Source organism: Notolepis coatsorum (genome assembly GCF_963971535.1).
Source record: "Notolepis coatsorum genome assembly, chromosome: 9".
Classification (NCBI taxonomy): domain Eukaryota; kingdom Metazoa; phylum Chordata; class Actinopteri; order Aulopiformes; family Paralepididae; genus Notolepis; species Notolepis coatsorum.
The window spans coordinates 55,848,754-56,137,111 of NC_140173.1; the positions used below are offsets into that span (position 1 = coordinate 55,848,754).

At 43.6% G+C, this 288,358-nt stretch overlaps 1 protein-coding gene across 1 annotated transcript; it reads right to left on the bottom strand.

Annotated features, from left to right (window-relative positions):
- Positions 1-5,781: 5,781 nt before the first annotated feature.
- On the bottom strand, positions 5,782-160,384 carry sptlc3 (serine palmitoyltransferase, long chain base subunit 3). Its single transcript, XM_084321704.1, has 12 exons — positions 160,214-160,384; positions 130,427-130,618; positions 111,418-111,572; positions 104,442-104,590; positions 85,848-85,972; positions 81,292-81,385; positions 59,543-59,648; positions 46,550-46,769; positions 30,072-30,198; positions 17,249-17,384; positions 10,209-10,338; positions 5,782-7,783 (listed from the first exon to the last, which is right to left on the bottom strand). The coding sequence occupies exons 1-12, from the start codon at positions 160,343-160,345 to the stop codon at positions 7,637-7,639; spliced, it is 1,713 nt and encodes a 570-aa protein (XP_084177830.1). The 5' UTR covers positions 160,346-160,384; the 3' UTR covers positions 5,782-7,636.
- Positions 160,385-288,358: the final 127,974 nt, after the last annotated feature.

Here is a 288,358-nt window from a genome sequence, read left to right on the forward strand (position 1 = left end):
GTCATTTAGCTGACGCTTTTATCCAAAGCGACTTACAAGTTCTGTACGACAAACCATCAGGAAGGGCACAACTTTATCAGCTGAGCAACAATGTTCATCAAAGTGTTGAGTGCTACAGTGTAGGTTAGTTTATTAGGACAAGTGCATGACAGTACGGTTAGTTAGGGTTAGATTTTTTTTTAATAATCTTTTATTTTTTTTTAATTCAGATAATGGTTGAAGAAGTGCGTCTTTAGTCGACGGCGAACGATTGGATGTGATTCGGCTGTCCTAACTGGGGTGGGTAGTTCATTCCACCATTGTGGGGCAAGGACTGAGAATAGGCGACTTCTCTTTGATGACCCTCTCGGAGCTTGGATAGGAGTAGGTCTGAGGCGGCCAGAAGATGCAGAGCGTAGGGGTCTTGAGCAATGTTCCCTCTAATAATTTTTTGGTCTGAGCAAACACTCAAACCTCCTGAGCAGACATCAGCAGCTACTGAGCAACATACGTCACCTGCCGATTAACCGGTTAGTTGATAAGCGGCGGTTTGTAAAAAATCTGAGAATCTTAATTTCCCTTAATGTCTAACATAAAAATATATACCTTTTGCTGATACACAGAGAAATAATACAAAAAGGCATATTATATTCCTTAATCAAATATTTATTTGACCATTGATTGACGATACAGAGCATAGTCCTTACTTTGGCTGGGTTGGCGGCGGCGGTGTGAGTCGTGTCACTAACTTTTGTCTTTTTAGGAGGCTGACTCGTCATTATTTTATTAAGTGAATTATAATGCGACTTCAAGGCTGACCATATTGTGATTTTTTTTAAAGAGGACACTTTGCCTTCAGCCTCAAGATACTTAATCAAAGTTTACTCAAAGATGCCTTATCATTATAATATATTTAAAGTATACCTCCTCTGTATGGATATAAAATTATTGTTTATATTATTTTATATAACAAAATAATATCTCTCTATAACCAAAGTTACTCAACATGCTGTATTATGCCTAAAGTAATCTATCTGGCAAATCTCAAGAAAATAACTAAATCAACCTATGATAAAATAATATATATTTTCAAGTCTTACTGGACAAAATAAATAACAATAAAAATATGATGTAATGTTCTAAATAATACCTCTTCTGTATTAGAAAATCCAGCTTTAAAAGATATATCTTTATCTTTTCAATGTAATGTAAATTATAAAACAGTAACCTCACAAAGATACTAATTTAAAAGTGCACTATGCAGTTTCAGATTTGTTGCAATTAGTGTACTAAACTAATTTATTACACACATAATCCTTAGAATGATTGTATCATAAGCATCTTATCAAACCAAAACATAATTTTGAGGCATCAAAATAGTTTTCAATTATTTTCTTTCTCTCTCTGTATAGCTGCATTCTTCAATCAATTCGGTCAACTTTGCCATCAAACTCTCGCCTCGCACTGCTTTGTTTGTAATGTTTTGCTGTGTCCATGTGAGCTTTGAGATCGCCAGCACCTTTATTAGACACATAAACATATGGTCAAGCTTTGCACGCGTTGCACTCCGCTTCCAATTAGTCTCAACCGGGATGATAAATTGGAAATTTTCTCTGCAGTTCATCTGTAATGTACATTTTCGCGTTTGCATTGTGAGGAGCCAGCAATGCTGGTCGGATCTGTCCACTTGCTCATCTGTTGTGTGTGTCTGTGTGAGCGTGCAGTAGCGCTGCCCACAAAGCACTGAAAGCGGGGCTTCTCTTGGTAACGTCACACGCAACAGGTTACCGTTAGGGATGTCCCGATCAAATTTTTTTGCTCCCGATCCGATCCCGATCATGTGATTTTGAGTATCTACCGATACCGATCTTTCCCGATCCGATCAAAAAAAATATTTTTATATATATATATATATATATATATATATATACATATATATATATATACAGTATATATATATATATATATTTTTTTTTTATCCCAATTTCTCACACTCCATTCACCCTGAATGTTGACGTTATCCAGGTGAAAAGTTAACTTCATTCAAGCGAGGCATTGCAATCCTTGACATAAATCATTTGATGTATAATTAAATCAAAGGAAATGCGTTTGGGTCTGAGAGTGTGGCTGGTCTGCCGTTCTGCAGCTGGATACTATTGGTTTGTTTTGGCAAAATTCTTCTGCTCTGTGTGACAATAAATAAATGAATGATGATATGGAATTTAAAACCAAAACTAAGGCCTCAGTATGAGTTTAAGACGTGAACATGGTCATGTTTGTTGAATACAATTATTTTTTTGTGCGACCGATTTCAGATGTGCGCGGGAGAGTTTTGCCATGTGCGCGCGCGCGCACGGGCGCACCTTAGGGGGAACATTGGTCTTGAGGGTGTGTAGTTAGAGACCATTGACCGGAGGTAGGCGGGAGCGGTTCCCTTTGCCGCACGGTATGCTAGGTTGAGGGCCTTGAAGCGGATTCGTGCAGCAATGGGGAGCCAGTGCAGGTCCCTAAGAAGTGGGGTGACATGGGCCGACTTCGGTAGGTTTGAGATCAGGCGGGCCGCTGCGTTCTGAATGAGTTGAAGAGGCTTAGTGGCAGTGGCCGGGAGGCCAGCGAGCAGTGCATTGCAGTAGTCGAGGCGGGAGATGACTGTTGATTGGACGAGGAGTTGGGTGGCTTCTTTTGTCAGGAAGGGGCGGATCCTTCTGACGTTGCTCAGGAGGAATCGGCAGGTTCTGGTCGTCGCTGCGATGTGAGCAGAGAAGTTCAACTGGTCGTCGAGGACAACACCAAGGTTCTTGGCGGTCGGGGACGCAGTCACAGCTGCATTCTCGACTGTGATTGAAAGGTCGGTTAGGGGGGAGGATTTGGCCGGCAGGTGGAGCAATTCTGTTTTGCTTAGGTTCAGTTTGAGGTGGTTGGTCGTCATCCAGGCGGAGATGTCGGACAGACAGGCCGAGATCCGCTCAGAGACGTGGATATCTGAGGGAGGGAAGGAGAGGAAGAGTTGAGTATCGTCGGCATAACAATGGTAGGAGAAGCCATGAGACGTGATAATGTTACCCAGTGATTTAGTGTAGAGGGAGAAGAGAAGGGGTCCTAAAACCGAGCCCTGGGGGACACCCGTCCGCAGGGGGCGGGTGGCCGACAGGGTCCCTCTCCATGACACTTGGTAGGAGCGGTCATTGAGGTATGATGACAGCCATGTCAGCGCAGAGCCAGCCACTCCCATTCCTGCGAGGGCCGCAAGGAGGATCTGGTGGTTGACTGTGTCGAAGGCTGCAGATAGATCTAGGAGAATCAGGACAGAGGAGAGGCCTTTCGCTTTTGCTAAGTGAAGTGCCTCTGTGACCGCAATGAGGGCTGTCTCTGTGGAGTGACCAGTCCTGAAGCCTGACTGATTAGGGTCTAGGAGGTCATTCTGTAAGAGATAAGCAGTAAGTTGGTTGGATACAGCACGTTCAAGTGTTTTAGAAAGGAAGGAGAGAAGAGACAGGACGGTAGTTGCCTATGACGGTAGGGTTCAGGGTTGGTTTTTTATGAGCGGCGTGACTCTGGCTTGTTTTAGGGAGGTGGGGACCACCCCCGAGTTGAGTGAGGAGTTGATGGTTGCAGTTAGGAATGGGAGGATGGCTGGTGCTATGGTCTGGAGGAGTGGGGAGGGTAGCTGGTCCAGCTGGCAAGTAGTCGGACGGTTCGACGTTACCAGTGTCAGGGTCTCTGCTTCTGTAATGGGAGAGAAAGATGACAGAGTGAAGGATGAGGTTCTCGATTCAGCATTTGGAATGGGTGGGGGTTGGGAGAAGGAGCTGCGGATGTTCTCCACTTTTTCCTCAAAGAAGATCGCAAAGTCTTCGGCAGAGAAAGATGAGGGAGGGGGGGGGGGGAGTGAGGAGGGAGGACATGGTAGCATGCAGTTTGCGAAGATTCTTGGCAGAGGCCTCGATCCTACTACTACCAGCACTACTACTACCACTGCTACTATACTACTACTTCCAGCACTACTACTACTGGTACTACTACCACTGCTACTATACTTCTACTTCCAGCACTACCACTGCTATTATACTACTTCCAGCACTACTACTACTACCACCACTGCTACTATACTACTACTTCCAGCACTACCACTGCTACTATACTACTTCCAGCACTACCACTGCTACTATACTACTTCCAGCACTACTACCACCACTGCTACTATACTACTTACAGCACTACCACTGCTACTATACTACTACTTCCAGCACTACCACTGCTACTATACTACTTCCAGCACTACTACCACCACTGCTACTATACTACTTCCAGCACTACTACCACCACTGCTACTATACTACTTCCAGCACTACCACTGCAACTATACTACCACTGCTACTATAATACTACTTCCAGCACTACCACCACTGCTACTATACTACTACTTCCAGCACTACCACTGCTACTATACTACTTCCAGCACTACCACTGCTACTATACTACTTCCAGCACTACTACCACCACTGCTACTATACTACTTCCAGCACTACTACTACCACTGATAGTATACTACTACTTCCAGCACTACCACTGCTACTATACTACTACTTCCAGCACTACCACTACTGCTACTATACTACTTCCAGCACTACCACTGCTACTATACTACTTCCAGCACTACTACCACCACTGCTACTATACTACTTCCAGCACTACTACTACCACTGATAGTATACTTCTACTTCCAGCACTACCACTTCTACTATACTACCGCTACTTCCAGCACTACCACTACTACTATACTATTCGTACTACCACTACTGCTACTAGACTACTACTATAGCTACTTTATTGGGCCCATAGCTACAACATTTCAACAAACCTGACATAAATTGTTCTCATTCCGTTTGTAAAATGTTATCCGTGTTGTTTATGTGATGGGAAGAAAACACAAAAATGTTATCGTCCCTGGAGCAAACAAGTGTAGACTAGACCCGGTCTGACACATTGTGAAACACATTATCCAGACACATTCCTTCCTGTGTTGATCAAATGATTACTGCATACTAAGAGAATTTAAGGTTCTGCGCTAATTGCTAGGTTAGGTTTCTGTTGGCTAAGGTGATGCATACCCTACATGTTTACCATCTTGAAAATCCAGACGGTGTGTATGTGAGGTAGAGTAACCCTTTAAAACAGCAACAATTAAGCTGTTGAGACCAACCTGCCACAAAACATGCCAAAACAGCTTTTTTTCTTGGTGTGAGGGCTGTTGAGATTTAATTGCATGTCAAAGAGGTAATTGCTACATGATCTATTTTTTTATGAAAAGGTTATGATTTTCTGCGCACACCCTACGCAGAGCTGTACGTCAGAGCCTGCTAAACAACATGTCCGACAGTAAGTGGAAAGTCGTCCAACTCTCTGCGTAGGAGTGTGGATTTTCTGTAGAGATGAGTGGCGTCACACTAAGGTCCTCAAGTGTAAAAAAACGGTATAAAAAAACAAAACAAAAAAACAACCGTTGCATGAAGTACAATGCAACATCCTCAGGCATTTATGCGTAATCCTTCAAATAACCCCGTGTTCACGGGTCTGGTGGACCCACATTATTGGGATTATAAAACACAGCCACAACAATGTAAATCTCCTAACCATCTCAATTACAAGGAATATGTGTTTAATATTTGCCATTTACCGCAGCTAGATCACCCTTATCAAGAAAAGTACTATTTCTTTGTGATAAATAAAAATAAAGACATGAGTGGAATAAATCATGTTAATATAAATAAAACAAGGTGGAGGCAGAGAGTGAAGGTACACAGTGAACCTTTATGTTTAATATTTTACCATGTTCACTTTTCTTCACCTACTGTACAATTGCCACACGTTCTGAACATCACTATGCAATAGAAATGTGTAGAGTGTGTGCAGTCAAGGAAAGAGCGTTTTTATGTTCTTCACAGATTGAGTCTCAGGTTGAAAGAATAAATATGTATAACATGTATCATTTATCTTTTAGTCAACATTTGACACAGGCCCCACAGACCTGAACACCACACAAGGATTAATGGTGGATTTTACCAGCAGAGTATCCATTATACTGTAGCGTAATGTGACATTAACTGTTGAGCATAGACACCAACATTAAAACCAAAAAGGATCAAAGTGTATCTTACATCTTAGCCGACATGGAGAGAAATCCAGAGAACCCTAGCGTTTCAGTTCAATCAGTTTCTCACAACCATCGGAGCACAAAGATTATCCTTGTTTATTGGTTTATAAGGAGTCCATCATATGAAATGATCTCAAAGGCATGTTGAATAATAGTATATATGTATATATATATATAACTTTTGTTCAGCAGACACTTGACAAGAAAAATATCAGTTTCAAAAATATCAGTTTCATTTAACGCTAAGCCTTGGAAACCTGACCCAGAGCGGTTGCATCTACCTGTACACGCTGTAATTAATCAATCAACAGACACATCAGAATAATGCATACATACTGTACATCCTCTATGTTCTCATGCAAGTCTTTTACAAAAAGGATACCAAAATAATTTGGCCTTCAAGAGACCTACAGTAGATATAAGTTTTCTTAATTTACATTCTTCTTATAAACATATACTTCAAAAGCAGCTGCCACACATATTTGGCCCTCACTGTATGTAAAACAGGTATATTAGGCTGGGATCACAAAGGATGCTTCTTCGAATGAGTCTGCATTTCTTTTCCAGTTTTGTTTTCAACAGTTCGGTTGCGGGAGGCGCATGTCTCCTCAAAGCGACGCGCCCTGCATTTTTGAGGTGGCGCGTTCTGGGGCCACTCCAAATTGAACATGTCTCGACTTTAGCCACGTCGCATGTCTGTGTCATCATCTTGTCAAACTTCGTACTGCTTGCTTAGCAACAAGAATAATGTATCGCTCCTCACGCTCTTGTTCTCCCGTCTACTAGAGACACTGGGTTATGGAAAAATAAGTGGCCTGTGTGATCACGGCCGCACTGTACGTCCTCAGTCGATAGCTCCGCCCTGGCGAGGTGATGTCGTAAACAGTCTTTTGACACATTAGAGATTACTGTATATAGGGGGTGCATAGTGACTATATGGGGCAACGGTGGCTTGAAGGTTGGAGAAGCGGGCGTATGATCGGGAGCGTGTCGGTTGGGAGTCCCTGGACCAGCTGGGAAACACTGGGTGGGGCAAATTAATGACTAATGCATAGTTTCATACTTTCTGCAGCATTTGTGGTCTGCATGATCTCTGCAAGTCAGGTCATTTCATAGTTCCTGCGGTCAGAGCGCCTTAACGGACATACGGCACGTTCTCTCACCATAGCAACGGCATTGTTACAAAACCTTGGAGGTGCGTGACTCAGTGCTCAGACCCTGCGCTACACAACATGGCCTTGATGTCATCTAGAGTTTCTGGACCACAAGAAGTATGAAACATGTTTCACGCTCTACCCTCCCTCAACAACTACCACAGAGGGTCTCCTTAGCAAGGTACTATCCCCCAACTGCTCAATGGCAAACCAGTTGAAGACTGAGGTTGTGCTGGGTCAGTCCCAAGTGTGAATTATGTCAAAACTGTATGAGAGTGTGCTCAGGTCAACCTTTTCCTGGGTAAATATAAGTAAAAAAATAATAATAATGCAGGTATCAAAGGTTGTATCAGCTGTCCAACTCAAAGTCTGTTTCCTCGTACGGTTCGGGCCAGGGGGAGTGTGTTTCCTCGTACTGGTCGGGCTGGGGGGAGTATTTCCGTCGGGAGAACTTCAGGCCGAGGTCGTCTCCAACCTCATTCAGATGGTGCAGCACCTAAAGAAAATCAAAGACAGTTATCAAGACTTGTATGAGCTTCTGTTGTGTGGGTGTGCAGTCTTCTGTTGTTTCTCTTACATATTACACACACTTCGACTTATTCACACCATGTCATTCTGTGCCTGTGTGTTTGTGTGCGTACATGCGAGTGTGTACGTATGTGTCCATACAGTGTGTGTGAATATATGACTTGACTGTTGTTAATGTAGCATGTTAACCCATTCAGTGCCACCCACGAGATTAGTCGGGTTAACTCGCCATGCGTTGAGTGCCAAGACCCGAGAAAACTCTGGTTTTAATCGTTATTTCTTTTATTAGCAATATCCATACATTTTTCATCCATCCAGCCTGACGTTATTATTGGGAATGGGTCTGAGCTCGAAAAGGGCAAATACCGCCGCCTAACGTCTCCCGGATGGTATTGCACATCATTGGATTGGATTGGGTGGGACTGTGCATCAGAAAAAAACTCCAGTCCCGGGGTTTCTCTTCTCGGGCAAGCAGTAGCTGTTACGACATTCACTGGGGGGGCTGGGAGCAGCTTTCGATAATGTGTTTTGGACTATAACGTTGGATCAATAAACGCGATCAATATTTGGAATGGCAATCAGGAATTGGATTAATCTTTTTGCAGAACATCTGATGTGAGGTAAGGACTCTATGTTACCAGTCTTGGGTTAAGCAGATGTTTTTTTCTCGGCCATCGCAGCGCGTGTGTGTGTAACGTTAGCGCTGACCACGGCATGGATAATCGATTTTTCAGCCTGCTTCTCTAGCGTGCATAAGTACACATATACGATCGATAATCTAGCGTTTATTTGAAAACGATTAATAAATCAGCCGGAAAATGACAACGTGTTTTGTGTATTCCACTAAAGAGCTATTATCGCGGAATTTCTCTGGAATTACTAGACATCTCCAAAACTATACTCGTATTCAAAACGGTATAAAATGGAAACGTACCAATGAATAAACAATCCGTTTCGTACATGTTGACTGCAAGCAAGTCATTGATAAGCGACAGGTGTATTAGACACATAATTTAAGATATAGTTCAAGCGTTCGCAAATTTCCCCGTCCTCCCATTGACTTCAGTGTTGGCACGCTAGCCCTAATATGGTCACAAGGGCGTGGCTCTGAATGTGTTAATGTAACAGCTTAATGTAACATGCTAATGTAGCAGGTTAATGTAACACGTTAATGTAACATGTTAATGTAGCACGTTCAGTCTGATCAATATATCAACTAGGGATGTCCCGATCACGTTTTTTTGCTCCCGAACCGATCCCGATCATGTGATTCTGAGTATCTACCGATACCGATCTTTCCCGATCCGATCAAATTATTATTATTATTTTTTTAATATATTTTTTTTATTTTATTTTCCCCCCCAATTTCTCACATTACATTCACCCTGAATGTTGACGTTATGCAGGTGAAAAGTTAACTTCATTCAAGTGAGGCATTGCAATCCTTGACATAAATCATTTGATGTATAATTAAATCAAAGGAAATGCGTTTGGGTCAGAGTGTGGCTGGTCTGCCGTTCTGCAGCTGGATGCTATTGGTTTGTTTTGGCAAAATTCTTCTGCTCTGTGTGACAATAAATAAATGAATGATGATATGCAATTTAAAACCAAAACTAAGGCCTCAGTATGAGTTTAAGATGTGAACATGGTCATGTTTGTTGAATAAAAACAAACTATCACGTGATTGGATCAGGACATCCCTAATATCAACCCATACTAAATAAAGCCGTTACTGACGATCAAGGAATTATAAACAACCCCCCCCCCCCTTTCCTTCACGCATGATGAAGCATAATGTATACCGATCATATACATTTGAATTTTTTAATATAGCGTGTATAGGAAAGAAACGCCAATCGATAATCTATCATATGCGTCAGGGCCTATAACTAGCGTTTTTGGAATTACAGCAGAAAAGATTAAAAACATACTTATATTCTCAAAGGTATTAACACAACAATGTATGAATGAAAAATTATAACGTTCCCACATCCGGAACGATAGATAATCGATGTTGAATGGGCCATAGTAATGTCAATATAGCAATACAATTTTTAAAGTTATAGCCCTGCAAAGAAGATGAACATCTCCATAGGGTTAGAGTGCTGGCAGACTGGGTACAATGATGGGCACAATGCCCGGCGCCCAATGTGTTAATGTAGCAGGTTAATGTAACATGTTAATTTAGCAGGTTAATGTAACATGTTAATGTAGCATGTTAATGTAGCAAGTTAATGCAGCATGTTAATGTGGCAGGTTAATGTAACATGTTAATGTAACATGTTAATGTAGCAGGTTAATGTAACATGTTAATGTAACATGTTAATGTTCACTTTAATGTAACACGTTAATTAGAGTGTGTGTGTGAACATGCATATATATGTGTTGAGTACCTGGTCCAGCATGCTCCTGGTATGCGCTGCAGATAAACAGAAGCGAGCGCGGGCCTCAGTGATGGGCGTGGCTGGAAAGCCCACAACCACCACACCAATCTTGCGCTCCAGCATGGCCCTGGAGAAGGCTCTGGGGGGCGGGGGCAAAAAAAACACGCACACCCAAAATCAGAACCAGACACTTGATTCACCAAATACGATAAATATCCATTAATAAAAGTTGTCTTGATGACATTGGTACAGAGACATAACCGTTTTACATACAGTACATTATCACGTTCTATACACACATTCAATCAACATCAAAAGCACATTAATATTATGTGAACATTCATACAACTAAGTTAGAGATGCAGATTCACTAACACTAGCATCAGTGGGCTAGAGTGGGACCCAGTGATCATCATTATTAACACTTTGAGTGCCAGCAGGTGAGGAGGCGCTGCGTTCTGCACCAGTTGTAGGCGGCGAAGCAGGGATTTGTCGATGCCTGTGTAGAGGGCATTGCAGTAGTCGAGGCGAGTGGTGACAAAGGCATGTATCACCGTCTCTAGGTTACTTTGGGAGAGGTATGCCTTTGTCTTCGCCAGGAGTCTGAGGTGGTAAAAACTGTTTTTGACTACGACGCTGACCTGTTCATCGAATTTAAAATTGCTGTCAGAGAGAGAGAGAGGAGAGGTCATCAATCGGCACACATGCAATTCGTATCTGCGATTAACCCATCCCGTCGTCCTTCCCCCCCCAAGGGCAGCCGGGAGCAGACAGGCGTCAACGTGAGCCGCGCCAGGGGACCAATCCAAGTGCTCCTGTCCGTCTTCGTCAAGGACGCCACAGCGTTAGCGATCTATTGTTGTGCATGTTTTTCCATTGGGTTTATCTTATCGGGGGGGGAAACCCTTGCGAGCACGGGGAGAACATGCAAACTCAACACAAAAAGGCCTGGGAGATACCCCACCTGGGTAACTGGCATCATGGAAACCTGGTCCCCAAGCGGGAATCGAACCCTGGACCTTCTTGCTGTGAGGTGACAGTGTTAACCACTACACCACCGTGCCGCTCCCCGAGGTTCCTGACAGAGGTGGAGATGTTGGACCCAGTGTGTCAATGAGGGGGGCCGGGGGGGCACTATTAAAAACAATTACCTCGGTTTTCCCTTCATTTAATGTCAGGGAGTTTTTAGACATCCAGCACTTGATTTCTGCCAGGCAGTCAAGTAGTGGTTTTATTGATGTTTTCCCCTTAGGTGGCTTTTAAGGGGAGGTAGACCTGCACGTCATCGGCGAAGCAATGGAATGAGATGTTATGTTTTTCCAAGATCTGGCCTAGGGGGAGTATATATAAGAGGAAGAGGGTGGGACCCAATATCGAGCCTTGGGGCACCCCGCAGGTGAGGGGGGGCACAGAGGAAGTGAAGTCACCAAGTTGGACAGAGAAGGTCCTATTGCTTAGGTAGGACACAAGGCGAGCTAAAAGGATGTGGTGATCTACCGTATCAAAGGCGGCTGTGAGGTTAAGGAGTAGTAGTAGGGATGGGTTGCCTGCATCAGCAGCTGAAATCAGGTCATTTAAGACACGTGCTGTGTCGTGGTTTAAAGCCAGATTGTAATTTATCATGGATGTTGTTGTGTTCAAGGAATGATTGTAGCTGTATGTAGAGTAGACTATGCGCTCCAGGATTTTTGATAAAAATGGTAATTGTGAGATGGGTCTAAAATTGGCAAAGACAGAGGGATCGAGGTTGCCTATTGAAATACTGTACACCTCCAGTACAGAAACATTGTTTATGAGTTTGCGTGTCAGGTACTGTAGACCATTGATTGACAGTCGATTCTGCCAATTACGTCACACCACCTGCACCCACCTCTGCTGTTGATAACGCTAGCCAAGTTAGCAGGGTTTCCGTTGTCCGGTAATTACAGTTTTTTTTACCAGGGAAATCTGTTGAAGTCCAACATATTTAAATATCTCCGGTCATAATGTCCTGTGAAAATAATTCCCTCTAAGCACAATTTTAATTGTATTAAAATAGTTACATTTGTTTCATTGTTGCTTCACCAAGCAGGTCTAATAATGACAACGATGTGTGTTCCTATATCATATCGCGCGGCGCACAGCAAGTTTCAATTTCAGTTCCTGGCATTTTTAACCAGTGGAGAAAGGTAAGAGATTTCCCTATCGTTTTTCTTATATGAATTATTCAACCTACGTTAATAAAACATACCTGGTGATCAACTACAGTTTGCTGTGAACATTATGATATGTGTGTAGTGTTCTGATAACGACTATTGGTGAAGCGATGTCAAAATTAATTTGGGTTAGGCAGCGGGAGCTTGATGCTGGATTAGCGAGAAGCATGCAACTGCAGAGCCGCAGAGCTCACAGTTGTGCCCGCACAGTGCAATACTCCAATTCAGCCATTGGCAATTCAGCCATTGGGTGGGTGGCTCTGCTGAGCGGTCCCCAGACCGGACCCGATAGCGCCGCTGGCTCTGCGGCTCTGCAGTTGCATACTATTGGGATTGGTTTATCGCTGCGTTGGGAGGCGGAGATAGTCATCACACAACGTTTAGATTCCAGTGAACCCCACGATAATGTTGTCGTCTCTCTCTGCCAAATTTCTCAGTTCTTCGCTTGATATAATTAATACAAATGTCCAATATAACGGAATTCGTTAGCTCATAAAAATGTGATTATAACAGACTGCTGTTTAATGTCGGGCCGACTGCCCACAGACACCTATTTGATTTCAAGTCAGCAGCAGCACGGAGTCTCGAGGGACTTATTTTATTTGGAATATAATTACTGTATACGCAAAAGTAGCCTAGTTTTAAGTTAAAATATTATAAATCGGGGCGCCCCAGTGGAGAACCACATAACGCGCTGAGTCGCGGCACGGCCGACCCGGGTTCGATTCCCGGACCCGTCGTTATTTGCCGAATGTCTTCCCCCCACTCCGTCTCCCGTTCCTCCTCTCTCTCTCTCTCTCTACTGGACTGCCCAGTAGTAAAAAGCGATAAACACTAAAAAATAAATCTTACAAATAAAATATATATTATAAATCTACATGCCTTGAGGATGTCATTCTTTATATAGCCTGCCTATCAATTGTTTTTAAGCTCAATAAACTGACCAGAATTTCTCCCATTTGTCCAGGAGATTAAAATCTTGCAGGACACGGAGACCGGCACCAATATTTTCTAACGGAAACCCTACACACACGCACAGTGGGCCAGTGACTTTGGTGTAGGGGTGTAACAATGCATCGCAATGCATCGATCCTAAGGGGAAAATTCAACTGCATCAATTTGAAAATGTTAAGAATCGATTATCGCAATTTTAATGTGTACACAGTGTTATGTTATTCTCATGTACAGTCAACACAACGACATACACTACTGCATCAATGTTATGATTAACAAAGCAAGGCATTAGTTTTGTTGTATTAACGTTATATTACTATTGCTATCAATAAATCTAGGTGTTCTAAAATCTATTGCTATTGGTAAGACTAGAATAAGTTACATAAAACGTAATGTTACTGTTGTGAAGGATCAGATTAAACCGAATATATATATTTATTTATGGATATATATTTAATAGTATTTGTATATCGTTTGATATCCCTTGTATATTCCTTGTACATATACACTGAATATCCCTTTATTCTACTACAGCCCATAATAGTTCATTCTCTTATTGGACAAAAGGACCAGGCGCCAGGGACAAGCCCCTGGCGTTCAAGTTCAAAGGTACCGACGAGACATGCCTTTACTAGCCTCAGCTCCGCGCAGGAATACGGCTACCGAAAGCAGAGCGGCACTACTTGTCCACTGTGCATATAAATATGGCGCAAGAAATGTAGAATTCCTCTTAGTCCTTTACCCTTCTACCCAACTAAGTAACAAGACGTGAAGCCTCACCCCACGATACCGCGTGCGGTGTAGTACGGCCTGTTTGGCCTTAGAATAGCAGTGAGACCTCGTGCGAATTAATAGCTGAATTGCCAGAGTTTGGCACCGTATTTCTATTAAGTAATAATAGTCTATTATGTATGGTGCATCGTTCGGTTAGAGTTCTAAAGTGAGCAGCACCCCCATCGTTTCCTCGCGTTATCTAGAGTCTTAACCAGGCTGGGCAGACCACGCGTGGTGCTTTCATCCGAGGAGTTCTGGGCGAGGACGAGTGGACCTGCACATTGGATTACCTACCCCGACGACTGCTGAGCCCTATACGGCATGGAATATCTATTTGCTTTGGTGCTTTGATTTGTGGAGCGGATAATCGCCAACACCGGTGAGTGTTGGATTTACCCCGAGAGGAGCCAAGGTGAGACGGCGCTCAGACCAGACTGAGGTCGCCTCGCTTCTTCTTCGTTGTGGACCGACAGCGACAGCTACAGCTATCGTCTACAAGAGAGCCCAAGTGTATTCATCTGTGGATCAAGGTTCCACGGGCACTGTTTTCTGTACCTGAATTCTCCCTGGAAATCGTTGACCAGACGGGATACAGCCGACGGCTCTCCTACCCCCCCTACTGGCTTACAACCGGCGGGACCCCTTCAGTATATTATCCAGCTATAATCATTAAGTGACCATCGCTATAATCCCCTAAGAGCCAGGTTGTATACTTGCTTCCTGTGTAACCAGAGATTGGACATTCAGTGTTGATTTGCATACGAGTACTCATTTGCCTTACAAGAGCATTCAATTCAAATCATAAATGTAATAAGTAATTATTATATGTACCCTTTGCTATATTTTAAATATTTGACTATTACCTTTGTGTGGACCTGATTTCATGTGTGGGAAAGTGTTCATCATACTTAGATATCGTGTACTGTATGGCCAGTAATTAAAGTACATAAAGCGGTAGTGGTTTAATGATACCATACTTATCAATACAGTCAGGGAATTGTACCCCTCAGTTACAGTTACTGTCTCGGGAACGTCTCGCATAGCGCAATGGCGGACTTTCCGGAAGTAAAAAAGCAAATGAAAGCTTCCGATTGGTCATTTGCTTTCTTTCCCTTGAAACCAGTCACGTCACTCTACTGTGATTGGCTTGAGTGCAATGTGGGACTTGTAATTTTTGAACGATTAGCAGCGGAGAGAAAAAAGCATGACACAGGCTGTAATCTTCACTCGCACACTGTGCGAGTAATTGATTTTTCCGGTTCGCACACACATATTATTAGGGGCAAATGAGAGTAAAATGGTTGCACTGTAGAGCCCTGCAGCAGGAGGAACAGGCAGCAAGAGGAACAGGCAGCAAGAGGAACAGGCAGCAAGAGGAACAGGCAGCAAGAGGAACAGGCAGGAGGAGGAACAGGCAGCAGGAGGAACAGGCAGCAAGAGGAACAGGCAGCAAGAGGAACAGGCAGCAAGAGGAACAGACAGCAAGAGGAACAGGCAGGAGGAGGAACAGGCAGCAAGATGAACAGGCAGGAGGAGGAACAGGCAGCAAGAGGAACAGGCAGCAAGAGGAACAGGCAGCAAGAGGAACAGGCAGGAGGAGGAACAGGCAGCAAGATGAACAGGCAGCAAGAGGAACAGGCAGCAAGATGAACAGGCAGCAAGATGAACAGGCAGCAAGAGGAACAGGCAGGAGGAGGAGGAACAGGCAGCAAGAGGAACAGGCAGCAAGAGGAACAGGCAGGAGGAGGAACAGGCAGCAAGATGAACAGGCAGCAAGAGGAACAGGCAGCAAGAGGAACAGGCAGCAAGAGGAACAGGCAGCAAGAGGAACAGGCAGCAAGAGGAACAGGCAGCAAGAGGAACAGGCAGCAAGAGGAACAGGCAGGAGGAGGAACAGGCAGCAAGAGGAACAGGCAGCAAGAGGAACAGGCAGCAAGAGGAACAGGCAGCAAGAGGAACAGGCAGGAGGAGGAACAGGCAGCAAGAGGAACAGGCAGCAAGAGGAACAGGCAGCAAGATGAACAGGCAGCAAGAGGAACAGGCAGCAAGAGGAACAGGCAGCAAGAGGAACAGGCAGCAAGAGGAACAGGCAGGAGGAGGAACAGGCAGCAAGATGAACAGGCAGCAAGAGGAACAGGCAGCAAGAGGAACAGGCAGCAAGAGGAACAGGCAGCAAGAGGAACAGGCAGCAAGAGGAACAGGCAGCAGGCGGAACAGGCAGCAAGAGGAACAGGCAGCAAGAGGAACAGGCAGCAGGAGGAACAGGCAGCAAGAGGAACAGGCAGCAAGAGGAACAGGCAGCAAGAGGAACAGGCAGCAAGAGGAACAGGCAGCAAGAGGAACAGGCAGCAAGAGGAACAGGCAGGAGAAATGGGCGTAAGAGGAAGCTCTTAGTTAAAAGGCCTCACAGCTGCCCTCTCCTTTCTTGCCAGAAGGTTGTTATCTTTGGAAGAGGGGGCCGAGGCTCTCGTGAGGATGAGCCGTGCGCTGCGTGGCACTTTTGTTTTACACCATAGAACGGATAGAAAGGCCCATTTCTAGTATATCATGGTCATGTGACCTCTCTGCAACCCTACCCATTTTTCTTGATCCTCCAAATCACGACTGTTTCTTCCCACGGACAAAAGCAAACAGGTGTGATGGGAGGATCAAGAAAAGGTCGGCAGTACACCCAAGATTCCGTATAATTCGGACAATGTTTATCGCGGAAATTAACCCTTTCACTGCCGCACTACCAAACTGTTAACCCTTTCACTGCGACAATACGCAGAAGGTTAACCCTTTCACTGCCACGCAACAGCCGGTTAACCCCTTCACTGCCACACGACAGAAGGTTAACCCTTTACTATCACACAACCGACGGCGACCGGCAAAGTAAAGGGTTAACCTTCTGTCGTGTGGCAGTGAAAGGGTGAACTTCGTCGGGTGTGTGGAATAAATTAAATAGCCCTGTGATTTAGACTGTTAAACTAATGTAATTTTTTTTAACACACATTCTTTAGTGCCATCATATAATTTTGTATGTATGTACTGTAACGTATGTTACTGAATGTTCCATCTACTACCTGATAAATTGGCTCCTCCCAGGAATGGGAAAGACCTACTAAAACTGAAGTGAATACTTACACCACTTTGCCCGGCAGGTAGAGAAGGATTGGGACAACGGGGGAGTCATCGCTGCCGTAGATGATGAAGCCCATCTCCCGAAGCTTGGCCCTGAAGTACCTGGTGTTCTCCGCCAGCTGGCGAACACGGGTGATGCCTACAGTACAAGGGGGACAAAATCACTATATATTTAATTTTATTCGTATTTTTATATACTTCTATTAATTCCCTTGGAGGAAATGTGTCCTCCTTCCTTTTGCCAGTACTTTGGTCAAGGGCAAAGGCAGGATATAGCTAGCATGTATGCATTTTTATATCCCTCTCCGAGATACATACACAGATGCCTACATGTGTATTTCTTCATATGGTTCAGAGCGCCTGCAGTGTAGCACCCCTGAAGCAGTTTGGGGGTTCAGTGCCTTGCTCAAAGACACTTTAGCAATGGTAAGGGGCAAGGTAGGTGTAATACCAGTCACCCCCCAGCTGTCGGCTCACAGTCAAATATCCTCTTGTTGATGACGGGGATTGAACGAGCAACCTTTCGGTTGCCAGTTGTGGCCTCCCTCTCTACCTCTAGGTTAACATTATATATATATATAATATATATATATAATATATATATATATATATATATATATATATATTTATACAACGGCATGCACATTTCTGGCTGAAACAGTCAACTTACACGTGGGTATTTGTACTAACCTCACGCTTTTGGTCCCAGGACTAGGGTTGCCACCTTTCACTAATAGAAATAAGGGACACCTTTCATCGAGCGTGCGCAAAGCGGTTTTTGGGCGAAAATGGGCGGATTTTGTAACTATTTTCTTTTTAACTTTATTTCGGTTTTAGGGTTAGGGTTATGTTATTTAATTATTTTGGGGAGCCAGCCCCCCAAACTCCTGAAATGCATAGAAAACAAACAGTCAGCACTGTTGTAGCTGAGGTTGTGTTTAACCATGTGATATACCTGTGTCACATCAGCTGCAGTAACCTAGAGGGGAGGAGTGGGATGATAAAATTGAAATGAAATTAAATGAAATTGAACAGTATGACTTTTATATTGTTGTCTGAACACTATTTATTTATGTTTAAGTATTTATTTAAGTATTTTTGCATTTATGTATTTATGAATTATATTATTTATGTATTTATTAACTGTTAATCCATTATGAAGAATTCCGTTTTCCAGATGAGCATAACATAAGAGTTTAAATGGGCACACTATTTAATTATATTGATTAAAATAAATACATGTTTATTTATTAAAAAACTCAACATTAACACTTTTGCCTAAGGCTAAATTCATGATATACCATCCCTTGCCAGCTCTATTTGTCTATGGAGAAGTTCCCCTTCTTTGCAGGGCTATAACTTTTTTAATTCTATTGCTAGATTGCCATTATTAGGGCCCATTCAAGGTCCTATATGTATTGTTCATGGTGTAGCAACGTTAAACTTTTTCATTCACATATTCATACTAAAATATGGTCTAAGGTATAAGTATGTTTTCATCTCTTTCTGCAGCTTTCTCCAGAACGTGATATGAAATACAGTTTGATAGCAATCGGCGCGATATAAAAAATTCCAACTGGACGTACTTCTGGAAGTTACTACACGTCATCTGATGTTGACCGGATGGGCGAGGGGGCGTTTATAATTCCGTGGGCAGCGTTATACCATTCATCTAATGTGGGTCATATGTTCATCAGATCAGTTAGTATCGAACACGGTAATATTACACGCTAAAACTCACCCCAGTCTCCTCGGGCCGTTGGGCGATCAGCGTGGGGTAGACGGTTTTCCATTATGGGATGTCGAAATACCCGGTCCATTTCCAGGTTGTATAATAGTATATACGTCCAAATCATGTTGTTTATCGAGTTATTGGCAACGGATCGCTATGTATTGTGTCGAGCTTGAGTCCCGGGACCTATAGCGAGTGCCCGGAAGTAATATGGGTGATCACCACTTCATCCACATGACTTCCTGTTTGGCGCTTCTGCCGATCGGCCACCAGATGGCGCTCTTGAACCGCTAGAGGATTGAGAGGAGCTCAGAACTGTGTGTGAAGGCTGCAGAGGGGAAATATTCCGATCACAGATTTTTGAAATATTGATATTAAAGACGAGTTAGGGCGTCCTCGGCAACTTTAGCATGGCTAGGAAAGACGCCTAAACACGTTTTCGGCACTTAAAGTGTTAATGAGACATCGCCACAAGTCAAAATGCTCGCTATCTGCAAACAGCTCCACTGTCTGTGTGTACTCGAATAGCCTCCAGCTACGGCCAGGATTCTCCGGCGCTGCAGCTGGACCCTAGTATTGGTATAAATCACATTCAGCAAGCACTCGAATACGCATCGAATCAATGTTATAAGACATTGATATCAGGAGCTATCTGTAGCTACTGCTAGCCGGCTAGATAACGTTAAGACAACGCCTCAGTGAACTATTTAGTTTAGAGCTAACGTGAGCTAACGTGAGCTACGGAGTCAACGGAGGTAACTTATCATGCACTCGACTATTGCTGGAGCATTTGTTATCAGCAGCTATCAGTAGCTAGCCAGCTAGATAACGTTAGACAATGCCTCATGTAGTCACTGGGTCATTTAGTTTAAACAGTAACGTTAGGTAGGTAGCCAACGTTAGCTCACGTCGCATGCCATGCACCAGACTATAGCAGACTGCGAGGCTCTTGTTTACATGAGTGCAGGAGGGGCTGGGGAGGAGGCGCTGTATGCTGCAAGCAGCTCTGTGTCTGAGAGAGAAGTCAGCAGTGACTGTGAGATCTCCGCTAAGAATTGGATCATGTTTTTCGATCGGTTTTGACGATCGGCGAAAATAAAGCATTATCACCGATCACCGATCGCATATTTATACTGATTATCGGCCGATAACGATCGGCGGCCGATCAATCGGGGCATCCCTAAATGTAATATCCCATACCGAATCAATCCCAGGAGATGTTTCAGTCATGAAGAACTGTGAAACCTGTGCTTGGGTCCTTTCTTTGCGTTCTTATATTTCGGGAATGTTGTTCTCCTGAGGCATGCTGTCTGATGTCAGTCAGTCCACCATGGCCACAGAAAACACACACCTACATACTTTGCAGTTTGCTTTATAAACATCTCCACTGACGCTATCAAGCCAGGGATTTGCCAGTTCCCACTCAGGTCTCTGTACTTCTGGAGCAACGTGAAAGCACTAATTCTCATTGGTCGTGAGCTGCTGAGCGCACGCCCATCATACCAGAGTTGCCAAGTCTGTTTATTTTCCGCAACTTTTGGACACAATTGCTTGTTTTTGGCTTGTTTTTGTAGGTTGGTTGGCTGATTTCTCTCACAATACTGGCAACACTGACTGACTTGCGGACAGCGGAGCTCTCACATTCCCGACCTTAAAATACGGGACACGGTGCGTCCCGTATCAGTTCAATACGGAACGCGTCTTTTAGTTTCCAATTACGGGACGATTCCGTATTTTATGGGACGGGTGGCAACCCTACCCAGGACCCGCCCACAACCGCATTACTATCACTCTGCCATGCGAGTTTTTAGAAGTGAAGCAAGATGGCGGACAAACCGGACAGTAAACATTACGAAAGGATATGGATCAATAGGGTCATAAAGACTAAATGAAAAACGATTCTGTCACAGCAAATGTGTTAGTTGCTTAAACAATGTTGGATGATGTAATTGATGGGCCATGAGTCATTGTGGAACAAAATAAAAATCGCGCGAATTTATTGATTTTTTTTTATTTTTTTTATCTACCGTCTATAGAAGCAGCTGGGAGGTGCACTGTTTTAAGTGACCGTGGACTATTGAATTGATTGATTGATTGCTAATTTTATTACTGTCCGCCTTGTTTCCAACTGGTTAAGTTTAGGCCCTCTTTCGAAGTTGGTTATGGTTAGAGTTCGTCTTTAGAGCAGGGCGATAGACCACCAGCCCTGATTCCAAACTCCAACCTTAACCAACTTCGAAAGAGGGCCTAAACTTAACCAGTTGGAAACAGCTAATTTTATTACTGTCCGCCTTGTTTCCAACTGGTTAAGTTTAGGCCCTCTTTCGAAGTTGGTTAAGGTTAGAGTTTGTCTTTAGAGCAGGGCGATAGACCACCAGCCTCGATTCCAAACTCTAACCTTAACACATTCTCTGCCACCACTTTGATCATCCTAAACCATTCTCTGCCAGTACTGTAAGTCTATGGAGATGTTCACCTTCTTTGCAGGGCTATAACTTTTTAAATTGTATTGCTAAATTGACATTACTATGGCCCATTCAACATCGATTAGCTATCGTTCAGGACGTAGGAACATTTTCATTCACACATTCATACGAAAATACCGTCTAGAGCAGTGGTTCTCAACTGGTCTAGCCTCGGGACCCAACATTTTCCTTAGTCATTAAGTCGCGACCCAACATTTTTAACCACTATGATTTATGTAAAAGAAAAGGTAAAAGTAAAAGTAATACGCAATCTTTCAAAACATGAAATAAACACAAAAAAGTGCAACAAAAGTGCAACTATTGCTAAAAACCCAATGAAATAAAAGAATAATAAATAATATATGGTTCTTAGCAGATTTCTTAGCTTAACATAACAGACCTAATTTGGGGGAACTAATGGGATAACTGAGTTTGCAACAAAAGTGCAACTAGGGCTAAAACCCAATGAAATAAAATAATAATAAATAATATGCTTCTTAGCAGATTTCTTAGCTTAACATAACAGACCTAAGTTTGGGGGAACTAATGGGATAACTGGGGTTGCAACAAAAGTGCAACTAGGGCTAAAAACCCAATGAAATTAAATAATAATAATAAATAATTATGCTTCTTAGCAGATTTCTTAGCTTAACATAACAGACCTACGTTTGGGGGAACTAATGGGATAACTGGGGTTGCAACAAAAGTGCAACTAAGGGCTAAAAACACAATGAAATAAAATAATAATAATAATAAATAATATATCCTTCTTAGCAGACTTCTTAGCTTAACATGCAGGGAACTAATGGGATAACTGGGGATGATGTTTGCTCCTGACAAGAGTCTCAAAGTCTGGGGTGATGGTAGACAAAGCAACTCTGAGGTCATGCTCAATGTCCAATCTGTTCCTCCGCTTTGTCTTCAGCTGGACCAGAGCTGAGAAGCCACTTTCACAAAGATAGGTAGTGGAAAAAAAAAAAGTAAAAAAATAAAATAAAAATCTTTACTTTTTTTTTTTTTTTTTTTTTTTTTTTACACACATCCGCGACCCACTCAAAATGGCCCCGCGACCCACTTTTGGGTCGCGACCCACCAGTTGAGAAACACTGGTCTAGAGTATAAATATGTTTTTATCGTTTTCTGCAGTATTTCCTAGAACGTGAGATATAGACATAAATGCATATATTAGATTATCAAATGCCGTTTGATACGATCAACGTTATATTAAATTTCAACTGTACATGGTCCTAAGCGTTATGACTGATAATTCCGTGACCGACGTTAAATGATTTATGTAGTATGGGTGATATATAGATCAGAGCAGTTTGTATCGAAAATGATAAAGAAAAACGCTGAAACTCACGGCAGCTTCCTCGTAGTGTTGAGCGATGAGAGTGGAGCAAACAGATCCCAGTTATGTGATTTGTATAATACTAATATACGCCCAAATCATGTGGATTATTGAGTTATGGCAAAGATTCATATCCACGGTGTGTGTCTTGAGTCCAGGGACGATAAACGAGTGGCCGGATGGAATAGGGAGACGCACTGGTATCACAAGAGATCCACAGGTAGTATCAGAATATAAGTATTTAGGATTATACATAGACCCAAACCTTAGCTTCAAAAATCACATAAAAAAAAGTCTGCAATAAGGTAAAGTTCAGCCTATCAAACTTCAGATACATAAGAAACTTTTCATTCAATGGTTCTTTCCCACATCACATACTGTTTGATAACCTGGTCCAATTCACATTCCACCATTCTGAAACCACTTCAATCACTTTACAAACAAGCAATAAAAATTCTAGACAAGAAACCATTCAGGTACCATCATTGTCACATTCTAAAAAAATATAATCTACTCAGTTGGGAAAACCTGACCCTATATCAAAACGTCTGTCTAGTTTTTAAAATAAAGTGTGGATTGGCTCCTCCTCCTTTGTCCGGTTTCATCAACCTCAAGTCTGCCTCAACCAGGAACACTAGAGGTGCGGCAAGGGGGGACTGTACAATCCCTTTAAAAAAAAGTGTATTTGGCCAGGCTGTCTTTTCATACAGAGCATCCCACCAATGGAACTCAATTCCTCAAACAATTAGAGTGTCCACATCATACCATTCATTTAAGTGCAGGGTTAGGGAATGGCTCATTGATAACCAGAACTGTCAACACTGAGGTGTCTGTATGTGTATATGTGTGTGTGGATATGGATATGGTGCGTCTGTCTATGTCTGGGTCTCTTAATATGTCATGATGTGCTCTGTCCTTGTGTCCATGACTGTATTGTGACCTGTATCCCTACTATGTCTATGTGCTTTTGTTGTGTTTTTATTCTAATGTATTTATCTTGATTTTATTCTGTTTTTATTGCTAACCCTTTTTTTTACACAGGATTTTAGCCTGTACCTTCTGGCAGGGGGACTACCAATGGAAATTAGCCTTTTGGCTAAAATTGGGTGCATTTACATTGTAACATGTTTTATTGATGTACACTGTCCCCCTTGAACAAATAAAGTAAACCTAACCTAACCTAACCTAACTTCCGGTTGCAACTCGCCGATCAGCCACCAGGTGGCAGTATTGAAGCGTTGCAGAGTTGTGATGGCTCCCACAGCATATGACAAGGCTCTGTGAGTGAAATATGAATACCATGACGAAAATATGAAATATGAACTTGAAACACGTCGTACGCCGTTATTGGCAGAATTCGCATGAACTTGAAACCCGTCGTATGACGTGATTGGCGGGAAAAGTGTTAACCAACTTTGAAAGCGGGCCTAAACTTAACCAGTTGGAAACAAGGCGGACAGTAATAAAATTAGCAATCAATCAATTAGGGGTGGGACGGTTCACAAAACCCACAGTTCGGTACGTACCTCGGTTTTGTGGTCACGGTTTTGTGGTCACGGTTTTCGGTTCGGTTCGATATATTGTTTTTTTTTATAAAAAAAAAAAAATAATGTAACTCCAAAAATACCAGATTCAGCATAAAATATATATAGCCTAAAAATAATCCAACTTTTCAGTTATTCTCAAGGACGTAGTCATGCAAAAACTGAAAGAATGAGGCAGTTTGACATCAGGTACATCATTTTACCATGAGGAGGAAGTGTTTACAGCCTTAAATAATGTTTGGCACACAAAGACCAAACTGACTGTACTGTTTAAAACACTGCTCTGTTCATTCTATTTTTAAAATACGTACATTATCTGTCTACATTTATTTAGACTAACATTATTTAAATATTGAGTGCAACTGTCTGTGGTGGATTACGTAATTCGGTTAGTTGGAACTATCTATGGGTTGGCGCGGGTCCCCACGGACATTTTAGCGTGTGGGACCATCAGTTTAGGAGGAGTTCATAACATCAACAAGCAGCACGAAAGCAGCAATAGTCCCGGTTGGAGTTAGTAAAACAGTTGTACGTTATCCTTCTTGGATGTTGAATAAACGCCTATCATTGTCTTTAAACACCCCGCCTCTCAGACTCTCATTTCTTCCTCTGCTAGCTAGTAGCTACGGTAACATTTCGTTGACTATTAGCTGGGGCTAGTGCTACCATAGTTAAAACGTGCGTCGTGTTGTACAAACTGCTAACGCTATGGCAAGATGTGTGTAGGCCTATGTAATGTTAATGGCTATGTTTTTAAAGTCGTAATGAAGATTGATTTATATTGTGCTTGCCATTTTTACACAAACTGACTAGCACCTGACTGCAGTGCTGCTGCTGCTGCTGCCAGCGCTCACCTCTCCCGGCTTCGTGCCAAATTTTTATTTAATTTTTTTGCGCATCCCCGGAACCGTACAATACACAGACGCCCCGAACCGTGGAGGTCGTGCCGAACGATACACGGTTCGGTTTCATACCGTCCCACCCCTACAATAAATCAATCAATTCAATAATCCACGCTCACTTAAAACAGTGCACCTCCCCGCTGCTTCTATAGAAAGTTGGTTTAAAAAATTAAAAAAAAAACTCCCCCCCCCACTATATAGGGCAAAGAAAACTTTTCCCCCCCCTATAGGGCAAAGAAAACTTTTTTGTTGTTTTACCTACTTTCTATAGAAGTATCTAAGAATGAAGTTCTATAGAAAGTAGGTAAGAAAAGAAAAGTTGGATGTCTTAGTTTGTTGGATGTCTAGTTGAAAGACAGTTGGATGTCTTAGTTTGTTGGATGCCTAGTTGAAAGACAGTTGGATGTCTTAGTTTGTTGGATGTCTTAGTTGAGACAGTTGGATGCGTTAGTTTGTTGGATGCACTTCCGAGCTGCTTCCACATGGAGGCAACTTCTTATTTTTTTTGGGAACTACTTTTTCTGGCGGATGTTTTTGTTTTCAATACATCTTCAATTAATGTGTGTTTATTGTATAGCAATAAGGTTATCTATCTCTCTCTCTCTCTCTCTCTCTCTCTCTCTCTGAGTCAGAAACAAACATAGTATCAATAATACACAATTTACTAGTGAAGTTTTTATTAAAACATTAATCTTGCGATAAAAAAAAATAGTGCCGTTAAAATCATTTTGCGTTAACACATTGAGTGCCACGCCCCTTTGACCATATATGGGCTAGAGTGCCAGCACTGAAGTCAATGGGAGGTCTGGGAAATTTGCGAAGGCTTAAACTATATCTTAAATTATGGCTATGGGTCTAAAACACCCCTCGCTTATCAATGACTTGCTTGCAGTCAACATGTACGAAACGGATAGTTTTTTCATTTGAATAAGAGTATAGTTTTGGAGAGTTCTAGTAATTCCAGAGAAATTCCGCGATAATAAATCTTTAGTGGAATACACAAAACACGTTGTCATTTTTCGGCTGATTTATGAATAGTTTTCAAATAAACGCTAGATTATCGATAGTATATGTGTACTTATGCACGCTAGAGAAGCGGGCTGAAAAATCTATTATCCATGACCTGGTCAGCGCTAACGTCATACACACACACATCTGATTAATCCAATACTGGTAAAATAGAGTCCTTACCTCACATCAGATGTTCTGCAAAAAGATTAATCCAATTCCTGATCGCCATTCCAAATATTGATCGCGTTCATTGATCCAACGTTATAGCACCAAAACACATAATCGACGCTGCTCCGAGCCCCGCCAGTGAATGTGATAACACGATAATGCTTGCCAGAGATGGGAAAACCCCGGACCGGACTTTTTTTCTGATGCACATGCCCACCCAATCCAATCCAATGATGTGCATTACCATCCGGGAGACGATAGGCGGCGGTATTTGCCCTTTTCGAGCTCAGACCCATTCACAATGATAACGTTAGGCTGGATGGATGAAAAATTAATGGATATCGCTAATAAAATAAATAACGATTAAACGCCGAGAAAACTCGTCATTGGCACTCAACGCATGGCAAGTTAGCACGACTAATCTCATCGTTGGCACTTAATGTGTTAATACCGCGCTAACTTTGACCGCCTTAATATATATATATATGCCATTGAATTCAACTATTTTGTTCAAAGCACTGAACAAGTATCATAAGTGCATATATTAGTATTAGTGGCTCCAGTGGGAAAGGAAACCCTAACCATTGCTGCCAGTGCTGAGCTCTACCCACCGACCTCTACCCACAGAGCTCTACCCACAGACCTCTACCCACAGACCTCTACCCACAGACCTCTACCCACAGACCTCTACCCACAGACCTCTACCCACAGACCTCTACCCACAGACCTCTGCCCACAGACCTCTGCCCACAGACCTCTACCCACCGAGCTCTACCCACAGAGCTCTACCCACAGAGCTCTACCCACAGAGCTCTACCCACAGAGCTCTACCCACCGAGCTCTACCCACAGAGCTCTACCCACAGAGCTCTACCCACAGAGCTCTACCCACTGAACTCAGTAGTCAAGAACACAGAACACCCACTCACGAATCAGCCCTTCCCAGGAAAACACTGTAGACGGGTGGGATCCCAGTGTACCCAACTCCCCTCAGCAGTACACCCTCTACCTCAACTCCCATTACACCACTCTACTTATTTCTTCCGAGCCCTGCAACACCATCTGGCTCGTTCAGACCTCCACCGCGGACCGGCTTACTCCCGATTATAACAACAGGGCCGAAGCAGCAGCTGGTTCAGTTTTGTCCGCCTGACGCCGTTGGTGTACACGCTCGCACGTTGCCAAGACTGGGGCTGGCAAAATTAGGATACGATGTATTTTCGCACAAAATACCTGACCCCGGGGACCACCGCTGGAGCGTGCCCACGGGGGCGAAACCGAACACAAATAGTGCCTAAGTATCACGTCTATACGAGAGAAATATATTGGGGAGACAAACTAAAGGAAAACGTGGGGGACGGGCGCACTAATGATGCAGAGGCTGGCAGCTCTGTGGCTACAGCAGAGCTTTGGCACGGCGCTGCACGGTTTTTGGAACGCGGGGCCGCTTCACTGCGATTACCTGGGAACAGATTGGCAGCCGTTTCAACGGGGTGTAAGAGAGCCCCTTTTAAAAGCTGCTTATCTCAGCAGAAAGCAACAACACAAAACACTATGACCGCATCTTCCAGGAAAGCAACAGGCCCCGTTTTTGCAAACCGGTCGGAAGACACAAGAGGTCAAATGCCTGTTGGCAAGATGCCGAGCTCACAGGTTTGTGAGTTAGTGAGAGTTTTACAAAAAGCTTTAAAAAAAAAAACAGGGCTTTTGAGGTGATGAAATCACTGCGCCCAGGCAGCAGTGGTTCGGCCAAAAGAATTCCGGAGTATATATCTGCTTATAAAACGAAAATGTCTTAATTTTTTTTCTTTTCTTGGTAAATACACAGGTCACAACATTTTTACAGTAAAGTTTTGGAGTTGTATTTGGAGTGACTGTTGGGAACTAGGCTACACTGGCACACCTACTTCCAGTGAATGACGCTAAGCTAGGGTAACGGTGCGGCTGTTCCCTAATGCATGCACAGAGAAGAAAAGGGTATGCATCTGCTTGTCTAACTCCAGGGTAGATGGCAAATAAGAAAATTTTCCAAAAAGTTGGCGTGTTCCTTTAAGATATATAGACCAGTGCGTATAGAGAGGGTATGTTCTCATGAAGGTTGCTTGCTTAAGCCAAGAGTTTAGCCACAAACTAAAATGTGTGCGGAAGCCGGTGCACCCTGGCTCATGGGAGTGAAAGGTGAAACATCTTTACAGCGGTAGCCATCTCATCTTGGACCCAAACTCCCCGGTCGCCCTGCAGAGCCGGTGCATCTGGTGGCGCGGCCCCGGTGTCTGGACCCATTAAAGCAGAGACTTTTCAGTGGCGCAGGTTTCCTCAGAGCTCACATGTGAAACTGATTTCCCCCCGTAGCGGAGGTCACAGAGGTCACGTGTGCATAGGGGCTGCACGTCCTCCCCGGTTCCCTCGCTGCAGACCCCTGTAATCGTTTGCACATTTCCAGACGGGCCTGCCATTCGTCTCTGCCCGCGAGGCTGGACTTAACCCAACCAATGCTAACATTGGTGTTGCCCTCCGGACTTACTATGCTATTGTTTCGAGAGGAATCACAATCAAGGTGTATGCATTTATTGAGCGAACAAATGAACGTTTTGGGGATTAGCGTACAGTAAATTGCTGCAGTGTGGAGGAAGGAGATGGAGGTAGAGATTAAGAGGAGAGGGACCAGTTGTTAACCAGATATTATGCCACTGTTTCCATAAACATGATGTCAAGGTGTGCATTTATAGCACAAACAAATGCCGTTTGTTATAACTGTGAGTGAGATGAGTGAGATGAGTTCTGCACCCTACACGGGTAGATTCACACATTATAACTGAGTGAGATGAGTTCTGCACCCTACAAGGGTAGATTCACACATTATAACTGAGTGAGATGAGTTCTGCACCCTACACGGGTAGATTCACACATTATAACTGAGTGAGATGAGTTCTGCACCCTACACGGGTAGATTCACACATTATAACTGAGTGAGATGAGTTCTGCATCCTACACGGGTAGATTCACACAGCTGTTTGTTATAACTGAGTGAGATGAGTTCTGCTCCCTACACGGGTAGTTCTCCACCCTACACGGGTAGATTCACACAGAAATCCTGCCCAGGGAGCAGCTTTTGACATTGGGAACATAAATCTTGAATTTAATCATTTGAATGGTGTAGGGCTGACCTCGACTAGATAAAAAAAAAAAGCAAAAGCAAAGAGGCCTAGAAGCGTTAAGGTATTCATAGTTGCATATGACTTAATCCAAAATTCCACAACTGTCTGTACTGTAGGTGGACAGATGGCAGAGAGCAGAATAGCCACTCATAAATACATTATCTCACTGTACTAACTTCTAGTGAAGATGATATTAGTGAAATTAAACTGTTCCCGATTTAGCGGGGGAGCCCCTGGAACCCCCCTCAGGGACCGCACCTTGAGAACCAATGAGCTGCTAGAGAACAGAGTTTAAAGGTCACTGTGGCTCAGAATGGGTGCCTAGACCAAAAAGGATAACAGGAAACCGAACAAAATACTTAAAGACAATGTGGTCCAAACTCAGAAATTAGGATGCATGTTTGTTTTCTAAAGTAAAGTATTTTCTTCAGGTCAGAGGAGTTAGCGAGGAGACTTCAGGAGACTTGGTCAGAGTGTGTGATAAAGAGCTGCTCACCCACGGTGCTTCCATCCAGTCCCATGACACACTTCATGGCGCGTAAGACCTGCTCGGTAACGGGAGGGGACATGGCCGAGGCGTACACAGCGCTGTGGGAGTGGCCACGTAGGTAATCAACCAGCTCCTGCAATGCAGAAAAACACTCCACTGTCACACTTTTTTGAGATTTGAACCCATGACTTGGTACAGTATAGCTCTGCTGACGCAGCCCAGCAGAGGGACATCTAAATGGAACTGGGAAACAGAAAATTGTGTGGCGTGTGCAAAAGTCTGCTTCTGAATATACTGTACCTGAATATACTGTAGAGCTACCTTGAAGGGGGATTTATTTTGCACATAATCTCACACAAATCCCCAAACTCTGAACAGTTTTGCACAGATTAATTTAGTTTGATAGTTGTTGAGTAAATTAGTTTGAATATAGCCACCAGTGATGTCATCGGGGACATTGAATCCTTGTCGTGTTAATTACAACTCAATGAAATTATAAGGTATAAGACGTGTTGTTAACAAGGTGTTGTGTTAATTACAGCTCAATAAAATGATAAGGTAGCAGTCCCTATAGACAAGGTGTTTTGTTAATTACAACTCAATGAAATGATAAGGTAGCAGTCCCTATAGACAAGGTGTTGTGTTAATTACAACTCAATGAAATGATAAGGTAGCAGTCCCTATAGACAAGGTGTTGTGTTAATTACAACTCAACTCAATGATAAGGTAGCAGTCCCTATAAGACAATGTGTTGTGTTAATTACAACTCAATGAAATGATAAGGTAGCAGTCCCTATAGACAAGGTGTTGTGTTAATTACAGCTCAATGAAATGATAAGGTAGCAGTCCCTATAAGACAAGGTGTTGTGCTAATTACAACTCAATGAAATGATAAGGTAGCAGTCCCTATAAGACAAGGTGTTGTGTTAATTACAACTCAATGAAATGATAAGGTAGCAGTCCCTATAAGACAAGGTGTTGTGTTAATTACAACTCAATGAAATGATAAGGTAGCAGTCCCTATAAGACAAGGTATCATCAAGGTGGAACAGGCTTGAACAAGGACATGCGGAGGGAAGGGGGGTGGGCTTCATATATCCTTGCATTCTCAATGAAGGCAAAGGTGTAGGGATGCTGCCATCATTCAGTAGTTGATTGATATACAAACAAATTCTTACTCAATATACAACATTTTAAGTGTTAAAAACATGTGTGGAGGGCATCTTTAAAGACAAAGACAGTCCAGAAGAAGTCTAAATCATTTCAGGTTCCCACTATATATATATATATATATACACACAAATAATTAATACATATTATATATAAGTAACTGCATATTCAACCACATGGACTTCCTCCCCTGAAGATTTCTTAAGATCTGTAGTGAATCAGGGTGATTCTGTCATGAATCAGGGTGATTCTGTCGTGAATCAGGGTGATTCTGTCGTGAATCAGGGTGATTCTCTAGTGAATCAGGGTGATTCTCTAGTGAATCAGGGTGAAAGACATGAAGGACAAGTGGCTCAAAAAGTGAATGTCAAGCCCGTTCATAACAGTATATTCATAACATTAATAGTGAAGCCATCAGGGACATTAGCACAGATTTTACCATCAAGACCGGATACCAGTGTTGCCCAGAGCTATTTTGTGGTGGCAGATTGAGTTTGGGAAGGAAGACATTTTTAACATGTTATTGTGTCAGTTTTGGAAATCTATTGGCGGTGTCTGACATTGACATATGCCTTTGCGAGTAAATCTATATGTATAGGAAACACTGCATCACCCTCTTCAGAGATCCAGTATGAGCTTAGTTAGTAGTGTGGAGCTGCACTTGTCACAGAGGGCCACTAGAGAGCGCTCACGCACAGTCAACACCTGGCATTCAATTAAAATACCACAAGCCACCTCTCTCTGTCATCTCCCAATCGATTGTGTGAAGGGCTGTGGCTGGAGAGACTGTGTGTGAATGCAGGGCGGCCTTCTCTCCCACAGAGCTGTTCATCGTGAGGGAACCAGAGCACTAATTTGAGAAAGACCATAGCTAATGGTGAAGTGAGCCAGGATGAGGGGGGGGGGGGACTGTCACGCTCATTATTCCTGTCAGCAGCAGATTAATTCTGCTATTTGGTTGTCAGGCAGCGAGCGTGGATCCAGGAAACCGGCCTGATTTCGGTCATGGTCCCTGAAGCACATGTGTGTATGTGTGTGTGTGTGTGTGTGTGTGTGTCAGCGGTCTGGGGGCTTGATGGGGGGGGGGGGTTGCCCTGGAGCTGTGGCTGGCTGCCGCTCGGTGGCTGCGTGGTGGCCAGCAGGGAGGGGGTTGGGTGATGACACGGAGCCGGAGATACCGTCTGGCCACCACTTCCATCCCACACGCCATCTGTCTCCACTGGGCCTTGGTCGCTCGGCGGAAGCCTCCTTGTGAAGGAAGGGGGGGGGGGGGGGGAGAATGCTCCAAACCTCGGGGAAATATCCCTCTGGAACAACCGGACATCTGTTTCCATTCAAGGAAGGGGGGGGGGGGGGGGATTTTCACCCGCTTTAGGGCCTCGCAGGTTTCATTTTGGTGTGACTGAGATAAACCGGTTAAGAGAACACGTCCGAAATCCTTCCCCACATCTGGGGAAGTAGTAGGTCGCGGGGGCCGACGGCTCGGGAGCGTTTCCTCCTCCTCTTCCTCGCCGAAGCTCCGCCGCGGAGCTAGAGTGACACCGTATGGTGCTGCGGAATGGCGGAGCGACGCGACGCAAGGCCTGCTGCTGCCGTACGGGACGCTCACTTCCATACCATCTCTGCATATGGAATGGAGGGGGGGGGTTTAACACTAGCACAGCCATGGAGAAAATGACACTAATACCCGCCGGGAACGGGTCAGATGACCCGACAGCCTTTAGAATGGAGATGGGAGGGAGAGAAGGGAGGGAGGGTCAATGAGGGAGGGAGGGAGGGAGGGAGGGAGAGAGGGAGAGAAAGAGGGAGGTATAGAGAGGGAAAGAGAGAGAGAGAGAGGGAGGGAGAAGGAGAGAGGGAGGGAGAAGGAGAGAGGGAGGGAGAGAAAGGGAGGGGGAGAGAAAGGGAGAGAGAAAGGGAGGGAGAGAGTGAAAGGGAGGTAGGGTCAAGGAGGGAGGGAGGTGGCCGCTCAGCAGAAATAAGAGAGAGAGAGAAGGAGAGAGGGAGGGAGAGAAAGGGAGGGGGGAGAGAAAGGGAGAGAAAGGGGGGGAGAGAGTGAAAGGGAGGTAGGGTCAAGGAGGGAGGGACGTGGCCGCTCAGCAGAAATAATGTTCTAATTCCATTTTCCTGAAGTCATTTTGAAATTTCAGAAACCGTGCCAGATAAAACAGGTACTTTTAGGAAAAGTCATTGAGTGACAGACCTGGAGCTCGACCGAGTGACGAGGATACATTTATTGAAATGCCTAGGGGTCATGTGACCCCTTGTCGGCTGTGCTTGTGTTAAAGAACAAAGCCTTCTTGGTGTGAGGTTGATGTGAATTATAAAAAAATTGTTGGGGAGTTTATTCATTAGGGGGAGACTTATTTTTGGCAGGCGTATATAAAAATGCCCGTAATATGGACTGCTTTCCAGAACACATCTGCCCGAGCCTTTTGTCGACTCAACCTGAATCCACTTAATGCAGGATTTGGGGGACTTCACCACAACAACAAATAAGTCAAATCTAAAAAGGGCTTTCTCTCTCTCTCCCTCCCTCTTCCTCCTTGCTCTATACAGGCGTTTTACTATAGCCAGCTGTCAAACGAGGTAGCGTGTTCATACTTCAAAACATCATCGTGCTTGTTAAAAGGCCAACCTGGTAAATCTGGAGCGCAGTTCCGACTCCCGCCACAAGAAGGGCTGGCCCTGGCCAGCTTTTACCTTCTTATTATGGCAGAGCAGGGCTGAGATCAACATGAGCCACGGGCAGGAAGGGTCCTCTTGCGATCCCTAATTCAAACAACGTGGCCTCAAACTTGGTTGCTTTCTAATCAACTGCCACCTGCTGAGTGTGTTATGTGCTCAAGTGCACTTTTTAATGGAGTCAGAAGGAATTACAAAGAGATACAGCCCAGGGGAACATTTGTGGGACACATGAGGGATCAGAGAGAGAGAGGGGGGGGGAGGGAAGAGAGAGAGAGGGAGAGGAGGGGAAGAGAGAGAGAGGAGGGACACATGAGGGCTCAGAGAGAGAGAGAGAGGGGGGGAGGAGAAGAGAGGGACCATGAGGGCTCAGAGAGAGAGAGAGGGGGGGGAGGGGGGACACAGGAGGGGCAGAGAGGAGAGAGAGAGAGAGGAGAGAGAAGAGAGAGGAGAGAGGAGGGAAGAGAGAGAGAGAGGAGAGAGAGAGAGAGACGAGAGAGGGAGAGAGAGAGAGGACACATGAGGGCTCAGAGAGAGAGAGAGAACATGAGGGGTCAGAGAGAGAGAGAGAGGGGGAGAGAGAGAGGGAGGACACATGAGGCCTCAGAGAGAGAGAGAGGAGAGGAGAGGAGAGAGGACAAAGAGGTCAGAGAGAGAGAGAGGGGGGGAGAGAGAGAGAGGGGAAGAGAGGGAGAGGGGAGGAGAGAGGGGACACATGAGGGCTCAGAGAGAGAGAGAGGGGAGAGAGAGAGGGACACAGAGGAGAGAGAGAGAGAGGGAGGGGGAGAGAGAGATGGAGAGAGGACATGAGGGCAAGAGGAGAGAGGGGGGGGGAAGAGAGAGAGGACACATGAGGGATCAGAGAGAGAGGAGGGAGATGAGGCAGAGAGAGAGAGAGGGGAGAGAGAGAGGGGGAACATGAGGGATCAGAGAGAGAGAGGAGGGGGGAGAAGAGGAGGAGATGGAACTGAGGGAGAGGAGAGAGAGGAGGGAAGAAGAGGAGAAGGGACAATGAGGGGAGAGAGAGGGAAGAGAGAGAAAGGGACACATGAGGGATCAGAGAGAGAGAGGGGGAAGAGAGAGAAAGGGACACATGAGGGATCAGAGAGAGAGAGAGAAAGAGAGAGAGAAAGGGACACATGAGGGATCAGAGAGAGAGAAAGAGAGAGAAAGGGACACATGAGGGATCAGAGAGAGAGAGAGGGGGAAAGAGAGAAAAAGGGACACATGAGGGATCAGAGAGAGAGAGAGAGAGGGAAGAGAGAGAAAGGGACACATGAGGGATCAGAGAGAGAGAGAGAGAAAGAGAGAGAGAAAGGGACACATGAGGGATCAGAGAGAGAGAAAGAGAGAGAAAGGGACACATGAGGGATCAGAGAGAGAGAGAGGGGGAAGAGAGAAAAAGGGACACATGAGGGATCAGAGAGAGAGAGAGAGAGGGAAGAGAGAGAAAGGGACACATGAGGGATCAGAGAGAGAGAGAGAGAAAGAGAGAGAGAAAGGGACACATGAGGGATCAGAGAGAGAGAAAGAGAGAGAAAGGGACACATGAGGGATCAGAGAGAGAGAAAGAGAGAGAAAGGGACACATGAGGGATCAGAGAGAGAGAGAGGGGGAAAGAGAGAGAAAGGGACACATGAGGGACCAGAGGGAGAGACATGAGGGATCAGAGAGAGAGAGACACATGAGGGATCAGAGAGAGAGAGAGAGAGAGAGAGAGAGAGAGAGAGAGAGAGAGAGAGGGAAAGAAAGAGAGAGACACATGAGGGATCAGAGAGAGAGAGAGGGACACATGAGGGATCAGAGAGAGAGAGAGGGAAAGAGAGAGAGAGGGATCAGAGAGAGAGGGAAAGAGAGAGAGAGAGGGACACATGAGGGATCAGAGAGAGAGAGAGGGAAAGAGAGAGGGACACATGAGGGATCAGAGAGAGAGAGAAAGAGAGAGGGAAAGAGAGAGACGAGGGATCAGAGAGAGAGAGAGACACATGAGGGATCAGAGAGAGAGAGAGAGAGAGAGGGAAAAAGAGAGAGAGAGATGGGAAAGAGAGAGAGGGACACATGAGGGATCAGAGAGAGAGAGAAAGAGAGAGAGCGACACATGAGGGATCAGAGAGAGAGAGAGAGGGAAAGAGAGAGAGAGAGGGATCAGAGAGAGAGGGAAAGCGAGAGAGAGAGGGAAAGAGAGAGAGAGAGGGACACATGAGGGATCAGAGAGAGAGAGGGAAAGAGAGAGGGACACATGAGGGATCAGAGAGAGAGAGAGAAAGAGAGGGACACATGAGGGATCAGAGAGAGAGAGAAAGAGAGAGGGAAAGAGAGAGAGGGAAAGAGAGAGAGAGAGGGACACATGAGGGATCAGAGAGAGAGAGAGAAAGAGAGGGACACATGAGAGAGAGAGAAAGAGAGAGAGGGAAAGAGAGAGAGAGAGAGGGAATGAATGAATGAATGAAAACTTTATTTAACAGATTGCAGAATGGGTACAATACAGTACGGCTCAATACACACAATTGTTAAGGGGATGCAGACCTGAGAAAGACGTTTGTCTTGTTTCCATCAGGGTCCCCCATTTTCAATTCATATAGACATTTATGACATACACAACATACATGACATTTATGGCATAGGGACATATAGTTATTTAGTACCGATACATTTGTGACATAAACGGTATTCAAATATACAGTACTGTTACCCCTAGATCCTGACAGAGTATATACATATGATGGGGAGGGGACTGTACATTAGGAGGGGGTGGGTGGGTGGGAGAGAGATATAAATACGGCGGGGAGGGAATATATACATGCAGTGGGGAGGAGACTGTCTATTAGGAGGTGGTGGGGGTTTTGGGCATTTACGGTGGCCAGTTTTGAATTGCAGTCTCCCGTAGGTGTTCTTTGAGAGTGTTTTTGAAGGTGGGTAGTGATTCACATTCCTTTACAGCTTTGGGTAGGGCGTTCCACATTGTTGTGGCATAATTGCGAAATGTGTTTAATCCCTTGTTTGAGCCGAATCTGGGTTTTACATGATTTGTGGAGTTCCCTCTGGTGTTGTGATCGTGGTATTCACTGACCTTAGGGAAGTATTTTGACATGTACATGGGTACCTTGGTCGTGTAGTGTATCTTGTAGACCAGGCCCATTGCAAGTTGCTGTACTCTGTCGTCTACTCTAAGCCATCCTAGGTTGGCAAAGTGTGCAGGGGTGAGGTGGGTTCTAGGAGTCAGGTCAAGCAGTAGTCTGACTAGTTTGTTTTGAGATGTTTGTAATTTGGTTTTTTGCCTTTGAGGTGCTTTGGTACCATGAGGTGCAAGCATAGTCGTAGTACCCTTGAATGAGTGCTCCTGCCAGAGTCTTCAGGGTATTCTTGTTTACCAGAGAGGAGATCCGGTACAAGAATCGAGTTCGTTGATTGACTTTTTTTATTACATTGGATGCCATTTTGTCACAGGAAAGATTAGCCTCTAGGATGGAACCCAGGTAGGTAATTTCATCTTTCCTTGTGACAATATTGTCACCCACTGTAACTGAGAAGCCGTCGGTCTTGCTGAGTTTGTTATTTGAACCGAAGAGAATGGACTCTGTTTTGCCCATGTGTAATGATAGTTTGTTGTCGGCGAGCCATATGCAGATTTTGCCTAGTTCCGAGCTGAGGGTTTTTTCAACCTGTAACTTGTTCTTGTCAGAGACCAGCAGGGCTGAGTCGTCCGCAAACAGGAACAAGTTGCAGTCACAAGCTGTCGACATGTCATTTGCATAAATTAGGAACAGTAGTGGTCCTAGTATGCTTCCTTGTGGAACACCACAGTTCACTGTGAGGGGGGGGGGGATAGGGTACCGTTTACCTCCACCATCTGTTCTCTCCCCTCTAGGTAGGATTGTATCCAGCTCACTGATAAAACCAATTGCTTTTAGCTCGTCAATCAGAATGGTGTGATTGACAGTGTCGAAGGCCTTTTGTAGGTCTAGCATGACCATGCCGCAGTATTTGCAGGGCTATACGCTAAGCTTTTTCACTAGGGGCACACTTGCCCCTAAATGAGAAATTTAGGGGCAAAGAATATTTTTTAGGGGCAAATTTTTTAATAACTATTTTACCATTATAGTAGGGCTGAGCGATATGGCCTCTAAATGATATCGCGATATTTTGACATTTCCCCTAAAGCACTTAAAAATGCTTGATTTAACCCTTTGATGCATACAGTCACGCCAATATGATGATTATAATAAGTCCCTGCAACATATGTTTGCATTATTAAACCATGAAGATGCTTTAAAAAATAATTGAATGAAAATGTACTAAGAGTAGTCTACTGACACACTAATAAAAACATTTATTTACATCTAAGACAATTTATATAAAAACTCTTGGGTGCCTTTTACACAGTACTGTGTTTTCTATCCACTTTAGCCAAACACACATATATATATATATATATATATACACACACACTACTGTGAGAAAATAATAATCACACAGATTTAATGATTTTAGAATATTTTAGATAATGAAATAAAATGTTTATATCATCAACTATCCAGTTAGTATTTATACTGTGTGTAACATTTGGCTACTTTAAATCATTGAATGTAGAGAGAGAGCGAGAGAGAGAGAGAGAGAGCGAGAGCGAGAGCGAGAGCGAGAGCGAGAGCGAGAGCGAGAGCGAGAGCGAGAGAGAGAGAGAGAGAGAGAGAGAGAGAGAGAGAGAGAGAGAGAGAGAGGGGGCGAGAACGAACAAGAGAGCCAGCCCCCCCCTTCGGGTTTTGTTCTAGGTTCGCGCTTTGATCGTCTAAGCTGCCGTAGGTGATAACGTCACACTCGAATGTAAACAGGAAGAGATGGAGATGGAGACACACGGAGATGGAAATTCAATGATATACAGAAATGAATAACCAATAAATATGAAGTTATGTTTAAACTTCTGTTGTCAAGCGTCGTCAATATAACCCACCCCCTTTCCTCATGAATGGAACTAGTCTTGTGGAGTCCGCTTTGACCGTTTTCCAGGGTTAGCAGAGATCGCTAGTTAGCTTAGCATAATCCTAATGGATACCTTGGTTAGCAGCTACCGTTAGCTCATTGCTCGTGTCAATTAAATTGCATGTTATTAAAGGTCCGCGCTGGTCTGTCTAATGAAATTACAACCGCAACATTATATTGCACTGTACAGCCCTGGTTGTAGGCTAATGTTTTACTACAATTTGTATGGATTAATTTAGGAGTGAAATGCGAATGAAGGGTTGAAATCACCACTCGCAAGCTTGCCCCCAGATATTATTTTAAACTCGCACGGACCAAATTAGGGGGCAATTTGCGATCATATCATCGCAGTGTACAGGCCTGATTTGCCCGCGTCCACCTCTTGCTTGATGTGGTCGTTCAAATAGAGAAGGCATGCGTCAGTGGAGTGGGATGTTCTGAAGCCAGATTGGAATTCGTAGGTTAGATTTTTATCCGCAAGGTACTTTTCGACCTGTTTGTACATTGTGGAATTCTTATTCAGTGCGCGTGCACAGGCGAGGTACAGTGCAGAGAGTGACGCCGAGCGTCACCATTACTCACAGAACTTGGTTATAGTTATAACCTATCGTTTTAGGTCATAAGCATAATATTAAATGACCAGGTAGTGAAATGAGGACATATCCTGCAGCTGACAGGGGAAGCCTGAAGAGGCTGAAAACGGATCAAACATAACCATTTACAACAGCATCAACACTCAATGGTGGCCAGTGTTGGAAAGTAATTGCTCAACTTAACATGACTTAACACTAACTAAACATACTATTCAAACAATGTAAGCGTTCTGCCAACAGATTTTATACAGGCCACATACAATCGCCGTCAATGAGAACAGTGTTTTCCCCCAAAAAAACCCAAAAACCCAGATGTGCCAGCCTGATTATATACTACAGCACCTGCTAAAAGGACTTTACTGGGCCATACGTATGTTTCTTCTCTTTTCCATCAGTAATAATTAGGGATGTCCGATATTGGCATTAAAATGTAATATCGGAAATCATCGGTTTTCAAATATCTTTTTTTTTAAACATTTATTTAACCTTTATTTACCCAGGCAAGCAAGTTAGAACAAATTCTTATTTAATTTATTGTCAAAAGTATGCATAATGTTGTGTTAATTCCACGACAAGAGATATGTAATGTTAATTACCTGAAATGATTCCTTTTTGGGGGGGGAAACCCTGCATATATCGGTATCGGTTGATATCGGTTTCGGAAATTAAGAGTTGGACAATATCGGTATATCGGATATCGGTAAAAAAGCCAATATCGAACATCCCTAGTAAAAATACCAAAGTCTCTCTCAAGCAGTGTTGTAGTACTCGAGTCCAGGACTCTGACTCAAGTCTGAGTCCTGGACTGATTTTCAGGACTCGTGACTCGACTTGGACTTTAGCACGGACTTGGACTCGAGCATTGACTGCATTCGGACTCGGAAGGTGCAGACAAGGACTCAGACTTGTTAATTGAAGGGTTTGTACACCTTTTCCAAGGCAAAATGCAAGCACTTTTCAAGCATTTTCAAGGTGCATTTTCAAGATTTTCCAGCATCTTATGCGGCTGTGGTAAATAAAATATTTACTCAAAATGATTATTTTACTTCTTCCATCACATTAAATCAGATGTTATTGTGCTATAAAGTTTATAAACAACCAACATTATGTAGACTTGGCATCATATATAAACTGTCTGAGCCGATGTGTTATGCAGTAACGTACTGTATATCGTGTATGTCATAAATGTTATGATGAATTGAAAATGGGGGACCCTGATGTAAACAAGACGAAAGTATTTCTCTGGTCTGCATCTCCTTAACAATTGTGTGTATTGAGCCGTACTGTATTGTACCCATTCTGCAATCTGTTAATAAAGTTTTAAATCAATCAATCAAACATGACGAGCCAGGCCAATTTTAGCATGTTAATTTATGGAATATGCAATCTAACAGCTAACGTGAACTTTACAGTAAATTACATGGATAATAATGTTAAGGTAGTTAGTTCATTCCTGTAGGTAAACAATCACTCAAATAATCACCAGATAAAACTTCAATTTCAATCAAATATTTACTGAAAATTTGCTAAATAAGAGAACAGACTTTGAGGTAGGCAGTCAATCAGCTCCTTGAGCCTTATGTATGTATACAACATTTATATTTCATTTTCATTTATAGGCTACCGCCTATGAATTTGAGAGCCTAATGATGGCCTACCTAGTATACCTACAGGAATGAACTAACTACCATAACATTATTATCCAGGTAATTTACTGTAAAGTTCACGTTCGCTGTAAGATTGCATATTCCATAAATTAACATGCTAAATTTGGCCTGGCTTGTCACGTTTGATTGATTGAAAACTTTATTAACAGATTGTAGAATGGGTACAATACAGTACAGCTCAATACAAACAATTGTTAACACTTTCTTCGCCAGGCTTATGTACATCATTATACCCCTCTCTGCCAGCTCTATTTGTCTATGGAGAAGTTCCCCTTCTTTGCAGGGCTATAACTTTTTAAATTGTATTGCTAAATTGACATTACTATGGCCCATTCAACGTCAATTATCTATCGTTCAGGACGTAGGAACGGTATACTTTTTCATTCACATATTCATACTAAAATACGGTCTAAAGTATAAGTATGTTTTTATCGTTTTCTGCAGCTTTCTCCAGAACGTGATTTATAGCCCTAAATGCATTATATTGATGATCAAATACAGTTTGATAGCGATCTGCGCGAGATAAAAAATTTCAAATGGACGTGCTTCTAGAAGTTACTACTTATCATCTGATGTTGACCGGATGGGGGGGGGGGGGGGGGGGGGTCGTTTATAATTCCGTGGCCAACGTTAGATGATTCATCTAGTGTGGGTGATATGATCATTAGAGCAGTTAGTATCGAACACGTTAAAAAAACCCGCTGAAACTTACCGTAGCTTCCTCGTAGCGTTGGGCGATGAGCGTGGAGCAGAAATATTCCTATTATGGGATGTTGAAATATGCGATCCATCTCCAGGTTGTATAATAGTATATACGTCCAACTCATGTTGTTTATCGAGTTATTGGTAACGGATTGCTATCCATTGTGTCTAGCTCGAGTCCCGGGACTATTAGCGAGTGATCGGACCGAATTGGAATGAGCACCAGCTTCCGTTTCCGGTTTGGGCGATCCGCCGATCGGCCACCAGATGGCGCTCTTGAACCGTTGGAGAGTTGAGAGGGGATCAACAGTAGATCTCAAGTCTCCGGGGGAGAAATATGATTGCGATCACAGATTTTTGAAATATTGATCTCAATGACGCGTTACGGCGTCATTGGCAGAATGAGCATGGCGGGGAATGACGAGTTTAGGCGTCCTTGGCAGAGAAAGTGTTATGGGGATGCAGACCAGAGAAATACTTTCGTCTTGTTTACATCAGGGTCCCCCATCTTAAATTCATCATAACATTTATGACATACACGACATACACATATACAGTACCTTACTGCGTTCCAGACTACAACTGCTCCACACCAGTCTCCGTAAATGTTCAGTTATAAAAATAAAATACCATTTCAATACACAACAAGTTTTCGTGTTTTGAAATACATGAAAGGAAATTAGCTAACGTTGATTCGCCTAACGTTAAGCTAGGCTACATGCTGCCTATTTCAAAACACTGCGGTGAAAAACAGAGTCCGGTAAACACGAGTTTGTAATTCCAATAGTGTATTCTGCCTGTTACTTGACTATTTCGATTATTGAAGTGGTATTTTTATAACAAACATTTACGGAGACAGGTGTGGAGTACTTGTAGTCTCGAACTTAGTAGTACCTGGCGAGCCAGGCCGAGACACGTTAATAACATCCATGCTCATTGGCTCACCGATTATGTGGCTCGAACGTGCAGACTCCTGAGATCTGCAAGTCCTTTCTGCATATTTTGCACACGGCTACTCGAGGATGTTCTCCTCTTTTTATCCATGACTTATATTTGATATCTCCGAGCCAGAGCTCATTAAAACGGCAGCCTCCCGGCATGTTGGCCACACACACACACGCTGTTCTCAGATGGCACAGGGGAAAAAAACACTACGGGTAGAGCCCAGCCACATTTCATTTTGCGTGAAAGGCGAACGCAAAATAGGCTCGCTCAAGTCGCTCCGACTTATTTTATTTCTTTGTCTAAAAACCAAACTATTCAGTCAGATAGCGATTTATTATGAAAGTATAAAGTGCAATTACAATTTCAATAACTTTCCAGCACTTTATACACAATTCAAGCACATTTAAAACCTTGAAAACAGCACATTGAAATACAAGCATTTTCAAGGATTTCCAGCACCCGTACGAACCCTGTGTAATAGGCCCTAATCATTTGGCATAATATATTGATGGCTAGTGCATTTATTTGGCTATTGGGTCACAAAGTAAATAGAATCCTATTGAAATGGTGACCGCTGTGTCATTTATGTTTAATGTAGACCTTTTTTTATTTGTATGTCAGCTCTTTGACTGCCAGAGTGGAGTGGACTCAACCTTGATGACTTGGACTCTGACTCGGGTAATGGGGACTCGACTCAGACTCGGACACTGGGGACTCGATTCGCGATTTAGTGACTCAACTACAGTGTGTCTCTGATGATACAGGCTCTGTGGCCAGTGGATCATCCTGTACATTGGGCCGCCCCTCTCCATTCTCGACATGGAGCTCTATCTTAAGCATCATAGTCAACGTCAAGATTCAGATGTTTGATTCCAGGGCTGGTGCAGTGGTGCCTCCGTCTGGCCCTGTCCTGACGCCACACATCACCCATGCGGTTTTGCATGTCAGTCACGGTTGTGATGTGGATGTGTGATATGAGGGGAAAATGAACAGCAGTGATGGATAATGGATATTATTCAAAATTGGCAGAGACAGTAGCACGGGTTGAAAGGAACTACCTGTCAAACCAATCGCATACGGAAAAAAAACGCACGCCGACTCTCGACACATCAACAATCCTGGTAGAGAGGGAGGAGTTGTGAATTAGTGAATGAATAAGTGAATTAGTGCATGAAACCAAATCATATACAAGTGATGTATGAGAAATGATAATAGGGACCCTTGACTGCCTGTGGGATCCATGCATGAAAATAGTGTTACTGGAAAAAGTTCTAATCAAACTAAAATTCCCATTTTTTAAGAACAGTGTCATAGATGCGAAGCTCTTGTGCATAGATTGAATTGGTCTGTGAGCCGCCACTCATAAATTAATGAATGAATGAGTGAGTGAGTGAGTGAGTGAGTGAGTGAGTGAGTGAGTGAGTGAGGTTGTCGGTCATCTTCACATGTAAAAAACACTCAACTGCAGCTTTTGGCATAGAGACCACAGAGAAAGCCATGTTGTCTGCCTAGACACAGTTGTCAATAATCAACATCTTGGATTTCTGTCGTACATGGGATCAAGAAATGTACCAAACTCGATATGAAATAAAAAATAAAAATAAAAGAAACAGACTTTTTTGCTATAACATAAAACACAAATCTAAAATTGTATTCCCTGTTGTAGTGCAGATGGAGAAGGCTGGTCCCATTCAACTCAATGTCGGCCGAACTGACCGGTTTCCACACTTGGCACCAATGTGCGTTCACGCGCTACACTGTGACGTGATGACCCTTCCTTCTTTTATATGTAGCAGTCTGGAAAATATGGTATATTATTCAGAACTGCTGACTGTGTTTATATCCCTTTTTGTACACAAAGACATTCTAACTAGTGTCATTGATTCACACGAGCAATGACACAAACGTCCCCTTCCGAAGAGCATTGGAATACGGATTATAAATGACAGTACTGATTCATATTCTACAATGCGTCTCCCCTTGTGACTGGCAGGCGGGACCTGCAGGGGGCAGTAGCAGGCAGAGAGTGGCGGAGAGAGCTGGGAGATGATAAAGGGAGGAGTCCAGCGGAAGTCGCTCTCTTCGGCAGTGAACTTGACAACGAGTAGTCGCAGCTAACGGGGCTCTGGATAGCCCTGTTGCTGACGTTATGCCAGGGGGCCCCGTAAGAGGACAACGGGTGATAACGAGTACTGGCTAGTGGACACGATATCCTAGCAGTACCAGCGGTATTATATGAACAATGAGTGCAGAGCCAGGCACTAGCAATCGAGTTATAGCAGTTACAGTGTGCGGTATAGGTAACGTGCGGTTAAACAATTATCCAAGTCTTTAAGTACCGAGTTATAGTAGCTACAGTGTGCGGTATAGAGCGCGCGCCCCAGGACGAACGTGGGCCAACAACCAGTCTGCTCCGGCTGACTTCGACCAGACCTGCGACCGGCTGCCTGCGTTCAGCCTGCCCCGGAGGACTTCACTCAGATCTGCACCAGGCTGCCTGCGGCCGACGGGAGTTCCGCCCATCCAACAGGGGTCGCCATCACTCAGTACATGCTCTCAGCCGGCGCTGCCTCTCTGCCTAGCTCCGCCTGCTGACATCCTCGCGAGAGCGTTCGACGCCATCTTGCCTCCCGGACAACAGTGGAGTGGCGAGGCGGCCATTTCGGATGAGTACAAATGAGCATTGATGCTCCCGATTCCACATACAGTACACAGTGTGGTGCAGCCCGCGGGCGAAAGTAACGTTGCTACTACCAGTTCATAGGGGTACCCCGAACAATGTATGCCGGCATTAAGATAGGACTTTATAGGTATTTTGTGGGCTCACTCTTTTATTTCATTCCTTTTCTTTGAGCGTGATAAGGCGTGCATTTCATAAATAATTCCCGTTCAGTGAATCCCTTTATTCTCTTCCCTATGCTCACCCTTCCTTCCCCATATTCTCAACCGGGGACAGTATGAGTGTAATTCCTTAGAGAAGGTAAATACTGTGTTCCGCCCAGACGTGGGCAGCGTTTAGTCTGGGTACCTGAGAGCACTTGGTGCCTGGGTGTAATACGATAATTGATTCATGCCATTGATTCATGCCATTGATTCATGCCAGTGTAATTATTGTATGGATACCCATGGTGCAGTAATCACCAGACGTAGCATTGTTGTAACTAGGCTGAGTTACAATACATTCATCCAGAACGGGAGCACTGTGTTTTATTATTCCTAACCCTAACTTTAACCCTTTGATGCGGGTAATATATTTAACCTTAACCCCTTCCTATTCTACCTTCCATTTCTATTGTAAGGTTTCTGGTGTCACTAAGGGAGGGTACTGCTTGCGGGGGGAACCAAGTTATTTCTCTACCATCCGGTCATTAGGTGTGGGAGGGCAAAAGAGACAATCGTGGAGGGTGAGGGTGTGTTGGGGAGTACTGCTGACTGCTCCAGAGAGAGGGAGGAAGACCAGAGTACCGGACCAGGTTTGTAAATCCTGGGCCTCATACATCCCCACTGCCAGCCTCCAGTTGACGCTCCGCCCCGGACCCCAAAGACGGAGGTGCAGCTGGCCAGAGTGCTACTGTGTCTCGCTACCTATTGACCGCACACCACAGTTCCCACGAAGCAGGGATAACCCACCCTGCTACATATAGTTTCCCTGTTGCAGTGTCTGCTAATATCAATAGCCGACGTAGTTGGGCCCAAGCCGTTTCCCTATAGCAACAGAGTTCTTCTGAAAATGTCTACACTGTACCTTCTTGCCGGCGATGTAGCCTCCAGCGGCTCCGAAGCTCTTGGTGAAGGTGCCCATCATAACGTCCACGTCCGACGGGTCCAGGTCAAACAGCTCGGTCACGCCCCTCCCCGTCCGGCCTACTGCTCCAATACTGTGGGCCTCGTCCAGGTACAGGTAGGCCTTGTACTTCTTCTTCAGGGCTACAATCTCACGTAGACGCACCACCGAGCCCTCCATGCTACAGGTGAGAAAGAGACGACACGAGGACATTATACCCTCGTCATTATATCAGACAATACATGACTATGGCCACTTTCCTATAAATGTTTTATATTACATATACTTGTGCATTCCAAAATGTTTTCCCATTTATGGCCTTACAATACCCATTTCATATAATGCTCCTGACATGATAATCTTTACAAAAATTCACCATTTATAGCCAAGCATATGCTATTGCTGGAGCTCTGGACCTCATCACTCTCTCTGGTGATTGGTTTACACTTAAGGTTCCTAGAGTTTGCACTGAATTGGGAAAATCTGCTTTCAACTTCTGTGCCCCAGAAACATTGAATGTTTTGCCATGCACTTTAAAAACTCAATTCAGTTGAAATCGTTAATAGCAAACCACTTCACCAGTTGTTTTTAATTATTTTAAATGTTTAATTGATCGACTTTGTTTCTATATAATTTTCTTTTTTTGTAGGTATTATGGTATGTGTTGTATTTCTCAACGTCATTGCAAATGAGAGCTTGCTCTCAATAATCTTTTGAGATTAAATACAGATTGAATGAATGAATGTATAATAAATACATCATTATAAAACATACAAACCTGCAGAATTTTCTCATGAAAGCTTTCTGTGTGGGACATACTTGGGATTACAAATCAGTAGCCTATGAGGATTCATGGATATCCTTTGGCCCGAGAGAATGGTTACAGCAGGCAGGAGGGTTACACTCACAACCACAGTCTCCTACTGTTGGCCACTTAAGCATCAAGGGCCCAACACTTTCCCTGCCCAAACGTTCCATCGTGACACATAGCACGGCACACTGCGTGGACAGTCTGCATTTTGACACATCGCAGACAGTGCGGTCTGTATGTACATACCTATCCTCTAACCTCACATGCCCCATCCTCCAAGAATCTTTCAAGTCTGCCACCCTCCTCTCATGTATCCCTGGCCTCTCCCCCCCCCCCCTCTCGGAGGCAGGCCTTTTAAGGCACCGCTGGGGGAGCGTTCCCAGGCCTGCTCTCCCAGCTATGATGCAGTGCCTCCGTGCTTCATGTAAACCAAATGACAGCAGACAGGGTTTCTCCAGGACTTATGTGGACATCAAAGGAGGGGCCCGGATATCAGCTGAAGCATGCTCCGCTCCTTATTCCAAAACCTTTTGATGTTTCCCAAGAAGGCAGCATGGGGCGCTAGTCCTTTCAAGGCTATACAGTACATACCCCCCCCCCCTCCCCCCTCCCAACATGCAAGATATCTTCTGAAAGACTTTGACGACAGGCAGTAAAACACTCATTGAGATTAATGGGTTGAACATGTAGAACTAATCAATACATTGATGGTCACGTCAAAGTCAGAGGTTTTCTTTTTCAAATGAATTTGATAAGTGGGCTGACACAACATAATACACTTCACATCAGACGTAATGGCCATGGTTATCGGCAACGTTTTGAGTCAATGCCAGCGATTAACACATATTGCTTCATGATAATTTAACACATTGTCTGCCATCATTGGGTCCAGTCTGCCACCGCTGTAAGCCTATGGAGATGCTTACCTTCTTTGCAGGACTATAACTTTTTAAATATTATAGCTATATTGACATTACTATGGCCCATTCAACATCGATCATCTATCGTTCCGGATGTGGGAACGTTATATTTTTTCATTCATACATTGTCGTGTTAACACTTTCAGAGCCCTTGCTTAACCTTGATTTACCGGTTGAATGCTCACCATCCACTTCAATGTTAGCGTTAAAAACGCCTAATCTATGTTTTAAATTATGGCTATGTGTCTAATCTGCCCGTCGCTTATCAATGACTTGTTTTCCAGTCAACATTGTCGAAGCGGATTGTTTTTTTATCGGTTCATTTTCGTTTTATAGCATTTTGAAAAGCCCTCGTTTTCAAGGAAAATATAATATTACTGGAATATTATAGAATACACAAAAACTGTCATTTTTCGGCCTATTTATGAATAGTTTTCAAATAAACGCTAGATTATCGATAGTATATGTGTACGTATGCACGCTAGAGACGCAATCTGAAAAATCGATTCTCTTAGTTCCTCATCAGCGATCGCGCACACAGAGACACATCACACATAGGGCAAACGCTGAGATCTCAGCGAATACAACTCTGATTATCCCAAGACTGGTAAAATAGATTCCTTACCTCAGATCAGATGTTCTCCAAAAAGATCATTCCAATTCCTGATCGCTATTCCAAATATCGATCACGCTTATTGATTGAGTATTGGCTACTGTGAATATATATTCCAGGCTGATTCCCGTCCCGCGATGACTTCCATGTTGAGCAGACAGCTTGCCAGCTGGCTCCGCCTCTACATATCGACTGATCCCAGGTCAGTCTAAGCGACTGACCTGCAGTTACACAGGGATAGACGATAGGGGGCGCTTTTTTCCATTCTGAGCTGCTGGAGGAGCTGCTGTACCAACGGGAGACTCTGTTGATGAAATATGAAATCAGATCGCTAATAAACAAATAAAACGATATTTGTCGTCGTGGGCACTCAGTGGGGGGCCTAATAAAACGAGATATGTAGTCCGTGGCACTGAAAGTGTTAATACCGTCTTGAATATAAGTATGTTTATAAGGTTTTCTGCAGTAATTCCTAAAACGCAGATTATCGATTGGAGTTTCTTTCCTATACACGCTATATTAAAAAGTTCAAATGTATATGATCGGTATACATTATGCTTCATCATGCGTGAAGGAAATGGGGGGGGGGGGTCGTTTATAATTCCTTGATCGTCAGTACCGGCTTTATTTAGTATGGGTTGATATGTTGATCAGATGGATTGCGTGAAATGAATAAACAATCGGGCTGAAAATAACGTTATATTCCTCTTACCGTTCGCCGATGGAGGAAGGAGGAAAAATATTCCAATTATTTGACGTTGATCTGCTAGATCCATTTCCGGTTTGTATGACGCAATAAACGCCGAAATCATATTGATTATTGCGTTTCGAAAGTGATCCAAATGCACTTGTGTGTATATTGATCCACGCTACAATATATCTCTGGCGGAGGAATTTCCTCGATGCACCGATCGCCACTTCTTGGAGTGGAACTCACCCACCATCCACCAGGATGCGGTATTGAGGCGGTGCAATATCAGAACAGGGTACAGCTGCGTTCCGGAGGGAGGCTGGATGAATTATGAATGCCATGGCGAAACAATTAAATATTGATCCCAAAAACGTGTTTATTCGTTGTTGGCGTTCAACGCATGACGGGCAATAACTAATTATCACGTTGTTGGTGTCCAATGTGTTAATGCCAACTACATTGATTGACTTGTGTTCTTTTGCCAATGCCCATCTAAGCAGGAGGTAATATTACTTGACGTCTTTCACACACCGGCTGCTAGGGGTGTAACGGTACACAAAAACCACGGTACGGCACGTACCTCGGTTTTGAAGTCAAGGTTCGGTACAGGTTTTCGGTACAGTGGGGGAAAGTTTTGGCTTTCCATGTTCCACTCAGGGGTGATGTAGTGTGCAGTAACTAATTGTACTTGTAGGGCTGTCAACGAATATTCTATATTGAAATTAATAAATTGACTTTTTAAATAAATAAGAATGATATTAGATTGTGAAAAAAAACAGCCCCCGGTGGGCGGTCGTTAGTGGTTAACATACCGTTGTATTCGTTCGGTACACTACACAGCCGTTCGGTACGGTACACACTGAAATGGTTCGGTTCGGTATGGATACCTTTACACCCCTACCGGCTGCTAAAGCTGCCATGTGTCACTGCCTCTAGATTCTAACGCACAAGCATGACAAACACAAGGACGTATGAGAGGAGGTAGAAAAGACAGAGGCTAGAGAGATAAAGAAAGGCAGCTAATTGAAAAAAAGAGGATGAAAAAGAGGGAAGGAGAGAGAGAGAGGGATAAAGTAATAGTGTGAAGAAAGAGGTGTTTGTAAATAAACAGTTGTAATAAAAAGGAGTGTTTTTGGACTACCACAACAAGGAGTGAAACAAGATTAGTAAGAAAAGGAAGGGGAACAAAAGAGAGGCCTCTACACTCTTACGGCTTTGAAATGTTTAGAGAACCTTTGGTTGGTTCCTTAAAAGCGTCAAATCCTCACTTCCAGGGGATGCAAAATTGCTTTACTTTTAACCAAAAATGAGTCTGCCTATAGGGAGGAGGTCCAGCACCTGCCGGTGTGGTGTGCCGACAACAACCTGGCCCTCAACACCAAGGAGCTCATTGTGGACTTCAGGAAGACCAGAGCCCATATACCTGTATAACCCCTCTATATACTGTACTTGTATACCTGCACACAGGCCCGGACTGGCCATCGGGAGCACCGGGAGTTTTCCCGGTGGCCTGGCCTGCACAAAAAAAAAAATAATTATTTTATTAAAAAAAAAAAAAAAAAAAATGCCAGGCCATTGTTTCTAGTTGCGGTGGCGTGATAGTTAGATAACCTAGGTGGGTGGGGAACAACCAGGATTTCACTTTCTGCGACAGAGTTGGAGAACTATATCTCTGACTCTCTCCCTCTCGCGGCTTACACACACACACACACAAATGGAGCCGCACTGCTGCATGCGATTGGTGGAGGCGGGACCAGGCGATACAACTGATTGACAGCGGAGACGGCGAATGGAATGGCAGATGGCACTCTGCAGAATAACAGCCAGTGAGTAACCTCGTTCCCAGTTTTATCTCCTCCGTAAGATAAAGACTGGTAAAGCACTATGATCGAAAGTGTGAATTTCCGGTGTATGTACTTCCCCTGGAAGCTGCCTCCGAACGGACCAAACTTTTCCCGAATCCTGTCGGCAAACAAGCTAGAACGTCCCGGTCATGTAGTAAATTCTTCAGGCAAAGCCGTTGCAGTGGCTTAAACGAGGAAATATTGTGCACTTCACACGTTTCTATAATTGTTTTGTCGAAACCGGAAAGCCTGTAGCCGGTACTTCCTGTACTTCCGTTTTCACACTTTAGGAGGCATAGCTTTACCAGCCTAGCCAGTGAGCCAGGTAGTGAGGGACTCGGGAGAGATAGAGCGAAGGTCAATTAACGTTGATGTCAAGATGGACAGTGGAAGAAAGAGAAAGGGTGGAGCAGAGAGGGAGAAAACAAAAAAAGAAAGGCCCTTACAGGAGATGCTGCTAAATCCGGCAACATTTATCAAATGTTTTCTTGCACCAAAGTCAAGGAACCAACAGGTTAGTCAGTGATAAAAATAAACATGTGGATGTTAGCTAGCTAACGTTATCATGCAATGCATCATCATCTCCCCTGTCAAAAGCCCAATGTTAAATCTGTCCAAGAAACAAATAAATAATTTAACCCTAATTTCCCACTTTCTTTTCCATAAATATTTTATTCAACTTCAGCCCTGATCATAACCATTTTCCGTTTTTTTTGTAATGTCAGATTAAAAATGAAATACTCCCACTTTTCTGAAAAGAGTTGTTAAATATGATATTACAAAAAACAATATGTGGTGGTTATGATCGGGGCTGAAGTTGAATAAACAATTTATGAAAGAGAAAGTCAAAAGAATTCCAAGATAATTCAAAGATTACACACCTTTGCCACATATATTGGCTACAAACATAATCACTGCAAAGTTATCAAAAAAATAAGAAACTGATCAGACACAAGCGTTAAGTTGTTGTTCCCTTTCTAATTTCCTCAATAACCTCTAGTCTAGTTAATGTGATCAATATTATTTGACAATTGATGCTTTTTGTTGGAAATTTCAGTCAGTGAGCTCATACTTTGAGCTCATAAACGTATAGTTAAAATGATTGAGACAATGCAATCTTGTCTTCGTTGTGCATGCATGCGTGTGCTCACCACACGTAATACATGTGTCACACTATTCTTACTATTCACTATTTTTATTTAAAAAAATAAAAAAATGTGCAACATGCAACACTACTATCACCGACATCTAAGAAGGCAGATCCCCCCTTGAATGGCCCTTCTAAGGTTTCTCTCCTCCACACTGCCTGTGGTGCATTTTTTCCTATTTTAGGTTTTAGTGAGTTTTTCCTTACCTTCGCGTGGGGTATGTCTGGGAGGGTTGCATGTTTTTATGTATTTTTTATTTATTTCTTTATTTTGCATTTATTATAACTTTTTGGACCTTATGGTATTCTTGTTTTTTCTTGACTTGTGTTATTTCTTCTTGACTTGTTTAAAGAAGACGTGTCTCTGTTAAGCACTTTGAGCTGCATTCTGTGTATGAAAGGTGCTATATAAATGATTATTATTATTATTCCGGCAGTGGCTACTGTAATTATAGTATTGTTAATGAAAGGTCTGTTATTTAATGTTTGTGTAAAGGGCTATTTTAATTTTTGATGGGTAGTGGTGCATCAGTAAACTGAATAGGGTATTGTGCTCTTGCTCCGTTTGAATAGGTGGAGAGAGTGGTTAACTATTATAATAGTAAATAGAAAGATATGTTGTGCTCTTGCTTTTTTCTTTTTGAGGGTGGAGAGAGTAGCATTGCTAGTGCCACAACAGTTTTATTTGAGGTTCATAACAGTACATTGTACTAAGCAATTGTTGGCTCATTAGTTTGTGATTCACATGCACTAAAATTCACCAGAATGCAGGAAATTAAGTCTTTGTAACAACATTTTTCCTGATGGGCAACTCCCAGACCCCCCGCTTGCACATAACCCATAGCTCTGTATAATAGCATGTAGAAATACTGCTGTATATACCATATATATATATATTTATTCTCACTGCATATATACTCACCTTATCCTCACCTGTCTGTACTTGCACATAGTCCTTTACTATATCTATACATATCCTACACTTACTAGGTAGTTACGGTAGTCTTTATTTATTATACTACAACTCTGTACATACATCTGATTAGCACTAGACTCTGTTGTACTACTGTAATTCCTCTAATAGTAACCGGTATTCAATTAAAAACCGGGTCTCTATTAATGACCGGGTGCGCTGTTGAGCTAAGCAATTATAAGCCGGCCTCCTAATACAAGCCGGGTTTCATGTATATTAGAGGAATTACGGTATTTCCCTCAACGGATTTACCATAGGCAATATATTTTATTATTGTTGTTATATGCTGGCCTGGCTGTGCAGTAAATACCATATAATGTTGGTTAATGTTTACCAAGAGAGTAAGCCTACCTCAGAATTGTATAAAACGAAGTTATTATTATTATACCAGTATTGTGATTGCACTATTTTACTTTATTTAACTTTTTTTGACCACCTGTAATTGCACTGTTTACTACCGTATTTCATACAGTACTTGGTTTCAATAAATGAACCCAGTACATTTTACTGGGTTCAAACTGACACAAAATGTTGATTTATTCATTATGATCTGTTTGAAAATTAGAAATATAGGCCTCTCTCTTATACATGCCTCCTACTAATACAAGCCTGGTATCCGCTACAGTTGAAACAAATACAAGCCGGGGTTACTATTAGAGGAATTACGGTAATTTGTATATTTTGTACCCAGTCTAAAATTGTATATTTCTGTTGCACTTTACCACTACATTTGCATTCTGGTTGGATGCCAAACTTCTTTTAGTTGTACTGTACTTGTGCTGTATGATGACAATACATTTTAATATAATCTAACCACAGAGGACCCGGTTTTGGAAACGTTTCAAGGGTCCATTGAAAAAAGAAATTTGAGCTGCAAGTTTATATACATGATGGAACAGTTTCTGAACAACATGTTATCCTCTCTCATCGCATCAACCCGAGGAGAGTCTGTGAGGGAAGATTAACCCCATCACTGCTGCACTACCAAACGGTTAACCCTTTCACTGCGACAATAGTCGGTTGTGTGATAGTAAAGGGTTAACCTTCTGCCGTGTGGCAGTGAAAGGGTTAATATCAATAGTAACTCTCCATTCATGCCTGCTGACAATGTTGCCGCGGCTACATTCTCAACGCAATCCCTCACAGCTATTACTTCATGTTGTACAAACAAAAAGCCTTGTTGAAAAGCTTGAATTGCCAGCTAGCAACAAATGGGAGGAGGTGTGGCTTAGTGGTGAGCGTGTCATGATGCGCTGCATGAAGTGTAATCTGCTGACTGGGAGGGAAGCATAGAGAGTTTAGCGAACGTATTGACTCATCATATGGAAAAATCACAAGTTTTGATGGACAATTAAAAATGTTATCACCCAATTTTGAATCTTGATGATGATTAAACACCACTTTGTCATCCTTGTTATCAATATTAAGATGATGAGCGCTCTATGGTTCATACCTGGTTAATCAGAGCCACTAGGATTAGGGAGTTTTCCGTTATTATTCTAACCCAAAATACCAGATTTTGTGGTGGCTTTTATAATGCGTTTTGCCTGTTTTATTGAGGAAGATATTGTGCATCCTTGAAAAAATAAAAAAAGGGGCCTGCCTGTAACGCCCTCTGTCTCAGTCCCTCTCACATTCACCACCTTTCCGTGACCAATTTAAGTCTAGCACCGTTTCCTGCCACCAACGTGAAGTCAGCTCCCTCTTCATGGAGATGTATTCTGTTGTAGTCTAGTTACTCCAGTCCTTCTTGACACATGTCTCCCGGTTGAATAGTGACTGTCAAATGAAGTCACGTGTTGGAAGGTAACACGTTAACAAATTGCGAGCAGCGTGACCGTTTTATGCTGAAATATTGCAGCGATTGGTCAAATGTGCAAGCTGTTGCAAAGATTGCGTAGTTTGGTTGAATTTGTGTAAATTCTCACGATCATGAAATCCACAGATCAATTGGTTTAAACCTAATTAAACTTTAGTTCCTTAGTTAACTTAAGCATTTAGAAAGGAGAGAAAGGAAGTAAGAGTGATAAACAACTGGCTTGGAGGGAGGGAGAGTGGGAGGGAGAGAGAGAGAGAGAGAGAGAGAGAGAGAGAGAGAGAGAGAGAGAGAGAGAGAGAGAGAGAGAGAGAGAGAGAGAGAGAGAGAGAGAGAGAGAGAGAGAGAGAATCAGAGGAAGTAGTAGTGACAGTTGGCTTGGAGGTGTAGTAGAGTTGAGGTACACAGTCAGACAGACAGACAAAGTAGTAGTGATAAACAGTTGGTTTGGAGCTGTGGTGGAGGCTAATGAACAGATGGAGGTCAGAGAGGCTACACACTGCTCACTGCCAGTAGACACACCGTCATCTAACGCAGGGGTTCCCAAAGTCGGGGTCGCGACCCACAGGAGGGTCGTGAGCCGCTGCGGAGGGGTCGCCAGATGATAAAAAAATAAAAATAAAAATCCAAATTTTTATTTTTTTTGCAGTCAGGCCACTGAACTTAGAAGCAGGCCAGGACAGTGTTTCTAGTTGCAGCAGCGCAATAGTTAGATAACCTAGGTGGGGAACAACCAGGAGATCACTGCAACTCACACAAGTTGGAGAACTATCTCTCTCTCTCTCTCTTGCTCTCACACACACAAACACACACAAAAGGAGCCGCATGTGATTGGTGGAGGCGGGAACCTTACAAAAAACTGTTGTTGCTAATCATTGACACATGCTAGCCTGTAATAATCCCCCCCAGAAAAATCTACTTTGCATTTGATATATTGCAAATATATGCCATCACACACACTGGCATTTAAAGGGTTAGAATTATAAAATTAATATGTGGTGTTATGATCAGGGCTGAAGTTCTGAAAATCTGAAAATCCATCAAAATCAGTGTTGTTGCTAATCATACATATGCTAGCCTGTTTTTTAACAATAATTTGTGATGCCATCACAAACACTGGCATTTAAAGGGTACAAATAAAAAAAAATGCCTGCACCAGAATGCAGGAAATGAAGTCTTTGTAACAAGAAATGTCCTGGTGGGGGACCCCCAGACCCCCTGCTTAAAAAGTGGCCTGACTGGGGCTATATTTTGCACTATATTTCCTGGCCTGAATGATTTCCCCAGTCCGGCCCTGGTTAAAAGCCTCCAATGCTTATTAGTGTGTGTGCGTTTGAACGTGTGCATGTTTCAACCATACATTTCCATTTATAAAAAAATAAATAAAAAAATCGAATTAATTTTTTTTTACCTCCTATAATAGTGGGGGTCGCGGCTCTCTGACCCCGTTATTTTTGGGTCGCGGCCTGAAAAGTTTGGGACCCCCTGATCTAACACACACGTACACGCACACACACAGAATCCATTCAAATGGACACCATTATAGGGCATGGTAGTGAGTGAGTGAGTGAGTGAGTGAGTGAGTGAGTGAGTGAGTGAGTGAGTGAGTGAGTGAGTGAGTGAGTGAGTGAGTGAGTGAGTGAGTGAGTGAGTGAGTGAACCACTGAACTCTGCTAAAGACGACCTGGACGCCTTCAGCCACACAGATTGATTAAACAGACAGCGTTGTCAGTGTGTGTCCGTACGTGTGTTTGTGTGCGGGCGTATACCAGTGTATGAGTAAACAGATAGCGAGTGAGCAAATATCTTTGTTTGAGTGTACGTGCATGTGTGTGTGCACGTGTATGCTATGTGCATTTACCTGTGTGTCTGTGTTTGCAGTAGTGATACCGGACCTGTGCGTGCGTACCTCTTGTAAAAGCCATTGTTAAATGCCATTGTTAACGCGGTGAAGGTTTCACTATGTTTTCTGGCTTCTATGTTACAGCCGGTCTACAAACAAAGATCAGATGGGCTGATCCTGCAGACCGAGAGATTGTCCATTCATCCTGGAAGTGGAACAAACTGGCCAAGCATCAGCCCTGGGCTGCACAGGTGAGGCCGTGGCCAGAACTGTAGGTACGTGGTCCTGCCAAGCGGGATATTGGAATATTTAATAACAGTGAAATCGCCTTTTTTCGACGATAGAGATTTTGTTATATTTTGCTTCCTTAACCACGTCTTATTTCAAACTAGTGGCAATAAAATATCGAAAACATACAATTAGTTGTTTATTTTACTTGTCCATAGATCACAATACAAAACGTTGAGGTTGTTTTCTCAAAAATTAGTTTTTATGCATTTTACTTACACACCAAGTCTTGGAACTCCATTTCCCTAGTACCTACACACACACACACCAAACTCTCCACATTTCTTCCTATCCATATCCTGCTTCAAATTCCAGAAGGGTTTGTTGATATATCATTCATAGCCAGGTTTATAGTACATTTTATATTTATATTATATATTTATATATTTTTTTAATGACAGTAGACAGTATTTCCTGATGTATGGGGCTGATAAGAGGACATGGCCACAATCCCTTCTGTGAAAAGTTTCTTTTTGAATGTATCAACAAAATGAAACCAAGTTTTTGAATCTGGCATTATCCATGTTGGTGATGCGAGTCTTGGTGATACATGCAAATAGTGCATATTTAATGAGCTAGTGCCTCATTCGCATATATAAACATAAAATTCAGAAAACTTGCAATATTTGTTTAGCCTATTAGGGGGTACTGTCTCGCCTTAAATATATTAGAATATTTTCAATCCCATTTATGAGTGATAATGATCTGTGGATTCAAATAAAGTATTTAACATGTATGCGTTTGTGTATATGAGTGTTCGTATGTATGTAGTGTGTGTGTGTCAGGATTTCCGCTAGAAAAAAAATTAGGGCTGTCAAAATTAATGCTTTAACTTTAGAGATTAATTTAAATTATTTAAAGCATTAAAATAAATTAATCTAGATGAATCTATGGAGTGAAAAATCTTCAATCTTAGCGCCGCGGATATAAGAAAGAGGTCTAGCTGAGTCAATGTTGATGGTTTTGTTGAACATTTGTATTTCACAGGAGAGAAACTGTATTCAAAGAAAGCTATTAAAATACCGTAATTCCTCTAATAGTAACCCTGGCTTGTATTTGTTTCAACTGTAGCGGGTATCAGGCTTGTATTAGGAGGAGGCCTGTATAAGAGGGAGGCCTATATTTCAAATTTTCAAACGGATCATAATGAATAAATCAACATTTTGTGTCAGTTTGAACCCAGTAAAATGTACTGGGTTCATTTATTGAAACCAAGTACTGTATGAAATAGTAAACGGTGCAATTACAGGTGGTCACTGGTCATTTCAACGTTTTCAAAGTGAAATCAAGTAACTAGCTCAGTATGCAGCTCAGTATATTAGTAACCCGGCTTGTATTAGGAGGCCGGCTTATAATTGCTTAGCTCAAGAGCGCACCTGGCCATTAATAGAGACCCGGCTTGTATTTGAGACCCGGTTACTATTAGAGGAATTACGGTAGTCTTTGAATCTAAATATCCTTTCTTTGTGTTGATTTTACATTAATTCCATGATTTTACTCAAGTAAATATCTGTTACAAGCTTCGGTCTTAAGTAGAAAAATGCTATTTTTTATCTAGAAAATTGTGAGATTAATTAGTTAAATTTTTTTAATCTATTGACCGCACTAAAAAATATATAATCTTGCGAATCCAGCTGCATCACGAGGTAATTCACACACAGGATTTCAGAGCGAGACTTCAGTTTGTTTGAGCTAGATTTCTGTTTCAGTGGCAAAAACAAGCACTTTTAGTGTATTTACTTGGTAACCAAATTAAAATAAGAGAACATTTATTTTCACAGGACATTATGACCAGAGAGATTTAAACATGTTTAAAAATCATTACTGGCTAACTGAAACCCTGGTGTGTGTTTGTGTATCTCCACGTGTGTACACTTGTATATGTATGCATGTTTATGTGCACTTGTGTATATCGGTGTGTGTATGTGTGTGCGTGTGTATGCATGTTTATGTGCACTTGTGTATGTGTGCATCTGTGTAGGTATGTGTGTGATGAGGTGGTATTGACCTATAGATGCCCTCCACCATGATGAGAATCTTCCTCCAGGGTCTGTGTGTACGAGGCTGGCCGGAGCACACTGCCTCCCTCAGCATCTTCTCCAGACTGAGCATGTCTGAAACACACACATAAACACAACTGTTGCATCATCGCCATTTACACCAGGCGTTGCAGGGCCAAGGCTAAGAGAACAGTCAAAGACTCTAGCCACTGCTGTGGTCAGGCAAGCGCTACCGGAGTCTCATGGCCGATACAGAGAGCCTCAAAAAGGAGCTTCTATCCCCAGGCCATCAGGATGCTCAATGACTCCATGTAACATCATCAACCCATACATTCACATGCAAACACTCACTTTAAACACTCACCTTTAACATTCACTTTAGAAACTTTAATTAACCTCTTAAGCCTGATCGGCCCGGTACAGGGCCAAGATAAATTTCACGTCACAAATAGATCAATACAGTCCGTATTAAGTGATGTTGCGTTTCTTTTTCAAATGTAGCCAAGAGTAAAAACCCTAACCCTATCAAAACAGCAGTCAAAGTGTATATGTTCAGTACTACGTTTTTTTAGCAATGATTTTAAAGTGGTCTGCACACGGCGGGCGACAGACGTCGCCTGGCGATGTGATCGCCTGTCGCTCAATGACAATCGCTTAGCCCCCCACACCAGAGGCGACCGTTCTCAGGTATAATAACTATGTGTCGCTCTGTTTAGCTGGGGGTGTTTCCCCCCGGGAGATATAGGAGGGCGGACCGAAGGGACCGGACGTTAGGCTGTTGTGAAGCGGGTTCGCAGGTAGCTGTGTTGTGCGTTACGAGAGAGTATTAACCTGTAAAACCCATATTGAGCTGGAATTAAACCACCATATACGAATACAACCTCTCCTCATTCTTCCTGACATTACTGCATGCCTGGTCGCTACAATACGTTCATTACCACCGATTGGACAAGTAATGTTATGCAGCTGCTGAAAGAATGTTTTTTTTCACGGAAGACGCAAACTGTTTTGTTATCAACCATAATTTTCTTTGGACAATAAACCTTACAAACTACATCAGCTGCAGCCTGGACATTAAACTGTCAACATCCACAACTTATTTTGTTACCCGAGTATTAAAACACTAGTAGGTGCATCGTGGCGCATTGTTCATTTATTAGTTAATGACAAGCGGCCACTCTATAGCTTCTCAAACTAACGTTATTTATTTAAATTGTTCCCGTTAATAATAATGAACATAACCTTATGTAGCATGGTAATAATACGTAGATTGATCAATGAATGTATTGATTAAAGGTGTACAAATGATACACCAGTAGAACTTCTGCAGTACTTCTACTGTAGAAGTCATGTTATTTCCTCATTGTCCTTGTGCCGTCGCCTCCAAAAATAGGATCGAGGCGATATTTAGCGAGGCGACAGAAATATCTGCGCGACCGTCGCTTCAAAATCTCCTGCCGTGTGGGTTCTCTCATTCATAACATCATAACAATGGAGGCGATACAATTCTGCAGGTCGGCTTGCTAAAAAAATCGGTCGCCTGGCTAAAATCGCTCGCCGTGTGGGGACCCCTTAAGTGTTATTAGTAGGGGTGTAAAGGTATACGTATCCGTACCGAACCGTTTCAGTACCATACCGTACCGAACGAATACAACGGTATGTTAACCACTAACGACCGTCCACCGGGGGCTGTTATTTTTCACAATCCAATATAATAATAATTTTTTGTTTTACAAGTCGATTATTAATTTCAATATAGAATATTTATTGACAGCCCTACAAGTACAATTAGTTACTGCACCCCTGAGTGGAACATGGAAAGCCAAACTTTCCCCCACTGTACCGAAAACCCGTACCGAACCTTAACTTCAAAACCGAGGTACGTACCGTACCGTCGTTTGTGTACTGTTACACCCCTAGTTATTAACTAAATAGGATTATAAAAATATCCGATTTAGACGCGAGGACAGGAAGCAGTCATGAAATCGTTGCAGTCCTAAGAAAGAGGAGACCCAGGGCTTCCGATGGACGTCTACATTTTATAAAACTACCATTTTCTCGTTTATATCTCACGGGTCGAACAAACCTCAACGTTATTGCCATAAAATACAACATATATTGTTTCTTTACCTTTCTCTGAACGTCTAGGAAAGAAATTGCATTTCAATCCGCAAATAAATGGCGGAGCTATGGACATTATACAAAAGTAACTGTACTTAGTAGATTTCATTCACAGTCTTTGCTGCCCTGTACCGGGCGACTGGTGGTACTAAATCCAGATTTAACTCCCATCTCCAACTGCCATTGAGATTTGGGCGGATCCATAGATGTATGACTTGGCCATAATAAGGTAATTTAGTACACTTGATCTCAAGAAGGTGCTGAATGAGCTCAGTGGCAATAAAAGAAAATAAGAAAAGAGTATATTCTCCTTTGGTTCATTACAATTTACTCAATCATAGTAACAGACAATATTTCTGACACTGCGAATATTCCCTGAGATCCATAGATGTCCCTAGATACCAAGAACATGCAAATGGAACTTGTAGAAGTGGAGCAATCTTCAATTTACTTGGGTATGTACTTTTAGGCACATTTTCTGAAAATATGGCTAGGGCTTAAGAGGTTAAACACTCCAGGAGACACCACAGGAACCTCCCTACACTTCCGACACCACATTTGATCCATATTTATTACTAAAAGATTTTCACTACCTCTACCTCATTTCTGAATTTTGTACTTTACTGTATGAAGCACAATTTCAGGAGGGTCATACAGAACCAAGCATTTCACTGTAATGTGTACCTTTATGTGACAAATAAAACAAAACTTGAACTCAAGACCAAGAGTGTGTTCAATGTGAGACTAACGCATCTCTAAAAGCATCTACTGTAGTCAGTTAATTCAGGAAGGATCAAAGTGATTAAACCATTTATAACAACATATGATTATACCGTTTTATTTAACCCGGTAGCACGACGCTGCTCGACACTCGCCGCTAGCGGGGGAACACTAGTCGTCTCCAGGCTAAATACATGCGCTCTCTGTGGGCTGATGGATATACCTGGGTAGACAACGATGGCCTCCCTGAAATCTTCAGCATCAAATCAGAACAGTCTTCCATTTAAACCTCCTCCTGGACTTTTGCAGTTAAGAAAAAGAAAAGGTCGCTCTCCCCCGCTTCGATCCCAATGGGGATGAGGACGCTCAGCCACTCTCAACTTATTTGCTCCCCTAGCCGATTGGCTTTTTTGTTACACATCACACCACACAACGACCTCTGCATGAAAGCAGAGTCCCAACTCCTCGTCCAACGCCACTGGGTCCGCCTCCCTGGAGGGCAAGGCCCTTATTTGCAAGTCCTCCGCTCATGGTGGCCACACTGTCACCACTGCTCTCATGGTGGCCACACTGTCACCACTGCTCTCATGGTGGCCACACTGTCACCACTGCTCTCATGGTGGCCACACTGTCACCACTGCTCTCATGGTGGCCACACTGTCACCACTGCTCTCATGGTGGCCACACTGTCACCACTGCTCTCATGGTGGCCACACTGTCATCACTGCTCTCATGGTGGCCACACTGTCACCACTGCTCTCATGGTGGCCACACTGTCACCACTGCTCTCATGGTGGCCACACTGTCACCACTGCTCTCATGGTGGCCACACTGTCACCACTGCTCTCATGGTGGCCACACTGTCACCACTGCTCTCATGGTGGCCACACTGTCACCACTGCTCTCATGGTGGCCACACTGTCACCACTGCTCTCATGGTGGCCACACTGTCACCACTGCTCTCATGGTGGCCACACTGTCACCACTGCTCTCATGGTGGCCACACTGTCACCACTGCTCTCATGGTGGCCACACTGTCACCACTGCTCTCATGGTGGCCACACTGTCACCACTGCTCTCACCGTTTCTCAGCCTGAACCTGAACGAGAAAACATGCCAGGCCAAAATAATTGTTTCTTTATGCCAAAAATAACAAATCCATTCATTCAGAAATCAATAATAATTTGCGTTTGGAAATGTGAGTCATCCTTTGTGTTGTTGCCTGGGAAACCATAGATTGTTTTAAATTACTTTAAATGACTGGAGTGGAGAGAGAGTGTGAGCGTATGGATGCAGGTAATCATGGAGTGGAGTGGACCGGAGAATAATAAAAAAATTATATATATATTTTTGTATTTATTGTGTACAAGAAAGAACTTGCCCAGTGATGGAGATGGCCTTGCACAAGCAATGTTATTATATGTATTGTGTTTGATCATTTAGATCAGCTAGTTAGCTTGTAACCCGTCAACAAACACAGCTGGCTTCCAACACTATTGGAAAATTGGTCAACAAGCCAACGGTCTAACTAACTGAGGACTGACCCAAACTATTAGGATATTTTCAACATTTCAGAAGACATCATTTATACCCTCATCTTTTTCTTCATTAGGCCTAATTCATTGCTTAATGAATTGGTCTTTAGTCAGTGTTTTCCTCGATTTCAAATCATAGTTGATGTCTATATCAGAGTCTAGATAATGAAAATAATGTATAATAATAATAAAGAAAATAATTCACCAAACACCACCGTAACAACGTCCGGTTCCTCTAGCCAGTGATGATGTCTCTCTGGCTACAGTCTGGGGTCCACAGACGTTCACCGGAGGGGAAACACTTCCTATCTGGGGTCACTACCTTGACACAACACCGCCACTAAAGCCGTGTTAATAAACTAGAAGAGGAACCTTGGCTAGCAAAGTCTGAATAATATTCTTTAAATCACTTAAAAAAAAATTATAATAATAAGTAACATTTGTACAGACTTTTACTTATTAATATTAATGAATCAAGTCATATGTAGTCAACAATAAACCATGTAAAGGTATATAGTCCAGGGTTCCCACAGACATTGCTAAATGAAATTCAAGGACTTTTAAGTACTTTTCCAAGCACTATTTTTCATTTTCAAGGATGTCACTCGAAGGATACAATTCACTTTTAAACAGCATTTTAAGCATCTTCTTGGCCTGCTAGACAGCTAGAGCATCACACGCGAAGAAATGAGGAAAATCAGTTGGAGCGCGTGAGACAGCGACTCGTCAGATTTTATTAAAACAGAACAAAAAGAAAAAACTATTTGTTGATTCAGAACAATTTGATCATGGATGAACAAAACCTTCAATATGAATGGTTAATTTGAATTTCAATGACTTTTTAAGCACCTTGTTTAAAACAATTGGCTGTTTTAAAGGAATTCCAATATATATATATATTTTTTTAAGTACTTTAAGCACTTCAAGGACCTTGTGCAGACCCTGATAGTCTATATACTATAAAGTACACAATACATATTATCTTGTCCATGCAGCACTGAACAATCGTAGCCCTGCAATGTGTGAATTACCCAGAGAACAAACACAGTAATGAGTCAGCAGGGCAGGTCACAAGAGTACACAAAGCACAGCAACATCAGCCAGCAACACCCAATACAAACTACAAACACAAAATACCAAGTATGCAGTATGAATCACATGAACACCTGCACACGGCATCAGGAGGCATTACCAGCCTTGTACAGGCCTGACCTCAGGTCTGTGTTTACGCAAAACAAATGCCCCAGCAGCATTTCTAGTTTGACAATTCACAGCAGTCAGTGGGTCAAGTTATTATTCCCAGCTGGAGGCACCTAAACTAAACCAGCAGATGGCAGTGTTGAACAACAGCTGCAGTTAATGAGGCGCCGTTAAGACACTAACACAGTCAGAACAGCAAGCACCAAGGGGAACTCGTCATGCCATGCCACTTGCCATGATTCAAGTCACGATTTACACAGTACATTTTAGAGTCTGATCACCGGTATCGACACCAAGAAGGTTGGACTTTCCAGTGTTAAGACAAAACAAAAACAAATATAAATCAACACAACACAAATATAAATCACCTCCATCTCGAAAGTCATGGAAAAAATAGTCTACGAACAGGTCGAAAAGTACCTAGCGGAAAAAAATCTAATCTACGAATTCCAATCTGGCTTCAGAACATCCCACTCCACTGACACATGCCTTCTCTATTTGAATGACCACATCAAACAAGAGGTGGACGCAGGCAAATACTGCGGCATGGTCATGCTGGACCTACAAAAGGCCTTTGACACGGTCAATCACTCCATTCTGATTGACAAGCTAAAAGCAATTGGTTTTGATAGTCTATCAGTGAGCTGGATGCAATCCTACCTTGAGGGGAGGGAACAGATGGTGGAGGTAAACGGTACCCTATCCCCCCCCCTCACAGTGAGCTGTGGTGTTCCACAAGGAAGCATACTAGGACCGCTACTGTTCCTAATTTATGCAAATGACATGTCGTCAGCTTGTGACTGCAACTTGTTCCTGTTTGCGGACGACTCAGCCCTGCTGGTCTCTGACAAGAACAAGTTACAGGTTGAAAAAACCCTCAGCTCGGAACTAGGCAGAATCTGCATATGGCTCGCTGATAACAAACTATCATTACACATGGGCAAAACAGAGTCCATTCTCTTCGGTTCAAATAACAAACTCAGCAAGACCGACGGCTTCTCAGTTACAGTGGGTGACAATATTGTCACAAGGAAAGATGAAATTACCTACCTGGGTTCCATCCTAGAGGCTAATCTCTCCTGTGACAAAATGGCATCCAATGTAATAAAAAAAGTCAACCAACGAACTCGATTCTTGTACCGGATCTCCTCTCTGGTAAACAAGAATACCCTGAAGACTCTGGCAGGAGCACTCATTCAGGGGTACTACGACTATGCTTGCACCTCATGGTACCAAAGCACCTCAAAGGCGCTAAAAACAAAATTACAAACATCTCAAAACAAACTGGTCAGACTACTGCTTGACCTTACTCCTAGAACCCACCTCACCCCTGCCCACTTTGACAACCTAGGATGGCTTAGAGTAGATGACAGAGTACAGCAACTTGCAATGGGCCTGGTCTACAAGATACACTACACGACCAAGGTACCCATGTACATGGCAAAATACTTCCCAAAGGTCAGTGAATACCACGATCACAACACCAGAGGGAGCTCCACAAATCATGTTAAACCCAGATTCGGCTCAAATAAGGGACTAAACACGTTTCGCAATTATGCCACATCAATGTGGAACGCCCTACCCAAAGCTGTAAAGGAATGTGGATCACTACCCACTTTCAAAACCTCTCTCAAGAGACACCTACGGGAGACTGCAATTCAACACTGGCCCCTGTAAATATCCTAACCCAACCCCCTCCAATGTACAGTCATTTACCTAGTATGGTTTTGCCAATAGTCCAATGTACAATTTTGTTTGTTTGTACAGAGTCTCCCCCCCCTCAATGTACAGTTTTGCTTGCTTATACAGTGTGCCCCCCCCCCCCCCCAACCACCTCCAATGTAAATTACCCAGTATGGTTGTCAATATCCCAGTGTACCCAACCCCCCCCACCCAACCTCCTCCAATGTACAGTTTCTACGTCAAATGTATATACTCCCTTTTCTTGACTCCTTCTGTATCACAAACAGTACTGTATTTGCAAATCTGGTATGTCATAAATGTATAGATGTAGCAGTACTGACTATCTGTATGTCATGTATGTCATATATGTCCTGATGAATTGAAAATGGGGGACCCTGGTGGAAACAAGACGAAAGTCTTTCTCTGGTCTGCATCCCCTTAACAATTGTGTGTATTGAGCTGTACTGTATTGTACCCATTCTGCAATCTGTTAATAAAGTTTTCAATCAATCAATCAATGAGATCTCACAATCAGTTCATCAATCCGTGATAAACAAACTAGGACAGAGACACACACGTAGGACAGAGACACACAATTAGCCAGTGTGTCAAAATTGATTGATTGATTGAACATTTTATGAACAGATTGAAGAATGGGTACAATACAGTACAGCTCAATACACACAATTGTTAAGGGGATGCAGACCAGAGAAAGACTTTCGTCTTGCTTACATCAGGGTCCCCCATTTTCAATTCATCATAACATGACATACAGGTAGACAGTACTGCTACATCTAGACATTTATGACATACCAGATCTACAAATACAGTACTGTTTGTGATACAAAAAGAGTCTAAAAAGAGAGTATATACATTTGAGGGGGAAGAAACTGTACATTGGAGGAGGTTGGGTAGGTGGGGTGGGAAACTGTACATTGGAGGTGGTTGGGTGGGTGGAGTGGGGGTGGGGGGGTTGGGTAGGCGGGGTGGGGGAAACTGTACATTGGAGGGGGTTTAGATAAGCCATGATGGGCGGATATGGGATGAGGCTGCGATCATTAGACTGTTAAATCATTGCTCAACACACACACAGTGGCTGAGATATCTCTAACATGTTTGGGTAGGGAGAGAGAGGAGATGGGGTGTAGAGATGAATGGAGGGGGGAGATAGAGAGGGGGGAGTGTACAAGAGTGCTACTAGTTCAAACAGACTAATGAGACGTTTAACATTTAAATGATCCGTGGTGGCGAGTGGCAACACATTCTGGGTGGGTGAGGTGTGTAAATACATCACTATAACTAGAGATAACCTAGCTAAATATACATCACTATAACTAGAGATAACCTAGCTAAATACATCACTATAACTAGAGATAACCTAGCTAAATATACATCACTATAACTAGAGATAACCTAGCTAAATATATATCACTATAACTAGAGATAACCTAGCTAAATATACATCACTATAACTAGAGATAAGTAACCTAGCAAAATACATCACTATAACTAGAGATAACCTAGCTAAATACATCACTATAACTAGAGATAACCTAGCTAAATACATCACTATAACTAGAGATAACCTAGCTAAATACATCACTATAACTAGAGATAACCTAGCTAAATACATCACTATAACTAGAGATAACCTAGCTAAATACATCACTATAACTAGAGATAAGTAACCTAGCTAAATACATCACTATAACTAGAGATAACCTAGCTAAATAAATCACTATAACTAGAGATAAGTAACCTAGCTAAATACATCACTATAACTAGAGATAAGTAACCTAGCTAAATACATCACTATAACTAGAGATAACCTAGCAAAATATATCACTATAACTAGAGATAACCTAGCTAAAGTGAATCTATCTGAACAGACTGGGCTTTTCCTGTTACGGACATTGTTTGATTGTGTATAACAATGTGATGATCCCTTAAACGCAGCCCCCTTTATCTTGACGCATCTCAGGATCTAGATCCATTATCCACAACAACACAGACAACACAGGTACAGGTTCCCGTCTCTGCCTTCCCAGCTGTTTCATTGCTGAATATGGGCCAACCCGTTTAACCCGTCTGTGATATGAAATTCCATCTGTGCCCAGATGGATATGGCACCGTTCTCTGCTGAACATCCTCACAATAGGGACTAGGCAAAATCTGCATATGGCTCGCTGATAACAAACTATCATTACACATGGGCAAAACAGAGTCCATTCTCTTCGGTTCAAATAACAAACTCAGCAAGACCGACGGCTTCTCAGTTGCAGTGGGTGACAATATTGTCACAAGGAAAGACGAAATTACCTACCTGGGTTCCATCCTAGAGGCAAATCTTTCCTGTGACAAAATGGCATCCAATGTAATAAAAAAAGTCAACCAACGAACTAGATTCTTGTACCGGATCTCCTCTCTGGTAAACAAGAATACCCTGAAGACTCTGGCAGGAGCACTCATTCAAGGGTACTACGACTATGCGTGCACCTCATGGTACCAAAGCACCTCAAAGGCGCTTAAAACAAAATTACAAACATCACAAAACAAACTGGTCAGACTACTACTTGACCTTACCCCCAGAACCCACCTCACCCCTGCCCACTTTGACAACCTAGGATGGCTTAGAGTAGACGACAGAGTACAGCAACTTGCAATGGGCCTGGTCTACAAGATACACTATACGACTAAGGTACCCATGTACATGTCAAAATACTTCCCAAAGGTCAGTGAATACCACAACCACTACACCAGAGGAAGCTCAACAAATCATGTTAAACCCAGATTCGGCTCAAACAAGGGACTAAATACGTTTCGCAATTATGCCACATCAATGTGGAACGCCCTACCTAAAGCTGTAAAGGAATGTGAATCCCTGCCCACATTCAAAACCGCTCTTAAAGAGCACCTACGGGAGGCTGCAATTCGAAACTGGCCACCGTAAATGCCCAAAACCCCCACCACCTCCTAATAGACAGTCTCCTCCCCACCTCATGTATATATTCCCTCCCCGCCATATGTATATCTCTCTCCCACCCACCCACCCCCTCCTAATGTACAGTCCCCTCCCCATCATATGTATATACTCTGTCAGGATCTAGGGGTAACAGTACTGTATATTTGAATACCGTTTATGTCACAAATGTATCAGTACTAAATACCTATATGTCCCTATGCCATAAATGTCATGTATGTTGTGTATGTCATAAATGTCTATATGAATTGAAAATGGGGGCCCCTGATGGAAACAAGACAAACGTCTTTCTCAGGTCTGCATCCCCTTAACAATTGTGTGTATTGAGCCGTACTGTATTGTACCCATTCTGCAATCTGTTAAATAAAGTTTTCATTCATTCATTCAGGTGTAGTCTGACGTCACTGGTTGTTCCACCCGTATAGGGATTTATCATTGGGAAAATGGATTATCGGCTATTGTAACAATTCTGCCGCATGAACATTGGCAAGCTTTCCATTTTTGCACAAAATGAGTTCCCTTCTACCACTAACATGATTGTTTAAGCATTTTTGGTTGAAACAAGGTAGTTATAAGGTTTTTAATTTGTCGTAAAAAAAGAACCACAATTACCACTAGGCAGCCTGTTGTTCAGTAAGCAGCGCTATTGGTTTGTTAGGCTGTCGCCTTATCCCTGTCACGGGTCATAGTACCAAGCTAGCTAGTGTGGTAAAATTGAGTGGTCAAATTTACTTGGAATGATGTAATTTGTAACTGTGACCAGAATGCCACAAGGTGTGGTAGATCCTGAGAACACCCTCAGGACTGTTGTGACAGTTGTTAATCAAGATAACAAGGACAAAGGAGATGTTAATCCAAATCAATGCCCATACAATGGAGACCAAAATCACATGGTAGTGTGACAAGTTACAGCAGTAGCAGCTGCCCTGAAGCACAGAAACCACATACTTGCTCTGAAATCTTATAAGTAAAGAATGTTATACTGGATTAGGATGAAATACAATATTGGAGTGGCTTTGAGTGGATTAAAAACTCTATAAAGAAACCAAGAAACATATATAGATTAGAATCAAGAATCAAGAGTCAAGAGGTTTATCTACATCAATGTAAAGTGTCAACCATCTGTTAGCAAGGATGAGGTTGACTCAAGTTTGGGTTGTTTAGTATTAAATTGCAGCTAATTAATACACTGTTTAATTCTGGATATATATAGATTATTACATTAAAAGTTAGGCAATAGAACTGTTTATTGTAACATATGTTAAACAGAGTGGCTCTGATCAGAGGAAGCCAGATGCCACCGTGAGCAGGAAACCAGGTGTGAAAACACATCACCATACATAACGCTTATATTGAAACACGTTGACATTAGGGCCGTTCTTTCAACCTAAAAGTGCACTTTCTTCAACCTTGAACCTAAATTCCTTAGCAACCCGTGTTACCAAGTAAACAAATCACGGAACGATAGCCAGTTAGTTAGCACCAGCCAGGTATCAACGTTAGCTCCTGGAACGATAGCCAGTTAGTTAGCACCAGCCAGGTATAAACGTTAGCTCCCGGAACGATAGCCACCTTAGTTAGCACCAGCCAGGTATCAACGTTAGCTCCCGGAACGATAGCCACGTTAGTTAGCACCAGCCAGGTATCAACGTTAGCTCCCGGAACGATAGCCACCTTAGTTAGCACCAGCCAGGTATCAACGTTAGCTCCCGGAACGATAGCCACGTTAGTTAGCACCAGCCAGGTATCAACGTTAGCTCCCGGAACGATAGCCACGTTAGTTAGCACCAGCCAGGCATCAACGTTAGCTCTCAGAACGATAGCCATGTTAGTTAGCACCAGCCCGGTATCAACGTTAGCTCCCGGAACGATAGCCACGTTAGTTAGCACCAGCCAGGTATCAACGTTAGCTCTCAGAACGATAGCCATGTTAGTTAGCACCAGCCATGTATCAACGTTAGCTCCCGGAACGATAGCCATGTTAGTTAGCACCAGCCAGGTATCAACGTTAGCTCCCGGAATGATAGCCACGTTAGTTAGCACCAGCCAGGTATCAACGTTAGCTCCCGGAACGATAGCCATGTAACCCTCTGCTGGCGCGTGCTGTGCACTACAATCAACTCTGTGTCAGTGTAATAGCAGTCTGTGACGTCACGGTATTGAGAATCATACCGGCGGGATCTCGAAATATCCTGGTATACCGTAATACAGTCATACCGCCCAAGCCTATCGTGAACCATTTTAAATCGGGGCATGTAGAGAGTTTCGGGAACGAGTAAAATGTGCAGGTCCTCTTCTCAGACCTGTGGGGCAAAGCACTGCATGCATCATGCCGACTAGCAAGCTAGCTAGCTACACGCCACGGCATGTTGATACGATAGTAGCCCCTTTCGTGACTGTGATGCACCACGATAGCTAACTAACGTTAACGATACAAGCTCAAACACCTTATAACTACTACTACTACTGTCGTGTCCATAAGTTCCCTGGCAGAATACTTTGTGAGGACAAAGGTATACAAAGAGAGAACCATTTTAAATCGGGGCATGTTAGGAGTTTCGGGAATGCCGACTAGCAAGCTAGCTAGCTACTAACGTTATAGACTATACACAATATGTACAACGACACAATGATTTACATTAGTATTTACAGTGATTTAATATGCAGCGAAATAACGTTATACGATTAAAATTATAAATTAAAATATGGTAACGTGGTTGTGGCTTTTACAAATAGTGGTTAGCTTTAGAGATAAATGGCTATGATCACGGAGCACTAGTGTTGGGTAGGGATGTCCCATATTATCGGCCTACCGATATTATCAGCCGATATTGGCATTAAAATGTGATATCGGAAAATATCTGTATCGGTTTTCAATTTTCTTTTTTATATTTTTTTCCCATTTCTATAACCTTTATCTACCCAGGCAAGCTAGTAAGAACAAATTCTGATTTTATTTATTGTCAAAAGTATGCATAATGTTGTGTTAATTCCACAACAAGAGATATGTAATGTTAATTATCTGAAATTATTCCGTTTTTGGGGGGGGGGGGGGGGGGACCCTGCACATATCGCTATCGGTTGATATCGGTATCGGAAATTAAGAGTTGGACAATATCGGTATAGGTAAAAAAAGCCAATATCGAGCATCCCTAGTGTTGGGTGAAACAGATACTAGCCACAGATTCAGGGTCAGTTATTTTCCCATTGTACGAATTGTTAGTTCAAGTTCAAGTTCAAGTTCTTTAATAGTTGTCATACAGAAGTACAGAATACTTTCATACAAAATGCTTCTTACTGTTACGCTCCAGAGACTGTGCTAGACAAGATAGTATCAAATAACATAATAACATAATATAGCATGAATTTAGAAGAAGAAAATGAGGTCACAGTTGTTCGGTATAGACATATGTACAATGTTCTGAGTTACCATATAATATACAATACACAACTATGCAGTGTACTAATGTACAGTACTATCTAGTGCAAAGCAGAAATGGGATGAGGTACAATTTTAGGTACAATTTACAGTAAGGTGTACGAGTTGTAGTGCAATCCTTCATCCATAAATATAAAGTGTGGGGAGTGGGTGCTACAGTGTGTTTGTTTAAAGTGGGTGTGTGCTATAAAGTGTGTGTAGTGGGTGCTACAGTGTGTTTGTTTAAAGTGAGTGTGTGCGTGTGGATGTGTGTGCTATGTGTGTTTGGTGGTTGTTGTTGTGTAGTGTTCATTCATTGTTCGTTTAGCAGCCTGATGGCCTGGGGATAGAAGCTACTTCTGAGTCTTTCTGTGCTCGCCTTGAGACTCCTGTATCGCTTGCCTGACGGCAGCAGTTCAAAGAGGCAGTTGTTCGGGTGGCTCGAGTCCTTAATAATTCTCTTAGCCTTCCCCTTGCAACGCTTGTAGTAAATGTTCTGGAGGGTGGGGAGCCCCCCTCCAATTGTGCGTTCGGCTGAACGTGTCACTCTTTGTAGTCTGCTTTGGTCTTTTGCAGTGCTATTCCCAAACCAGGAGGTGATGTTGCCGGTCAAGATGCTCTCTATTGTACATGAGTAGAAGTTCTTAAGGATCTTCTGGCTGACTTGGAACTTCCTTAGGCGCCTGAGGAAGTAGAGGCGTTGTCGTGCCTTCTTCACCACACTGTTAATGTGTATGGTCCATTTCAAGTCCTCGGATATGTGGGCTCCGAGGTACTTGAAGCTGTTGACTCTCTCAACCGGTGCCCCGTCGATGCTGAGGGGGCTGTAGTCCTTGACCCCCGACCTCCTGAAGTCCACAATCATCTCCTTTGTTTTGCTGACGTTCAGGGAGAGGCTGTTTTCCTGGCACCATCCCGCCAGGACCTTGACCTCTTCCAGGTAGGCCCTCTCGTCGTTGGCAGAGATCAGGCCCACCACCACTGTGTCGTCAGCAAATTTGACGATTGTATTGCTACTCCGCTGAGCCACACAGTCGTGTGTGTACAGGGAGTAGAGGAGGGGACTCAGAACACAGCCCTGGGGGGCCCCTATGTTGAGGGTGATGGATGAGGAGGTGCAGTTGCCTGCTCTCACCACCTGGGGTCTGCCAGTCAGGAAGTCCAAGACCCACTGGCAGAGGTCATAGCCCAAGCCCAGGTCCCTGAGCTTGGCTATGAGTATGGAGGGGACTATGGTATTGAATGCCGAGCTGTAGTCGATGAATAGCATTCTCACATAGTTCCCCTGCCTCTTGTCCAGGTGTGATGCTGCTGTGTGCAGCACATGGGATATGGCGTCCTCCGTGGACCTGTTGGGGCGGTATGCAAATTGCAGGGGGTCCATGTTGATGGGGAGGGAGGAGCAGATGTAGCCCTTTACTAGCTTCTCAAAGCACTTCATGGCTATGGAGGTGAGAGCTACAGGGCGGTAGTCGTTGAGGCAAGCAGGCTTGGATTTTTTGGGTACAGGGATAATAGTGGACTTCTTCAGGCAGGTGGGGATGACAGCCTGTTCTAAGGACAGGTTAAATATGTCAGTGAATACTGGGGCCAGTTGGTCGGCACAGACTTTTAGGACGCGGCCGGGGATGCCGTCCGGACCTGCTGCCTTCCTGATATTCACTTTTTTAAAGGTCCGCCTCACCTCATGCTCTGTTACCCTGAACACTGCGCCTCCATCAGCAGCCGACCCCCCCCCCCCCATTGCCGAGGCTTGTGAGCTGGTGTTGTTATTACCAGCATCAAACCTCGCATAGAAGGTATTGAGGTCGTTTGCTAAGGAGATGTCACTGTTCAGTTTGAGGGAGGCGCCTTTGTAGTCTGTCATCGTTTTGAGCCCCTGCCACATAGCTCTAGAGTCAGCTTGTTCAAACTGGAGTTCAATTTTATCCCTGTAGCGCCGTTTGGCCTCTGACACTGTCCTCCTTACGTTGTGTTGCGCCACCTTGTGGTCGTTCATGTTGCCTGCCACTAGGCCGTCATTGTATGCTTTGGTGCGCTCTCTCAGAGCTTCACGGACGGATTTGTCTACCCAGGGTTTTTGATTTGGGTAAACTTTCATTTTGGTAGTGGGGATTGTTTCTTTCACCCTAGTACAGACATAGTCCAGCACTGTCTCCGTGTAGGCATTAATGTTATCTGTGTCGCGGAATACAATCCAGTCTGTGTTGTGAAACACTGACACTAGTGTATCCTCTGACGTCACATCCCATTTCTGCACCTCTCGCGAGACTACGGGAGTACTTTTAATTCTTTGTCTGTACTTTGGTGTAAGGAAAATGGATGCGTGATCTGACTTGCCAAAGCCACTATCAGAATGAGCCTTGTAGCCACCTTTAAATTGCGTGTAACAGTGATCTAGGATGTTACCGCCTCTGGTGTTGCAAGTCACATGCTGGTAGAAATCAGGCAATACCTTTCTCAGATTGGCGCTATTGAAATCTCCCAGTACTAAAATGGCGGCGTTAACGTTCGTCGCTTGTATATTGTTTACCTCGTCGTGTAGTCTGGAGAGCGCGGCGTTGTTGTTGGCTTGCGGTGGAATATACACTCCGACCAGGATGATCGCCGTTAACTCCCTCGGGAGGAAGAAAGGACGACACTTGATGGTTATATATTCCAGTTCTGGGGAGCAGTGATTGGATAATTCCTTCACATTCGTTGGATCACTCCAATTTTTGTTAAACATGAAGGCAATACCTCCACCACGTTGTTTACCGGACTCTGATTGTGTCCGATCCTTCCTATGGATAAAGAAGTGATCCGCTGGTTGAATCGCGTGATCTGGAACCTCCGGTGTTAGCCATGTTTCGGTGAAGCAAAGGACATTGCAGTCCCTAACGTCTCTTTGATATTGAATCCTTGCTCGGATGTCATCCAGTTTATTGTCTATTGATTGTACATTGGCTAGCAATATACTGGGAAGTGGTGTACGGTGTCGTCTGGATCTCAGCCTGTTTCGGATCCCAGCCCTTTTTCCTCGTCTTCGCGGCGGCTTCTGGTGTTAAGCTTATGGAATGTAAGGGAAATCTGATCCTAGGTCTGTGACTGACTACAGGCAGGAGGCAGGCTATGCTGTGGTGACGTCAGTCAGCAGTGCCAAAATAGCAGTGTAGTTTCCCAGCGAACGAAAACATAAACGTTGTTATTTTGCTACCTTTACAATTAATTGCGAATATTTTCATGTTGAGCTATAGATTGTGGATAAATACGCACAGAAAGGTACACCATGCCAACGTTAATGCTTTATTTATCTAAAACGAGCCGATTTAGAAATGGTCAATGGGGAAATACATTGCATTCCACAGAGGGTGGAACAGGAAAAAACGAAAATGACGTAACCACTACACCTCCCTATACCTGGCAGGCAGAGGTTGTGTGGTACGTACTACAGTTTATTTTTTTTAATAAAACGTCATGCATTGTGTTTGTTGAATGCCTTTGTTATAACTAAGTTGAGCGGTATGGCCCACTTAGCAAATAGAGACCTTTTATTACTTTAATGGGAGAGTGTGTGTGAGGTTGCATGAGGGAGTGAGAGGGAGGGAGAGCGGGGGGTAGGGAGGAAGGGAGAGAGAGAGTGGGATGCAGGGAGGAAGGGACAGAGAGAGGGGGATGTGTAGGGAGTAAGGGAGAGAGAGGAGAGAGGGGGATGTAGGGAGGAAGGGAGAGAGGAGAGGTGAGAGAGGGGGGTGTAGGAAGGAAGGGAGAGAGAGGAGAGAGGGGGTGTAGGAAGGAAGGGAGAGAGGAGAGAGTGGGATGTAGGGAGGAAGGGAGAAAGGAGAGAGGGGGTGTAGGGAGGAAGGGAGAGAGGAGATAAGAGGGCTGTATGGAGGAAGAGAGGGGGTGTAGGGAGGAAGGGAGGGAAGAGAGGGGGGTGTAGGGAGGAAGGGAGAGAGAGGGGGATGTGTAGGGAGGAAGGGAGAGAGGAGAGAAGTGGGTGTAGGGAGGAAGGGAGAGGGGAGAGAAGGGGGTGTATGAAGGAAGGGTGGGAAGAGAGAGGGGGTGTAGGGAGGAAGGGAGAGAGGAGAGGTGAGAGGAGATAGAGGGGGGTGTAGGGAGGAAGGGAGAGAGGGGGCATGTAGGGAGGAAGGGAGGGAAGGGAGAGGGGGTGTAGGTAGGAAGGGAGAGAGGGGTGTAGGGAAGAAGAGAGAGAGTGGGCATGTAGGGAGGAAGGGAGAGAGGGGTGTACGTAGGAAGGGAGAGAGGGGGCATGTAGGTAGGAAGGGAGAGAGGGGGATGTGGAGGAAGGGAGAGGAGAGGTGAGAGAGGGGGTGTAGGGAGGAAGGGAGGGACGAGAGAGGGCGTGTAGGGCGGAAGGGAGGGAAGAGAGAGGGAGGAAGGGAGAGAGGAGAGGTGAGAGAAGAGATAGAGGGGGGTGTAGGGAGGAAGGGAGAGAGGGGGCATGTAGGGAGAAAGGGAGGTAAGAGAGAGGGGGGTGTAGGTAGGAGGGAAGAGAGGGGGGGTGTAGGTAGGAAGGGAGAGAGGGGGCATGTAGGGAGGTAAGAGAGAGGGGGCATGTAGGGAGGGAAGAGAGGGGGGTGTAGGTAGGAAGGGAGGGAGGGGAGAGAGAGAGGGGTGTTGCAGGGAGGAGTGGTATGAGGTACTGCTGGGAGGCCTGCCCTGAACTGAGGGTGCGGTTACACCTTTCGTTTCATTTTCGTATCATTGTCATATGCGTTTCGCCACGACGTCGTGCGCCTCGAGTCACACTTTCGTTTTTTTCGTTTTTGTCACCCAAGCACACTGATGTAGTACACTGCCAAAGCAGTAGGTGGCAGTAGGTGGCAAACATGAAGGCAATTTCAACCAATCAGAACTTGAATGTGCCAATACACTTCCTGGAAGCTCCAGCAAAGAAAATATCAATAAGGCAGGCGCCTATGCCGCGCCACCATCTTGCCTATTTACTCAATGCAGCAATTATTTTTCAGCAAAGCCTAATAAAAGTGCAATAAACAAAACGGATACATTCACTGTGTGTTCTGCCTGTCATTTGTTGATGAAACAAAACTAACATCAACACAAGTGACCACCAAGAGCGGATAGTTTAGTCTAAAAAACGATCGGTAGCATTGTTAGCTGCATGCTAACGTCAATGGAATTTGCCATTATAACAGTATAGCATTGTGGCTAGAAGCTAACGTTAGCTCACGCTACTTAGCCAGCACCAAACTGATGATATCGGGAGCTATCAGTGGTTAGATAACATTAGAGACAACGCTGTGTGTATTAAACAAAGGTGAATAGATGACTGGGCCATTTTGTTTAATGCTTGTTAAGTTGAAAGAGGAGCTTTGAGCTAACAGGGTTTGATAGCTAACACTAGCTCATGTTATCCAGTGGCAGTGCCAATCGGTAATGCTAGCAGAATGAATGGATGTAAACTTTCTTTAACATATTGCATATGGGTACAATACAATACGGCTCAATACAAACAATTGTTAAGGGAATGCAGACTGTTGTAGCTTGGACTGGGGTCATTATAACAATAACTTGACAACACATAGTAGCTGCAGCTATTTGGTTTGGGACAGCTCTCTGTCACCGGAAGGGCACGCAGATGGTATCTACTGCGCATGGGCGTTTTCGCAACAACGGCTCATGCAGACTACACGCCGTTGTCTGCGCATTTTTTAGCGTTTCTCCAAAACGCAAACACAATTTTGCGTTTCAGCCGTATCCACAAAAAAACGCCAAAAAACGCATTTCTGTGTAATAGGGACATGAAACGTATTCAAAAACGTATAAAAAAAAGCCACAAATACACTAGTCTAACCATGGCCTGAGTCTGCTTGTACCCGTCATCACATTTACCACCACGGGTCGTCCTTTGTCCCGCCTGTCTCCAACTAGGGATGCACCGATCCTACTTTTTCAGTCCCGATACCGATACCTGGGTTTGGGTATCGGCTAATACAGATCCGATACCCATTGTCCAAATTTATTTTCCAAAAAAGTTAAAAAGATTATATATTTAATCAAAGTTTTATATTTTATTTTTTATATTAAAATATATTTTGTTTTTAAGAATTGTAAAGGATCACAAGTGTATTTTTGATTTGTTGTAAACAAAGATTCATTCAATTAACACATTGAGTGCCAATGACGAGCTTTCTTGTTATTTTATCGTTATTTCTTTTATTAGCAATATCCATTCATTTTTCATCCATCCAGCCTGACGTTATCATTGGGAATGGCTCTGAGCTCGAAAAGGGCAAATACCGCCGCCTATCATCTCCCGGATGGTATTGCACATCATTGGATTGGATTGGCTGAAAAAGTGCATCGAAAAAATAACTCTGGTTACGTTTTACTTCTGGGGTATGCATCTGGATACTATTGCATTGACTGAGGGGACTGGAAGAAGTGTCGATTATCTGTTTAGGAGTATAACGTTGGATCAATAAACACGATCGATATTTGGAATGGCGATCAGGAATTGGATTAATCTTTTTGCAGAACATCTGATCTGAGGTAAGGACTCTATGTTACTAGTTTTGGGTTAATCAGATGTTTTTTTCACAGCGATCACGTGTGTGTGTGCGTAACGTTAACGCTAAGCACGGCATAAATAACCGATTTTCAGCCCGCTTCTCTAGCGTGCATAAGTACACATATACTATCGATAATCTAGCGTTTATTTGAAAACGATTACCGGTAATAAATCAGCCGAAAAATTACAACGTGTATTCCACTAAAGGGCTATTATCGCGGAATTTCTCTGAAATTACTAGAACTCTACGAAACTATACTCTTATTCAAAACGGTATAAAACGGAAATGTACCAATGAAAAAACAATCCGTTTCGTATGTTGACTGCAAGCAAGTCATTGATAAGCGAGGGGTGTTTTAGACCCATAGCCATAATTTAAGATATAGTTTAAGCGTTCGCAAATATCCCCGACCTCCCATTGACTAAAGCGCTGGCACGGAAGGGGTTATCTGGGCATAGGGGCGTGGCAATCAATGTGTTAATAAACTTTATTACATGGCGTTTTCACATTCGCCGAAATGCTTGCTTGTGATTGGTCAATAGCCCCCGACAGCGGTGAATTATTTTTCAATAACCACCGGTGATTATTGTTTTTCGCAGCTGGAGTAATCAAGCCCCACTGACACACACTGTTTCAGTGCAGCCAATCAGACACACCTGCCGGGCTGCCCTCGATAATAATAATCACTTTATTTGGGCTGACAAAGCCACAGAACAACTGCGATTTGTCAAATGAATTAGGTATATTGTTAGTAAGTTAGCCATGTAATAAGCGGGATAATGTATAGCTATACTCGGTCATCATCGCAAAATAATTGACCTTCACTGACGTTTAAAACACCTCGCCGAGGCGGCTCGGTATTTTAAACTCTGTGTCGGTCAATTATTTTGCGACAATGACCTCGTAGCTATACATTATCCCTTACGTATGCCTCACTGTCACTGTGTGGAAGAGACTGGGATCATTATTTTGTGCAAGGCAACATCAGGCTTGACTTAAAACATTACTTTCCTAACTTAGTGAAACTAAATGTAACAAATTAACACAGATATAAATGTACTGAATGGTTATTTCTTATTTTATTTATTATAATAATTTTTTGTCTTTTTTATCCGATCTTAAAAAAAGAAAAAAATAATGTATACCCGATCCAGCTATTTTACTGATATCGGCGGCCGATACCAATATCGGATCGGTGCATCCCTATCTCCAACACCAGCACACTCAGCTTCATGCTGTTTTCATGCATTGTGTGTTCCCTTTTCTATTGGAATTGACAGGGAAATGAAAATGTTATGGTTAACCCTTTCAGTAGCAGTTTTCTTCGGGATGTTTCAGTAGATCGTTTCAGTGGAATTGCGTTGCCAGGGGACAGCTTGGACAGCAGTCGACTTCCTGACGCGACGACTGCCGAGAAATCAAACGCACTCCATTCAGAATGTTTACTCTATACTCTTCACGTGTGTGTATGTGTGCACCTGAAGGGGTTAATCGTGCCGTCAGGTGGCAGAGAGATGAGAAGCAGGCACTGCTAATCTCCAGGGGACAGGGTTACTGTACGTACTGTTATGCTTGAATACTCGGATGGTGGCTCCCGACAGCCTGGCTCCCAGGATGAGAGATGTGTGATTCAGCTCATCGCTCAGGATCAGGCAACCCTGTAACAAACAAGCACAAGAGCAACAAGTGAAGTCAAATTTAAAGCAGCAGAAAACCCCTTGTGATTTAATATTTTGATAAATAAAAAAAAAAACGTGTACATTAACACTTTGACTGCCATGAAACGTGTTTTGACGTCATTGCTGGCCATGCTCAAGTTGCCAGGGGACGCTGTACAGCGTCCTTATATCAATATTTCAAAAATCTGCGATCGGATTCATATGTCCCCTCCGCTGGCCTGAGATCCACCAGCAGGACCCACTGAGCTCTCTGGCGGTTCAGGAGCGCCATCTGGTGGCCGATCGGCGCAATCGCTTTAACAGGAAGTGGCATAGAGGTTGTGCTACGTCCGTAGTACTTCCGGGTGCTCGCTATAGGTCCCGCGACTCTGGCTCGTCACGCTACACAGTGATCGATTGCCAATAACTCGATAAACAACATGATTTGGACGTATATACCATTATACAAGCTGGAGATGGACCGGGTAAATTTACATCCCATAATGATAAGATTTCAACTCTACGATGATCGCCCAACGGCGCGCGGAGACTGGGGTGAGTTTCAGCGTGTAACGTTACCGTCTTCGATACTAACTGCTATTATCAACATTTGACCCACATTAGATGATTGGTATAACGCTGCCCACGGAATTATAAACGGCCCCTAGCCCATCCGGTCAACATCAGATGACGTGTAGTAACTTCTAGAAGTACGTCTAGTTGTAATTTTTTATATCGCGCTGATTGCCATAAAACTGTATTGCATCATCAATATAATGTATTTGGGGCTATAGATCACGTTCTGGAGAAAGCTGCAGAAAGAGATGAAAACATACTTATACATTAGACCATACTTTACTATGAATATGTGAATGAAAAAGTTTAACGTTGCTACACAATGAACAATACATATAGGACTTTGAATGGGCCCTAATAATGGCAATGTAGCAATAGAATTTAAAAAGTTATAGCCCTGCAAAGAAGGGGACTTTCTCCATAGACAAATAGCGCTGGCAATCTATGGTATATCATGAATTTAACCTTAGGCAACCAAAGTGTTAAGATCAACAACTCCTAATCACTCATTTCTGAATGGATCTTTATTTAAATTTTTTTTATCTACTTTTTCTCCCAATTTTCTATTTTTCTCCCATCCCAATTTCGTATTATCCAATTCTTCCCTCCCCTGTCTCGAACGTTGTTAGACCATGCCTCCCACTGGTCGGCTGCAATGTGGACGAAGCCTTGCATCACGTGTCCCCTCCGGTACACGAGGAGGCAGCGTTGCATCTTTTCACCTGCACAGCGCAATCTCTCAGTGGCGAGGAGTAGCACGTGGGAGGCTCACGCTGCCCCCAATACGTCCTGATTCTGCTGTACAGGCGCACCAACCGACCTGTAGGAGTCACTGTCCACAACGTCCGATCCCCACCCACTGGCTTTCCCACCCCCTAATACTGCCAATTGTATTAGTATGAACGACCAGCCAAGCCGGAAGCAACGCCGAGAGCTGGGCTCGAACCCAGCATCTCCTGCGTTAGTGGCGAGCGCCTTGCCCACTGCGCCACTTAGCCGCCCCCTGAATGGATCTTTATGAAATGTACTACATAAGACTTCAGGCTATGGGTCCGTATGGATTTGTAAGCCATACCACCTTCTGGGGAAATATTACCTCTGAACTACCAACTACTACAGAAAAACTTGAGTAACAAGTTTTTCTACAACTCAAGTTCAGACCTATGTTACGTTAGCACTAAAATTGAATTTTCTTTCTGGAATCAGACACTTCTGAATGGCATCTTTCAAAAGAGACCAGGCTCATGCATGTGCTATAAATATAAAGTATGTTGTTTTGGTTTGCAAAAAAAGTATGCAGTCCTCAAAACTCAAACTAAAATGGCCAGGGAGACTCATTGCAGGTTAAGGTAAGAATGGAAACCACCCAGTGTTTCTCACATGTGCCGTTTTCTGGCCAGGAAGGGCAAGGGACGTAATGAAAGTTATGTGTAAAGGACTGTGTGAATGCTGTGAGATAAGCAATATTACTGTGCATTTGTATCATTCATACATCATATAATGAGTCATTGTATCACTTTATGAAATCTATTAAGTGTGGCCCGTCTGATATTCTAGTGGTTGTAAACAAATATGCCTACCGTTTGTACAATACAGGACAGTCCAAACACTGCCAAGTCCAACTACATGTTTGCATGTATTGGACAGTCACATTGACTGGGTCCCTTAGATTGGGGGATTGACCTGGGGTCTTGCTGGCTGGTCCTTTATGTACCAGAAGCTGACACTCTGGCTCTGCCCAGCAAAGCCTGGCAACCTCTGGACGTTTGTGTGAGTTAGGCTGGTGTAATCATACCAAGTGGTGCCTTAAACAATGACTGCCTGTATGTGTGTCTGACTGTATGCCTAGTACAGCCTCCCTGGCTAACTGTAATGTTACATTACCATTTTAATTAATTGGTGTGGGTGGGGAGTGGTTAGCTGCAGAGTTAAGTTGACTGATATTCTTTGATTTAGGCCATATGCAAGAGAGAAGCAAAGGCCGGGCTAATCAAATTAATGAATGCCATGCTGTGAATCTCGAGCCCACAGAGCAGGAAGTTCATAATTGAGTGTGGTTCAGGATTTTTCAAAATCTATACTATTGATTAGACCTGTCCCCGACTAAGGATTTGTATAGTCGACTTTGATTGGCCAAAATGTGCAGATAGTCGACTACTCTTTTGAATGCAAAAAATAATAATGTAAAAAAATATATAATAATTTAGGGATCATTCCATTTGGGCTGTGGGGGGTGCTTAATGTCTGAAGGAGTCGACTGAAGGCTTCTTGTCCTATGCGAAAGCATGCAATTGGTCCACTGATGGATTCATCTTGATCTAGTCAGTGTGTTCATTAGACGGGTGAAATCCTCTTTCAGTGCCTCTGTGCCCGTTTTATTAGGCAGTTAGCCTCGCTGGTACTGTATGCACACCATTAGCGTTAGCCACGCTTCTAGGCCTCTTTGCTTTTGGAAAGAATGATAAAAATAAAAAAAATAAAAATGTTAACCCTTTATCTGCCAGGGATTATTCTGATCTTAATCCCCTCTCTGCCACCACTATACGTCTATGGAGATGTTCCCCTTCTTTGCAGGGCTATAACTTTTTAAATTGTATTGCTAAATTGACATTACTATGTTCATTCAACGTCAAGTATCTATCGTTTAGGATGTAGCAACGTTCTACTTTTTCATTCACATATTCATACTAAAATACGGTCTAAAGTATAAATATGTTTTTATCGTTTTCTGCAGCATTCTGCAGAACGCGAGTTAGCTATAAATACATATATTACATCATCAAATGTAGTTTGATACCGATTGACGTCATATTAAAAGTTTCAATTGTACAAGGTCCTGAACGTCCTGCCTCATCATCTGCTGATTGCCATCACAGATTTTTGAAATATTGATCTCAAAGACGCCTTACGGCGTCATTGGCAGATTACGCATGGCGGAGAATGACATGGCAATAAAGGGTTAATAACGAATAAAGGGTTAATATAACTTTTTCTTGCATTCGACTAAGAGGTTGGCAGTCGACTACGGCTCCTTTCGATCGTTTAGTCGAGGTCAGCCCTACTAGGGCTGGGCGATAAAACGATAACGATAACTATCGCGATAAATTATTTCCTCGAAATAAACATGAAACGTAGTCGCAAAGTTTCGATATATCGATTTTCCAAGCTTGGATATGAGCACACGCACTAACAACCAATCAGTGAAGGAGATGGCCGACAGCGGAAGGAGACCCGGAAGGAGACCCGGAGGTAGGACTCCAGTAGTCAACAAGGCTGGCTAGGATAATTAGCTTGCACGGCGCTATTTTATAATTTACGTGCCGAGTGGGTGTGTGGCGTGAATTCTGAGGCCACGTTTATAGTAGTGTGGGGTATACAGTGGACGTCGTTGCAATGTATTGGGGCGGAACGGAGTATTTTAGGGTCATATTTAGTACATTGTCATGGAATACACCGCTTGCTCTGGCTAACTGCTAACGTGCGCGGACTGATGACGACATCAACTCGAGACATTCGCAGCAGCAAAACAAGTCTATTAATAGCCCGTCCATCGGCGCCGGGCATAATAAGTTAATTAAACTTGACAGACATTATATCGACGATAATTATCGATATAGAGTTATATGAAAATAATTTGATAATTTTATCGCGATAACGTTTTTGGCCATATCGCCCAGCCCTAAGCCCTACTATTGATAATCAATAAAGCCCTTTCTTTAGATGTAGTTTAATTCCTAAGTAACTTGAACTAGTATTGAAAGCTGCCATCAATTCCTCAAAAACAGAAGCCCAGCATGAAAACATTTTAGTGTTCTAAGAGGGAGATGAAATTGTGCGGATCGGATAGGATTCTAACAACCCAGAGCCTTCCATTTAAAACACGCACCTTGCCAACAAGTGCTGGGATGTTCATAGAGTTGGTGGCAAAGCCCATTCCTAATGCCATGGTGGATTCTACTCCCAAGAAGCTGGCCACAAGCTGCTCCAGCTCCTCGTGGATGCTCAGGTTACCTGTCGGGCAGAAATCACAACAGGTCACTCATATTGATGAGGCATGACTGCTGCACCTGTTGATCTACCTGGTCAGTCTTCCAATATTGCGGTTTTGTTGGTGCGATTCTGCTTTGCACTAGATAGTACTGTACATTAGTACACTGCATAGTATTGTGTATTGTATATTATATGGTAACTCAGAACATTGTACATATGTCTATACCGAACACTGTGACCTCATTTTCTTCTTCTAAATTCATGCTATATTATGTTATTATGTTATTTGATACTATCTTGTCTAGCACAGTCTCTGGAGCGTAACAGTAAGAAGCATTTTGTATGAAAGTATTCTGTACTTCTGTATGACAACTATTAAAGAACTTGAACTTGTCACCCCATCACATGTTTTGACACAGGAGACAGAAGGTAGCAGGAGACACATGGGGGCAAAATCCTCGACTACAATCGGTGGCATCAACTCTCCAGGTATTTGTAGAGGTGTATTCAAATATTTTTTATTGGTTATCAATTAAGCGATCAACACATTTAAGAAACTCACATAACACACCACACAACAGCAGCAACCCAAAAAGAAATGAAAAACAAACAAAAAAAAACTCCACTATGATTAGAGACAGGGGAGAAGGGCTGGGAGATTAAGTGTCATACTGTATTCATATTCAAAGGACTTGGAGAGATTTATCAATAATCTAGCTATCTACAGTAGGTGAACCATCCCAAAAGATCAAGGTAATGAGTCCTACCAATGTCTAAATAATGGGTTCCACGGCACAATTTGGGGCAGAAGTAGTTGGTTATAACCCCCGACAGGGGTGGGCGCAAAATGGAATGCCCACCAATTAACTTAGAAGTAGGAGGTTCTTCCTTCTCTGGCTGCATTTATAAGTATGATCTCAGACCAGTGTGTATCAACTTGTAACCGTCTTAAGTGATTATTTGTAGTGCCTATATGTATACATCTACTGATAACCATTTTCTTTTGTAAGCTCACTGAATGAGGGTAACCTCAGTGTCTCACAAGTTTAAATAAAGGGTTGAAATTAAATTTAAATGAAAATGATCATTTAGAAAAAACTGATCAGATTGTAATCTGCCACCTGATATTGTTTTTCTATTTTGTGCAAAAAAGCAGGGATTTTCTGGTACCTTCTAGGTTGCTTTCGGTGCTGCTCTCCTAGCACGCTTACTGCAATACTTGTGAGCCACGGGGAAAGAAACCAGCAGTGAAGGGTTCATATATCTCACCCAGTGGCTCTGGGCAATGGTATATTACAGGGCTCCATATCAGACTATGGCGGCGAGGGCCATTCTAAAATCATCTCACAAGCTGCCCACATACTGGATTCAATTACCACCATCAACATAAATTAATAAGAGAATAGCCACAGTCCTAAAGGGATATCTTGAAAAAAAAAATTCATTGGCTTATAGTGCATATCATACTTCTCCTTCAGTTCCTCCAAAAATGGCTCGTTAGCATTTCCCACTTAAAACACAGCATTCCTAATATAAACCTTGTGTCTGGGGGATTAAAACGTCCAACTAAATGTACAAATGTCCTTTAAACTTCATGTTTCACTGAGCAGGGCGGGTATATTGAGTGGCGTTCATAAGAGCAAACATAGCAAATGAAGTCGCCAGCAGCCAAGTAAACTATAAGAGGAGGAAGGATCATCATCACGTCAGAATACCAGTGTTCTATGCTCCGCTTGGTGCCAGACTTTGTGCCAGTTCTACTGAAGCCTATATTAAAAAAAAAAAAAGCCATCTGAGGAAATATTCATCAACAAATATATCAAGCGTTCAGTTAATAATGCAACAAATTGCAGATAATTCTGACATCTGAGGTAATAACCTTTTTAAATGGTCCTAAACGAAGAGATGGCTGATCCCATTCAACGCATGTCGGCCGAACTGAAAGTTTCCACACTTGACACCAATATGCGTTCACACACTACACAGTAATGCGATGACCGTTCCTTCTTTTATAGTTGATTAACAATCAGCTGATAGAAATCATCCAAACAATGACAAACATACCAGAGTGCAAATGTAACGGTAAAGTGCAATAGCAATATATAATGTACAGGTGATTAAACTGGATATAAAATATAGAAATTGGTACTACAGAGTGTAGTGCTAATAATATGCATGTACAGAGTTGTAGTTTTAACATGTACAGTGATACAGGTATAACATTATACTATGGTAGTAGTCATACTGGCCAGTAGCGTAACTAGGTAGGTAAGGGATATGTAGATATAGTATCTACAGATATGTAAAAAGGATTATTATGCAGGTATGTACAGACAGATGTAGATAGATATATACAGTAAGAATATATATATACGGTATACAGAATTATGCTGTATGCCATATGCAGAGTTATATGGGTTATATGCAGGTGTAAGTAGGTATGTAGGAGGATTATATGCAGGTATATTCAGACAGATAAGGATATATATTACGGGTGTAAAGGTACACATATCCGTACCGAACCGAACTGTTTCAGTTCGGCTGTGTAGTGTACCGAACGAATACAATGGTATGTTAACCACTAACGACCGCCCACCGGGGGCTATTTTTTTCACAATTTAATATAATTATTATAAATGTTTATTTTATTTACAAGTCGATTATTAATTTCAATATAGAATATTCGTTGACAGCCCTACAAGTACAATTAGTTACTGCACACTACATCACCCGAGTGGAACATGGAAAGCCAAACTTTCCCCCACTGTACCGAAAACCCATACCGAACCGTGACTTCAAAACCGAGGTACAGTACGTACCGTACCGTGGTTTCTGTGTACCGTTACACCCCTAATATATATATATGGCGGTAAATATAAAATGTATAGCCCTATCCACCCAGGTGGCAGTATCGAGCAACCTTTGAAACATTATATCTTGGCCTGTGCATCGATCAAAAGTCTCCGGTCTGACTTTTCTTTGTCTGGCAACTTGGCAAGTGGGGTTGTCCCGATCAGATTGACAAGCGTGAAATGCTCCCGATGCATGATGTGTGGCAGATTATGTTGGCGACACGATCGACACCAATACTGGGACTCACAATCAGATAATTGGAATATTCTTTTTGGGGTACATCCTAGTGAAGGTAAGGGCTATATGATATCAATCCTGCTGTGATCCGACCAGGACTTCACCTTGATCACAACATGTGTTTAACGTTACTCCACAACGTATGCCGTTGGTGACGATCGAAGCATCAAAAAACAAAATAGTAGTGTGTACAGGCTGAGAATCTGCAACGTTTTAGTGAAATGCACGTATTGCTGCATAGCGTCGTTTTCTGGGATTACTCTAAAACTATACTCATATTAATCACGGTATAAAACAGGAATGTATGGATGAAAAAATTTATTCTTTAACACATATTGAACGATAGTCGATGTCAAATGGGCCATAGTATTGTATCCATAGCTATAATATAGAATAGTTATAGCCCTGCAAACACTGCCACTTATTCCCATCTCTTAGAGCTTGGCGTGGTAAGTACAAACGATGCTCAACTGCGTGGCGTCCATTGAGTTAAGAGGCTAGCATAACATATTAAACTGATATTGACCATACTAGGTGTCATTTCCTTCTGTCAATGCAGGTTTTAGTGCTGTTGGGAGGCAGTATAAATGGTGTTTGCAGACCTTAGACCTTACACTGGAGTAACACTGAACACGCATGACATAGCTGAGGTAAGTATTCAAGGCGTATACTGTCAAGTCAAGTCAAGTCAAGTCAAGAGTTTTAATTGTCACGGCATACAAGTATACAATGAAATGCGGGGGGTCTTGCCCGCAGCGATTGTGCATAATACAATAAGAATAATATAATAAGAATCCAATAGAATGACATTGTGCAATAATACAAGTAATCAAAGTAGGGCATATCGGTATATGTACATGGGTTTTTACAGAGCATGGTAGGACATGCTAGGTCCTGTGGTAGTGCAATACACTGTTAGCTACGGATGAGGCACTGGGTCCTTATGTACACTGCTATACAATGCTATATTATACAATCTCAAGTTATACTATACTATTCTTAAAGTGACCTTTCCTTTTGTAAAGTGACCATAAGTGTGAGCGTGTACAGCATGAGTGTGTGTGTGTGCTCATGTTAAAGTGGCTGCTAGTGTGTGAGCGTGTACAGTGTGTGTGTTGTGTGTGTGCTTGTGTGAGGAGAGTTCAGTGTTCAAGGCTCTGATGGCCTGGGGGAAGAAGCTGAGCCAAAGTCTCTCTGTCCTAGTTGCTGGTGTTCGCAGGCGTTTGCCTGACCGCAGCAGCTTGAACAGGCTGTTGTTGGGGTGGTGAGGGTCTTTCATTATTCTGCAGGCTCTGGATTTGCACCTCTTGTTATATAGGACCTGCAGGGGTGGTAGTGCAATACCCGTGGTACGCTCGGCTGAGCGTACCACTCTCTGTAGGGCCTTCTTGTCCTGTGCCGTGCTGTTTCCATACCAGGCAGTGATGTTTCCAGTCAAGATGCTCTCTACAGCTCCGGAGTAGAAGGACTGGAGTATCTTCCCAGATACTCTGAACTTCCTTAACCGTCTCAGGTGGTAGAGGCGCTGCTTCGCCTTTTTTACGACTGAGTCTATGTGTGTTGTCCATGTCAGATCCTCTGAGATGTGGACCCCCAGGTACTTGAAGCTGCTCACCCTGTCCACGGTAGCCCCGTTTATCCTCAGTGGTGTGTGTGACAGCTGAGCAGAGTTAATCATTGCCATTCTTGACTTTGATTAAGTTCCCTTGTGATGGCTTGATCCAGTTTTATTCGTTGGCTTTATGTGAATGAAATGAAATACGTTTTTATGACCTCCCATAAAGAAACTAATCTTGCAACGCATAAAACATGAAGACGACATTACTTAAAAAGCAAAGACAATATTATGGATGGGTTGTCATGAGCGTTACACTCTCCTGTGGTCATTGTAATGATTATCTTCCAAATAGCATGCCATGCCTGTTCATTAGCCACAGAAGGAGAAAAATAAAATATCATGGTCATGACTGTAAGTGTAAACAATCACTTTCCTAAGTTTCTTAAACTGTGGGTTGTATCAAATGAAAATGATGAACACTAGTATATTTGAATAAGTCAAGACAAGACTAAAATGACTTAATTTGGGTCCAAGTCTGACCTACAGTAGCTCTACTTGGGTGTTATGGGTGCTTATGGTTATGAGCATGGCACCTTATTGCCGTTCCTCTGTCCAATTTCTGTTAATGATTATGTGAAATGAAGGAAATGGCCCATTGAGGTCCATCAATGTTTGACACACGCACGTTTAATAGCAGTACTTCCTTCTCTATTCTTTGAAAACTATACTAGGCTATAAACAATTACCTCTTAAATCAGAGTGCCGTCCAACCATCTAATCTGAGAACAGCGTATAGAGAAGGAACTCGGGTAAATGTTTCCAGTTAAAGATCGAGCAAACTCCCACCAGAGAAACACTCACTGTCAAGGCTATGGCTAAGCCTAGTGACTATAGGTGGTGTAAATCAATGCATGAGAGCTAAAGACCTGGGCGACGAGGACGTCACTGCTCAAACAGAGACTCTCGGATGATTAATAATTGATAAGGTCTCATGGAAGAAGGAACGCATCTCATCTCTCTCTCTCCATGAGCCGACGGAAACGTCATAGCAAACGCATTGCAAAAACAACCAGGGTAAAAATCCATTTGAAAGGGTATGCCTAGAGAAGGAGAAATTTGTCAAATAAATTATTATTGGATGGTGTGCAGGGTGGGGGATGTGTAGTCGGGACTCTTGACAATATGTATTACTAGGGCCGTCTCATCACCATTTCAAAGCTTCAGTAGTAATTATGGAATAATTCAAGCTTCATTCTTTCTGCATAATGAAAAAAGTTTCAATGCGGTGGGTAAATGTTAGAGCTGTGAGTCTTCACTGGCCTCACGATTCGATTATGATTCAGTTGTCCACGATTCGATTCTACGATGCATCTCAATAATATATTACATCCTCAATTTTATAATCTATATTACTGCACATGGCTACTTTTTCATCAATTAATACAAGCAGTCAGATACATTTACTTTTATTTAGAAAGTTCTTAAATCAGAATGTCAAAATAAATTTCTTTACTCGTGTTGCATGATAGATACTAGAAAGGTATCTCGATACCCAGCTGTTAAAAACAGTTCAATACTCTTTTTATTAGTATCAGTGTCAATACTTTTAGAATAGCCATAGCCTGATGCTGTATTTTCTATGAGTTGAGTGGATGCATGACCAGAGCACTAGCTTTAATACAATAATAATAATAATAATATATTTGATTTGTAGGGAGCTTTATAGTTGTGGAGCAAATCCCAAAGCGCTAAAGTTAACGCGTTATTAATGCACAATTCTGTTAACGCCACTATTTTAACACAAGATTAGCGATAAAAAAAATTACGTTTTGCTTTTTTTACTAGACTTCACTCGGGTGTATTATTGATACTCTCATTGATACTATGTTTGTTTCTGACTCAAAGTGCGTGTGTGAGAGAAAGCGAGAGAGAGAGAGATGAGGAAGGGGCAAGAGAAAGAGAGAGCTGGGAGAGTGAGTGTGCATGAGAGAGAGAGGGGGGGCGGTTGTGCGAGTCCTCAGCCCTTGTGTGGGTGAATGTAACAAGTTCCTAACGTTTTCTTTCATCCATTATTTCATGCACACTTTATTCATTGTTTTAAATTATTATTTTCTTTTAAGTTATTTTGTGCATCACTCGGTTTTGAATTGAATGCAAATTTGCAATGCATGAGGGTCATCCCTTTGTGTTTAATGGCTGCATAAAGCAAGCATTTGTTGACTCATGTTGATAAAGAGTTTTAAAACTTGAAAAATATCTGTTTAAGGTAGATTTAGAATAGATACAAAATATGAGATTAATTTGCGATTAATCACAAGTTAACTATGGACAATCATGCGATCGGAATAAATATTTTAATCGATTGACAGCCTTAACTCATTGGCCGCTAAAAGCAGGGTGCGCGTTCATTTGTTCTGTCGTCATCTTATTCCTGTCATCATGCCTTCAACGTTTTATTAATCATCTAAATGTGGCAATATTATTTTTAAAGTCAAAAACAAAGTTAAAGTTAAAGTTAAATGATCTTGTGGAATTTAAAACGGCACAATTAATGTATAAAGCAAAAGGTCATGTACTTCCAGGAAACATTCAAGAACTGTTCTTTGATAGGGAGGGGGGTTATAATCTGAGGGAAGAACTCAATTTAAAAGTTCTTAATGTACGCACTACCATGAGAAGTAGGGATGCACCGAATATTCGGCCACCGAAAATTATCGGACGAAAATGTTTAAAAAGGTACTTTCGTCCGAAAGGGTTTTAGCACCGAAAAAATATCACTAAATGTCAAAGAACAGGGACGTTCGTAACCTACCTAACGTGTTGTTGTGATGACGTAATCAAAACACGGCTTCAGTCGTGAGCTCTTCAGTCCTGCGTTCTGCAGCCTGTGATAACTCCTCTTGGGACTCGGGAGTCGCGCTGTTTCTATGTAAACTCTGCGAAAAACGCGTCCAATAAATTCGTCTTTAACATGCTTTATATCCTCGCCATTACTATATGCCCGTCGTGGTTAAAAACCTTTTTAACTAACGTTAGCGTTAAGCTAGCTAACAACGCTTCCGTTTCCTCTTTCACTCGTCTCTCTTAACACTTTCAGTGCCAACGACGAGAAATCTCGTTAGTTCATGCCAACCGTTGAGTGCCAACGTCGAGAAATCTCGTCGTTTAATAGTTTCTTTTTTTTATTAGCGATTTCCATTCATATTTCATCAATCTAGCCTCCCATTACCACTGTTATCTTTTTGGAGATCATCTGATCTGACGTAAGGAATCTATTTTACCAGTCTTGGGATAATCAGAGCTTTTTTCACCTATATATCAATGTGGGCCCTATGTGTGTGTGTGCATGTGTGTGTGTGTGCTGATCAGGAAATAGCGTGCATAACACATACTATCGATAATCTAGCGTTTATTTGAAAACCATTCATAAATAGGCCGAAAAATTACAACGTTTTTTGTGTATTCCAGTATATTCCACTAAAAGCCGATTATCACAGAATCTTCTGAAATTTTCTGGAACTTTCATAAAACGAGCGTTTTTCAAAATGGTATAAAACTGAAATTAACCGATTAAAAAACAATCCGTTTCGACAATGTTGACTGCAAACAAGTCATTGGCAAGCGACGGTCGCATTAGACACACAGCCATAATTTTAAGACATAGTTTATGCGTTCACAAATATGAGAGCTCCATCATTGAAGTGGGTGGTGGCATGCAACAGGGTTCTGGGGCACCGGACCCGTGGCACTCAAAGTGTTAATGGAAAGATTAGTTTTCCGCTTGAAATTAAAGTGCAGTATTTGAAATACAATGAAAGGAATATGGCTGGATTTCTTATCAAAAGGAAAAGTTCACCGTTATTTAAAATAAATAAATAAATAAACAAACTAATTAGAAGGCCATCAATATATAATGCAGTGTAAATCAAACTAACACACACTGTACTGTTTCAAAACAACACTGCTCTGTTCATTCTATTTTTAAAATATGTACATTGTCTGTCTACATTTATTTAGACTAACATTATTTAAATATTGAGTGCAACACAGTAATTGTGAAACTGTGGTGGATTAACGTAATTCGGTGAGTTGGAACGGTCTATGGGTTGGGGGGTCCGCACGGATCATTTAGTGTGTGGTACCTTTGGACCTTCTCGACTATAACGTTACCGGAGTTGAATCGAGTTGATAACATGCAGTGGAAAAGTGACAATAGTCCCGGCGGTTGGAGTTAGTAAACACAGTTGTATGTTAGCCTTCTTGGATGTTGAATAAACGCCTATAATTGTCTTTCAACACCCCACCTCTCAAGACTCCCATTTTCTCCTCTGCTAGCTAGTAGCTACGGTAACATTTCATTGGCTGTATTAGAGCTGGCAGGCTACCATAGTTAAACGTGCGCTTTGTTGTACAAACCGTGCTAACGTTATGGCAAGATGTGTGTAGGCCTATGTAATAGGGGTGTAACGGTACACAAAATCCACGGTTCGGTACGTACCTCGGTTTTGAAGTCACGGTTCGGTATTTTTTCAGTACGGGGGGGGGGGTACAAAAAAGATTTGCTTTTCATTTATCTATTTATTTAACTGTATTAAACAATATAAAACGAATTGGCCATAATTGACTGAGCAAACTAATGCTTACTGCTGTAACCTACTAATAACACTTAAGTAAATCTGAAGATTATTATATAGCAGATGCCTTGGAGGATAAGTCGTGGACAACTGTAGCGTGTGCTTGTTTATACATAACCCCTTTCATGACTGTGATGCTTGAATACAGGGGCAGGGCTTGCATCACAGTCATGAAAGGGGAGCCCTAGTTTATACAGAGCTGGTGGTATGACTTGCTGGCTGAAATACGGACGAGAGATAACTAGGTAGCGGGGCTATATTACTTTTAACATGTGCTTAAACCCAGTGTTCTCGACAACGGAGTATGATCGCAGATCTGCTGCTATAAAAACACATAATGGCGTTTGTTATTGCTTTGGCCCGGTGTGAATTAATAGCGAGATGCTGCTTGAATGCAACGGATTGCAACGGGGAGCTGGGTTTGCACTAGGATATGTTTCTTCCGTGTACCAGACCAGTGATATTCACATTCGGGTGATGCCGTTTCAAATGAGTGATAAAGTTTGCAATAAAGTTGAACAATGACATGGCTCTGGCTTGTCAGTTAGTATTGACTCGCCATACTAAGGCTAATATGCTATGCTGAATTACAGCTATCGTTCAGTGTAGCTGCGCGCTGCGTGGAATGAACAAACAACATCCGGTTAGTTGTGCACGTTATATTAGGGCTGGGGGGATTTAAGTTCCGCAAAAAAAGGTTCCATACCGTTGCAATCGCTCGGTGCACAGCGCGTACTGTACCGGAGGACCACATTGAGGCGGTACAGTACGTATCCGCGTACCGTTACACCCCTACTATGTAATGTTAATGGCTATCTTTTTAAAGTCGTAATGAAGATTGATTTATATTGCGCTTGCCATTTCCACAAACTGACCAGCAACCAGTGCATCACCTCCTCCCGCCTCCGTGCCAAATGAAGATTTTTTTTTGCGCATGCCCTGAACCGAACAATACACACGCCCCGAACCGTGGAGGTCGTGCCGAACGGTGTACGGTTCTAATGCGTACCGTTCCACCCCTAATAGGGAAGTATTTTTCTATTTGTATATAGTATGGTGCTGTGTTCACCTTTATAATAATCCCACTTTTCTGTTTCCCCCTTCTCAGTGATAGAAATCGGTGGTTTTTCAATGTATGTGATGTATATATTGGGGGAGATGACCACATCTAAACGGTGTCAGGTCAGAGAGGTCGAAATGTGTTTGCCTTAGAAGACGGTGATAGAAGAAGTGGTTCAGAGCGAGCAGGGTGTTAGTGTGAGTACCACACTGAGCATGGCAGAATGTTTTGAATTCCCCAGTACATCAACAAAGATAACGGCGGGGCAGGAGACACAGGAGCAGAGCGATGGAGGTTTTGACAGTAATGAAACGTTTTGATGTGTGTAAAGGTTAAACGCGGTTGTCATGACAGCGCGTCGCATGACAACCAGAAGACGGGCGGGCCGCCGTTGCTATGACGAAGATCCTATAAAGCGGACAGTGGTTCCGGGTGTAAGACAGACCAAGAGCGACTAAGGGCAGACTACAATCTGACTAGGACTGAGATCACAGAAGAGACTCTCTCCTCTCACCCTCGCCGGTGGGGGGGGGGGGGGGGGGAATGACACATCATCATTAGCTTCGGCTAACACGAGGATGGTTCAGGCTAACTACCAGGCCTGACCACGATCGGACTGAATAGCAGAAGGACGATAGACTGAACACGCCGAAAGATCTTTAGAATAGATCTTACAAGGACAATACGAATTGGTTCCCATCTGATTATGAGGTCTGTTTATCAAATAAACAACGCTTCTCCTTGTAAGGTATTACGCTGTGTCAAAGTGTCGAATTCTTACGAAGGTGGAGAATTATTATGGTGGCGGATCGCACTAACGGGGAGAGATAAGGATTGTACAGCCAGTATATGAGACGTCGGGATCATTAAAAGTACACAACGCAGAGGGAGTGATGGAGAGGTGATAACACAAGAAGACGTGATACTGGCCGATTGATCAGAATCTAACATCAGGTACCGCCCGCCCCTTCCTGTAGAGTCTGCCGAGGGCCCGATGATGACTACAGCTGAGGGCAATTAATCATTAAGGGGCGGGTGGATCAAATCAAATCAAATCAAATTTATTTATAGGGCCCGACAACACACGTTAATGTCCCCATGGGCCGTACAGGTCTTCTTTAAACAAGTCAAGAAGAAAACATAACAATAAGTCAAGAACAGAACAAGAACACCATAAGGTCCAAACATTTTTAGATGAATGCAAATAAATGAAAGAATGCAAGCACTCCCAGACATACCCCACGCGAAGGTAAGGAAAAACTCACTAAAACCTAACAATAGGGAAAAAAGCTCCACAGGCAGTGTGGAGGAGAGAAACCTTAGAAGGGCCATTCAAGGGGGGATCTCCCTTCTTAGATGTTGGTGATAGTAGTGTTGCAGACGGACAGTTGGTAAGCATGCACTCATGTGTGTGGTGAAACACAGATGAGTGCATGCAATAGCAACTGTACATTTTGAAAGATTAAAGATAGAGCTAATAGCGATAGCAACTGAACATTTTGAAGGATTAAAGATAGAGTTGATAGCGGATCTATTTGAGGCACAGGGGCGGCGCAAAGAGGGTCACGTCCTCCCCGTCTTAGTCACGGGACATTCAACACTCCGGTCGTTGCTCAGGGACAGCCGGAGACAGGGAGATAGGGGGTGGCGCAGAGAGGGTCGCGAACTCCCCGACATCATCGCGGGACATCCGGCACTCCGGTCACCACTACGAGACCTCCGGAGACAGGGGGGCACGGAGATCCTGCACCCACTCTCTGCCTTTTGCCACTGTTGTTGGATTATGTGTGAACTGTTGGTTCGGCCTTATGCCACTGTTATGGGACTGTGTGAACTGTGGGTTCACACTTATGTTTAGTAGCCTTATTTGGTTGTGCTGGTTGGGTTACCAGTTGTCTTTCCACGTGAGTTTTGATTGTGTCCTGTGACACTTGAGTTATTTGTCCTTGATTAGTTCCCCCCTCGTTTTCCCCATTAAGTGGAGTTATTGTTGTAGTGTTACCCCTTGCCTTGTTTGTCTTATTGTATATTCCTGTTTTGTTCTCCCTTACCCTATGCCTTTTGTGTGCGTTTACGGGTTCCATTCCCCTTTTATTTGATCACGTTTATGTGACCTTTATGTTTATTTAATAAATACTATTTACTAAAACCTTTGATTCTTTCCTCCTGCCGGGACTTGTGCTTGGGGTTCACAACAACCCTGTCAGATGTACATGTAATGCTATACATGTGTGATATATCTATACTATAAGTAACATGTGACAGACGGTATGTAAAGAATCAGGCACTTCCATTCCGCTTGCGTACTTGGAACGGGCAACACGGGAGCAAGAAAATTCATCTTTAAGATGTTGTGTGTTTGGGGCTGCAAACGGAAGGTTTTCATAGGGAAACAGTAAATCATGGGTTTCCTATACAGAAATAGAACCAGCTTTCCTTTGATTAGTAGAAAGAGAGTTGTCGAAGCAGTTTTCTCATCAGTCCTGGACTATGGTGATGTAATTTATAGGCATGCTGGAGCCTCAACCCTCAAATCCTTGGACTCTGTATATCACTCTGCCCTCAGCTTCATCACTAATGATAGATACAACACTCATCACTGTGTCCTTTATGAGAAGGTTGGTTGGTCCTCGCTGAAGGAGGCGTAACAAAAACTGGTATTTGTAAATTTTTAAGGCCCTTATTGGTAAGATATCTCCTTATTAGGGATGGGACCGAATATTCGATCCCATATCTACATTCGATTTTCATATCAGAAAATCTTATTTTTTTTAAGCAAACCATTCTTATTTCATTCCTTTTTTTGTATTTTATTTTTTTTATTATTTTTTAAACAAACACATATACAAACATGACAACACACGATAAGATATACAAGCATTAGTTGACAGTGCACATCCAATTAAATCACATTTTAGTTAATTGTCTTATATAGGATATACCCTTAATACCTGTTATCTAAAAACCTACACATATGCTCTAGCTCGTACCCCCCCATCTTATTTCATTCCTTTTTATATTTAGAGGCAGCCTAATTTTCATAGCCTAATTGATCTAAAAGATGCACATGCTACTGTTTCTGTTTGTTTATTAAAACCGGTTAATAGAAGTGCCTATTTATGTGCAATACCCTTTGATTTTAATTATCCATTCTATTAAAAAGAATAACTGAATTTAACTGAAACTGAAAATTTTAACTGAATTCAAACTGAAATTCGAATATTCGATATTATGAAAAACGAATATTCGAATAGCACTTTTGCTAGAAAGTCCCATCCCTACTCCTTATACTACATTACTGGAATGGAATTTTGGTACATATGGAACCCGTTCCAGTGACTGGCTAGTCGAGTTCGTTCTGAACAGGGGTAAATCTGCATTTCGTGCAAACAGTCCTTAAAGCTTGAGATACTCCCCTCTGTCGCAGAGTTTGATTGTTATCCTTACTCGTCTTATTGTTATGATTTTATATGCCTTTTTTTTGCTTATTTCTGTATGTACACTTGACATGACTGTAAATGAGGGAAAGCTCAGTTGCCTTTGAGTTTATATAAAGGTTTGAAATTAAATGAAATATTGCAGGGACAGGCAATATACACAGTCAGAGGAGTGGAACAGACTGACGAGACATTAATGAGTCATTGTATCAGTTTGGGAAATGCATTTGTGGTGTGGGCCTGTTTGAAACCTCTCACTTTCCTGATGGAAACCAAAAAATTCCGTTTCCCTTTGAAAATGTCCCAGAAGTGCCCGATTGTTTACATAAATGCGACAGTACTCAAAACAGCATTTGTAAACTGGATACAAGAACCTTGTAGCAAAAGATACATTTAGAAGAAAATCCACTTGTTTAATTGAATCCATTTTGAGTGATATTGCCGACAACAAGTGTGTAAGAAAGGTCTTGGTAGCAGACTACAAAACATGCAAATTCACACCCACGACATGGGTGGATTTGGAAATATTTTGGATTAAAGCCCACAGCAGCAAAAGCTTGACTGGAGGAGAGCTCAGAGGACCAGTCCAGACTGGCAAAGGTTTGCACAGTATGTGATCAATGCGCTACATTAATCCATCAGTCAATGAACAGAAATAGAAAAGTGACTGAAGAAGATATTACTGTCCGTTGGCAACGTCTACAACAAAGCTTGTTTTACGGGCAGAAAAGCACTGGCAGGGCACTGGGGAGCGCGGGGATGAAGCGCTTGCAAAAAAAAACTATGCGTGTGAGTTTTGTAACTATGGCAACAATGTAGCCATCACCAACCACTAACGTTGATTAACGTTATCAATTTGTTATTTTACAGTCTAGAATCTCGATTCGCCCCTGTCTTTAATTGTATATTTGTTATTTTTATTGCCCGGCATCGCAATTCGGCACTTGGTTTTTATTAGCCATTTGTTATTTGACTGTATTGGTGTTTTGTCGCGATGACCACCAACCGGAGGATGCTTGCCCTCATACTTTGTTTCGATGAGTTTGGTGATGTTCCTGCCGTCACCGTGCAATCTGACAAACGGAGCGAGGAGCATGTAGGTGTGTGACATGATTAGTTGGATATGATTGGTTGTCTGAAAAGGAGCGACAGTGACGAGACCAGCAAAAAAGACACTGGCTCTCAGGGGAAAAAAACGATATGGCCATAAGCCCCAACGTCAACCCTTTCTGCGCCAAACCCGAGAAAAGTCGGGTTTTGCCGCCAGCGGTTGAGCGCCATACCCCAGAATTCTCGGGTTTTGATCCTTTTCCTTTGATCCCCGTTGACACTCAGCCGGAGCTCCCTAGGTCTCCCTGGCACATCTGCCTACGGAATTGCAATGACGATCGAATCTCGCCAGGTGGCAGTATCGCCTACCTTTTGAACTGGGGATATCACTCGTCTTCCAGTACTGATTTACCTATTTAGGAGTGGATCACAACATAGCAATCTGTGGAAGATTTGGTGCCTCAGAGCTATTATTTCCCGTATGGTAGCCATGCCCAATATACATGAGGTAAGATCTATCTTAGGTAACCTGCTGGTATTTTTTTTAATGTAAAACATGCTTCTGTACTGGTCAGTGTCGTATTTTACCAGACGTAAAACATGCTCTTTGTAACGATCGCAGTTTCTAGTTAAAATGACCCCCCCCCCCCTTGATGATTTTGTGAAGACACATATGTATATGGTATATATACCTTTTATTTGGAAGTATTTGGGGTTTTAGGCGATCAACCAGAACGATGGGCATATAACGCATCATATCTTGCAATCTATGAAAAAAGACGATTATTCTGGAAAGGGATGTTTAGCGTGTAATAGCGCACAAATACACAGTATGTAGAAATTAACTGGTTAGTCAGTGATGGACTATGAACAATGCCTGTCAAATGAGCCATACTATTGTCTCCATAGCTATAATACAGAACACACGATGGCTCCGCAAAACATCGCTAAAATGGTCAATAACGCTGGCTCCATTGAGTAAAGATGGGAAAAGAGCGTGGCGCTCAATGAGTTAAAGACCAAAGTAAGCTCTCTAAAGATATTGATCATTGTGTAAAATGACCGGTAACACCGGTGTCGCCATGAGTTTATTAGTCATGGGAAATTCCACATCACCACTGCAACCCTACCACGCATGTAGTCTGTTTTTACACACCTATGAACCATGATTTGACCTATGAACCCACACCTGACACACATTCAGATTTCACCATAGAAACAACATTACAGGAACCTGACTGACCACCTTCAACATCTTGGAGCACAAACGTACTTAACCTTGCTGTGGAAAGGAGGCTATAGAATGTAAAAAAAATAATTATAAATAATCAGCAGAATCAAACAATGAATGAATGTAGACTACATGACATGCTGTATAGTCATGTAGATTCCAGTAAGGTGACCCATTTGTAAAATGACTTATTTGATATTTCTCAGGCCAACACTAGAGAATTAATGAATTTCCCATCTCTCAAAATTCCATGATATTCCAAAGAATTTGACGATCAGTGGGAACGCTGACACAGACATACAGGTGTGATCAGCTGCTGGACTGTGGCTGTACTGAAGCCCAGACAATAAAACAACTCCTACCTTCAGCTCCAGTCTGTTCTACCGCTGCTCCTATTCTTCTGCTGCTGTCTGGATCACACCATGATATCATTCCCTACTCCTCAGCATGAATGCATGTGTAATGATCCAAGCATACCGTATGCCCAAAACTGTACAGAATTTAACAAAGGGTGAATAATTCATACATTGTTGTAGCTGCTAGAAGGTGACCGACGATGCAGACATTGGATTCATGAGACATGATGAGTAATGGTGCATGTGATGAAAAGTGACAGGATTTCTCTCCCAGAAGGTTGACCTTTTTTTTGGAAAAGAATATCACAGCGGCTGGGTGGCGCAGCGGACATTGCGCTCGTCACCAACACACGAGACACCGGTATCGAATCCGGCTGTCGGCATTGACTCCGGCTTGGGCCGGCCGTCATACTAACTCAATTGGCAGAGTTAGCAGGTGGGAAGTCGATGGGTGGTAATCTGGACGTAAACAGCAACTCCTACAGGTCGGTTGGGGCGCCGCGCCTGCACAGCAGAGACAGGAAAATGGCGGGGGCAGTGTGAGCCTCCTACACGTTACTCCTCGCCAAATGAGAGTCCGCGCTGGCAGGTGAAAAGATGCGACTGGCTGCCTACACATGTATCGGAGGGGACATGCTACAACCGGCCAGTGGGGGGCACATGCGAGACAGGAGAGGGGAGAATTGGCATGGCTAAATTGGGATGAGAGAAAAATAGAAAAAGGAGAAAAAGTGGATAAAAAAAAGAATATCAAGCAACTTAAAACTGGACAAAATAAAGCCACGCTAAGACATGTAAAACACTTGACATGGACGATTCTTCTCTTTAGACTTAACCTCTTAAGCCCGAACGGTCCGGTGGTGGACCGCAAATGACATCATACCATAAATCCATCTCTACAGACTGTATGAATTAATGTTAAGTTTTTTTTTAAGACCATAACCCTGCCAAAACAGCAGTCAAAGTGTATATTTTCAGCAATACGTTTGTTTACCAATAAGTTAAAATGTTATTAGTGAAATATGAGATTTGAAAATCTAGTCAGAAATAGGCCAATATAGACGCTAGGAAATGCGCGTCGCCATTTTGTCATATGAGAGGAGACCCAGGGCTTTCGATGGGCTTTGGAATTTCGAAAAACGACACTACCCAGCTCAAGCCAGCTCCTGTCAATCATCCGACTTGTGGATTGACTTTTTTTATTTATCATATTTTTTTAGATGATCTCCCACAAACCTGAATGTTATTGGCATAAATTAGAAAGCAGTTAGTTTCTCTACCTTTCTGTGAACGCCTAGCAAAAAACGGTGTTGCAATCTGATGAAGAATGGTGGAGAAATGTCCATTATAAACAAGTAACTGTATTTACAGTAGATTTAATTCACGTTTTTTTCTGCACGCCTGGTGATACTAAATCCAGATTGAACTCTGCCATTGGAAATGGGAGATCTGGCCCGATCCATAGATGTGCGACTTGACAATAATAAGGTAATTTATAGGCCTCATATTCTATAATCATATTTCAAATTGGATGTGTCCGGATGGCAGAATTCAGTGCTGTATCTACAAAACCTTCTGTTTAATCATCTTCCCTTTATTCATTTGCTTAGATTCTTTGTACACGTGATCTCAAGAAGGTGCTGAATGAGCTCAGTGGCATTTATTCATGTCTGGTAAATCTTAGCATGGTGTTATTCACTGTCAAAGATGCAAAAAGAAAGAAAGAAAAAGAAAAGTGATATTCTCCTTTGGTTAATTACAATTTACTCAAGCCTAGTAACAGACAATATTTCTGACACCGAGATCCATAGATGTCCCTAGATACCAAGAACATGCAAATGGACCTTGTAGAAGTGGAGCAATCATCCATTTACTTATGTATTTTTAGGCTGATTTTCAGAAAATAGGGCTAGGGCTCAAGAGGTTAAGATACGATATGTATTATAAATTTTTTTTGTTTATATCTCAAGTGGACAGCAGTGATTCACAACAACCCACTGAGTACGGAGAAGTATCATGACCTTCGGATTCAAAAAGGAGTTTCTGGAGTTTAGAAAGTGAAAGCAAAACTCACCCATTTCCTGCCTGGTGCTGCAGACACCCACCCCGTACTGGCGTGTTCTTTCGGCCACCGTTTTCAGGAAGTCTGCGTTGTTCTCAGCAAAGCCCAGGTAGTTGTAAGAGCCGACGTTGATGACGTCCTCGATCGTCTTCCCAGTTAGCCTGTCAGAGGGAGAGAGAGAGAGAGAAGGCAGATGAATTTCTTAGCTTTCCTTATACCTCTAAATTCTGTACGAGAACCTTTGTTTGTGCAAATAAACATCCTTCTGATATGAAACAATGACTACTACATTTTTGTCCAGATAAGAGAGAGCGTTTCAGCCTGTCAGTCCGTGGAAGGACAGAATTCCACCGAACAAGGGCCTCAACAATACTAAATAAACACAACGCTGATACTTCACGGAAGGCTGATAATCAACGAAAGGCTGAAAACATTGAAATCCAATAGTTAACTGTGATTAATCACATATTTTGTATCTGTTCCAATTTTTCAAGTGTTTAATACTCTTATCAACATGGGAGTTGACTGACATGCTTCCTTTATGCAAATGTTTATTAACCTCTTACCACGCAACAACCCGAATTCGCTGTCATGCCCATGCACACACGTCGCAGCACTTTTTTCGCCGATCATGTAATATACTAGGGCTGGGCGATATGGCCAAAAACGTTATCGCGATAAAATTAAATAATTTTCATATCACTCGATATCGATAATTATCGTCGATATACATGAAATAATTATTTCTGTCAAGTTTAATTAACTTCTTATGCCCGGCACCGGCGGGCTATTAATAGATACTCACTTTTTTTGCTGCGGTAGAACAAAGACGTCACTACGAGACGAGTTGGAGAGCCGTCGCGTGTCGAGCCAACCCTTTGAGAAACGTTGTGGTCCCGGCTTGAATTCTCCATGAATGTGTCCATATAAATCAATTTAGTTAGATCCAACTGTACTGTCTGAATGAATGTTTCTTGTGATTATGGGTGATTTCCGACCGCCAAAACAACTGAATGTCTCGTCTCGAGTTGATGTCGTCATCAGTCCGCGCACCTTCTTCTAACGCAGTAACCGCCCCGGGCCCAGTGCATAGATTATTATATTCCACCAGGGGGCAACCTACCGCCACTGGATATGCATTATAAGAATGGAACTGTGTAGATTTCATTCACGGACGGTTCTTGCTGCATCCAAACTTAGTGGATATGTAGTTGCATCAGTTCCAGGCGCAGCACGAACGTCAATGGTTCTTGTTCGTGGCTGTCGGCTAACACCACCACTCCTTTCCGACTGAATGTGTTTGTATTCAGTGTACTCTAATGAGTGATAAACTTTTAGGTGATAGAACATGTTTGTTGTGTTCCGCGTTTTTGTTAGCACCGGTCGTCGACACAGTTTGCAGCGAACGCTGCTCTGATTTTTGTCCGACTTTAAAAAGCCAAAATGTGTCCATACTGCCGACGTCGAAACACCCTTCTTAATAACAATTTCCTCTACATTTGAGGCGCTAAGGCTTGCGGTAGGCGTAGGGTTGTCATCTCCTTCGCTGTCGCCATCTCCTTCACTGGAATTTTCATGCATTTTCCTAACTAAAGTTGCTAAACTAATCTCCTCGGAAATCGAAACCAAAACAGTAGCACATCTGGAGCTGTGGTGCGTAAGCGCGTCATCACGTAACGTAGCTCTATTCCTGATTGGTTGTTATTGCGTGTGCTGATATCCAAGCTTGGAAAATCGATATATCGAAACTTTGCGACCACGTTTCATGTTTATTTCGAGGAAATAATTTATCGCGATAATTATCGTTATCGTTTTATCGCCCAGCCCTATAATATACCATTGGATACTTGAATTTGCAGCCGTTCGAACGCCACCTCACTACCAATTCAGTGCCTCTGTTCTCGAGTTACATGACGTTATGTCAGGCGAGTGTCTTTTTACATGCCGCGCGTCAAATGACCGCATCGTGCTGTATACGCTCAAATCAAATCAAATCAAATTTATTTATAGGGCCCGACAACACACGTTAATGTCCCCATGGGCCGTACAGGTCTTCTTTAAACAAGTCAAGAAGAAAACATAACAATAAGTCAAGAACAGAACAAGAACACCATAAGGTCCAAACATTTTTAGATGAATGCAAATAAATGAAAGAATGCAAGCACTCCCAGACATACCCCACGCGAAGGTAAGGAAAAACTCACTAAAACCTAACAATAGGGAAAAAAGCTCCACAGGCAGTGTGGAGGAGAGAAACCTTAGAAGGGCCATTCAAGGGGGGATCTCCCTTCTTAGATGTTGGTGATAGTAGTGTTGCAGACGGACAGTTGGTAAGCATGCACTCATGTGTGTAGTGAAAGAACTCAAGAACTCAAGAACTGACTAATCACCGCTGATGGCGAAAATGATTGGTCAGTGTTGGTAGCCAATGAGTGTCTGCGTCCAACGGGGGGTGCAAATATAGGAAGTAGGTGAAAGTTGACGAGCGAAAAAAAATTGTGACTCAAGACTTCAGAACGCACGGTGGTGGATGGCCACTGAGGATTTTGGAACTCTTTTTTTTGGGACACTGTTTACTAAAACCTCTCTCAAGCACACATTTTTTGCTTTAGAAGTGAAATGATGTTGAGTAATGAAAGATATAGCTTACCAATGTACCAGTTGTACAATGTGTCTGTTGTTGCGATGTATTGAGGTCCATCGTTTGATTACATTATGCAAGTACTCATATTTTTGAGTAATGTTACATTTAGCAGGTCAATATGGGCATTATAGTTGCCTATTGGGCTTTGCCATGCTATTTGCAGCATATTTATGTTATGCTAAATGCAGTCCCTTTGTTTTTCTGGACAATATTGGTCATTTTGTTCATTTTATTTAATCTCTTTTTTTTTTTTTATTTTTTTTTTTTTAACTTTATTTTTTAGCATTTATCGCTTTTCTGGTCAAGCATGACCGACAGATACAGGGTGAAACGGGATATAGAGCAGGGGAAGACATTCTGGCAAATGACGGCGGGTCCGGGAATCGAACTCGGAGTCCACCATTTCAGCGTTTCCCCGACGCTGAAATAGCGCCGAGATATGCAGTGAGCTACTGGAGCCCCCCTTATTTAATCTCTTAACTTGCAATGGCCCATTCTCGGGCTGTCATGCCTGTCACCAAAAGTCACGGCACTTTGCGAGCATCTAGCGCAGGGGTGGCCAACCCGTGGCTCTTTGCCCACCAATGTGTGGCTCCTCCCTCCATTAAAAAAAAATATACCGGTATATATATAATATTTTGTTTTTTTTATTCATTCCATAAGACATAGAATAAACATTTACAGACTTTTCTTTTTTAAATGGTTCATTTGCATGTTCTTGGTATCTGATTCTAGGGACATCTATGGATCTCAGGGAATGTATTCCCAGTGTCAGAAATATTGTGTATGTTACTAGGCTTGAGTAAATTGTAATGAACCAAAGGAGAATATCAATTCAATTATATATATATATTTTTTTTTATCTTAGACTGTGAATAACACAATGCTAAAATGGACCAGACCTGAAAAATCTAAGCAAATTAATAAAGGGAAGATGATTAAACAGAAGGTTTTGTAGATACAGTACTGAATTCTGCCATCCGGACACATGCTATTTGAAATATGATTATAGAATATCAGGCCTATAAATTACCTTATTATGGCCAAGTCGCACATCTATGGATCGGGCCAAATCTCCCCTTTCCAATGGCAGAATTCAATCTGGATTTAGTATCACCAGGCGTGAAAAGTACAGTTACTTTTTTATAAGGTAAATTTCTCCAAAATGTTTCATCAGATTGCAACGCCGTTTTTTGCTAGACGTTCACAGAAAGGTAGAGAAACTAACCGTTCTGTATTATGGCAATAACGTTCAGGTTTGTGGGAGATAACCCTGAAAAATAAGAGAAATTTAAAAGTTTATCCAGAAGTCAGATGATTGACAGGGGCTGGCGTGAGCTGGGTAGGGTAGTTTTTCGAAATTCGAAAGTCCATCAAAAGCCCTGGGTCTCTTCCTTCAAAAGACTACACTCACTTTTGGCTGTGCCACTTCCTCCCGTCAATATGCGCCGGTTTCCGACTCAATGCCCTGAGATTTCTATAATCATATATTTCACTAATAACAGTTACAATCATTGGTAAACAAACGTAATGCTGAAAATATACACTTTGACTGCTGTTTTGACAGGGTTAGGGTCTTTACTCTTGGCTACATTTGAAAAGAAAACGCAACATTAATTCATACATTCTGTAGAGATGGATTTATGGCCTGATGTCATTTGCAGTCCAGTACCGGACTGATCGGGCTTAAGAGGTTAACCCTGTGAGGCCCAAATGAAAGACATTAGCAACATCAGAGGCCAGAGGGTGGGACCTATAAACACATGAAGGGTGCCGTGACTGAAAAAAAGGTTGAGAAACGCTGGTATATATGGTGTGGCTCTTTGTGGTACCACAGTAATTTTCTGGCTCTTAGTCTCTGACTGGTTGGCCACCCCTGGTCTAGCAGCTCTGGCTACATTTTTCGCCGAACATACAGTATGAATAACCGTTTGAAAGATCTACTTGTTGCCGTTCGAACGTCACCTCACTCGACCCGTGCCTCAGTTCTCGAGTTAAAGTACATGACAATATGTCATACGAGCGTCTTTTTACACGCCGCACATCAGATGACCACCCCGGACTCCCGACGCTCCAGAACTGCTAATCAAAACAAAGCAGCACGTATAGCGCTTCGCTGCGAGTACAGAACTAATGTTGCAGCGATGCACTGTTGTTTAACTTGGTTACTTGTCAAACATAAATTACTCTGCTCACTCCTTGTATTCACTAGGAATATTCTTGTTACAAAGATCCCCTCAATTTTATATAACAATTTATCTATAAGTCTTGACAGACACAACCATTCCACCAGACATGCTTCTGCACGAGGTTTTACACTTCCAAAAGTGAGGTCGAATGCAATGAAGCGAACTGTCATGTTCCGTGGTATGCAGGAATGGAACTCTTCCCAGACATGTTAAGCAGGAGAATAGTAAATGTCATTTCAAAATCGTGGTAAAACAACATTTTCAACCAAAGAAATTGACATTCCCTAATAGATAGTGTGTACGTAAATGAAAATGTATGTGTCTGATAAAGAGATAGGTATATATGGATGAAAAGGCACGTGTCTGATAGGGATATATTATTAAAATATTGTATAATTGGCTGATATAAACATAGATAATGTATGTAAAAGCTAAATAGTATATTATGCTCAGGGGAGGAAATTAGGCCACTTTACTCGCCAAATGCGAGTATTTTTTACGTTTGGCGAGTAATTCATGAAGAGCACTCGCCAGTCTGGCGAGTACTAGTAATTACAAAACAAAACAAAAAAATCATTCTGCAATCTGCTGATTCGCTCACTGGCACAAGCCGAACTCTGACTCCCCCCTTGATTCCTCCCATTTGCGCCTCATAATAATCCAACCATAACCAATGAACATCATCGTTGTACAGATGCGCTCTAAGCTCCTCCAATGAACACTCATTTTCTAGAAGATGCCGCCCATCTAGGGGAAGTGGACAGATCACTGCGCGCGGACCTACAGACTCCTGCCACCGGCTTGACAACGTAGACAAACTTAGACAAAAACACATCAGTGGATGAAAATAAGGGATCTAGGTGAAAGTTGACGAGAGAAAACCAGAAGTGAATCACACTTCAGAATGAACGGCCGTGGATGAAGAAATGGATTTTGGACCCATTTCTGAACGGATCTTTATAAAATGTTGACCTGTACTACATAAGACTTCAGGCTATGGAACCGCAGTGTTTTCAAGCTTATACCTCTATGCTGGAATATGGAATCTTGCAACCACTACAGAAGAATGTGAGTACACAAGTTCAACTCAAGTTCAGACTACAGTTACTCTATTTCATTAGCACTATTAGTGATTTTCCTTTTTTGCATTAGTAACTTCAGAATGTTATCTTTCAAAAGAGACCAGGCCCATGCATGGGCTATAAGTATAAAGTTAAGCTTTGCAAAAAAAAAAAGTATGCAGTCCTCAAGTTTAAGTAAAAAAATTTCCACTTTTCTGGGTGCAGAAAGAGGCAGGCAGGCAGGCAGAAAAGTGGCCATTTATCTTTTTTTACTTTAGATGTGTTGGTTTATAGACAATAACGCAGCGTAACGCCGACAGATGGCTGTAGAATGTGTTGAGACATGCAACACAGGCGGGGCGTTGGAACTTTAAGAGGTTAAAACTATTCAGGATATGGCGGGTTATGGCATCCACAAGTAAGATATGAACATTTTGCCTGATGGTAGCGGAAAGAGGAAAGGTCATCAAAATCAATAGGCTTCCTCCTCTAGGAGTGGCGACAGTGGCTCAGGAGGTAGAGCGGTCGTCTGGTAATCTGAAGGTTCCCGGTTCGATTCCCGGTTGTCCCGGGCAGCGTGGCGAAGTGTCCTTGAGCAAGACACTTAACCCCCAATTGCTCCCGATGAGCAGGTTGGCACCTTGCATGGTTGCATCTGCCGTTTGGGTGTGTGAATGTGAGGAACAAAAATAGTTTAGAGCTTTGGATTAAAGCACTATTTACCATTTAGGAGTCATAAATGTACACAGCAAATTTGAAAAGATTTTAATGAAAGCTATTCAGAGTTATGGAACTGCTGCGGTCGGTGGACACAGTCGCTCAGGGATATAATTATGAAACATTAATTTACATTGACTGGTATTCAGGAGTGTATACGCAGGTATGCGGTAAACCTCCCCACTGACCCATTTCTCAAGGGATTTAAAGTATAGCTATAACCTTACCAGCTAATAACTTGACAAATACAGGAAGTTGGGATAAAAGTGTACTCACCTCCCGTCAGCGCCCACCTCTGAACTACCTCTTCACCACTAGTGCCATTCCCTATTAACTAACTAAAAGCAACACTTTGTACTATAGATATAAACAAGTACCTAAATGTCCAGTTGTAGTCGTCAGACACCCTCTCCATCACATCGAACACAGGTCCTGGTAGGCTGCATATGGGCCGGTTCCAGTTGTCTCGTACCCTCATGTACAGGTTGCGTGTGTAGAAGTTCTCAAAATCTTGATAAAGCGGTATAAAATCCTGAGAGCAGATAGAACATGTTTAACACAACCACCACAGAAAGCAGTTACCGTAATTCCTCTAATAGTAACCGGGTCTCAAATACAAGCCGGGTCTCTATTAATGGCCGGGTGCGCTCTTGAGCTAAGCAATTATAAGCCGGCCTCCTAATACAAGCCGGGTTACTACTGAGCTGCATACTGAGCTAGTTACTTGATTTCACTTTGAAAACGTTGAAATGACCAGTGACCACCTGTAATTGCACCGTTTACTATTTCATACAGTACTTGGTTTCAATAAATGAACCCAGTACATTTTACTGGGTTCAAACTGACACAAAATGTTGATTTATTCATTATGATCCGTTTGAAAATTTGAAATATAGGCCTCCCTCTTATACAGGCCTCCTCCTAATACAAGCCTGGTACCCGCTACAGTTGAAACAAATACAAGCCGGGGTTACTATTAGAGGAATTACGGTACATCAGTTTTTCCCAAACACAAGATTTATTTTGTGGGGCCAGACAGGCCAATGAATAGTGCTCCCAAACTGACACAATAACATTATTAACAGCACTTCTTGTGTTGCATGTACAGTCCTTTCCGCTACTCTATTATGTATTTTTGCCTGCCAAGCTGCCACTACATGCATATGAGCCTTTGCCTTCATAAACAAATGAAGCATGCACCCAGAGATGGTGTAGTACTGCCACCACTAATGCTAATGCTAATCAGATGTATGTACAGAGTTGTAATATTAATATGTACAGTTATACGGGTATAAAGACAATTATGGTAGTGGCCAGCAGCTTAACCTGTTAAGCGCTATTTTCTGAAGATCCGCCTAAAAATACATACCTAAGTAAATGGAAGATTGCTCCACTTCTACAAGGTCCATCTGCATGTTCTTGGTATCTAGGGACATCTATGGACCTCAGTAAATGTATTCCAATTGTCAGAAATATTGTGTCTGTTACTAGGCTTGAGTAAATAAATTGTGAACAAAGGAGAATATAAATTAGGATTTTTCTTTGCATCTTTGACAGTGAATACCATGCTAAAAATGACCAGATTTGAAAAACTGCCACTGAGCCCATGCAGCACCTTCTTGAGATCACGTGTATAAAAAAATAAAAATAAAAAAAAAAAATCTAAAGAAATTAATAAAGGGAAGATGATTAAACAGAAGGTTTTGTAGATACAGTATTGAATTCTGCCATCCGGACACATGCTATTTGAAATATTATTATAGAAAATATAATACCAGGCCTATAAATTACCTTGTTATAGCCAACTTGCACATCTATGGATTGGGCCAAATCAACTCTTTCCAATGTGAGAGTTCAATTTGGATTTAGTATCACCAGGCGTGCAGGAAGAACAGACAATGAAATCTACTGTAAATAGTTACTTTTTTTATTATGGAGTTCCATTCTTATAATGGATATGGCTCCGCCATTTTGGATCGGATTGCAACAGGGATTGTTGCTAAATGTTCACAGAAGGTAGACAGTACACTAACTGCGCTCCAATATATGCCAATAATGTTCAGTTTTGTGGTAGATAATCCAAGAAATAAAAAATTATAATCAGGAAGTAATTTGCTTGCAGGAAGCTGGAATCGGCTGGGAAAGGTAGTTTTTCGAAATGTCAACGCTCATTGAGAGCTGTGGGTGCCCTCTCCTCATTATGACTACAAAACCTTTAGCAACGCTAATTCAAAATGGCAGATATTCGCTAAATTATAAAGACATTCCATAAACTAAAATCTCACTAATAACACTAACACTTTGACTGCCCAAGGTTAATTCATTATTAGTCCCTTGAATGCCCAGGGCCACTTCAATGTTAACGTTAATATCGCCTAATCTATGTTTTAAATTATGGCTATGTGTCTAATCTGCCCGTCGCTTATCAAAGACTCGTTTTCCAGTCAACATTGTCAAAGCAGATTTTTTTTTATCGCTTCATTTCTGTGGATTGTTTTTTTATCGCTTCATTTCCGTGTTCTACCATTATGAAAAGCACTCTGTTTCACTGAAAAGATTCCCCGATAATCGCCTTTTCTTGGAATATTCTAGAATGTTGTCATTTGTCAGCCTATTTATGAATCGTTTTTAAATAAACGCTAGATGATCGATAGTATATGTGTATGCATGCACGCTCGTGTCGTGCGCCGATAATCGCTGCTCCTATTTCCTGACGGCGCGCACAGTCTAACAGCGATATCACATAAATGCTTATATATCCATGAAAACTGATCTGATTATCCTTAGACTGGTAACATAGATTCCTTACCTGAGATCAGATGGTATTCAAATGAGTTATTCCAATTCCTGATCGCCATTCGAAAAAATCGCTCCTTTTAGTGATCCACCGTGATACTGTATAACACATCCCCGATGCTCCATGAGTCCAGCATGAAGCTGGTAGACGCCTGTTGCATGAGTGAGAAGTAAAATGTGGAGTGCGGGTTTCTTTTTCCCATTAATTTTCATTGAGTTCAATCCAAAAGGGAGACGATAGGGGGCGCTTTTTTCACATCTGAGCGCCGGGGGTGCCTGGATGCGTGTTGCTTTTTAACAGCGGAGCAATGCAAGAATGTGACAATTTGACCATGTGACCGCGGCAACGCGGGAGAGCGGCAGTGTGGAAATAGGCTGTCTCTAAGACAAACTCTAACCTTAACCAGCTCCTTAACAGCGCCTAAACTTAACCGTTCTAACCTTAACCAACTCCGAAACAATGCCTAACCTTAACCTTAACCATGCCTAACCTTAACCTTAACCATAGAAAGAATATTGCCATTCTCTAAGACAAACTCTAACCTTAACCAGCTCCTTAACAGCGCCTAAACTTAACCGTTCTAACCTTAACCAACTCTGAAACAATGCCTAACCTTAACCTTAACCTTAACCATGCCTAACCTTAACCGGCGAAAGAATACACGTTAACACTTTGACTGCCGGGACACGTCTTTAGACGTCTTTCCTGGCCATGCTAAAGTTGCCGGGGGACGCTGTACAGCGTCCTTATATCAATATTTCAAAAATCTGCGATCGGATTCATAATGTCCCTCCGCTGGCCTGAGATCCACCAGCAGGACCCACTGAGCTCTCTGGCGGTTCAGGAGCGCCATCTGGTGGCCGATCGGCGCAACCGCTTAACAGGAAGCGCAGTAGAGGTTGTGCTAGACGTCCGTATTGCTTCCGGCCACTCGGTATAGGTTCCGGCACTCTAGCTCGTCACACTACATAGCGATCGATTGCCAATAACTCGATAAACAACATGATTTGGACGTATATACCATTATACAAGCTGGAGATGGACCGGGTAATAATATATCCCATAATGATAAAATTTCTACTCGACGATGATCGCCCAACGGCGCGCGGAGACTGGGGTGAGTTTCAGCGTGTAACGTTACCATCTTCGATACTAACTGCTTTTATCAACATTTGACCCACATTAGATGATTGGTATAACGCTGCCCACGGAATTATAAACGCCCCCTCGCCCATCCGGTCAACATCAGATGACATGTAGTAACTTCTAGAAGTACGTCTAGTTGGAATTTTTTATATCGCGCTGATTGCCATCAAACTGTATTTCATCATCAATATAATGCATTTGGGGCTATATATCACGTTCTGGAGAAAGCTGCAGAAAGAGATGAAAACATACTTATACATTAGACCATACTTTACTATGAATATGTGAATGAAAAAGTTTAACGTTGCTACACAATGAACAATACATATAGGACTTTGAATGGGCCCTAATAATGGCAATGTAGCAATAGAATTTAAAAAGTTATAGCCCTGCAAAGAAGGGGACTTTCTCCATAGACAAATAGCGCTGGCAATCTATGGTATATCATTAATTTAACCCAAGGCAACCAAAGTGTTAAAAAAAAAATCATGTTAAAAAAAAAAATGTCATGGGATTCAAACTCATCAACAACGGACCGCAGGACCGCTGCGCTGCCAGGTGAGCTGAGCGGCGAATGAAAATCATGGCGGATTAGGGCGGTTACATAATTCCGCAAGCTCTGCCGCTCCGCTCTGCGGTTGCCGCGCCTGCCGCGGGGCGTGTCGCAGCCAATCAGGGAAAACGCGGAAGCAACGGCAGCACTGCTCCGCTGTTATTAAGCAATAGGCGTCCCGGATCTCCAACGATAGACTCGCTTGATGCAATATGATTTCAGATCGCTAATAAAAAACGAATAAAACGAATATTCTCGTGAGTGGGCATTCAACCCGCGGGGGGTAAACACGAGAAAACTCGTGGATGGCATTCAAAGTGTTAACCTATTGGTAAACAAACATATTGCTGAAAATATACACTATGACTGCTGTTGTGACATGGTTAGGGTCTTACTCTTGGATACATTTGGGGGGGGGGGGGAAACGCAACATTATGTCATACAGTCTAGACTAGAGAGATTGATTTATGTCGTGATGTCATCTGCGGTCCGCCGGCGGGGGAAAAAAGGTTAGTATCAAGTAGGGCTGACCCCGATTAGTCGACTAATCAATTGAAAGGAGCCGTAGTCGACTGTCAACCTCTTAGTCGATTGCAAAAAAATATATATATCTAACTTTTTTCCCCCCCCTCACTTCCCCCCCCCCCCCGTATTTTTCTCCCATCCCAATTTAGTCGTTATGCCAATTCCCTTCCTGGTCGTTGCGCTCATTTTCCCCCCACTGTCGGCCTAGGGAGGGTGAAGACTATCACATGTCTCCTCCGATACATGTGGAGTCAGCCAGCCGCTTCTTTTCACCCGACAGCGAGGACTCTCACTGGGGGAATGTAGTGTGTGGGAGGATCACACTACCTCCCCCAGATCCCTTCCCTGCTGAACAGGCACCCCGACCGACCAGTAGGAGTCGCTGTTTACAACGACCAGGACACATACCCCACCGGCTTCCCACCCGCTAACACTGCCAATTGTGTTAGTAGGGACGACTGACCAAGCCGGAGGTACTGCTGACAGCTGGATTCGATCCCAGAGTCTCTGCGGTGGTAGGCAAGTGCTTAGTCCACTGCACTACCCTACCCAGCCGCCCATATTATAATATATATTTTTTTATGTATTTTGTATCATTCTTTCCAAAAGCAAAGAGGCCTAGAAGCGTGGCTAGTGCTAATGGCGCACATAGCAGCGAGGCTAACTGCCTAAGAAAACACTGAAGGCACTGAAAGAGGATTTCACCCATCTAATGAACACACTAGAGTAGACAAATATCAAGATGTATCCATCAGTGGACCAATTGCATGCTTTAGCAGAGGACAAGGAGCCTTCAGTCGACTCCTTCAGACATTAACTAATTCGGGGCCAGACCCGAGATATCTCGGGTTAACTCGCCAGCGGTTGGGCACCAGACCCGAGATATCTCGGGTTTTGGTCGTTATTTCTTTTATTCGATATTTCCATTCATTACAGGCACACGGACTCTGAGTTAACATGGGGAATCATCCTTAGAATGCCAAAGTGCAATACCGGCCGCATCCACCCAGGTGGCAGTATCGAGCACCCTTTGAAACATATATTGGCCTGTGCGTCGATCAAAAGTCTCCGGTCGGACTTTTCTTTGTCGGGCAAGTGGAGCGGGTGTCCCGATCGGATTGAGAAGCGTGAAATGCTCCCGATGCATGATGTGTGGCGGATTATGTTGGCGACACGATCAACACCAATACTGGGACTCACGATCAGATAATTGGAATATTGTTTTTGGGGTACATCCTAGGGGTGGACGGTATGGTCTAAAATTTATATCACGGTATAATTTGAAGCATAGACGGTAACGGTATATATCACGGTATCAGTGTTTCCGTTAGAATAATTTTTTTTGCCTGATAGGCAGGCTATATAAAGAATGACATCCTCAAGGCATGTAGATTTATAATATTTTAACTTAAAACTAGGCTACTTTAGCGTATAAAGTCATTATATTCCAAATAAAATAAGTCCCGAGTCGAGACTCCGTGCTGCTCCCATTGCAAACAGCAGGGCTGGATTTTGCTAGAAGCATATGTAGCTGCAGAGCCGCAGAGCCAGTGGCTCTTTCAGGTCGTTCAGCCGTTTTGTGGGGGGGCGCTGTTGAGCGGGCCTGTGACCAGACCTGAAAGAGCCACTGGCTCTGCGGCTCTGCAGCTGCATGCTATTTCGCAAATCCACTGCTGCAGCCGTCCTCCCGTCGTTATCATAACACTACACACATATCATAATGTTTACAGCAAACTGTAGTTGATCACCAGGTATGTTTTATTAACGTAGAATAATTCATATAAGAAAAACGATAGGTACGATCTCTTACCTTTCTCCACTGGTTAAAAATGCCAGGAACTGAAATTGAAACTTGCTGTGCGCCGCGGTGATATGTGTTTATTATGAAATGACAATTGCGTGTTGACACGCCCAGTGCGCCCGCTGTGCGAAGCCTCCTAAATAACTTTTTCCAGTTTGCACATATCTATTATCTATGACTAATTCGATCTATTTTTAGGGGCAAATGCGATTGAAATAGTCGCGCTGTGGTTACATGACGTCATTGCTATTTTAGAGCTGCACTACCGGTTACACGGTATAGTCAAAATCCATACCGTAGAGTAAATTCATACCGTTTATACCGTATACCGTTTATACCGTCCACCCCTAGTACATCCTAGTGAAGGTAAGGGCTATATGGTATCAATCCTGCTGTGATCCAACCATGACTTCGATCACAACATGTGTGTAACGTTACTCCACAACATGTGCCGTTGGTGACGATCAAAGCATCAAAAAACAAGCGCCCCCCCCACACTTTCATGCATTCATGATGAAACATAATATCGATATAGATTTGATTTCTAAATAGCGTGTACAGGCGAGAAACGGCAACGTTTTTAGTGAAATGCACGTATTGCTGCATAGCGTCGTTTTCTGGGATTAGACAGGATTACTCTAAAACTATACTCATATTCACCACGGTACAAAACGGGAATGTATGGATGAAAAAATTATTTCTCTAACACATATTGAACGATAGTCTATGTCAAATGGGCCATAGTATTGTATCCATAGCTATAATATAGAATATAGTTATAGCCCTGCAAACACAGCCACTTATTCCTATCTCTTAGAGCAGTGGGGGTCCGCCAGGGGGCGCAGGGGGTCCACCAGACCACAGATGATTTGAGGTCTTTTTTTTTTTTTTTTTTTTTTTATAAAATTTTTTTCATTTCAGAGAAATATTAGCATATTTTTATCATCAGAAGCATGAATAGTCTCTCCACTACAATAAAAAATAAAGATAAATAAATAAACATCTAGACATGATTTTTGAACGTTAACAGTAGGCTACCGTGTAGCCGCTAAAACGCGAATCAGTTGACTGTATCACTTTCTGTAGCTAGCCTAGCACGCTAGTTAACTTTCTCGGCTCGTCTGCAGTCAGCCGCCAGAGGCGAAAATGTGTGACAAACGAAAAGGAGATGACGGCAGCTCATCTGCAAAAAAAGTTAGGACCTACAGCAATCGCGAAAATTACATCACCATGGGCTTCACTGAGGGACCAGACAAACGACCTGAGTGTGTGATTTGTGGAGAAAAGTTGGCAAACTCGAGCCTGAAGCTGAAGAGACATCAGGCGTCTAAGCACCCAGAAACCGTTGGGAAGGATCCAGACTTTTTTCGGAGGAAAGAACAGTCTCTCAAGGCGAACAAGCCTGTTGATGTTAGAGTAGCGTGGAGCAGGGGTGGCAGTGATTTACAGAAGGCTACCGAAGCCTCCTTTGAGTGTTCGCTTTTAATTGCAAAAGCAAAGAAACCGCACAATGTTGGCGAGCAGCTCATCAAACCAGCCTGCATCAAAATGGTTTAGAAACTGTGCGGCCCACAGGTGGCGGATAAACTAAAATCAGTACCACTCTCGAACAATGTAGTGAAAGACCGAATTGATAAGATGTCAAGTGATTGCGAGCAGCAGCTGTCAGAAAAGCTTAGAAAAGGTCCATTTGCCATACAACTTTATGAAACTACAACTGTCGCAGACGAGGCTGTGCTCATCGTTTATGTGCAATATATCGAAAATGAGGATCTGAAGCAGGACATTCTCATGTCAGTCAACCTTACTACCACCACTCGAGGTGAGGATATTTTTACTGCAGTGGATTCTTACTTCATTCAACATAAATGCAAACCGTTCACCATTAGGGCCTGATTTGAGAGGATGAATACAGGATTTGAATATTGGCCAACATTTTGAAATACATATAGTGCAAGATTAGATTTGTTGATTGAAGGCACAAGTCAAAGAAGCATAGTGGGTCTAATTATGATGCATATGCCTGTGTATAAGCAGTTTGTTTTATGGTATTTTATTAGGAGGGGGGTCCAGGAATTTCATCAGAGATGTTTGGGGGTCCCTGGGGGAAAAAAGGTTGGGAACCCCTGTCTTAGAGCTTGGCATGGTAAATACAAACGATGCTCAACTAACTGCATGGCGTCCATTGAGTTAAGCACCCCCCACAGCCCAAATGAAAAAAAAAAAAAAAAAATTACTTTTTTTTTGCATTCAGGGGGGTAGTTGACTATTAGTCAACTATTGGCCAATCAAAGTAGACTATCCAAATCCTTAGTCGGGGACAGCCCTAGTTACAACTAAAGAAATTCTTAGTCAACTAATGGATATTCTTGACAATTCGATTTGTTGATTTTAAAATCAACAAATCTGTAATTATGTTTCCCACATGCAACTGAGGGAACCTTTTAAATGTAATACTTACCAGAGATGCGTTTATTATCCCCCTGTACCGTCTATATCCTGTTTAACAGAAGCATCACGAGGGGAAGATATCAAATAACGAAGACTTAATTCTGCAATTTCTGGACTTAATATCCGGTATGATAAGATAGTCTCTCCTGTTTTCCACTGCCAACGCCTTATCTCAGATCTCAAGAGGATAGAAGCACAGGAGGAAAACACACTTAAGAGTCCACTGAGAATTCATTAAGTCTTCAGCAGGTATACTGTTGTGTCTCTCTCTCACCCATGGCAACATGAAGTGCAATAGGAACAAGCCAGGGGAAGCATGAAGGGGGAGGAATAACTGGAGGAGAGGTATAGTTGAATAACTAGAGGTATATGTACCTTAGGCCTGTATGTGTGGCTAATAGACACCTAATGTAATCTGTGTGTGTGTGTGTGTGTGTGTGTGTATACTAAGGCTGTCCCCGAACCCTGTTTTTAGGGTTTGAACGTTCGCCAGGGTTTATCGAACGAACGTTCGAACGTTTGTTTTTAAAAAAAAATGTAATTATTTTTTTAATTTTTTTAACACTATGGTCGCCAAAAACGCCTTACCACGTCATTCCCCGCCATGCTCATTCTGCCAAAGACGCCGTACCACGTCTTTGATATCAATATTTCAAAAATCTGTGATCGCAATCATATTTCTCCCCCGGAGACTTGAGATCTACTGTTGATCCCCTCTCAACTCGATACTTGATGTTGAATGGGCCATAGTAATGTCAATTTAGCAATACAATTTAAAAAGTTATAGCCCTGCAAAGAAGGGGAACTTCTCCATAGACAAATAGAGCTGGCGTGGGATGGTTTATTCTGAATATAAGCCTGGCGACCAAAGTGTTAATAATAATTTTTTTTTATTGTATTATTATAGATCCTACGGAGGGCGGCATTGCATAGTCTATTGGTGAAACAAATTTTGTTTACAGTGGTGGCTGTTCATGTAAACATGTAATTAAACAAAGCACTCAGAAGAAAATAAACAAGCTACTGCATCAAAGTTACTACTTATGATAAACAAAGGCATTCGGTTTGTGGCATTAACGTTAGGCAGTGCAGTCTCTTGGTTACATCTGTGGACAGTTAGTGTTACACGTTCAATAACATCAGCATATTATTTACCCGAACATAGCAAGTAGCAAGCATTACTCGTTCATACTAGCTCAGTTCCTTCCGTTGCTCAGAGCCCTGAGTTGTACCCTTTCTGCAATCTGTTAATAAAGTTTTCAATCAGACACATGTATAGAAAGGCTTTGTTTTATTATAACATTCGTTGCAGTAAAATCATTATGCCTCGTTTGGTCATCCTCATCTACGTGGTCGGCGGGGAGCTAACGTATTAGCTACGGTAAGTTTGTTGTGGTTCTCGCAAGCAGATCAATGGCGCCATTCCCGGAAGTAAAAAAAGAATAAACGCTTGCCGATTGGTGGTAACAGCAGAGGCGGGTGCAAGCGGTGTGACGTAATTGGAAGAATCGCCTGTCAATCAAAATTGTTCTATTGCATTGGTTGAGAGCTCTGGTTGAGACAATAGTATCCAGCTGCAGCCCGGCAGACCATACTGGTTGAGCCGAGCGCCGCGCCTCTTCACATCGCCTCAACCCCGCGCGCCTCCTTTTTTTTCCGCACAGAACGTTGAAACCCATTAATTAAAGTCCGAATGTCAGCGTAACGAACGAACGTTCGGGCTCAGCCTTAGTGTATACACAACATACATTTCTGTATGTGGATGGGTGTGTACTGTACGTGTACCGGCTGAAGGAAAACCAGTCTTGCAGGCCAGGGTTTCCGTTAGAAAAAATTGTTGCCGGCCTCAGTGTCCGGTAGATTTCAATCTACCGGTCAAATGAGAGAAATTCCGGTCAGAGTTTATTGAGCTTAAAAACAATTGATAGGCAAAAGAATGACAACAAAACAAAATAATGACATCATCAAGGCATGTAGATTTATAATATTTTTACTTAAAACTAGGCTACTTTTGCGTATAAAGTCATTATATTCCAAATAAAATAAGTCCCGAGACTCGTGCTGCTGCCGACTTTAAATCAAATAGGTGTCTGTGGGCAGTCGCCCGACATTAATAAACAACAGTCTGTTATAATCACATTTTTATGAGCTAACGAATTCCGTTATATTGGACATTTGTATTAATTATATCAAGCGAAGAACTGAGAAATTTGGCAGAGAGAGACGGCAACATTATCGTGGGTTTGCGTGACGACTCTCTCTCTCTCCACCTCCCAATGACTTATTTGCGAGAGTATGTCGATGCAGAGCAGCAGATTCAGCTGTTATTGGCTCTTTTCTGGGGACCGCACAGCAGCGCCCCCCACCCAACATTGAATTGAAAATGGCTGAATTGGAGTACTGCTGGAGTACTGCATTGTGCTGCTGCTGCTCCGGCTCTGCAGCTTCACAAAAGTTCGCACACCCAGCACCAAGCTCTCGCTGACAACGTCGTTGTCATTATTAGAAGCAACGATGAAACAAATGTAATGATTGTTTCGTTCATCGCATAGGCTATTTAATTTTAGCCTATTTTAATACAATTCAAATAATCAAATTGTGCTTAGACTCAGGGAATTATTTTCACCGGACATTAAGACCGGAGAGATTAAATATGTCGGACTTCAACAGATTTTGCCGGTCAAATACCGGTAATTACCGGCTAACGGAAACGCTGTTGCAGGCATTAAGAGTTCAATGTCGGCCTACTGTATATTAGTTGGCAATACAATGTATTAACCTCTTAAGCCCGAGCGGTCCGGTGGTGGACCGCAAATGACATCACGTCATGAATCCATCTCTACAGAATGTATGAATTATTGTTAGTTTTTTTTTTCAAATGTAGCCAAGAGTAAAGACCCTAACTCTGCCAAAACAGCAGTCAACGTGTATATTTTCAGCAATAAGTTTGTTTACCAATGGTTTAAAGTGTTTAGTGAAATATGAGTTATAGAAATTTTGTCGGAAAAAGGCGAATATTGACGATAGGAAATGCACGCCGCCGCCATTTTGTTTGCAGTCCTGTGAGAGGAGACCCAGGACATTCGATGGGCTTTCGAATAAAAAGAATAACTACACTTCCTAGGTCATGCCAGCCCCTGTCAATCATCCGACTTCTGGATTGACTTTTTTTATTTCTCTTATTTTTCGGGATCATCTCCCACAAACCTGAACGTTATTGCCATAAAACACAATGCAATTAGTTTATCTACCTTTCTCTGAACGTCTAGCAAAAAAAGGGTTAATACGGTCTCTATTGATCGATTTCTTTATCATAAATCGATCAATAGAGACCGTATTAAATCCCCAATTATCATATAGGAAAAATACAGAAATGAGTATTGAGGATAAACAAAGTTATGTTATATTGTGTATGTAGTGCTGTACTATATTCACTGCCGTCAAGTGAATCAAGTTTTTTTTCTTGTAATCTTTTAATATAAGTAAAAGTATATTCTATATTGTAATACACTAAATTATGTTAAATCTAGTAAAAATTAATGGAAGAACAAATATAAATGTAAGGGGGTAGGGATCAATAAGCTTAGCTTCCCTCTACTCCTTTTTTGGACATGTCTGCTAACCAAACACATTGCTCTTGACCTTTTGTTTATAATTCCTTTTTTTCTTTTTTCTTTTTTATGTTTTTCTTTTAATGTTTTTTTTTTTAATTTTTTTTATGATTGTTTGGTTCGACGGAACAAGATATAGTGAGTTGTTTGGAGAAATATGGAGAATAACATGTCCAAAAATAAACTTTTTCATTCATTCATTCATTCATTCATTCATATCATTGGAAAGCCACACTCATTGGCTACAACCCTGTCCAAAATGTCTCGAGATCACCAAATGATTGACGGAGCTAGAGCCCCCGGAGGTCGGGGTGGTAATGTGTACTTTGGCGCATGCCTCACATATCAGCATGTAACTCGAGAACCGCTGAACAGATTTTGTCACCTGAAAGGGCAATTGACAGGCAACAAATAGGGCTTTAATTCTATCTATATATTGTATTAAAAGAAATGCACACCCAAGCCGCTAGAGGTCGGCAAAGTGGCGTGCCGCGAATCGTTCTCATGAGGGCCCACATGTTAAGGTTCTGTTTTTTTTTTTGTATTTTATTTTTTTATTATATTTTAAACAAACATATAAACAAACATGACAACACACGATAAGATATACAAGCATTAATTGTCAGGGCACATCCAATGAGATCACATTTTAGTTAGTTGTCTTATATAAGATATACCCCTAATACCTGTTATCTAAAAAACCTACACACATATGCTCAGCTCGAACCCCCCCCTCCCGGACCCCACCTTGAGAAGTACCTCCACTATCCCTCGCACCTAACCAGACACTACCATTATAAGCTAGCTTTTATTCTCTCCACCACTTCTAACCACATTGACATTTTGGATTCATTGAGACCCAGAATTCTTGCTGTAGATATTTCATGGTAAATTACATCGAGATATGTAAGAAACCAAACTTTACGGCACATTTTTTCCGGTTGAAACCAGCGTGATGCGATCAGCTTTTTGGCTACTGTGATACCCGATAAAACCAATCTCTTTAGCTGTGGATTCACTGCAAACTCAAAAACATCATTCAATAGTAATACCGAGGGGTGTACAGGTATATTCCAAGATACGAGTTTTGATATTTGTTGGGTCACATCTTTCCAGAATGCCTTAACTGGTGAGCAGTCCCAATACATGTGCATAAATGTCCCTTCGTCCCCATTTGTACATTGGGTGCATTTGGAATCTTGTTTAAGCCCCATTCGGCACAGTCTTATAGGAGTCAAGTATGTCCTGTGAATATAGTTAAGATTGATTTGTTGATGATCCGGGTTCCTTGATGTAAGTCGGACATTTGCCCAGGCTCCTTGCCAATCAAAGTCATTTTCCAGGTCTGGTATATCCCTCCTCCAGACATAGTCTAGTTGGAGGGTTTCATACGAGGACATTAGTAATTGATGATAAAATTCTGAAACAAAACCTCTCGATGTCTCTCTTGCGTAGAAGAATTTGTGGTATCTGTGGTGTTCAATTGGTCTGTCTAATGGAACACCGTGAGACTTCAAACATAGCTCTAACTGTTTGTGAAAAAGCCATGTGGACTTGGTGAGATTAATTTTTTTGCGTATTTCTTTATCACTACAAAAACCCTGTTTGTTAAAAACATCCCCTAATGAGTGTATGCCTTGCTCTTCCCATATAGGGAATCTTATAGGTCGTTTTCCAATTAAGAGTGCACTGTTATTGAATAAGGGAGTATGATTGTGCCATTTTTGTGGGTTAGGATTTTTTTTTTGTGATTCACGCCATATCCGGATCGCATGAGTAATTATGGGGCCACATTTTCGTTCACAGTGCTTGATTGGTAGTTTAGTGTATGCTATGTCCTTCAGTCTATGTGGGGCTACTATGTTTTCTTCTATTTTTCTCCAGGATGCTAATGCTTGGGAGTCAAACCATGTTGTCAATGGACTTAATGTGTACGCCTTAAAATATAGGAAAAAATCTGGAAATGCCATGCCACCATCTGCTTTATTTCTCTGTGCGGTGGATCTTTTTATACGTGGTGGTTTGTTATTCCAAATAAATTTGTATGTGGAGGAGTGTAATCTTTTCCAGTAACCCTCTGGAGGGGGTAACGGTAGCATTGAACTGAAGAAGTTGATTTTAGGTAGTACATCCATCTTAACTATTGATATCCGTGCTTGTACTGTGTTTTTAAGTTTTGCCCATCTATCAAGGTCGTCTTTGATTTTGTTTTGGATTTTTGTGTAGTTGTGCTTCACCGTTTGTCTTATGGTAGGGAATATTTCCAGTCCCAAGCATCTGAAATGTTTTACCATCGGTATCTGTCCTGGGAGGGTTGTATCTTTTTTTGCAGGGGTGTTAAGTGGAAGGAAAGCCGACTTCGGCAATGTGGTGTTGGGGTTTTGCATGAACAATATTACATCGTCCGCATATAAACTAATTTTTTGTTGTGTGCCCTTGATTACGTTAAGGTTCTGTTTTATAATTATTTGTTGTAGCCAAGAGTAAATACCATAACCCTATCAAAACAGTAGTCAGTGTATATTTTCATTTTTACCAATGTTTTATATGATTTACTGAAAATACGAAAAAATGCTAATTCTCTCTCTTATCGTAAAACCGCAAGGAAATGACTAAATCCAGATTCAACCCTGCCATTGGAAAGAAGAGCCTTTTCCCCATCCATAGATGTATGATAATAAGGCCATAATAAGGTCAAGGTCAAATATGAATTTATAATTAAAATCGATTATCATTTATTACTGTATCTACAAATCCTATTTAATCATCTTCCCTTTATTCATTTGCTTAGATTTTTTACACTTGATCTCAAGAAGGTGCTGCATGAGCTCAGTGAGCGAGCTCGGCTTGCTCACAATTGTAACATGGTGTTATTCACCGGCACAGATGCAAAAATAAATCATAATTTATGTTCTCCCTTTTTTCATTACAATTTACTCAAGCCTAGTAACAGACACAATATTTCTGACACTGGAAATACATACCCCCAGGTCCCTAGATGTTCCAAGATACCAAGAACATGCAAATTGGCCTTGTAAAAGTGGAGCAATCTTCCATTTACTTAGGCATGTACCTTTAGGCGAGATTTCTGAAAATAGGGATACAGCTTAACCGGTTAACCCTTTCACTGCCACACACCATAATGTTAACCCTTTACTATCACACAACAGACGGTCGGCAGTGAAAGGGTTAACCTTCTGTGTATTTTCGCAGTGAAAGGGTTAACCGTTTTGGTAGTGCGGCAGTGAAAGGGTTAAAAGACTTGCCGAGCTCAGTTTCTGGGCGCTCTCCTCATAGTATAGTTTGATACCTTTGATTTCTGTTTGCATTATACAACATGACACCCATACAATTTACAATGCATGTATCACTTACACTACTGATATCACCGACTTCTGAAGACCAACCTCAGAGAGGCCAAAGACAACTACAGGGGGAAGTTGGAGAGGAAACTCGAGAAATTATATTAAATCAGTTTGGACTGGAATGCAGACCATAACCGGCATTAAACCGGCAGGGGAGAGGTGGACAGGGCTAATGAGCTAAACCTGTTTTACAACAGTGTTGACACAGCAGCCCGGCCCCCCTGGTGTCCTGGGTTGTTGACTATCTGACGGGCAGACCACAGTATGTGCGCCTACAAAGCTGTGTCAGACAGACTGGTTAGCAACACCGGGGCCCCGCAGGGGACAGTCCTCTCTCCCTTCCTCTTCACCGTCTACAGCAATGACTTCCACTATCGTAAGGCTGTCCCCGAAGCCTGTTTTTGGGATTCGAACTTCGTCAGGGTTTTTCGAACGGACGTTCGAACCTTCGTTTTTAATATAAAAAAAAAAGAAAAATCTCAAACTAAATCCTCAATTTGAATAAAGTGATTAATCTGATTAAATTAGTATTTTTTTCCCTTATTAAATCAACTTTCCAGACCCAGAGCCAGCCCAGGGAGAAGCCCCAGCCCAACTAAATCAACTTTATTTAATGAATATAACTCATCAGTTATAATATTAGTGTAGCCTAATCTTTACCTGCAAGTTGCAACTGTGAAGAAAAACCCCATTGGTTTAAACAGAATGAATAAAAAAAAGAAAAAATAATTATACATTTTTTTTTATTCGAATGTTGATATCTGTGACCCCGTTTCCATCAGGGGGGTCGATGTGGACACGATTGAGGATTACAAATACCTCGGTGTACACATCGACAATAATCAGAATGGGTCAAAACACGCAGAGGCACTTACAAGATACACTACACCACTAAGGCACCCATGTACATACTTCCCAAAGGTCAGTGAATACCACGACCACACCAGAGGGAGTTCCACAAATCATGTTCAACCCAGATTCGGCTAAAACAAGGGACTAAACACGTTTCACAATTATGCCACAGCAATGTGGAACGCCCTACCCACAGCCGTAAAAAATGTGAATCCCTACCCACCTTCAAAACCGCTCTCAAAGAGCACCTACGGGAGGCTACAATTAGAAACTGGCCCCCGTAAATGTCCAAACCCCCCCCTATGCTTGCACGTTGCACCCCCCTCCATCCCTCGTGATGAATAAAGTATTTCTATTCTATTCAGGGGATCGCAGCCGAGAACACTTTGGCCATTTACAAACACCTTTTCACGCGCTCAGGTGTCCAAAGAAATCTATCGTAAGTTTCCTCTTACAAGGTTATTCAAGAGGAAACTTAACAATCCGGATTAGATTCTTGAATGCATTTCTTTCAAAAGGAAGTCATTAATGGACATTAGCTATAGTATATAGCTCAGCAGCTGTAATATAATTATTTTAATATTTCTTATTATTTACATTTCAACAGCGTCAAAATATGAATTTAAATTATAATTAAAGAATTGTATAAAGAATTGTCCATGTTCTGTCATCTAATCATATATTCCATTACCTTTCCTATGGGTATCGAAGTCAAAATGTTGGTAACGTGACAACACTACAACATACAAAAGCAGCTGGACACCTATATCCGTTGCGTCTAGTAGGCATGGGCCAATGTGTGATTTTGGTGGTATGTGCTATTGCAGATGTGTATCCCTACACGCACACGCGCATGCACAGTATAATATGCATGTAATAAATAGATTGTTAATTAACAAAAGAAATTTCACTGTGCTCCTCAATTTCTTTGTGTGCTCCTACATTTCTTTGTCTCCTTGGGGAAAAGGTTAGCGTAGAGCCCTGCTTAGAGCTGCCGCGGTATTGATGTTTTCCTTACCGCACAAATTTGCTAAATATTTCCTACCGCGCCGCGGCGCCGGTATTACCGCACAAAAAGTCTATTCTTTATAGCATATAAGTGTTATATAATTATACTTGTAGTTGTATTATCTGCGAGACATCGCCACCACGCAACAAGTCAAAATGCTTGCTATCTGCAAACAGCTCCATCCTCCACTGTCTGTGTGTCAAATCACATTCAGCATTGCCATCTTCCCAGTGTTGTTATGAAGCATGATAGCTAATTAGCCAATGTTCAGCTGCAAAAACGAATAATGTCAATTATGTTATAAGACATTGATATCAAGAGCTATCTGTAGCTACTGCTAGCCGGCTAGATGACGTTAGACAATGCATCATGTATTAAAATAAAGTGAACTATTTAGTTTACTGGATCATTTCGTTGTGATCTAACGTGAGCTACCTATGCTAACAGAGGTCTCATGCTGCCGCAGCCCGCATCCCTATCATTCTTAAACTGAAATGCGCATTTGTTGATATCAGAAGCTATCAGTAGCTAGCCAGTTAGACAACGCCTCATCATGTATTAAACTAAAAATAGTTGACTGTGTAGTTTTGTTTAAACAGTAACGTTAGCTCACGAGCAATAGCTAGTTAGCCAACGCTAGCCAGCACTTGCGAAATGAATACCAAACTGATTATATCAGACGTTGATATCAGGAGCTATCAGTAGCTAGATAACACTAGACAACGCGTCGCCTCATGTATTAAACAAAAGTGAATAGAGATGACTGGGCCATTTTGTTTAATGCTTGTTAAATGTTGAAAGAGCTCCGAGGACGGTGCCCATGCACTCGAGGGTTTGTTGACAATATGCCACGGGTCTGGGAGGGGGAGGAGGAGGAGGGGCAAGACGGTCAGCAGAGTGTGGCTGTGAGAGAAAAAAAATCCTCCGTCCCCGTTTGTGATGCGGTATTCAGCTTAACGCTGCGGTGGCCGTGATGTAACAGCGATACCGCGGTAATCACGGCAGCTCTAGCCCTGCTACGTATTTATTCACAGAATCTACATGAAAGCTAATCCGTTTCTTTACTGTGCATTACAACCTTGTACATGAAACAATGTGCAACAAATTGCATAGTACTTTTGCCCCCCCCCCCCCCCCCAAATAAATATTGTTATACTTCGCATCACTGTATCAATACAATATCGGCATGCAAATAATCAATGTATTGATCCCCCCCCCCCCCCCCCCCCCCCACACCCCTAGTGTGCATGTGTGTTGCATGCGTGTGGTACCCCACCTTCTGCTCCGCTCTCTCCTGGGCCAGGTGACACTTCTCAAGGCCCACAGCCCTCAGGAAGTCTCTGAAGTAGCCGAAGAGGGTGACGATGCCAAAGCCCACGTACGTCATGACGGCCACGTACATGGGCGCCTGCTCACAGGACTCCTGCACAGGTTGCTTGGGGCCAGGACCATTCCCTGTGCCGTTTCTCTGTACAAAAACAACAGGGAGGTATGAAAGGTATGGATGGAATGTAGGATAACGTTAAAAGAATATTTGTCTACATGGGAGGCCCCAGGACCATGTGATAAACTAGTCCCAACTCAAACTGTAGGTGCAGGATAACAGAACAGAATAATGGTTTGCTAAGATGGTCAACCGATATGAGTTTTTACCGGGGGTCAATGGCAGATACGATGTATTTTTTGTATCTGAGAAAATACGATTTAATAACAAAAGATATATTTTCTTAGTAGATCTGCACTCCATTTGTTATTTTAAAATCAACAAAATAAATTGATCACTAGTACATTTTCACCCACTCAGGTAAAGAACTGCCTTACGTTTCAGACTGAGCTTTCAGTCACCTCAGCCTACTAGACTCCCATCTCTCCTCATTCACATTCATAAGCTTTGCTTCTTCCATCTCCTTTTCAAACAGTGTAGTTTCTGGCTGTTGTTTTTTTTTTGGGGGGGGGGGGTCCTCTTTTCCTCTCATTTATTTATTCAAATGTTGTTTTGCCAGACAATGGAAAATGTAGCCAAACTAACACTGTGGTTTGAAATAAAACTATTGAATCTTGAATCTCACTCAGACAGCAGCAGCAACCCCCCTCTGCTCTTCTACCCACCGCTGTAGTAAGCCTGTCCTTTGACCCATATTGCAGGTGAACTCACCTGAGGGGGAAAAACTGCATTCCATGGTTCTGACGTGTCCGGAATGCATACAAATTATGATGCAATTTAAGACACAATACAGTACTTTTGTGTTAGAATACTTGTTGCTAAAAAGGAGTTTTGTATAATAATTGTATACAAACAAGAAAAGAAAAATCCAGTTCCGTGCAGTGTGGTTGTACTCTTTTAGGGTGCTTTTATGCATTTATATTGTGCTTTTTCCCTGTCTTCCGACTACTACTCAAAAGCATTTACAACATATGCCTCACATTCACCCAATAATTTACACACCAACAGTGAAGGCAGCCATGCAAGGTGCTGCCAACCAGCTCATTGGAAGGAGTTGGGGATAAAATGTCTTGCTCAACGACAGGATGTCAGGAAGAGGAGAGGAGAACAGAGGGAGAAAGGTTCAAATGAGGGTGAAACAGGGAAAGTGGGAAGGTAAGATTGTTAGCCTATATTTTCTGTAGTTTGTAAATTATAAATTTATAGGCCTATTATTCTGCAACATGTTTCTTCCTATTCAATGTAATATGGATTATACTCCTTCATGTGGACAAACTCACTTAAGTGGCATAAATGCTTCACCACCAGGTCTGCCCTGCACACACACACAAAGCTAATCATAGCCACAAAATGTCAGCAGTACAGTACTTTATTCTAATAACAAGGGAATACAAAATGTTATGTAGCATCCATAACGCAAATATCTGCTCTTATAATAATTGTAAGAACATGACCATTTATTGATCACTCAAAACAGTCATGAAAGTTAGGTTTCTAAACACAAAATGCACATGAAAATATTGAATTGCAGATTGCTCAGTTAACCCCTCATCTTTGTAATAACCATGCTAGGACAACTCTGAGTGACAAATTGGGTCCCATAAGCCCCTAATCAGAATCCATGCAATGTTGCCGTTTTGAAAACTGTATTTTGGTGAGACACCGGGTTCGAATCCGGCTGTCGGCGTTGCCTCCGGCTTGTGTCATACTAACTCAATTGGCAGAGTTAGCGGGTGGAAGTCGATGGGTGGTAATCTGGACGTTGTGGACAGCGACTCCTACAGGTCGGTTGGGGACGCCTGCACAGCAGAGACAGGAAATGGAGGGGGTAGTGTGAGCCTCCCACACGTTACACCTCGCCACGCGCTGGCAGGTGAAAAAATGTGACAGGCTGCCTCCTCGTGTACCGGAGGAGACATGTGATGAAAGGCTTCTATCCTCCCTACAACCGGCCAGTGGGGGGCATATGAGAGCAACGTTCAAGACAGGGGAAAGGAGAATTGGCACAGCGGCATTGGGATGGGAGAAAAATAGAGAAAGGAGAAAAAAGTGGATAAAAAAAATAACTGTATTTTGGCGTTTCTGCATTCCTTATAATACAATGCAGAATCCAATTATAAAGGTCAGACAAATTAAGAGCATCCAGTAAATATTAGGGATGCCCCGATCGATCGGCCACCGATCGTTATCGGCCGATAATCAGTATAAATATGCTATCTGTGATAATGCTTTATTTTCGCCGATCGTCAAAACCGATCTCATTCGCCGAGTTCCGTCTCAGACACCGGGAGCTGCACTCACTCCTACACAGTGGTGCAGCGTCTGCTCCCTCGTCTGCTCCCTCCAGCCCCCCCCACGCGCATGTAAACACGGGTCTAGTCTAGTGGGACAGGAGGACGGCGTCTCCCTGAGTTAACGTTAGCTACCGTTACAAAATGACCCAGTCAACCATTCACTTCCAGTCCAATACATGATGAGGCATTGTCTAACCGAACGGTATCTAGCCGGCCAGCTACCGATAGCTCCTGACATCAACAAACGCTCCAGCAAGTCTAGTAGAGACGTGTATGATACCTCAGCTGTAGCTCACGTTAGCTGACGCCAGCTCACTGTTCAAAACGAAATGTCCCACTGAACTAAATAGTTCACAGAGGCGCTGTATCAACGTTATATAGCCGGCCAGCAGTAGCCACAGATAGCTCCTGATATCAATGTTTTATAACACTCATTCGATGCGTATTCGAGCTGAGGGCATGTTGTTGAATATGATCAATAGGGTCCAGCTGCAGCTCCGGAGAATCCTGGCCGTAGCTGGAGGCTACTAGAGTACACACAGACAGTGGAGCTTGTTGCGTGGTGGCGATGTCTCGCAGATAATACAAGTACAAGTCTAATTATATAATAAATATATTTTATAAAAAATAAAAAAAATAAAAAAATTATATTAAAATGAATAATCAAATTGTAAAAAAAAAGATATATATAAAATTTTGTTTTGAGAGTTATAGAGTCAAGGATTTAAGTACCCTAACTTTTCAGTTTTTAATAACGCTTTATTGTAAATCATCCCTCAGGGCAAAACAACGTTGTTTAGTAGGGATGCCCCGATCGATCGGCCACCGATCATTATCGGCCGATATTCAGTATAAATATGCGATCGGTGATCAGTGATAATGTTTTATTTTCACCGATCGTCAAACCCGATCTCAGTCGCTGTCGCTGAGTTCTGTCTCAGACACCGGTGGTGCGGCGTCTGCTCTCGAGTCCAGCCCCTCCCGCACGCATGTAAACACGGGTCTAGTCTAGTGAGACACGGGAGGACGGCGTGTCGGGTCTCCCTGAGCTAACGTTAGCTTAGCTACCATTACAAAATGACCCAGTCAACTATTCACTTTTAGTTTAATACATGATGAGGCATTGTCTAACCGAACGGTATCTAGCCGGCCAGCTACCGATAGCTCCTGACATCAACAAACGCTCTAGCAAGTATAGTAGGTAGGTATGATACCTGTTAGCTGTTAGCTCACGTTAGCGCAAGTTAGTTCACTGTTAAAAACTAAATGTCCCATTGAACTAAATAATTCACTGAGGCGTTGTATTAACGTTATATATCCGGCTAGCAGTAGCTACAGATAGCTCCTGATATCAATGTCTTATAACACTGATTCGATGCGTATTCGAGCTGAGGGCTTGCTGAGCACAGTTAAGAAACGTTATACCAATAGGGTCCAGGTGCAGCGCCGGAGAATCCTGGCCGTAGCTCGAGGCTACTCGAGTATAGGTCCAGCTGCAGCTCCGGAGAATCCTGGCTGTAGCTGGAGGCTACTAGAGTACACACAGACAGTGGAGCTTGTTGCGTGGTGGCGATGTCTCGCAGATAATACAAGTACAAGTCTAATTATATAATATTGTAGGAGACGGGAAATCACGACCAAAGAGAGTGAAGTTTCTTTGACCACACATCAGTGTGCATCATTTAATAGCATAGCCATGGATACCACAACAAACAAAGTCAAGCGTTAATATGGCCGCTCTAGATACCCCGGATGCCCTGTGTCCTTAAAGTGACAGTGTAGGTGGATTATGTCCCGTCCAGGTAAGTGCCCATGTAAGTGCCCACTACATATGTCCCCCCAGAATTCACCCTACTAACTCACAAAACGGGTCGGTAGACGGACCTCCCGACCATAACGGCTCCGAACAACTGGAGCCGGCATATGAGCTACCGTGGGACCCCCTGGGTCCTTGCGGTGGCGGGGAGGGCAAGGTGCCTAATGGGCGGTGAGGGACTCATATTTTCAAAAAGCGACCTAGGGTGACGAGGTTTAACACGGGGAGGTCGCCCCCGCCGCGGGGGCTGAGCGAGTGCCATGGGGTGATCCACATCCAAGTGAGCTGGCTTAAGCCTGTCCACCGAGACATGTTCCGGTTTACCGCCAATGTCCACCACGAAGGTCTTACTTCCCGTCTGTAGGACCCGAAACGGGCCATCGTAGGGGGGTTGAAAGGACCCGCGGTGGGCATCGTGCCGTATGAACACGTATTCCGTCGCCTGGAGGCCGGGTGGAACACGAGTCTGTGGCAAACCATGCTGCGAGGTGGGGACCGGCACAAATGCCCTAGCGTTCTCCAAGTTTGAAACGCGCTGCTGGGTCGCAGACCAGGGGTCTGTGGTGTCAGGTAAAAACTCCCCGGGGACCCGCAGCGGTTGGCCATAGACCAGCTCAGTCGACGATGACTGGAGATCATCCTTGGGGGCGGTCCTGAGACCCAACATGACCCACGGGAGCCTGTCGACCCAACTACCATCGCTAAGGGTAGCTCGGAGAGAAGCCTTCATGGACCGGTGAAACCGCTCACACAAACCGTTAGCCTGCGGGTGATAAGCGGTAGTGCGGTGCAGTCTCACGCCTAAGTTTCTGGCAATCTCGGACCAAAGCTCAGAGGTGAACTGAGGTCCACGGTCCGACGAAAGGTCAGACGGAGCACCGAACCGGGCCACCCACGTATATATAAACGCCCGAGCCACATCAGTGGACGTTGTGGATGACAGCGGAACGGCCTCTGGCCACCGAGTGGTTCTGTCCACCATCGTGAGGAGGTATGTGAAACCATGCGATGGGGGCAATGGACCCACCAGGTCCACATTCACATGGTCAAACCTCCTTTCGGGCACGGAGAACTGGGCCAAAGGAGCTTTAATGTGGCGGTGTACCTTAGCGCGCTGGCACATCACACAGGTCTTAACCCACCCGCTCACATCCTTTTTCAGCCCGTGCCAAATTAACTTGGCTGCCACCTGCTTTTGAGACGCCCTGTTACCGGGGTGAGAGAGACCATGTATGATGTCAAAAACATGATGTCTCCAACTGCTGGGCACCACGGGTCGCGGCCGCCCCGTGGAAACGTCGCACAGGAGTGTGCCGTTAGCCTCATTAAATGCCACATCCTCCAGCCTGAGTGCTGTGATGGCCGTCCTGTAGGCCTGAACGTCCAGGTCGGAAACCTGGTCTGAGGCCATGCGTGCATAGTCTAAACCAACATGGACGGCCCCGATCAAGGCCCGAGAAGAGACAGTCTGCCACTAGATTGTCCCTGCCTGCGACATGCTGAATATCCGTGGTAAACTCTGAGATATATGACAGGTGCCTCTGCTGACGGGCAGACCATGGCTCACTTACTTTAGCCATAGCAAAAGTGAGTGGCTTGTGGTCTACAAATGCCGTGAACGAACGAGCCTCCAGCAGGGAACGGAAATGCCGCACGGCCAGATAGAGGGCGAGGAGCTCCCTATCAAAAGTGCTATATTTGCACTCATTAGGACGAAACTGTCGGCTAAAAAACGCCAGTGGCTGCCAAGCCCCACTCACCCACTGCTCGTATACCGCTCCAACAGCATAGTCTGAAGCATCAGTGGTGATGGCAACAGGGGCGTTGGGAAGTGGGTGTGCCAGCCTGGTTGCATTGGCCAGGGCGGTTTTAGTATCGACAAACGCCTTGCGTCTCTCGTCCGTCCAGTCCACCACATGTTTGGCGATTTTACCCCTGAGAGCCTCGTAAAGAGGTCGCATTAGCTGAGCAGCCCGGGGGACAAACCGATGGTAAAAATGTACCATGCCAAGGAACTCTTGCAGAGCCTTGATGGTGGGTGGCAGTGGAAAATTTGCTATGGCGTCAACCTTAGATGGGAGGGGAACTGCCCCATCTTTGGTGACGTGGTGCCCGAGGAAATCGATCCTAGACAGCCCAAACTGACATTTAGCTGGGTTAATTATGAGCCCATGCTGACTGAGTCGGTGGAAAAGGGTCCTGAGATGGGACAAGTGCTCTGCCTTGGTGGTACTGGCGACTAAGATGTCATCTAGGTAGACAAACAAAAAAGGCAGGTCCCGTAACACAGAGTCCATCAAGCTCTGGAATGTCTGTGCTGCGTTTTTAAGCCCAAATGGCATGCGCAAGAACTCAAACAAACCAAAGGGAGTAATCACCGCCGTCTTAGGGATGTCCGCTGGGTGGACCGGCACCTGGTGGTAACCTCGAACTAAATCTATTTTTGAAAATATGAGCTTCCGGGCCAGGTGGGTGGAAAAATCCTGAATATGTGGAACCGGGTATCGGTCCGGTGTGGTTACCTCGCTAAGGCGGCGGTAATCGCCACACGGGCGCCACCCGCCGGCAGCCTTGGGGACAATGTGAAGGGGTGAGGCCCATGGGCTGTCAGAACGACGGATAATACCCAGGTTCTCCATGTTGGAAAACTCTGCCTTGGCCACGGCCAGCTTGGCAGGATCTAGGCGCCGAGCCCGGGAGTAGACTGGCGCACCTGCCGTAGCGATGTGATGCTCCACACCGTGCTTATTGGTGGAGGACGAGAAAGTGGGCTGGGTAAGGACAGGGAACTCAGCTAGCAGCTGGTGAAACTCATCTGTAACAGACAACATGTTAGACAAACCCACAGGAGGCGCTGCCCCGACAGTACATTCAAACGAACAAAAGGTGGTGGCGTCGATCAATCGATTGTTCCTGACATCCACCAACAATCCATAGGCACACAGAAAATCAGCACCCAGCAGGGGCACAGACACATCAGCAGTAATGAAGTTCCAGCTAAACCGCCGGTCACCAAAACACAACTCCACTAGCCTACTGCCATACGTGCGGATCGTAGTACCATTGGCAGCTTCCATAGGGAGCCCATGCCCGTCGGCCAGGGTGTCCACCCTTGACGCAGGCAGCACGCTTCTCTGTGCCCCTGTGTCGCACATGAAACGCCTGCCTGAGATGTTGTCCCGAATAAACAGTAGCCTGCCGGCCCCACCAACGCTCATGGCCACTGTTGAGCGCCGGCCCGGGCGTTTCCCGGCCCCTTGTAAGTACATGGGGGACGGCATTGGTTAGCCCTGGCTCCATACTTTGTGTGAAAGAAACACCAGCCAGTGTCTCTCCCTCGCTGGCGAGGGGCTGCCACCGCAGCAGCGACGGTATAATCCCCATGGTGAGAGGTAGAGGGTTGGTCATGATAGAACACGGCCGTACAGTGTTGCTGCTGGCTGGCCAAAAAGAACTTATCCGCCTCCGCGGCTAACATACGGCAGTCATTTATTGTTGTGTTGGCCAAGGCAGCCCTTACCTGAGCCGGTAACTGGCGCAAGAACAGCTGTCGGAAGAGAAAATGGTTGGGCTCATGTTCTCCCATCAATGCCAACATCCTATCCATAAGCTCGGACGGTTTACTGTCGCCCAGACCTTGCAATGAAAACGGCCGGTTAGCTCGTTCCACCTCAGACAGTTCAAAACACTTCAACAAGTGTGCCTTCAGCGTGCCATATTTATTGTGCGCCGAAGGGTTTGTGAGTAGACTCACCACTCTGGCTGCCGTGTTAGTCCCCAGCACAGCGACAACGTGATAGTACTTAGTGTCATCCTCCGTTATTTTCTTTATTGCAAACTGCGCCTCCGCCTGCACAAACCATGCAGTAGCTTGCGTTTCCCAGAACTCTGGCAATTTCAGCGCAACTGCTGCTTCCATAAACTTCAGCGCGACTGCCTGTTCCATTGTTCAATCGTTCTCGAAAGCGTCCAAGAACGTCAGGTTCACCAATGTAGGAGACGGGAAATCACGACCAAAGAGAGTGAAGTTTCTTTGACCACACATCAGTGTGCATCATTTAATAGCATAGCCATGGATACCACAACAAACAAAGTCAAGCGTTAATATGGCCGCTCTAGATACCCCGGATGCCCCGTGTCCTTAAAGTGACAGTGTAGGTGGATTATGTCCCGTCCAAGGTAAGTGCCCATGTAAGTGCCCACTACAATATATATATTTTATTAAAAAAAAATTATATAAAATAAATTTTAATTTCTTTTAATCAAAAACGATCGGTATCGGATCGGTATCGGCCGATATGGCTCACGACGATCGGTGATCGGTATCGGTGGCAAAAAACGTGATCGGGGCATCCCTAGTTTAGTCACATTTCTAGGGATTGTGTGCCTTAAATGTATTTAAACAAAACATGAAACAAGTATATAGGCTACTGTAGGCTTACTGAAGTGAACAGATATTGAATAATTAATTGACAGAAGCATCATACGGATCCCCAATGTTTTGATTACTATTTCACGTTTAAAAAAAGTTAGTTTGTTTATCACGCCTTTTTCTGAGATGCGCTGATGTGTATAAATGTCCGTTCTATATACCGTGAACTTTCATTCATTTGATCTTGCTCCGAGAAACAGACCCTTCTGAGAGATTGAGATTATACATTATTCTATTTGTATGCTGGTGTAGGTATGTTGATATATATATTTTTTTATAAATGACCTATAGCCTACTAGTTATGTCTCCCGTTGTATTGGTTTGCCCTTGTGGACATAATGCGCAACAATAGATATTCGAATGGTTCAAACCCAGGCCATCAGGCTGCTCAACGAACAATAAACACTATGCAACAACCATCAAATGCACACAGCACACACATCCACACGCACACACTCACTTTAAACAAACAACACACTGCAGCACCCACTCTCCACACTTTGGAACAGTGGTTCTCAACTTGTCTAGCCTCGGGACCCAACATTTTCCATAGTCATTAAGTCGCGACCCAAATTTTTTAACCACTATGATTTATTTCAAGTTTCTTTTTTGCAGTAATACGCAATCTTTCATGCGCTGTTAAAAACATGAAATAAACACAAACACTATGGCTAAAAACCCAATGAAATAAAATAATAATAAATAATATATGCTTCTTAGCAGATTTCTTAGCTTAACATAACAGACCTAAGTTTGGGGGAACTAATGGGATAACTGGGGTTGCAACAAAAGTGCTACTAGGGCTAAAAACCCAATGAAATAAAATTATAATAAATAATATGCTTCTTAGCGATTTCTTAGCTTAACATAACATACCTAAGTTTGGGGGAACTAATGGGATAACTGGGGTTGCAACAAAAGTGCAACTAGGGCTAAAAACAAAATGAAATAAAATAATAATAATAATAAATAATATATGCTTCTTAGCAGACTTCACCATTAGACTTCCCAGGGAACTAATGGGATAACTGCAGATGTTGTTTGCTCCTGACAAGAGTCTCAAAGTCTGGGGTGATGGTAGACAAAGCAACTCTGAGGTCATGCTCAATGTCCAATCTGTTCCTCTGCTTTGTCTTCAGCTGGACCAGAGCTGAGAAGCCACTTTCACAAAGATAGGTAGTGCAAAAAAAAATAAAAACACATCCGCGACCCACTCAAAATGGCCCTGCGACCCACCAGTTGAGAAACACTGCTTTAGAACACCTAAACACACTTTATATTTATTGGTAAAGGATTTGCACTACAACCCGTACACCTTACTGTAAATTGTACCTCATCCCATTCCTGCTTTGCACTATATAGTATTGTATATTAGTACATTCAGGGTAGGGCTGGGCGATATGGCCTAAATATGATATCACGATATTTTCTGACCTTTCGGCGATACACGATACGCATCAAGATGTTTTTCTTTTTTTCCCCAAACAATTCATTATGAGGCTTACCAAGACAGTATTTGAATTTGCAAGCTAACATTAAAGACAAAATAAAATACCCATGCATTTAGCATTTTTATATTATATATTAGATTTAGATTATTGGATTATTAGATTATATATTGCATATATTTAGCAATGAGATATTATATGATTTAGATATGAAATATGATGAATTGAAAATGGGGGAACCCTGATGTAAACAAGACGAAAGTCTTTCTCTGGTCTGCATCCCCTTAACAATTGTATGTATTGAGCTGTACTGTACGGTACCCATTCTGCAATATGTTAATAAAGTTTTAAATCAATCAATCAATCAATAGGATTTTAGCATTTTTATGAAACTACTGTATATTTGTATGTCTCTAAATGTTTTGATGAATTGAAAATGGAGGACCCTTATGTAAAAAAGCCGAAAGTCTTTTTCTGGTCTTCATCCTCCAGTCAGTCCACTGTTGTTGTATTGAGCTGTACTGTATTGTACCCATTCTGCAATCGTTAATAACGTTTTCATTCATTCAATCATTCAGCCGGCAATAGAATAATTTTGATTGACAGTCGAGTCTGCCAATTATGTCACACCGCTTGTACCCGCCCTGCTGTTCTTAGCACCAATCGGCAAGCGCTATTCTTTTTTTACATTCCTGAATGCCCTCCATTGATTTTAACGAGAGCTCAGCTCAACGACAACAACAACAGCTCACCGCAGCCGACGAGTGATTACTAGCGCACCGCAGCATGACAACGAGGCATAATGATTTTACTGCAACAAATGTTATAATAAAAGCCTTTCCATACATCTGTCTGATTGAAAACTTTATTAACAGACCGCAGAATGGGCACGCACAACTCGGCACGGACTGAGATATGAACAGTAACGCTTGCTATCTATGTCGTCATCGGACGGTGCTATGTTTGGGTAAATACGCTGATGTGTAACTATATTATGTGTAACTATATAATGTTAATGCCACAAAACGAATGCCTTTGTTAATCATAAGTACTAACTTTGATGCAGTAGTGTGTGTGTGGGATAGGGCTGCACGATTAATCGTTTTTTAATCGAAATCGCGATTTGGAATGATGCAATTATCAAATCGCCAAGCCTGCAATTAAAAAAAATCGAAAAAAAGTTTGACGCGACACAATCCTCTTGGGCAAAACATCACGATATCCACGATACGTTAAAAAAGTGTATCGTTAATGAACTGTACCCGATATTTATATAATATCGTCATATCGCCCAGCCCTAATTCAGGGAGCGAAATAAACTTTTTGACTCACCGGCCAGTGGCGGGTAGATGGGAAGAATCTACCCGCCAAGCAGATTTCTTACCTGCCAACTTTTTTTTGATAAAAAAAAAAAGTATTATTATTTTATATAATTTTTTTTTTAATAAAATATATATATTATATAATCATACTTGTAGTTGTATTATCTGCGAGACATCGCCACCTCGCTGTCTGCAAACAGCTCCACTGTCTGTGTGTATACTCGAGTGGCCTCCAGCTCCAGCAAGGATTCTCCGGCGCTACAACTGGACCCTAAACTCTTACTTTCAGCATGAAAGGATTCTCCTGCGCTGCACCTAGAACCTAGTCAGCAGCCCGCATGCTGATGCGATGTAACTGGACACTTGCTGCAGTTGTTGATGTCGGGAGCTATGAGTAGCTAGCCAGCTGGATAACGTTACACAATGCCTCATGTATTAAACTAAAAGTGAATAGTTGACTGGGTCATTTTGTAACAGTAGCTAACATCAGCTCACGGAGGTCTCTCTGACTAGACTAACGTCAGTCACGGTGACTGTGTGTTTACATGCAGCATACAGAAACAGGTGGGGAGTATAGGAGCAGCAGCAGCAGCAGCAGTGGGCTCGCTGTGCTCAGACAGCGAGTGAGAACTCCGCTCAGAATTGAATCATGATTTTCGGTTTTCACATGACCATTTGATTGGCCGCCACACGGCGGGCAGACGTCATAGTGGGAGGCGCCAAACGTATAAACTGAGCGCAAATGGCGGGTGGCGCTCTCTAGTTTCGCCCCCTGAGTACATTGCATAGTATATTGTATGGTAACTCAGTTACTTCTATTCTGCATCGAACATTGTACATATGTCTATACTGAACACTGTGACTTCTATTTTTACTTCTATTTTTAACATGCTATACTATTTTATTTCATACTTATCTTGTCTAGCAGTCTCTGGAGCGTAACAGTAAGAAGCATTTTGTATAAAAGTATTCTGTACTTCTGTATGACAACTATTAAAGAAACTTGAACTTGAAACTTGTTTTTATTTTTTGAATATTTTAATGTCATTTTTGGCAACTTTTGACAGCCCTACACAGCATACAGGTTGAGTGTGTGATGGACAGACCTTTTAAATAGACTGCATTACCTGTTCTCATGACCATTAAAAACACAATATATAACATTTACGCATTAAAATGTTAAAAACTACCTAGAGTTGTAATTTGAATCAAGTAATTTTGTGCTAGATGTAGCCGCCTATCAATGGTGTCGTGTCCCCGTTTCCCCCCTTCCCAACGGGCTCCATAGCATGACAAACTGCAGTGCCTCCGATATCATGCTGCGATTGGTTGATTAACTCTTTGGGGGTGTGGTCAAATCAGACCGCTTTCAGCCGAAGTAGATACCATTTGCTATGAACTACCATATCCATCAATAGAAGGCTTAACTAATCCACTAACTAGCAAACTAGGTTAGACAAATCTGTGTTTATTTATTTAGCATTTTCCATTCACTTACATGAAATGGTTAACAATAGCTTCGCTATGCTACAATATTGAGCTACTTCAATTCAATATAAATTCCGTGATACAGATTTGGGTGATGTACCCCAGTAGCTTTCAAACCATGTCACGCTAATTAGAATTCCAAAGTGCAGTGCATTGTTTGTTTAACAATAAAAACAATTTACATGATTCCACACTACTTCACAACGTCATCAAACTCGTTGAAACAAGAACCGCTCGATTTTCTGGTGAAAATGTGTTAAAAGCACCCCATCAGGAACAGTGACAATAGATACTGAACCGTGAACCCACACACTGTGGTTTCAAGAGGTGTTATACACCATTCAATCACAGAAAAGATGTTTCATAGTGGTTCCATACCATAGGCCTAAATAAGTCTTAAGGGCTCATTCACTTCTAATCTGGGAATAAATATACATCCACAAGAAAAATTAAACCATCTTCTGTAGTACCGTTGAACCATTCATACACAGCAACACACCTCCAACCAAGGTGTGAAAAACATGGAACAATATCTTTTCCTTTCCGGCAGTAATTGTATCAGCCACTTTTTTAGTAGTTGTAAAGAGGTGTTAGATTGTAAGATAAATAATTTAGGCTTATGTCAAAACACTGCAGTGCATTGTTTTTCAAAACACTGCCTTTTTTCTGGCATTTACCTTGCCCTTGGAGGGCTTGAGTAATGCATCCTATCAGCGTTCAGTGTAGCCAGCCTACCCTATTGGCTTCTCACATACCAGGTGATTCCTTTTTTACCACATGATATATAGAGAGACCATCCATCTTTGGCTCTGGCAGTTTACATAATGATAAGCGTACCCTTTGAGACCCACACTGGTGAGACAGGCTGACATTACCATCTTTCAGGGCCCGCTCAATTTTAAAGCAAAGATAGTGGTATCGTATGAAACTATAGACCTTGAGGAATCCGTAGATAGATACCATATATCATCATGCTAGCTTACCATTAAAAATGTGATAAATATTGCTCCAAAGTTAAGCAAAATCTTGAGGTCCACAGTCTGACCTTGGCGGCCTACTAGGGATGGGAATTGAGAATCGGAATCGATTGGGAACCGGTTCCTAATTGTCCGATTCCTGGAATCACATGCCTCCGTGACTATCGATTCCTCTTATCGATGCCATGTTTTTCCGACAGTTGCGCATTTAAAAACAATAACGTTAGTGCCACGATAAGGGCTCGATATTGCGACCGTTGTGTGTGCAGTGAAAACTGAAAGTGCTTTGCATCGTAGTCATTCATTTACATGGTAAAGTAACGTTAGCGGCTAGCTAGCTAAATAGCCATGCTCATTGCAGAGAGAGAACACTGAGCTGGCCTTTATTTATACAGGTAGTGTTACAAAGGGTCAGATTAAACCGAATATATATATTTATTACTTGAGATATATTGTATAGTATTTGTATATCGTCTGATATCCCTTGTATATTCTTGTACATATACACGGAATATCCCTTTACCTAGTACAGGACAGACCATAATATTCGTTCTCCTATTGGAAGCGATCCCCTAGGCGCCACGGCCATACCCCCCAATGTCTAGTTCAAAGTCACCGCCAAGACATGCCTGGACATGACCGGCTCTGCGCAAGAATACAAGACAGAAATAAGGTTGGCACTAGATTGTTCACCGTACGTATAAATACGTTGCAGGTGGATACAGCAGTTAGTTAACCTAGAAACGTGTTACCCTCAAACGTAAAGCCTTCATCACGAGTCAACGACCAAGTGAAGTGAGCAACCGTGCATCTAAATAGAGCACTTATAACCGCGTGCGAATAGGACAGTAAAAGTGTCAGAGCTTAGTGTAATAACGTCAAGTTCGACCTAGTTAATGTGAAGTACCGTGCACCGGAGAATCGACACCGGTGAATGCAGAGCCCTTTCCGGCTGGATTATTATATAGCTTTGGTACCGTGGCTGCTGGATCAGAGAACCTTTCTACCCCGCTGCTGTGTGGGATTTACCCGTGAGGAACATCACTCGAGCCCGTCTCTAGGAGAGGCTGGCTGGCTTTCACCTATGCTGCACGCATACTTGGATTATAGCTGCTGCTTTCGTCTGCCGATCAAGGGAGTAATGTACCGCCTCCCGTAGCTGGAGCTTATTGATTCCCCGTTGATCCAGAGTTTGCATTCGAACATTCCTCCCCCTGCTGGCTTACAACCGGAGGGACCCCTTTTAGTATCTCCAGCTGATCTACTAGTGCAGTGTTTCTCAACTGGTGGGTCGCGACCCAAAAGTGGGTCGCGGGGCCATTTTGAGTGGGTCGCGGAAGTGTGTGAAAAGAAAAAAAAAAAAAAAGGGTTTTTTTTTTTTTTACTTTTTTTTTTCTCACTACCTATCTTTGTGAAAGTGGCTTCTCAGCTCTGGTCCAGCTGAAGACAAAGCGGAGGAACAGATTGGACATTGAGCATGACCTCAGAGTTGCTTTGTCTACCATCACCCCAGACTTTGAGACTCTTGTCAGGAGCAAACATCATCCCCAGTTATCCCATTAGTTCCCTGCATGTTAAGCTAAGAAGTCTGCTAAGAAGCATATTATTTATTATTATTTTATTTCATTGGGTTTTTAGCCCTAGTTGCACTTTTCTTGCAATCCCAGTTATCCCATTAGTTCCCCCAAACGTAGGTCTGTTATGTTAAGCTAAGAAATCTGCTAAGAAGCATATTATTTATTATTATTTTATTTCATTGGGTTTTTAGCCCTAGTTGCACTTTTCTTGCAATCCCAGTTATCCCATTAGTTCCCCCAAACTTAGGTCTGTTATGTTAAGCTAAGAAATCTGCTAAGAAGCATATTATTTATTATTATTTTATTTCATTGGGTTTTAGCCCTAGTTGCACTTTTGTTGCAACCTCAGTTATCCCATTAGTTCCCCCAAATTTAGGTCTGTTATTTTAAGCTAAGAAATCTGCTAAGAAGCATATATTATTTATTATTCTTTTATTTCATTGGGTTTTTAGCAATAGTTGCACTTTTGTTGCACTTGTGTTTATTTCATGTTTTGAAAGATTGCGTATTACTGCATTTTTTTTTTTACATAAATCATAGTGGTTCAACATTTTGGGTCGCGACTTAATGACTAAGGAAAATGTTGGGTCCCGAGGCTAGACCAGTTGAGAACCACTGTACTAGTGTACCATATATACTTCTTATATTACAGGTGCTCTTGACCTATTCATGCACATTCTTCGCCTTACAAGCGCAACTCTAATTCTCAAGTAATGTAAGATAATCTTAGTGCTGCTAATAAATATTATTCTAACCCATATTTGTTGTGGAACCGTGTCATTGTGGAGGTGTTCATCTCATATACCTGTGTACTGTATGACCAGTAGTAATGTACATAAGACAGTAGTGGTTTAATGATACCATACTTATTAATACAGTCAGGGAATTGTACCCCTCAGTTACAGGTAGGTTATTGCTAACAAATTATCTTTTGCAATAACAACCTGTTGAATGCAACTACAGTTCAATAGATTCAATTAGTTCTCAAATAAATTTTATTTAAGTGTATAGTTAATACATTTTTTTACAGTTTTTGTATTTTTCTGACATGGGGGCTCAACAATAAATGATAAATGACAATCAGAAATGTAAAGTTGCATGTTGTTATTCTAACCAGCTTAGTTCTGTTACATTTATAATGTATCAGGAATTAATAAGGGAATCAATAAATAATCGGATCGATAAGCAGAATCGATAATTGAATCGTATCAATAAAATCTTATCAATTCCCATCCCTACGGCCTACATTGACACAGGGCAAGTTTGCTCCCCAATCTTCACCAAGCGGCAGTAGATCTGTGGCTTTGGGCCTCAGTCCACCTGCACAGTCTCAGAGCTCTCCACATTGCTCATGTCTCGGGGGGGGGGGGGGGGACAGAGTGAATGATGATCCACATCATCCTTGGGTGGCCTTAGATGGCACGGGAAAGGTGTTTGCAGGTCACTGTGACTGTAATATTTTTTAAATTAAAAAAAATAAAGAAAATGTTGCCACAAATTTTGTGAATTATCGATACATGTTATATACAGTAGCTGCACCAATACTAGTGTCCTTGTCTCGAGTGACTGTTAACTTAATGAGATTTGTGCGTAGAGCTTACATGGTTTCATATTATTTATTCAGCTTAGGCGAAACATGCAGCCATGTAGCAGCCTTGCTCTTCAAGGTGGAGGCCGCCGTCCGCCTCGGCTACACCAGGACCGTGGGCACAGATGAATCCTGCCAATGGAATCAGTGCTTCACAAAGTCGGTCCAGCCAGCAAGGATCTGTGATATTGCCTTTTACAAGGATTCCTGTAAGCAGGACGTCAAGCCGAAGAAGCCACTGCCCCCAAATCCCACAGAGAGAGAACAGCAGGCCTTTTTGGACACCTTGGCTTCAGTGTCCTCTAAGCCTGTGGGCCTGTGTACTTTCACTGATTTCCAGGCACGCTTCATTGCGCAGACACCAGTTGCTACCCAACCACAAGTTCCACAGCCTCTACGCTCCTTGTACAAGGAGGAGTACAGGTCTCTAGATGATGACAGATTGAGGAGTCTGTGTGACGACCAATACAGACGACTCAAGTCAGTCAGTGAGGAAGACTGGCATTATGTCAATGTGGCCACGATCACACAGCGCCTGAGCAATGTGTGGTATGAGCAGCGTGTTGGACGCATCACAGCCTCTTCCTGCCACAAACTCAGGCTGTCAAAGTCCATGTCTCCGTCCGTGGTCAGAGACATTTGCAGCCCCACCAGTTAGAGGTTGGACCACATCGCAGCCATAAAATATGGCATCGATAACGAGGACAACGCATATGAGTATCTAGCACACATTTTGTCTGGATCCCCACCTCCACACACCATGCCCAGTGAGATCACCATTACCCATCCTGGGCCACACTCTGGCCATAAGATCACTAAGTCGGGCCTCGTCATCGACACGGAGAAGCCTTTCCTGGCTGCGTCCCCAGATGGCCTGATCTCCTGCGAGTGTTGTGGGCAAGGTGTCCTGGAGATCAAATGCCCATATAAACTGAGAGCTGGTCTGGGCGCTATCAGAGACCAACAAGATTACTGTGTGGCTGAGGACTTTACACTAAAGCCTCAACACCCCTACTACACCCAGGTACAGCTGCAAATGTACGTGACCAGACATACATATGCCGATCTTCTTATCTGGTCTCCCATTGATGCTGTGTGCATTAGAGTAGCACACAATGAGGCCTTCACTGACCAACTTGTGCTGCACCTTGAGGGTCTTTGGACAGGATGTGTTTCCTGAACTGCTGCAGAGAAACCTCGAGGCACAGGTACCAGTGTTACCCACCCAACAGGAGCAACAAGCGGCCAGCAGCACAAGCACTCCAGTCTACTGCTTGTGTAAAACAACAACAGAATCAGAGAGCATGGTTGGCTGTGACACCTGTGATGACTGGTTCCATCCCAGGTGTCTAAACCTCAAAAGGCTACCGAAAAGCAAGACGTGGTATTGCCCGGAGTGCAGAAAAAAGAAAAATAAGTCTAACCCTAACTAAGTTGCTGTACTCTGTCGTCTACTCTAAGCCATCCTATATTGGCAAAGTGGGCAGGGGTGAGGTGGGTTCTAGGAGTAAGGTCAAGCAGTAGTCTGACCAGTTTGTTTTGTGATGTTTGTAATTTAGTTTTTAGCCCTTTTGAAATTTTGTTCATAAAATTGTTCTGAATCAAGAAATTCAATGTCTTTATTTAAAGTGTAACTAATAGTCAGAAATTGGTTTTATAAAAAAATATTGGTAAATAAAAACAGCATTTATGTTAATTGTATCCTTTTAAAATGAAGAATTGTGCTTAGGAAAGTCCTTGAATTTAATTTTGCAATGTGTGGGAAACCTGACTGTAGCACTCAACACTTGAACATTGTTACTCAGCTGATAGAGGTGTACCCTTCTTGCTGTCTTGTTTTGTACCATAGAACAGTGGTCACCAACCTTTTTAAGCCCAAGATCACTTTTTTTTTTTTTTGGTGAAGGCAAGATCTACCTATTGAAGCGTTGAGAGAAAAAGACAGCCAAGATTGTACTTTAAACTAAATGACTTTTATTTGCCTGTATTCTAATTACATGCAATGCTTTGGTCCAACATTAAAACGTCAAAGTAGAACTGTAATATGTACTTTCTCAGTCAGTGCTAAGTGCAGTCATCTTATGCAGCATCACTTTTCACATCAAAACAAAAGTAGAACTGTAATGTGGACCTTCTCCTATTAATTAGCATTTTATAAAGTAGAACTGTAATGTGTACTTTCTCAGTCAGTGCTAAGTGCAGTCATCTTATGCAGCATCACTTTTCACATCAAAACAAAAGTAGAACTGTAATGTGGACCTTCTCCTATTAATTAGCATTTTATAAAGTAGAACTGTAATATGTACTTTCTCAGTCAGTACTAAGTGCAGTCCTCCTATGCAGCATCACTTTTCACATCAAAACAAAAGTAGAACTGTAATGTGGACTCTCATATTATTAACATTGACAAACATATTTACAATTAGCATTTTATAAAGTAGAACTGTAATGTATACTCTCAGTCAGTGCTAAGTGCAGTCATCTTATGCAGCATCACTTTTCACATCAAAACAAAAGTAGAACTAATGTGGACCTTCTCCTATTAATTAACATTGCCAAACATATTTACAATTAGCATTTTATAAAGTAGAACTGTAATATGTACTTTCTCAGTCAGTGCTAAGTGCAGTCCTCTTATGCAGCATCACTTTTCACATCAAAACAAAAGTAGAACTGTAATGTGGACTGTATCACAGGTCAATCACAAATGTATCTCTAATCCTTGAGAACAATGCTGTCTCCCAGATTCACCAAAGCGGCACAGACTCGGATGATCTTGTCGATGCTGCTGTATTGATCACGATTGGCTTCACCTGCTAGACTCTGAACACAGCAAATTGGAACTGGACCCTTTAGTATCGTGTATCGGTTCTTGACTAGTCCAATCACCCTCTCAATGTGGATCCGCACTGATGAGATTTTACGGGCTCTCTCCTAGGGCTGGGCGATATAACGATAAATATCGTGATATATTTTAATAATCGATATCGAATATTGAAATAAAAAATAATTTTTTTTTTTTTTTTTTTTGTGACCTGCAACATGGCAGTTTTAAAACCAGAGACAGTGGACAGACTTGTCTTTCTTGCCTGCAACTTAAAGTAATGGCTTTGCTTGTCCAAATGACAATACTGACCAAATTGAGATTTATTTTTCTCTTGTCAATTTATTTTGTTTGCTTTCTAATTTAAAATACAGTTTGAAACCGTCTGTACACAGTAGGCTATGTGTGCTAGCAGAACTAGACTCCAGTCACGAGTCACGGTGCACATGTGCGGTGGTTTGTCCACCAAAAAAGCGCCAAAAGATCGAAAATAAACTAGCAGAGCCAGAACTGTTCAACTCCCCTGGAGCCACAGCCAGCAGAGAAGGCAGTTTACTTTCGCTTTTAAACCAGCTGCAGCCTGAGAACTGGAGTGTGAGGGGATGTAACACTAAAGATGGCGGCAATGACAAAGAATTGCTGCAAAATAAACATACATCTGTTGTTAATTTTTTTATTTTTTTTTAATACTTATAACAATTCGATAATTATCGATATCGAGAAATATGATAACATTATCATATCGTTATCGCGATATGATTTTTTTCCATATCGCCCAGCCCTACTCTCTCCACCTCCTCTGCAGACAGCCGCTTCTTGTTCCTCGTAAATGGGGGTAGAATTAGTTGTGCACCGCAAACAGATGCAAAGTCATCCTCAAGTGTGAAACCCCTGTCTGCCAGGATCTGATCCCCGGGCATGTGCAGCGCAGGGTTTATAAATCCACACTCCCTGACAATATGGATATCTGAGGCTCTGCCTCCCCAGGCCTGGGACACGAAGTTAATGTGACCCACTGGGCTGCACGATATGAACACTTTCACTGTGGCGTGGCGTTTGTAGGAGGAATAGCACTGAGCACGAGCTTTAAGAGTTCTGGGTGCATCGATGAAAATTTCAAAACAATCTATGATTGATGCGAGACGAGGAAACTTTGTTTTGAATACTGGGGGGATGGTTGAGAATATGTGGTCCCTGCCCTGCCATTTAATCAAGAAGTCAAGCTTGACGTACATCAGGTCTATCCAGGTCCAGAACACTTTGATGACTGTTGCCTTTGACACACCTCTGATGTGGGAGATGAGGTCAAAGGACATGTCGTGACGCAGTTTGACAAGGGTGATAAATAGCTGATCTATGGGTGAGATTATGGTGCTCCTTGTCTTCTCTGTGTGCAAGAAAGAAAACAAGTTCTGAAGCACTGGCCAGGTAACACCTGTCATCATCTTGCATTTGGTGTTGTTGCTGTCCACAGATGAAGTGGTCAAGGAGCTTGACTCGACCTTGGTTCTCTGTTGGTCATCATCCTCCTTGGCTGCATCCCTCTCGGCCTCTCCTCTCTGAGAGACTGCATCTCGTCAAACAGAGACTGCTCAGTGATGGGAGGTGTGGCTGCTTCCTCAACTTGGGCTGCTGCCTCAACTTGGATGTCTTGGCTGCAACGTTTAGTCCTCTTGTGGGGAGTCACTTTAAATGAAATAAAAAACATACTAATAAGAAACTGCAATTTAGGAACCCATTGATTTTGGCACATAACTGAAAACTAGATGATATCACTTACGATGGTATGAAGAGGAGTTCCTTTTTGCACGCCGCTCATGGCGACTGATGTTCGTTGACGTAGATGGTGTAGACTGTGATGTTGAAGGGAATACAGATGGAATGTAGTCTGGGTGTGTTTGGTCATTGACCTTTGCACCTGAATGAATGAATGAATGAATGAATGAATGAATGAATGAATGAATGAAAACGTTATTAACAGATTGCAGAATGGATACAATACAATACGGCTCAATACACACAATTGTTAAGGGGATGCAGACCAGAGAAAGACGTTTGTCTTGTTTACATCAGGGTCCCCCATTTTCAATTCATAGTGACATTTGTGACACTCAACATACATGACATCATGAGATTTATGGCATAGGGACATACAGGTATATAGTACTGTTACATTTGTGACATAATATGATATGCAAATATACAGTACTGCAGTGTTACCCCATAGATCCTGACAGATAGTATATACATATGACATGTATATTACAAGCAATACGACTATTCAATAACAAGTCCTTAGAGCAAGGACAACACTGAATGTGATTGATAAATAGTATACTAGTAACATATAAAAATGAAAAAGGCATGTAGGCTACACTGAGAATGGACTATTATGGGGAAGTAGCTAGCAGAGACTGCTAGCTAATCAATCAATCAGCTAGCAGCTAACATCTGCTGTTTACAGCCTCACAGCCAATACAACTTAATTTACTATATAAATATTTGTTCCTTATTCTCACCTTTTATGAAATGGGTAGAGCAGACATACGTAGAATTTGATGGGGGACCAGGGTCTGCTTTGGTCGACTCTCCCGTCTGCATCTACGTGTGCCCTCTTGATAGCTGCCAGCCACTTTTTCCTCCGTGATTCCTCGACGGGTATTATATAAAACTGCAGATTTGGGTATTTTTTTTGTCATTAGTACAATGCGTAACACAGCAGCTCTTTGGCATTGTGAAGGACTGAAGAAAATTCCGCTTGAAAGTCTTTAATTTGCCGCTTTAACATCCGTTTCTCCACTAAATGAAGCGTACACAATGTACCAGACTGAACAGGTTCCCCCCACGCTGCAGTTGCCTAGCAACAACAGACAGAAAGTTGACTTCGAGAATTGTCACATAGTGAGAGGTTCCACAGCTCAAGCAAACCCCCACCAATTGGTACAGGCTTGTATTTTGGTTTGGCTCTTCTCGTTCTTTGTTATGCTATCGGTATCCTATTATTATGCAAAGTCTAGGTGATAGATAAGTGCCGGCCGCTACTTGGCGCACGGCGCGACGAGTCCAGTGACAATTGTGAATGCATTTGTGTGCGACTGTGCGCGCACGTGCACATCCGTGCGCGTACACGATTGCGCGTACTTCTGCTCAGCGAACTACTAGGACGGCGTGGTACCCCGTCCACCCACCACTGCATCCCTGGTCACACATGTTCTTAGCAGCTCACACTTGCACCATAGTTCTGCCCCTCTCGACTGTGACAAAAAGGTTTTGAAAAAACGTAATGTCATTTGATGCTATTCTTCTTTGTTTACTTGAATGGTTTGATCATTGATTGATGAGTGTAATATGGGGTTCTTAACCTGATAAACTAAAAGGATTTATGTTAAAATAACACAAGCCAACATATATTTTTACATCTATGCAAGCAATATGTGTAACCTGTTACCTGAATAATAAATACAGAAACAATATGTAGTTTAACACTTTGGCTGCCATGAAACGTCTTCATTGCCGGCCATGCTCAAGTTGCCGGAGGACGCTGTACAGCGTCCTTATATCAATATTTCAAAAACCAGGAGGACCCACTGAGCTCTCTGGCGGTTCAGGAGCGCCATCTGGTGGCCGATCGGCGCAATCGCTTTAACAGGAAGTGGCATAGAGGTTGTGCTGGACCTCCGTATTACTTCCGGGCGCTCGCTATAGGTCCCGGCATTCTAGCTCGTCACAATACACAGTGATCGATTGCCAATAACTCGATAAACAACATGATTTGGACGTATATACCATTATACAAGCTGGAGATGGACCGGGTAAATCTACATCCCATAATGACTGGCAGACCCCAGGTGGTGAGAGCAGGCAACTGCACCTCCTCATCCATCACCCTCAACATAGGGGCCCCCCAGGGCTGTGTTCTGAGTCCCCTCCTCTACTCCCTGTACACACACGACTGTGTGGCTCAGCGGAGTAGCAATACAATCGTCAAATTTGCTGACGACACAGTGGTGGTGGGCCTGATCTCTGCCAACGACGAGAGGGCCTACCTGGAAGAGGTCAAGGTCCTGGCGGGATGGTGCCAGGAAAACAGCCTCTCCCTGAACGTCAGCAAAACAAAGGAGATGATTGTGGACTTCAGGAGGTCGGGGGTCAAGGACTACAGCCCCCTCAGCATCGACGGGGCACCGGTTGAGAGAGTCAACAGCTTCAAGTACCTCGGAGCCCACATATCCGAGGACTTGAAATGGACCATACACATTAACAGTGTGGTGAAGAAGGCACGACAACGCCTCTACTTCCTCAGGCGCCTAAGGAAGTTCCAAGTCAGCCAGAAGATCCTTAAGAACTTCTACTCATGTACAATAGAGAGCATCTTGACCGGCAACATCACCTCCTGGTTTGGGAATAGCACTGCAAAAGACCAAAGCAGACTACAAAGAGTGACACGTTCAGCCGAACGCACAATCGGAGGGGGGCTCCCCACCCTCCAGAACATTTACTACAAGCGTTGCAAGGGGAAGGCTAAGAGAATTATTAAGGACTCGAGCCACCCGAACAACTGCCTCTTTGAACTGCTGCCGTCAGGCAAGCGATACAGGAGTCTCAAGGCGAGCACAGAAAGACTCAGAAGTAGCTTCTATCCCCAGGCCATCAGGCTGCTAAACGAACAATGAATGAACACTACACAACAACAACCACCAAACACACATAGCACACACATCCACACGCACACACTCACTTTAAACAAACACACTGTAGCACCCACTACACACACTTTATAGCACACACCCACTTTAAACAAACACACTGTAGCACCCACTCCCCACACTTTATATTTATGGATGAAGGATTGCACTACAACTCGTACACCTTACTGTAAATTGTACCTAAAATTGTACCTCATCCCATTTCTGCTTTGCACTAGATAGTACTGTACACTAGTACACTGCATAGTTGTGTATTGTATATTATATGGTAACTCAGAACATTGTACATATGTCTATACCGAACAACTGTGACCTCATTTTCTTCTTCTAAATTCATGCTATATTATGTTATTATGTTATTGATACTATCTTGTCTAGCACAGTCTCTGGAGCGTAACAGTAAGAAGCATTTTGTATGAAAGTATTCTGTACTTCTGTATGACAACTATTAAAGAACTTGAACTTGAACTTGAACTTGATAAGATTTCTACTCTACGATGATCGCCCAACGGCGCTCGGAGACTGGGGTGAGTTTCAGCGTGTAACGTTACAGTCTTTGATACTAACTGCTATTATCAACATTTGACCCACATTAGATGATTGGTATAACGCTGCCCACGGAATTATAAACGCCCCCTAGCCCATCCGGTCAACATCAGATGACGTGTAGTAACTTCTAGAAGTACGTCTAGTTGGAATTTTTTATATCGCGCTGATTGCCATAAAACTGTATTGCATCATCAATATAATGCATTTGGGGCTATAGATCACATTCTGGAGAAAGCTGCAGAAAGAGATGAAAACACTTATACATTAGACCATACTTTACTATGAATATGTGAATGAAAAAGTTTAACGTTGCTACACAATGAACAATACATATAGGACTTTGAATGGGCCCTAATAATGGCAATGTAGCAATAGAAGTTAAAAAGTTATAGCCATGCAAAGAAGGGGTACTTCTCCATAGACAAATAGAGCCGGCAACCTATGGTATATCATGAATTTAACCCAAGGCAACCAAAGTGTTAACAATATGTAAAGGAGTAGTTACATTTATACGGTCTTCAGCCCTTGAGGGCAACCATAAAGCTGATGTGGCCCTCGGTGAAAATGAGTTTGACACCCCTGATCTAGTGGGTTCTAGTACCAGCTGGGACAAATTAAGGGCACCACTAATCTCCTTCAGGTGATTGGATGCACCACTCAACCAATTCAGATTAAAGTCACCGAAAACAGTCAATTCAGCATCATAATACAGAGAAACTATTGTGTCAAATGGAACCGGGGTCAGCAGATGGGGGTCTATAGACCTGAGACCTCCCACCACAATCACAGAGACGGGTCCTAAACACATTAACATTCAGTACAAGAAATGGAAAACCTTTTGGTAGGCTGAAAGCATTCAAAGGTGTAGCAGAGAAACTTGATTTAACAGTTACCCCCATCCCCACCCACCTCCAATGTAGTTTCCCCCCCCCCACCTACCCAACCTCCTCCAATGTACAGTTTCTTCCCCCTCAAATGTATACTCTCTTTTTTAGACTCTTTTTGTATCACAAACAGTACTGTATTGTAGATCTGGTATGTCATAAATGTCTAGATGTAGCAGTACTGTATCTGTGTATGTCATGTTACGATGAATTGAAAATGGGGGACCCTGATGTAAACAAGACGAAAGTCTCTCTGGTCTGCACAGTAGCGGCTGGTACTATCGCAGCCTTGTGGGTCGCAGCCGGGGGTTCACGTTAGGTCGAGTTGAAAATGTAATGCTCCGAGATGCTCTGGAGCAATCTCTCTCTCTGTCTCTCGGATCAATCCAATAAAATAATTAACACATGTATGTTGTCATTTTAAACAACTCACCATTCATTCATTATGCATCAGCAGCAGCTAAATTAATGTTATAGTTCACAACACAGCAGCGCGTTTTGAATCGCTAGCCTATTATCGTCTCAGCAAGCACAGTCAATAATTTCCGTAGCCGCATTTCTCGGAGACAGCTGTGTATAGCGAGAGAGAGAGCGAGAGAGACTCACTGTTTAGTTGAAACGTCCAGGGCAGGAGGGCTTGATAAAGTGTATAATCCACTGTTGATGTATTCCAGACCACTGTCCACTGTCCAGACTGCATCCGCCATATAGCTTGTTAGCCAAGTGTTAGCTGTTAGCAGTTAGCACCACACAACACAAGTACTTCATTTCTTTGTCCATTTCCGCGTCGAACAGACTGCAAACTACCTGGCGTTCTATCGCCATGCTCTAAGACAAACTCTAACCTTAACCAACTTTGAAAGAGTGCCTAAGCTTAACCGTCGAAAGAACTTGCAGTCACGCTCTAAGACAAATAGCTGCATCTCACAACAACTATCTACCACCAACCTAGAATTGGAACATAGAAATTTGGCGTCGGCCAATCAGAGAGCGTCTCCGCGAAATGCGGCTACGGAAATTCTTGACGCTGCTATGGACGCTTGCCTAGACCGCTTCAAATCGCGCCCGGTTTCCAACATAATACATCATATTTCAACGCACAGCGCGTTACGCACTGATTGGCTGCGACGGATACAGCGATGACGCACTCAGAGCGTTATTGCGTCTAGCCCAGGCGAGAAATACGGCTAGGAGCCGCTAGGAGAAATGCGGCTATGCTCAGTGAGTCACTTCCTGTTCAGGAAAACGATAATTTTTTATATATTAACGTTATATTGTGCATTGGAAACACAAACATACTTAAAATGAGTAAATATTATTCATTTTAAACATGTTTATATTATTTATAGGGCTATAAAACAAAAAACAAAAAAAATAAATGTCTTGTTCTTCTCTATTTTAACCAGGGTTCACCAGGGGGGTCGGCGCCCGAGCGCCCCTAGTGGCGAGCCGCCACTGGGTCTGCATCCCCTTAACAATTGTGTGTATTGAGCTGTACTGTACCCATTCTGCAATCTGTTAATAACATTTTCAATCAATCAATCATACCCACCCTCGTTTTGATTGATTGATTGATTGATTGATTGATTGAAAAGTGTATTAACAGATTGCAGAATGGGTACAGTACAGTACAGCTCAATACATACAATTGTTAAGGGGATGCAGACCAGAGAAAGACTTTCGTCTTGTTTACATCAGGGTCCCCCATTTTCAATTCATCAAAACCCTGCCAACTCAGTCTACCCTATACAAATTATAATCGAATAGAGCTACCTCCAAGTCACTAATGGGGCCTACTCTTTTTAAGTTTCACTCAACACCAGGGTTCGTCTGCCCAACTAATATATTCACATGATCTATATTCAGTTAAACTCCTAACATTCAAGTGAATTGACCCCAAACGGCTTCTCTTCTTAAAATATGTGTGATGAATTGAGTAGGGAACAGTCAGAAGTAGTGACAGAAGGCTGTGTGGAGGGATTGCAATTAACACTTTGAGTGCCGGGACACGTCTTCTCACGTCTTTGCTGGCCATGCTAAAGTTGCCGGGGGACGCTGTACAGCGTCCTTATATCAATATTTCAAAAATCTGCGATCGGATTCATAATGTCCCTCCGCTGGCCTGAGATCCACCAGCAGGACCCACTGAGCTCTCTGGCGGTTCAGGAGCGCCATCTGGTGGCCGATCGGCGCAACCGCTTAACAGGAAGCGCAGTAGAGGTTTTGCTAGACGTCCGTATTGCTTCCGGCCACTCGGTACATGTCCCGTGACTCTAGCTCGTCACACTACATAGCGATCGATTGCCAATAACTCGATAAACAACATGATTTGGACGTATATACCATTATACAAGCTGGAGATGGACCGGGTAATAATATATCCCATAATGATAAAATTTCTACTCGACGATGATCGCCCAACGGCGCGCGGAGACTGGGGTGAGTTTCAGCGTGTAACGTTACCGTCTTCGATAATAACTGATATTATCAACATTTGACCCACATTAGATGATTGGTATAACGCTGCCCACGGAATTATAAACGCCCCCTCGCCCATCCGGTCAACATCAGATGACGTGTAGTAACTTCTAGAAGTACGTCTAGTTGGAATTTTTTATATCGCGCTGATTGCCATCAAACTGTATTTCATCATCAATATAATGCATTTGGGGCTATATATCACGTTCTGGAGAAAGCTGCAGAAAGACATGAAAACATACTTATACATTAGACCATACTTTACTATGAATATGTGAATGAAAAAGTTTAACGTTGCTACACAATGAACAATACATATAGGACTTTGAATGGGCCCTAATAATGGCAATGTAGCAATAGAATTTAAAAAGTTATAGCCCTGCAAAGAAGGGGACTTTCTCCATAGACAAATAGCGCTGGCAATCTATGGTATATCATTAATTTAACCTTAGGCAACCAAAGTGTTAACGTGGAGGTATCTACAGGATATTAACAGTATATCCAGCGGTACATGTCATATTATGTTACGATGCATTGAAAATGAGGGACCCCGATGTAAACAAGACAAAAGTCTTTCTCTGGTCTGCATACCCTTAACAATTGTGTGTATTGAGCTGTACTGTATTGTACCCATTCTGCAATCTGTTCATACAATTTTCAATCAATCACTCAATCAAACTAGGCACAGGAATGATACAAGAGGTATCTGTGTTCCAATCTTGGGAACAGGTGTGGGTGGGTGGGGTCATGAAAGTTGAAATGCTGTGCAAATCAAAACACAATGTTTGCGACTAGAGCGAATAGCAGTGCTAAAATGCATCTCAAATCAATCTTCAGATCTACTGTTGACATTGTAGCCTCCGCCCTGTTTAAAATGGTTCTACACAGAATGGGGTCTGCAGGTGCAATCTGATTATGAGCTGAATTCAAATCAAGGCAGAGCCTGAAAGAGAAAATACCGTTTCTACTGCACAATTGTCTAGTCTCTTGAAAGTGTATCCGAAGTTAATCTAAATCTCTTTCCAGAAGTTGGTTCCACTTTAGCGGGGGTAACACCGTGACACAGCTATAGTCTACAAACAGGTTTTTTACTGATACAAATAATGATATCCATATTCATACGCCGGAGGCTCGTCTTACTACTAGTGTACAAGAAGGAATAATAACCGGCGCCGCTAGCTAACAAATAAGATGTCAGGTCTAACGTTACGTGAAATGTTCATGGCCAGGACATACCTGGCTCTTGTTGTTGCGATGTCCATTTTTCTTGAGATTTAGGTCTTTCATAATCATACCATTCTGGTTCAGGTGTAATTTTACATCCCTGTCAGGCATGCGAGAGAGAGCCCCGGCAGTTGTTCTTGCCATTCCTCTTCTGCAGAGACCGTGTGGACTGACTGTCTGTATCGTCGCCCCCGGCTGTGAGTGTCAGGTTGTTTGATGGAACCGGTTTGCTGCTGCAGCATGGGAGGAAGGTGACTTCCTACTTGTAGACCTGCTGTTGCTGCTGCATGGGGAAGGTGACTTCCTACTTGTAGACCTGCTGTTGCTGCAGCATGGGGAAGGTGACTTCCTACTTGTATACAGTACCCGCTGTTGCACTAACAGCCAATGCACAGTGCTCAGACTTGAGACTCTAGTCTAATGTTGTGATGTGCTTTTTGTGAAACACCGTTGTTTCATGTAGAGGGATCTTCCAGAAAATAATTGCAACCCATTATTTGCAACCCATCTGTCACTATGCATTGAAAATGGGGGACCCTGATGTAAACAAGACGAAAGTCTTTCGCTGGTCTGCATTCCCTTAACAATTGTGTGTATTGAGCCGTAGGCTACTGTATTGTACCCATTCTGCAATCTGTTAAATAAAGTTTTCATTCATTCATTCATTCATTCATTCATTCATTCATTCATTCATAGCCCTTGGCAAATTAGTTTATGGTGCAAATGCTGCACCTATTATTCAGAATGATATACCTTCAAAAAGGGAAGAGGGAGTTATTTGACTCATTACACGTGTGCAGAAATAGTGCTGTGGAAATGGAAATACAGACTGTATTATATTGTTGTGGAATATTTTAAATTAGTCAATGACTGAGTGAACTGTAGAAATGAGATAAGAGTCAGTTGTATATAAAAACATAGAACATAGTTTAATATCTGTGCTTCCACAGAGATCAGTTTATAGAGAGACACACATGTGTACACACAAGCGTCTGACCAGAAAGTGACCAGAAAGAGGTCTGGTCAGACACAGATTATAGATACAGATAATACATAATTGAAATGACGTACATTAGACATCCAGATATGACAAGAAGGGTAAACAAAATATGCCCTAGTTAGGGAGTCATAACAAAGATTAGATATGGCCTTGCTATGGCTCACACTAGGACTGAAAGAGATAGGCCAAATGTCATCTCTCCCCAACCTTGGTCATTGTTAAAGAGACAGTGTCTGAGCTGTTATACTAGTTGACCTATATTAAACTAGTCGATCTGTACAGAGATTTAAACACAGATGGACATAGATAAACATTTCCATTACAATATATATATATATATAGAGAGAGAGAGAGAGAGAGAGAGAGAGAGAGAGAGAGAGAGAGAGAGAGAGAGAGAGAGAGAGAGAGAGAGAGAGAGAGAGAGATGTATTTAAAAAAAAATATATATACTTTAGATACTTAACATTCAACATCAAATAGGTTTATCGTTTTGTTTTGGTATAATTTGCATGCAACACTGATAAGCAATGTCCATGCATGTCCATTTCCTACAGCATTGATACTGTAATAAATACGTGAGTTATACCAGTAGCAGGAGAAACTACTACTTAGCAGGGAAACTGCTATTTGTCCGAATGCCTGAAATAACCAACCGTACAACCGATTTACAAGGAATACCACTTTATTTCTTTAAGGTCCTATGCTAACAATAATATGAGATATATTAATTAAAACCTATGAGCCATGAAGCCGATACGCATTTCCCCTCTGCGACAGGACAGGGTTTAACAGAACCAGAGAATGCAGCAGGTATAGACAGACGTCCCCTAGGTAAATTATATCACCTCTACGTTAATCACTCTATACATTACAGCACTATCACATATAGGTAAACCCTTCACCTCTAGGTAGAGTACATCTCACAGCACACTTTTATATGGGCAACAACCCTTAATTTAAATGAGGTACGGTACATACACAATGCACAACAATAGTCACACACACACTCTTTATCCGACTAGCGGGTCCATGTGAATATCTAGGGCATCGCCGTCCGCTATCAGCCCACGCCCTCGCTGTAAATCCTCCGCCACCTCTCTCTCTTGGTACGGCCTCCGGTCCAATAGGACACTTTATTACAACACCTAAGTAATTCATACAGGGGACTAGGGGTCCCTAATTGGGCGGACTAATCGGACCCCGTAAAGGTCGTCTGCAACCATAACTCAGTCACCCTCGATATGAGGCACGCAATTATGAACATGCATATGTCACAGTAACACACGTCAAAACACCCTCTTTAAGAGGCACGGCACGTTATACAAAGGAGATGCCAATCACACACCCGGCCCGCTAATCACACTCTCAAATAGGCACTGATAGATAATGGATCAATACACACTAATTATGGCAGACTCCCCAGGTCCGAATTACCCCTCCCGCTTGCTTCCCCTGTTCCCCTGCAATTGGTCATACAATATCTATACAACATATACCAGCCTGGGCTATATAATAAATAGGGCATATAAAAGGACTAGTCAAATATGCAGGTTAATTAAGGGCACGATATCATACAGATAAGGTAACTAGAAAATACACAATATCCCATATACAATATATATATATACAGTAGGCCTACACAGTTATAAAAATAGACTGTAATACAAAATCTTATACTAAGTGCAAATGTGGGTAACAGTGGACTTAAATCGCCGCACGGCGTGACCCCCCCGAGGGTCGACGCTTTGGACCCCGTCCAACTCTCCGGACGAATGTTCCGGCACACGGTGGTCCTCCCGGTTGCAGTTGAATTTGCAACCTGGTAACGTACTCGGTGTCCGCGAGGACGAGCCAAGTATAAAGTCTTTTGGGAGCGATGTAACTCAGACCCGCTATGTCCCGTCCCTATCTGTCTCCAGGAGGGTAAGCCTCCCCTCCTCTCGCTACCGGTACCTGTGGACGCTGGCTAACTTGTCTTCATCGCCGGTGGATAACTCTCCACGATCGACCCCACCCCCCGGCCCTAACCGAGTCTGGTTACTGCTTGTGTGCTCCCACCTCGATCTCTGAGTCCCACTGGCTTATCAAACAGTCTCAGCGTCTCATCCCCGCACACAATCAGCAACACCTGCGTTCAATAATGAAGCCACTTGAGTCCCTGCTCCTGACGTCATCACCTCGGCCCATTCACATCACAATACCACTGTGTCCGGGATAGGAGCAGCATTATGAGTGGCCAAATGGAATCTCTACAATTTGATCATTAACTATATATATATAACTTGTATAACTTGTCTTGATTCATATTGCCATGTGAAAATGAATAATAATGCAAACCATCAGAACTTAGTACGCTAAAGGGAGCAACCATAGAAAATAGGGATGTCCGATATTATCGGCCTACCGATATTATCGGTCGATATCGGCATTAAAATGTGATATCGGTATGTGATTTTTTTTTTTACATTTCTATAACCTTTATTTACCCAGGCAAGCAAGTAAGAACAAATTCTGATTTTATTTATTGTCAAAAGTATGCATAATGTTGTGTTAATTCCACAACAAGAGATATGTAATGTTAATTACCTGAAATTATTCCATTTTTGGGGGGGGGGAAACCCTGCATATATCCACTGTAAAAATTAACCAGCATTTCACAACATTTAACAGTATTATCTTACAGTAACATGTAATTAAGGCCTCCTGTAATATCCCAACAAATACATGTAAAAAAGACAGTATCTTTTGATTTCACATTATATTATTCTTATTTCACAATAAAATACCGCAATCAAAATCCTCTGTGATATCACATCAGATGTTGTAATCTCACAATAGCATATCAACATATCACATTATATTATTCTTATTTCACAATAAAATACCACAATCAAAATCCTCTGTAATATCACATCAGATGTTGTAATCTCACAGTAGCATTATGAATATTTCACATAATTTAATTATTATTTCACAATAAAATAGTCCCCCCCACCCCACCTATACCCAACCCCCCACCCACCTCCCCCCAATGTACAGTTTCTTCGTCAAATGTACTATTTCTTTTTCTTTTTTTGTAAATACAGTACTGTATTTGTAAATCTGGTATGTCATAAATGTATATAGATGTAGCAGTACTGTCTATCTGTATGTCATGTATGCCATAATTATATGTTATGATGAATTGAAAATGGGGGACCCTGATGTAAACAAGACGAAAGTCTTTCTCTGGTCTGCATTCCCTTAACAATTTATTGAGCTGTACTGTATTGTACCCATTCTGCACCGCATGCATTGCGTATGGGCAGTGGCGGACTGGGACACAAATTCAGCCCGGGACATTCAGACGCACCAGCCCACACACCGGCCCACGCACCGGCCCCGAAACCGGCCCACACAACGGCCGTTATGAAACACTTGTCCAGTATTAAACAACCCAAGGCTGTGGCTAAGGAGTCAACATCAGGGAGACCAAATCTACACCCCGCCCCTAGATGTGCACTCGTGCACAGTGCACACACACACACACACACATACATATACCGTTACTTTGGCTTTTTACTTTTTAGTAACATCTTAGTGCCTCATTAGCCTAGGGATTAAGGATACATGAAGTATTAACTACACCATAATAATATTGAGGTTTTGATCCATAGAAAGGTCTGTGCTACACAATTTCAGTTAGATTGGATTTATTGTCCTTTAATTTGGCACTCATGACATTAGTTGCTTGCCGTTTAATCAACATCGAAAGACCCCCCACTTCCTCCCAGACACCCATTCCAAGAGTCTCAGTCTCTCTCAGTCTCTCTCAGTCTCTCTCAGTCTCTCTCAGTCTCTCTCAGTCTCTCAGTCTCCCTCAGTCTCTCAGTCTCTCTCAGTCTCTCAGTCTCTCTCAGTCTCTCTCTCTCCTCTCTCTCTCTCTCTCTCTCTCTCTCTCTCTCTCTCTCTCTCTCTCTCTCTCTCTCTCTCTCTCTCTCTCTCTCTCTCTCTCTCTCTCTCTCTCTCTCAATAGTGACTCAGTATTAGCAGAGTTGATAGGAAAAGGGAAGTTTTGTCTGGGCTCTGCTGAGAAGTCATGGGTCAAATAGAAGGTGTGGGGGGACTAGAGAAGATGGGGAAGTTGGTGAGTGGTGACTACTCCCATTTTCAGAATTTGAGGGTTCATTGGAATCTGATTATTCAGAATTCAATGAGGCAGAGAATGCTCTGATTCAGACTGACATCACATCTATATTCTGTATGCTGTTCCAACTCTTTGTTGAGGCTTTATTGAATAAAATGTTTGAATACAATGTTTTTATCGCTGCACCATTTCATCCAATAGAGAAAAACATGTTATCTTCGCTAGAATTGAAAATAAAGTTGAAATCTGTGCTAGTAGTGATGGACCCAGTAGTGGGGGCAGTAAGGAAGAAGATACAAATATACTAGGGATGTTCGATATTGGCTTTTTTACCGATATCCGATATAGTCCAACACTTAAATTTCCGATACCGATATCAACCGATACCAATATATGCAGGGTTTCCCCCCCAAAAAAACGAATAATTTCAGGTAATTAACATTACATATCTCTTGTTGTGGAATTAACACAACATTATGCATACTTTTGACAATAAATAAAATCAGAATTTGTTCTTACTTGCTTGCCTGGGTAAATAAAGGTTAAATAAATATAAAAAATAAAAATATTGAATTTTTCTTTTTTTGAAAACAGATACCGATAATTTCCGATATCACATTTTAATGCCAATATCGGTAGGCCGATAATATCGGACATCACTAAAATATACACATTATAATACACAATTTGAAAAGTAATGTCATGATCTAGGTGTCTTTCATAAACGTTTTCATTCTACTGGATGAAGCTCAACTTCATCATGGCCTCTCTCTCTCTCTCTCTCTCTCTCTCTCTCTCTCTCTCTCTCATCTCTCTCTCTCTCTCTCTCTCTCTCTCTCTCTCTCTCTGCATTCACACTCACACACGCTACTGGTGGTCATGAGCAGCATCAGCAAACACAGCTGCCCTGTGGCAGACTGACGGAATCATGTCTGCTATTCAGCGCCAACCACCATCAACAACCTTCATAAATACATTCAACATTAATGGAATAGGCTAACTACCAACTTAGCTGTAGCAGTTAGCTGTTATATGCAATCACATTTGTTTAACTACGGGGTAGTAGTTGACCGAGTTGTTAGCTTAAGCTAGTTAGCTGTGGTTATTTACAAACATGTAGATGAGACTAATCATATCGAGAACATGGCTAACAGTTGGGAATTCTAAGGTACATCTTATTTAAGCATGTAAAATGGCAACTAATCAATTCAATCAATTAGATTACCAATATTATATCAACATGAAAATTTGGAAGGGAACATAATAGTATTTTATTTTAGTATTTACTATTATAATATTAGTAGCCGATTAATTTGCAGCCCGTCCTAGGTTCTGATTGGCTCTCTAGGTTAGCACTTTAGCTTCTGATGCTGTGGTGGGCACTAGTCCTAACATTGCTAACTAAACTTTTAGTCAGAGAAAAAACTTCACGAGTCACGACTATTTATGTCCACGTGCTGTAAGGAATCAGGAATACGGAAAGCACATTGTCTTGTAATAGAATGACTGAAATCACTGCAAGAGCTAGTATAGGCTAGCTAGCCCTCATGAACCGGCAGACACCAACAGTAGAATATGCACTAGGCTACTGCACGCACCTGTCATGTTACTGTTGGTTCCTTCCACTTGAACTTCATCATTATTAGCAGCAGCAGCTACTCTAACGAGAGCCCTTCCTCTACTAAACATGTCTGTAATTTTAGAACATTGTTCTGCGTCTTTTACTAGCAATTTTTGTTTTTTTATTCTAGCTTTTTCAGCTCCACTTTTTTTTTCTTCTTTCGTTCTCCATTTCTGCGCTTCTAGGCCTACTCGCGGTTGGGAGGAAACGTGAATCTCATTCACTGATGTCTCATGTCTCATTCAAGACAAAAACAAAAGCATGTCTTTCACTTAACACCAAGAAAACAGTGTCTATGATGTTCACAAAGTTACCAGTAGAGGTCACTCACTCTAATGTGTTTCTGGGAGAGGCGGAGCTGGACATTGTACATTAATTCGGGAACATGTCTATGTTCCCCGGGTCCTATGTTCCCCGGGTCCTATGTTCCCCGGGTTCTATGTTCCCCGCTTTGATTGATTGAAATTTTTAGACCACCAGCCCTGATTCCAAACTCTAACCGTAACCAGTTCGAAAGAGGGCCTAAGCTTAACCAGTTCGAAACAAGGCGGACATTCATAATTAATAAAATAATAAAAATTAATAAAAATTTCAATCTATTAATCAATCAAGCGGGGAACATAGGACCCGGGGAACATAGGACCCGGGGAACATAAGGATGATCCCATTAATTCAAGTATCTTGGGGTCACATTGGACTCTACATTGACCTTCAAAAAGTCATGTGAAGAAAGTGACAAACAGTCAAGTTTAACATCGAAAACTTCAGGCAGATCAGGCCCTGCCTGCCAGTTAATGCTGCAAGGATGTTTCTGCATTCAATGATTTTATCACACATCGAGTACTGTTTTATCAACTGGTCTCTTTCATATGTCACTACTCTTACACCAATAGAATTACTCTACAAAAAAGCCATAAAAGTATTTGATAGGAAACCAATTTAATTTCATCACTGTAATGTTTTAGAAAAACATAACATGCAACAAGGTTCTGCATGGACTTGCCCCTCCCCCATTGAATGAGTTCATCCAACAGAAAGCAGACACTGGCATTACCACCAGGGCCATCAGTAGAGGGGACTGTAAGGTGCCTTTTTGGTATACTACCTTTGCAAAAACTGTGTTCTCTGTTAAAGGTGGTAACTACTGGAATAGCCTACCAGTTGTGATTAGAGAGTGCCCTACATACTCCATGTTCAAGACCCATCTTAAACTGCATCTTAAGGCAAACCAGAACTGTGATCATTTTTAATCTGATTTAGTTTATGCAACTTGTTTATTGTTTTATTGCCGGCCCACACAATGGCCCACATACTGGCCCACACACCGGCCCACACACCGGCCCACATACTGGCCCACACACCGGCCCACACACTGGCCCACATTAGTGGCCCACACACCGACTCACACACTGGCCCACACACCGGCCCACACACTGGCCCACATACTGGCCCACACACCGGCCCACACACCGGCCCACATACTGGCCCACACACTGGCCCACACACTGGCCCACACACTGGCCCACATTAGTGGCCCACACACCGACTCACACACCGGCCCACACACTGGCCCACATTAGTGGCCCACACACTGGCCCACACACTGGCCCACACACTGGCCCACATACTGGCCCACACACCGGCCCACACACCGGCCCACATACTGGCCCACACACTGGCCCACACACTGGCCCACACACTGGCCCACATTAGTGGCCCACACACCGACTCACACACCGGCCCACACACTGGCCCACATTAGTGGCCCACACACTGGCCCACACACTGGCCCACACACTGGCCCACACACCGGCCCACATTAGTGGCCCACACACCGGCCCACATTAGTGGCCCACACACTGCCCCCCCCCCAAAAAAAAAAGAAAAAAAAAATTATATATATATATATATATATTTTTTTTTTGGACCAGCCCACTTTGGTTCCGGCCCATCGGGATTCGTCCCGAACGTCCCGATGGCCAGTCCGCCACTGCGTATGGGCATATATAATGTTAGGTGAGTTCAGACTTGTTCACCCTTGGTTCAACATTTGGGTATGGAAGGTCTGACATTGGAGGAGGTGGTTAGGGAATTGAATAAGGGGGCAGCGGGTGACCAAGGAGTACAGAGTCAGGCAGCAGGGGGCAAGGAGTGTCTCGCAGAGGGGGGCTCAATTGGGAAGTAGCAGCATTAGTTGCACTCCATGAAGGTGAGGGGAATTGGTTTTTGTAGGAGGTAAAGGATACCAGTAGATGGCGGCACATACCCTAACAAGTGGTCGGCCGCCGTTAAACCTCAATAAGAAGAAGAAGAAGAAGAAGAAGAAGAAGAAGAAGAAGAAGAAGAAGAAGAAGAAGAAGAAGAAGAAGAAGAAGAAGAAGAAGACTTGTTCACCCAGACTGCACTGCACGACAGGGATGCAGCAGGTGGCTGAACTCGCTGGAGTGTGCGAGAGAGAGAGTGGCAGGCCATGCCGCGTGTTCGTGAGGGACGGCTGTTGTTTGGAGAGGGAGACAGAAGTGAAGTTTGTTCATGTGGGAGGGTGGATGTTGAGAGGTGCGCCGAGTGGTGTGGGAGTAGTAGTAGTCGGTGGTGGGGGGCGCAGGATGAGGCTGTGAGGAATCAGAAAATCGATTGGTGGCCCCGGCCTGTGATCGGCTATCCAGGGTATTGGGAGGATAGTGATGGAAGTAAATGGTGTGAGAAGGGCGAGGGAGATAGCGGTAGGGATGAGAATGGCCATGACGACGGGAAGGGGACGGGTGGGGCCAGTATGGAGTGTAGTGGGGAAGAGAGTGGGGGAGAAGAGTGGAAAGAGGTGGGGAAGAAGAGTAGGGAAAGTGAGGGGAAGGGGAGTAAGAGGAAGAAAGAAAGGGGAGATAGCTTGAGTGGGTCAGAGGATGAGGGTAGAGGAAAGGGTTTTGGAGGGTTGAATGTAGTGGTGCGTTTTGAGGGAGGAAATGGAGTTGGGGATATAGAGCCGAAACAGCTGTCGAAGCTCATTAAAGCGCAGTTAGGTGAGGTAAGGTACAGGAAGGTGTTGGGGGATGGGAACTTGTTTATAGCGTGTGTAAGTGTAGTGCAGGTAGAGAGGGCAAGGGAAATGAAGAGCATTGGAAAAGTGAAGGTCTGTGGAGTAGGGATAGTAGGGGAGAAAAGGGATAGTGGGTGCAAGGGGGTGATTGGGGGAATTCCAATTAAGGTTAGTATGGATCAGCTGTTAGGGGATTTGAGGAGTGACGAACGCAATGGGAAAGTTAAGAGTGTAGAGAGGATGAAGAGAGGGGCAGAGAAGGAGGAGACAGGGACCATAGTTATTCAGTTTGAGGGTGAGGTTAGTCCGAGAGTGGTATTTTTAGGGTATTTGGCATATAGGGTTAGGGAGTTTGTGCCAAATCCGTTGAGGTGTTATAGGTGCCAGGAGTTTGGACATGTAGCTAAGTGGTGTAGGAAGGGACAGAGATGTGGTAGGTGTAGTGGGGAGCATAAGTATGGGGAGTGTGAACTGGGAGTGGAGCCGAAGTGTTGTAGTTGTGGTGGGAAGCATAGTGTAGCGTATTGGGGTTGTGAGGCGATGAAGCTAGAGGTAATGGTCCAGCAGGTGCGAAGGGAAGGTCGAATTTCATATGCGGAGGCAGCTAGGAAGGTAGGACAGGGACAGCAAGACAAGGGACAGGGGTTTAGGGAAGGGCAGTTGGCAGTAAGGATAGTGCAGGAGGATCAGGGAAAGCAAGATAGGGGGCAGGGTTTTAGGATAGGGCATCGGGTGGTAGAGGAAGTTCAGGCGAAGAAAGAGAGGGTGTTTAGGGAGAAGTTAGGTATGGTGGCCTTTGTGGCAGGAGTAGTGAATACGACAGCGACGGTTAGTAGTAGGACAGAGAGGACTAGGTTGATAGTTTTAGCAGCAGTGGGACACTTGGGTATGGAGGGGTTGACAGTGGAGGATGTTTTGACGGAGTTAAACAGGGTGGCTGATCAGGTAGCGTTAGAGAAGGGGGGTGTGAGTGAGCGAGTAGGTCAGAGTCAGGCCACGGGGGGCGAAGCATGTATCACAGAGGGGGAATCAGTCAGGAGGAAGCAGTGTTAGCTGCACGTCATTGGACAATGTGGGGGAGGAAGGATTCCAGTAGATGGCGGTAGAGTAGAAGGAGAAGAGGACTTGTGAGCAGATAAATCAGTTAGGCAGCAATACGCCGAAAGGTGTCCAGTCTGCCGGAAAGCACACGAAGAAGAAGAAGAAGAAGACTGCACTGCACCTGTGCTCCGCCTCCGCCTCCCAGAAAGCACCTGTGTGGCAGCATCTTCCTGCCGTCTGTAGCCTCGCGTGTCTGTTGCATCGTTAAGACGAACAAGTGAGTACTGCCAATAATGTTGATGGTGGATATTATGTTGTGTATGCTTTCGATTGCAAACGCCAGCGGAGTAGTGGTGTGTTTGTTTTTTCGTGGTAGAGAATGTTATATTAACCGCAATGCGTGCCTCCTAGCTGAAGCTAATAGCTAATAGCTAATAGCTAATAGCTATAGCTGTTAGCTATAATGAATATTTCTTGATCTTGGTGTTACTGTTTAGTGATATCCACCTATGGCAGGGAGGGGCAACTGGCGGCCCGCGGGCCGCATGCGGCCCTCACCGACGTTCCATGCGGCCCCAGGCCAATATATATAAAAAAAATAAAAAAAAATTATTTATTTATTTTTTTATTTTTTTATTTTTTTATTTTTTTTTATTTAAATTTTTTTTGTATTGTATTCGACTAAGAAGAGTTGGCAGTCGACTATGGCTCCTTTCGATCGATTAGTCGACTATTTGACTAATAGGGGTCAGCCCTAGTGTGGACATATGAAATGCTGTTGAAAGTGCCGTGCAGCAATATGGGGGTTTTGATAAACTGTCGGCTGTTGTTACCGATGGAGCACCGGCAATGAAAGGAAAACGCACAGGATTCGCCGGGCTTCTAAGGCAGAGTGGCGTTGAGTGTCCAATGCTGCACTGCATTATACATCAGGTAAGTTCGCTAACATAATTTCCATCTATTGTGGGTCACTAATAATGACCAATGCGAGTCGAGTGTAGTAAAATTATATGCAAGAGTCGTTAAATCGTTTTTTTTTTTTTGTATCTGATATAGGAGGCTCTCTGTGCCAAGAAGCTTGACTACTACAGCCATGTTATGGATTTGGTTACCAAGGTTACCAATCTAATTCGTGGAGGCAACAGGTCACTAAACCATAGAAAGTTTGTCTCCTTTTTGGAAGAGATGGACACTGATTATGGCGACTTGCAGCTACACACAGAAATCCGATGGCTGAGCCGTCGGAAAGTACAGGAGCGACATTGAAACACTGCAAATGCAATTCAATGATCGGTTTGAAGATTTCAACGGCATGCAGTCACGGATAGCGCTGTTTGCCGGCCCCCTCACCGCTACGGTGTCAGAGCAGCCCCCACCGTTGCAGCTTGAACTGTGCGAGCTACAGTCAGATCCTTTTTTTCAAGCAAAGAGAAATGAGAGGGGAATTTCGTTTTGGAAACTGCTACCTGAGCCCCGCTTCCCACTCCTCAGGGACTTTGCCCTCTCTATGGCCAGTATGTTTGGGAGCACATACATATGTGAGAGCAATTTCTCAAACATGAAGCACATCAAGTCAAAGGAGAGAAACAGGCTGTCGGATGAAACATTATTTCATCTGATGCAGATTGCATGCACAAACATTGAAGTTGACATTCCTGCCATTGTGCGCCAACAAGAGAGACCACAAGTGTCTCATTAAAGACAGGGGGGGAGGAGATGATGAAGAGGTGTAGAGGGGGGGGGGGGGGAAGGAGATGATGAAGAGGTGTAGAGAGGGGGGAAGAGATGATGAAGAGGTGTAGAGAGGGGGGGGGGATGATGGAGAGGTGTAGAGAGGGGACCATTATTATTATTATTATTATTATTATTATTATTATTATTATTATTATTATTATTATTATTATTATTATTATTATTATTATTATTATTATTATTATTATTATTATTATTATTATTATTATAACCATTATTGACCCACTGTGGGGCGAGGGTGAATGTCATGCCAGTTTGATAAAGGGTCAATGGGAGGCATGTAGTATTGCACTTTACTTTACTTGCACTTTACTTGTTTACTTTTGTAGTGTTCAGATAACACTAATAACACAAACACAAAGCAGCATTCCTGCTGCATTTCACTACAACAGTAAATCAAAAGTGCAATAATAAATGATTTAGTTAAATGTATACACTTTTATCCTGCTACTAAACAAAACATTCCTGAGTGCGTCATATCCATAACATGCATTTCAGTGTTATAATGTTTTGTTTAGTAGCAGGATAAAAGTTTATACATTTAACAAAATCATTTATTATTGCACTTTTGATTTACTGTTGTAGTGAAATGCAGCAGGAATGCTGCTTTGTGTTTGTTGAGCAGTGGGCTTTAAGTTCATACATTTATTTTATTATTGTATATATTTGGGGTTACACAGCAATACTTTTAAATTCAGCTGTTTATAAATTCATAAAGTTGAAATTGCATTACTAAATGCATTTGAAATGGAATAAAAACAAAGTTACAACAAATTATAATTGTTTATATACCTTGTGACTATTAGGGCTATTTGAGTGATGGGGTACTACTGGCGGGACTGCCGATAAACAATGCGGCCCCCCAGATTGATTGTGGACATTTTATGGCCCTCACCATATACAAAGTTGCCCACCCCTGACCTATGGCATATATACATTTTATGTAGGCTAACGTCAGTAACGTTTCAAAATGTTGTCAGAAGGCTTATAAGGCTGTATTCGAATGAGAGCGAAAAATTTATACTTTTAACAGGATACACTGGCACATTCAGTTAGCATAGCATTGCTGCATGGCTGCTACCATGCTTGCTTGCTTTAATGCATGACGCTTATGTGCCCTTCTTGATGACTTGTTGTACAGAACTTGTAAGTCACTTTGGATAAAAGTGTCAGCTAAATGTAAATGTACTGCTTCCAGTCCTTGTGCTAAGCTAGGTAGGCTAGCTGGTCCCTACTGCTTCCAGCCCTTGTGCTAACCTAGGCTAGCTGCTTCCTACTGCTTCCAGTCCTTGTGCTAAGCTAGCTGCTCCCTACTGCTTCCAGTCCTTGTGCTAAGCTAGCTGCTCCCTACTGCTTCCAGCCCTTGTGCTAAGCTAGGCTAGTTGCTGCCTACTGCTTCCAGTCCTTGTGCTAAGCTAGGTAGACTAGCTGGTCCCTACTGCTTCCAGCCCTTGTGCTAAGCTAGGCTAGCTGCTCCCTACTGCTTCCAGTCCTTGTGTTAAGCTAGGCTAGTTGCTCCCTACTGCTTCCAGTCCTTGTGCTAAGCTAGGCTAGCTGGTCCCTACTGCTTCCAGCCCTTGTGCTAAGCTAGGCTAGCTGCTCCCTACTGCTTCCAGCCCTTGTGCTAAGCTAGGCTAGCTGCTCCCTACTGCTTCCAGTCCTTGTGCTAAGCTAGCTGCTCCCTACTGCTTCCAGCCCTTGTGCTAAACTAGGCTAGCTGCTCCTTACTGCTTCCAGTCCTTGTGCTAAGCTAGGCTAGCTGCTCCTTACTGCTTCCAGTCCTTGTGCTAAGCTAGGCTAGCTGCTCCTTACTGCTTCCAGCCCTTGTGCTAAGCTAGGCTAGCTGCTCCCTACTCCTTCCAGTCCTTGTGCTAAGCTAGGCTAGCTGCTCCCTACTGCTTTTAAAACGGGAATATAAGGGGTTCTAATAAGATAGTGGTACAGTATTTATGCGGGGGGAAAGAAATTGGAATAACATTGTCGTGGTAAACCAACGACATGGCAGGGTGCAGGCATGCAGGGCCTGTCTCTCTCCCTCCCTTCCTTATGTGTTCGTGCTTAAAATAGTGAATGATGTTGTCAGAGCATTTTCAGAGCACTGTTAAATGGTCATTTTAAAACTAATATAAGAAATTAATGTATATAGTGGTATATTTATGAGGGGAAAAATATTTGCAACAACTTTTAACCTTTATACAGGTAGGTTATTGATAACTAATTCTGTTATACAGTGACATTCATACAGTATCCTTTGATTTCACATAATTTAATTATTATTTCACAATAAAATACTGTAATCAAAATCTCCTGTAATATCACATCAGATTTTGTACATAATTTAATTATTATTTCACAATAAAATACTGTAATCAAAATCAAAAGGTTAATTTGCATATTCTTGGTATCTAGGGACATCTATGGACCTCAGGGAATGTATTCAGTGTCAGAAATATTGTGTCTATTACTAGGCTTGCTTAAATTGTGATGAAACAAAGGAGAATATGAATTATGATTTTTCTTTGCATCTTTGACAGTGAATAACACCATGCTAATAATGACCAAACATTAAAAACTGCCACTGATCTCGTTCAGTCCCCCCTTGAAATCATGTGTAAAAAAAAATCGAAGGAAATTAATAAAGGGAAGATGATTAAACCGAAGGTTCTGTAGATACCAATGCAATTTGAAATATTATTATAGAATATAGAATATGATGCTTATAAATTACCTTATTATAGCCAATTCGCACATTTATATATATATAGTTTCAAGTTTCAAGTTTCTTTAATAGTTGTCATACAGAAGTACAGAATACTTTTGTACAAAATGCTTCTTACTGTTGCGCTCCAGAGACTGTGCAAGACAAGATAAGTATGAAATAAAAACATAGTAAAATTAGAAGTAAAAAAAGAGGTCACAGTGTTCAGTTTAGACATATGTACAATGTTCGATGCAGAATAGACGTAGTTACCATACAATATACAATACTGTGCAGTGTACTAATATACAAGGCTCTGAGGCTCTGAAAGTGCGCACATCAGCATACAACACCGGGCTGGTGACAGGCAACATGGAAGAACACAAGATGGCAAGATACAACGTCAGGAGAGCAGTAATAGAGGCAAAACGGCGTTACAGGGATAAAGTTGAACTTCAGTTTGAACAGGCTGACTCTAGAGGCATGTGGCAGGGCCTCAGAACAATGACAGACTACAAAGGAACCCCCCTCAAACTGAACAGTGACATCTCCTTAGCAAATGATCTCAATTCCTTCTATGCGAGGTTTGAGGCTGTGAATAACAACACCAGCCTACAAACCACGGCAATGTGGGGGGGGGGGTCTGCTGATGGAGACTCAGTGTTCAGGGTAACAGAGCATGAGGTGAGACGGATCTTTAAAAAAGTGAATATCAGGAAGGCAGCAGGACCGGACGGCATCCCCGGCCGCATCCTAAAAGTCTGTGCCGACCAACTGGCCCCGGTATTCACTGACATCTTCAACCTGTCCTTGGAACAGGCTGTCATCCCCACCTGTCTGAAGAAGTCCACCATCATCCCTGTACCCAAAAAATCTACGCCCGCTTGCCTCAACGACTACCGCCCTGTAGCCCTCACCTCCATAGCCATGAAGTGCTTTGAGAAGCTAGTGAAGGGCTACATCTGTTCCTCCCTCCCCATCAACCTGGACCCTCTGCAATTTGCATATCGCCCCAACAGGTCCACGGAGGACGCCATAGCCCATGTGCTGCACACAGCAGCATCACATCTGGACAAGAGGCAGGGGAACTATGTGAGAATGCTGTTCATCGACTACAGCTCAGCATTCAATACCATAGTCCCCTCCAAACTCATAGCCAAGCTCAGGGACCTGGGCTTGAACTATGACCTGTGCCAGTGGGTCTTGGACTTCCTGACGGGCAGACCCCAGGTGGTAAGAGCCGGCAACTGCACCTCCTCATCCATCACGCTCAACATAGGGGCCCCCCAGGGCTGTGTTCTGAGCCCCCTCCTCTACTCCCTGTACACACATGACTGCGTAGCACAGCGGAACAACAACACCATCATCAAATTTGCTGATGACACAGTAGTGGTGGGCCTGATCTCTGCCAACGACGAAAGGGCCTACCTGGAAGAGGTAGAGAACCTGTCACAGTGGTGTCAGGAGAACTGCCTCTCCCTGAACGTCAGCAAAACAAAAGAGATGATTGTGGACTTCAGGAGGTCGGGGGTCAAGGACTACAGCCCCCTCAGCATCGACGGGGCACCGGTTGAGAGAGTGAACAGTTTCAAGTACCTCGGAGCCCACATATCCGAGGACTTGACATATATGTATACTATATGTATATAGTATACATATATTATCTTTCAAATGCCTGAGTTCAATTTGGATTTAGTATCACCAGGCATGCATAAGAACAGATAATGAAATCTACTGTAATCTACTGTACTTTTAAATTTTCCCCACAGTGCAACCGTTTTGAAACTCATTTCAGATCTAATTGTTCCTACATGTTAACAATAGGGAAGATAAACTAACTGCGTTTAAAAATTTGTCAAAAACGTTACCTTTTGTGGCTTATTATCCCGAATAATAACAGTTATTGAAATAATTCATACAGAACCTTGAATCCCATTATAATCTTCCAGGAAGTGTAGTTCAGAAAAATTCCCAAGGTTCAAAATTTCCAAAATGGTCGCCCTCTCGGAATATACTTCAGCAAATCGAAAAGTTAAATCTATCTAATGGCACTTTTAACCTATTGCTAAACTAACGTATTGATGATAATATACATTCTACATGCTTTTGTGACATGTTAGTGATGTTAATACTTGAATACGTTTGATATTAAAAACGCAAAAAATATTGAATTTCAATTAATTGAATAATGTACACTGAACAATTTTTTGCCTAACCACTCCTCTCTGGGCGCAGTCAGTGATTTCAACGTGACGCGCGGTTTGTTTACATTCTCATTCAATCAAAGGATCCGAACCGATTGAAGTTTATGGATACCATGACTTAAAATCCTCTTACCTTGACGATTAAAAGCCTCCCCAATTTAGAAAAGTATTCCAATGGCTGGTCTTAATAGGCTGCTAGCTAATGGAGGTAACCAACAAACACAGAACCGGGCGGACACTAAAGCAAATAACGAGAGCAATGACTTTCGGTCGGGGGGGTTTCAAAATAAAAGAGCGACGTCTATAGCAGCGGAATACGTTTATTTTGTACATTATCAATCGTTAACACAAACCTAAACTAACTTTAGGTTAGTTGTAACGTTAGTTTATGAGTGGTTAGGCAAAAAATAGTTCCGAGGAGTATATTTGCTTAGAAAACGTAATTGTCGAATTCAATTATTTTTTATTTCTCCACGTGGTAAATACACAGGTCACAACATGTTTACAGGAACGTTTTGGAGTGTATTTCGTGACTGTAGGGCACTGTAGGGAACGTCGGGGTACAAATCTGACCCACTTCCAGTGATGAAGCTAAGCTACGCTAACGGAGCGGCTGTTCCCTAAGCCTAATGCATGCACAGAGACAAAAAAGTTATGCATCTTCTTGTCTAACTCCAGGGAAGATGTTAAATAAGCTAATTTCCCAAAATGTTGGAGTTTTCCTTTAAGAGAATCTCAAATATATAATTAAGTGTATAGTTAATTTTTTATTAGAGTCCTCAGAACACCGTGGAGGGGGACTATAGCACAATGGATGATACTCTTTATCATACAGATGAGGCCTTTAGTTTTCATGGACGCTTTGCCGCGACGCGCGCACGGTGATATCACGTCGTTGGAATTAATTAGGAAACCAGGATGCTGTTCTGTTTTATGCCGCCAGGAGGCGCAAAGTCGACCGGCGGCGGTCTATTGACTTCCTCATTCATCACTGTGCCTTTGTGTCGATAACAGACGAGCCACTGTCAACGTTGGGACGACGCGAGACTGAGAGACTTTATTGTGAAGCTAGCGAACATTGCATTCCTTATTCATTTCAGTAACGTTATGTTTTCAAAGAATTAAGGACATGTCAACAACAGGGTGGATCTGGAATGCAACTGAAAACTACGATGGCTTTGTTATTACACAGACGACGAACGAGGTAACGTAACGTTTACTCCAGGGACAACGGTGGAAATAATGAATGAATGAATGAAATAACTTTATTTAACAGATTGCACGGAATGTTTGTGTCATTATACTTATTTCAGTATGGCTGCCTGTAACCATTGATGACCACTTTCAAAAGAAAATGACTAATTTCTGTGCAGTGATAGAGTATTGATTGATTGATTGATTGATTGAAAACTTTATTAACAGATGTGACAGAATGGGTACAATACAGTACAGCTCAATACACACAATTGTTAAGGGGATGCAGACCAGAGAAAGACTTTCGTCTTGTTTACATCAGGGTCCCCCAATCAATTCACCTAATGTTAGTGTACAGGGACTGCAGATGTAAATGAGCTCATAGCTATATCTGGTACAATGCATTGTACATTGTCCCTTCAGTGGCACTGTTTTTGCACTTTTTGATTTTAGCCTGTGGTGGTGATTAGCTGTTAAAGTGAAGCTTCTTATGAGTGTTGTTGTTTATTTATTCTATACTAATTTCAATTATATTTATGTCTTAGGTTTTGCACTCTCAGCGGCTAAGGGAAGCTCCACTCGAGCCATTATCCTTCATTCAAGTGGCAAAGTGGAGACTGCCCATTGCACATGCATGTCTGGCGTGGCAGAATCTTGTAATACAAATCCTATGGCTGGTTATATTATACATTCAGAGCTGGAAGAATCACAGCTTCGAAGATCCATGACGTGGTGTCCACCAGTGTCACCAAGCCAGCCATCTCTACTGTGAATGCTGTGTGTGGGACTTACTCACAGTCGTGCCTCAAGTGAGCCGTGGCTCTGTAGCGCATGCCAAAAAAGAATGAAGAGTAATAAACTCAAATCTCAATTGCACTGAGGTCACACTGCCAGTTTGAGATTTTTACAACTGTGACCTCACATCCTGACACCAGCGTTTCCGTTAGCCGGTAATTACCGGTATTTGACCGGCAAAATCTGTTGAAGTCCGACATATTTAATCTCTCCGGTCTCTTAATGTCCGGTGAAAATAATTCCCTGAGTCTAAGCACAATTTGATTATTTGAATTGTATTAAAATAGGCTAAAATTAAATAGCCTATGCGATGAACGAAACAATCATTACATTTGTTTCATCGTTGCTTCTAATAATGACAACGACGTTGTCAGCGAGAGCTTGGTGCTGGGTGTGCGAACTTTTGTGAAGCTGCAGAGCCGGAGCAGCAGCAGCACAATGCAGTACTCCAGCAGTACTCCAATTCAGCCATTTTCAATTCAATGTTGGGTGGGGGGCGCTGCTGTGCGGTCCCCAGAAAAGAGCCAATAACAGCTGAATCTGCTGCTCTGCATCGACATACTCTCGCAAATAAGTCATTGGGAGGTGGAGAGAGAGAGTCGTCACGCAAACCCACGATAATGTTGCCGTCTCTCTCTGTCAAATTTCTCAGTTCTTCGCTTGATATAATTAATACAAATGTCCAATATAACGGAATTCGTTAGCTCATAAAAATGTGATTATAACAGACTGTTGTTTATTAATGTCGGGCGACTGCCCACAGACACCTATTTGATTTAAAGTCGGCAGCAGCACGAGTCTCGGGACTTATTTTATTTGGAATATAATGACTTTATACGCAAAAGTAGCCTAGTTTTAAGTAAAAATATTATAAATCTACATGCCTTGATGATGTCATTCTTTTGTTTTGTTGTCATTCTTTTGCCTATCAATTGTTTTTAAGCTCAATAAACTCTGACCGGAATTTCTCTCATTTGACCGGTAGATTGAAATCTACCGGACACTGAGGCCGGCAACAATTTTTTCTAACGGAAACCCTGCCTGACACATTGTCATACTGACTCTTTGTTACATCTGTTCTAGCAATGTTATACCACTGTTTTCCATATGTTCAAGTTTCAAGTTTCTTTAATAGTTGTCATACAGAAGTACAGAATACTTTTATACAAAATGCTTCTTACTGTTACGCTCCAGAGACTGTGCTAGATAAGTAAAAATAGAGGTCCCAGTGTTCAGTCATTTGTCATATAGCAACTATTATGAATTGAAAATGGGGGACCCTGATGTAAACAAGACCATTTTTCTGTTTGATATCTCAATGTTTTGTAATAAAAAAAATTATTCTGATTGGACAAGAGATAACAATTATTTGCATCTTTATTGTAACAAATGTATGAACAGTCAGCAATAGATGTCAAATGATTTACAGTAATATCAAGTAACAAGTGACTTATATCTCGACCATTAGCCAATGGAAATACATCTTCAGAAATAGGATCAGAGAAACAAGACTGACACAAAACCAAATAGGGAACAGGTATTGGTCAGCTAGGTAAGATTGGATTACAACTGAGCTCAACATGTGATACAAAAATAGTAGAGTACATTAACCTGGCACACAACATACTTGTTCACATGTCATTTTTCTTTCACTCTAAAGTACAGTTTATTCCCCCTCAAATGTATATACTCTATTATTACTATATACTATTTTTGTATCACAAACAGTGCTGTATATTTGTAGACCTCTTCCAATGTACAGTTTATATGTCTGAGGAGAAGACTGGTACTCATCATCTTCGTCTCCACAAAGTAGGCTACTGGGGGGTCTACTGTATGTGAGACATATTTCCTTTAGAGTGAAAGAAAAATGACATGTGAACAAGTATGTTGTGTGCCAGGTTAATGTACTCTACTATTTTTGTATCACAAACAGTGCTGTATATGTACAGTTTATTCCCCCTCAAATGTATATACTCTATTGTCAGAATGCAGGTAGGTGAATTCCAATGGTTGAAGGCAATCACAGAGACAGAGAGTGTTTACTCTTGAACAGGTTCGACTTTAATAGTAAGAACACAGAGTAAATTCTAAGAGAGAACAAGTGCTAAAAGCACAAGTGTAAGATAAGGTAAATGGGAGCTTATTGGAGGTCCACAGTAGAACCGTCCGCGTTATCCCCGAACGCAATTAGTGAAGACCTGACAATGGACAAGCAGAAGAGAGGTATGTTAAATAGAGACAAAATACCAACATTCCACACACACCCCCGTGACAGCCAATCAGGAACCACCCCTAAGTGACAGCACTAATTGACAGGGAAATGACAGGTGACAAGCCCAGTGACATATGCCAGGAATGTGGGTGGTCACCGACCGAGGTCGGTGTCCAGAACGTAACACTCTATTATTACTATATGCGAGAGAGCCCCCCCCAACAGTGCTGTATATTTGTAGACCTCTTCCAATGTACAGTTTATATGTCCTTGATGCTGCTCTCCAGGACTGAGATCATGGCGTTATTCTGCTCCAGGTCCCGCAGCAGTTCCGTGTTCTCCTCCTCCTTCAGCTGAGCCTCCAGCTCCTCGCACCTCTTGGCAGCCAGATATGGACACATGGAACGTAAACACTATTATTAGTACAATACATATGATAGGAGCTGGAGCACATAAGTACACACACACACACAATCACACATGCACAAGTACACAAACATAAACACAATGACCATCAGACCATCAGTCCATTAGTACATTAAAACCAGAAACTGTCCGCAGACTCTTTACATCTTTACTACCGTAGGCTCCATCACCTTGGAACAGTATTAACAGTATTATTGAAAACGTTATTAACAGATTGCAGAATGGGTACAGTACAGCTCAATACATACAATTGTTAAGGGGATGCAGACCAGAGAAAGACTTTCGTCTTGTTTACATCAGGGTCCCCCATTTTCAATTCATAACATATATGACATACATGACATACAGATAGACAGTAGGCCTACTGCTACATCTATACATTTAATTATGACATACCAGATTTGCAAATACAGTACTGTTTATGATACAAAGAGTCCAGAAATGGGCAACAACACAGACCGCTATACCGTCATTCATAGTGTAACACCCAACAAGAATGTGAAACAACTTATTAGTATTGGGTTAGAGTTGTTTGATTTCCACTAACGTAATGTTAGATTGCTATCTGAGAAAGTTACGTAACGTTAGTCTATGTGAGCTGGCTGGCTACACCATTTGCCATGTATAATCTGTAGGCAAAACGGACTGCATATAAACGGCTGATGACTCATAACTTCCTATCACGTTTGAATAATGCTGTAAAGTTAAGTAAAAATGCATTTTTATTTATTTTTTTTTTAACTTTGTTTTTTAGCGTTTATCGCTTTTCTGGTCAAGCATGACCGACAGTTGTAGGGTGAAACGGGAGAGAGAGCAGGGGGAGACATTCGGCAAATGACGGCGAGTCCGGGAATCGAACTCGGAGTCAACCAGATCCGTGACGCAGCACGGAGTCCCGCGACGCAGCGCGGTAACATGGTGTGCTACTGGAGCACCCCGTAAAAATGCATTTCAATAGTAATGTATATGAATTAAGAGCTTACCAATTGAGAGCTAAATCCACTGTCAACAGACGAGACGCGATATTTACTTCCTAGTCCATTCTCTCTCTGCCTCTCTCTTTGTCGAGGGCGGAGCTCTTCCGGAATGAACAGAAAGCAGGCACCTCGGCACGTTGTCACCAGCTGTATGAGAGCGCCCTTGCTGGTCATTGTTACCATTAACCATGCCAAACGGCATCAAAACGGCCCCCAAACAGTTGTTCCAGGACTAATTCTGGCTGTATCTGTATATACAGGATTACCAAACACTCCCTTGCCTCTCCCTTACCAAACTCTCCTCTAGGCCTACTGATTGCCTGCCTGATTATTTTCCGTTTCCGGCCGGCGTGACGAGGCGTATACAGGACAGTAATCACACTGACGGATTCAACCTCTCCCTAGATCCACGGATTGCTTGGGTTGTAGGTAGGCCTATATGCAACACAGATCGTAGTTCATAGACTATATTTGTTTCCTGTGCAGTACACCTGAGATTAGCCTATAGTATACGTTCATAATCTGCATGCAAACTGTAATCTCTCCTTTCTCTGGTTTCCTTTTTTCTAGGTCATCAGAGAGGTCTTTAAGATACAGTATCCTGTTCAGTGTCAGGCAGCCAGGATAATCATCTTGTTCAGTGTGAGGCAGATGTAATGATTGGGTAGGTAACTAGTTACCACGCACAACAATGTTCCACTGTAAATATATTCGATGTCAGCATGTGTCTGAGAGTGTGTATACCTTTGTTCAGCACACACAGCTGTACAGTAATGGCCCCAATTATCACTATCTGTGTGGTGTACCTGACTGCTCACAGAGGTTCAGAAAACACACAGAACTGAGATCTCATATATATAGGCTGCATAAGTGCTACCTGCAAGCTGCTCAGCCTCCTAGACCTACATCAGCTCTACTACCTGACACATCCTTGAAATGTGTGCTTGAGGCTTGTGCATTTAAGTGTGACACTTTAGCCTCTCTTATCAAGCATTTGAAGACAATGTTAATGGAAGCTATAAAGGAAGCAGTTTGGTCATATTTACCGGGCCTCCCTGATGACTTACTGACTACCCTACTTGATGATCTTGGAGTGGAGAGTGTCGAAGATCTGGCCTTAATGGAGAAGGTGGATCTGGTCCGATACCTCAAACCAATCCAGTGTCGGAAGCTGATGAATGGTATTAATAAAGGTAAATTCATATTTTGACTCACATGACACTTAGAACTAGGCCCTTGGAACATTGGCATAACTGTTTTTGTCCCTTCTAGGATTAGTAACCCTTAATATGGGGGCATTCCCGCACTCTCTGTTGTCCAGCCCCCCAAGTACTCCCCCATGCACTTCAAACTTTTCACAGTCTTCACAGCCTGGCATGTCATGGCATGTAGACTTTCGTGTCAACTGGAACCGGATGTCAACAGCCATTCAACGTGCAGTGGAAAAAGAAGAGAGACCAAAGCCAGATGAGAGAAGGGCCTTTGTGAACGCTTTGGTGGATCAGATGACGCAGCACGAGCGCAACCCAACCAGAGCCATGTGCCACAGCATCGTCCAAACAATTGTCAGGAGCCATCCAAAAACCTTTTCTGACATTAGCAGGCGAGGTGAAGTTTTTGGAGACGGATGCCACTCTCTTCTCCAACAAGTAAAAACAAGAGTGGAGTATAAAAGCAGGAACAACATTCTGGCTAGACGCCGCAGAGAGGGAAGACGGCCCACTGGAGTGGCAGGAGAGTCCAGGCTGATGAGAGGTCCTGTCGACCAATACGGGTAGGGGTGGCAAAACAAACGGCGCCAGTGTCCTCTCCATTCACACTCGCAGCAATTAGGGGTTAAAGTGGCACTGCCATGCTAGACTAACTTAGGTTATTTGGATTGAATGTTTAAATTATGTGTAGATTTTTTTTAATATAATTTCTAGGGCTGTCCCCGACTAAGGATTTGGATAGTCGACTATGATTGGCCAAAATGTGCCGTTAGTCGACAAAAAAAAAGAAAAAAGTATAGTAGTATAATCATTCCATTTGGGCTGTGGGGTGCTTAATGTCTGAAGGAGTCGACTGAAGGCTTCTTGTCCTCTGCAAAAGCATGCAATTGGTCCACTGATGGATACATCTTGATATTTGTCTAGTCTAGTGTGTTCATTAGATGTGTGAAATCCTCTTTCAGTGCCTCTGTGCCTGTTTTCGTAGGCAGTTAGCCTCTGGTATGCGTGCCATTAGCGTTAGAGGCCTATTTTCTTTTGGAAAAAATGATAAAAAAATATATATTATAAATCTTTTTTTTTCTTTTTATGTATTCCACTAAGAGGTTGGCAGTCGACTACGGCTCCTTTCGACCGATTAATCGCCTAATAGGGGTCAGCCCTAATAATTTCCCCAACCTATGAGTTAACCAATGATTCCTTCCTATCCCTAGGTGTGTAAGGTGGGGCCCAGCAGACTTACCGGACGGGGAGACAGAGGAAACCTTGGCAGCTTTGAAAAGGGATCTGCGGAACATCTACTCAGGCATGCAATCTACTTTACTTTTGGTGAATTGACACCTGAATAAACATCCCACATTAAGCAAAAAGGCCACCTTAATATTCAGAATGAGTAATGATGAGAGAGCATAAAATTAAAGGTTTGCCACTCAATTTCCCAGATGTGGCAACATCAAATCTAATTGTTGTTACTTGGGTACTCAATACATGTATTTGTATGTCTGTACACAGAGGAAGGGATGGGTGGGACAGCGAGAGCAGAACTTCTGATGGAGAGGACCTACATCATCCTGCGGCGTTACTTGAACAAAATGCCTGCACCAACGATGGTGGAGGTCAAAGAAGAATGGCCTTTTCTCTTCTCTCAGACGGGGCTTTTCTCCCACTTTGGCCTCCTGACAGACACCGATGTCCTTCAAAAGATCCAAGATGCCCTGTGTCATCGAGGACGGACCATCCTGCAGTTCTGCCAGAAACTGGACAACACGAAGATCAGGGATGTTCTGGCCAGATATGATCCAGAGGTTTCGGAGATCGGTGCCTGCATCGTCCTGCTCCTTATGGTGTACTTCAAGGAGCCTACGGAGAAACTACTGCTCGAAGTTGATGTACGTTTTATTTATTTAAATATTAAAATATTTGATATGCGAGTGATTACATTAGGGGCGACTGAAGCTCAGTTGGTAGAGATGGTCGTTCATCGACCGTAGGGTTGGTGGTTCGAATCCTGGCTCTGACTGTCCGCATGTCGAAAGTGTCCTTGAGCAAGACACTTAACCCCCAAGTTGCTCCAAATGGGCCGAGCTGATGTGTGGTGAGCTGTAGTGCGTGGATTAGCTTATCTTCATCCTTTCATAATGTTAAATCTGCTATTGTGTGTTACTTTGTTGCAGACCTGTGCCACTGCTGCTGATGTCAATACTGCAGCACTCCCAAGCACCCCCTGTTTGATAATTCAAGGTAATGTAATGTTCAGGGATGAGCTTATGTGTTCCTTTGCATCGAGGGGGAAAATATGACAGAAGGCAGTTTGTGATACGGCACACATATGACGCTTATAAATAATATCCTGAGCTGGCATGTCTCCATTCCATCTGCGCTTGTAACTGGAGGGCTAGGAGTTGCTTTGTCCTTTAGCCGGATTTTCCTATCTGCACAGGGACTCTTTTACAGGCTGATAAGTATAGCCTATACCCATCTGATGGTGGAGTAGAAAACTGCTGTCCACCTGAACTGCAGGGTTCTGTGTAGGGCTGACCTTCGATAATTTTCTAAGCTTCGGGGCAGAAATTTCGATTTTAATTCGAAGCTTCGAAATAATTTTATTTTTTTTATTTTATATTTTAAATTTTTTAATGTTGTGGGACTTGTACAGCACTTTGTTCAACTTTGTCAGTGCTGTAAAGTTTAAACCTTTTTAAATCTTAGACAAACAAAACACTTTGCTTTCATGAAATATTGTAAGCCATCATTTGAGGCTTTATAAAAGCAGCACAATGAACACAAATCTGTCAGTGCGACCTCATCTTAAATAACAAACAGCATTGCTTGTTATTAACAAAGAGAGGCAGAGTTGATTTTACAAAAGAAAAAGAAAAATATCATTATTTCTTTTCTTTTTTAATAATCGAATTTTATTTTCATAATCCCATGCCCATCGAACGAAGCTTCGAAGTATTTAAGACAGCCCTAGTTCTGTGTCATGTCCTTGCAGGAATGTATACCTATCCACAATAACGCATGACGGGGTATCTGTTCATTTCAGGTGACACAATGCGGCCTTCTGGATGGATGCTATCCATCGAGGGAGAAGTTGTGATGGGCCCACACCCATTCTTTTTGCATGGGGTAGCTGCTTTATTCACCAGCTACTATGTCTTCAACCTGGAATATCCTTCCGTTAGATCATCCACACTGGAGTTCATCCAAAGGTATTTTAACACTCTGAACACATGATCAATGTCATCAGTAAGACTTATCATGCAAAGACTGTCTGGCTATTAAGTCCATGCCTTTCTACAGAGGCCATAAAGTAGATTAAATGCTTTGAGTATGAAGCCTGGAACCAACTATGTGAATTGGGACCACACCATCACTTGATGTTGCTGCTATCTTGTTAAGAAATTGACATAATGGTTTAATTCACATTATAGTATGGCTTCAAAATTTGGATAAGTAAACATTATGTTAGAGGTACCATGAGGCTAAACAAATATTTTTATTGTGAGGATGATCCAACAAGTTTGAACTAGTAGCAGTCTTCATCAGGGTGTGGTGTGGGAAAAAACACAGGTGAGCACCTTGATAAATGCTGAGTCTATTTAAAACTGAAACGTATCTTTGCATATTAACAGGTGCTTCTTGGGCATCAACCCGGAGAAAGGGCAAAGAAGCAAAGCCCTGGACAGGCTCCAGTATGTCCAGAACTCAGCTGCCAGGGTTCTCACTCACACCAAGCCCTGGCAGCACATCACCCCCACCCTCATCCATCTCCACTGGCTTCCAGTCAGGTTCCGCATCACCTTCAAACTCCTGCTCCTCACCTACAAATCCCTCCATGCCCTCGCCCCCCGGTACCTGTCTGATCTCCTCCACCAGTACACTCCATCCCGGAACCTACGATCCTCTGATCTAGGTCTCCTCTCCATCCCTCGCACCAGGTTACGGACTTTTGGGGACAGAGCCTTCAGCGTGGCGTCCCCTACCCTCTGGAACTCTCTCCCCCCCGAAATCCGCAACGCCCCAACCCTGGACACCTTCAAATCCGCTCTAAAAACACACCTCTTCACCAAGGCTTTCCCCATCAGTTAGTTTTAGATTAAATTAGGTCCATTATCCCCTACTTTCCCTCATCCCCTCTTCCCCCTCCCCCCCTACTTTCCTTGCCCTATTTTTTGTCCTGATTGTAAAGCGACCTTGGGTTCTATGAAAGGCGCTATATAAATTTGATTTATTATTATTATTATTATTAAGTGACCACCCTTCTTCGTAAGCTCATAGACTTTGAATGGTCTGCATAGACAATCGTCCTTCCCCTGTCGTCCCCTGACGTGAACACCCTTCTTCGTAAGTAAGCTCATAGACTTTGAATGGTCTGCAAAGACAATTGTCCTTCTCCTGTCGTCCCCTGACGTGAACACCCTTCTTCGGAAGCTCATAGACGCTGCCGTCGGTGTGTGAATGGGTAAAATGTGCACAAATTGTAAAAAAAAAAAAAACTGCCATTTACCATTTTACTTACGAATATGATTACTTTGTCTTAGTTTAGTCGTTTTGAGCAGTGTTGACCAGCAGTTTATAAAATAATATTTAAAATGTTTATTAGCAACGCCGAGCTTTCAAACCATTGCGTTTCTCTGTCCGAAACTCTCGTGCAACTGTGTACCTTTGAATTTTCTCTGTGATTCTTGTACAACAAGCGTTTCGCAGAGGACCAGTTCTTCAGAGTTAATATGGGATTTTCCTATGGGTAAAATGTGCACAAATTGTAAAAAAAAAAAAAAAGAGAGAAAACAGCCATTTACCATTTCAAGAATAAAAATATAATTCTTTGTAATATAATTCTGTCTTTTGACAATAAAATCCCATAATTAACTCTGAAGAACTGGTGAAACGCTCGTTGTACAAGGCGCATCAGTCAGCTAAAGCCGTTTTGAGTAGTGTTGACCAGCAGTTTATAAAATAATATTTAAAATGTTTATTAGCAACGCCGAGCTTTCAAACCATTGCGTTTCTCTGTCCGAAACTCTCGTGCAACTGTGTACCTTTGAATTTTCTCTGTGATTCTTGTACAACAAGCGTTTCGCAGAGGACCAGTTCTTCAGAGTTAATATGGGATTTTCCTATGGGTAAAATGTGCACAAATTGTAAAAAAAAATAAAGAGAGAAAACAGCCATTTACCATTTCAAGAATAAAAATATAATTCTTTGTAATATAATTCTGTCTTTTGACAATAAAATCCCATAATTAACTCTGAAGAACTGGCGAAACGCTCGTTGTACAAGGCGCATCAGTCAGCTAAAGCCGTTTTGAGTAGTGTTGACCAGCAGTTTATAAAATAATATTTAAAATGTTTATTAGCAACGCCGAGCTTTCAAACCATTGCGTTTCTCTGTCCGAAACTCTCGTGCAACTGTGTACCTTTTGAATTTTCTCTGCGATACTTGTACAACGCGCGTTTCGCAGAGGACCAGTTCTTCAGAGTTAATATGGGATTTTCCTATGGGTAAAATGTGCACAAATTGTAAAAAAAAAAAAAAAAAAAAAAGAAAGAAAACAGCCATTTACCATTTCAAGAATAAGAATATAATTCTTTGTAATATAATTCTGTCTTTTGACAATAAAATCCCATAATTAACTCTGAAGAACTGGCGAAACGCTCGTTGTACAAGGCGCATCAGTCAGCTAAAGCCGTTTTGAGTAGTATTGACCAGCAGTTTATAAAATAATATTTAAAATGTTTATTAGCAACGCCGAGCTTTCAAACCATTGCGTTTCTCTGTCCGAAACTCTCGTGCAACTGTGTACCTTTGAATTTTCTCTGTGATTCTTGTACAACGAGCGTTTCGCAGAGGACCAGTTCTTCAGAGTTAATATGGGATTTTCCTATGGGTAAAATGTGCACAAATTGTAAAAAAAATAAAGAGAGAAAACAGCCATTTACCATTTCAAGAATAAAAATATAATTCTTTGTAATATAATTCTGTCTTTTGACAATAAAATCCCATAATTAACTCTGAAGAACTGGCGAAACGCTCGTTGTACAAGGCGCATCAGTCAGCTAAAGCCGTTTTGAGTAGTGTTGACCAGCAGTTTATAAAATAATATTTAAAATGTTTATTAGCAACGCCGAGCTTTCAAACCATTGCGTTTCTCTGTCCGAAACTCTCGTGCAACTGTGTACCTTTTGAATTTTCTCTGCGATACTTGTACAACGCGCGTTTCGCAGAGGACCAGTTCTTCAGAGTTAATATGGGATTTTCCTATGGGTAAAATGTGCACAAATTGTAAAAAAAATAAAATAAAAAATAAAGAAAAAAAACAGCCATTTACCATTTCAAGAATAAGAATATAATTCTTTGTAATATAATTCTGTCTTTTGACAATAAAATCCCATAATTAACTCTGAAGAACTGGCGAAACGCTTGTTGTACAAGGCGCATCAGTCAGCTAAAGCCGTTTTGAGTAGTGTTGACCAGCAGTTTATAAAATAATATTTAAAATGTTTATTAGCAACGCCGAGCTTTCAAACCATTGCGTTTCTCTGTCCGAAACTCTCGTGCAACTGTGTACCTTTTGAATTTTCTCTGCGATACTTGTACAACGCGCGTTTCGCAGAGGACCAGTTCTTCAGAGTTAATATGGGATTTTCCTATGGGTAAAATGTGCACAAATTGTAAAAAAAAAAAGAAAAAAAAAGAAAGAAAACAGCCATTTACCATTTCAAGAATAAGAATATAATTCTTTGTAATATAATTCTGTCTTTTGACAATAAAATCCCATAATTAACTCTGAAGAACTGGCGAAACGCTTGTTGTACAAGGCGCATCAATCAGCTAAAGCCGCTTTGAGCAGTGTTGACCAGCATTAAAATAATATTTAAAATGTTTATTAGCAACGCCAAGCTTTCAAACCATTGCGTTTCTCTGTCCGAAACTCTCGTGCAACTGTGAGTACCTTTGAATTTCCTCTGCGATACTTGTACAACGAGCGGGATTTTCCTATGGGTAAAATGTGCACAAATTGTTAAAAAGAAAACAGCCATTTACCATTTCAAGAATAAGAATATAATTCTTTGTAATTCTTTGTATATAATTCTTTGTAATAATTCTGTCTTTTGACAATAAATGCCGGCTTACCTCATTTGTGCGTTTGGACTGTTGTTTTTAATGTACAATAGCCTACGTGCATTTTTGAAGTGCAGCTCCAGTATACTTCCTGGCAGAAGCTCACACTTTGGTTTCCTGTCGTGATTAATCACGTCATCCAATAGTATTTGACAGGAAGCTATTGTATGAGCTTCCTCCAGAAGTATACTGGAGCTGGGGACTATACAGTTATGCATACCATTGTAAATTGACAGTTATTTTGCCAAATTATTTATAATTATATAATATAATTATTATTATTATTCAATTATTTTGTTGGAAAGTCTGAAAAGTAATGCAAAAGACTTGCCAACAAAATAATTGAAAAATAATTATTATTATATTATATAATTTGGCAAAATAACAGTCAATTTACAATGATAGACATGCATAACTCTATAGTCCCCAGCTCCAGTATACTTCTGGAGGAAGCTCATACAATAGTTTCATGTCAAAATACAATAGGATGACGTGATTAATCACGACAGGAAACCAAAGTGTGACCTTCAGGAAGTGTACTGGAGCTGGACTACAAAAATACATGTAGGCTATTGTAAATACACAATACATTGTTGTAATATATATACAACAAAATAATGTGATATCACAGTAATTTCTTACAATTTGATGTTGTGAAGTCACAATACATTGTTGTAATATATATACAACAAAATATTGTAATATCACAGTAATTTCTTACAATATGTTGTTGTGAAGTCACAATACATTGTTGTAATATATATACAACAAAATAATGTGATATTACAGTACATTTCTTACAATTTGATGTTGTAAAGTCACAATACATTGTTGTAATATATATACAACAAAATAATGTGATATCACAGTAATTTCTTACAGTAAGAAGTTGTGAAATTACAACAATGTATTGTACTACCATTACTGTGAAATTACAACACATTGCTGTGAAGCCATTCACAGTAAATTATTGTGAATCTTACTGTAAAAGTCATGCAAAATATTGCCAGTAAGTTATTGTAACTTTACGGTAAAAAATCGTAATCGGTTGATATCGGTATCGGAAATTAAGAGTTGGACAATATCGGTATATCGGTATCGGTAAAAAAGCCAATATCGAGCATCCCTAATAGAAAATGTTTCATCCTACAAGTATCTTGGGCTATGGCTGGATGAAAAGCTATATTTTAAAGCACATATTGGAAACCTCACAAAGAAATTTAAACTAAAACTTATTTTTTTCTTTCGCAACAAACAATGCTTTTCTTTTGAGGCCAGAAAGAAACTTGTTCAAGCCACATTCCTGTCTGTATATTGACTATGGTGACATAATATATATGCATGCTGCCTCTTCAATGCTAAAAAAAGCTAGACAGTGTGTACCATGCTTCTCTGCGCTTCATCACTACCAAAGGGCTTACCATTGTGTGCTTTACCAAATGGTAGGATGGACCTCTCTGTACGTACGGAGGAAATCCCACATGTTTGTTTTTATATATAAGGCCATCCTAGATTCCTAGGGAAGCTTCCCCTATATCTTTCCAATCTAATTACTTTGCCTCTAGCAGCTACCATACCAGGTCCACAAGATGGCTACTTAAAAAAAAAACGAGAATAAACACTGAACTACTGTATAGGAAGAACAGCTTTTTCAAGCTTCGCACCTTGGGCATGGAATGGGCCCATATCCACTTAGATACCCTGGTCTCTCTCTGCAAATTTAAATCTGTATTACATAACTTCCTACAAGAAGAATGTTGCTGCTTTCTGTAGTCGGGTCCCAACTGCAAAACTGCTAAATTACTGTATTACCCTGTATTTTACTGTATTTTACACTTTTACTATTATGTATTCTGTTTTGTGTTTTTGTGTTTACATGTGATGTATTGTATATTGTATACATGCACTTTTATTATGTGTGATGTACCACACATTTTATTGCTGTCTGATATATTGCAAATGTTATTGCTGTCATCTTGGCCAGGTCTCCCTTGCAAAAGAGATCTTGTATCTCAATAGGACTTCCTGGTTAAATAAAGGTTAAATAATGTGCTTTTTGGAACACCGTTGTTTCATAGAGGGATTCTCCAGAAAATAATTGCAACCCATTCCGATTTATATTATACCTATTATTACTTTCGTATTTTCTAAAACACAAGTGTAGCCCTTGGCAAATTAGTTGATGGTGCAAATGCTCACTTCCCTCAGAATGATACCTTCAAAAAGGGAAGATGGAGTTATTTTACTCATTACACATGTGCAGAAATAGTGCTGTGGAAATGGAAATACAGACTGTATTATATATATATGTAGCAACCTGAAAATATGGCTATTATTCAGATGTGCTGACTTGCCTTTTATCTCCCCTTTGTGCACAAAGACATGTTGACTAGTTTCCATTGATATTCTCACGAACAATGACGCGGGTGTCTCCTTCTTCTACCGGCTGAAATATGGATTATAAACGGCATTACTGGATCCCAGGCCGGACTGGCCATCGGGAGCACCGGGACTTTTCCCGGTGGCCTGGCCTGCACAGATTAAAAAAAAAAAATTATATAAAAAAAAAAAAAAAAAAAAAAAAAAAAAATATAAATGTTTTATTTTTTTTGCCAGGTCATTGTTTCTAGTTGTGGCGGCGGCGCGGCGCGATAGTTAGATAACCTAGGTGGGTGGGGAACAACCAGGATTTCACTGTCTGCGACAGAGTTGGAGAACTATCTGACTCTCTCCCTCACGCGGATCACACACACACACAATGGAGCTGTGCTGCCGCTTGTGATTGGTGGAGGCGGGACCAGGCGATACAACTGATTGACAGTGGAGGCGGCGAATGGAATGACAGACGGTACTCAGATGCAGAATAACAGCCAGGCAATGAGCCAGGTAGTGAGGGACTCGGTAAAGATCAGAGAGCGAAAGTCAATTAACGTTGATGTCAAGATGGACAGTGGAAGAAAGAGAAAGGGTGGAGGAGAGAGGGATAAAACAAAGAAAAAGAAAGGCCCTTACAGGAGAGAGTGGTTAACTGTATTATAATAGTAAATAGAAAAATATGTTGTGCTCTTGCTTTTTTCTTTTTGAAGGTGGAGAGAGTAGCATTGCTAGTGCCACAACAGTTTTATTTGAGGTCCATAACAGTACATTGTACTAAGCAATTGTTGGCTCATTAGTTTGTGATTCACATGCACTAAAATTCACCAGAATGCAGGAAATTAAGTCTTTGTAACAAAAGATTTCCTGGTGGGGGACCCCCAGACCCCCCGCTTAAAAAGTGGCCTGATTGGGGCTATATTTCGCGCTATATCTCCCGGTATGAATTATTTCCCCAGTCCGGCCCTGCTGGATCCTATTCTACTATCCTTTTCCCTGTGTGACTAGTAGGCGGTACCAGCAGGGGGCGGTGGCAGGCAGAGAGTGTACGGGAGAGAGGCAGGCAACGAGGAAGAGGGAGTCACCTGGAGGAAGGAAGAACCGGAAGCTCTCTTCAGCTTGGGATGTTGCCGTGAACGGTCGCAGCTACAACGGGAGGTGCTTTGGAATAGCCCCGTTAAAGAACCACCAGAGAGCCCCGCCGGAGCGAGCGACGGGTTATCATAAGAGTATCCGTGATAGTGCGTGAGTAAGAGAGACTGTGCCCCAGGACTGACGTCCATAGTTATCGGGTTATAGTAGCAGCGTGACGGTATAATTAGCATGCTGCTAACGGCTATATCGACTCCAGTGCAACCCGAGCGCGAGGCGCTAAAGAAGACCGGTGGTATAGTCAACCACGTTGCGCCACAGTAACCGTGTAGCAGGTGGGCTGTTTGGGACCCAGAGTGTAGCTTCAGTGTGAGTGAGGGCCAGTTTATGGATGCGCGCCGTCGACTCTGCACCGGCTGTCTACAACCGCTCTGCACCGGCTGTCTTCAGGCCAACACGGGAGGTCGTCCCGACCGGCAGAGGTCGCCAACACCCAGCACACGCTCTCAGCTCACTACTGCCCCTGCTCCAGCCCCGCTTTGTAGCACCCGCGACGAGAGCGTTCGACGCCATCTTGCCACCCGGGCGGTGGTGGTGCGGCGCGGCCGCCATTTTGGTTGAGTACAATCGAGCATCAATGCTCCGGATCTATTACACAGTACACAATGTGGTGCAGCCTGCGGGCGAAGCTAATGGTTGCTAACTACAGTTCATAAGGGCCCGGGGTACCCCAAACATTACATGCCGGCATTAGCATAGGACTTTTGTTCTGGTAAAGTGGGCCCACATTTTTGGTTTCCTTTAAGTGTGATAACGTGTGGTTCTTTAATAATAAATTCCCATTTAATTAACCCTTTACCTGTGGGGAGGTTACAGACCTGGTGCATCATAAGTAGGAGCAGCATTATGAGTGGCCAAATGGAATCTCTACAATTCGATCATTAACTATAACTATAACTTATATACTTATATACTTATTATAGTAACTTGTCTTGATTCATATTGCCATGTGAAAATTAATAATCATGCAAACCATCAGAACTTAGGTCTCCACAGAGACTGCTATTGTTGAGCTCTCCCCTTCTAAGCAGATACAAATAAAGTATTTTGTGTGTAAAAGGTCACTGCCTACTGGCTGTTCATGTAGCATAGCATTTTATTTATTCATTTATTTTGTACAGTAGCAGTGTGTGTGTGTGTGTGTGTGTGTGTGGGGGGGGGGGGGGGGGGGTGTAATTTCTGGCACCCAGGTTTGTTTCTATAGTTCCATTTACAGTTTCCTAGTTTGTTTTTGGTGAGCAATATGGGTAGGTGGTTAATTTTCGTTCTCCACTCTCTTCCTGGGGGGGGGGGGGGGGGCATTGTTTTTGAATGAATAGGAAAAATACTGTTATACTCAAAGAGTTGTACAGCTGTACAGGGGTCTGCTTGGTAGTGGCATCATCATCACTAAGAGAGTTGCGGTATGTTTTGTATACAGGTTGGTACAGTGTGTGACCCCATAATGGCACCTCCTCATACAGCCTCCTGGGTGCTGCTCCTCCACAAGCAGGACAGGTTCACCTCTTCATACAACATACAGCAAGTATGTGGCCATACAATTACAAAATATTTACAAAACGACAGTGCCATTTTATTAGTTAATTAATGAATGAATTACATTTTTATTTGTATTATTTTTTTTACATTCTCTTTCGCCTATTTTTCTCAGATTTCCTCCCCATCCCAATTTAGTTGTTGTGCCAATTCCCCCCCTCCACTACCTGGTTGTTGTACGTATGTTCTCCCACGAGTCGGTACAAGGGTGTCCTGATGTCGAATGCACGCTTCCTCCGAGACGTGAGCCGTCAAGCCAGTGACGCTCTTCTCACTTGGCAGCGAGGACTCTCATTGGTGGAGTGTAACGCGTGGGAGGGCACGCTATCTCCACCAAGTCCTGCCCCGCTTAGCAAGCGCCGAGACCTGACCTGTAGGCGTCGCTGTCCACAACGCCAGATTCCCACCCGCCAGCTTTCCCACCCCCTAATACTGCCAATTTTATTAGTTTGAACAGCCAGCCAAGCTGGTAGCAACGCCGAGAGCTGGGCTCAAACCCAGCGTCTCCTGCGTTAGTGACGAGCGCAATCTCCGCTATGCCACCTGACCGCTATTTGTATTATTTTAAGAAGAAATTTCTGGAGTACCTAATCCCCCAATATTCTTTGTCACGTGATATTTTACATTTACATTTTACATTTACCGGTAGTCATTTAGCTGATGCTTTTATCCAAAGCGACTCACAAGTTCTGTACGACAAGTCATCAGGAAGGGCACAACTCTATCAGCTGAGTAACAATGTTCATCAAAGTGTTGAGTGCTACAGTGTAGGTTAGTATATTAGGACAAGTGCATGACAGTAAGGTTAGTTACTGTTTATTTTAATTTTTTTCATTGGCTTCATTGCCATTTCGGTGGCAACTCATCTTATATTTGGGGTCTAAATGCCTAGAGAAAGAGGCAGGTGAACTCTCTATACACAGTACCTGCGCCCACAGCACTGATTAAGGGAATTATTTGACTCATTAACTACCTCTTGCTGTTATAATTATTTGCATTGTGGGGCTGTGGAACCAGTGCTTATCTGGTCGGCTGCCTCCTTAGGGTTTGGAATGCAGGTAGCCTACATGTCTCAGCATCGTGCCCTGTGGTTAGGGACCGTGTTTGGACAACAACACCTGGTTTGCATTCTCTACTCATTCACACCCTTATCCGGTTGTGGTCTGTGTATGTGTGTGTGTGTGTGTGTGTGTGTGTGTGTGTGTGTGTGTGTGTGTGTGTGTGTGTGTGTGTGTGTGTGTGTGTGTGTGTGTGTGTGTGTGTGTGTGTGTGTGTGTGTGTGTGCGTGCGTGTGTGTGCACGTAGGTATGCTGAGGACAGTGGATATACTATGACCACACCTTTATGTATATTTGTATATTTATTTATTGTATTTCAGTGATAATTGGACTGTTAGGTACTATACTATACTCTGATACTATATGATATGATACTCTAAATCAGTGGTCACCAACCCGTCGATCGCGATCGACTGGTCGATCTTTGAGACTTTCCCTGTAGATTTTTCCGTGAAAAAATAAAAGAAAATTCTTGGGCTTAAAAAAATCTTGCCTTCACCAAAAAAAAGTGATCTTGGGCTTAAAAAGGTTGGTGACCACTGCTCTAAATGGACAGAGAGAAGAGGTGGGTATAGTAGCCTTAGCCTACTATGCCTGCATATACCCTCAACTACACCATTGTTTTTGTGTATATATATATATATTAAGGCTGTCAAATATATCGCGTTAATATCGCGTTAACTCCCGATTCTATTAATGCCACTAATTTTTTTAACTCAAGATTAACTAAAAACATTTTTTTTTTTTTTTTTTTACTAGACTTCACTCAGGTGTATTATTGATGCTCTCATTGATACTATGTTTGTTTCTGAAGTGTGTGTGTGTGTGTGTGTGTGTGTGTGTGTGTGTGTGTGTGTGTGTGTGTGTGTGTGTGTGTGTGTGTGTGTGTGTGTGTGTGTGTGTGTGTGTGTGTGTGTGTGTGTGTGTGTGAGATATAGAGAGAGAGGGGGGTGAGAGAGATGAGGAAGGGGCAAAAGAGAAAAAGATCTGGGAGAGTGTGTGTGAGGGAGAGAGGGGGGTGTGTGATTAATCAGCCCTTGTGTGTGTGAATGTAACAAGTTCCTAACGTTTTCTTTCCCCTATTATTTCATGCACACTTTATTCATTGTTTTAAATTATTATTTTCTTTTAAGTTATTTTGTGCATCACTCTGTTTTGAATTTGATGCAAATTTACAATGCATGAGGGTCATCCTTTTGTGTTAAATGGCTGCACAAAGCAAGCATTTGTTGACTCGCATGTTGATAAGAGTATTAAAACTTGGAACTTGAAAAAGATCTGTTTAAGGTAAAAAAGAAATAAAAAATAAAAATGCGATTAATTTGCGATTAATCACGAGTTAACTATGGACAATCATGCGATTAATCGAGTTAAATATTTTAATCGTTTGACAGCACTAATATATATATATATATATGTGTGTGTGTGTGTGTGTGTGTGTGTGTGTGGTGCACGCGCACACGTGCTTGTGTTTGTTTGAACACAGCACTGCAAAATGGAACATATCCAAGTCTATCAGACTGTTTTTCTCTCTAGACACTGTGCTTGTTACAATTATTTCCTCATGCCCACCAAGAGAGCCATTTCTATTTAACCTGCCAACAATGTAAGTAACCAGTAATCATCTTTTCACATGGGCTCCGCCTCCATCTCAACGGTGACCGTTGCTTTCCTTTCCTGCTCAAAGCATGCCCACCCCGTTCCCCCACTCTCGCCGCCGTGATAAGACATTGAATAATCAGGACTCAGGAGACTTTGAATCCTCATTTGAACTGCAAAGCCGATAGTATCAGCTATGATTTCAAGGCGGCATGTGCGTGATGTTTTGGTTGAAAACACCCAGGCCCTGCGGGTCATTCCCATCAAATCAGAGGCTGCCTCCACTGCACACTACCTGATGAGGGTCTAATAATACTAATCCAGCACCCTCACCGGAGAGAGAGAAAGAAGAGGGTGTTAGGCTGTTACAGTTTTTCTCAGTCGCTTTGGTGCATTTCTCACATCACTATTAACATTTGCACAACAGTTTCTGTGCATTTCTCAAAACAATTAGTACAAACTGCAAAACCTAGTTGTTAACCTGCAAAAGCGTGTCACTTGCTCAAAATGAATAGTCCATTCCTCAAAAGCAAGTATTCATGTCAATGAAAGTGTCAGTGTCATCAAAATGAAAAGTCCTTGTTGAATCTAGAGGTTGTATGTATGGTTGTAACTAACTGTAACTGTCCTCTACTGCTCCCATATATCTGTGTCCACTGGAGGGCGCTATAGGCGGAGCTTCTACTGTCTACGCCAGGTTGGTAGTATATAAGCCTTGGTTCCCTCCTTCTCTTTCTTCTTCCCACACATGCCTCTCCCGGAGAGGAGATCACATGAGCTGCTGTGTTATGAGTCAATGTGAATGAATAAACCGCTGCCAGCTGAGCAAGGCCAAAGATAGAAACCATGCCTCTTGTACATATTATTGTCGCCCCATAGCCAATTCTGTTAACAGGTTATGGGCCCAGATCTCGCAGGGGTGAAATAATAAGGGTAGCTAGCTTAGCTGAAGTGTAGGCCAGAGTAGCACCGGGAGTACCGCGTGGCTAGATACTAGGCCAACGGAGCTTAAGCTGCACCTACCACCAAGAAGGAGGATGGCGACCAAGGGAAGGAGCAAATGGCCCTCATTTAATGGAAAAGCGGAGGGATATGAGCTCTGGGAAGAGCGCATGCTATGTTGCATGCACAGCGCGGGACTCAAGGCGGTGATCTTGGCGGCCCCCGCGGGGCCATTGACGGCGGAGGACCAAGCCCAAGACGACAAGCTTAATGCGGACGCATACTGTGAGTTGGCGCCGCTGCTCGACGATACGAGCTTGGGGCTAATATTCCGCGACACGAAGGACAAAGGCCGAGAAAGCCTGGGAGTGTTGAGGGAGCATTACATCGGACAGGGAAGGCCCCGAGTAGTGTCCCTCTACGTAACGTTAACGGCTCTGAAGAAGGGGCACACAGAGACGATGACAGACTACATCATCCGAGCTGAGCAGATCATGACCGCGCTCAAGAGTGCAGGAGAGGCACCAGGTGAGGGGCTAATGATGGCGATGGTGATGAGAGGACTACCGGAGTTGTACAGGCCGTTCGCGCTACTGGTTACCCACGGTTCAACGGACATGACATTGGGGCAGTTCAAAGCCAAGCTGCGGAACTTTGAGGCCCCCAGAGGATATCCACCCAGACGCCGCGGAAGCGGGAGGGATAGCACTGAAAGCCCGAGCGACACCGAAGGAGAAGGCCAGGCCCACGACGGAGCTGACGTGTTGGCGATACGGAGAGAATGGGCATCGGAGGGATAACTGCAACAAGACGGTCTGGTGCAACTTCTGCAGATCATCGGGGCACACAGACAAAGAGTGCCGAAAGAAACGAGACCAGAGCACCCGATACGCACATGGGCAAGATGTCGGCCATAGACGAGGCGGCGCCCATGGACAAGATGGCGGCGACGGACGAGGTCGAGGCTACGGACAAGATGGCGGCGATGGACGAGATTGCGGCCGCGGCCAAGATGGCGACTGTGGACGAGATGGCGACTACAGACAAGATGGCGGCGACGGAGATCGTGAGACGAGTCGAGATGACGCCCGGAGAGCAGCAGGACGAGAGGACTTAGTTTTCGGGGCGCGGACTACAGGCGTCACCCGGCCAACGCAGCACCGGCAGTTCCCGAGGAGGGGACTGATTGTGGACACAGGTGCGTCGTCCCACATCATCAACGACAGGAACAGTTTCAAGAACTTCGATAAATCCTTCGAGCCGGAGGGACACAGCATGGAGCTGGCAGACGGGAAGCGCACCTACGGGTTGGCGCAAGGGAGAGGAGACGCACAGGTACGCCATATAGACAGTAAGGGACGCCGGTGTACAGTGACGTTAAAGGACGCTCTATATATACCCTCGTTCCCACAACTATTCTCAGTAAAATCTGCTACTGCTAACGGCGCCGAAGTGTTCTTCAGTGAAGGTAAAGATGTTCTTGTAGAACGAGATGGTACGCGGTTTAACATCGACGTATATGGGAGAATGTATTACCTACAAACGGAGTGCAATAATAATGACAAATGTAATGTAACTGTCAGTCATGACATCCAGACGTGGCATGAAATTATGGGTCATTGTAATCACAAGGATTTACTAAAGCTGCAAGCAGTGACAGACGGTATGCACATTAAAGGTGAAAAGCATAGACCTGACAAAGAATGTGAAGTTTGCATAAGGGGGAAGTTTACTCAAACAAGGAACAGGGACCCCACGGAGAAGGTAAAGAGACCACTGGAGCTAGTTAACACCGACCTAGCCGGTCCAGTAAGGAACGAGTCCATAGGTGGCTTTAACTATGTACAGTCCTTTACAGATGTGGGTACAGGCATAGTGTTCGTCTATTTCCTTAAAGCAAAGAGTGATGCACTCCAAGCCACAGAAAAGTTCCTTGCCGATGTAGCCCCCTATGGGGACGTAAAATGTTTGAGGTCAGACAACGGGACCAAGTTTACAAACAGAGAGTTCCAATCACTGCTGAGAAAGAACAGGATCAGACACGAGACGTCATGTCCCTACTCCCCACATCAGAACGGGGTAGCAGAGAGGGAATGGCGCACCCTTTTTGAAATGGCCAGGTGTAAGCTAGACGATAGTAACATACCGAAGAGCCTGTGGCATTATGCGGTACAAGAAGTCGCTTACACCAGAAACAGGTGTTTTAATAAACACACGGGCACCACCCCATATACAGCAATGACTGGGAAAAGATGTAATCTAGCCAGAATGCACAAATTCGGATCAGTGTGCTATGCTTACCAGCAGGACAGAGGCAAGCTTGAGTCCAGATGTGAAAAAGGGCTCTTTGTAGGACACGACAGAGGGAGCCCAGCACTCCTAGTCTACTATCCCGGTAAAGGGAAAGTGCAAAAGTGAAATTTGTCACCAAGACAACGTGCAAAATCGAGACACAGACAGAGGAGCCATGGCTGGACTCCGGGGTAAGGTATGGAGGGACAGAGACACCACAGCCTAGCGTACTGAGCACAGGTATGCAAGCAGACAGCCAGCCACCCCCAGAGGGCGATGACGAGGAGCACCCGAGGGTGACGTCAAATGTCCCAAGCAGTGGGAGGTATCCCTCAAGGGAACACAAACCCCCGAAATATCTGATAGATTATGCCCGGAGAGGAAGTGACGATGATGACAGTACACTCGCCAATATTGATTACTGCTACAGAGTGGTGTGTGGCGTGCCTCAGTCTTTTAAGGAAGCCATAGTGTCCCCAGAGTCAAGTAAGTGGGAGAGAGCGATGGACGAGGAGATGAGGTCCTTAGAGGACAACCACACCTTTACCCTCACAAAATTGACAGAAGGCAGACAGACAGTGGGAGGGAAATGGGTGCACTCAATCAAGGAAGGGATCGAAGGCCACGAAAAGTACAAAGCGAGATTTGTAGCTAAGGGTTTCAGTCAGAGGGAGGGGATAGACTATGGTGAAACATTTCCCCCCACCGCCAACCAGTGTAAGGGTAGTGGTTCAGAAAGCAGCTGAGGACAATCTGATTTTACATCAGATGGATGTGAAGACAGCCTATCTGCACGCACCCATAGATAGGGAGATATATATGGAACAACCTGAAGGTTACGAAAGGAAAGGGGGAAAGCTAGTGTGCAAGCTAGAAAAATCAATTTACGGCCTGAAACAGTCTGGGTGAAATTGGAACGAGATGCTTCACACATGCCTCATCGAGGATCACTTCCTACAGAATCCAGTAGACCCCTGTGTTTACTCAAGGGAGTCAAAAGAGTCAGGAAAAGTGATAATCGTCATTTGGGTGGATGATTTGATCATCGCAGCAGACTAGGAACCTAGATCAGGTGAAAGGTATGCTCTCCACCAGATTAAAAATGAAAGACCTTGGCAGGTTAAAGCATTTCCTAGGCATGGACTTTGAGCAGTCAGCCAATTGTGTAACAGTATCCCAGAAGAGATATGTGGAAAAGATCCTGAAACGTTTTGACATGCAGGAATGTAGAACAAGGGAAACACCATGTGATCAGAAACTTGATTACCAGGAGGATGCTCAGAAACTGACAGATGTAAAAATGTACAGGGAAGCCGTGGGTAGCCTCATCTACTTAACAACATGTAACCGCCCTGACCTATGTTTTGTAGTGAGTAAGTTGTCACATCATTTTGCTGATCCCACAGAGGAACACTGGATTACGGTAAAACATGTTTTTCGTTATCTCAAAGGTACAGTAGATAAACTACTTTGTTTCAGAAAGAGCAGCGAAGGCTTAGGGCTTAAAGCCTACAGTGATGCAGACTGGGCTGCTGACATCGTAGATAGAAGGAGTACTACAGGATACTGTGTTAGTTTAAACACAAACAGCTCACTGGTTTCATGGAAAACAAAGAAGCAGCCCACAGTGGCCCTGTCAACTTGTGAAGCCAAATACATGGCTCTGGCCATGACGATACAGGAGTGTATTTATCTAGAACAACTGCTCGGAGGGATGGATAACTATGTATATAAGAAGACTGTTGTTTATGAGGACAACCAGGGTACTATTGCCATTGCGAGAAACCCTGTGTGCCGACAGAGGTGTAAGCATATGGATATAAAGTACCATTTCATCAGATCTGTCATCAAAGAAGAAAGGATGACACTGGTTTATTGTCCAACAGATGACATGGTAGCAGACGCTATGACGAAGCCTGCTTCAAAATTGAAACTGAGGAGATTTGCAGAGGTCATGTTTGGTGTGTAAATATTGACTGCCATACTCTTTTTGATGTTCTAAGACTGTGTTATTTTCTTTGTAAATTGTTTTGAAGAGTTCATACAGTGTGCTAAGCAACTCGGTGCATCACAGTCACGAAAGGGGCTACCATGATAGCTAACTAACGTTCTACGTCGTTATGGCTTGCTCAGCACCTGTCTGCATATATCTCGCTTCAGCGTATATACACTGAATAAAAACTTCCACCATGTACCTTTACATGCCAGCATTCATCTGACCACACCCCCATCCGCTTACCTACATAAGCAGGGGTGGGGCCACACACTCATCTCCTTCGCAAATTTCATCCACAAGCGAGTGCCTGCTATATGCCCACTTGACGTGGAGAAAAATATTTAGTCTGAGGAAAGGAACAAGGAGATACGTTGACATCATATCTTTATTTTCTCTCTCACTATTTTCGAGAAAATACGGCAATATTGTCTTCGTTACTGGAGTGTCTGGATCATTCTGACCTTCAACGGCTTTTTCGTATTAGGAGCTCACGCCGCTGACATACTTCCCAGCTACAGTCCTCCTTGCTACGGCTGGATGGGGTTACCCTCCGGCAACACAGCTGGACTGTAGGATGCACCGACTGTTGTGAGAAGCGGTTGTTTCCAGGGCCCTATTCCCCGTACCTGGCTAACTGAGTTAGCCGGATAATTTTCAGCATAGCTTGACTTAAGCCAGACATTTCCGTTCCCCGACGTCGGATTTTCTAAGTCGCTATGGCAACAGATCGAAAAGTTTGAACCTGCTCCAGAGCAGGTTTAGTTGAGTTAGCTGGATATAAGCTGGCCACTCCCTCGGAACAAAATGGCAGCTCCCTTCCTCAGAGATTGATTGATTGGAAACTTACAGATTGCAGAATGGGGTACAATACAGTACGGCTCAATACACACAATTGTTAAGGGGATGCAGACCCAGAGAAAGACTTTCGTCTTGTTTACATCAGGGTCCCCCATTTTCAATTCATAATGACATTTATGACATACATGACATACAGATATACAGATATATCATGACATTTATGACATACATGACATACAGATATACAGTACTGTTACATTTGTGACATACAAGATATGCAAATATACAGTACTGTGAAACAGAGATCCTAACAGAAAATATATATACGAGGGGGAGGAAACTGTACATTGGGAGGGGGTGGGTGGGTGGGAGGGGGTGTTTGGACATTTACGGGGGCCAGTTTCGAATTGCAGCCTCCCGTAGGTGCTCTTTGATCCCATTATACCATTCTGAATAACGTTTTTGGGAGATGATTTCCAGAATGTATTGATTTCATAGAATGTGTGAAATAGGCCTATAATTAAAAACAATTAAAATACATTAAACTGGTCAAATAAATGCTTTTGAAATGTAAAATAATAGACCTAAAATTCTGATAATAAATCATATTCAGCCTATGGATTTCCTATACTGCACGACACCTGTTTGAGCTGCGGGATGAGGCACGCTTGTTTCTGATGGAGAATGCGTCCCAGATCGCTGCCCACCTCCGATGCCGACTAGATATCAATTGAGGGGGAATACGCACAGCTATACCTACCTATTCGAAAAAAACATTATCTGCACTGACTTATATAAAAAATAAGTACAGATCACGTCTGAATGAATGTGGAGGATGATCTCCGAGTCGCTGTCTCCAAAATTAAACCCAGACTATGCCCATCCATCTCATTAGGTGAGTTGAACATTATAGCCTTCTAAATGAAACACGCTATATGTATTCATTTTATGGTTGTTTGATTATTGTGTTATTTTGTGTAGTTATTGTGCATGTTAAAAGCCTCCAATGAATATGTGCGTGTGAACGTTTGCATGTTTCAACCACCTCTATATAATAGTGGGGGTCGTGGCTCTCTAGACACCGTTATTTCGGGGGTCGCGGCCTGAAAACTTTAGGAACAATGTATTTATTATATTACATGATACCTAAGCGCATACAGTACAGATATCCTCATAAGTATCTATTAATTCGTATCAATTAGATATACTCTTTATCTTTGGGCTTGTTTTTGTATACTTATTCTGAAAGAGTTGAAATAATTATTTTCGCTAGCAAGATCTCATTCGATTATTCATTCCATTAAGCCTATTGCCAGCAGTTACATTTAAATAAATATAATATGATTGATTGGGGGAATGAGGGACTTAAAATGTGCCTATATATTATGCATTTAACTTGTCGGCGAGGCTATTGAGCCGTACTGTATTGTACCCATTCTGCAATCTTGTTAATAAAGTTTTAAATCAATCAATCAATCAACGGCGTTAGAAAATCAGAATTTCTGCGATCGACACCTGCTGTCTTTTCAACTGAAGCGGCCGCGCGCACTTATCCTGAGTATCAAGTCTGGTTCGAATGAACGAGACTGAATCCACCTTCGAGGAACAGGGAAATCCCGGATTCAAACATCGGGTTAATTGAATCTGGATAATGGGACTTTTGATCGACTTAGTTGAACCAGGTACGGGGAATAGGGCCCAGGTTGGGTACGTACTGTTTTGCTTGCAAGCTCTGGTTGTTGTTGATGCTGTGGGGGTTAGCTAACAATTTACGAAACGCAGACTCCAGGCTAGGGTCCTCTGCTCGGCTTAAATGGCGGTCAGAGGATCTTGGTCTGACGCCCATGATGGTTAATCTAGTGGGCCGCGACTGGATCCTGGTGATCCCAGGATTCTCGAGCGGATGCTTCTCTGTCCCGTGCAGGCCCCATCTTTCATATACAAATGAAAGTATACCCTAACGAGGAAATGTGGGCATAGGATCTTCTTTATCGGGAGTTCCATGCTCAAAGGGCCCCGCTGTATGTCTGGATCACCGTTGACAACTGTGTTCTGACATTCTTTTTTCTTTTCCCTGTTAGGGGAGGGATTGGGACAGCGGCCTGTCTGAAGTGTGGCTTGTTATGTCATTGTGTACAGTTCAGGTGATAGCTGCTTAGCTTGGGTGCTAGTTTGTGGACTACTGTGTTAGCCAGTCAGCTGTTAGCTGCGCAGCTGGTAGCTGTGGCGTTAGCTCGCTGTGTTTACCAGGCTAGTAATCGTTAGCTTGTTGCTATCAGCCGAACGGCTGTTAGCTTAATGCTACACTGTTGAACGTTTTCTGTGACTATAACATGCCTTAAACACTCTGACTACGACGTCATCTTTGACAGAGGATGTTAGTCGAACCTACCGGGAGCCCGGCCGGCGAGGACTGCGTCAACATGGAGAACCGTAGCGGCTGGGTGGCGCAGCGACGCTGCCCTTGTCGTCAACACAGGAATGTTGTGTTCAACGTCGGTGCCTGCGCTCAGGGTAGGAAGGTCCCGACTGGACCTTAAACACTTCTTCTTCCTTCCCTTTTAAATGTTTTGTAATAACGATGTTTTCCAAAATGGGTGTTGCTGCAATACATTGAGGATACGACGCGTGTTGTGTGTGAATTGTCTTGTCACTGGTATGGCTTCTCTCTCCATAGAAATCGGGTTGTTGTTTTACATGTGTAAAAATGATATGGTTAGTTGTGTTGAGAACATGTGTGTTCATGTACCGTGAACTCACAACTAAGGGGGTTAATTAACCTATAAAGCTATGCTTAGTGACATATGAGTGAAGAATGAATTATTTTCTCAGCCTGTAATGACAATGAACAGTGTTCACATATTAACAGGGTTACCTGTTCAACTTGGCCGTATCAAGGGTAAGGTAGGAGGGGTGATCCCCCCCGGTTTCCCTGGGGCTTCCCCACTAGGGTGACCAGATGCAAAAAGTCCAAAAGCAGGACAACAGTAAGATTTTGGTGGGACAAAGTGGGACAGATAGATAATGTAAATTTTTTTATTAGAATAACTCGTCTTCACCGAATAGATAAAGGTTAAATCAAAATAAATACAAATTAAATACAGAATTATATCTCTCCACATTCATCTTGGCACTGGCAGCCGGCTTGTTACCACCTAACATCTGTTTTAAATATTCAAACTTTATCACTTGACAGGAATGTCTTGTGTTCGATTTTTTTTTTGCTTCGAAAAGAGGGACATCCTCTCAATATCTGGGACGCGGTCTCAAATGGTGGGACAGGACAACCAAAAGGGGGACACCTGGTCACCCTATTCCCCACCCTCCTCTCAGACATGTTGTTTACAATATATTGTGTCACTGTGTTTGTGGGGATACGATGTAACCCTTAGCTTAATTGCTGGGGTTGTGTTAATCGCTTGAGAAACTATATTTTCCTAAAGAAAAGATTGTTTGGTCGCTTATCGTGTGTGCTTAGCAAGGCCTGTGGCCAATACATAATCGAGGATTCTGTATTCTCTCGTTATGAAAAACGGCGTTCCTCTGTAGCAAGAGTGTACTTGCCATTTTTTGTTGTGATAAAGGGTTGTGTGTGTCTTGTGATCTACAACTGGGTTAGGTTTGGCCACAGAAGCACATGTGTAAGTCTGGTACCGGGGCTCTTAAGGGGGCCCTCTCTATTCTGTGTTTTTTCCTTAGTAAAAATCAGATAGCAGCTTAGCACATGAGCTGTGTGAAGCTGTTAGACACTTCATGTAGCTGACTATGACTGTGTCATGCTCTTTTTTGTCATTACATCGTATCATGGGTGTGGGGTCGTAAAGGGGTGAACTGGTAATCCTTTCCTCCCCCTTTTTGATTGGTCAGGGGTTAAAACCTCCTGTCCTTCAAGGTTCCTGTCACGTTGCTGTTCGGCACGTTACAGGGTAAGATGGGGGGGGGGGGGGGGGGGGAGTTTCCTGGTCCCACGCCCTGGAAGATTGGGCGTGTGCACCGCAGAAATTCCCCCACCATAGAGTACGTCACTGTGCGCGTCTCTGTTGGTAAGACTTCCGTGAGTTGTTCAGGTCCATATGATGGATCTGTTTCAGGGAGTTGTCAGAGCTCCTCCTCACGAAGCTCCTCCTCGGGCCTTCTGTGAGTTAGGACTCTCCTTCCCTGTGAGGGAGCCTCCTCAGAGTTCAGAGCCTCCTCCTCAGATTGTCAAGGTGGGTAGAACTTCAAAAAGGAGTTCTGCTCTATTGTGTGTATTAGATTCAATTCGATTATTGAGTGTGTATTGGTTCAGTGCCTCCTCCTCGGAGTGCCCTGATCCACGTATTACATGGCTCAATGTTGCAATATATTCTTTTCAATCTATACAGCTCGCATGGGAAGTCTCTCTGGGGATTTCCGTCTCCTCCCTATGGGAGGGTGGTGGGATGTAAAAATGTAAATAATTTTTACCCTCAGCTGCGTCACGAGGGATTCATGTCAGTCTGTGTTCTTTCTTTTTTGAATAAAAAGAGGAAGGTACATGAAACACGACGGCTCCGTGTCGTTCTCCCAGGCGACTTGGAGGAACAATGTTTGGTGTCTTGCTAGACTATCCATTGATGTGTTTGGGTCTCGACGCATACATAGTGCTGGCTCGGTGTGTTTCTGTTAAAGAATCACACAGGGGCTAAGTGCGCCTTGGTTGCTTGTTAAAACAGCGTTTTTATAGGGCAACTGGGATGGAGTTTTGTCTCTTCCGAGCGCCAGTTTACTAGGTTGTCTCGATGAATTCTCGTTCATATCTGGGGGATGTTAACGGAATAGATCTGAACATAGGTAGAGGGGTCTCACGCCCTTGGGGTGGGCCGCTGAGCACGGTCCAAATGGGACCGTCTGGGTGGCGCCCTCTTTTCATGTTTTAGATCGACACGCATACCTACCCCCTCTCCTGGAGTGGGCATGTCGGCGTGGTTAGGACACGGGACTGGTCTGGTCACGCTGGTCCAGGTCAGTTAACCCGTTGTCCGCCGGGGATGCAGATCTGCTGTTCTGGTCGGTCCGGGTGTCACAGGGTTAGGCGCTATGGAGACCCTTTGTTGGGTACATGTTGTACTCTGCACTATCGTAATGGCTTACGGCCATACCAACCTGTACACGCCCGATCTCGGACGCTACGCAGTTTCGGTCCTGGTTAGTACTTGGTTGGGAGACCGCCTGGGAATACCAAGTGCGGTGTGCTTAGGGCTGGTTCTCCATTCTTTTCGCTCCTCTCTCACGCGTGGCGAAGAGGGGGCTGTTGGGGTGGTCTTGGACCTCCTCTGGTAACCCTGTGCTTCCCGTGCCGCCGGGCCCGGTCCGAAGTAAAGTTCCGTTGATACCGTAGGCCTGGGATAACCCTTTTTTGAAAACTGAAACACTTGTACTGCGGTATAGCCAGTGTATACCCGCAGGTGTGTTTTGGAGTTTTTTCTTGAGGGGTTATAGGAACAACCACCGTCTGTACAGAGAGGGTGGTTGATTCCCTGGTGTGTTGGAGCAGAGTCAACTCCCGGGTTACCCGGTTGAGTGTGCCCCTGCACGTTCATGACGTTTGCCAATCATGTCAGCCTTCTCTGCCTCGACCCCTCTGGGTGTTTTTTTTTTAATGGAGGCTTCGTCATGGTGATCAACAACGCCAGCATACGCCCCTTCCGCCAGGGGGGCTGTTTTCAGCTGACTCCTTTGGCACCTGTCTCGTCCGCAGTGCTCCAGGCTCAGGTTACAGCCTGTTGCCTGGTTTCCCCGGTGCGCTGCCTGCTTTCGTTGGTTAACCTTTTGAGTGCTTACAGCCATGCTGACTGCCTGTTCTGCAGGGTCAGTGTGCCAGGCGGTGTGCTATTGGGGGGAAAGGGCCCGCTCTTGGAGGGGCCTTATCCGAATACGCTGGCGATGTGGGGGGCGGTGTCACTAAGTGGCCACCTGGTGGGGTCTTGATGCCTGGCGTCATTGACCTCTCCGGGCCCCCTTTTTCAGGGGATCCAGTCCCTTCAGTGGGTCTGGGTCTTCCTTCGCGCTCCGCTGCTACGGCATTGCCACGGGGTTGGGTTTGCTCTTGACCCCGTGATTTTGGGGGCAGTAACGAGGTTGTTCCTTCCGTTCGTTCCCGGGTGGCATGCGGGTTGTGCGTGTGTGTAGTCGTGGGGTCAAGCCACGGTCTGCTCACCCTGTGCGTTGAGTTGCTTGAGTGCCTCTTCGCACGGTCGGATCCGTCGCCCTCCGGTGAACCTCCAATAGGGGGGGTACCTCCATTAGGGAGGGTCGGGGGGCTCGGTCCTCCCCGGTCTGATGGTTGTGGGGGGCCTCAGCGGGGTACATTTGTCGGGCTATGGCTCCCGCTCAGCCCCTGTCATGCAGACAGGTGCTGAGCAAGCCATAACGACATAGAACGAAGGGTTATGTATATAACCCAGTTCTATGAGTTATGGTGCGCTCAGCACCTGGACGCCGCTGCGGCCCTTGATTTTTCATTGTGGTGAAATTTGTTGGGAAGGAGATGAGTGTGTGGCCCCACCCCTGCTTATGTAGGTAAGCGGATGGGGGTGTGGTCAGATGAATGCTGGCATGTAAAGGTACATGGTGGAAGTTTTTATTCAGTGTATATACGCTGAAGCGAGATATATGCAGACAGGTGCTGAGCGCACCATAACTCATAGAACTGGGTTATATACATAACCCTTCGTTAACGTTACAAGCTCAAACACCTTATAACTACTACTACTGTCGTGTCCATAAGTTTCCTGGCAGAATACTTTGTTTGTGAGGACAAAGGTATACAAAGAGGAGAGAACCATTTTGAATCGGGGCATGTTAGGATTTTCGAGAATGCCGGCTAGCAAGCTACTAACGTTATAAAAAACTATACACAATATGTACAACGACACAATGATTTACATTAGTATTACAGTGATTTAATATGCAGCGAAATAACATTATACGATTTAAATTATAAATACAAATATGGTTACGTGGTTGTGGCTTTTACAAATAGTGGTTAGCTTTAGAGATAAATGGCTATGATCACGGAGCACTAGTGTTGGGTGAAACAGATACTAGCCACAGATTCAGGGTCTGTTATTTTCCCATTGTACGAATTGTTAAGCTTATGGAATGTAAGGGAAATCTGATCCTCGGTCTGTGACTAGTAGGCAGGAGGCTACGCTGTGGTGACGTCAGTCAGCAGCGGCAAATAGCAGTGTAGTTTCCCAGCGAACGAAAACATAAACGTTGTTATTTTGCTACCTTTACGATTAATTGCGAATATTTTCATGTTGAGCTATAGATTGTGGATATATACGCACAGAAAGGTACACCATGCCAACGTTAATGTTTTATTTATCTAAAACGAGCCGATTTAGAAATGGTCAATGGGGAAATACATTGCATTCCACAGAGGGTGGAACAGGAAAAAACGAAAATGATGTAACCACTACACATTATGACAGTTCACTCTGCAAGTGTTTTCCAATGCAGAAAAGTCAGATCTTGGTGACACTACCTGAAAATGCTCAAGACAGCACTATGCACTATTTCCACAGCCATTTGAACCATTGCACAAATGGCTTCCTCTTGTTGCGGAGTAAAAGGGGCCCTCATCCACCTCTGCGAGGTTGTCTTTCAATCTTATGTGGTGCAGAGTAAAATTACAGTAATGTACAGTAAACACATGAGATATACTGCTTTAACCCATTACTGTAGTGTACAATAACAGTGCTTCCCACTTCCCAAATGCTGCAGTACCATACTGTAAATATGGCAAATATTTAGTGTAACACTACTTTACACTACAATACAGTAAAGCTGTGCTGCAGTAAAGCTGTACGTCTAAATGTAAAATGTAAAAAGTGACAAGTTCTTGTCCCACTGTAAGCTTAATGGCAGTAGTGCAGTGCAGATTGTTTAGTGTTGAATTACTGTCCAATATACACACCTGTTCTCCCAACGAAATGTTTGAATAATTTAATTTACAGTGGTTCTCCCAACATTTGGCAGCACCCTTCGACCAGCCTCAACCATTGTGAAGCCGTGATTGACAACATGGTCCACAATTGTAGCCCGGCCTAATTTCATCAGGAATCTGCTTATGTACTTGGCCTCTTCTTCCTCTTCCCCTGTTTTGTCCCCTTCCCCTTCCATTTCTGTGTCACAGTATTGTCAAAAGGGTACACACTCCTGCTCGGTTCATATATGCTTGCCAATTGAGGGTTCATGGGATTCAGCTCTGAGTGACTGTGGAGAAGTGGCTTATCATTGGTTACAACTAATGCTTCACACACTCTTCCTCATCCGCAGGGGGCGGGTGGCCGACAGGGTCCCTCTCCATGACACTTGGTAGGAGCGGTCATTGAGGAATGTCAGCGCAGAGCCAGCCACTCCGATTCCTGTGAGGGACGCAAGGAGGATCTGATGGTTGACTGTGTCGAAGGCTGCAGATAGGTCTCTAGGAGAATCAGGACAGAGGAGAGGCCTTTCGCTTCTGCTAAGTGAAGTGCCTCTGTGACCGCAATGAGGGCCATTTCTGTGGAGTGGCCAGTCCTGAAGCCTGACTGATTAGGGTCTAGGTCAGGAGGTCATTCTGTAAGAGATAAGCAGTAAGTTGGTTGGATACAGCACGTTCAAGTCACATCTACCTTGCCTATGCTAATTTGTCTATACTACTATACACTCAAGACTGTAGCACTCAAGTTCAATACTGTTTGACGAACAATCTTACTTACCCTTAGCTGCCAGAGTTGTACCCTTCCTGATGACTTGTACAGAACTTGTAAGTCGCTTTGGATAAAAGCGTAATGACTAAATGTAAATGTAGTCTTATAGAGCTGTCTGTCTTTCTGTCTATAGTTATATCTATCTACAGTATCTATCTATCTATCTATCTATCTATCTATCTATCTATCTATCTATCTATCTATCTATCTATCTATCTATCTATCTATCTATCTATCTATCTATCTATCTATCTATCTATCTATCTATCTATCTCATATTTAAGTGGGCTGAGGTTAGTGCTAAAGAGGAACACAGAGAGAAAAAAGGGACATATCTTGAATCTAGATTTCTAAAAACCTAATGATGTCTAATAAGTAGGGATGCTGGATATTGGCTTTTTTACCGATACCGATATACCGATATTGTCCAACTCTTAATTTCCGATACCGATATCAACCGATATATGCAGGGTCCCCCCCCCCCCCAAAAAACTGAATAATTTCAGGTAATTACAGTAACATTACATATCTCTTGTTGTGGAATTAACACAACATTATGCATACTTTTGACAATAAATACAATCAGAATTTGTTCTTACTTGCTTGCCATAACGGTTATAGAAATGTAAATCAAAATTCCGATATCGGCCGATAATATCGGTAGGCCGATAATATCGGACATCCCTACTAATAAGGCAGCACTTCCTCGTTAGTGTATAATGAATATTACATTCATACTCAGGGACGCGGGAAGTCCGCGGGAAGTGGGGGTGCTGAGATATCAATCGTTTTTGATTAATTTTTTCTTTTTTATATAATTTTTTCTTTATTTTTTATAAAATATATATATTATATAATTATACTTGTAGTTGTATTGTCTGCGAGACATCGCCACCACGCAACACGTCAAAATGCTCGCTATCTGCAAACAGCTCCACTGTCTGTGTATACTCTGCTTTGGTCAAATCACATTCAGCGTGGGTGGGGCCTGAGAGTGCTGATGCTGACGTTCTGCAGATGGATACTATTGAGTCAGAGGCTAGAGCGATAGTTCAACAGGGTCTGAAACGTGTTATGAGGGGGTGCTGAGATAAGTGATATAATAATAACGTCATAGGTTTACCACTCTGGTAAACCAACACTCTCGTTCACTAGAGGAGACTGCTGCCCAACTCTGCGCTCTCACGCTCAGCTCTGCGGAGCGTGCGAGACAAACAATGTAACTGTTTTTATGCATACATCACAGCCCAGCTTACCCCACCTGTTGCGCCCTCCCTCTGCAATTCGTTCCCCGCATACATGATCGCCGACATGCAAAAGGTCTTCGACCACCCTCCCGGGGGCTCGGATAGTTCTGCTGGCTTGTTCACGCCAGGGAAACCGCAGATATATTCCTTTACTGCGAATTCAGCGTCCCAAAACTATTCCAGGCTGCGTCTATTTTTTTTACCAACGGATTTCCAGTTAAGCGTTGACGCTTCCAGGCCGCGTCTATTCGAATCCCAACTGGTTCATGCGTCGGCTACACGCTGCTTTAATAACACTGCATTATCGAGACAGCGCCCCTATGAGGATCTGGCAATGAATTCCAAGAGTAGGGTAAATCTGCAGTGCCGCTCCGCTCTGTGACATTGAGTAGCCTCGGTTACAATGGAATAAAAGCCAAAACAACCTTGCAGTTGCAGTTACACTCCCCGCCAGCAGGGGGTGCTGCAGCCCCCGCCGCACCCCTACTTGCCGCGTCCCTGTTCATACTTTAATATGCTGTTAAGGATGTTGTCATCGCAGGCTGTGCACCATTTTACACAATGTGTTTTCAATACGGATTGGAACTTCATCTCATATCCATCTTTTCTCTTTTTCCTTTGCACACAACCATCTCATTTGATATTCATTGATGTATTAATTTCATCAATTTATTCTTTTCTTTTATTTCTCATCCCTGCTGCTTTAAAATGGTCTATTTGAGGCCAAATAGTTTCCCTTTACGATTATTACAGCCACCTTTCCTTTTTTCTTATTGTTTCAGATGTGATGAAAAAACCCAACATGAAAGAGCTTCTGTACCTGGACTACAGATGTGTAGTCAGCCGCCTGTAGGGCCTAGAAAGTGGTCTCCATCTAGACCGCTTTCATCTCATTGTCATGTAAATATGGGTTTATTTTACAAACATAATGCATTGATCCAGTAATCCCTACCGGAATGAATGAATGAATGAATGAATGAACGGCTTGCTTGTTGTACATTGCGTGGTATGATCACTAACGTTAGGTTATGACTATAACCAAGTTCTGTTAGTATAGCGACGCTCGGCATCGCTCTCTGCACTATCTCGCATACGTGCACGCGCACTGAATAAAGACCACAATGTACCTTTAATCCCAATATTCGTCTGACCACACCCCTATCAGCTTACCCATATAAGCAGGGGTGGGGCCACCCACTCTCCTCCTTCCCAAGCTTTCGCCACAAGGCGAGGTCAAAGGCTGCAGCGGCATCGGATGCCGAGCGTCGCTATACTTACAGAACTTGGTTATAGTCATAACCTAACGTTCTGTATCGTATCGCTCTCGCTCGGCATCGCTCTCTGCACAAGGGAGGCCGAGCGAGAGCCAACGGCCGACAAATACACCCCGCTGACAGCCCCCCACAAACCATCAGAACAGGGAGGGCCGAGCCCCCCCGACCCACCCTAATGGCGGGCACCCCCCCTATTAGGGGCTTCACGGGAGGGCGACGGACCCGACCGTGCGAAGAGGCACTCAAGCAACTCAACGCACAGGGTGAGCAGACCGTGGCTTGACCCCACGACTACACACACGCACAACCCGCATGCCACCCGGGAACGAACGGAGGAACAACCTCGTTACTGCCCCCAGAATCACGGGGTCAAGGGCAAACCCAACCCCGTGGCAAGGCCGTAGCAGCGGAGCACGAAGGAAGACCCAGACCCACCAAAAGGACTGGACTCCCTAGAATGGGGGCCCGGAGAAGTCCATGATGCCAGCATCAAGACCCCACCAGGTGGGCACGTAGTGCCCCGCCCCCCACATCGCCAGCGTATTCGGACAAAGGCCCCTCAGTTACTGCACCTGGTATTCCCAGGCGGAATCCCATCCAAGTACTAACCAGGCCAGAACCTGCTTAGCTTCCGAGATCGGACGAGATCGGGCGTGTTCAGGTTGGTATGGCCGTAAGCCGAGCGGGCCCTGTCCCCCCAATAGTACACCGCCTGGCACACTGACCCTGCAGAACAGGCAGTCAGCATGGCCGTAAGCACACAAAAAAGGTTAACCAACGGAAGCAGGCAGCGCACCGGGGAAAAACCAGGCAACAGGCTGTTAACCCTAGCCTGGAGACTGCGGACGAGACAGGCGCCAGAGGGGACAGCTGAACACAGCCGCCCCGGCGGAAGGAGCGTAAGCTGGCGGTGTTGCATGACCAAGCCTCCATTTAAAAACCCCCACCCAGAGGGGTCGAGGCAGAGAAGGCTGACACGATTGGCAGACGTCATGAACGTGCAGGGGCACCCTCAAACGGTGAACCCGGGAGTTGACACTGCTCCAACACACCAGGGAATCAACCACCTCGGTGTTACCCAATGCGGTGGTTGTTCCTATAACCCCTCAAGAAAAAACTCCAAAACACACCTGCGGGTATACACCGGCTATACCGCAGTACAAGTGCTTCAGTTTCCAAAAAGGGTTAACCCAGGCCTACGGGTCGCAAACATCACTTCGGACCGGGCCTGGCGGTACGGGAAGCACAGGGTCACCAGAGGAGGTCAAAAAACCACCCCCACAGGCCCCTCTTCGCCATGCGTGAGAGAGGAGCGAAAAATAATGGAGAACCAGCCCCTAAGCACACCGTACCTGGTATTCCCCGGCGGTCTCCCAACCAAGTACTAACCAGGACCAACCTGTGTAGCGGCCGAGATCCGACGAGATCGAGCGCGTACAGAATGGCATGGCTGTAAGCCATGACGACAGTGCTGAGTAAAAACATACCCAACCAGGGTCTCCCTAGCGCTTAACCCTGTGACACCCAGACCGACCTGGCATTTTTCCCCCTGAAAAAAGCCCAAGTCCCTCAGGGTACCAGAACAGCAGATCTGCATCCCCGGCGGACAACGGGTTCAACTGATCTGGACCAGCGTGACCAGAACCAGTCCCGTGCCCTAACCACGCCGACATGCCTACTCCAGGAGAAGGGCAGATATGCGTGTTGATCTTAACATGAAAAGAAGGCGCCACCCAGACGTTCGGACGAACCGCGCCTGGTGGCCCACCCCAAGGGCGTGAGACCCCACCACATATGTTCAGATCCATCCCGTCATCATCCCCCAGACATGAACGAGAATCCGTCGACAACCCACCCAGGTCATGGGATGTGGTCGTCGGAAGAGGAAAAACCCCCATCTCAGTTGCTTTATAAAAACGCTGTTTCAACCACAAGCAACCAAGGCGTGCCAGTCAATCGCCTGTTTACAGCGAGCTAGCACTATACGTGCGTCGGGACACACCCCCATCAATGAACAGGCTATTTAGACCTGTCATTGAATCCCCAAGGCGCCCAGGGGAACGACAAGAGGGGTGTGACACTCCCTAACTCCAACACTTCTGGAATAGAAAGAAGGAAGCATCAACAGTATGTATCCCAGTCTACACAGCCGGGGTAAAAAATGTTCACATTTTTACATCCCACCACCCTCCCATAGGAAAGAGACGAGGATCCCCAGAGAGACTTCCCACGCGAGCTGTACAGATTGAAAAGAATATATTGCACCTTGAGCCATGTAAAAAACTGGTTTTAGGGCCTCCGGGGAAGAGGCACTGAACACATACACACTCAATAAACGAATTGAATCGAATATACATACAATAGAAAAGGACCCTTCTAGAGGGTCCACTCACTTTGACAATCTGAGGAGGAAGGCTCTGTACTCTGATGGAGGCTTCCTCACATGGAAGAAGGAGTCCGAACTCACAGAAGGCCTGAATAGGCGCTTGGTGAGGAGGAGCCCTGACCACCCCCCCTGAAAACAGATCCATCACATGGACCTGAACAGCACACGGAAGTCCTACCAACAGAGACGCGCACGGTGACGTACTCTATGGCGGGGGAATTCCTGCGGTGCACACGCCCAATATACCAGGCCGTGGGACCAGGAACTCCCTCCCCCCCCCCCCCCCCCCCCCCCGTAACGTGCCGAACCGCCACGTGACGGGAACCTTGAAGGACAGGGGGTGTACCCCTGACCGACAGAACAATGGGGAGAGGAAAGGTTACCAGTTCACCCCTTTACGACCCCACACCCATGATACGATGTAACGACAAAAAGAGAATATGACACAGTCATAGTCAGCTCTATGAAGCGTTTCACAGCTCCACACAGCGCATGAGCTAACCTGCTATCTGATTTTTACTAAGGAAAAACACAGAATAGAGAGGGCTCTAAGAACCCCGGTCCAACATACACATGTGCTTCTGTGGCCAGTACAACCCAGTTGTAGGTCACATGACACACACAACCCATCATCACCTACAAAAAATGGCAAAAACACTCAACAGAGGAACGCCGTTTTTTTCACAATGAGAGAATACATCATTCTTGATTAGTATCGACCACAGGCCTTGCTAAGCACACATGACAGCAACCAAACCAATTTCCCTTTAGGAAATAAGTTTCTCCAGCAGATTTAGCACAACCTCAGCAATCAAGCTAAGAGTTACATCGTATCCCTACCACACAAAAGACACAATTAATGCACAACATGTCTGACAGGAGGATGAAAAAGTCCCCAGGGAACCGGGGGGGAAACACAATCCTCCTATTTTACCCTCAATACGGCCAGTTAAAACAGGAAAACCTGTTAATGTGTGAACACACTGTTCATTGTCATTACAGTCTGAGAAAGAACATTCTTTTACTCACTTGTCACCAAGCATAGCTTCATAGGTTAGTTGCCTTAGTAGTGAGTACACGGTACATATAAACACCATGATGTTTCTCACACAACAACCAGATCATTACATCACGATTTGCACGGAGAAGCTAACTGCCAGTGACAAAAAACAGCTCACACATAACCCGCAACGTATCCTAAATGCATTGCAACAACACACGTTTTGGGAAAAAACACCGTTATTCACAATACATTTAGCAAAGTAAAACCAGAAGACGTGTTATGAGGTCTGGTCAACCCCGTTCCTACCCGGAACGCAGATCAGCGAAGTGCAGTCACAGACACCGTAGGAACACAGCCGTCCTGTGTTGTCCGAACTGGGTAGCGTCACCGCCCCAACCCGTACTACAGTCCCCCGTTGATGCAACCTTGCCGTCCAGGCTCAGGGCAGGGTCGACGAAACATCCCCTGTCAAGGATGACGTCGCGGTCAAGAGTGTAAAACATGTTAAAATCAAAGCACGTTCAACAGAATAGCATCAAGCTAACGGCGATCAGAAGCGAGCTCACGGCGGCGCGCGAGAAGCTAAGCTACCCCGCGCCAGCCATGGCCATAGCAGCAAGCTAACGTTACCTAGCGACCACGACATGCTAGCCCCGCAGCTAACAGCTGACTGGCTAATAGTAGGCCCTAAGCAGGCCATGCAGCGATCCAGCAGGCTAACGCAGCAGTTAACAGCTGACTGGCTAACCGTAAGCTATGAACATGTAAACAATGACATAACACTCACCCAGACAGGCCGCCGTTCTGAACCTCTCCTCACTTTTTAAGAGAAAAGAGAAAACAAGATGTCAACACCGCTTCACAACGGTGACTTTACCACATCCGACGGAATCAGCACAGTACCAACTGGCCTGTGTAGCTGACTTTGAACATGAATCTGCCGCTATCGCACATTACATGCACATATCCCCTCGTGAAGGAATACTCTCATTTGGATATGAAAGATGGGGCCTTAACACGGTGACAGAGAGAATCCACTCGTCCAGAACACACAGGGATCACCAGTGTCAATGGTCGCGGCCCACTAGTTAAAACTATAATGGTCTTCAGACCAAGGCCTCCTGTCGCCTAGGTGGCTGAACAAAGGACCCTAGCCTGGGGCCGGTTTCCATAAACTTTGTCAAGTAGCCCCCATAGCACTAACAGACAAGTGGAGCCCGCCAGCAAACACTACTCACCCAACCTGGAACGCACCGCTTCTCACAACAGCGGCATGTCCGACAGTTCAGCTGTGGCCTGACAGGTTTCACCCCAACAAACACAGCAAGGAACTGCAGTTGAGAAGCATGCAGCGGCGTGCTCCCAATACGAAAACCGGTGGAGGGTTTTTAGAATGATCATCATCTTCCAGACACTCCAGTACGAAGACAATATCGCCGTATTTTCTCGAAAATAGTGAGAGAGAAAATAAAGATATGATGTCAACGTATCCTTGTTTCCCAAAGCTGCTCCTAAACCTTTCTTCCATCATGGTGTCAAGTGTGGGGATCTACCGAGGCACTTCTTCCTTGTGGTGAAAGCGAGAAGGAGGAGAGTGGGTGGCCCCACCCCTGCTTATATGGGTAAGCTGATAGGGGTGTGGTCAGACGAATATTGGGATTAAAGGTACATTGTGGTCTTTATTCAGTGCGCGTGCACGTATGCGAGATAGTGCAGAGAGCGATGCCGAGCGAGAGCGATACGATACAGAACTGATTTAGCCAGCTTGACTATAGATTTCTCCTTGTCAGGGTTCACTCTCATCTTGGAAAACCTAGAAATTCAGAGACTAGATTTCCAGTCATGGAAAACCTGGAAAATGTACTAAAACTACTAAATATCCTGGAAATGTTTAATTGAATTAACCCCTTACTCAGATGTAAACCAGGTGTGTATTTTCTTTGAAACTCGACTGTCGGTATAGAATTATAGCAGCACCGCCTAATTTGGGGCCTGATGGCCAAGTTTGCCCCACGCTCCCTTCTGTTTTGGCTCGCCATGGCATTTGACAAGTTCATGCATAATCTCCTGCTGGAAAATCCTAACCGTAATGACTACAAAGCGTAAGTTTTGTGCAGCTAAAAAGTACATACGACATCAATGAGTTTTAACGTTAATGTACCGCACAGTGCTGCTTCCCTGTTCAATTACGTACATGATTCACAAGGAAATTGTCCTGGATTGTCAAGAAAGAATCCTGGAAATGTCCTGGAAAAGTCCTGGGAAATTATTTCTCAAAAAGAGTGAGAACCCTGCTTGTGAATATTGTCCCCCCCCCCCCCCCCACCAATGATTACATACTGTACACCTTTTGAAAATAATTAAGAGTTATTTGCCTATAAAAAGACAAATGAATGAGATGACAAGTTGAGAGTGCTTATTATGCCCTTGAAAGGTTTTCAAGGATCTGTGGAAAATGTATAAAAGAATTGCCCGTCCACCTAGTGGCAGCATGAGGGATTACACTTCTGTAATGAATGCAGACAGTGTAATTCCTCAGAAGGAAGAATTAGTGTGTACTGTACTTGAAGACACACACACACACACACACACACACACACACACACACACACACACACACACACACACACACACACACACACACACACACACACACACACACACACACACACACACACACACACACACACACACACACACACACACACACTTTTTGCCCTCCCCTTTCTTCAGTGTGACATCATTCACCACTTGATTTCACGCAAATATGTTCACCCACATAGATACACAGTTCCTCACAGACAGACAGCTTAGAGGAATTCCTGTTTGCATATGGTAGATCCTGATGCACAGATCTCACTTCCTGTCTGCATACGTTAGACCCGCGTCTATACTTTCCGTAGCCGCATTTCTGGCAGACGTTCTCTGATTGGCACTGACTGACGCTCTCTGATTGGCCACTGACATGTTTGCCCAATAGCGTGACTAGCTGTGTCTTTGTCCATTTCCGCGTCGAACAGCCTGCAAACTACCTGGCGTTCTATCGCCATGCTCTAAGACAAACTCTAACCTTAACCAACTTCGAAATAGTGCCTAAGCTTAACCGTCGAAAGAACTTGCCGTCACGCTCTAAGACAAACTCTAACCTTAACCAACTTCGAAAGTGCCTAAGCCTAACCAGTGTAGAAACTGACGTCGGCCAATCAGAGAACGTCTGCCAGAAATGTGGCTACGGAAAGTATAGACGCGTTAGACCCTGATGCACAGATCTCACTTCCTGTCTGCATACGTTAGACCCTGATGCACAGATCTCACTTCCTGTCTGCATACGTTAGACCCTGATGCACAGATCTCACTTCCTGTCTGCATACGTTAGATCCAGACTCACTTCCTGTCTGCATACGGTAGATCCAGACTCACTTCCTGTCTGCATACGTTAGATCCAGACCCACAGATCTCAGTGTTTATGGTTGCGGTGCAGTTATGGGACGGTTACGCTACAGAGCTCCCCCTGGGGTGCCATAAATCACATAATTTCTTCAGCATACAATTTTTATTTTATTTTAATATTCACTTTAGAAACTGTATTAACGTGGTAATCATGAATGTGTAGCAACCTGAAAGTGTGCCTATTATTCAGGTGTGCTGACTTGCCTTTTGTCTCCCCTTTGTGCACGGAGACATGTTGACTGGTTTCCATTGATATTCTCACGAACAATGACGCGGGTGTCTCTTTCTTCTATCGGCTGGAATGTGGATTATACGCAGTGTCTCTGGACCATATTCATCATCCTTTTCCCTGTGTGACTGGCAGGCGGTGCCAGCAGGGGGCGGTGGCAGGCAGAGAGTGTCCGAGAGAGATGGAAGGAAATAAATGGAGGCGGAAGAGGGGAGACGAGTCCTCTTCTGCTTGGGATGTTGCTGTGAACGGTCGCAGCTGCAACGGGAGGTGCTTTGGAATAGCCCCATTAAAGAACCCCCAGAGAGCCCCGCCGGAGCGAGCGACGGGTTATCATAGGAGTATCCGTGATAGTGCGTGAGTAAGAGAGACTGAGCCACGGGACTGACGTCCATAGTTGTCGGGTTACAGTAGCAGTGTGACGGTATAATTAGCGTGCGGCTAACGGCTATATCGACTCCAGTGCAACCCTAGCGCGAGGCGCTGAAGAAGACCGGTGGTATAGTCAACCACGTTGCGCCACAGTATAATCGTGTAGCAGGTGGGCTGTTTGGGACCCAGAGTGTAGCTTCAGTGTGAGTGAGGGCGAGTTTATATATGCGCGCCGTCGACTCTGCACCGGCTGTTTACAACCGTTCTGCACCGGCTGACTTCAGGCCAACACGGGAGATCGTCCCGACCGGCAGAGGTCGCCAACACCCAGCACACGCTCTCAGCTCACTACTGCCCCTGCTCCAGCCCCGCCTGCTAGCACCTGTGACGAGAGCGTTCGACGCCATCTTGCCACCCGGACGGTGGTGGTGCGGTGCGGCCGCCATTTTGGGTTGAGTACAATTGAGCATCAATGCTCCGGATCTATTACACAGTTCTAGGGGTACCCCATTAACAATACATGCCGGCATTAGCATAGGACTTGGTTAGGTATTTGTGGGCCCACCTTGTGATTTCTTTTCATTTTCTTTGAGTGTGATAACGTGTTTGTGTTTAATAATATTTACCCATCTAATGAACCCTTTCCCTGTGGGGAGGTTACAGACCTGGTGTATTATAAATAAAGCCTAGAGAGGTATTATTCTTGCCGTATAATTAAAGCCTGTCAGAGGTATTATACAGGGTGAAGACCCAGACGTGGGCGATGAGTCAAACACATTGAAGTATATTATCCCTGGTATTAACCCAGAGGTGGGTGTATAATATACGTGTTTATGAGGTATGGAGTTACAAACGGAACTATAGTGGGACTTCAGTCCATTTGGTCACTATTATTAAATCATTGTAACTGACCAGTAGAATTAACATTAAAGAATTAGATGGGAGTTCTGTGTGCGTGTCTATCCATGAGCCGTTTAACAACTCTTTTGGTGTGGGTAACATTAACATAATCAACCCCTTCCTACCCCACTCTCCCCTTTTCATTGTAAGGTTTCTAGTGGTCATCAAGGGAGGGTACTGCTTGCGGGAGGGACGAATCTATTTAGGTATATCAGTCACTAGGTGTGGGAGGGCCCAAGGAGGTAATCAGGGAAGTGAGAGCGAGTTGGGGAGTACTGCTGACCGCCCCAGAGAGGCGAGGAGGACCAGAGCACCAAACCAGGTTGGTAAATCCCGGGCCCCATTCACTCCCACTACCGGGTCCCAGGTTGACGCTCCAGGACCAAAGACGAGGGTGCAGTCAGACGGAGCTCTACTGTGTCCAGCTACCTTGTGACTGCCAGCAACCGTTCCCACGAAGCAGGGATAATCCACCCTGCTACAAATGCAAAAACATTAATGTACTGGGTACAGGTGGATTATGTTATCAATTGGCAATAGAATAGATTATTTATATGAAAATATTCAATATTCATTATTACTTAAGAAATTAAATGATAAAAAGAAGGGTATAGAAATTAACATTTTCTATGGTATCCTACAGTTTGTTTGGATCCATAGACAGTGAGGAGTGTGCTGGTATGGAAGTGTTTCCCAAAGGATTTTGAATCCCATCTCATCTGCAGCACGAGAACTGATTGCAGTACTTAACAGTTTCTAATCCGACATATCGGAAACACTTTCACTACCTTCTGTAGTGTGTTTGTGAAAGGGTTAACTCTTTGTCGTGTGGCAGTGAAAGGGTTAATGCACCAAACACAACGAATGTACAGGAAATAGTCTCTGTGCCAGTGGTGCAAAGGCTTAGATCCACACGGTACAAACAACAGGACCTCACATATAGCCTACAGGGTTCCCACAGACATTGCAACATTCTATTCAAGGACTTTCAAGTACTTTTCCAAGCACTATTTTTTCATTTTAAAAGGGCATTTAAAAGGATACAATTCACTTTTTTTTTTATTATATTTTTTTATCATTTTTACAGCTTTTTCATGGTCACGCAGGACCAACAGAGGAGAGGGCGAGCGGGAGGAGAGGTGGGGAGGACATGCGACAAATAATCACAAGGGCGCCCCTACAATTCACTTTTAAATGCTGTTTTTATAGACACAAATCTGATCCAATATGTATGGCTTAAAACGAAGGTTATTCTATAACCCTAGTTATGAGTATATCGAGCGCTCTGCTCTATTGGAACTATCCCTTTAATCATACTATCAATGAAAAACTTTCTCCACATGTACGCACCTACTCACCTCTGCCTGACCACACCCACATCCGCTCCTATATAAGCGGGGTTGTGGCCACACAATCAGCTCCTTCCCCAGTCTTTCACCGCCAAAAAGGGAGGACCGTGGGGTCCTCAGTGAGTCAGAGCAGAGCGCACGCTATACTCATATAACTAGGGTTATAGAATAACCTTCGTTATAAATCGTATAGCTTTACGCTCTGCTCTATTGGAACACAGGAGCTGAGCAGAGCGAAAAGCTCGACAGATCTACCCGCTGAGGCCCCCTACAACCATCAGAATACCGGGGAGGATCCGAGCCCCCCGGCCCCCCCTAGCGGGGGACAGGAGGGAGATCGGACCCGACTGTGCGAAGAGGGTTTAGCACCTCAAACGCACAGGGTGAGCAGACCGTGGGACTTACCTTCGTTTAGAAGGGCCCGCGACCACTCGAGCGCGCATCCCACATGCCACCAGGGAACGGACGCAAAGCAAAAAAAAACCTGTCACAGCCCCCAACATCACAGGGTCGGGGTTTAAAAAAGAAAAACCAAACCCTGTGGCAAGGCCATAGCAGCAGAGTGTGGAGGAGGTCCCAGCCCTAGCCCACAACCGAGGACTAGGACCCCCTGAAAAAGGGGCCTGGTGAGGCCAATGAGGCTGCGGCATCGAGACCCCACCAGACGGTCACTGGTAACACCATCCCCCACATCGCCAGCATATCGGACAGGGCCTAAATCAGGTGAAGGCCCTTCCCCCCTTGGCACGCCGCTCTGAATCGCTCTCAAGGAGGCTTCCCCCCCACAATACATGGGGCCAGCCGGCGTGCCGGGGAGACAACCCTCCAAGGAGGTTGATCCCTCAATCCAGGCAAACAGGTCCCAAGAGCAGAACTCGACCTGTGCCCGGAGCACTGCGGACTAGACAGGCGCCTAAGGGGTCTACTGTAAGAACAGTACCCCGGCGGAAAGGGTGTTCGGTATGCTGTGCACCATGTCACAATCTCCACGAAACCCGACCCCGCCAATTAATTAATCCTGCGGGGTCGAGGTTCAGAGAAAGAGGCTGACACAATTGGCAGACGTCATGAAAGATGCGGGGGCATACTCTCGGGCAGACGGGGTCAGGCCCGGCCTCAACCCTAGAGTCGACTCTGCTACCAACACACCGGGGAGCCAACCACCCCCCTATGTTTATTTTAACAGGAGGCGGTTGCTCCCTTAACCCACTAAGAAACCCCAGAAACATAACTGCGCGTATACACAGGCTATACAAGCAGTTCAAGCGTTTCAGGTGTCAAACGGGTTAACCCAGGCCAACAGGTCATCGAGGGCAACGCCCGACCTGGGCCTGGCGGACCGGGACCTACACAGGGATGCAAGGACCAAGCCCCCTAACATAGTGCAAAGGTACAACACAGTATGGACCAAAGCACGTCACTGTTAAGGGCAACTCGTGGTGGCATCCATATGACACACACATTCATGACATCAATCCCTGTGACGTCCGGCCCAACCTGGCATTTCCCCCCCAGAAAAGCACAAAGTCCTTCGGGGTACCAGAACTGCAGATCTGCGCCCCGGCGGGCAACGGGTTAAACTGATCCGGTCCGGCGCGACCAGAACCAGTCCTGTGTCCTAGTCACGCCGCTGCCCCAAGTCCTAAGAGGGGGGTAGGTACGCGTGTCGATCCAAAAACATCACAGAGGGCGCCACCAAGACGGTCAGTACGCGAATGCACTGCTCCTGTTGGCCCACCTAACGGGCGTGAGACCCCTCCGCCAATGTTTTGATCTACTCCGTCATCTCCCCCCAGAGATGTCCACGAGCCCTCGAGTCTAACCTAGTGCACTGGCGCTCGGTAGAGACAAGTTTCCCTCCTAGCCAACCGCATAAAAAACGCAGTTTTTATGATGTTTGGTCAACCAAGGTGCGCCGGCCTACAAAGTGGTTTCAACATTGAAAACACCCAGGGCCAGCGCCAAAACGGTCTCGCAAGACCATACGCTGATTTCATAAACCAGCGTGTATGTTCGCTGAGAACCCGAAAACAGTGACAGTGAATTTCTAACAAGAAACACCACACAACGTTTCCTCCTTGCTGTCTGGGACGAGCAGCAGGAAGCCAGCCTATAAGACACAGACACGGGTCTCATATGACGAGCCTGGGGGTAAAAAACCTTGTCAATTCTGCTCTTTATGTAAGAGGGGAAGACAGAGGTTTCCCCAGAGAGACCTCAACGTGAGTAAAACAATTGAAAAAGGTTCATGTAACACATTGGGCTAAGTAGACAAAACGGCCCAATATACACTACTGTTAGAGAGCAGAGCAGAAGGACCAATAGTCCCGACTGCATCGCATCATCCATCCTTTACAATGACAGCGGTCTGCAGCACAGGCCCTGTAACTCACGGACATGTCTCTTGGCCAATAAGAAAACGTGCTTGCTTCAATGGCCTCTCAAACCTGGGAATAAAAAACGCATCAATTCTGCTCTTTATGTAAGAGGAGAAGACAACGATTTCCCAGAGAGACCACAACGTGAGTAAAACAATTGAAAAAGGTTCATGTAACAATTGGACTAAGACTCTCTGAGGAGGAGGCTCTGAAACTCTGAGGAGGCTCCCTCACTGAGAGGGAGGTTCTGAAACTCACCGAGGAGGCTCTGAAACTCCCTGAGGAGGAGGCTCTGAAACTCCCTGAGGAGGAGGCTCTGACCCAATATACACTACTGGTAGGGAGCAGAGCAGAAGAACAAAATGTCTCTACTGCATTGCATCACCTATCCTTTACAATAACAGCGGTCTGTAGTACAGGCCCTGTAACTCACGGACATGTCTCTTGGCCAACAAGAAAAAGCGCTTGTGATGTTTTCAAATGGCCGGGGGAATCCTGTGTCCCACCTATCTCTGATTTGGTGTGGGAGACAGGAAAATCCCCCCCTCCCCTGTGACGAGAGAGAGAACACCCTCGACAGGGAGACTGATAGGTAGAAAGGTACAACCTCTCGGCCAATCAGTTTCGTAAAGGATATAAATATATCCGGGGGGAGGTTTATTTTATCTACCCCCCTCACCACCTTACCCCTGATACGACGCCATAAAAAAGCAGAGCCGTGACACCAGTTGTATGGCGCGCCAGATGAAAGCACATACTTCTATCCTGTAGAGTAAAAGCTTTACATCATGCACGGCAGCCACAGACGATAACCTCGTTTGTGTAAAAAACTGGCTTTATACACGGCTCTGGTTTATGTGCGAAACTTGCCACCCGAAATGTATATCTTTACCCTTAAGTAAAGAAAAAATATCAGACTAAAGAGAGGGACAAAAAAGGACCTCGGTTCAAGAGCCATATATGCACAACTTCTGTAGGCTAACACCCAACCCAGTTGTGGACTCAGTGCCATGTTTACCTAAACGTAAACACGAACACACACAACCCTCATTCACAATAAAAAAGGCATAAGTTCACTCGTACTACCATAAGAAGAACGCCGTCTTTAGGAAGAGAGAAGACATAAGTCCTCGACCAAGTGCTAGCTACAGGCCTTGCTAAGTTATACATAATAGCGACTGAAGGGAGGGACTCAAAACAGTCCTTGGTCTACATGCTACACATGTACAACTCTTTAAGCTAACAATAGCACCCAGTTGTGGACTCAAATGCCACGTTTACCTAAACGTAACACATGAACACAACTCTCATCATACAATGAAGCCCCAAGTTCACTTTTACCACGTAAGAAAGAGCACGGATTAGGTAGAGAGAAAGGACCTAAGCCAATTGGTTAAATGTTAGCACACATACAAGTTATACACAATAGCGACCACATTTTTTTTCAGAGAAAATGGACAACACACTCAAGCAAGAACACTACCCTAGCATTTCGCAGCTGCGGGCCCATATTGCACACGTCGTATCCCCCAAAATACAGTGAAATAAACACACGTTTTGTTAAACAAAAACATTCCCCCCTAGGAGGGAGCTTTTGTGCTATTAACCAAAACATTTTGGGGGGAGGAAGGGAGAGTAGGGCATAGTGTAACGTGTCCTACCTGACCAAACGGACGCAGGATGAAAGGCTGCGACAATGGCTGGTCCACCTTGTTGACGAGGCCCTTGCTGGCAGGGCCAGAAGTGGCGACGACTGGAGCTCGCTCCGGCGTTTCGCCCACATCCTGTGACCGGCCATGGTGCAGGTTGACGACATCTTCTGCCAGAGATGACGCCGAATTAGAGTGTTCAAGGCCCGTTAACCTCCCCACGGCTAATGCCAACGGTTAGCATAAGCTAGCGGTTGACTCCAGGCTGGCGGTTAGCACCAAGCTAACGGCTAGCCTTCCCTAAGCCCACCGTCGGTTCCGACCAACGGCTAGCTACCGGCTAACAGCTAGCTCTTACCGGCCTGTTCGTTAGCTACCGGCTAACGCAGCAGTAAGCTAACGACTAGCTCTCACGGGCCTACTGTTAGCTGGGGAGTAGCGATGCAGGCCTGGTCACTCAAAATAGCCGACTGCTTCCTCTTTAGCCCAAAGAAAAAAGGACAGACAACGCAAGCCTCCCTCACAGGGCGTTGCTTGTCAGAGATACAGTGGCGTCAACAGTGAAGCCTCGATTATGCAGGCCGCTGTTGCCCTGAGCTCTGGGATAATTTTCTAACAAAAACTCACCGAGCTCGCAACCTTCACGCCGGGAGGCCTCCCACTTTCAGAAAGCAGGATCATCATCCAGCGTGGCGGCAGAGGGCTTCCTTCTTCAGAGACCAGGGACTTGAACCCTAGACTCGGAATCGGGGCTCCCAGGAAAACAAAGCTACGAACTCTCGAGGAGGAGCGCTGTGTTGTCGTGGGGCGGCAAACAAGAATCCCCCTCCACACCGCTATGGAGAGGATTCTCGCTCAGAACCGGCTGTTCTGCGGGGATGCAAGCTGCGCAGCTCCCCCGCACAACTGACACACCTGAGGCTCGCGTCGCAAAGCCACCACCCGCCCAGAGAGACCGTCGGCTCTCTCAGCTGACCGCCTCTCGCGGCATATTATCCAGCTGCCAGTTGGAGCACAATGCCCGTGGGGGAACTGCCCAGCGACACGTGCCCCAAATGCGACACGCCGGTGGAGGTCAGAATAATCTTCTAGACTCTCCGGTGGTGAAGACATTATCGCTTTATTTTCTCGAAAGTGAGAGAGAAAAAACAAAGATACAATGTCAACGCAGCTCCTTTACCAACTAACTACTTTTAGCACTAAACTAAAGCGGTGCTATACACAGACTTCACAGTGGTGAAAGTAGGGAAGGAGCTGATTGTGTGGCCACGACCCCGCTTATATAGGAGCGGATGTGGGTGTGGTCAGGCAGAGGTGAGTAGGTGCGTACATGTGGATAACGTTTTTCATTGATAGTATGATTAAAGGGATAGTTCCAATAGAGCAGAGTGTAAAGCTATACGATTTATAACCAATTTCCAACAATTAGTTACACTTTAAATACATTTTAAGCACCTTGTTAAAAATGGGCTGTTTTCAAGGAATTCCAGGCCTTGACTTCTTTTTTTTTATCAAGCACTTTGAGTACTTCAAGGACCTTGCATATATCAAAGACTTAGACAGACACGGTACAAACAACAGGACCACCTCACATATATCAGCACAAGGACAGCGCAATAACTAGCCAGCTGATAGTACAGCATGTATCACTATAGATGTAGCACTGTGTACGTCAGAGTGGGATATGGAGGCAGCTAAGACGGGAGGTGAGCTCAGCTGAGGTGAAGTTACAGTGACCCTGAGGTCAAAGACACACTACATAATATCGTGTTCTTCTGAGTGGGCAGTAAGACTAGATGATTTATGTCTTGTCAGATTTATCTCGCTGTGGGGGCAACTTTCCAACAGCGAGGCTGGTGAATACATGCAGGATAAATATTCTATGCGTTGTTCTGAGTTATTCTATCGCTGTGTGTTGTGTTTCCTGTGATCATCGAGAGACCATCATCAAAAGCTTGACGCCTGCATTGCTGTTTTTCTTCACCCACCTTTGCAAATAGTGAATATGCTTTGCGCTCAAGTACATACATGTTATGTAGTACGTACATAGTATTTTGTATGTAGGTAGGTGTAGTAATAAGACTCAGGAAGCAGGTTACTCTTGTAGCCTTTTAGTCAAGCAGGTTAGCATGGTAGGTTACAGCAGGGTACATTCTGTCCTATTCTCCTTCTGCGTGTACTCTCCTTCTGCGTGTACACTTCAGCTGTAGGCATAACAGGGCATTGTATCAACTACGCCCCATAGTGGAGACTCTTGGGAAGTACATCTTCAACATGCATTACAGAACACAACATCTCCCTTTTCTGTAATAGAATGTTACTTGCTACTCAGCATTATGCAAATTTAGCTTTTTCCACTTTCTTAAGTAAACTGAACCAACAGTCAGTATCATAAAACGGGTAACTCAAGGTAATCATTAAACAAAGGGAGCACAGGTTATTCAATCATTATCAAGATATAATTATATATGCTCAACCAATTTTACTCTTAGTTCTCACTCAGTGTGCAACAAAGTCCTGATGCCAACTAGGTTTGTTTTTTGCACGCGACTGTGCTGGAGTGTGACCGCTGAGCGCTGTCAGGGCAGGGCGGATCCCTAAGTCCTGCTCATCTGGAGTGTTCGAAGTGTGAGCCAGACGGGATGCGTTCCATTTCTTTCCATCACTGAGCAGAAAGGTGCTTTTGCCAATCTTCTTTTTCACTGTCATTGGTATCTCGAGTGTGCTTTGGGGATGTGATGTGGTCCTAATCCTGACTCCCCCCCCCCCGAAAAACAGGTGCACGAGCGCCACGCTTAGCTTTTGGCTTACTTGTTTTGGACCGTCTCGGTCTCGTCCTGTGAACTCACAGTAGGCTGCAAGGGCAGTACGTCCAGTTTGGTGCGCATTTTACGACCGTAAAGCAGTTCATGTGGTGAAACGCCAGTGGTGGCGTGGGGAGTGGCTCTGTATATTTGCAGACAACCCAACACAGCCTATTTCCACGGTTGAGACTGCTGGATCGCTGTCTGAATGCAACTCCTCAGAACACGATGGAAGCGTTCGACAGCACCATTAGCCGCCGGATAGTAAACTGAAATCCGATTGTGAGCAATGTCTCTTTCCTTGAGGTACTCGGCGAAGGCTGCTGATGTGAATTGAGGTCCATTGTCTGTGACGACGCTCTCTGGGTTACCATGGCGACCGAACACAGAGCTTAGGAATTTGGTTACATCCGTAGTTGTAGCGTTGTGAGAAAAGGCTACCTCTGGCCACTTAGAATAGTAGTCCGTCAGTGTGATCGCGTAACGGCAGGCTGGCACAGCTGACTCGAAGGCCTATGTCGAGGCCTAGCTTCTTCCACGGGCCGTCTGGTCTGCTGTAAAGGTGCAAAATAAATCTTGGCCGTCTTGTCATTAGACTGACAAGAGACACATTTGGATATGTCGGCCTGAACCTGAGCGTCCATCTTCGGCCACCAATAGAGATCCCGCAGACGCTGCTTAGTGCGTACAACCCCCTGGTGGCTCTCGTGTGCCAGTGTGAGCAATCTATGGCGTAAGGACACTGATGCGATGAGGCGGTTGCCTCTGAGGACGTAATTGTCCTTGACTGACAGTTCCTCTCTGATCTTGAAGTATGCGATCAGATCTTGGTTCACTGATTTCGCTGAGTGAGGCCAACCCCTGTTAATCTGACCATGCAGTGCAGTCACTTCAGGGCAGGTAGAGCAAGCATCCCCAAACTCAGTCACAGACAGGGCACTGAGTGTAGCAGCGATGTGTGCTACTATCTCGGGCTCCACATCCATAGCAGAGTCAGTAGAAGCAGTAATAGTAGCAGCAGTAGTAGTAGCAGCAGTAGTAGTAGCAGTAGTAGTAGTAGTATCAGTAGTAGCAGTAGTATCCGCAGCAGCAGTAGTAGCAGTAGTAGTAGTAGTATCCTTGGTGTACGACACCAGCCGAACAGTAGGTGCAGATAGGGTAGTTTCACTGAAGTATTTCTCATAAGTAGACAGTGGCATTATGGATACTGCTGAGCCTGTGTCCACAACCAGTCTTTGAATTGTCTTATGCTGTATTATTTTGGGGTGAGAAGGAGCGGCAACGAATCATCCTTTGTTATTGGAGTCTTACAGGAAATAAACTTCAGGGTTTTTGCTCAGATGCAAAGAGTTGGGAGTTGGAGGGCAGGGGCCAGTGACATGCACAGATAGAGCCGAAGGGGGGCTTAAGCCCCTGCCCTCTTGCCCAAAGTGCCCTTTTATTATTATTATTATTAGATTTTTTTTCAAATATGAAGACGGAAATGTATACTACTGTAGAAGGGTGGATTATCCCTGCTTATGGGACTAGTTATACACAGCCACCTGGTAGCAGGATACAGTAGAGTTCAATCTATCTGCACCCCCGTCTTTGGGCCCGGAACGTCGTTCTGGAGGGCGGGCAGCAGGAGCGAATGGGGCCCAGGATTTACTAACCTGGGGGGTGGTACTCTGGTCTTCCTCGCCTTCCAGGGCGGTCAGCAGTAGCTCCCCACACACTCTCACTTCCCCCAGTACCTCCGTTAGCCCTCCCACACCCGGTGGCTGTTAGTTCAATAAAGATATTGGGCTTCCCTTTAAGCAGTACCCTTCCTTGACCACCTGTAGAGACCCTTAATAATATACTGCGAATGGGGTGGAAGGGTTAAATAAATATACCACAGTCATATGTATTTACGCGGTCAACAAGGTTAAGCATATGATCAGAAATAGACACTCACACCGTGCTCCCATTTACTTCTCCTTTATCAAGTCAAGTCAAGAGTTTTATTTGTCACGGCATACGGATATACAATGAAATGTGGGTGGTCTTGCCCGCAACGATGTGCAATTGGTACAACATATAACATATAATAGAATCCAATACAAAAAATTTGTGCAATAAAATTGTGCAATAACAGGTAGCAGGTAACAATACATTTGTGCAATGACGGGTGACAGTTGACAGTTAACAGTAGTAGTAATAGTAGTGCAATAGACTGTTACTGTTGCTAATACTAATTTAAAGTGGCCTTTCCTTTTGGCAATAAGTGAGGGTGCGTGCGGCCTGAGTGTGTGCCCGCTCATGCTAAAGTGTTACAGTGGTACTCAATGTTCATTGTTCAGGACTCTGATGGCCTGGGGGAAGAAGCTGAGCCTAAGCCGCTCTGTCCTAGTAGCTGGGGTTCGCAGGCGTCTGCCTGACCTCAGCAGCTGGAAGAGGCTGTTATTGGGGTGGTGAGGGTCTTTCATTATCCTGCAGGCTCTGGATTTGCACCTCTTGTTGTATAGAACCTGCAGGGGAGGTAGTGCAATACCCGTGGTACGCTCGGCTGAGCGCACCACTCTCTGTAGGGCCTTCTTGTCTTGTGCCGTGCTGTTTCCATACCAGGCAGTGATGTTTCCGGTCAAGATGCTCTCTACAGCTCCTGAGTAGAAGGACTGGAGTATCTTCCCCGATACTCTGAACTTCCTTAACTGTCTCAGGTGGTAGAGGCGCTGTTTCGCCTTCTTTACTACTGTGTCTATGTGTGTTGACCAGTGATGCCGGTAACGCGTTACTAAGTAACGCGTTATTGTAATCTGATTACTTTCCCCCGAAAATAGTAATCTAACGCGTTAATCTTTAAAAGCCAGTAATCTGATTGCAGTTACTTGTCCAAGTGGCTGTGCATTACTATTTCGTTACTATCTCATCATAAATTCATAATGCAGGCGGAATGCAGTATTTTATTTCGTTTTCGACAGTCAAAAATACATTTTGAGCTGTTTTTCTTTTGGGAGTGACGTAGTGTGGCAGTGAAAGGGTTACACAAGAATGTGTCCCCGCGGCGTGACTGGACACTCTGTCTGTGAGTGACATCTGCTTTGGTACAATCACATTCCCCATCCACAGTCTGCGAATCAGAGGCAGAGTAGGGCGGGTCTTCACAGCACGTCATGTGACATATGCGCCAATCGTGTGACAGCAGGGCTCCGTCGTCGGAGAATTCCACCCCAAAACGCTTGGCAAAATTAAAAGTGAGTTTCTGTTCAGACTTCCATCCCAAAACGCTCGTATAGCCTCAGTCACTACTTCACGTTCATATGCGGAGGAAACAAAATACTGTCTACCGCTAAAAACAAAGCATTGAAAGCATCTGGAATCACAACACTGGGGGACCCTGATGTAAACAAGACAAAAGTCTTTCTCTGGTCTGCATCCCCTTAACAATTGTATGTATTGAGCTGTACTGTACTGTACCCATTCTGCAATCTGTTAATAAAGTTTTCATTCATTCATTCATTCATTCACTAGCCGACGCTTCGACTAGGTACAGGAGGACTCGGAGGCCAGCCAAACAGCAAAAGAGAGAGATTGTTTCTTTCCCTTTTGATTAATGTATATTTGATGGTGGCAGAGCAAAAGCTCTTATTTGCCAGATTTACAGTTAATTTACATGTTAAAGAGAGACTGATTGTATGTTTATATAGAGACATTTATAAAAACAATTTAATAGTTACAGTTGATATAATTGAATAGTTCAGCCTGGATTTGTTAGATGTGAATGGATATACACTGGTTTTGTAAAACCACTGGCTGGCTGCTCTAATGCTGTGAGCATCATAGACTGTTGCTTTACCATACTTGATGGTACAGAAGCTGAAGCACTAGTTTAACAATTTACGTTATGTGCAGAGAAACAAGTTAAAAACAATTTATGCACTTTCAATAAAGCGTTTAAAAAAAAACGGTTGGGGGAACGACGACAACTTTGTAACCTAGTTACTTTCAAAGTAACTAAGTTACTCTGATAATCAAGTAATCAGTAAAGTAACTTGGATTACTTTTTAAAGGAGTAATCAATAATCAGTAATCGGATTACTTTTACAAGTAATCTGTGGCATCACTGGTGTTGACCATGTCAGATCCTCTGAGATGTGGACCCCCAGGTACTTAAAGCTGCTCACCCTGTCCACGGTAGCCCCGTTAATCATCAGTGGTGTGTGTGTCTCCTGCTGTCCTCTCCTATAATCCACGATCAGCTCCTTGGTTTTACCAATGTTCAGGAGCAGGCTGTTGTCCTGGCACCAGCGTTCCAGTACCTCAACCTCCTCCCGGTAGGCCTTCTCGTCGTTGTCCGAGATCAGCCCCACCACCACCGTGTCGTCTGCGAACTTCACTATGGAGTTGGAGCTGAACTTGGCCACACAGTCGTGTGTGTAGAGTGAGTACAGCAGGGGGCTTAGAACACAGCCCTGGGGGGACCCGATGCTCAGGGTGATGGTGTTGGAGGTCTGACCCCCCACCCTGACCGCCTGGGGTCTTTCACTCAGAAAGTCCAGTACCCAGGCGCTCAGGGCGGAGCTCAGACCCAGCTCGATCAGCTTGTCCACCAGTCTGGTGGGGACTATGGTGTTGAACGCTGAGCTGTAGTCAATGAACAACAGTCTCACATAGCCCCCCTTCTGACGGTCAAGGTGGGAGAGGGTGCTGTGCAGTACCTGGGAGACCGCGTCGTCAGTGGACCTGTTTGTCCTGTATGCAAATTGCATAGGGTCCATATCACTGGGGAGGGAGGCACAAATGTGGTCCTTGACCAGCCTCTCAAAACATTTCATGACCACAGAGGTGAGTGCCACCGGTCTGTAGTCATTTGGACATGTTGGGGAGGGTTTCTTCGGTACAGGGATGATGGTAGACATCTTGAAGCAGGCAGGGACCACCGACTCCACCAGGGATTGATTAAATATGGCGGTGAACACAGGGGCTAGCTGGTTGGCACAGGACTTAAGTATGCGTCCTGTCATTCCATCTGGGCCAGCAGCCTTCCTGGTGTTCACCTGCATAAATGCTCTTCTCACACTGTGTACCGTCAATGAGAGAGCGTCCCCGCCCCCCCGCGGATGCCCCCCCCCCCTCCACAGCAGCCGGCGCACCAGTGACGTCACTAGCCGTTGGGCTAGCAGTGCCACTGTTTGCACCAAACCGAGCGTAAAAGGTGTTGAGCTTGTCCGCAAGGGAGGCGTCGTCGCTCCCCATTGAGGGGGCGCTGACTTTGTAGTCAGTTATAGCCCTCAGTCCTTGCCATAATCCTCTTGTGTCAATCTGTGCCATTTGTGCCTCCATCTTGTCGGCATACGTCCTCTTAGCAAGTTTGACAGCCTTGCGCAGAGTGTAGACTGTTGTCTTGTACTCTTCCATGTTTCCTGACTCTCTGCCCCGGTTATAAGCAGTGGTGCGAGAGTTCAGGGCTGCTCTGATAGTACTGTCCACCCATGGTTTCTGGTTTGGGAACACCCTCGCCTTTTTTGTGGGGACGATACTATCAGCCAGTGTTGTTATGAATGACACCACAGCGTCTGTGAAATCGCTGATGTCACTGTTACTCCTCCTGAACATTCCCCAGTCGGCGTCATCTAGTGCGTCCTGAAACGTGGCCTCTGATTGGTCGTCCCATTTTTTTACATCACATGACACGACGGCGTCACGTGATCTCTGTTTATATGCTGGGACAAGAAAGATGGCGTCATGATCCGACGTGTTTGTTGCTCCCGCTAATTGTGGAGCCGGTACAGCCTTGTATCCGGCTCTGAACGGGGTGTAACAGTGGTCGAGTGTATTTCCTCCCCTTGTGGAGCAGACGATGTGCTGGAAGAAAGACGGCATGACTTTCTTCATATTGAAGTCCCCGGCTACGATCATAGCTGCGTCCGGATGCTTGATCTGGTGCGCGTTCAGATGGTCGTGTAGTTCCGCTAGCGCTCTGCCGACGTTCGCCTGGGGATGGATGTACACTGCAGTCATGATCACTGCAGTGAATTCGCGCGGAAGATGAAACGGGCGACATTGGATCGTGAGGTGTTCCAGGTCGGGAGAGCATGAACGGGAGAGTATCTTCACTTCCCCGGGGCTAGTCCAGCCGTTGTTGGTCATAAGGCATAGCCCCCCGCCGATGCTCTTCCCGGAGGCTTCTGTGCGATCCGCTCTGAAGATGGTGAAGGAGTTGGAGGGAGAGATGCTGTGATCAGGAGTCACTGGTTTCAGCCAGGTCTCCGTGAAGCACAGGATATTGCATTCCCTCATCTCTCGCTGGAATCGGACCCGCGCTCGTAAATCATCCATCTTACTCTCTAGCGAACGAGCATTCGCCAGTATTTATGTAAGCCTGATCAATTAGCAAGTTACAATTTATACTTTATGTGGTTCATATGGCATGTATTCACATTAGGCACCAGGTGCTCTCACTTGTATTATAGGCAGTGATGCCACAGATTACTTGTAAAAGTAATCTGATTACTGATTACTCCTTTAAAAAGTAATCTAAGTTACTTTACTGATTACTTGATTATCAGAGTAACTTAGTTACTTTGAAAGTGACTAGGTTACGAAGTCGTCGTCGTTCCCCCAACAGTTTTTTTTAAAACGCTTTATTGAAAGTGCATAAATTGTTTTTAACTTGTTTCTCTGCACATAACGTAAATTGTTAAACTAGTGCTTCAGCTTCTGTACCATCAAGTATGGTAAAGCAACAGTCTATGATGCTCACAGCATTAGAGCAGCCAGCCAGTGGTTTTACAAAACCAGTGTATCACATCTAACAAATGCAGGCTGAACTATTCAATTATATCAACTGTAACTATTAAATTGTTTTTATAAATGTCTCTCTATAAACATACAATCAGTCTCTCTTTAACATGTAAATTAACTGTAAATCTGGCAAATAAGAGCTTTTGCTCTGCCACCATCAACCCTCCTGTACCTAGTCGAAGCGTCGGCTAGTGTTGTGATTCCAGATGCTTTCAATGCAATTGGATGTGCTGTTTTTAGCGGTAGACAGTATTTTGTTTCCTCCGCATATGAATGTTTTTTTCACCCGGCTTAGCTGACACAAACGTGAAGTAGTGACTGAGGCTACGTTTAGACGAGCGTTTTGGGATGGAAGTCTGAACAGAAACGGTTTCACTTTTAATTTTGCCAAGCGTTTTGGGGTGGAATTCTCCGCGCAGACGACGCTGTAACGACGGAGCCCTGCTGTCACACGATTGGCGCATATGTCACATGACGTGCTGTGAAGACCCGCCCTACTCTGCCTCTGATTCGCAGTCTGTGGATGGGGAATGTGATTGGACCAAAGCAGAGTCACTCACAGACAGAGGGTCCAGTCACGCCGCGGGACACATTCTTGTATTTAACCCTTTCACTGCCACACGACGTCACTCCCAAATAAGAAAAACAGCTCAAAATGTATTTTTGACTGTCGAAAACGAAATAAAATACTGCATTCCGCCTGCATTATGAATTTATGATGAGATAGTAACGAAATAGTAACGCACAGCCACTTGGACAAGTAACTGCAATCAGATTACTGGCTTTTAAAGATTAACGCGTTAGATTACTATTTTCGGGGGAAAGTAATCAGATTACAATAACGCGTTACTTAGTAACGCGTTACAGGCATCACTGATTATAGGGGAACGCTATTCCCAACATAGGCACCTAGTGCTCAATACATTATTACAAAACCCTGTTTGGATTAGGGGAAGACCCAGGCACATGGTAAGGAGTTCAATGGGAATTCAAGAACGTCACAGTTATCACAATACAAAAGAAATAATTTACATGTGGGCCCACGTTACCAAATAAAAACCTACACTAAAGCCGGCTTATAATGGTTGGGGTACCCCTAGACACTGGTCGTTAGCGTTCGCTCAATGGATACTGTTTTGGGCACACGAGGTACCGCTGTACTTAGCCAAGAGGGCGGATCCACTCTCACCACCCCTCGTCCGGGTGACAAGATGGCGTCGGGCAATCCCACGAGCACAGCCAGCGGGCTGGGGTAGACAGCATGGGCAGTGGTGGAACTGGAGGAGCGTGCTGTGTTGTGGCGACCTCTGCTGGTGGGAGAGGTGTCCTCTGCGGCGTCAATGAGACGTCTATAGTAAAAAGGAATAAGGGTTTTATCTTATAAAACCATCTAACTACCTTACTCTGCGTTGTGTATCTAAATTCACCTTAAAACCTATTTACTTTTCTCGTCTCCCAAAGCTTCTTCCTCGTGTGTTCCTGCTGCTTGCCGTTTCGCCGTCCTCTCGGTGGGGGAGGTGTGTTCTGTTCCCGGTGTTCTGTCCTTGTCAATCCCACACCCCCTTTTATCAATCAGCCGAAACTCCTCAAAGTGAGGTCATCAATGACCTCCCACTTATAGTCTCCTCCAATCACCAGCATTCATAGTTCAAATCCCATAGGAGGCTGGACTGGGCCCAACCGCTCCATTTTTCATTGTTTCAAATCAACAGGCTATTTGCTAGGTAAAAATAGACTTAATATTCTTGGTATTAAGTCTCAGAACAGTCCTTTTAGCTTAAGTTGAATAGCTACAAACAGTTTATATTTAGCTTTCATTAAAATATGTTCCCACATGATTCACCAAGGCTCAGTTGCTTCTATTTGTACCCCATTGTTTCATCTCATTTCTAAACACAGACATATTACTTTTAACTAGTAGAATCTTTATATGAGATGAGAATCACCGTCTGTTACCATCAAGCCCAGTTTCATAGTTTTATAATTATTCTTTTAGCTTAGTTCTATATTTATTTCAAACAGCTATTACTCAGCATGTTGGGTATTCTTCCAGTTTGGTTTATATAAAAGGCTTGATTGTAATCTCGATGACTCTCTGTCATAAACACAGCATATTTCATATTTCTCTATTCAGCATCACCAGTCCAACATAACAGTAATACTTGCCATTTTACTTGAAGTTTCATTCAGGATATAAACATTCATTTAAAAGTATGAGTTCTTCTGTAATCCTGAAACTAGGTCCTCCTATGTTCCAGCGGCCTATTTCGGTGTGTCTTCTAGAGACCCCACAGATAACAGAGTCATGTGATGTGCCCCGCTCATTGTTTTAGCTGTTGGCCCACACCCATTGTAAACATTTCTTATTGACCCACCTACTGTCTCTCACATTCCAACCTGCCTTGATTACATCCTGCTCTAACTTTGCCCCTTGACTGACTGTGACAGCTGTTTTCTGACCAAAGCCTATGTACGTACAACCTTTTTCTTACGAGGGACATATTTCAATACACTTTTAGGAGCTATAGTTTACCAAATTATACCACACGTCCACTGCGGGGCTGCTGAATGGGCTGGCGCGCTCTAAACTGTTTGGCTACCTTAAACACAGCTAAACTGTGGGTCTTAGTGAACCCTCCTGCTATCGTCTGTACTACTAACGCAACGTGGCTGTATGCACCACCGGTCTTCAGCAACGCTCGCCTGGTGATATACTTGAGTCACTATAGCCGTTAGCAGCATGCTAATATACCGCTCACACTTCTGGGATAACACGTTATCTATGGACGTTGGTTCTTCTTTCTGTATCGCTTACTCACACACTTCACTATCGCTTGTACTTCTAGGATAACCCGTGTTATAGCAAGTACTCTCTATCACCCGTTGCTCTCCAACGGGGCTCTTCAACGGGACTCTTCAAACGGGGCTCGTCCAGAGCACACGCCCGTTGCGACCGCTCACGTCCGAGTTCACTGTCAAAGAGGACTTCCTTCTGTTCCGCCCTCCAGGTAATCATCTCTTACTCGCTGCTCCTTTCTCCTCCGCTCCACCTGCCACCACTGCCCCCTGCTGGCAACCGCAACTGATCCCACTATAGGACAACTCCAGGCAGGGAGAAAGATGCTTCAATGTCATGTTAATGATCCATATCGAAGCGGGAGAAAGAAGAGCACCTCACATCATTAGTAGTCCGGGCGAGATATCAAAAGGAACACTGTTTATCACACTTTATACACACAGGGGAAGTAACAAGTTAGTCAGCACTTCTGAATACTTAGCAGAATATTCAGGATGCTACACTACTATCCACGGAAAATATGAAGATGAAAATGTATACTACTATCCACGGAAAAAATAGACCTTATCTATTTTGAAAGTACTCCGCATGCACCCCGCCCCCCCTTGAGCCCCTGCCCCCCAAATTGTCTGTGCACGCCCCTGGCAGAGGCTGTAAATTCTGCAGACGGGCCAAATGTCTCCAGCTTTAGTCCTGCCTGTTACCGTAGCAGCTGCAGTATAGAGTGGAGGGAGAGAGGAGGAAGATCTAATGCTCCTCATTACTCTTCTCTTCAAAAGACACAGAGGGAGAGGAGGAGGAGGGAGAGAAGAGGAAGAGACACATTTATAGAGTGGGAGAAAAGTGAGATTGCTTGGTTTGAAAGGATAAGGAAAGAGAGAGAGGGGGGAGAGAAAGAGAAATGGAGAGAGAGAGAGAAACGGTTGTAGAATCAATTAAATATAGGAGTGATGTTAACATCACTATCTCCTATTTAGGAGTGATTGTAACAAACATAATATTTAATATTCACTATGTCCCAATTAGTTGATTCAACAACAAAAAACAATGCCAAAAGATAGGTTGGGACGTTTTCTTACAGTGCAAATGGATAACATCTAACTAAAATGGAAGGAATCTCTGTCTGTCTGTCTTGAGAACCGTTCACCCGATCGACTTCACACTTGGCGGGTGTATCGCTGAGGACCCAGGGAAGTGCATTTTGAGTGGGAGGTTGAGATGTTCTTGAGAAAGCCCAATACCAGGGGCCAAGCAATCAGCCTGTTCCAAACAGGCACATTTTGAATGGGCACTGCACTACAGTAGTTATTATTGAATTGTACTTGTACTCCTTTCTGTGCAGCTAGACAGCTCTGGTGTTGAGAACCCCTGATGGACAGAGAAGATACTGAAGGAGAGGTTGTGATGTTTTAAACATGGTCAGCATTTGTGTAAGCCCTGCTCTAGATCTTTGCTCTCTGTTTGGTTCAGGGGTCAGCTGTGTGTTTTGTGTTTAGTCTGCACTGACCCTAATTGTGTTCTGTAGATATATTGATTGAAACTCGATAAAGGCTCACACCTCATTTTCTTTCACAGAATGGAGTTGTGCTGCTTAATGAAAGCTGGAGGGTATATTTTCTTCTGATGCCTCCATCTACTTGTTATCCCTTGTTCCAAGTTCTCTATCCCCTGTCAATCAACAACATGTTGTCTTCACACACATGCGCATGTTGCTAATAGCTTTTAAAGGAACACGCCAATATCATGGGAAATATGCGTCTTTTGGATAGTACACCTATGATGGCCGCCATAGAGTCTTTGATAATATTGTCATGGATTTGTCAAAATGTTTGCCTTGGTGCATGAGACTGGGATTTATTTTACCAACTTTGGCTGAACATTTCAATGGTGGCTGTGATGAACATCTTTCTACTTTTCTAGTCTCAAGTTTCAAGTTCAAGTTTCTTTAATAGTTGTCATACAGAAGTACAGAATACTTTTATACAAAATGCTTCTTACTGTTACGCTCCAGAGACTGTGCAAGACAAGATAAGTATGAAATAAAATAACATAGTAAAATTAGAAGTAAAAAAAACGAGGTCACAGTGTTCAGTTTAGACATATGTACAATGTTCGATGCAATGTCTCATACAGTACACTGTCCATAGAGTATAATGAAAGCACACCCTTTCATTTAAATGATGTGTTTACCACAACAGTAGGTATACAGTACAACGAAAAGAAGTTTGGCATGTAAAGGTAAGTTTGCAGAGTGCAAATGTAACAGTAAAGTGCAATAGTAATATACAATGTACAGGATACTGGATATAACATGTATAAAGTAGTACTACTGAGTGTAGTGCTAATCAGATTTATGTACAGAGTTGTAATATTAATATGTACAGTGATACAGGTATAAATACAGTATGGTAGTAGTCATATTGATTGATTGATTGATTGATTGATTGAAAACTGGGTTGTAGAATGGGTACAATACAGTACGGCTCAATACAAAACAACTGAGGATGCAGACCAGAAGAGGATGCAGACCAGAAAAAGACTTTCGTCTTGTTTACATCGGGGTCCCCCATTTTCAATTCATCAGGACATTTATGACATACAAGTAGTAAAAAGAGATCATAAAAAATATATACATCCGAAGGGGAAGAAACTGTACATTGGGGGGGGGGATTTGGACATCTACAGGGGCCAGTTTCTATTGCAGGCACCTGTAGGTGCTCTTTGAGAGCGGTTTTGAAGGAGGGTAGGGATTCACATTCCTTCACGGTTGTGGGTAGGGCGTTCCACATTATTGTGGCATAATTGCGACTATTTAGATTTTCCATTATTAAAAACATACACAAATGACAATACTGAGACAATTACAGGACAGTAATAACAGCAACAATAACAACAACTATATGTGGGTGCCTATATACGCCTATGGTAAATGGTTGTAAATGTGTAGGATAAAGTGATAGAGGTCCCTACATATGTAAACAACACATCAGGAAAACAGAAACAAACAACAACAACAAAAAAACAGAACAAAAAATAACAATATTTTCAAAGACATTGAGAGATACAGGATGTCCTCAACACATCTTTACCAGAATGGAGCTACTAGAGAAATCAATGAGAAGGTCATTCAGTCAAGTCGGGTGGGAGATCTCCAAGATAGTCCAGAAAAGGCTGCCACATTTTATTGAAATGATCAACCCTGTTCCTTAGTGAATAAGTCACCTTTTCTAGAGGGATACAGCTCTTCACCTCTGAAAGCCACCTCCCAAATGGCAAAGGGAGATCTGACTTCCATTTTGTTGCAATACATTTTTTGGCAATAACCAGGAGGAGTTCTGTAAGCTTGATGGAATGACTGCGTGTAAGGTTTGAGTTTGTAAAGTTACTAAGGAGGCATATTTCGGGATCAGTCGGAAATGTTATGAATTTGTGATATAGCCTCACAGACCCGCTCCCAGAAACTTTGCAGTTTGATACAATGCCAAGTGGAGTGAAGGACCGTGCCCTCTTCCTGACCACACCTAAAACAGAGGGACGAGATATTAGAATTGAACCCATGTAATTTGGAGGGGGTAAAATAGACCTGATGCAGAAAAATTTATTGAATCAGTCTATATCTTGAATTTAGTGTGCATGTGACCCCATCTTTACATGGGTCCTCCCAGAGGCCTGGATCAATTTCTGTGTCTAAATCTCTCTCCCATCTAGTCCTGGACCTATCAGGTTCAGTGGTCGGCAGAGAGGGTAGTAAGGTGTTATATACTTGAGAGATGGTTCTCACCATCCTTTGATCATTATGAAAAAGACTTTCAATGGGAGATTTTTCTGGTAGTTTCCATTGACCTTGAGTGTTAACCCTCACAAAGTCTCTCAGTTGCAGGTATTTAAAGAAATCTCTTCCAGGAAGTTGATATTTCTCTTTCATTTGCTGGGCCCTATTCCCCGTACCTGGTTCAACTAAGTCGATCAAAAGTCCCATTATCCAGATTCAATTAACCCAATGTTTGAATCCGCGCTTTCCCTGTTCCTCGAACCCTGATAGAGTCTTGTTAATTCAAACCAGACTTGATACTCAGGATAAGTGCGCGCGGCCGCCTCACCTGAAAAGACAGCAGATGTCGATCGCAGAAATCCTGATTTTCTAACGGCATTGATTGATTGATTGATTTAAAACTTTATTAACAGATTGCAGAATGGGTACAATACAGTACGGCTCAATAGCCTCGCCGACAAGTTAAATGCATATCTATAGGCTAATGTTAAGTCCCTCATTACCCCAATCAATCAGATTATATTTCTTTAAATGTGCTGCTGGCAGTAGGCTTAATGGAATGAATAATCAAATGAGATCTATTGCTAGCGAAAATAATTAGTTCAACTTTCAAAATAAGTAGATACAAACAAGCCCAAAGAGTATCTAATTGATACGAATTAATAGATACTTATGAGGATATCTGTACAGTTTATGCGCTCGGCTTAGGTATCATGTACTTTATATATAAAAACATGGTTCCCAAAGTTTCAAAACGCGACCAGAAATAACGTGTCAGAGAGGCTTGTAGGCTATATATACAGTTTCACTGTTAATCAGGTTTTAATCTTCGGACATCATCCATCCATACATGCATTGAATTGATTAACCTTTGGTTTATACCAGTGACACATGTTCATCATCAGATAACAGTGCTTGATCACAGATAAATGCATTTTCTCAAATGCATTAATGTCAACGGCTCATTACATTTCTCAAATCCGTCAAACAGCGCATCTCATCAGACATTTTAATCCCAGTTACAATATCACAATAACATGTGAGTGACAGTGATACAATTCAACAATCCACAGATTCAGATTCCTCGTAATTCATAATCCACAGTCCATGCATAGACACTTCAATTTATGCTTGAATGAAACACAATGCGGGCGCTCCGTTAAGCAAATACATCCACAGCAGAGAATATGAAACTAATCAGAGCCAAACACTCAATAGGTTTCATTCATTAAAAATATCCCCGCGGGATTCACATTTGCAACGCGCCGTTATTAAAATAACCACATCCACATGCAGTGTGTTCAGTTCAGTTCAGTTCAGTTCAGAGTTTTTTATTTGCCACATGGAATCATACAATCATAGTTTCTTCATTACACAATCATAAATAGTCATTCCATGGACAAAAGGAGCAGGAAGAAGAATAAATCTTATAGTTACCTGCCCCTTATTCCTAAACTAACAAGTATTTACTTAATGGTCGGCGTACAACCTAATTTACACAAATAATCATTTATACCATTATAAAAGAACAAGAACAAATTAAATAATAATAATAATGATAAAGAATAAAGAATAAAAGAAAGAGAAAAAAAAAGAAAATATCTCACTATTCAGATCACATTTGATTTTTATACTGACTAAATATTGCTTTTTTATAAAAAAATTTGAATTGATAAACACTATTACATCCCTTAAGCTCGCTATGGAGAGAATTCCACAACTTTACACCAATAACTGAAGGACACATCTGTTTAAGTGTGGTACGTGCAAACTGATGTTTAAAATTGTATTTTCTCCTACTAAACTCACTGTATCGCGACTCCAAGTACCGTATATATAACGTGCATTATTTAGGACAAAGTTAATTTAGTATCAGCATTTTAGGTCTATTATTTTACATTTCAAAAGCCCCCCCTAGGGAAAAAAAGCACAAAAACATAATTCAGAATGGTATAATGCAGATCTACACTGTGATACTTATTTCAGGAAGCGAGCTGGCATTTCTTTGCGAGGGTGTGGCCATGGTTCATCCAGCTAACTGAACTAAACCCTGCTCCGGAGCAGGTTCAAACTTTTCGATCTGTTGCCATAGCGACTTAGAAAATCTGACATCGGGGAACAGAAATGTCTGGCTTAAGTCAAACTATGCTGAAAATTATCTGGCTAACTCAGGCCCTGTTTAGACGGAAACGCTAGCAGGTGAATCCGCAAAAATATTTTTTCGGATGTGCCTTTCGTTTATACGGACACAGCGTTTTTACGGGGTGAAACCGTAAAAAAGTGAGACCACCTTCCAGGGTGGAATTCCTAGAAACGATAAACCTTTGCGCTATCATCTAAACTGTCAAACCGCATAAAACGATGACGAAAGGGTTGTCAAGGCTCTCGTTGCGCATACTGCTTACATCACAGGCATGCGCCAGTAGCCTAGAAGCGTAAACAAAGCATGTCTGATTCTATCCATGGCGATCACCTGAAGGCTACATTGGCAGTACTTTTAAATACACAAGAATCTGTCCCGCGGCTATCACAACTATTAGTACTGGACCCACTGTCTGTGAGTGACTCTGCTTTGGTCCAATCACATTCCCCACCCACAGTCTGCGAATCAGAGGCAGAGTAGGGCGGGTCTTCACAGCACGTCATGTGACATATGCGCCAATCGTGTGACAGTGGGGCTCCGTCGTTACAGCGTCGTCTGCACGCAGAATTCCATCCCAAAACGCTAGTCTAAACGCAAAATTTAAATTGAGACCGTAGGACGACTTTTGCGGTTTCTGTTCAGACTCTCTCCGTCTAAACGTAGCCTCAGTTAGCCAGGTACGGGGAATAGGGCCCTGGAAGGACATAAAAAACAAATGTTCATAACAATGTTCCAGTCGAGTGATACCCTGTAAAGACCAGAACTCAAAGTCTCTATTCTGGTATAAGATAGGAATAAGCCTATTTCCCCATAGGGGGGTTTTAGGTGATAGAGGGCTATTGTGTCTGATTTTTTTTTGTAATTTTAACCAGGTTTGGACTGAATGGATCATGAAGGGGTTCTGGGTGATGGTCTTAATTGATTTCATGTCCCATTTGTACAAGGTACAGTATCAGACGGGGTGGTCTCGTTAATGTCTAGACATTCAATGTTCAACCATGAGGCTGAGAGGTCCCCCTCAAACATTTGAGCCAAAAATCTGGCTTGTGCCGCCAAGTAATACAATCTAAAATTAGGAAGTTTCAGTCCTCCCTTTGTATAGTCTAAGTAAGTTTAATTAAGGCGATCCTTGCGGATTTACCTCACCATATAAACCGTCTGATCAATCCGTCCAAGGAGGAGAACAATTTAGAAGGGACTTGGATTGGGAGGGACTGAAATATATAAAGAAACTTTGGCAGGCCATTAATTTTTATAGCATTAATTCGGCCTAGTAAGGTGAGAGGGAAGTTCATCCATTTTTCCAAGTCCTCCCCTAGGATTTGTAACTGTCTTAACAGATTGAGTTTATATAGATTTCCCATCTCCTTATCTATTAGTATACCCAAGTATCGTATACCATTTGGTGACCATTTAAAAGGGAAGTTATGTTGAATGGTGTCTGTAATAGAATCTGATAAGGGGAGTATTTCACTTTTGTCAAGGTACATTTTATATCCGGAAAAGGAGCTATATAAGTCCAACAGTTCGACTAAACGTGAGAGGGAGCTTTCCACGTTTGTTAAAAAGAGAAGAATATCGTCGGCAAAGAGCGAGATTTTATGTGTGTTCGGTCCAATTTCGAAGCCCGTTATTTTAGTGTCTATTCTGATTGCTTCTGCTAGGGGTTCTAGGGCGAGCGTAAATAAGGCGGGGCTAAGAGCGCAGCCCTGTCGGTTACCTCTATGTATGGAGAAATAATCTGAGGTAGTCTCATTGACTGCAATCCTAGCTTTGGGGGAGCCATAGAGTGATTTGATCAAGTCGACAAATTGAGCGTCAAAACCAAATCTTTCAAGGACTTTGAAGAGATAGGGCCATTCCCACCGGTCAAAGACCTTTTCGGCATCGAGGGAGAGAGCAATGCTGGGAATCTTGTTTTTATGTGCGAAATGGATAATATTAAAAAAGCGTCTAAGATTGTTAGAGGAATGTCTGTTAATTATAAAGCCAGTCTGATCGGAATTAACAAGGCGGGGAAGGAATGTTTCTAATCTTTTGGAAGTCATCTTAGTTACAAGTTTATAGTCTGTATTTAGGAGCGAGATTGGCCTGTAGGAGGCGCACTTTAAAGGGTCCTTTCCCGTCTTGTGAATAACCGATATAATGGCCCGAGAGAACGTCTCAGGAAATTGTTTTTCTTCTCTAGCTAATTGAAGGACTTTCATTAAGGGAAGGATTAAGAGGTCTTGAAATTCCTTGTAGAACTCTGGGCAGAAACCATCCTCCCCAGGAGATGTATTTGACGGTAGAAGTTTAATGGTCGCTGTTACTTCGCAAATTGAAAATGGTTTGCTCATAAACTCACTATCCTCGGCAGACAAGCTTGGGAGATCAAGTTTGGAAAGAAAGGAGTCTATTGCTGTGCTGTCCCCGCTAGGCTGTGCAGTGTATAAGTCACTAATATTTTCTAAAAGCATCGCTAATTTCTGTGGGTTTATTGGAGATTTTGCCCGGGGCTACTTCAATTCCGTTAACTGCCCTCTTGCTTTCTTCCGTTTTTAGTTGCCATGCCAGTACTTTGCTAGGTTTCTCCCCCAGCTCATAGTATGTTTGTCTAGAACGCATAATGGATTTCTCAGTTTTGTATGTATTTAAGTTATTATATTGTATTTTTTTGTTCACCAGGGTCCTATATGTATCTTTATTTGATGTTCTCTGATAGTCTTTCTCAAGTGTTTGAATTTCAGCCTCAATAGAATCAAGTTCAGCACAGTATTTCTTTTTCAGTCCCTTTGTATAGGAGATAATGTGGCCCCTTAGCCTTGAGTGTATCCCAAAAGATGAAGCTATTAGGGGCAGATTGTTTATTTGTTAGTGTAAAGAATGCAATTTGTTCTCTAATAAAGGAGCAACATTCTGGTTGTTTGAGAAGCATTGGATTAAATCGCCATCTATATATTGTTTTTATCTAATCTGGCATAAATATGGATATAATCAGGGGGGAATGATCGCTCAGATAGCAGGAAGTTATCTATACGCGTGTGGGTGCCGTGGGGGTGAGAATAGAAGGAGTAATCTCTAACCCCTGGGTGGATTCCCCTCCAGGTGTCTGTCAAGTTATAGTCCTTCATAAAGGAAATTGTTGTTTTTGCTGCCTTGGTAGGGGAAGCCGGGTTGGTTGAGGACCTATCTAGTACTGTATCCAGGCAGAAGTTGAAGTCCCCTCCCACTAAAATTATGCCCGTTGCCTGAGCTATAAGAAGGAAAATATTTTGGATGAAGGCGGGGTCGTTGAAGTTAGGTGCATAAATGTTCAATAGTGACCAACGTTCCGAGTACATTTGTCCCTCAACAAGTACAAATCTGCCTCTAGGGTCAGAGGTGGTTTTGGTGGCAACGAAAGGGATGTTTTTATTAATAAGGATTGCGGTTCCTCTTGATTTGGTATTAAAGGAGGAAGCAAACACCTGTCCAACCCACTCTCTCTTGAGTTTCTTATGCTCCTCATCAGAGAGATGCGTTTCCTGTAGGTATACAATGTCTGCTTTGAGTTTCTTTAGGTATGAATAGACCTTTTTCCTTTTGATTGGGTTGTTTAGGCCTTTGATATTGAATGTTATGAATTTAACTGGCTCCATCATTTGGTCTGTGTGTGTTGTAAAGTAGTCTCCATCTCCCCACCACTCCATGTCTGGATTATTCTCTATTAGAGTATAAGGGTCTCTCTATATGAAAAAATATACATGTAGTACAGATGGAAACATACATAGAATACAAATAGAACATAAAAACATTTACCCCTATTGTAGAACCATTACCTATAAGCCTACTGCGAGGGGCAAGTGGGCTGGCTTGAGTTAGACGCATGCTTGAAGAATTCAATGTCCAGAGAGCTCGTATCATTTTCGATATGCCAATCCTTTTATTGACCATTATCAACCAAAAAATATATACAAAAACTCTTTTTACTAATAACACTGAACGCCGACCTATACGGCACATCAACACGAACACGACAAGACACGGTCAAAAACTGTATGGCTATTCCACTTGCGCACCTGGGGCTCGTCACCCACTGATCAGTATATATCTGCTGCACTTGCTGCACAAATCCGCTTCAAGGCCCTCGACCTAGCATACCGTGCGGCAAAGGGAACTGCTCCCGCCTACCTCCGGTCAATGGTCTCTAACTACACACCCTCAAGACCCCTACGCTCTGCATCTTCTGGCCGCCTCAGACCTACTCCTATCCAAGCTCCGGGAGGGTCATCAAAGAGAAGTCGCCTATTCTCAATCCTTGCCCCACAATGGTGGAATGAACTACCCACCCCAGTTAGGACAGCCGAAACACGTCCAATCTTTCGTCGTCGACTAAAGACGCACTTCTTCAACCATTATCTGAATTAAAAAAGAAAAAAAAAAAAAATTATCTAACCCTAACTAACCATACTGTCATGCACTTCACTTCACCTAATAAACTAACCTACACTGTAGCACTCAACACTTTGATGAACATTGTTACTCAGCTGATAGAGTTGTGCCCTTCCTGATGGCTTGTCGTACAGAACTTGTAAGTCGCTTTGGATAAAAGCGTCAGCTAAATGACTAAATGTAAATGTAAATGTATATATGGGTAACCACCCCCTGTGGTGGTTGCCATGGTGACTGATAATGCCAAACCTCTGCACCGTGAGTTAAAATAAAACTAAATAAACAGAAGGGCATTTTGGCTCCAACACCTATGCCTGTCTCCCCCATTGAGACAGGCTGATAAATCCCCTGTTGACAGAGTGTCTTCCAATTGTGCAGTTTCACTCTTAGCCTATGTAGAGAGGTTCCTGCCTCTCATTATGTTATACACATCTTATTTGTGTTTTTTTTTTCAAAACGTTGTTTATTGAAGTCTTTTTCCGTTGCAATATGAGATGAGCACAAGGTCACATTGTACACATATATGCCAGACGTATTGCACATATCTACATATAAGTAGTCAAAATATAGGTCTGTTGAATGTAGACAATATACATATTACACAAAGCTACATATAGTTAGTCAAAATATAGGTATGTTGGATAAACAATATACCTATTGCACAAAGCTATGTATAAATAAACAGAATATAGGTCTGTTGAATGTAAATAATATACATATTGCACATGGCTACGTATAAGTAGTCAAAGTATAGGTCTGTTGAATATATAGACTAAAGAGAATACACCACAAAATAAATATAGATGTTGTTTCGGACATACAGTCAATTAAACAGATATGTGCACTCAGGACAAGCACTGTACAGCAGGAATAGAGGAATGGAACACATTTAATTTTTTTAAATAAGAAGGTAGACATCGGTTACATTTGCACATGTAGATAGGTCAATCGACTGGACTGTGCTAGGCTAGGAATGAGCATTATTTATGGGGGGTCGATTGAACCTTGTTCCCCAACATAGGTAAAGAAACAACCCCATGTTTTATAAAATCTAGCTGTAGAACCCCTTATGACACACCTTATTTTCTCCATCTTAAGGAAGTGCAAAATATCCCTGAGCCACATAGAGTGAGATGGAGGAGTGGGTGACTTCCAATGCAGTAAAATGAGACGTCTAGCCAGGAGAGTAACAAATGCTACCAGGTCAGCTTTATATCGTGGCAGAGACAGAGTAGTAGGGGAGATAGAGACACCAAAGCAAACAGTTATGGCAGTCGGGCTGATTGGGATCTCAATACTATTTGAGATAGTTTCAAATATTTCAGACCAAAAGTTATGCAGGGAAGGGCAGGACCAAAACATGTGACTATGTGTAGCAGGGGCACGGTGGCATCTGTCACAGGTGGGATCAATGTTGCCATAGATCTTGGCTAGCCTGACTTTAGTAAAGTGTGAACGGTGAACAATTTTACATTGGATCAGTCCGTGCCTGGCACAAATTGAAGAGGAGTGGACCCGGTGTAGAATATCCTCCCACAGGTCTTCTGTGATGTCCTCACCCAGGTCCTCCTCCCATCTCCTCCTGATCTTTTCTAATGAGGTAGGACGCAGTGAGGAAATCAAGCCATACAGGACAGATATAATACCCTTTGTGACCAGTGTAGGCTTTAGTAAAGTGTCAATAGGAGTGGCTTCTGGGAGTTTGGGGAACTGTGGGTTGATATTACGTACAAAACTGCGGACTTGCAAGTATCTGAAGAAATGTGACCTCGAAAGAGAAAACTTGTCAGACAGTTGTTCAAATGATGCAAAAATATTTTCTATATATAAATCACTGAACGTTCTAATACCAAGAGGGGACCAGGAGAGAAAAGCTCTATCCATCACAGAGGGGGGGGAAGACAGGGTTAGCTGTAATTGGAGCTAGTAAAGAAAAAGATTGTAAACCAAAATGTCGTCTGAACTGATTCCATATCCTGAGTGTTGATTTGACAATGATATTTTTAGAGTAGGGAGAGGTGGGAAAAGGTAGAGGTGCGTGAGCCAGACCAGCCAGTGAGGCAGGGCTGGAAGACGAGGATTCCAAAAGCAACCATACAGGGGATGAAGGTGTGTCTTCAAACCTTGCCCAATGTTGTAGTGCTCTAAAGTTGGCTGCCCAATAATAGAATTTAAAATTGGGCAGAGCCATCCCTCCCAGATACTTTGGTCTTTGTAGGAGGGCTTTACCGAGCCTAGGGACTCTCCTATTCCAGATGAACTGCGACACCAAACTGTCAATTTTCTGGAAGAATGCTTGTGTGAGAAAGATGGGTAAACATTGAAAAAAGTATGAGAATTTTGGCAGAGAGTTCATTTTAACTGAGTTGACTCGTGCCGTTAAGGACAGGGGTAATAGCGACCATCGTTCAAAGTCTTTATGCAGTTTGCTTAACAAAGGGGAGAAGTTAAATTTAAATAAATCCTTAAATTTGTCTGTGAAACGAATGCCAAGATATGTGAAGCCAAGTGGGGAAATTTTAAAGGGCAAAGTATGTAAGGGGTAATTTCGACCTTCAGCATTCAGAGGGAATAGCTCACTTTTATCTAAGTTTAGTTTATATCCTGATATTTCACCGAATGAACTGAAAACATCAAGGGCAGCTGGAATAGAGACAGAGAGATTCGATACATATAAAAGCAAGTCATCCGCATAAAGTGAAGTCTTCTGTTCGATGCCAAACCTATGAATACCAGTTATGTTAGGATTTGATCTGAGAGCAATGGCCAATGGTTCTATTGCGATATTAAAGGGGCTATGTATTGCTATTCCTAGCACTATTTGGGCAACTTTACACAATTCCTGTGAGTCTATGTAACACATCTGTAAGGTTTATTCCAAAAATAATCATTGTTTTATATTTCTAATCAAGTACTCAAAACCAGCATTTTTCTGTCTTAGGATTTCAAGCTGTTATTGGCTTGGCTCCACCCATACTAGCAGAATGCTTTGAGTGACAGCCACCCACCAAATAGCTCCGCCCATCTCCCCGTCCTTCCTTCCAGGTGAAGGTCTCAGGTTTCAGGTTTTTATTTCGACACAAAACATATACCGATTTTACTAACTAATACAACATGGCTGTACATTATGTTTGGGATCCAGAGAGCGACCCACACTATGATTCAGAAGAAGAAGTCGAGTTGCAACAGCGAGGCTTGCAAATAGTTTCCGATTGGTAAGTTTATCTTGTATGTATGTATGTAACGTTAGTATAATGGCTTGCCGAAAAGAGCGAGTAACGTTAGTACTTACTTGACCAGGAACATGCATGCATCCACTGTATGTCAATTGTAATAATGAATTTCAATAGTTTGCTATAATGTTACTTTATAAAGAGCAGCATACCGTTATATGCAACAGTTCTGTACGTGCGACCAGACCTTTTGGTAGTACTGCAGATTTTACCTAATGTCCCCCCGCATTTATAAAGAAACGTTATTTGGGAACATGCATGCATTCACTGTATGTCAATTGTAATAATGAATTTCAATAGTTTGCTATAATGTTACTTTATAAAGAGCAGCATACCGTTATATGCAACAGTTCTGTACGTGCGACCAGACCTTTTGGTAGTACTGCAGATTTTACCTAATGTCCCCCCGCATTTATAAAGAAACGTTATTTGGGAACATGCATGCATCCACTGTATGTCAATTGTAATAATGAATTTCAATAGTTTGCTATAATGTTACTTTATAAAGAGTAGCATACCGTTATATGTAACAGTTCTGTACGTGCGACCAGACCTTTTGGTAGTACTGCAGATTTTACCTAATGTCCCCCCGCATTTATAAAGAAACGTTATTTGGGAACATGCATGCATCCACTGTATGTCAATTGTAATAATGAATTTCAATAGTTTGCTATAATGTTACTTTATAAAGAGCAGCATACCGTTATATGCAACAGTTCTGTACGTGCGACCAGACCTTTTGGTAGTACTGCAGATTTTACCTAATGTCCCCCCGCATTTATAAAGAAACGTTATTTGGGAACATGCATGCATCCACTGTATGTCAATTGTAATAATGAATTTCAATAGTTTGCTATAATGTTACTTTATAAAGAGCAGCATACCGTTATATGCAACAGTTCTGTACGTGCGACCAGACCTTTTGGTAGTACTGCAGATTTTACCTAATGTCCCCCCGCATTTATAAAGAAACGTTATTTGGGAACATGCATGCATCCACTGTATGTCAATTGTAATAATGAATTTCAATAGTTTGCTATAATGTTACTTTATAAAGAGCAGCTACCGTTTTATACAGTGTCCCCCACCCACCCCTCCTACCCCCCCCCCCCCCCCCCCCCCCCCCCCCACACTCCTATGTACAGTTTCTACGGCAAATGTATATACTTTTTTTTCTGGGCTCTTTGTATCACAAACAGTACTGTATTTACAAATATGGTATGTCATAAATATATAGATGTAGCAGTACTGTCTATCTGTATGTCATGTATGTCATATATGTTTACGATGAATTGAAAATGGGGGACCCTGATGTAAACAAGACGAAAGTCTTTCTCTGGTCTCCATCATAGCATCCTATAGCAGTTGTGTTGGTATTGAGCAGTACTGTATTGTAGCCATTTTGATCATTGATAGATTTCCTTCACCCTCAAATCAATCTACTAGGTGCACGTGTGGAAATTGTGAACGGATGCCAACCGAGGCGGAGAATGTGTGCTGCATGGAGGTTCCTCAGGTACAGTAGTAACACAACCTAACCTTGCATCTTGGTAGCACTGAAAACCATGCATATGGCTAACGATTTAATTTTCTATATATATAGGTCAGGAGGAGAATAAATCAGGAACCCGAGGGACTTCTGTGCATGGTTGTTCATCCGGGATTGCATCCAGTCTGCTTCAACCCCTATACAATCCAAATGGCAACCAATATTTACAAGGCAGATTTTGGCCGGATACCAGCCCGCGGAATCAATAAGTAAATAATATTTATTACAGATTTAAATATTTTTTTACAGGTGTTTCTCCATCTTGCATCTCTCAGACTATACTAATCTTTCTTGCAAACACGATCTAATCCTTATTGCACATCCCATATAATCAATGCTTGCTACTGTCCAATGACATGACATGACAAATGGTAATTTCACAGCGTTTGTTTATTTTTTTTATTTGTGCATAAATATAATACTTCTTCCATCTTTTTCTTTAGCCGTTTCAGATATATCGCGTACCGGTGTTTTGTGGCCTGGTGTTGGGGGTTCTTAGGACGCAGAGTGAGGGTAGTAATCCCTTCCTGTGTAGTGGTAAGAATCCGCACCGAATTTCCGGATGCTGATGGTGTCTACACTGGCTTCAGGCCGGTACATAGGCAGCAACCGCTTCTTCCATGGAAGGCCTGTGGAACTGTGCGCACAGATGTTCTGGGATGGGAATCTGCTCAACCACCTGGAGATATGGTTGGGGGTCACGAATAACGGAGTCAAACAGGAGCTCCATAAGCTGGTTCACATAGTCTGTAAATGAGAAATTGTTATTTGTTTTGTCATGTTAAAAAGGTTATTATTTATTCAATTTATTGTTATTAATGCTGTTCCACTGTAAGTGGAAATATTTTTCTATTTATATAGGTCATGTGTGTGCAATAATAAATGTTGATATTTTGACTTACTGACTGTGGGAGCGATTTTCCTTGGTTTTATAGTGTGTCCACCCTTTTTGGCCTTGGGGAAGCTCATTCTGTAAGCCGGGGCTCCCGAAGCATCTGTAGCTTGCTGGCGGTTGGCGTTTTCATTGAAATGCATTGCAGCTAGGTATAGTCTGAAAGGAAAATTTAGATAAGCAATATATTTGTAGTTGATCTGAGGTTATCTAATGCAACATAATGAGTGATTCGACAAATCAGGAGTCCATAATTAGTCATTTGTACACAATATAAAATACCTGCAAAGCATTCCAATGTATGTAAAGACAACGTTCTTCTGGGGAAAACGTAAAATGACACTGTGATAGGACTCCAGTGATGACGTTTGATGGTGTGGACTTAGTTTGGAGACATCTTTGATGATCCTTGTGTTTAGCAGCACCTTCTCGAGCTGGTGGGCCGGTTTTGAGTCAAACAAGGGAGTCTTTTGGTAGTACTGCAGATTTTACCTAATGTCCCCCCGCATTTATAAAGAAACGTTATTTGGGAACATGCATGCATCCACTGTATGTCAATAGTAATAATGAATTTCAATAGTTTGCTATAATGTTACTTTATAAAGAGCAGCTACCGTTTTATACAGTGTCCCCCACCCACCCCTCCTACCCACCCCCCCCCCCCCCCCCCCCCTATGTACAGTTTCTACGGCAAATGTATATACTTTTTTTTCTGGGCTCTTTGTATCACAAACAGTACTGTATTTACAAATATGGTATGTCATAAATATATAGATGTAGCAGTACTGTCTATCTGTATGTCATGTATGTCATATATGTTTACGATGAATTGAAAATGGGGGACCCTGATGTAAACAAGACGAAAGTCTTTCTCTGGTCTCCATCATAGCATCCTATAGCAGTTGTGTTGGTATTGAGCAGTACTGTATTGTAGCCATTTTGATCATTGATAGATTTCCTTCACCCTCAAATCAATCTACTAGGTGCACGTGTGGAAATTGTGAACGGATGCCAACCGAGGCGGAGAATGTGTGCTGCATGGAGGTTCCTCAGGTACAGTAGTAACACAACCTAACCTTGCATCTTGGTAGCACTGAAAACCATGCATATGGCTAACGATTAAATTTTCTATATATATAGGTCAGGAGGAGAATAAATCAGGAACCCGAGGGACTTCTGTGCATGGTTGTTCATCCGGGATTGCATCCAGTCTGCTTCAACCCCTATACAATCCAAATGGCAACCAATATTTACAAGGCAGATTTTGGCCGGATACCAGCCCGCGGAATCAATAAGTAAATAATATTTATTACAGATTTAAATATTTTTTTACAGGTGTTTCTCCATCTTGCATCTCTCAGACTATACTAATCTTTCTTGCAAACACGATCTAATCCTTATTGCACATCCCATATAATCAATGCTTGCTACTGTCCAATGACATGACATGACAAATGGTAATTTCACAGCGTTTGTTTATTTTTTTTATTTGTGCATAAATATAATACTTCTTCCATCTTTTTCTTTAGCCGTTTCAGATATATCGCGTACCGGTGTTTTGTGGCCTGGTGTTGGGGGTTCTTAGGACGCAGAGTGAGGGTAGTAATCCCTTCCTGTGTAGTGGTAAGAATCCGCACCGAATTTCCGGATGCTGATGGTGTCTACACTGGCTTCAGGCCGGTACAAGATTGAAGCGTGACACATAGGCAGCAACCGCTTCTTCCATGGAAGGCCTGTGGAACTGTGCGCACAGATGTTCTGGGATGGGAATCTGCTCAACCACCTTGAGATATGGTTGGGGGTCACGAATGACGGAGTCAAACAGGAGCTCCATAAGCTGGTTCACATAGTCTGTAAATGAGAAATTGTTATTTGTTTTGTCATGTTAAAAAGGTTATTATTTATTCAATTTATTGTTATTAATGCTGTTCCACTGTAAGTGGAAATATTTTTCTATTTATATAGGTCATGTGTGTGCAATAATAAATGTTGATATTTTGACTTACTGACTGTGGGAGCGATTTTCCTTGGTTTTATAGTGTGTCCACCCTTTTTGGCCTTGGGGAAGCTCATTCTGTAAGCCGGGGCTCCCGAAGCATCTGTAGCTTGCTGGCGGTTGGCGTTTTCATTGAAATGCATTGCAGCTAGGTATAGTCTGAAAGGAAAATTTAGATAAGCAATATATTTGTAGTTGATCTGAGGTTATCTAATGCAACATAATGAGTGATTCGACAAATCAGGAGTCCATAATTAGTCATTTGTACACAATATAAAATACCTGCAAAGCATTCCAATGTATGTAAAGACAACGTTCTTCTGGGGAAAACGTAAAATGACACTGTGATAGGACTCCAGTGAAGACGTTTGATGGTGTGGACTTAGTTTGGAGACATCTTTGATGATCCTTGTGTTTAGCAGCACCTTCTCGAGCTGGTGGGCCGGTTTTGAGTCTAAAGTAAAAAAGAAATTGCATTCAGATATTTCATTAGAGTATATTACAGTAGATTAGAATTATTCAAGCAAGTATACATTTGTAAATCACACCAATCTAGAATGAGAACATAAATAAATATGTTGAGTATATAATCATGATGAAAGACAGACAGACATACCAGGTTTAACCCACTTGCTACTATCTCTCGACAAACGGTCAGCATGAAGACAACGTGGATAGAGTGGTTCTTCGTCGTGTTCATGTACATTCATCATGTGATTGAGACATGACTTCCACTTAGCCACCCTCTCAGCGGGCGTCTTTGATGTGGCAGCAGTCCAGTAGAGGTGGTTAGATATGTGTGGGCGCCATTTTTTTATCACCTTGCAGTCTTTATCTTGTGCCACCTTGTCCAGCTTCTTAGACAGGCCTTGAATTTGAATTAAGCAGAACATAACAGTCGTCAATCTAAACAGAACAGGATAACAACATCCTAAGAGATTGAATGTGGGATGCCTTTCGACATAAGTGTCATACCTTTGGCCACGTGCCACACATCGTAGAAGTGTTTGATGCCCAGATCTCTCAGGTACTTTTGAATCTGCGGGTGACGATCTGTGACAATACAGTCCAAGGTCACATCTCGGTCCTTCAGAAGAGCGAGGCTTCTCTTCAAGCCTTCCTTCTCCATATGGTAGCTGCCCCCTACCTCATTGCTCTGTTGAGGTACAAGCAAGGGAAGAGACACAGAGCAATGAGAGCAATGAAATAGCCTTTTCAAAATAGTCACCAGTGTCAAAAACACTACATTCCCCCATCCCACAATTTCCATTTCCTAACCCCCGCCCACACACACAGCCAGACCATTTCACACCTACAGCGATTCAAGATTCAAGAGCGAGAGCTTTGTGAGATGTGTTTGTTTGAGCACAATGAAGGGTGCGGTGTCTTCAGACTTGTTAATTACCTGAATTAGTTGGACGTCTATGACATGATTGGTGGCGAGTTCCATCACAGAGTAACTACCGTACTTAGCACTGTGGCCTGTTGAAAATAATAATAACAATTTCAATCAATGTAGTGCAATATTAAAAATGTATTCATAAAGTAGAAATTTGACATTGGGGAGCTGTTTTCTAACCTGGAGAGTCTGCGCGCATGTCACCTCTGATTATGACCATCTCCTCCTGGCTTAATCTGGCGAGGGTAACCTCTTGCTCGGTATTCCACATACTCATAACAGCCGGTTCCAAGAACATCTTGGCGTGTTTCAGAAACACTCTGTACTTGATTGTCGAGACGTGTAACGCATTGAGAACCTAAAAGAATAAATTAATAACGCTTTGTTAATATGCATGTGTGAATCACAAACAAAAACATAATGTATATCTGACTTGTCAATCAAATCAATCAAATCAAATACCTTCTCCATTTGGGTGAAAGATGAGCCAGTGAAATAAACAGCTGCCGACAGCTGGATATTTCCGGCTGGTGTGCTCCCTATGATTGGTTGACTGGCCCACTTTCGGCTATATTTACAACTCGGGCAGAGCTGGCAGACAGCCAAGAAGGTCCCTCGCGTAGTCTTCTTGATATGACATCCAGCATCGCACACCGGACACTGTTGGAATAATTCTAGTAGACTGTCTTCGTAAACTATGTATTTCTGGACCTCATAGATTGGTTTTGACGGTTCCCTGCTCGCTCAAGGGAGAAAAACACAAATAAATAACACGGCACAACTATACAGCTTTTCTATTTACTGGCCATGGAGATTTTTGTAACAACTTACGCTACAATCGAGGGCTCGCTCATCAATGAGTCAATGTTGAAAGTGGAATCATGAGGCTCTGGAACGTCTATCGAGCTGTAGGTCACTTCATCGTCATCAGACTCCAGTCGTGGTCTTTTACTGGGTCTAAACGCCTTCACAGGTGTTGACGTGGAGGGTCCCTGTTGACTAGACCAGTAGCCAGTAGTTGTGGTCGCCACCCCAACAGATACAGACACGACTTTCGCCTGAACACCTATTTACAAAACATAGTTTAGTCAAACAAGGGAGTCAAACAAGGGAGACTATAGTTCAAACTGTACATATTGCTATAGATACAAGATTGTTTATTGTCATGTGCAGTTAAACAGGCTGCAGTTAAAAATGTGCTTTAGTGATTGGTTGGGGGGGAAGGGTGTCTGATCAGAGTCTGATCAGGCACAAAACTGGGTGGGGGGGGGTTATATGTAAAGGCTATTATATATAGCTGCCAAAACTATGTTACAAACCTCGACTCTTGACATGTGACCGTAGAGTTTTCATAGACAGCTGTGTACCAACAGAACTCATATTTGGGTTGTCGGTCTAGCAACTGATGTCCCTCGAAGCTGGAGGCAGGCGTACATGGGTCATGTCCCTGGAAGCTGGAGGCAGGCGTACATGGGCGCTGGAGCTTGTGGCCTAAGAATGGCCAAATAGTAAAACAATTACATTATATAATCCAAGCCACAAATATAAATAAACTCACCCACCGTCGAACACATACACTAACGTTAGATTGTACTCACCCCCCAAACAATGGTTCCCCACACACACACACGTGAACAGTGAACGTAGTTAGTTAGCTCACTAATTACGACATATCTACTTGTACTTCTGTCGCGTCCCAAATAGTAGGTACAACTCCTTTGTTTAGCACCATCCAGGATTCCACCCCAGCATCAAAAAGACCTTGATTGACAACGTCTTCGGTGGAAAAATGTGCAGTACAAAAGTATGAGACCTAGGAGGGTCCCCAAAAACGAACTTGGTCCATTGCTGGCGAAGTTCGGCATCCACGGGAAAAGCGTGCAAAGACGTATTAGTAGCTTTACAGCCAGGAACAGAACATGTTCTGCGGGGTTTGCTCATCGTGGAAGATATGCAAGTGACTGCACTCCTGTTTCTAGGTAGTAGGTACCTCTCTATTCTAGGTAGAATGGGGGCGGGCATTAGCTCCAACCACAGAGCCAATCGCATCACTGTGCGCTACCCAGAGCCCGAATGACGTGACTCAGGCCTTCAAATCAAAATGACCTGATTTACTGGAGGACGAAAGGGGCTGGGCTGAATCTGAGCAATCCGCCAATATGGTATTTAGACCCTAAAACACATTGATACGAACTCCTATTACTATAATACAATGCTAGAGACTGAAAAATGACATTTATAATACATAGCCCCTTTAAATAATAAGGGACTCAAATTGCAGCCTTGCCGAGTAGAGCGAAAGAGAGGGAAATATTCAGAATGTGTGTTGTTGGTTCTGACTGAGGCTATAGGGGAGGTATAGAGCAGTTTCACCCAGGTGATAAATGTTTTACCCAAGCCAAATCTCTCCATGGTGTAGAATAGGTAGCTCCACTCCACCCGCCTTCTCGGCATCTAGTGAGATCACAGCTTCTGATATTGAGGAAGAAGAGGGATTATACATGATATTAAGAAGCCGTCTAGTGTTAAAAGAAGAGTACAGTTTTTTTATGAATCCAGTCTGATCTGGGGAAATAATAGAGGGTAGTACCGATTCTAAACGCATAGATAGTAGTTTGGAAAGAAGCTTTAAATCCACGGATAGCAAACTTATAGGACGGTAGCTCCCACATAGGAGAGGGTCTCTGTTCTTCTTCAAGATTAAGGAAATTGTTGCCTGAGTAAGTGTATGGGGCAATTTAAAACAGCAGAAGGATTCATTGTACATATCAATAAGAAGTGGCGCCAATTTGCCAAAAAACTTCCTATAGAATTCGATTGGGTAACCATCAGGGCCTGGGCATTACCTGCCTGCATGTTGTGAGCAGCCTCTTCAATCTCCTCTATTGTGATAGGCTCATCCAGTTTCACCGCTGAGTCGGAGTCAACTTCAGGAATATCAAGAGAGTCAAAAAAGTTGCTAAAGGCAGACGGGTCAGTGGGTTGTTCTGCAGCATAGAGAGATGAGTAGAAGTTTTTAAATTGTTCATTAATTTCTTTGGGATCTGTAGTTCTGCCTGTTGTAGTTTGGATTTGTGGTATTTGATGCGAAGCTGATGCCTGTCTTAATTGATGAGCTAATAGTTTATTCGCCTTATCTCCGTGTTCATAGTAATTGTATCTGGATTTGAATAGTAATTTTTCGGTATGGGTGGTAGACAGAGTATCGAATTCTGCTTGTAACAATAGGCGTTCCTTATATAAATCAGGTGATGGAGCGATAGAGTAAACGTTGTCAATCTGAGTGATCTGTTTGGTTAAATTATCTAATTTCTTCCTTCTGGCTCTAGTCTCATAAGTGCAGTAAGAAATAATTTCCCCCCTTAAGTATGCCTTCAGTGTCTCCCATAGTAAGGAAGCTGAGATCCCAGGCGTCTTATTGATATCCAAAAAAAAATCTATCTGCTTGGAAATAAAAGTAACAAAATCTTCGTTCGATAACAAACTAGTATTCAGTCGCCAGGGTGGTCGGGTGTTATCACATCCCCTAATTTGCAGTTCCATTAGAACTGGAGAGTGGTCCGATATGACAATAGTATCATATGAGCAAGATAATACTGATGAGATGAGCCGATTGTCGATCAAGAAATAATCAATACGAGTGAAGGTGTGATGAACATGAGAGAAGAATGAGTATGCTCTGCTAGATGGGTTGTGAAAACGCCAAGGGTCTGAAAGTGAAAACTCTTCCATAAAAGATTTAATGGTTTTAGCAGAGCTTGAAAGTACTGCATTTCTGGTAGATGAGCGATCCAATGATGGATTAAGCCAACAATTGAAGTTCCCTCCTAATATTAGATAATGTGTGGAGAGGTCAGGTATCGAAGAGAACACAGATCTAAAAAATGTGCTATTGTCCCAGTTAGGGCCGTAGATATTAAGCATAATCACTGGGGTGCCACAGAGCTTTCCAGTTACCAGCACAAATCTAACATTTGGGTCAGAGAGAACATCTGAGCAAATAAAATTTATTGATTTGTGGATTAAAATTGCCACACCTCTAGCTCTGCTCTGAAATGATGAGTGGTACACTTGTCCAACCCATCGTTTACGTAGTCTAGTATAATCAGATAGCTTGAAATTAGTTTCCTGAAGGAAAGCTATATGAACCCCCAAATTCTGAAGATGCCCCAGTACTTTACTACATTTGATTGGCTGATTTAAGCCCTTACAATTCTAACTAGTAAATTTGACCACTCCTCCAATCTGCTGTGAGGTTTTAGGTTGAGTCATAGCCTGGTGTTGAGTGTACAATGAGTAACATCGAAAAGTATGTCCTAATAGTATTTTTTATGTGCAGTGGTCAAGTCATAGAAAAAACAACAGTATAACATCACACAAAAAAAACTGTAAATGTAAACAAACCCTTCCCCCCCCCCCCCCCCCCCTCCCATGCTGATGCGTCTCCTCAACTTGGACACGCGCATAACCCACTATTACTAACTAACACCCCTAAGAGAAACGAGAAAGGGAGATAAACACCACCCCTTCCGTGGTTAAGTGACAAATGTTAATATTGTGAAATATCGTAGTCCCAAAATGAAATAGTCTGTATGCTCATATGGACATGAATTATGAACTTGCCGTTCAGCTGATGGTTACAGTCTGGGGAACCGCTTTTCTGAGCTTAGTGTTTATGAAAGTCGAGGTGGCGGCCGGGTCTTCAAACGTGTGCGTTGAACCACTCGGCAGAGTGATTTTCAGAACCGCAGGAAACATCAGCCCAAACTTGATACCAGGACAGGCATGGAGTTCACGTTTCACTCCTCCAAACGCAGCCCTCTTCTTGTAATCAGGGAAAATAGAGGGCCTTTTGCCTTTGAAGAGTAGAGGGGTGTCACGGGAGGTCGCGCTGGCCCGATGTAGAATTTCGTTCCGGAGATGAAAGAAGTGGACCCTGATGATGAGCGGACGAGGCGTGAATGAATGAAAACTTTATTTAACAGATTGCAGAATGGGTACAATACAGTACGGCTCAATACATACAATTGTTAAGGGGATGCAGACCTGAGAAAGACGTTTGTCTTGTTTCCATCAGGGTCCCCCATTTTCAATTCATATAGACATTTATGACATACACAACATACATGACATTTATGGCATAGGGACATATAGATATTTAGTACTGATACATTTGTGACATAACATTCAGTCATGTTCAAAAGCGACATCCAATTGAAGGGAGAAAAAATAATAGATGGATATTCAAAAGATATATGTATATATATTAGTGCTGTCAGGCGATTAAAAAAATTAATCTAATTAATTACAGGATTTGTAATTAATTAATCTAATTAATCACATTTTAATCGCATAACCATTTTATGCCTGATATTCTATATTCTATAATCATATTTCAAATTGCATGTGTCCGGATGGCAGAATTCAGTACTGTATCTACAAAACCTTCTGTTTAATCATCTTCCATCTATTAATTTGCTTAGATTTTTCAGGTCTGGTCAATTTGAGCAAAACTTTTTTTTTGTAATACATTTTGAGTTAATTTTCATAACGCGATAATTTGCTGTGTAATTAATTAATCTAATTAACGCGATAAACTGACAGCCCTAATATATATATATAGTTGGTCAACATGTCCTTTTTTATATAAAACCGTTGTCATTCCCGGTCATTGAGCGGGTTAATCAGACAAACTATGGCAGGTCTACTTTGCAGTATGTCAGTAATTATATAAAACCATTATTATTCAAAAAGTGACGGTGATATGAAAAGTTCCACCTTAGATTCTGAGAAACAACAAGAAGTGATCACATATCTATACAAAATGTGGCAGGTCAACTTTGCAACATGTCAATATATAACCACTGTCATTCAAGAAGTGACATTACCACAGGAAGATCCACCTTAAATTCTAAAACTGAGGAAGCAATCACGTACCCATATAAACTATGACCGGTCGCCTCTGCTTGTTTTCTTTCACGGTCGATGTGGAACATCTTTATAGCCTGGTGTCATTAATTTAACAGGGTTTTCAGCTCGGCCAAATTGTTCCTTGCTAAATGTCTTGGCTTCCTCCGGTGTGGTGAAAGTGTATACTTCTCCCTCCGCCAGTGTAACCCGGAGGCGGGCGGGGTGAAGGAGCCCGAAGCGTATGCCTTTACGGTACAGGATAGTTTTGACCTCATTAAACGCTGCACGTTTTTTAGAGAGGGCTGCGCTGTAATCCGGGTAGAATCTCAGAGTTTTATTCTGATAGCGGGGTTCGTTTTCTCTGGCCCAGCGGAATGCTCGTTCCTTCTCCTGGAACCGGTGGAAGCATACTATGATGGATCGTGGCGGGGTACCTGTTTTGGGTTTGGGGAGTAGAGATCGGTGTGCTCTCTCCAGCTCTGGTGGCTTGTCGAATACGTCGGGACCCATGACTTCCATCAGTAGATTTGCGACAAATTTAATAGTGAGAGAAAACTGTGCTTTTTCAATGTATGTGATGTATAGATTGGGGAGAGATGACCACAGCTAAAATGGTAGATCGAAATGTGCATGGAAGCAGGAGACGGTGATAGAACGGTGGTGGAACCAGTGGTTTCACAGGCACAGGCCGCGTCAGCGAGGGTTTTGTTATGAATTCCTTAGAAGAACATCTGAGATTAGAGTGTACTGTCTCCCAGGACAGGAGGGAGAGAGGTTCATCTTAATGAAACGTGAGTTTATTAGTGTTAAAGGTTATGCAGTTGTCATGACAACACGTCGCATGACAACCAGAAGGCGGGGCCGTCGTTGCGACGACGAACATCTATAAGTCGAACGGTGTTTCCGGGTGTTGAGCAGACTAGAATCTGACTCAGACCAGAATCTGACCGAGAGCGAGTAGGACTGAGATCACACAGAGGACTCTCTCTCTCCTCTTATCACGAGAGGGGGGGGGGGGGGGGAGGAGGGAGAATGCCACGACATCATTAGCTTCGGCTAACACGAGGAGGGTTCAGGCTAACGACTAGGCCTGACCACTATTGGACTGAATAACAAAAGGACAATTCTGAACACACCGAGAGATCATTAGAATAGACTCTTCAAGGACGATACAATTTGATAACATCTGATAACATCTGATTATGAGGTTCTGTTTATAGCAATAAAACAACGCTTCTCCTCATAAGGTATCTCACAGTGTCGAAGTGTCGAATTCTTACGGAAGTGGAGAAGTATTATGGTTTATGGATTGCACTAACGGGGGAAGATAAGGATCTTATCTACCAGTATCGGAGACGTCAGGACCATTAAAAGTACACAACGCAGAGGAATTGGATGGAGAGCCAAACAGACGAAGACGTGATACTGGCCAGTTTGATCAGAATCTTACAGTTGGTGCCGTTGGGACCCGGATTTGCAAGAGATTAAAACAACGGGAACAGTTGGTTGTTGATGACAGCCGGATTTGCAAGAGATAAGAACAACGGATAAAGACTTTTTCAATAATGGGGCGACAGTGGACAACAGTCATCAATGTGTGGGAGAATCATGATCGAAGCAAGGCCGGTCAGCCCTGGGAGAGAGCGGCGAGTCGAGCGGTCAGGAGGCGAACCAGCGCTGTAGGGGAAACAGCGCTCCGATCAAAAATGTGAGTTCACTGTGCACACGGTTGTTTTGATTTTAAGCCAAATAAAAACGAACAGATAGTGAATCCGTAAACGTAAACATTTCTAGTTCGACACAGAGAATGCCAGCTGTAATAATATGAGCAGAGAGCCATGGTGAAAATCGAGGGTGTTATCTACAGAGAATGAAAAGCAAACGAGGCAGGCTGCACAGTTTTGGTTTACGGAGGGTAAATGCGAGATGAGGAAAGGGGGGGGGGGGGGCGCTTGAATCAGATCGAAAAATTGTTATGGCGGGACTGTTTTCATAACAGAAGGAAAGTCGAAAGGAGATTGTACCAGTGTGTATTATGTCCGATCAGGCAAGAGTATTAGTCTGAGAAAGCGTCCCCTGATAATGGATAGGAAAGAGAGGAAAAACAGCGGTGTTTTCAGGCCTTGGAAGGAAGGGCAGCGGCCGTTTGTTGAGAGAGTAGCCATTTGCACCGAGTCAAAATGGCCGCAGAGCCACGAGGGGTTTAGAATCAGGAAATGACACGTCAACTAAACCACCATAGAGGAGGAGTAGGTCGCCACCTAGTGGTGGAGGGGGGGGTAGTGCTGGGGAGTTTTCATTACCCATAGGGGAATATTTAGCACAGAGAGTGGATTATTATTATAATAATAATATTAGATATAGAGTTTAAGCATACAATGGATTAAATAAGAATTGCACAGACAGAGGAGGTGCAGTTATTTGAATGGGTTAATTATGGAATAAAGTTTGAATTCCAGTGGGGCCTTCTCACACCTAATAAATAGGCAGAGTCTTGAGGGGACACGTCACCAGAAAGAACTGGCGCGCGCTGGGGGTCACCCGTGGGACAAACGTAGAGCGCCGAGTGGGTATCGTTTAGCTGCTGGTGTCACGCCGGAAGACAACAAAACAGGGAACAGCCCTGTAGGATTAGATATGGGTGTTGAGAAGGTGGGGGACTAATAGAGAACAAATAGGGGCTTGCAGAGGAAAAAAATATATTGAGAACCCAAATATTCTCAATATATTTGCAGGCCCAAAGCCATGGTAGACTAATAGCAAAACAAGGGAAGTCGAATGTACAGACACTGCCGGTGTTGTGTTTCTGCTTTCAAAGGGGGGAGACACCGACAGCGATGGAGATGACCAGGAGGACAGACTGGAGGAGGAGGAAGCCGCAGGGGCCAGGCACCGCCTGGTACACAGATCATCCACGACGAGAGAGAGGAGACGGCGGCGGTGGAGGAGCAGATGTGGAGAGGACAGCCAGAGACACTGAGCAGTAGCAGACCAGGGGAGACATTTTTGCCTAGGGGACCGCGCCCTGGGAGGGGGACCAGCTCAGGAAAGGAGCCGTCACTGAAAGGGGCCCTTGCCTAGAAGACGGGACCGGCCCGAGATGGGAGGTGTACTGTAAGAGAGGGAAGGGAGCGCTCTGATTTGGACGTGGGGTACCTGATAGGGGGGCCGAAGGGTTTAGGTGTGTCGTTTGAAAAGTTGCAATCTGTGTTTTTCTCTGTCTCTCTCTCTCTCTCCTCCATGACCGTTGTTTATCCTTTCTGGTTTGGGTGTGATGCGGGTAATGGAAAACAAAAGGAAAACAGCAGACGGCGGGGCCCTAATTGTTATGAGTCTATTTTTGTGTATAATTAATTGAAAAACCAAGTAGTCTTATGATTCTGAGGGGTGATAAGAATCAAGGGGGGATTGAGAGAAAACTGTGCTTTTTCAATGTATGTGATGTATAGATTGGGGAGAGATGACCACAGCTAAAATGGTAGATCGAAATGTGCATGGAAGCAGGAGACGGTGATAGAACGGTGGTGGAACCAGTGGTTTCACAGGCACAGGCCGCGTCAGCGAGGGTTTTGTTATGAATTCCTTAGAAGAACATCTGAGATTAGAGTGTACTGTCTCCCAGGACAGGAGGGAGAGAGGTTCATCTTAATGAAACGTGAGTTTATTAGTGTTAAAGGTTATGCAGTTGTCATGACAACACGTCGCATGACAACCAGAAGGCGGGGCCGTCGTTGCGACGACGAACATCTATAAGTCGAACGGTGTTTCCGGGTGTTGAGCAGACTAGAATCTGACTCAGACCAGAATCTGACCGAGAGCGAGTAGGACTGAGATCACACAGAGGACTCTCTCTCTCCTCTTATCACGAGAGGGGGGGGGGGGGGGGGGGAGGAGGGAGAATGCCACGACATCATTAGCTTCGGCTAACACGAGGAGGGTTCAGGCTAACGACTAGGCCTGACCACTATTGGACTGAATAACAAAAGGACAATTCTGAACACACCGAGAGATCATTAGAATAGACTCTTCAAGGACGATACAATTTGATAACATCTGATAACATCTGATTATGAGGTTCTGTTTATAGCAATAAAACAACGCTTCTCCTCATAAGGTATCTCACAGTGTCGAAGTGTCGAATTCTTACGGAAGTGGAGAAGTATTATGGTTTATGGATTGCACTAACGGGGGAAGATAAGGATCTTATCTACCAGTATCGGAGACGTCAGGACCATTAAAAGTACACAACGCAGAGGAATTGGATGGAGAGCCAAACAGACGAAGACGTGATACTGGCCAGTTTGATCAGAATCTTACAATAGGGTCTTGGGATGCTCGATATTGGCTTTTTTACCTATACCGATATTGTCCAACTCTTAATTTCCGATACCGATATCAACCGATATCAACCGATATATGCAGGGTTTCCCCCCCCCAAAAAATGTAATAATTTCAGGTAATTAACATTACATCAAGTCAAGTCAAGAGATTTATTTGTCACGGCATACAAGTATACAATGAAATGCGGGTGGTCTTGCCCGCAACGATGTGCAAATAACATATAATAGAATCAACATTGTGCAATAACAAGTAACATTGTGCAATAAACAAGTATGTTAGGGCATATCGGTATATGTACATAAGTTATTTACAGAGCATGGAGGACATACTAGGTTTTTTGGTAGTGTCTTTCTGTACATGCTAATTTATACAATCTCCGGTTATACTATACTATTTTTAAAGTGACATATCTCTTGTTGTGGAATTAACACAACATTATGCATACTTTTGACAATAAATAAAATCAGAATTTGTTCTTACTTGCTTGCCTGGGTAAATAAAGGTTATAGAAATTAAAACCGATACCGATATTTTCCGATCTCACATTTGAATGCTGATATCGGCCGATAATATCGGTAGGCCGATAATATCGGACATCCCTAGTCTTTTTTTTTTGTTTATTTTTTTGTCATTTTCCCCCTCCTTTTTCCTCCGATTTTTCTCCCATCCCAATGTTAGTCGTTATGCCAATTCCCAATCCCCTTCCTGGTCGCTGCGCACTTACCCCACACAGTCGGTCTGGGAGAGTGGAGGCTACCACGTGATTCCTCCGACACACGTCCAGCCAATCAACCGCTTCTTTTCACCTGGCAGCGCGGATTCTCACTCAGAGGGCGTAGCGTGTGGAAGGATCACACTATCCCACTTAGATCCTATCCACGTTTAGCAGGCGCCCCGACCGAACTGTAGGAGTCGCTGTTTACAACGACCCGGACCCACCCCGCCAGCTTCTCCCACCCTCTAATACTGCCAATTGTATTAGTGTGAACGGCCAGCCAAGCTGGTGACAACCCCGGAGCTGTGAGCTGGATTCGAACAGGCAAATCCAGCCGCTCCAGGGTTCGGACATCCCTAGTCTTGTCTTGGATCTTTGTTTTGCTAAAACATCGAGTAGAATAGTCATGGATAGGGCGTCTTGACCGTCTTCTCTGTGCTCCGTATTGACTGCGATGTCTCGTGCGGCCATTGTCTTGCTATAGCGTTAGCTCTATTGATTGGAGTTGTCCGTGTCGGTTGTAAGGTCGCTTGTTTAAGATGTCTGGTCCTGCCGTTGTTCATTTTTTCCTCTGTAGGGTGTTTGTTAAGTAGGAGTTTCGATTTTCTGTGGTTGAAACGTTTTTTAGATGTTAGAAATGTAAATTATTAGCGTGAGGCAGGAGAGCTGTCAGAATGCAGGTAGGTGAATTCCAATGGTTGAAGGCAATCACAGAGACAGAGAGTGTTTACTCTTGAACAGGTTCGACTTTAATAGTAAGAACACAGAGTAAATTCTAAGAGAGAGAAAGTGCTAAAAGCACAAGTGTAAGATAAGGTAAATGGGAGCTTATTGGAGGTCCACAGTAGAACCGTCCGCGTTATCCCCGAACGCAATTAGTGAAGACCTGACAATGGACAAGCAGAAGAGAGGTATGTTAAATAGAGACCAAATACCAACATGCCACACACACCCCCGTGACAGCCAATCAGGAACCACCCCTAAGTGACAGCACTAATTGACAGGGAAATGACAGGTGACAAGCCCAGTGACATATGCCAGGAATGTGGGTGGTCACCGACCGAGGTCGGTGTCCAGAACGTAACAGTACCCTCCCCCGACGAACGGCACCAGACGTTCACCTAGGAGCCTCGGGATTCAGCCGCCGGAAATCAACGATCAGGCTGGGATCTAAAATATCCCTTTGAGGCACCCAAGAACGCTCTTCTATCCCGTACCCCTCCCAATCCACCAAGAACTGAAACCCCCTACCCCTCCGCCTACAACCCAGTATCCTCCGCACCGTGTAAATGGGTTGACCGCCAATAAACCGGGGCGGAGGAACCACAGGCAGTGGCGGGGCCAAGGGCGATGAGAGGAATGGCTTCAACAGGGACACATGAAACGTCGGATGAACCCTCATAGAGCTCGGAAGTCGTAACTTGTAAGCCACTGGATTAACCCGATGAATCACTTTAAATGGTCCTATAAAGCGAGGAGCCAGCTTCTTGGATTCCACCCGGAGAGGGAGATCCCGGGTGGAAAGCCAAACCCGCTGCCCTGGACGGTAAACTGGAGCCGGACGACGCTTACGGTTAGCCTGCCGTTGGGTACTAACCGAAACCTTCTGTAGCGCCTTCCGAACCTGTTTCCACGTCCTGCGACAGCGAGCCACATGTGCCTGGGCCGAGGGCACCTCCGCCTCCTGCTCCTGCTCGGGAAACAGAGGAGGTTGAAAACCATACTGGCACTGAAAGGGAGACATACCGGTAGAAGAGGAGAGAAGGGTATTATGCGCGTACTCAGCCCAAGCCAACCTCCTACTCCACGTTGCCGGACTACCGGCAACGTAACACCTCAAGACCCGCTCCAAATCCTGGTTGATCCTCTCCGTCTGTCCGTTCGACTGTGGATGGAACCCAGACGACAGACTGACAGAGGCGCCGAGGCCGGCGGCAAACGCCTTCCAGAACCTGGAGGCGAACTGAGGACCCCGGTCCGACACGATATCTACTGGCAGCCCGTGGACCCGAAAGACATGCTGTATAATTAAATCAGCAGTCTCCCGGGCCGAAGGAAGCTTGGGGAGAGGGACAAAGTGAGCCGCCTTAGAGAACCGATCCACCACCACCAAAATGGTGGTGAACCCGTCCGAAAGGGGAAGACCAGAAATAAAGTCCAGAGATATGTGTGACCAGGGTCGTTTAGGAATAGGAAGTGGTCGGAGGAGACCCGCCGGTGCCCGTCGAGAGGTCTTACTACGTGCGCACACCGGACAGGCCGCCACAAAGGAACACGTATCCCCCTCCACTGTCGGCCACCAGAACCTCCTACGGATAAATTCCAGGGTCCTGGTTGCCCCTGGGTGGCTGGTGAGGGATGACGCATGTGCCCACTGTAGCAAGCGTGAGCACGCCACCTTGGGAACATACGACCGTCCCGGAGGACCCCCACCAGGATCGGGCTCCCGCGTTAGCGCCGACCTTACCACCTTCTCTATGCCCCAAGACACGGGTGCCAAAATTAAGGCCGGTGGAATAATGGGATGGGGCTGCTCCTCCCGCCCAGGAAGATCAAACTGGCGCGACAACGCGTCAGGTTTGATATTCTTGGAGCCGGGTCTATAGGAGATGGTATATCGAAATCGTGTGAAGAACAACGTCCACCTGGCCTGGCGAGCGTTAAGGCGTTTAGCCCCTTGGATGTAAGCCAAGTTCTTATGGTCAGTCCAAATAATGAAAGGATGTGCCGCCCCCTCCAACCAATGTCTCCACTCCTCCAGTGCCAATTTGATCGCCAATAACTCCCGATTACCCACGTCGTAATTACGCTCGGCTGGTGACAGACGGCGAGAAAAAAAAGCACACGGGTGCACTTTCCCATCCTTTAAGCATCTCTGAGAGAGCACCCCCCCCACCGCGACGTCAGAGGCATCCACCTCCACAATGAACGGAACCTCCGCGTCATGGCGGATCAATACAGGAGCGGATGTAAAACGACGTTTAAGATCGCAGAAGGCCGACTCAGCCCTAGGCGACCATTCAAAGCCAGGGAGAGAGGCCTTAGTGAGAGCTGTTAAGGGATTGGCTAAGGCGCTAAAATTGCGAATAAAGCGCCTGTAAAAATTTGCAAAGCCCAAAAACCGTTGTAACCCCTTGAGCGACGAAGGCCGTGGCCAGTCCAAAACTGCACTCACCTTGGCTGGATCCATGCGCAGATCGCCCTTCGTCAACACAAAGCCCAGGAAGGACACGGTGTCCGTGTGAAACACACTTCTCAGCCTTAACGAATAGTTGATGCTTGAGGAGACGGTCTAGCACCTCCCGAACGTGCATTTGGTGTTGCACCATATCGCGAGAAAAAATCAGGATATCATCTAAGTAGACAAACACCGACACCCCAATCAAGTCTCACAGCACGTCGTTAACCAGGGCTTGGAAGACTGCCGGAGCATTAGCCAAACCAAAGGGCATGACCAAATACTCATAGTGCCCATTGGGTGTGTTAAATGCAGTCTTCCACTCGTCTCCCTCTCTAATCCTGACCAGGTTGTATGCATTACGTAAGTCAAGTTTAGAAAAGACCTGTGCCCCCTGTAAGCACTCAAAGGCCGTGTCCATGAGGGGTAAAGGATATCGGTTCTTGATGGAAACGTCATTCAATCCCCTATAATCAATGCATGGGCGCTGATCCCCATCCTTTTTATCAACAAAAAAGAAGCCAGCGCCGGCAGGGGAAGTGGAAGGGCGTATGTGCCCCGCAAGCAATGCCTCCTCTATGTAGGTGTTCATGGCCAAGGTTTCGGGGCGTGAGAGAGAGAACATTCGCCCGCGAGGCGGGGAGGTACCGGGTAGAAGATTAATGGGACAGTCGTATGATCTATGAGGCGGAAGTGCTTTAGCACGCGTCTTGCTAAAAACGTCCGCCAGGTCCCAATAGATCTCAGGCACCCCTATTAAATCGGGATTAGAGGGTAGATCAGAATATGCCACGCTCCCCACCATCCTGGAGAAAGAGGGAGGAGACAAAAGAGAAGAGGGGGAAAAGATGACAAAAAAAGTAACCCATTCCCACTCCCCACCCTCCACCCGGATGTGTAAGGGAACTGTGCGCTGGGTGACGCTCCCACTGCCCAGGGGCCGACCGTCCAGGGCATAGACTGGTAAGGGAACCCCTAAGTCCTCCACCGGGGTTCCCCACTCCTTCACCAATCCCACGTGAATAAAATTGCCCGCCGCCCCTGAGTCAATGAGAGCCTTAGTTCCCCTAATGTCACCCCCACAGTTGATCGCCACCTCAAAAAATGTGCGAGAGTCCGTGGTTTTGGCAGGAATGAGCCCACCTGCTGGCGCCCTCTCGAGGCCCGACGGCGCACCTTCCATCCCCGATTGGCGCCGAGCCGATACAGCCTGGACCCGACAGCTGCCGAAGCGGTGACCGGTGCGGCCGCACCGGAAGCAGCGTCGCTCTTTGATGAAGCGCTGCCTCTCGTCGTCCGAGAGCGACAGCGCTCCAAGCTGCATGGATTCATCACCCAGTGGCCCACTCGTGTAATGCATGGAATTATCAACACCAGGAGAAGAAGGAAAACATACCTGGGGCTGGGTGTTGTTGACATGCTCCTTCTCCCTCTCCCGGTGCCGATTATCCATCTTGATGGTGGTGTTGATCAGCACTTCCAGCTGCTCGGGGATCTCACGCGCGGAGAGAGCATCTCGCATCCGCGCTGAGAGTCCCCTGACGAACAGAACCACGCAGACGTTCTCCGCCCAAGCTGTCTCCCGAGCCAAGATCCTAAATTTGATAGCATAAGCTGCGACAGTGCGGAGGCCCTGCCGGCAGTCGAGAAGGCGACCACCAGCCTCGAAGATCGAGAGTACCCGGGAAGTATCGAATACTCTTCTCAATTCCCGGGTAAAGGCGTCCAGACTGTCGCAGATTATCGCCCCTGCCTCTAATTCCGCCGTAGCCCAGGAGAGAGCTTCGCCGGTGAGCAGTGTGATAATATACGCTACCTGCGCTGTCTCCGATGGAAATTATCGTGGTTGCAGCCGGAAAACGAGTAGACACTGGGTGATGAATTCCCGACAACCATCCGGTGATCCGTCATAGCGAGCGGGCGCCTGCAGATGTGGTTCGCGGGACCGCTCCTGGACCCCGAACCCCCCCCGACTTTCCTCTGCGTGGAGCGCTGCTTCCCCCGCCGCCGACTGCACACCAGCCACTCCTTCTTGGGCTTGTCGAGCTGTGGCCAACGCCGACTGCGCCACCGCTTGGGATGATCCGACGACCCCATTGAGTCGGATTAACTCGGCGCTGACCAGCTGCTGATGTTCCTCCATCCGTGTCTGGGCTGCTCCCTGCGTCCGGAGCATCTCCATGATGGCCTCCATGGAATTCTGATGGTCAGGTCTTCTGTCAGAATGCAGGTAGGTGAATTCCAATGGTTGAAGGCAATCACAGAGACAGAGAGTGTTTACTCTTGAACAGGTTCGACTTTAATAGTAAGAACACAGAGTAAATTCTAAGAGAGAGAAAGTGCTAAAAGCACAAGTGGTAAATGGGAGCTTATTGGAGGTCCACAGTAGAACCGTCCGCGTTATCCCCGAACGCAATTAGTGAAGACCTGACAATGGACAAGCAGAAGAGAGGTATGTTAAATAGAGACCAAATACCAACATTCCACACACACCCCCGTGACAGCCAATCAGGAACCACCCCTAAGTGACAGCACTAATTGACAGGGAAATGACAGGTGACAAGCCCAGTGACATATGCCAGGAATGTGGGTGGTCACCGACCGAGGTCGGTGTCCAGAACGTAACAGAGAGCCTTCTCTACCACATCTTTCTCCTACGCCGACATAACCGGAAGTCCCGTTTAGTCCCTTGTTTGAGCCAAATCTGGGTTGAACATGTTTTGTGGAACTCCCTCTGGTGTTGTGGTCGTGGAATTCACTGACCTTTGGGAAGTATTTCGACATGTACATGGGTATCCCAGTGGTGTACTGTAGTGTATCTTGTAGACCAGGCCCATTGCAAGTTGCTGTACTCTGTCGTCTACTCTAAGCCATCCTAGGTTGTCAAAATGTGCAGGGGTAAGGTGGGTTTTATGAGTAAGGCCAAGCAGTAGTCTGACCAGTTTGTTTTGTGATGTTTGTAGCCTTGTGTTTAGGGCCTTTGAGGTGCTTTGGTACCATGAGGTGCAAGCATAGTCGTAGTACCCTTGAATGAGTGCTCCTGTTAGAATCTTCAAGGTATTCTTGTTTACCAGAGAGGAGATCCGGTACAAGAATCTTGTTCGTTGGTTGACTTTTTTTATTACATTGGTTGCCATTTTGTCACAGGAAAGATTTGCCTCTAGGATGGAACCCGGGTAGGTGGCCAGAAGCGTAACTAGTAAGAGTAGGTAAGAGTTATATGTACAGATATATATATATATATGTAAAAGGAGTATGTGCAGGTATGTACAGAGCTACAGACAGATGTGGATAGATATATATATATATGGTAAGAATGAATATAATGTACATATACAGAAACATGCTTTGTTTGTGTACTATTCTACAATGAATAACTCATGCTCAAGTCAGAACCTAAAGTCAAATCTGTCTTCATCTGCTGTCCTGTCCTGCTCTGATGGCTAAAGCGCCCATTTGTTCCAGGCACCCAGGAATTCATCTGCCTTATTATGACATCCAATCTCAGCACAGCTCCAAACTCCCCCAGCTGTAGCTGAGCCTATTCCCCAGCTGTAGCTGAGCCTATTCCCTGCTGTGATTACGGTTCTCTATATACAGGGGCTGTTTCTAGGCCCACTGAAACACAGGCTCTTGCAATAAATCTTTGCTCCCTTTCACTGCTGCCAGTCAGCCAACCAACCAGATAGCTAGCTTGCTGGCCAGCCAAGCAGGGCCTCCTGAAGGCGAGCTCCTCTCCGGTGTGGTTTGATGTATGGACCTACAGGGCAGGTTTTCAAAGAGGAACACCACTCAATTTGAAAATTACACCATTATTTGAGAGCATGAATTCCAAATAAGTAAAATGTCTGGTTCAGAACATATGACACGGCTATAGACTAACGCTTTTTTGTGTATACAACCTAAAACATTATGGGGGGGGGGGGGGGGGGGAGGGGTCCACAAAATCAGTTCCCAATTTTATTGATGAATGAATGAATGAATGAATGAATGAATGAAAACTTTATTTAACAGATTGCAGAATGGGTACAATACAGTACGGCTCAATACATACAATTGTTAAGGGGATGCAGACCTGAGAAAGACGTTTGTCTTGTTTCCATCAGGGTCCCCCATTTTCATTTCATATAGACATTTATGACATACACAACATACATGACATTTATGGCATAGGGACATATAGGTATTTAGTACTGATACATTTGTGACATAAGCGGTATTCAAATATACGGTACTGTTACCCCTAGATCCTGACAGAGTATATACATATGATGGGGAGGGGACTGTACATTAGGAGGGGGTGGGTGGGTGGGAGGGAAATATACATACGGCGGGGAGGGAATATATACATGCGGTGGGGAGGAGACTGTCTATTAGGAGGTGGTGGGGGTTTTGGGCATTTACGGTGGCCAGTTTCGAATTGCAGCCTCCCGTAGGTGCTCTTTAAGAGCGGTTTTGAATGTGGGCAGGGATTCACATTCCTTTACAGCTTTGGGTAGGGCGTTCCACATTGTTGTGGCATAATTGCAAAACGTGTTTAGTCCCTTGTTTGAGCCGAATCTGGGTTTAACATGATTTGTTGAGCTTCCTCTGGTGTAGTGGTTGTGGTATTCACTGACCTTTGGGAAGTATTTTGACATGTACATGGGCACCCCGGTCGTATAGTGTATCTTGAAGACCAGGCCCATTGCAAGTTACTGTACTCTGTCGTCTACTCTAAGCCATCCTAGGTTGTCAAAGTGGGCAGGGGTGAGGTGGGTTCTGGGGTTCAGGTCAAGTAGTAGTCTGACCAGTTTGTTTTGTGATGTTTGTAATTTTGTTTTAAGCGCCTTTGAGGTAACCTAGTTCCTCATTAGTTCCTAGGTACTTAATCATTATTTGTGCCCCCTAAGTATAATGTTGCAATTCAATTGAGTGGTAATCCCCTTTAACCCATTCAGTGCCAACCACGAGATTAGTTGGGTTAACTTGCCATGCGTTGCGTGCCAATCACGAGTATACTCTGGTTTTAATCGTTATTTCTTTTATTAGTGATATCCATAAATTTTTCATCCATCCAGCCTGACGTTATCATTGTGAATGGGTCTGAGCTCACAAAGGGCAAATACCGCCGCCTATCGTCTCCCGGATGGTATTGCACATCATTGGATTGGATTGGCTGGGACTGTGCATCAGAAAAAATACTCTGGTCCGGGGTTTCCCTTCTCGGGCAAGCAGTATTGTGTTACCACATTCACTGGCGAGGCTGGGAGCAGCTTCGATTATGTGTTTTGGACTATAACGTTGGATCAATAAACGCGATCGATATTTGGAATGGCGATCAGGAATTGGATTAATCTTTTTGCAGAACATCTGATGTGAGGTAAGGAATTTATGTTACGAATCTTGGGTTAATCAGATGTTCCTATCACCGCCATCGGAGCATGTGTGTGTGTGTGTGTGACGTTAGCGCTGAGCAAGTCACGAATAAGCAATTTTTAAGCCCGCTTCTCTAGCATGCATAAATACACATGTACTATCGATAATCTAGCATTTATTTAAAAAACGATTAATAAATCAGCCGAAAAATTACAACGTGTTTTGTGTATTCCACTAAAGGGCTATTATCACGGATTTCTCTGGAATTACTAGAAATCTCCAAACCTATACTCGTATTTAAAACGGTATAAAACGGAAATGTAAAGATGAAAAAACAATCCGTTTTGTACATGTTGACTGCAAGCAAGTCATTGATAAGCGACGGGTGTATTAGACCCATAGCCATAATTTAAGATATAGTTTAAGCGTTCGCAAATTTCCCCGTCCTCCCATTGACTTCAGTGCTGGCACGCTAGCCCTAATTTGGTCATATGGGCGTGGCTCTGAATGAGTTAAAGGGATGCACTGTGTGTGAACCTCACTGTTCGGTCTTAAGTCATTGTCACATTTAACAAATATGGGACTTTCATGTAAATGATGAACAATTAAGTATTCTTTATAAAACGTACCAAGGCTGGGATATGTCAGAGAACATGTCGTCCTGTTGGAGACATTGCTGATTAGATACAGCGCAATGCAGCCAGTGGCTGGAAGAGGGTAGTTGATGGGGGGGTTAGGCTGTCAAGAGAATGGATGGATGTGGAGGGAGCAGATGTGTGACTGCAATCTTCAAGTGTGTGTTTGTGTTAGGACTGGGCAATGTGGAAAAAGGTAAGAATTATAACCACTGTCCAATTATCTAGCGGTCTCAGTCAATGAGTCAACTAAATGTCCCCATTAGAAGGGTGTAGGCGAACGACTTATAAATTGAACCAAAAGAAACAATTCGGACTTTGCAAGAATGTTCATTTATTGGGACTCCATGTCCAAACATTCTGTTATTTGGATAACTGTCATGCCATCATCACCAGGTGGTCAATCAAGCAAGCGGTTAGCTGGTAGCAGCTTAAGTCTGTAGATAGTAGTGCTTGTTTAGCAGTTAGCCAGCAGTAGTAGCATTTAGCCAGTAGTAGTAGCACTTTAGCCAGTAGTAGTAGCACTTAGCCAGTAGTAGTAGCACTTAGCCAGCAGAGTCGATACAGTCAGTAGCATTTAGCATCGGTCAGTAGTCAGATTATTTACCTATACAAAGGAAATCAATTACGGCATCAATTAGTAACTAGATATATGAATCAAAGGATAAATGCGGATATTAACGGCGCATACAATGCAACGTACCGTTGGCCAGTCCAAGTTCGCCCACAGGGCTTTTCACCTTACAGGCATATGGCTACGTGTGTCTCTTAAATAGTGCGTCACAGAGACGCTGAATCAGCCTCACCTGTCCATATCTCAATCCCCTGGCATCCTACAGTTGCAGTAAACGCCCACTAGGTGGCACCAGATGATAAATAATACTTGTATAATAAGTGCCCCTATAATAATGATAATAATAATAATAATATCTCTGTAGGAAAGGTGCTGGATAATTCTCCACCTCCCACCTAGTATTCTGGCCGTAAGGGCTCAGAAAACTACCCAAACCATACAAATTGTTCTACCCATGCAAATGTACTTATATTTAAAGGGAAACAAAAGAAAAGATACAACTCTCGTTCTATCTACAGTGGTAGCTCAACGGCGTCCGTGAAAACTACGTAAGTTATGTCGGCAACGGGCGATTCTCGACGTCCTCAGTTGTGCCAGAAACAGGCAATCCACGACATCCTCAATCGTGCCAGAAACAGGCAATCCTCTGCGTCCTCAATTGCGCCAGAAACAGGCGACTTTCGATGTCCTTCTTTGTGCCAGAAACAGGCGACTTTCGACGTCCTTTGTGCCAGAAACAGGCGACTTTCGACGTCCTTCTTTGTGCCAGAAACAGGCGACTTTCGATGTCCTTCTTTGTGCCAGAAACAGGCGACTTTCGACGTCCTTCTCCTTGTGCCAGAAACAGGCGACTTTCGACGTCCTTGACTCGGTCATTGTTCCTCAATTGTGAGAGGGTTTCAGCAACGCCCTCGTGGTTGGCCCTGTGGGCTTCTCCTTCCTACCCAGCCAGGTTCATCGGACGTGTTTTGGCATTCCTTGCCCGTCAATGCATCCCATTTTGCAGGACCGGGCCTGCCTGGTGTGGGCTTCCTTGCACTTGAGGCCCCTCTTGAGGTATTTTTGGGCCAGTGTCTTTAGTCTCGCCTCCGTGGCGCTGTGCCTCCCACCTTGACCAGACCGGGTCTGCCTGGTGTAGGCTCCTTTCCACTTGGGGTCCCTCTCGAGGTGCTTTTGGACGAGTGTCCTTGGTCTCGCCTCTGTGGCGTTACGCCTCCCACCTTGACCAGACCGGGGTCTGCCTGGTGTAGGCTCCTTTCCACTCGGGGTCCCTCTTGGGGCGTTTTTGGACCAGTGTCTTTGGTTTGGCTTCTGTGGCGTTACGCCTCCCACCTTGACCAGACCGGGCCTGTCTGGTGTAGGCTCAACACCATGCGAGGTCCCTCCTGAGGCTTTCTCCGTTCTCAGGAGTGCCGACTGTGAGATTCTATGGTCGTTAGGGAGTGATGCTGGTTGCTCCTTCGCTCCAGGCGGGTGGCCACTCTCGGTCAGGTCTACCGCGAGGTGCTTCTTCACTTCGACGGCCTTCGTCCCCATGGAGTGCGCGAAGTGGGTCAATGATTGGCGTGCCGTCAACTCTACCCCCTCAAAGAGGTCTGGATGCGCACCACTCACAGTCTTGCCCAGCGGGCCGTCCCACAGCACCAGATCGCCGACTCTCCCCACTCTTTGTGGGACTAAGCGACCTTCCCGGGCGCTGATGAGCAGGTCGATGGTCTCGGGCCGGGTCAGTTCTCCTGGCTGGACACGTGGGAAGAACAGCTCCAGCTGCTCAGAGTCCACCACTCGGTCCACCTTGGCAATGTCCTCAAGGCCATAGCAGAGCATCTCATGGCACCTTGAGGTCCCCTTCGGGGTCCATACCTTGATCGCCACCACATACCTCTTGGTATCGACTTTGACTGCCATCTTCCCAACACCGTACATGACCAGTGTGATTGGCTCGCCGGTCAGCCCGAGTCTCTTGGCGGCTCTGTGAGTGATATAGTTGGTGTCGGAGGCGAGGTCCATCAACGCTCCAACACAGTCTCCTCCTCTTGTTGTGACATCCATGAGCATCATGAGGACTGGGTATTCTTTTATGCCGCTTTTGTCCAACAGGCTCTTGCTGGCGCACACTTTGGAGGTTGTTTTGTTCGTGAAGGCCTTTTTGAATGCTTCCATTTGGAGCGCAAACCCAGCGATGACTTCCTCCTGCTTCTCTGTCAGGCCTTGGTGTCCTCTTCTAGCTCGTGGCTCCTCGGTTGCTTCACTCCTCCCTTGCGTTTTGGGGCAGAGGAGGAAATGATGCTCGACAGGGCCGTCCTCTTCCACACACTCTTCCTCATGGCAGAAGAATCTCTCCCTGCACCCGCTGTCAACCCCGTGATAATCGAGACATTTGGCACACATCCCTGCCTTTTTCACCTGGGCTCTCTTCTCCGTCAATGAAGCCTTCTTGAAGACCGGGCAGAAGTAAAGTCTCCCTCCATGTGCTTTGTCTCCACACATGGTGCACGGGTCCCTCTGGGACTCCCTCCTGACATCACTCACTGTTGTTCTGGTAAATGACTGTCTTTCACTACCTCTGTCGCTCAGCATCTCACGCTGGGTTGGTCTATCGCCAGCATGGGTGGTTCCGATCTCCAGCTGTGCTAGCCTCTCGAGGATCCTTTCCTGTCCTTTCAGGAATGACAAGAGCCTGTCGAAGTAGCTTCTGGGCGTGACGCCATTTGCGGGGTCACGCTCGTAGGAGATCCACTTCTCTCTCATGCCTATAGGCAGCTTCCTCTCTATGGCGGCGACAGTTAAGTGGTTCTTGATAACATCCTCCATTCCAAGGTCCTTCAGGTCATACAGTGCGGTTTCCACTGCCTGGACCAGGTCTATCATCGGCCTAGGCTGGCTGCTTCGCACTGCAGGCACTTCTTCCAGGTCCTTGAGGATCAGGCTTGCGGTCACGCTCCTGTCCCCAAAGCGGTTGTCTAGGAGCCTGAAGATGTCATCCGCGGTTCTGCAGCGATCCAGCCCAAGCTTCTTCCTCAGTGGCTCTTCCACACTGTCCAGTAGGTGATACAGTTTACACACTGGTAAACCTGAGGGTTCTGCCAGCGCCTGGAGGTCCTCCCAGTTATACCGCCAGCGCCAATAGGTCCTTCTGTCCCCACAGAATTTGGGTAGATTGATGGCGGCGAGCTTGATCCTAGGTCGGGCCCCCTGGTGGTCTCTGTGGTGAGCGAGACCTTCCTGCGTTACGCCCTCATCACCTGGTGGCGTGGCGCGGTCACCTCGTGACTGAGGCGTGTCAGTGGGGTTGGCATGAATATAGATGGTGACGGATGAACTGAAACGGGGTTCCCTGCTGGGTTGTCTTACCCGTGGCGGTGATTGCCTTCCAACATGATGGAGAGGCCCACTTCCTGCGGTCCCTACTCCATACTGGAGATGGACGGCGTTGGAGGCCTCCTCATGGCTGCCGGGAGGCAAGGGAGGGCTTCCATAAGCGCCCTCTGCTTGACCGCTGTTACACTGGGGAGGTGAATGGGCATGAGCGACCGCACCTTTATCGTCGGCGGACGGGGAGGGGTCAGCTTCAGTGGCATGTCTCCACTGTTATCTGCCCACCTCCAGTATATATATTCTGGACTAAATCATATCTAACAACAAGATAGCAAGATGGCGCCACACTGTTCGGCTGTTTTTTTATGCACCAACTGCTAGTGAGGTTAATATCTGACATTTTATTTTTGTATATTGTATATTTTGTATAGTGTTTGGTCTTTTACTCCTTTACTCTTGTATGAAGCACAATCTCAGGAGGGTCATACAGAACCAAGCATTTCATTATAATGTACCTTATATGTGAAAAATAAAACAAAACTTGAAAACTTGAAACTTGAGATGAGGGGACCTAAGACAAAATGTCATCAAACAGGGGTCCGTGGCTTATAATGAGTATTTATTTGGGGGTCCTTGACATGGAAAAGGTTCAGAACCACTGCTGTATAAGTAACATGCATGAAACAAATTCATTAATTCATGCATACCAGAGTTATGAGTCATGTTATTGTACACGCTCTGCAGCAGTATTACAAGCTCAATTATCATAACTAACACCCCAGTTGCAAACCATTCATTATATGAAAATACTGCCACATGCCGAACACATTGGACACAATCAACACATACACGTACAGTCGTTCCAAATCATAGCTAGCTACCTGCGGGGTTTCAGCCCTGCTTAATCAAGTATAGTTATTATGGGAGTATCAATCCACATTACGACACAGCACTGCTCCACTTATTTACACTGTATTATTGTCATTCAACAATAACCAGGTTGAGTCCTTTGCGTCCTGTTATTGTTATTACTACACTGATGTCAACAAAGAGTTAACTTTTCATGAATTGTGAAAAACATCCTTTTTAGATTAACACTTCTTTTTTACAGTTAAGTTTTGATTATAGTATACTGCACCTGTGTATATACTGTATACTTGACTTACTCATAGTTACTATGACATAGTATATTCAGATTCTAAGTGTTTATTGCCCATCATTTATTGTAACGTATAATATAACTGATTGGCATACAGACCCTAATCTGCACCTTTTTTTTGTATCCACTTTTTCTCCTCTTTAAATTTTTTTTCTCCCATCCCAATTTATCCGTGCCAATTTCTCCCCTCCCCTGTCTTGAACGTTGCTCGCATGTGCCCCCCACTGGCCGGTTGTAGGGAGGATAGAAGCCCATCGCATGTCCACTCCGATACATGTGGAGGCAGCCAGTCGCATCTTTTCACCTGCCAGCGCGGACTCTCATTTGGCGAGGAGTAACATGTAGGAGGCTCATGTGGTAACATTGACTGTGTATTTCATAACTAATATGTGTGAATATTAGAAAGCCATAATGCAAAAGGAGGTGTACCTTTTTAACAGCAGAATGGATTTTCAGTGCTCAGCAAAAGGTGATATTATTGGTGTTACAGAGACAGACATTCCAAACCCCCCCACTCAAGTAAATGTGGTCAACTACTAGAACAAAGGAACTCGAAAGTCACACCCCACAGATGGAACAGTCACTCACCCTACTAAAAGAGATACTCAATAGTTAGCAGATTTCAGAGACCAGATAACCAGCTCTGATAGAATGTTAAGACTGTATGTAAATATAGTCACACTCAGCACCTAAAATATTACAGGCAGAGGGAAACATAGGTCTGGGTACAGGCCTAACTTGCTTTTCCTAAAGGTTCATGGAAATGGTCAAAAACAAGATCACATTAAAAGGAAACTGACTAATTAAATAAATGTCATTTAGAATGTCACCTGATTATGCAATTAATTATCAAAATGTAAGCCAAAGAGTAAAACTGTGATAATACTGGAAGAGTGTAATTCATATACACTAGAGATATGTGGGTAAATGTTTAAATAGGAGATGCCTCTGTAGAAGAACGCGACAGTTGAAAAGGAGGGGGGCCACCTGAAGACCCCCGCTGTTGACATACTGGAAGAAGACACCGACGAGGAAATCAGGGGGGGCGGACCGCCTTCCAGAAGACCAATCTAATTGGACC

Bases quoted from the DNA above. Each gene is read 5' to 3' on its own strand.
- sptlc3 (XM_084321704.1), bottom strand. From the start codon at position 160,345: ATGGCAAGAACAACTGCCGGGGCTCTCTCTCGCATGCCTGACAGGGAT. The intron at 130,619-160,213 runs GTATGTCCTGGC...GTTTTTGTACAG, and splicing joins ATCGCAACAACAAGAGCCAG to AGAAACGGCACAGGGAATGG. The intron at 7,784-10,208 runs GTACTCAACACA...GATTTTCTTTAG, and splicing joins CCAGGAGCATGCTGGACCAG to GTGCTGCACCATCTGAATGA.